The sequence below is a fragment of the Solea senegalensis genome, linkage group LG1 (assembly GCF_019176455.1).
Source record: "Solea senegalensis isolate Sse05_10M linkage group LG1, IFAPA_SoseM_1, whole genome shotgun sequence".
Taxonomy (NCBI): Eukaryota; Metazoa; Chordata; class Actinopteri; order Pleuronectiformes; family Soleidae; genus Solea; species Solea senegalensis.
In genome coordinates, this window is record NC_058021.1 from 6,208,764 (window position 1) to 6,497,121 (window position 288,358).

The following is a 288,358-nucleotide window of genomic DNA, read 5'->3' on the forward strand; positions in this document are numbered from 1 at the left end:
ATAGAAACCAAAACCCCAGAGACTCTGAATTTACAGCAAGAGTTTCTTGCACGACAAGCTGCTGATGCATGCACACGTCTCACACCACAGCGCAGTCACCGACCTCTGCTTTTATTGAGCACAACAAGGCGTCACGTAGTCGTAGGCCTGTTAAAGCAAAGAGACGACATTAGCCGCGGTGGTGGATCTCTGTTGTCTTCATGCTCACCTCTGCCGTGCTGTGATTCACGTGATATTATTAGAGGAAGACGCATCACTCTGTCAAAAAAACAAGCAGAAGCTGTAAACGCCTCCATTACTCATTCCATGTTTGAAAATGAGTTCTTTCTGGTTGTTGGAGCCAAACGTCTGATACAAGCAGAGCATTTAAATATGAAAAAGAGCTCCAGTAGCACTGATATAAACATAAGGATGATGACATTTTGGATTCATTTGATTCTTCAATCAAAGGGATTATTCATTTAGTTATAATATTGAACTTTTTGGTGCTCCATTTGTAAGAAACTAAAGAATTCCCTTATATAATTTATAATATAATTAGAATTTTTCTGGATAATGATCCTTATGACACACCAGTAGTGAAAGCACACACACACACTGGACCAGCGATCAATTCCTCTCCTCTCGGCCCTGCTATAGAACACTTACATATCATATCACCTTGGTCAGATTTAGTTGAGTTGTCACGAACCATAAAAGTGATGAAGAGAGAGAAGATTTTTGGATTCCGTTTGCAGCTGTTTGCAACGGCCCTCAATCAAAGAGGAATGTTTCATGTCTGATTCAGAAAAATCTACCTGGTAAAAAAATATCCACGATTGCATCACTGGACACGTTTCATATTTGATGAATGTGTTTTCATGGCCGTGTTTCTTTAATGACGTGAGGACGCTGAAAGAGCACAGAGCTATATTTCACAGGGGTTTCATTCAGAGTTGCAGGTTCACCGCTCACGGCTCTGATAAGATTTGGGACAGAAAATTGGGAGGCCAGATTGAAACTCAAGCTGTTTAGTAACTATGATGTATGATTCACCCACTTATCTGGATGGTTGCTACTTGTCACTGTCACCGCTGATGCGGCACAGTTTTCCATACATGCAGCCAATAATGACACAGAGGGATGTTTGAACACTTTAAGCCCCATCATGGCAGGTGCTTGCCTGAGGGGACAACGCACTGAAGCGGTTTGCTCGTAGCAGCATTTTTCAAACCACTTTCAAAGCACTGTTGCAGCTTTTATTGTTCTTTTAATTTTACTTGTGGTGGCTATGATTTCCATATTGAGGTCAGCAAATGCACACACGCTGTTTACAAACAAGAGCTTCACATATGACGTACAGTCAGAGGTGGAAAGTAATCAATTACATTTACTCGCCTTACTGTGATTGAGTAATTGAGTTTTTTGTATACTCTACTTCACTATGTTTTAATTCACATCCGAGTAAAAAAAACAAAAAACGCAGGTAATGATGAGGACAGGATTAATTAAGGTCCCTGAGTGAGTGAGAAGGTTAAAGCATTTTGACTGATACATTATGTGTTTACATATTTTAATTTGTCAGCACTTTCATTTTTAAAGGTTTGCCTTTAATTAAAATCAATTCATGTGAGATGAAGTGATTGATTTGTTATAAAAACAGCGGTACTTTCACTTCCGTACTCTTTCCACCGCACTCATAGACCTGGTCCTCCTGCATGTCTGTATGGCACTCTGATTCCAAACTGCCTGCTGCTTAGTAGGTCATTCCTTTTTAGGAATAAATCAAGTGAAGGATACATTTATTTTCCCATGGCCTTCCATTCAAACTGAATTCTTTTAGCATTAGCAACCAGTGGTATCACCCCCTGGTGGTCATTCAGTAAACTGTTACTTGCTAGTTAGACTCTATACTGTCTATGCACATGAAGTTATTTCTCAATTTACTCACTTAATCATGTCGTGCTGGAAATTCCCCTCTGAACTACACTACAGAGATTAAATAAAATAATAATTAATGATTATTATTATTATTATTATTATTATTATAATAAACAATGGAGTTCCGTTTTGCGCCCCCAGTTTCAGGGTGAATGCTGGTTCACTTGCTGACACTTACATCATTGTGACCCTAACACCTGCTGATATCCCTGCTAAAACCTGTCGTGCCCAAAAAAAGGGGGCCAAAAAAAGGGGGCCAAAAGCTTTGTCATTTCAGAGTGACAACATACGAAGCCCAGCCATGCTTCAGTGGGTCAGAAAGAGTAGTGAGACTGTGATAAATTGACACTATTAACATTTGCAAAGAACAAAAGTGGGTTGGTTGTTAATTCACTGCAGCAGATAACAAATCAGTAGACAATGCTTCTGTCTAACGTCGTAGTAGATGTGATTTATTATGGTTTAGCGTCATGTGTTAGTGGGTTTACAGTCTCAGGCTCCCTGTTTCCCTTGACACACTTCTGTTCTCATCCATCAGTCCTTTACATGACGAAATGTGCCCGAGAGGACACAAATGGACGGTTTGAGGAGGACGCAGCTGTGTCTGGTGTCCTTTCTGAAAACTGGCCCTTGAGCACGATCCTGTTGTACAGCTTTGAACAAAAGTGCGCAGTCTTCTAAACGCACGCATTCTTCTATGTATATTTGTGTGTGAGAAAGACCTTTGTGTGTGTGTCTCACTGATACTTCAGCCTGATGAAGGAAAACCCAGCAGGGGGCATTTTTCCACGCAGAGAGAGAGCGAGCAGATGGGGGCATTGGCGGAGAAAAGCAGCGTGGGTAAAAGACAAGAAAAAGAGGTTCATACACTGTGTGTCCCTCCAGTTTTCATGGGGTTAAAAACTTCAACACTGTTCAAAGACGCACTTGAAAGGACGGTCCATTATTTATTCATCAGTGCAGCATCTCACAGACATGATGCCCTACACACCCTTAATATTCATCAGTCTAGGTACCGCTTGTGCATCAATCTGCCTGCAATAAAAGGCTTTAACAAGGCTGCTGCTACTCAGGATGCAAAATAAAGCAGGTGAAACCCCAACAAAAACCCTTTTCCTGATCACATGGGACAATCATTTGGCAGACAGTAACAAACAAAACATTTGTGCATGGGAGAAGTGAGACAATACAGTGAAGGCGGTAAGGGGGAGACAGGAGGAAGAGGAAGACGAGGAGGAGGAGGGATAAAAATACTGGCAGCCGCATCCACTCAGTAACAGCCAGAGGATTGAAGAGTGTTAGAAACCGTCCTTTCACTCCTCTTCCTCGTGTCAGTAATAATTCGAGACGACGCTACAAAGCAGGCTTTCTGTTCCCAATATTCACCCAAGCCTGGTTTCTCCTCTGAGAACAAGGAATGCGATACATGATCATGAGTCTCACAGGCTCCTGCGACAAAGCTGTAATTCACTGCCCCCGTCTGGCTGAACAAGGTAAACATCAATCCCACGAATACTTCACAATTCCTGTGAGCTTTTTATTTTTCCATCCATCTGCTACCGCTTTATTCCACACATGAGGGTGTGGGGTCCAGGTCACACCCTGGACAGGTCTCCAGTCCATCACAGGGACACATATAGAGACAAACAACCATTCACTCTCACATTCACACCTATGGTCAATTTAGAGTGTCTGTTTTTGGACTGTGGGGAGGGATCCGGAGAAAACGCATGCACACAGAGAGAACATGCCCTTTTTATTTTTTATTTTATCTTCTTTTTCATTAGGGATGTATTCTAAAGATAAACATGACTCTGTTTTTGTTATTGTTGCCACTCCGCAGTGATAAAACATCCCTTTGTCTCATTTAAGGGAAATTCTATTTCACCTGCAGAAAAAAAGGGTTCCCGTCACATTAATATTCAATATGTTTCAAGTAAATTTTGTATTTCAATAAGTTTTATACCTTTTTTTTAACCTTATATATATTTGAATAACGTTAGATTCTGTATATGAATGTGTTTTTGAACATTTGAAATATCTGTATATCTGAGGTTGAGCTGGGACATTGATGTAGAAAATCAAATGAATGTGCAGCTGAACTTAACAAAGGCTACAATGCTTAATTGATTGGAAAGTGTGAATTTAGCCTCAGTTCTGACCTTATACAACACCGACTGCATGATATTAAAAAAGTGGACGGTGGGTTGGGAGACATCAGCGTTTGAAAACAACACTCTTTGAAACACTAGGTGGCATTATGACCACGTTCAACCTTCAAATGCAGATTTTTCTTTACAAAACCTGTGATGAATGTGATTTTAACACCACCATTAACGAGTTTCATGCTGTCATCATTGAGTTTTTAGTGCGCCCTACCCCTTCAAAAGAGAACATCACATTTCTTTAAAAGCAACCGGAAACAAAAAAGGTGCCATATTTAACCACGGAAACAATTACAGGAAATGAATAAAAGAAAGGTTCAAGCACTTTAAATAAATCGTATTCTCCTACTGTGCTCTCTCGCTCTGGCATGCTCACAGATGGAGTCTAGTGCTTATTTGTAAGGCATCTCGCAAGTGTTCATTTTTGCTGACCTTCACAGCAGCGGCTCTGCCTGAGAAAATCACAGCGGCCACTTGTTAAATGATGCTGCATACAGATTAAGAGAGAGAGCGTGTGTAACAGCTGGTATATGGATAAAAGCCCGACTGCCTGCACAGCTTGCACTTCAACACAATATACTACACTCTGTTTTGTCAGGGTTTCTGCGCTGACCGGGACAAGACAATATGGAGAGCAATGCTGTGATGATTGGAAGAAATATGGATAAAAAAAGTACGAGTTTCACAGTCGTATTGACTGGACATGAGGCCGTAACATGTCCATCAGCCAAAGACATCGAACTCTCTGTGACAGAAATAATTCAATCAAAATAATTATAAATCAATCTTGTTTTTTTAGGCTGACAAAATTAAAAGTCATATGGGAGAAACATTGAAATGCATTTGGCATTACATTCAAGACTGTGGTGCACTTCAGCATCTGGTGGCCAAAAGCAATATTACAAAAAAGAAGAAGAAGAAGAAAAGACAAGACAAGACAAGACAAGAAAAGGAACCACAATTAAGAAAAGGAAGAAAGAAAAGATATTGCCATTATTTTTTTAGCTGCTTCCTCCTTCAGAGCGACTACACCAAAGTGACAAATCTATTGATTTCCAGGCAAACATTCGCAGCTCTCCCTTGAACAGAATCAATACCACCTCTGTATCTGTGCTTCTTGTCCTCACAGCAGCCAGACTGAAGCAGACGCCGGGCACAGCACGAAAGAAAAGAGTGTAGAGCACATGCTGCACAGCAGCAGACGTGGGCCTGTGCGTGCATGTGAATTTTGATCATTGCGATTGTTTTTCTTCCATCTGTGCTTGTTTTATTTTTTATCTTCATTTTTTTTTATCGACACATTTTCAAAGCCAATGACTGAATTGTGTACATTCACACTCTCGCCTGGAATCACGGTTCTCCCACACACACAGGGAGAACATGCAAACTCCATGCAGAGAGGCTCTTGTTCCGGGTCGCAAACGCAGGTCTTCTTGCTGCAGAGGCGAGAGTGGCCCCCTACTTCATAGTCCTTAAGATATTATGAGTCTTTATAAATATGGGGCAAAACAATCCTAAAAACGTGGGTTAATCTCCAACAGTTAACAGGGAAATCTCAATATTTAACAGAGGAGTCTGGTGTATTTAGGGAGCGGCGAGTGACCCTGTCGCTGTAGTCTGTGGAGTAGGAGTCTGTGCTCCGGAGACGTCTGACACAGAAATCAAGCCGAACTGTAGATCAGTTAAAACTACTTAACAATCCTAAAAACGTGGGTTAATCTCCAACAGTTTACAGGGAAATCTCAATATTTAACAGAGGAGTCTGGTGTGTTTAGGGAGCGGCGAGTGACCCTGTCGCTGTAGTCTGTGGAGTAGGAGTCTGTGCTCCGGAGACGTCTGACACAGAAATCAAGCCGAACTGTAGATCAGTTAAAACTACTTAACAATCCTAAAAATGTGGGTTAATCTCCAACAGTTAACAGGGAAATCTCAATATTTAACAGAGGAGTCTGGTGTGTTTAGGGAGCGGCGAGTGACCCTGTCGCTGTAGTCTGTGGAGTAGGAGTCTGTGCTCCGGAGACGTCTGACACAGAAATCAAGCCGAACTGTAGATCAGTTAAAACTACTTAACAATCCTAAAAATGTGGGTTAATCTCCAACAGTTAACAGGGAAATCTCAATATTTAACAGAGGAGTCTGGTGTATTTAGGGAGCGGCGAGTGACCCTGTCGCTGTAGTCTGTGGAGTAGGAGTCTGTGCTCCGGAGACGTCTGACACAGAAATCAAGCCGAACTGTAGATCAGTTAAAACTACTTAACAATCCTAAAAACGTGGGTTAATCTCCAACAGTTTACAGGGAAATCTCAATATTTAACAGAGGAGTCTGGTGTGTTTAGGGAGCGGCGAGTAACCCTGTCACTGTAGTCTGTGGAGTAGGAGTCTGTGCTCCGGAGACGTCTGACACAGAAATCAAGCCGAACAGTAGATCAGTTAAAACTACTTAACAATCCTAAAAACGTGGGTTAATCTCCAACAGTCAACAGGGAAATCTCAATATTTAACAGAGGAGTCTGGTGTATTTAGGGAGCGGCGAGTGACCCTGTCGATGTAGTCTGTGGAGTAGGAGTCTGAGCCGGTGGAAATACAGCATTAGAGGTATTATGGCCACGTTCAATAAAACCTGTGATAAATGTCATTGTTACATTTAAACCAGCACTTCATTCATTTTTTTGGGTACCACTTTTTCAGATAATTGTATGAACCGCAGTGGGACATTCCACTCAGACTTTCTCTATATTTGTATTTCCGGGTTGCTGAAAAGAGTAATTATCCCAAGGAGTATTTATTTACCTTCAAAATCCACCGATGCTCGGTTTAATGTTAAATTCCAACATTGGAAGTGGTTCGGATGAATTCAAAATCTTTTTTTACAAGGAAGGTACGTGTGCCGCATCTGCACAGCTTGCTTTAGCTGAAGGTGAGAGTGTAAGAATTACACAGATAAGCACACTCCATTTAGTTCAACAGCATATGGTTTTAAAACAGCTGAGGTGGAACATTGGGCAAATGTTTATGCGATTAAAGACAGAATTCCTCAGTGTCATCAGCAGCCGGCGCAGTACAGCTCATTACAGAGAGTACAACATCCACCTTATAGTAGGTTGTTACAACATCTGCGTTTAAATCTGTGATTAATTAAAGGGAAAATCCAGAATGACAGTGAACTTATCATGAGAGCAATTGAATGTTTTATGAATGTGAAATATGGGAACTAAGAACCTGACAGTGGCTACATTTCCACCAATAATCCAACCACTGACTTGATTCTAAATAAATTATTATCCAGATTATTCTGATTACATGTCTTCCTAAAGGAATATTTTGTTTCCTGTGTATGTCCTTGTTGCGGTAAAAGGATTACAGCGCTCAAGCGTAAACACACAACACAGGCAGGATTGGTGTTGTGAAGATATTTTCATATAAATAGACTGTGTCTGTGTTGCAGATGCCTCCAGCTGGCAGGCAGATGCAAACAGAAAACTTCAAACACAGAGGAACAGAGACGGTAAAACAGAGACGCTGAGCAGAGGATGTGACAGCCAGTGAAGTGAGGACGGTTATGACACAGGTGTAAAACGTACGAGGGCAGAGGAGGGAGTCACACACTGGGGCGAAAAGACACAAGTAATTCACGGAAGGAAAAGAGGAAATCCAGAAAAGCACCGTTGAAGCTCTTTCTTTGAAAATGGACAAAAACACGACAGCTTTGAAATGATAGCTTTAAAAGTTGTTAGCAGATACACATGTTGACGTTAGATGAAACATGGATTGCATGTGAAATCAGTCAGTCACTGATTAACCAAGTCAAGCACACCTGCAGGTCTTCATTCATTATCTCATTAATTTTCGTAGCCCATCTGTTTCCTGTCTGGATCAGGGAGCCGCAGTTATCCCAGCACGCATTAAACGTGTTAAAAATGAGTAATGCTCAGTGTCTGGAAGAAATCGAAAGGAAGAGAGAGAGACTGCAAATGTGTGTGTGTGTTTTTTTGGTTAAACTGCGGTTGAATCAGACAAAACATAACGTTGTTCAGTTACAGTCGAGTGAAACATATGTCATGGTGTTCGATTCTCTGTAGGTGAGCTTAAAAACAATAAGCAGCGCGGCAATGAAAACTTCATTTGCTGTGTTAATGCCAAACTAAACAGTTTAATCTATGGAGCAGACAGCGAGTCTCCTGACACCAGAGACTGCAGGTCTACACTGAAATTGTCTGAGAAATGTTTACAATGCATTTGCAGGTCTTTTCATTTAAAGCATTTCGATTTTTTTGTGACTTATTGTGCTTTACATGAGTAAATATGTTACAGTACCTTCCTTTCTTATATTATGTCATATTATGATTACTAAGAGAGACTATGTCATTAATTATAACATTAGCCACATACAGCTTCATTTGATCTCAAGTGGGCCGGACCAGTAAAAATAGAAAAATAATAGCATAATAACCTATGACCAACAAGAACTCCTTTGTTTTTGCAATATCAACGATATCATGCCTAAATTTACTATTTACACATCACACTGGATCTATAACACAGGCACAAACATTTAGTCATATATATCTGGAAGTGAAAAAAAAATGCATTTGACATTACGTTTAGATTGTAATCGTAGTGTGAAATTTTAATAAATTCATCATGTGGGCCGGATAGGACCATCTGGCAGGCCGGTTCTTGGCCCCGGGCCGTATGTTTGACACCCCTGTTTTAGACCATTTGTGAACATATGAAGCTGTTAAAAACAGATTTGTGCTGAGTCATTTCAAAGACATAATTCTCCAACGGTGTAACAAGCGTTGTTCTCCCAAAAAGAAGACATAGACAGCCCAAACATGACTCAGCTAAAATGCTTTTGCTGATATTTATATGCATTTTTTTTACAGTCTGTGCGATATAAAGGACTTTTGGACTGTATCGGATTCTACATTTGTATGTGTCCGATATCTACGGTGGCCCTGAAGGTCAAAACACAACAACATTACAGACAACACAAAACACAGTAGATATCCGATCCAGGGATTATGAGCAGTATCGGACCGATACCGGTTCCCATCCCAAATTTTCATTATTAAATAATAATAATAATTATTATGTTACGTTTACAATTATTTAAGCACATTACCATCATCCTCACTCCACATGAAGAAGTGAAAGCGAGACAGAAACTATGAGCCACTGCATTTAACACCCAGGAAAAATCCCATTAACTGTCGACCACTGAGAACTGATCACACAAAGATGAATGTGCCTTCGCTGGACAGTAAAACCTACTGATTGGACAGTTATTGATTGCCTTCTGGCTAATCAAATTAAGCTGTAAAGACAGAAAATATAGACTGTATTAGACCGTCAAGTATATCGTGTGTTACTGTGCAATGAACCCGTTGTATAAAACTGAAATTCATTTGATGATCACAGGATTAATTGAACAATTATTATGTTTTAGAAACGTGACGTTAACGGGAAAAAGATGGCATAAAAGTCTTTTTGGCATCATTTGACATAATTTCTAAAATATCATTATTTGACCGCAGACTGCTGGAGTTTAGCTGTTTGAAAATATTGGATATGTTAGAATTCCCTCCAGAATACGAGCTTGTGGAAGCGCTGTTGCAGCAAAACGATCAAAGATTAGACAGAACTGAGTGCAAATGTTGTTGGTCAGGTTTGAAAGGCATTCTTAAACTCAGAAAACTGGCTACAGTATCACAAAGTTTCTTATGCAATGTAAGTTTGAGTGTTTCTCAGTGCTTTTATTTCACTTTAGCTCCTATTCAGTCTGACAATCTTTCCTGGAGTTTAAAAAAATTGGACTCTCATGAGGCAGAAAGTTCAAGTGTAGCTCAGAGGCATCACAAAGCATGCGATCCTTTTCATTTTACTATGAAAACGCTTCACAACCAGGCTCCCTCCTCCCCCAGTCTCTGCTGATCCAATGCTGACCCCATTTCCTCTCCATTCAGTACCAAGGACCAGGGAGAGAGGACTTTCTCCGACCAAAAAAGACTCACCCTTTATTATAAACTTTCAAGTATTGTTATGCTTTTGGTCCTTTTTTAAATTGCATTTAGAGTAAGACATCCTTGAGTATGCTGTGCTTTGGAAATGTGTTATTAATCCTTAACAATCTAAAGTTATGGGTCAACTCTCTTCAAAAAAAGAATTTCATACGATTTGAAAACAGGGCTGTTTTAGACTTTGGCGATTTGTTGTTGTTGCTGTTTGGTCTTCATGAACGTGTGTATGCTGCATTTAGTCAACTGCAGCCTTACACTAGTAAAGTCAACTTGACAAAATTCTTTTCCAGATGAATTTTGCAGGATTTGCAGTATCAACATCAGTACGCACTGTGACTGAGAGCATTTCAAAACAGCTGCACCGAGACACACAGATTGAACTTTAGAGCGACTAATCGATCAGCGACTCCAGACCAAATTATTTTTCTGTAACCAGGAGGCAACAAAACAAACACGGGAAGGAATTCTTCTTCTTCTTACACTTTGTGCAAGTGGCAAGCGTCCTTTCCCTGCATACTGTTTCGTGTTTATGATATTTATCTTACATTGGCTTTGTCTTGATGCTGCTGCAATTTGTTATAATAAAGATCAAATGTTTACATGTACGCTTTTAAGCTATTATGTGTTGTATTATACATTACATGACGACTGATCTTATCTTCTCTTATGCTCAGAGGTGGTTTTCTGCAAAGATTGTTTGTAATGAGTGGTTATACTCAGATACTGTTGCACGCTCCGGCATCGATAAAGCTTTTGTTTTGCCCAGAGAGCTGGCACTCACTGGATATTGTGTCTTTATCAGACCAATTCCCTGTAAATACTAGATGTGGTTGTGTGCGAAAATCCCAGCAGATCAGCAGTTTCTGAAACACTCCGATCAGTTTGTCCAGCACCGCCAACCACGCCGCGTTTAAAGTCACTCAAATCCCCCGTTCCGATTCTCATTCCTTCAGCAGATCACCTCGATATTTGTGTATGTGACAGTTCATGTCATCACCCTATGATGGAGGTCAATAGCTGGAAGTCTAATACAATAAATGACAACATAGAAATCAAATGCTACAACTCAACATGTTGAATTGAATGAGTTGAACACCACACTAAAGAAAAAAGGCTGCATTACAAAGTTTACCTCCCTTTACCTCCATCAACTACTGAAAACTGTAGTTGATGGAGCATTCAAAATGGAAAAGGATTCATGCTCCCCAGAGGATGAATACCTAGTGGTAAATACATTAAAAAATGCAAAAAGGTCAGTAGGGAATGGAAGCGTAAGGTCTCGTCCTCTGGCGAGCATGCAAATGAAGAGTGTTTCAGACAAAATGAGAACTTGTCTCTTTGTTTTTTCTCTCTCTTTCTCTTTAAATTCAGAATAGATTAGATATCAGCGAATCCTCTTTTAGGATTTTACAAGAAAAAACACGACAGCCGCAAGTAATGAGGGTTACAATTGCAGTTGTTGTGGTGTAGTAAAAGTGTTCATGTCAACCCGCTCATTATTATTATTATAATATATATTATATTAGCCATAATGCCACACTATGCTGCTTTGTATCCCAGTTCAGTGAAAAATTCTTAGAGAACTATACACTAGGAGGACCCTCTGCAGTGGTTATTGTGCCTGAACGTGTTTTAATGTTATGGTATATTCAGTTTACTGATCTGTAAATGTTTGAAAGAACACAACATGATAAACACTCACTAAGAAATTAAAATGAACGGCTTCTTTTATTCTTGAGACCATCTGGAATAGACCCGAGGACCTCTCGCTGTTACCACGATTGTGACGCGCTTCATCTTTATTTAAACTCGCCCATAAATTTCTCATAACCCTCCTTTAATTTTGAGTGACAGCTCTGTTTGCCCATCTTTCACCGCAGCTATTAAAGAAGCAGCTGTGGTCTATATTTTCCACCATTGCATCAACAGGGGGACGATGCCAGTGTTTGGAGAAAAAGGATTTGAGACAGCTGGGTTATAAAACCTACCGAGTCTGGCTCTGTAAACTATATTAAATTGTTATCTAGAGACCGACTGCCGTATTGTATTTCAGGTTTAATCTTAGTCCTTTTGTGCTGAAGCCTCCCGCAGGAGTTTCTCTTGACCTCTCATCGCTGGTACTCAATTGGGGAATTGAGCCTTATCCGGAAAATGGAAAAGTCAATTATTGGGATTTGGAGTTGGGGAAAATCCATATGAATACATGCAACTAATAGAATTAGATAAAAAAAGATTGCCGACACAAAGACTGCTGTGAACTGAGAAATGAACAGCCTTCTTGGCCACTTACAGTTGCATCATTGGTGAATAGAAAAGTCAAAATTCTATTTCACAAACTCCATTTCCAGAAAAGTTGGGACACTTTGCAATAAATACTAAAATATGTCATAGAGCCACTTATAGACACAAACAACCATTCACTCTCACACCTATGGTCAATCTAGAGTGTCCAATTCACCTAATCCCCATATTGCATGCTTCTGGACTGTGGGAGGAAACCCGGAGAAGACCCACACACACAAGGAGATGCAAACTCCATGCAGAAAGGCCCTTGTTTCAACCGGGGTTTGAACCCGGGTCGTCTTGCTGCAAAGGCAAGAGTCCTACCCACTACACCAGACTCGTGTGGGTCACGGCTCATCACTTTGTGCCAAACTTTGTGAGAGAAATGAAGGATTCTGAGTCCCTGAGGGCAAATGCATGAACCTGGAGCCCTCAGATGGTTTACTGTGATGGACACAGCCGTTTGTAGTTGTGGGGCATTTTCAGTTTAGGCAGCAAGTAGAAAGAAAACCGACTTTAAAGGTCCATGCTCCAGCTGAGCACCAGACATATCTCAGGGTTATAACCTGCTATCACTCCCAAATTATAACTTCAATTATTACTCGCTAAGGGACGCACAGAATGCTAATTTGTTTTTTATTCATGCCCTATATCAATCGCCAGGCTCTTCTATTATATATTAATTCACTTTTATAGTGCAGTTTATCCCTAAAGGATGTGTTTGGGGGTCCTGTGAATTAAGCCTTGTCTAACAACTGTGCTATTTAACATTGATGAATGAATTATTACTTATTTATATTTATTCTAATTTAAAATAGAGAGCCTCAATGAGATCAGGATCTTTTCCTCAAGAGAGAACTGTGAATAAAACATGAGCAAAAGGAGTTAAGTATTGAAAGATACACATTATGCAGTGTTTGATTAAGAGGAATACGGACTTGTGTAATCTTAAATACATACTTAGAGTCATTTCTATAGTTCTCTATTTCTCAGTACCGCAGTGTTTAGATCTTGGAGGATCTTGGACACGTTCAGTCAGATTGTTCCCTCGTGGCGGCGCTTTGTCACAGCGGCTCTTCGGTTGTATAATGACAATAAAGATCCTTTTCTTATCCTTGTGTTGGACCCACACGGAGCGATCCATTTTAAGAACATGACTGACGGAGGCAAGGCAGGTAAAGTAGTGGAAGTAAAGGGTAAAGATGCCAAGAAACACCCACAAAAACTTTCAAATGTGGATTCGCTGGGTAAAAATAAGCCTGGGCCTTTGAAAGCGGCTTTGTTTATGTGATCAGATGCAAAAACCACAAGCTGCTTCATGAGAAATTACGAAAAGGTCAGTCACAAAGTTAACATTTGATCATATTTGTCACAGACAAAAGGGCAAAGCCAGACTTTTGAGGTCCTACAAGTGTTTACATCTCTCATGATTACAGCTCTAGGATTTGGAAACCTCACTTACAGTGAGCCTTATTAACTTAGGTGTTCAGCTCGATGAAACTGTACTGCACTGTATTTCAGACACATCAACACCAGTGATTTGTTTTCCAGCACGGGGCAGAATCAGCTGCCACTCTCACAAACACATCTCTGTAATCAAGTGCGGCTCTCATTAACACGATCATTCTCCGAAGCGTCACGCAGGCATAATCTCTTCCTTCACATCTTATTTGATTGCCGCACTACGTACATCATTACAACAAGCTCTTTATCAAAATTTAAATTCTGTGCATCAGTTAGGAAAGTTGTTCTGGTGCCTAAACCCCCGGTGTGTTAATCTCCGAACAAGAAGATTTGATTTCTGAGCCTTTTCCCAGAGGGATTTTTATTCTCCATGTCCCAAAGACATACAGGTCAGGTCGATGGGAGAATGCTAATAGAATCATAGCAGAGGAGTTTGTATGGAAGTCTGTGCAAGTGAGTTAGCTCTGTAATGAACAAATGATCTGTGAAGGTTGCACCCTCTGAGCGCGGCGGGAGAAGCTGCAGACAGACTCTGAATGAACACAAACAGGGAAAGACAACAGTCGACATCGTCAGAGGTTTGCATTCCAGCAGGTGGCAGCAGAAGCACACGCAGCTGGACGGGCCTGTTGCTGGACAGACAGTGGATTCACTTGCAAAGAAAGGAGCACAGCAGATCACTGTCGGTTCATTATTGTAACTGCCATTCACTCGGGAAGAGCGCGATACCTTGCAGGTCTGGCAAAGTCATCACAAGGTGGAAGAGTGATCCGCGGATGAACTAACTGTGGGGGATTGGGTAAAAATGAATGGATCTAACCACTGAATAACTGCAGAAAGGCTCAATAACAACACCAGACCAGAGTCACTAGAGCATGCGCAAAAGAGGATAAAAGTGGCAAAAAGCTAGAAATGCTGTTTCCACCAGAAAGAGCTGGGAAGGGTGGAGAAACAGTGGTTTTCATCTCTCTCTTTTACTCTCCACTTGTGGCATTAATTCACTGTAGTTTAAGTTTTACAACCACAAGAAGCAAGTAGGCGACCCAAACAAGTGGTAGCAGTAGAATGGTTTTCAATACTACTGCTACTACTGCAGTAGTAGAGCAGGGCAACATGTAAAACATGCAGGGCAGGTTTCCCTGAAGATCAGGATTGGGAAACACTGGACTCGCGCCAGGTGTGATTTAATGGCCCCTATAATCACACCTTACAGTGATGATGAAACAATGATGGACCAATGAGGGTAATTCCCTCCTTTGGCTGGAAAGGGAAGTTATGTCTTGAGCGTGACACAATGAAGAATGTCTTCTGAATTCGAATGAGGAACCATTGAGAGTAATTATCTCGTTTCCTGGACAAATCAATGATTCTGGGATGAAGACCAATATTTAAAGTTGAATGAAGGACCAATTAAAATTTGGAGTGCGACTTCGACAGAAGGGTAAACAGATTTCAGATGACGCAGACAACGGTCCACTACATTCAAACCATTGTTTACACGATGCTGATTTAAAACTATCAGCTCCACATGACTTTTCTCCGTTGAATCACGAATTGAGCGATGCATTTCATGTGATGGAAGAGGAGGCAGAAGAAGCAGAGTGAAGCAGGGCGGCTTCATACGATTGGACGACAGAGAGGTGGATTTGACTATGAAGAAACTTCATTTCTTTCTTAGTTTATTTGGTCCTAGACTTTTATTTTGGATACTAAATGAGTAAAAAAAAAGTGTCTCAGAAACAACTTACGCTTTAACATGAACTCCATTTGGACAAAATGGTTTACTTTCTCTTTTTGTTCAACAATGTTGACAATAATTATTGTTATTAAACACTGACGTAGACTTACAGGTCATGAGTTGACCTCTTCTGTCCTTCTGTCAAACTGACTGAACACAATTTCGCTCGCATGCTCTGCATCTAACGGCTATAAACTTGAGTTCCGTTAGAGATCCAGAGGTTAAGCAACCACAAAAATCAAGACGGGTTTCAGTGAAATTCATGGAAAGTGATGCACATGGCCTCTGAAATATATTTAGTCGATGAATGCTCCCGGCATAAAAAGCATTAAGGCTAAAGAATAACATTTAAACTCTTATAAGAGTTGAATAAAGTTGAACAATTGTATAACAAGATCATCTTAGCCTTAAAGCTAAATTTAAGAAAACTTTATCAGAGTACTTTATATGATATATATAATAAACTCCAAGGCATATATTAAATACCTAGAATGAAACAGGTGTTTTTTTGCCATTACATATGTATGTAACATATGTAATGGTTTGTATTAGGTAGTGATTTAAAAGATGCATTGTGTACAAAGCCCCGCAGAAAGGAAAACCAATAAGTCAGCAAAAACAGAAATAAGTACATTAACCCCAACAAGTTATGAATAAGGTAATGGGCAACATATTGCATCACTACCAGAGAGGGCACTGCCGAGTGTAGGCGATTGAGATAAAAGGGAAAAAAAGAATCATGGGCAGAAAGTAAAGTGAAGCTATACAGTAGATAATGATATAGAAATAAAATATTAAAATAGGAATTGCTTTTTAATGGATAACTAAGCAAAAACATGTAGCACTTAGATAACTCAAGATAAAAGGGAAAAAGAGATTATAGGCAGAAAGTCTCCAGAAACTAGATAAAGCACTCTGCCAAGGCCACTCATTTCCATCAGTGTCAATAGGCTCCTCCATCTTTCAAGGTTAAATATTTTTTTTTATTTATTTTGAAAAAAAAAGGTCCCAATCACCATTAAATTCATATAATGTCTTTCTGGGGTAATTCCCAGAAAATGTCATCAAAATCTATCCATCAAACACACAAATGTGACCTAAACCATAATCTCCATGGTCAAGGGAAATATCACATTTTATCCAGACCTGATTATTATTATTATTATATCCTGGCCGTAAGCCACGGATATAATAATAATAATAATAATAATAATAATAATAATAATAAGCAATAATAATAATAGGTTCCTCGCACTCATGCTAGGAGTGGCTCGGGCCCTAATTAGACACCACAACATCAAGCTTAAGTGTCGTCCAGTATTTGGAATAGACCACGTCTGTGAGAGAAGAAGGTCATTTCTTAATGACCTCAGACACACAAACACACACAACGGGCAGTTGACCAAACACTGGCTCTGTTCTTTTTTTTCCCCAGCCCTCAGCTGTTCACATTTCTCCATGATGTGTGGAGAACAATAAGAGGCACAGCTGATGAGAATAAATCTCCATGAATGTTTCACCAAAGGCAAAACATCCCCCTCAACTTATTATTCTACTCACTTCATTGAACAATTAACCAATCTGACTCAAAGGGCTAATGAACGTACTTAACTCTCTCGCTCCGTCTCCGTGTTTGTGAAGCTATAATTGGCTATCATGTTCTCTTTTTCTTTTTGTCTCTAATGATCAGCTTTGTAAATACACACACACACACACACACACACACTCCTCAGACACCACAGCAACATTAGCACAGATATGATCGTACTGTTTGGAGAGGTCAACCCGCTCAGCTCCCACGAAAACCGTGCAGAGCAAATAAATACAAACAGCGGTTTCGGACGCTATCTCCTGCCCTCACCGTGTGTGAAGTATTCTGCAGCCACATGTATTTGCATGTCCTTAGTGGTTTGACAGCTAAACAAATAATCTGTTCAATAATCTCTTCTGCGGGACATATTTAGTGTCACTTAGGCGACACAGGATTAGGTCCTTGGCCGGTCCAACTCGCCTGCTCTCCTTCAGGCAGAAAAATGTCATCCCTTCTCAGCTCATGGCTTCCATAAAGAGAACCGCTGAGGGATTGTGATGGTTTCTGATGGGACAGCAAAGTACAATAGAACTGCAGCAAGAAAAGACATCAAATACTGGAGGAACTGAAAGGAAGTGCACCAGAGAAAAAGCAAGCTTGACAAGTTAGGGAAGGCAATACAATGTGTGCCATTATCCATCAATAATTGGTCAATCGATTCAAAACAATCAGTGAACTGACTGCGTCGTTTCGCTGTGATTAAACTGTGAATAATCATCTTGTCATCGCAGACGACACGTTCGCGCATCAACATAACTGCGAGACGGTTTGTGCTCTCGGAAACATTCCAACAGTTTCTGAAAGCGGAGAAGTTGCACGTCAAAGACAGTTCGTGGTTATAATTGTAAATTCTCTTGCGCTGTTGCAGGAACCCAACGAAATAGCATCTTTGTCGCCAGACAGGGAAAAAATGGGGAAAACGCCTGTACATAGTGTCCATTTTTTGGCCTGTTGTTGGACATTGTGACAAAAAGTCATTTTTTTATATATTAAATATGTTTATATTAAATAAATTTCAAATTCTATTCTCTTTTTGTTTTTCTTCATTATAAATTATCAAAGGAATACTTCACCAATTTGCATTTAGCTTTGTATTACTGGAATATTGGATGTATTTTTGAAAAACTGTGCTTCCCAACCTCTTCCCAATATCTGACACTTGGTCCTGTTAGCATAGCTGTTAGCAAAGATGGCGGACACTGTTTACAGTCTGGCAATGAGGTCCCGTCCCCCTAAAAAGTGCAGAATTACCGTTGCAGTTTCAAGCCTTGGACCACGTGTCACCCCGGCGCTACGACTATAAGGTGCCATCATGGCCGTTATAAGTGCTTTTGTTTTTTTTTTGGCGGGGGTCATTTCAAATATATTGAAAAATAAAACTTAATGTAATCATTATCTGTAAAAAAATAAATAAAAATGCTATAACATAGGCTACTACACCTGGTCTGGAGACATGTTTGGCCATTAGAATTCCTAGTCCACCAGTATTGCTTTCTTCTGATTTGTAACAAACAATACCATTTATGCCTCTCTGCATGGAGTTTGCGTGTTCTCCCCGCGTGTGCATGGGTTTTCTCTGCGTTCTCTGGTTTACCTTTCAAAGTTTAGATTTGTATACATAACAGCAACCACTTCCGCCTTAGATGTGGTGTCTAATAGCTTCGCTGATGTCGGCACTGGCAGTCGGCTCAATGGTTCGATTCCTAACTATAGCACCTTTTTAATATTTTTTTAAAAGAATCAAAGCAAAACTTGCCAAAGGTTTTGCTCTGATTTTTTTATAGGCACATTTCGGTTCGTGAGGACCCAAAACGCAGCGGTCAAAACAAAAGTTTAATCTTTGAAAGCAAAGGCAGAACTCAGGAAAGCAAAATCCAAAAAGAAAAGGCTGGGATACTGGGAGCACAGGAGAAAATCCACTGAGCTGAACAAATAACTGAGGTGAATACCAAACGAAACAAACCATCCAACAAAGGAGGTGAAAAACACTGAGGTGACAATTACAGAGACAAAAAAAAAAAACAGGACAAAGACGTGAAATAAATTAAAAACAAAGTCCAAAGAATGTAACAAAGAGAAATTACGAATATCCTATTGTCCAAAAGTTAAGAAGAAAAGGTACATAAAAGAAGCTTGCAAAGTTAGCAAATTGGAAAACCCCAATTGGTCAAACATGTCCAGTGGCAAGCCATGAAAAAAAGATGTACCGAGTGAATGTATAAATAATGGGAGTAGCAAAAGTCAGACAGCCTTGAATCTAAAATGTTAATATATTCACAACCTGAGGATGAGACGACTCAACAATCAGCTTTTTTTCCCCCTTATGGTGGTTGTTTTATTTACTGCATGCAGTCGGTCGATAGCATTCTGTAGAATTTGACGGGACCAGTTTCGATGGCATTGTAAAGGTGTGCTGCAAACCTTGAATAACCTCTCTCACACAGGTCAATTCTCGCTGACCCCGGCAGATACGGACTGTCGACGCACAGAACCAGCCGTTTAAATGCTTTAAATGAATCATTTGTGTAATACTGTCTGTTTTTGTTTCGTTTTGGTTGCCACAGCTGTGCTTCAATTTGCCCCACTGGGATAATGAACTTTGAACTTTGAAATAAAGAGGACAAAGAAAGGAAGTACATCAAGAGCAAAGAAAGCAGAGAACAACTTACTAAAGTTAAACTAGGAAGGAGAGCAAAGAGAAAGAACTCAAATCCAAAAAACACAACTAAAAAAAACCACCATAATGGTCAAAAGTGTCCAAGGGCAAACATGAAAGTTGGAGACATTCATGCTGATTCCAAAATATTAGTATTTGAACAACCTTGGGATGAGATGCAACACGCAACTACTCCTTCTAGAAGTCCCAGTTTCTGCAGCTTTCATTTTGACAAGCATATTGTATTTTTAATTGTGCTATTGAGCCCACTGTAGTTGTTTTATTTACTACCCGAATCCCTGCATGCAGTCATTCAGTAAAGTTCTGTAGAATTTAAATGTGGATACAAGCTGGCACAGTGGGCTGCACGCTTAGCAGTGTCTTTGAATGATTACTGTCTGGTATTAGGCAAATGCCCTGTGCTTATGGAGCCACGATAAGGGATTATGTCACCACAAGTTACACCATGTTGCCAGAGAGCGAGACAAGTGGAATTCCAGTGATGATTTCTTACTAATCACGGCCCCCGCCCTCCCTCCCTCCCTTCCTCCAACTGTTTGCCCACAATGCAGAACCAAGAGCTGCACGCTCGACAAAGTGCATTTCACACATGTTGGACAATCATTGCAGTGTCCTCCATTTTAATTATCCACCTCCTCCATTCGTTCCCCCCCCCCGCCCCTGAAGTGTAAATACCTCTTGTGTAATTTACCCTGAAGTTTCCATTCAGTAATTACCCCTCCCCTCTCATCCCGCCATCACCACCACCAACACCACCACCTTCCCCGAAACTAGCTCCTGCTTCGGGTCTCTCCCCCCGTTACACTATGGATTCCCTGTCGGCTTTCTATGGGGAAGATCGAACTTTAATTAAGATTGTTAATGAAGATTTAATTTTCCACTTCCAATGAGCCAGTGGACTCTGAGAGCGTCCCAAGTGCAACGCATGAGCGAGAGAGTGCGAGGGGAAGACGGGAAGAGTGGAAGAGGGATGGGCGGGGTAATGGGCGGGTGTAGAAACAACAAGGACTACTAAGGAGATTGTTAGACTTTTAAGTAGTGAGCAAAGAGGTCACATCCACAAAGTTACTCCAGCCTTGAGTTCCACATCTGTTGAAACGTACCCCTTGTTCCCGTCAAGACTTTATTGGTGTTTAGAAACTGCCTTTAAACGCCTACATGTACTTGAAATGCAAATGTGTGCAAGCACAAGTGCACAAACACACACTCGCAGTCTTGTACTGCATTCTCAGTGAGGACACTTCCCAGACATTTCCCAGCCCCCTCACCCTTCCATCGAAACTAAATGTCTAAGTCATCGTTCTCCAAAATCTCTTTAAAGTTCCGGGGACCAGTAAAAATGTCGTGACAAAGTCAAAATGTTCTCACAAAGGTAGGTTAGAATCCAAAAACACTCACAAACGCGTTTGCGCTGAATAGCCAGAGGGGTTCTGTGTGTCAGAAAGGTTCAAACGGAATGAAGAATCTCCGTGTACACTCTCTCGCTCTGACACACACACACACACACACACACACATCATGCAGCACATCGCATGTGTGTGTGTGTGTGTGAAGCAAGTGCGATGTGTGGTTATTCCCATTCCCAGGTGTACGGCTGTAACGGAGCCTGTTTTATCTCCAGCGCAGCCATTATACCACGATCAATTATGCATGCTGTAATTATTGACAGTGCCATGACAGCACATCTCACCTAGAATGCTGCATTGCAGGGTTGGTGCTCAATGCAGACAAGATAAATGTACATATAGCAGTTGTAAGTTGTTGTGCTGGCTTGAAGTGTTACACGTCTTGTGATGTAGAGCTCGGTTTTATCCTCAAACGCACATCACGTCATCATTAGACCCATGTGGTTTCAATAAACTGTATAGAAATATGGAAAAGTTGCACAACAAACTCTATTCATGAAGCCTCTGGAATGGGATGCGACTGTTGCCATGACAGTTTGTGGAGTCTGCTTTTCCCTCATGATACAGTGCGGGTACAGGTCTGAAGCGGTGAAGCCCTCGGTCAGGCTTGTGTTTTACTTGTCAGTGCGTCAGTGAGACACGTGGTGCGACATTGAATGCAACACAATGGCGGACATCTAGCAGCAGCTCAGTTTTTATTAATCCCCTTAGGGAAAGTATTTCTCTGCATTTTGACCCATCCTAGAATTAGGAGCAGTGGGCTGCCACACTGAGTAGCGCCCAGGGAGCATTTGGGGGTTGGGTACCCCAGCCCTTTTTGGCCGGGTGGGGATTTGAACCAGCGACCCTCTGGTTACAAGTCAAGTTCCCTTTCCACTTGGCCATGGGCTGCCCCAACATAGACTGCAGGTGCTGAAGAAACACCGGTCGCAAGGGAGTGACGCTGTTCTGTCGCCCAAATCGGCTGACTGTCGTGGGTCTAGCTCCAGCAGTGCCGTACCATTTTAATCTGGTACCCCAAGGAAAGGGAACCAAAAAACAGAACGGTTGGGGCCGGTTGTTTTGGTACTATTCCAAATGGGAACACAAAAAATCCATACCAAACTGAACCGTACCACATCATTTACATCATGTGACATCAAGTGAGAAGTAGGTTCACTTCCCCATGCTTCCATTCAAACAGAGTTCTTTTTGATAAATGGAGTACTGTAGGTGCCCCAAGGTTGTGACTGCCACCTCTGTCCTTCCTGGGCTTCACTTTTCCATTTTTATATATACAGCCTGTGGTCAAGCCAAGCCATGAAGCTCATAATAACAGGAATACACAGATCTTGTGTGAGATGGGAACGACTTCCTTTGCTGCATAATCAGCTCTAACGTGATCACAAATGCAGTTTAATGCAACGCAACAGACGCGCATATTAACTGCTAATATGCTTCTCTCGATCCCTTCCTCTGCCTCTCTTAACTTGAAGCGGGTATTATCATTGTAATCAAGCAGAGAACCAGCTAACATGATCACTCTCTAAACCATGTCGAAATAATCCCCGCCTTCATATTTGATTATAATAATAAATCTTTTTAAACTGCTTTTCTGTCACACAGCAATGGCACACATTTCCCCGATTCATCACAGCTGGAACAAACGAAGGCAGGAGAGCTTGGTAAAGCTGTCTGGTATTACTCAGTCGCAGCTGTCATGTCTGCTCTATTTGCTGCTGTTCTGGAGTTCAAAACCCTTTTTTTCTTTTCTTGCTGGCAAACAAATCTCAAAGTGTGATTGCTCGGCAGAACTCTCTCTCTGTCCATCCTCCACTCTGACCCCTGATCACCCCATCAGGCTGGATCACAGGACAAGATGTTCCTTCATCCAGCGGTGCAGACACACACACACACACACACACAGGGAGGGAGAGAGAGAGACCTCACCAGAAATGAGGTTCTGCCTTAGTAACACCAGGTTTTGGTCTCCATGAGTAAAGGTCAGTGTTCCTAATGAGAGTACGTACACGTGCACGCACACACTGTTTGATTCATTCATTCTGTAGAGCACTGCTGAGGTCCGGCACTGATGTTGGACAAGGCTCACAATCTCCGTTCCAGTTCAGCCTAAAGGTGCTCGATGGGGTCGAAGTCAGGGTTCCGTGCGGGCCAGTCAAGTTCTTCCACGCCAAAGTCATCAAACCACGTCTTCAGAATCTACATACCACCACACATTTGGAAGCAGAGCATTGTCTGCGTCATTACCTTGTTTATGAAACCCTAACGTTTCAGAACAAACAGTTCAGCCACCGCTGAGAAAATAGTGTTGTATTGTTTTCCTGGGCTCTGCGAAGCGGATCGGCACTTCCGTAATTTGATGTCGTCATCAGAAATCCTCACCACCATAGCGCCTCCTGGTGCGGGCACTAGTCCGGGCACATCCGGTTGCGTACATTCAACCGCAGAAGAAGAAGAACTACTCTCGTTGTAGCTGCTGAGATGCAGAGCATCCACCGTGCCAGAGGGGGAGCTGTGTATCTGAGAGCTGGCCTATCTATTACGTCACTTCCAGGTACCTGGCCAATCACAGGACAGTGGGAAAGCTCTCGTTGGCTGGCCAATCACAACACAGTCCACGTTCTGGGGGTGTGGTTTTGGTCTGAAACAGCATGGCTGACGAGAGCGTCAGTGAGGAGATATTTTGATCGGCTCGTTTGCAGCGATTAGGAGGTTTTTAACCATGAAAACAAGTTCATATATGTAAGTAGACCTCCATAACTAACATATAAGTGCGATACAAGCGTTCTATGTCACCTTTAAGCATTACGATTGGCCTTCATTGGAAATAAGGTAGTGTCTGTGTGTTTGTGTGTGGCGTTAATGTGTTGTGGTTGTGTATCACATACCCCAGCCATCACTGTGTTAGGTCAGAGCATCCTGCCAGGTTATCCCCACAGACTGTAAATAAATGAAATAAACGAAGATTGAACTCCTGTTTTGACGCCTTGAGACTCACATTTTTACATAATTTACACATTTGACATCATATTCTACCAAAGAATATAATAATACTTACTGACATTTTAAGTTTAGTGAGAAGTAGGTTCACTTCCCCCATAAACCCATTCAAATGGATCTTCATCCAGCAGAGACACCCGCTTTTTCTCGTCTTTCTTTCTGGGTCTTCACTTTTCAAACCGGACAACAACATACACGTTTTTTTTTTATATCGTCTATGTCCTATATAGTCTATGTTCCAGGCTGTGTATGAGGAAGTGTTCCAAGGACTTGGATCTTGTGGGGATTGTAGGTTACCCAAGTGTCACAGCTGTAGAGGGCGGTGATGCATGCATATAAACACACACACATTGCAGGGGGCCAATTTGACAAGGCAATGCCACCGACTCACAAGGTGCACACACACACACACACACACAGTTTTATCCACAGCACATCTCATAATCACTCTCTGTCTCTTTTTCTCCACACAGGCAGCAAAAGTCTGATTATCCAGAGACTGCAAAAAAGAGCACGGCTGACTCATCTCTTTGAAATTGTCCGCTTTTTTATTCAAATTTACAAAAAGAAAAAGTACAACAGAAATAAATACACTGTGTTCAGCACGCAATTGTGGAATTGTATCAACATCGTGCAGGAGCAATGAATTCACTGGTGGGGTGCAGAACCAATGGGGGGGGGTGTCCAAGAGGACTCTTTCGGTCAGAAATCATTCTGATCTTAATCAAGCGCAGTTGAGCTACATGTCAACAGGGTTTAGTTATTCAGATATTGCGGTGACACTCATCTCTTGAGTGGGAGTTCATGTTTCCTTGGTGGAAAGGTCTTTCCTGACAGAGTGACACTTGCATCTGTCACCATGAATTGGTGTATTTGAGCTAAAAACGCAGCCGCCGTAGAGAGACGACCGCAACATTTCATTCCGTTCCAAACAAATGATTCAACTCGTCACTCTTTTGATTGGGATAATCAGGCCCATCAAGTGTTTCAGTCGCTGCGGCACTCCACAACTCCGAAATGAGACAAATCAGCAAGGATCATCGCTTTGATTCTGACCAATCAGCCGGAGCGCAGATTTGAATTAGACCAATCAGCAGAGATAAAACACCTGGAGCCAATCAAGACCATGAAACAAACCACATAATTAGACTGACGGGGAAGGTCACTTACTGATTTAGTGGGGAAATTGCTTTTGCACTGGCTGCCCAAAAATGGAAATGTCATTATGAAAATGAGCAGAGTTTTCCCTTTTAGACACAGACGAGAGAGTTGGCACATTTCACATAAAATCACAGGAAAACATTGCCCACGCGATGATTTGGCAAAGCAAAACATTCATTTACTACTTATTCTCAAAGCTCCAAGTTTTAAGCAGCCATTTGAGGTAAACCAGGTGTATATTTGCTTTACGTGACCAGTTCGAATAAATCCAAATTGAAGCTGTAAACCAAGGAAGAAAAAAGATTTCTGCTCTCCGCTCTCTTGGTTCGGCTGTTTGATGGTGATAGTTCGCCATCAAAGGTCGTCGTGTCTAAATGAATTAATTGCACAAAACAGGCAACATTTATAAAATAATGCAAAAGGGCAGAGTGGATTATGGAATCCAGTTTGTGGAGGAGACGTATCTTAAAGTCTCTTTTATCACAAACTTTTATTTTGCAATTTGATTGAAATGGTTCTTGGTGTTCTAACTCTGTCAACTGTGATGTATTTTTTGGAAAATCGACTTGTACTTGGCTGGCTAACCAAAAGGCTCCTTGAAATACTATAAACTTGTGTTTCTTGCTTTGGTGAACTCCTTATCGTTATGTTGGCCCAGATCTCAGCGAGCACGATATAATTAGAGCTGATAGAAAAACTGGCAGAAACAGTGAAGTGCAATTGCTGTCCTCTCTTGTTGGCAAGGAGTAAATTACTAGGGATGACTCAGTACCACGTTTTCCTGTCCAATTTCATGTCCAGTATTGATAGCACAGCCTTGAGGAGCTACTGATATCAGTCTAATACAGTATTCTTTTAAACAATATACACTTTTCAGTCTGTCCTTAGTGAAATAAGGACAGTTTTTTTGGACCATACTGGATGCTGTGTTTTCCGTTTTCTGTTATGCAATCCAGTGATTTTTACCATTACATAACCAAGACATTTCACCTCTGGAAGTTAGTGGGCAGTGCTCACAGTATCTCCAATGTGTTCCAATGACATTCATTGGGGCTGCACACTAAATTGGGCGTCACCAACAACTTCCAGAGCTGAAGAAGCCTCTTGGATGAGATGGGGGGGGCGGGACATCTTCAAGAAAGTCGGATTCAATGACTTTTGGAGAACGATGATCAAGAAAGTTCCTAAATAGAGTTAATTACCAAAAACAAAAACCATATATCTATATTACACATCTATAGACAACATTTAAGAAGCTTGTGGGTGTTGAGTTAGTAAGTTAATCAGCCAAAAATAATCAGAACTCAGAGCCTTGTCCCACTCTCCCGAGGTTCTGCACCCACTGCTCTTCTATGGTGACTGTGCAGTATTTGTACATCGGTCCACTGCATGGACGAGTCCGTTGGTACTGTAACGAGTACAGAGGTATATATGGACTTGATTTCAAACGTGGAGTCTGACATCCCGCTTGTCAAAGTGTTGAGAGCACAAGACGAGGGTGGCGGACACAAACAGCACTGGAGCTTGACTTACGTGTGCGGCTTTTACAGTGAACCAGGGGTATGAGGGGTGACATTTCTGTGATGGCGCACCAAAACATGTCCACATTCACGTCAGCCTCTGTGGTCAACTTCCTGTCCGGACTCAAAAAAATATACTGTGTGTGGAGAGGTCGAGGCAGTTTTAATATTGCCTACGAGTTGCACTGCCTGAAATGTTTGAACGGTTTCATAGCGGTCTATCAAAAATGACCTCTAATACACAGGCCCTCGTATTTATTCATTTATTTATTTATATTACTTTATTTTTTTTTCCAAGAGACGTAGCAGTGTGTAAAACTTTGTTCCACGTCTTTCAGGCAATGCAGCACTAAAGGCAGCAATGGGCTCAAAGCTCATTACAAATTCTCATTCTACTTCTGCAGAATAAGAATCCAGACTTAAGGAATAATACGGATATTTGTTATCTGCCCAGTAGGGAAATTTCTTCTCACACCAGTGGATTTTCATCAAAATTGTTTCCTTGCTGGGATAGGCGAGCTCACAGGCTTCCTGCAACCTAATATTTTTCACAACAAACTTTTGCCAGAGGCCACATATATAATTGAATCCTTGGCTTGTCCATCTCATGTGTCAGCAACCACAAAAACAAGCCCCAAAACTGTTCACTTAGCACACAGATGTTGAGATGTGGGTCTTGTTTGTAGTCCAGGATGCTGCAAAGACCAGCACCATTGATCCATTTCTTGTCGACCGTACATACAGACAGTCCCAGCAGTGCTCCGTTTGGACATGTGGTTTTTTTTTTTTTAAAACTTATTTCATATACTCTCTTTTGCTATAATATCCAGTGGTATTTACAATTGAAATGCTTTTACACACATTTAAACATTTCTTTTTTTGTTTAATTGACATCTTATAAAAACAACCGTAATCTTTGACATTGTTATTATTACTGAACATCACACAGTATAAAAGTGCATTCCAGCTGAAAAGTCCAGCTCATCCTGCATCCTGACCTTTAACGGGAACAAAAACAAAAAAGTTTATCACGGTACGTCAGCGTGGCGCTGTCCCATTCTTCTTCTCTTTTTTTTTTACTTAGCAGAATATTTCAATTCGGGCAGTATGAGCGTTTAGTGGGGGAACAGGTTGCCGTGTTAACCTTTTTTTGGGCTTGTGTTTTCAGACTCATGCAGATTTGTCCTGAAGATTAAGTGAGACTACGAGCGGGCGCTACTCCTTCCATAGGAAAAAAAACCCCTTAAATAATAGACTCATCATTACTCCATATGGTCAACTGAATACTTGCACATGGTGTTGTTGTGTTTATCATTTATAGTGTGTCTGTGTTTGTATGTAAATCTCGGTAAACAGATGAAGAGTCAACTACAAAATGCCAGAGGGTATGAGAGGAGTTGTGTGTGTGTGTGTGTGTGTGTGTGTGAGAGCACACTTTAAATCATTAAAATTTTTCACAATGTCTGTTTTCCTCGTGGGCTGAGAGGAGGGAGAATCTTTTGCAGGATTTAAATGATTCATCATTTTCATTTGGAATGAAATACTGAACTGAATAATTCAATTTTCCGCCACTGTAGATGGAATTTAAAAAGTAAATTCTGTACATTGTCTCACTTTCCGCAGCCCTCTCTCTCTCTCTCTCTCTCTCTATATATATATATATATATATCCCATTTCCCATTCCATTAATTTTATACTCAAATATAGATTTCATTGTTTTCTCACTTTCCTAACGTTCCTTGTTAAATGTTTACTCTTTCACAATGTCTCTGAAAACTAATGCTGGGGCTCTGGTGTCATCGTTCATTAAAGAGTCTCTGGATTTATCTCCAGAGTCTGTTCCTGCCACTGTTCCTACGTCTTTGTTCAAATACGCACAAGTTCACACTCGAACACTAATCAACACACGACTCAACGCGCTCTTTGCTTGTGCCACCGTGTTTGTCTTCACAGAGTTCAATCACACGCAAACGCACACGCAGACAACTGAACACACACACACACACACTGACATGAGACGAGGACCGCCTCCTTCCTTGTTTCCTGCTGTTTCTCATTCCAATACGTGAGAGTTGAATTAAATCGAGTCTTGGATGTTTGGGCTGTTTTTCTTCGTCCAAAGCGTTTAACAAATTGTTGCTGCCCTCAAGCAAAAGCAGCCTCTGCATTGTCTCAGTATCTGTGCTCAACCATATCAGCGTTTCAACACTTATTGCTTTAAATTACATCAATCACTCCCTACCCTGCCCTTGCATTCTCCATCCTCCCTCAGCTCATTTTTCTCCGTCTCTTTTTATTACTTTGCCTCTTCATCTTTCTCCCCTTTAACTTCTCTTCACATTATTCTAGCTCTGGTTGCCTTTTCATCATCCTCCTTTTCCCTCCCTTCCTCCTGTACTCCCTTTGCCCTATTTGTTTCATTTTCATCTTTCCTCAGTCTTTCCCCTCATCTCCAGTCTGCTCTCCTCTCTCTCTCCTTTCTGAGTCCCCCTTCATTCCGTTCTCTTTTTTGGCCCCGTCTTCAGCTTGATCCTTGTCTTCCTTCTCTTTCTCCCTTTCTATGAAGAGTTGGGCTAATTTCTGGAACTGTGGACCCCACTCGTCCAGCCCCGCGCCCCAATCCTCTTTCTCTGCCTCTTTCTCGCCTTCGCTCTCCAGTGAGCTGAGGGATCCGGCTCTGGAACCTGTTCCCTCAAGGCCGTACACTTGCACAGAGTCATATGGTGGCTGTGAGGGATCGAACGTGACCTGGGCGAGACGCAGACGTAGGAACTCACCCACCCTCAGTGCCAAGGAGGGACCCCCAGGCCCAGGTGAACCTCTGGCTGCCTCCATCCCTGGAACCCAACCAGCACCAAAACCCATCACTCCACCATACACTCCTCTAGGTTGCCCAGGAAAGGGCAAAAGCTGCGGGGTCATATCTCTCCTACCCAAGACATACCCTCCCAGACCCATCCCATCACGCCAGTTCCCAATAAAGCCAGGTGCATCTGTGTAGACAGGTGGAGTCCCGGTCAGTGATATCCCTCCACCCTCCCTGTCTGGCCGTGCCACCACAAAGTTGCTCCCTATCTCCAGTCCTCGTCTCCCCAAGCTGCTAGCAAAGTCCCTCTGTCCAGACATGTCCCCCTGCAGGCCTGTGGTGTAGTTGCGTCCATTGCCAGGTTGGTGTTGTCCATCTGTGGATGTACCCCCACTTCCATTTCCACCTCCACACCCTCCTCCTCCTCCTCTTTCACCTCCACCTCCTGCACTGGAGTCGGACTCAGCCTGGCCAGAGCTTGTGCCTTTTGGGGCTGAACCAGCACAAGACGCCCGGCGTCCTGCCAGGGGGAGCGTGGCTGACTCGTTCCCCCAGCCTCCTGCGCCGTGACCCTGGCCAATCATGGAGCCGGAGCGGGTCATGACCAGATGGGTGTGCTCCCTGGGTAAAGTCTCCGACTGCACCTGGTGGGAACGTAGGTGGGCATGAGTGGGTTCACTTCGGAGCTGGGGTGAGGTGTGGTGCAGTTGGGATTGGTTACAGCGACACAAAATGGGATGAGAATGTTTTGAACCAAGCGGGAGGGATCGTTTAATGAGCGGTATATTAAAGGCAGAAAGATGGGGGAGTGTGATGACATATTGCCCCAAAGCGAGGCAAAGCGATGGATGGTCAGTGATAAAAATGAGAGGCAGACAATGAGCAGAATGGAGTGTAAGAAAAGCCGAGTCATAGATATTAATTCAACACTAGAACGAGCTAACACTGCACTGTGAGAGGGAGATGGAGAGGAGAGTGATTGAGAGATAAAATATTTGAAAATTAAATAAGGTGAGGGCCAGATAGCCTTGCTATGGCCTATTAAATAAAAAGGAAACACAGAAAAGATAATGAAAAGCAGGACACAAATGTGCTGATACAGTATATCAGAATCATCATCTTCCTCGATTATTGTCCTGACACCTCTGCAAAAATGTTGAATTCAGACTGCTTTCATTTTTTTTGCATTTGCTTAATTACTGCCTTGCGTTCTCATTTCCTTGTTTAATTTATGAAATCCGTCTTAATGATTTTCCCGTGCAGCCATTTCTTTTTAATCATGTCAATTATTCAATTTTAATTCCTCATTCAATGCAACATCGATCACTTTCTCTCCTTCTGGAATCATTTTGCCGTCCATACATTCATGTATTAACCTGTGCTGCAGAACACGAGCCATTCATATGCAAGTGTCACAGTGAGTATGCATTATTTGCACAGTGGAGAGTGAAGGATGAAGCTCATTACCAAGCAGTTTTTACCCTCCAGCACAACAGCTAAATACAATGTTAACGACTTCATGGCAACGCACATAATTACTTTACCAATTTTCTAACCTCGCTCGTCTAAAAAACCTGATTACAACATAAAATTACAAAGGTCTTTTCATTAAGTAATGCATAAAATAAGTTTTTCTCTGCAGTGAAATTTATCACATCGTTACTGCCACATACTCGAATGGTACTTTCCCACCAAACTTAACACGAGAGTGCTTGCAGTTGATCCGCACGGTGTGAAACCCGCAGGTTTAAATATTTTAAGTGAAATGAAAATTTCTCATGACACAATGTTGAATGTACAGTAGTTAGCTGTGGAATTAGCCCCGGGCAAGTCAGTGACAGAGTAAATCCCACTGCAGACAACGCGTGTAACGCAACATAAAAAAAACGTTGGTTTTACATTTGATGTGTGTGCACTTTAAGACAAAATTCCATACTGCTCATTTTTCAATTAAATATACATCAATTTTGCACAAAAAAAAAAATATATCTATATTATGCTATCTTCTTTTTATTTTGAAAACTCATTGAAGACACATTTTATCACTTAATTTGAGTCTCATGACCTCTTTTACTCTTCACTTTGTACTTTCTGAAACTACAACTGCAGAAGAGGCAACAAGCTTCCTGTTACCACTGAATTCCCTGTGTACCTTCATGGTCAAGTGTTATACACTCTGTTTTTGCATTATGTTAATATGGACACAGATGACCTCTGATATGCAGATAGAAATGCAACAGCCTACTTCAGTTTAACTTAGTTAGGATGGTGCAGTACATGACTTACATAATTGCTGCAGACAGTGAAAAGCAGCCTGAAGGCTTTTCTATGAGGGTCAATGTAGTTCTTACCCAATCAACATCTTGACTGTGGTTCACGTGGTCCTCATTGCTCCCCTCTGTGCAGTTACTTGCAGTTCTTGTGCCCCCTCCTCTCTCCTGGCTGTCACTGGTCCTCGGCGTTCCTCCGTCCGACGTGCTCACTGCAGTCCCGTCTCGACTTCCCGCAGTACTCCCCATTCGGCTTCCCGTGCTGAGGTCGTTGGGGGCTATGTAAACTGCCCCTGACTCCATGGGCCCTACCATGGCCCCCTGGTTCTGGATGACCAGTGAGTGGTCAGGTTGGCCTCCAGGATAGCGGTACCCGAGCTCTGCTAAGCCGGGTTCAAATGTTCCCCCTGGAGTGCGCCGGAGAACTGGTAAAGTGTGGCTGCTGTAACAGAGTCGGCCATAGAGGGCTCCTCCTCCTCCTGGTCCTGAGTAGTTGTGATCCACACCCGGATTCTGAGCCCAGCTGTAGGTGCGAGCTTTTTCATGGTTACGTTGTGTGTAACGACTGTAAGACACAACAAATTTAAGTAAATTATTAGTACATTTATTTAGCATGTTCACTTTATGTCACAAAAGACTCTAATGTGTAGAGCAACATTGTGAATAAATGCATTTCTGGCACGGGTTCCCGACCAAGGGCCTTCCTGCATGGAGTTTGCATGTGGACTTGGGTTTTCTCCGGGTTTTCTGCGGGTTTTCTGGTTTCCTCCCACAGTCCAAAAACATGTAGATTTGGGGATCAGGCAAATTGGACACTCTAAGTTGACCATAGGTGTGAGTGTGAGAGTGAATGGTTTTTAAATGTGTCCCTGTGATGGACTGGTGATCTGTCTAGGGTGTGACCCCGCCTCCGTCTACTGGGATTGGCACCGGCGCCCCCCCTTGATAAGGCGTTTATTAATACATGTTTTACTGAATAATTACGAAAAATATATATTATGATTATTTAAAGGGGAACTTTGGGAGTTTTATTATCCCTTTGGGACACTTGTAGAAATGACTCTTTAAATCAAGTCACAGTTTAGATCAGTGTCCGTGTGCAGACCCTCGTAGAAGAGACGCAGTATAGATCTTTATGCAAAGCAATAACTATGATAGGTATAATTATGTTTCCGTGACAAATTCCAGGGACATTTGGTCACCAAAGTGTAATCAGTTCATCCTGAAGTGACTGGTGAACTTCTCTGATATCACACTGAGGCCAGACTATCACAGTTGTATCGCTGTATTCTGGGGATGAAATTACAAACTGCTGTGATGCTGGTGTTGCATTAACAATGTGTTGTGCACAAGCAAGATAAGCCTGACAGCAACATCATGGTTACTTTCTTAGACTGCCTACACAGCCACAGATCAAACGAACCACCACCGACACCACCACCACCCGACAGGCAAACAGAGCTATATATAAAAAACAATACAATACGACAAGTCCACAAGCTACAGCTTCTCTTCGTAAACACTGGAGTCTTCTCTGTGACACATCAACAACAGAAATTAAATATTAAAAGGTTCACAGAGGTACCACTCTTGTTATTATTATTGCCAGAATGTTTCATTGGATTGCATTAGATTCGGAAAGGTTTATCATGTCGCTGTGTCCACTTCCGTTCACTGCCAGGAGCAAGTTTTAATAAGAAGGCGACGGCCTTTGTACTCGTGCATGGCAGCGCCGTGCGGCTTGCGTGAATTCATCTGAACTTATTAGTCCGAAAGCAATAACAGCGTCTCACGGAAACATCAAAGTGGCTGCAAATGACTCTCTAATGTGGCTGCACATAAACAAGCTCTAATACAAAAGAGCACAATGAAGTGGTCTCCGAGGAGCGAGGAGCTTCACAGCCGTCTGCCTCAGCGTTCTCAGCGGTGACTGATCACGACCTCGGAGTTACGGCTCCATCGGACACTTGAGTGGATCAATGAAGAGCTGGATGGAGATGAAAGGTTTTACATTCTGAGGGGTTAACTTTGTTTCCCTTCTATAAGACGTCAGCCGTGTTGTAATTAAACACACACATACACGCACACACGCACACTCTCCCTCTGCCACTCACACATTCCTGCTGTCCAGCGTGCGGTAGCCACGTGAGTGCGAGCTGTGCGGCGCACTCTGCAGCGCTGCAATGTCAAAGGCGGCCGTGTCAGCCTCTCCCCCGCCCTCGTCGTCGTACGTTATGATGTTCTCGCGCACGTCGTCCTCCTCCAGCGGTGACAGGGAGTCGCGCTTCTGACGCCGCAGTGACAGTGACAGGGCACTCACCGCTGCAGGAAAAAAAAGAAAAAGAAAAAGAAAAGGATATTGAGGCACGGGAGAGAAATTGGAAAAAGAATGATGAACATGGGAGGCACAAGTCACAGGGGAAATAAAGGGAAGGGAGGAGAATGAGAGTGAGAAAAAAAAAGAATTGGGCAGACAAAGAGGGGTGAGACACAGAGTCAACACGAATACAGAAGAGGGCTTAGGTCAGAGGGCTCATATATCATATCAGTAGGCTGCATGCCTCCAGTCTGTAATTGACTTTGAGCTCCAGCCAAGCAAATAGACTTTATATTCTCATGACCTTATAGTCCCAGAGCAGGCAGCACAACTTGACCCAGGGCTTAGGACAAAGAGCACAGCTTTAACCAGCAAGTCTTTCTTTGGTTAAAAAAAGAGGTCGGGTTTGCGACGCTATCTACCAACAGAGCAGAAACCTCGTTCAAGTCAACGCGACGCAGATTAAGAATGTGTATAAAGTGGGCAAATCTTTAGTCCAGAAGTCCAAAATCCAAACATTGGCCAGTGAGTAACAAATATTATGTCCGTAAATGACTTTTATGATTCACATTCGACTGATCCTGAGGTCGAGCAAAATTCACCAAAAAGTTTCAAGGATGATTGACCAATTAAACACGTTTCTTTTAAGTTCAAGATTATTTTTTTGTTACTTATGAATTAATGCTTATAATAAATACGTCTATCTATCTACATCCACACAATTGTGAGGGAAATCTGTACTCTTAGATCACCTCTCTCTGCTTAAATAGTGACATATTCAAATACTGTACTGCAGCTAACTTTATGTTCCTAAACTCTATGATTAGATGCAAAAACGATGCTCTCTTAACTTCCCAGTTTAGGAGAGTCTAAAACTGTGGTTATAATGTGGATGACAGGCATATTACAGTTTTTAAATGAACAAGGATTAGTGTGAATGAAGCCGGAATTAGTTACAAAAAGGCTTTCAAACCACAAAGATTCAGTCAAGTGTCAGTTCAGGCGGAGAAAAGCAAACTCTGGATTCATATCTATTTACATGTATGCGCTTGTTTTTTCTGTATGGATTTACTTTAGGTGGTTCAACTAATCTTAAATGCATCTTTCATAATGATTTAACGCAGGGGTGTCAAACTCATTTTTGTTCAGGGGCCACATACAGCACAATTTGATCTCAAGGGGGCCGGACCAGTAAAAATAGCAAAATAATAGAATAATAACTTATGAACAACAAGAACTCCTTTGTTTTACATTTAATGAAGGATAATTTTACAAAACACGAAATTTCTTGAGAAATATAAGTGCCATTTCAACAATATCGTGACTAAATTTACTATTTACACAGCACACTGGATCTATAAAGGTACACATATTTAGTCACTGGTATCTGGAGCATTTGACATTACGTTTAGATTAGTGTGAAATTTGAACAAATTCATCCTGTGGGCCGGATTGGACCCTCTGGCGGGCCGGATCTGGCCCCCGGGCCGTATGTTTGACACCCCTGATTTAAGGGCTCACCTACATGACATGGCCATGCATTCTCGCTTTATGGCACATGTGGTAACCAAGTGGCTCCAAATCCAAACTTCTGTATGCAAAACTCTTGTCTAATACGCTACTACCAGCACTTCTGAAGAACATTTACCATACTGCAGTGGGATTAGGATGTGCTTTCAAAAGATCAGTACGCGAGGAGCAAAACTCCAGCCCCTGTGAAGTTTTATGCGTTTCCTCAAATAGTTTATGCCCTTTTCACTTGGAGAACTGAATTCCCGGCGACTCTTGCGCGATCACCTTCACGCCATGTTGCGTCTCTGTCTTGATTGATCTGGTCTCTTCCAGAATGATAATGCCTCCATAGTACCAGGCATGAGTAGTGATCCAACAGACTGAATAGAAATGACAATGATGCTGGCCCCGAGCCAAAGCCTTCTCAGCACCTCGACGTGATCCAGTTGAGCATTTGAGACATTTTATTACGCTGCAATCAAAATCCAGGGGTCCCAGATAATCACTCACAATCATTCTTTTAGTAGTGATTAATGCTGACCTTGCCAGAAGAGATAACTGGACCAAAATGGTGAGGAAAAGTAAACGCGGCCACTGAGCAGCTGTGACTAAGAGAAATATTTACGCTGCTGCTTCCATTATTTTCATATGCAGATTAAGCCTGCAGGGATGTAGCGGAGGATAAAACACTATTTACTCATCTTTTTATTTATAGATACGCATTAAACTCCTTTATAGGTGGTAAATCTTAATGGCATTACTTTACTGTTTACTACATACAACACAAAATGCTGTCGTAAAAACCCGACGCAAGTTTTACAAGTAAGACTCTTTTTTAACGCTGTTGTTGTTAACGCTTTATAATCATCACCTCTGTGTTCATAAAAATCATAGACTGTATTGAAAAAGCAGTTACTCTGCTGCTCGACATCCCATCAAGAGCAAAACAGACAATAAAACGCGGCACATACTGTATCTATTTTATTGACAGCTAGGACTGTACAATAGGCTGCAGGTGAAGTTTGAGTGTGTGGAGCTACTACGTCCATTTTTATATACAGTCTATGAAAGGAAATCTTCGTATTTAAATATTTACCGAGGAGTGTAGCGACACAGGCCAGGATGGCCAACAGGGCGGCAGTACTGAGACCAGGGGACGGCAGTGTGGAGTGCTGAGGGAGACACACTGCCTCTCGGTCCGAGTCCCACTCTCCCTCCATCTCTTTGTTCTTCTCTTTCTCCCCGGTCTGTGCCCCTCCTCTCAGGCAGGGACAGACGGACACAGTGACCGTCCCGGTGCTCGTGAGGCCTGATGTCCCGTCCCTCAGGACAAGGGGCACGAAGAGCGTCAGGGTGGAGGATGGGGAGCGCGACAGTGGCTGTATTTGGGACAGGAGCACCAGGCTGGCTGTGGGGCCTGAAGGAAGATGGAGAGGAGGGAAGATAATTAATCATGGTGTTTGGGGTAGCACGAACTGGAAATGATGCCCCAATGATTAGCTTTTGGTGTTTTTTAAAACAAACAATATAGGACAGTGGGCAACACTGTAGTTAAAACACAAAAACAACCAGGCGACTTGATTACCGTTGTAATCCTGTGTAATTTAAATCACAGATCAAACCACAATCTGCCTGGAATTGTCCACATGAGAACATGGATGACACACAAAAGAAGCCTTTGATTCACTCCTGTCAGAGTGTTGATCCTCTTGAGTCTGGATCCAACTAGAGCAGGTTCACCACTCATTATTTTTTGCCAAGTTTAGGTCACCAGTGTGATGCCAAACACAAAGAAGTTGGCAACGAGCAGCCAAACAAAGAGAGAGAATTCATCAGCGACGTAGCCAGATATTTCCCCAAGGAGTCAAAAGAGACAGAAATAAAGTTAAATAGAACGTCTGATGTGAGAATGATGACTTTTTAATGGCATGCTAATGTTGTTATGTGTCGACAAGACGAGCAAAATGTAGAAAACCGGTTCCTAACGTGTCAATCATATCAACTGTACTCTACGTGGTAGTCAGTGGCTTCTCTCGTGTGCGCAGAGCTGAAAATGATCATCTGCCAGAAACAATTTAACATTTATTTGAAATCATGCAAATTACAGCTCACAAAGATAAAAATGATGAATATTGTTTAACGGGCACAAAGAAACAATTATCATGGAATGTTGGTGTTACGCCGCGAGAAACATTCAAATAAGAAAATAAAAATACTTTTCCTCTTGCCAGGACATAAAGTTAAATGTGATTGTTTGATTTAGAAGGAAGCAGGTGCTGGTGTATATAAAGTACAGCTTTAAGAGGCTGCACACAGTTCATTTGTTTGTGCAGCTAAGGCTTTAAACTTAAGGGGCTTTTTTTTTGCAGCCTGTGAATCCATAAATGTTAAGAGGCCACATGAAAAACTTGCTGCAGCATCATAGAGAAGTGACAAATACAACTGTGATTATAAAAACACATGTATTGGTAATATTTGACATTATTCATTCCTGGGTAGTGTGATAATATTACTCTTATGTTTAGTTGCTAACTTCAGTGGGAATAATTATGTATTGTTTCACATTCTATAAATGTTTATGTCCAAAATGGTAAAAAAAAAAGAAAAAGGTAAACAAATAAAACGAATGAATATTGCTGTAATTAAACACTTTGACATGCTCCAAACATCTTAAGGTAATGAGAATTAAACTATAGTAGAGGTCATATGAGAGAAAAGACAATGATATGTTGTGTATCAATGTAAAATAAATGATGTGCCATAAAATGAATGAATGAATGAATGAACTCCACAACAATGTTTGAGGTTTGCAAATGTTTTTTGTTGTAATTTGTGTGTGTTTTTAAGCACACACACACACAGAGAGAATTTTAATAACAGCAAAAAATTACTTTGCTTGTTTGCAAGAAAACTTCACAGGTGATTTATTGGTAAATGTGTTTCTGGACCAATTATTTTTTGTTTTCATGTGCAAAGAGAGTGACTATAATTCAGAAAAAAAAGACATTTTTGTGACTCTGATTTCAGCAGAGTTCATCTTTTGTGTGGATTTGTTGAATCTACATTGTGTACATTTATTTTTTGCCAAATTAAACACTACAGTTGTGTACTCACTCTGTATGCAGCCTGTGTGTTACTTCAGGAAGTAGAGAAAGGATGTACTGGAAACAAATTCTAAGTAGGTAAATTCTATTCTGTTGAAGTGGATTAAAAAGAGCAGCTCTGATTCCCTCAAAAGCTTTTCCACTGGAAAGTGCTGGATGGAGAAGATGGATGTAGAGGATATGGGAAGGCAAACAAGAGGGACAAACAATAGAAGAGCAGAATAGCAAAGCAAAACAATGGGGCCACCAGAGTTGGGAGATGGATGGTGGAGGAGAGAGGCCGAGACAGAAAAAGAGAGGTGGTAGGTAGGGAGTAGAGCGTGTAAGAAAGAGAGCGTGATAGAAAAGACGAAAATGGAAAGAGAAAGGCGGAAAGAAATTGTGGGATTAAGAGCCTTAAAAACGTAGGAGGGGAAAAAAAAGCAGTGTCTGTCTGCCAAGGGAACAAAAAAGAAAGAAAGAAGGAATTAAGAGAAATACACAGAGACTGAAAGATTGAGTGCTTACCACCACTGTCCCTGACGCTAAAGTTGAGAGCAGCGCTGGACTCTGGAGGGATGCTGAAATACACGGTGCTGTCATTCCCTCCCTCATCTCTATCAATCGCCCGCAACACCTGCACCACCTGAAACACAGAGATAGAGAGAGCAGAGGAGATTGGGTGAGGACGTGTGTGTGTGTGTGTGTGTGTGTGTGTGAAGGAGAACAGCACACAGACAAGACAAAAAGAAGGTAATGAGAGAAACACTTACACTGAGAGTGCTTTTTAAAACAAACCATTAGCTAACGCAAGCAGGAACAAAAGTGAGCCAAACAATTAGTATAGAGACACAAGTGAGCTGTGTCTGATACACACACGCACGCACACACACACACACACGTGTGTGTGTGTGTGATGTGTGTGTGTGTGTGTGTGTGCGCTTGTGTGTGTGTGTGTGTGTAAGTGTGCGCGCGTGTGTGTGTGTGTGTGTGTGTGTAAGCGTGCATGTGTGTGTGTGTGTGCGTGCGTGTGTGTGTGTGTGTGTGTTGCGTGCGTGCGTGCGTGCGTGTGTGTGTGTAGTGCGGCGTGCGTGCGTGTGTATGCGTGCATGTGTGTGTGTGTGCGCGCCCAGGTATTACTAATGTTGTGGGGACCTAAACCTGTTTACACAGTCACATTATGGGGACTTGTCCTCCTTGTGGGGACAAAAGCAAGTCCCCATAACGTAAATTACTACATTTTAAGGTGAAGATATGTTTTAGGTTAGGTTAGGTTAGGGTTAGGGTTAGGATTAGGCCAGTAGTAATTGTGGTTAAGGTTAGAGTAAGTCTCCAAGAAATGAATGTAAGTCAATGCAATGTCCCCTCAAGTCATGAATGTGAACCGCGCGACGCACATACACACACACACACACACACACATCACCTGCAGCACTACACACACACACACACACACACACACATCACACACACACACGCCACACATGAATAACAGTTTGAAGGGAGTTGCCTTAATCCAGTGTGGCTTTCCATTTAGTAATAGCACCTGCACAAGTCTTGGCTTGGGTAGAAATTGTAAGTAAATGAATCTAAAGAAAATGTCCCACTGCATGGGCTGATGGGTAATTTCCTTTTAATGAAAAACTTGAGTTGTCATCATGCAAGCGTTCCCTTCCTCTCAGAGATGCTTTCGAGTGCTAGCTATGAGCGCGCGGAGATGAAGGGTGCCTCGTTCCCTCTCAGTCAGTCATTCCGATGATTTATGTACAGTCACATTATGTTATCAGCTGCCGCACGTGAGCGTTCAGACGCCTTTCGCCTAATGACTCGTCATAGCGAGACATTGCATTCCCAACACTAACACAGGGAAAGACATCATAATCTCTCTCTCTCTCTCTTCCGCTCACAGACGCAAACAGAAAACAGCACAAGGAAAAAAAAAACAACAAATCACAGATTCAGTGGCAAAATAACAAAGACAACGCACAAAAACAGATGAGCCAAGACACCAAATTATGGTGAAGGAGCCAGCATGAGACACTTAAGATGGAAAAAGGACAGACAGAGAGAAGAGAGGCAAAAAAAGAGAAACAAAACAAAGGAAGCGAACGGTTTCCAGGGAGAGATTGAGGAGAATGATTCCTATAACTGAGATATGATCGAGTAAGAACACCATGATGAACACACATAAAGCACAACGGACAGTCGGGGAGGGGGAGTGTCTGAGACGAGGGCTGGAGTTTAATTACAACGTGAATGGCTGCTGCGGTGTGATAACAGGCCATTGAGGATTCACCTGCCTCCGTTTTGAATGTTGGAGCCGTGGCTACACGCTGCCATATGTGAATAGACGGAGCATTGTCCGTCTGTACTCTCAGACGTACGCTCCCCGTACTTGAACAGTGGGCTTCGTACGTTGAATGGAAACAGATTTGAAGCTTCTTTATGAGAGACATCACTATTGGAGAGCATAAGCCTCTTATCTAATCCCCTGTCAGACAAAAATAATGACGTGTTTAGAGATGGTTGCGGTTGCCTGATTAGTACGGGCACTCAAAGTAGATTTTGAAAAAGAACATTTTTGACAGGTCACAGAAGGAAAATTCCCAGGTGTAAATGATCTAATTACTGATGGCTGAGTTCCATTTCGCTTCCCCTGTTTCAGTCGGCATGCGTCCCTGACTCGAACACATTGTTAATGTCATCAGTAACTATGTTTACATGGACACAAGTAATCGGAATACAACATATGCCACGTAAACACAAGCCACACATGAATTCCATTCTCGAACAAGAGGGCTGGTATACGTGGATCATCATTCAGACGCGGAAGAGGAGGAGAATGAGACGGATCGCGGACAGCGAGGGGACAAAAAGACGTCTAATTCTGCTTTGTTTATGTCCATAAACCCATAGCAGTGTTGTGAAGCAGTGCTTTTTCATGGCGTCACAAAAGACGACAAACTATCGCTGCCCACAACGTAAATTGTAACAAGAACAAATGTTTCTGACTCTTTTGACTGCCATTTCTGTAACACCTCATTATTATTACTATTTGGAATCGTAAGAAAAAGTATGAGGTATACAGCAATGTAAAAGGTACAAAAATAAACGCTTTTATATTTAAAAGCAAGACTGACTTTTACTTTATCTGATATTTCCAGTTATCTACACCTTATTCCAAAGCCCTGGTTTTGTGGTTTTTGTTGCATTTCCACGATGAACTATGAAAAATGACTATTCTCTGTCAAAGGTTTGGTTGGTGAGTGAAGTAAAGATTTGCTGGATTGACAATGAGAGCAGATGTGGTGTGGATATTATTGACTTTGTTTTCACAACACTGAACAAGCGCTATTGTTGGGCCAGCTCAGTCGGACGGTCACTCGTGCAGAACGGCGTCTAAAGCGTCAAGCTACATGATCATTTTTCAGTGTCCTGAGCTGTATATTCTATTATTTTCTCCCTCTTTTTTTGCTTCAGCTTCTTGCTTCTTATTTTTTTGACTCCTTCCTCTTTTCAGAGGCTGGACAAACATTTTTGTTTGTTATCAGTGACTCTTATAGTTTTATGTGCGCCCTCACATTAATTACACCCTGAACTTGTTTGTTTGTCCTCTTCAGCATTCTCCACCGTTCTTTATGAAAGTCTTGGTTATCCGGGCTGACAGGGAAAATGGTTGTCACTGTGTGTTGAGATGTGAAAGTCCGGAGAACTGTGAGCAGTGCAAAGACGGGACCACAGAAGTCATCTTGCACAAAAGTCACTCTCAACGCAAACTGACCTGACCCGCGGAAGACGAGTCGCACATGGCTGTTGTGTACTGCCTGTCCAGCTCAGGTGCGTTGTCATTCAGGTCCAACGTCTCTACTGCAACCAGAACTCTGGACACTTGGCTGGGATTGTCTGAAACGAGAGAGAAACACGTCAGGCCAAGACATTTAATCACGAGCATCACTTTCATCTTGTCATCATTGTGAAAAATAAACCCAGACAGAGAGATGCAGGACCCAGACACGAAGCAGCTCGAAAATCCTTTGGATGACTTACTGGAGAAGTGATCGCTTTGCTTCCAAAAAAAAGCAAATAAACTACTGTGTTGGAACAACGTCCACAATCCAATTTTGCTGTCTTCCAACTCTCTGTGCCTTTTAAACTCCCTCGCCTCATCTGCACTGTCTTCCTCGCCTCTTTTGCTTTTATTTAAGGGGCTTAACGTAACTTCCGAAACTATTCTCTATCGCGACTGTGACGAAACGGCAGCTTTTTCCTCAGGAACAAGATGCAAGGTGCTCGTCTTTGCTCGGTGTCAGTCACTTTCCTGCGTGAACGTGAAGGGGTTCGCGTGTCGTGGTTTCGTGGGGTCTCTGTTGGGAGTCTGTGCCGTGCAGGGAGCCGATCGTTAGGTGATATTAGCAGACTCCCTTATCCCTGCTTTTCACAGAGGAGGTTCCGTTCTGCTGCGTATAAGCGACACGCCGTATTTGAACGATCCGAGTCAAGCATTCGACCAAGCAGTTTACAGCGGAGAGCTCCAAAATGCACAAAGCTGCACGGGAATTATTATTACAAAAAAAAAAAATCAGTGTTTCCACACACACAGGTGCAACTTCACACTCCATTACTTCCATTAAATAGTCCTCTTCGGTGAGCTATAGCATTTGAGTTTTTGTTCAAACGCTTCAACAGCTCTCAGATATTACTGAGCACATACTTGGCTGAGAATACAGTCGTACATTGGTTTTCATTTGGCCTGCGTTGCATCTCACAGACTCCCAGCAGGAGCACAACTGAGGCTTCTATTGCAATCAGAGTTTTCCATATCAAACTGTGCCATTCTTAGCCCAAGAGTCAAGTGTGTATGTGCGCCTATTTCTGAGAGAGTGAGCAGAGGAGGGATATAGAAAGCAGTCAATCTGCATGCAGTTACACAAGGGTGCAGTTTAAATGGATTGGCACATGGTCTCCCACTCCCCATTCACTGGCACACACACACACACACACACACACACACACTGACACACACTCAAACCAAGTTCTCACAGACATGCACGAAAACACATGAGAGTCTTAGTCTGAGCTGAACTTTCACAATCACATTTTAGGCTGCTCTTGTGTGAGACACAATCCGGGCTTACCAGAACTCATCTTTACTCATTTATCTGAGCAGGTGTACCCAGCACAGCTTCAGTATCTCTCACACACACACACGCACACACGCTCCCACACCATGTTCACAAACCTCGAGCAGTAACACTGTGTCATGGATGACAGTGGCTGGTTCCCATGGCTGAAAAGCTGAAAATGAGCTCTCGCTGTAATGCCACCGGTTGATCTGGCCTGCCTGTGGCCATGGCAGAGCTCCTACTGAGCTTTATGTCAACACTGCCTGCAACAGTCTGTTTATTAGATAGAGCTCATTATTGAAGACAGGCACTCACTGCGCTGCCTCCACAGTCCTACAAACACTGGTGCCACGCGAAGCCCTGAGTAGACTCTGAGTAAAGATTAACTTTGTCGAGAGTAAGTCTTGGCAGGGAAGACAGCTTCTCCTCCTTGCACACAGCCACTGGACAGCATTCTCCAACTATACTTTAAGTGCTGCTTCAGTCAGTTTGATTGATTTTTAGGGGTTAAAAAGAACACCCAAATAGTTTGTCACCTGCCAAAAGCAGGAGACATCACCTGCCGGCAGCTTAAAGGGGGATTCGGGGGTGTTTCGACCTATGGTAGGTGAATAGTACTAACATTTCAGCATTTGATTTGATTTAATTTGATTTTTTGGCGAAAACAAGCATTTTTCATGGACATAATATAGAATCTAAAATGCCCACCATGCCTTTCTCTAGTAATGCAATAAATTCCACGGATGGGATGAATGAAAATATCCTATATGTATACATATATATATATCTGTATATGTATATATATGTATACATATATATATCTGTATATGTATATATATATACATATATATATATATATCGTCTATATATTAGAAGCTTACATGCAATCCTGCAGTCTCACCATTAGATGTCACTAATTCTTAAACACTGGACCTATAAATGAATGTGAAGTGCGTGTGAAGCGATCGGGATTTTTGTTGTTGCCAGAGTCATTTTTTTTTTATGCAATGCAACTGTGTCCCATTCACTGTCTAGACTGTGTTTTTCACACGCAATAACATGTAAGGTCTCTGTTTTGCACCACTGCCCCCATCTCTCTCCATGTTGCTGGGCCGTCAAAACATCCATAAAGTTTTTTACTGTCCTCTCAGGCAGCCAGACCTCATCATAATTTCAGCTGCAGCTGTGAACGTTGTTATGGGGAAGGAGTGCACTTCTGTCTGTGTGTACCTGTCACACGGCCACAGGAGAGCACGCCGCGAGCCCTCACATCAGCACCACATGAATATTAACCCCTTTCTCTGATAAATACGCCTGGTTTGCTAAGAAAATAGATTCAAGACATAATTATATGCCATATAACCTTATTATTAATAACAATTTTATTCTATAAGGAGCCAATTTTTCTTTTTTTGGTGTTTTTTGGAGACATTAAAGGAATTCTTTTTGCATTATTTAACAATAATTCCATAATAGTCTTTCAGCATAATGTAAATCAAAAGAAAGAACAACACATCTGCACCTGTTCTAGGCTCCATTTATAGCTCTTTAGAAATCTGGCCCATCAAGTGTTCTGCTATAACTAATCTGCACACAAGATGGAAAGATCACTTGTACACAGGGCCTGTCGACACTGCAAAGAAACCTATAAAGGAAATAATCGACACGAGAGTCGGACATTTAATGCAATAAATAAGGTGGCAGGATAGGAAGAAATGGGGAGCGTCATCATTTTGTGATTGTAGACTGCGCTCACCACCACGTCGTGCTTGAGGTTCTGCTTTACAGACAGTGTAATCGAAAAGAGAGTGTAAACACGCAGGGATTTGATGAGGCCAAAGTTGGAAATAGAAGTTAACAACAGTCTCAATGGATCATGACTAAAAGCTGCAGAGCAGCCACTAAATGGAGCTGAGATTGTTCTGTCAGCTGCACTTTTGTTCACTCGCGGTGTCACTTCTGACTGCAACACAGCCCGTAAAGTGCTTCAGTGTTTGCTCAGACTGGCCATCATCACCTGGTGTTTACCACTCTCCTCTGCAGTTTTACTGTGCCGTAAAGCCATGCTTGTCCTCGATTTGTTGCTTTAATTCCTCGTTTCCACCCAAATCCTCGCGAGACGGAATCCATCGGCGCATCAGATAACTCACACAATATAGATCGAACGGATTCTCAGGAAGTGCTGCAACAAACTATTCATGGTGCCAGGCAACACTCCTCTCATGGCTTGACGACTCGAGAGCTAAGCTGCTTAGCGGAACGTCACCGCACACTGGATGGTGTAAAAATAAAGTTTCAACTCACTGGTGTCAACGAGGGTAAGTGTTGGTTCCATGGAAGATTTTCTGTTGTTAATAAGAGCATTTCCAAGGCTGTAAAAGTGTCGGGCTATTAAAAGTGAGCACAAAAGAGAGACTTCTGACCTCTCTGTGTTGCAATGACAGTAATGTTGTGCCAGTGCTCGCGTTCTCGGTCCAGCTCCATGGCGGTGGTGATGAGGCCCGTGTCCGGCGTGACACGAAACAGAGCCTCTGGGTCCGACTGAGGATCGATAGAAAACCTAGAGGAGAGACACAGTTTGGAAGAAGGGCAATAAATGTGGCGCGAGAAGGATGTTGAACATACAGTGAGTAAATTAAGGATGAGAAAAGTTAGGTTAGGTGGGGGGGGGCGGGGGCAGTGGGGTGCAGAGTGAAGGAAGCACACAATGCAAATGTGCGAGCGAGTGATAAGGAGTTTAGCATTCAAACGGCCCAAAAAAATTAATATAGGGAGATTATCATTGATGATAGGAGCTCTTTTGAAGTGACACTGATTATCTAATTATCGCAAAGAAAACAGCAACTATCATTCTCACCACACTCTCAGTTTTAGCACTTTTCCAGTGGTGGTGCTAAGAGAAGCATCCTTCTCTGGGATTATTATGTAAACTGATTAGCCTCTCTCGTCCAACTGTGTGAGACACAACCTTCCACAAACACACGAAAACAAGAAACTTGTGTGTGTGTGGGCATTTTGTGAGCTTATATTCACATTTACATTGATAACCATTCATTCTTATGGTTAATAATTTAATTAAATAAACAGAATGTCAACTGTGACTAAAACACTGTCGATCCTTTTATCCAAAATGAAAGCATTGCGGGCTATTTTGCATCAAAAGTATGTCTTCTGTCAAAGTAGCTCAAAGAAAATGTCAAAAATAAACATTGGAATTGCCATTTTAAAACCGTTATATTACTGTTTGCATCTGCATATCTTTAAAGACATATTCCTCATAATAGGTTTTTCCTCATACGAGCAGAAATCTCCACTTCAGTAGCACTTACAGGTTTGTTCTTGTACAACAATAACATAAATTATCAGTCAACCTTTTTTCATATTCACAGCCTGATTTATTAAACGTTTCATACCGAAAAAACATGTCAAAAAATAAATGGATTGTAATGGCTCTTGATCGTTTTCCTATTAATGGCGCGATAAAAAAAGCTATTCAACATTCTGTCGCCAAAAACATTTGAGTCCAAGAAAACAAGATGGAAAAATAATAATTTTGTGTTAGTACAATGCATCCGATTTCAGTTCTTTTGAAGTGTTCACATGAGGTACCGGATCATTCGTATATTACTAATTCATTCTTAAAAACGCAAAAATGACTATCACAGTGTTCTCAATGTGCTTGTGCGAGGTTTGTTTCCACTTCCTGTGGAAGGAAGTGTGGATGGATGGACTCAAAAATACTTGCTTTCAATATTTGACCTCACATTTTTCAAATGTTTTCTGATGAAATGTTTGTCGACGGCCATAAATTCATCGAAAAACAATCCAGTCGTCTTATAGTCATAGCAACAGCTGTCAATATCTACTGTGGCGTTGGTCACGTCACCCAGTCGTATACAGTACAGAGACATCGCACCTCACCTGATATTATTGGTCAGACCAGTATCGGGGTCAACAGCGCTGACCCGGCCCACGGTGCACGCTGGCGGGCAGTTCTCGGACACGTCCATGTGATATCGCGCCCGGGAGAACCTCGGCGGCTCGTCCGCGTCCAGCACCGCGACTCTGATGGAGGCTCGATCTTTGAATGGGCCCCGACGCAGGAAGCGAGGGTCCACTATGGGGTTGAGGACTTCCACGGAGAAAGAGTACGAGCTCCGACTCTCGTAGTCCACGGCCTGCAGAGGGGAAGACAGCGGAGGGTGATAATTGTTCATCAAACGAATGATTAAGTCTATAATCATTCAATGTTGAAAAAGGTTTGAATTACACACCGTCTGTGAAATGAGTAATGAGGATGCATTTTATTAGCAAGAAATTATGTAAATGTCACGTTATGAATACTAACGATGTTGTACGCCTGTGTAGGGTCTGATTCTCGTAGTAAATATTCCACAGAGGACTGCTAAGTGAAGCCGCACGGCGGAGTAGTGGTTAGTGCTGTTGCCTTGCAGCAAAAAGAGCTGGAATGTGCATGCTGCCGTGTGTGTGCACGTGTAAATTGTACACTGTAGGTGTGAATGTGAGAGTGAAATGACTGTTTGTCTCTGTGTGATGGACCGGTCAAATGTCCAGGGTGTGCTCTGCCTTTGGCCCCCGTGTGTCAGCTGGGATTGGCTCCAGTGACCCATGACCCTCATGTGGAGGATAAAGTTGCAGACGATGGATGGACTGCTAATTTACACATCAAATGCAGAGAGAATGCAAATAATGAATCAGGTTAAGTCACATCTACAATCAGCGAGTGAATCCAACCACGGTTACCTCACATGTGTGTTTTTGTTGTTGTTGTTTTGAAGTGATACTTTGAACGTTGTTGTGCACAGACGCCAGGATCGGACAACGCGTTGATGTTAGAGCATTGCCAGTGAGATTCCAGATGCTCAAAGAGCTGAAAGAGCTCCGACACCCAGGAAACAACATTTTCTTCTTGCGGTTCGGAGACTGTTGGATATTTGGCTGCACTGTGCTGCCGGGGTGTTGGACGCTGACACATTCATGGGAGTTGTATAAGATTAGCGCCGCTTTGTACAAGCAGCACAGATGGGTGTAAGCAGGTGGTACTTCAGGTAGATGAACACTGACCACTTTATGGCGCTGCAGCGTTGGTGCGGCAGTGTTGGCACCGGGTCTGGAAGAGTGTCGGTGAGGGACTGTTAAATACATAACCCACTCAAAACAGCCCACCGACATGTGCAAGGTCTCAAATCCTGTCCTATTTGTGCATGTGCATAGACTTGTATTTTTATTCTTAACATTGGCTATTTGTGTTTTGCTATGTCTCTATTTCTGTACCTTTCTGTTTCTCCTTTCTCAACAAAAAAACTTGAATCTTGAATTTCAGACAGAATGTTGTGGGAGTGAAACTCAGAGAAACTTTTTTCTTTTTTTCTTTTTTTCTACAGTATGGGTCCCGGGTTTGCTTTCAGGTGCAGCACGGCTGGTGTACTGAGCTGACGAATGATAACCACAAACAATACATTTTAATGCCACGAAACTGAGAACAAAACGAAGCTCCTGGTCTTACACCCTCTCCATCACCATGGCAACCCTACTGTCACCATAGAGACTCTAACCTAGCCATAAGGAGCGTTACAAATTCTTTTGTATCCACACATCTACACAGGTAGAGGAGATTTCATTTGGGATTGAGGCTCAGGCCCGGAGAGATTGTTTGCAACAGAGAAGTTATGAAGCCTATTTGTCTGAGGTGTCCGCATGATTGCATGCCGCACTCTCACCAGCGGCGGGCCGGTTCTGAAGCGATGACATGAGAGCCTCTCATCCTGTTTGTCGAAATTATTGTTAGCGAGGGCAAAGACATACACACAGGTAATCAAATTCAGCGCATTCACTAGTTCACACACACACACACCGTGATATACAACATTTACAGGTCTGGTTCAAAACCCCCGTTTGAGGTTTATGTGGTGTTTGTGTGTGTGTGTGTGTGTGTGTGTGTGTGTGTGGGCTGGTGTGGTGGCTCTGTTGAGCCTGTGGATCCTCAGATCCTTTGTCAGTGTGTACGAGTCCTTAAATGATGTCTCGGTGTGATCGGCACCGAGAACCATGTCGGATAGGTTCCGTGGCTGTGCTGAATATTCACTGTCAGATTCGGACAATGAAAAAATATCTTCCTGTGGATCCCAGCAGCAGCGGGAATATTGATATCCTCTCTCTCAGGCTGCCTCTCTTTGATTCTTCCGTCCTTCTCTGTTTCTCTCTTTCTCCTTCTCTTTTCTCCGCCCTAACCAGAGTGAACAATTTTACAGAAAATCAGCAGTTTTAGAGGGAGGTGAAGGCTGATTGAAAATTATGCAGGGAAAAGGGCGAATGAAAGACATCAAAGTGCAACCAATTTGGGGAACATCTCTGTCGGGAGAGTAAATAAACAAGGGAAGCTGTCGAGGTGGATGGAGAGACAGAGACTCTGTGTGTGTGTGGAGGGGGAGGGGTTTATCCAGGTAGACAGGGACAACTCTTCCTCGACGAGGTCCCCATTACAAGGAGAGAGAGAATGAGGCAATCTGTCTGAGGAGGAGCGGTGTCACTTACACTATGAGCACACACTCATCACCCCCTCCCTCCATCCACCACTGCATCACTTCGCTCCCTTTTCTTCTCCACCTCGCACACTCCATCACCCGGTCCCCCCCCCCACCCAGCTTCCACTCGTCTTTTTGTTGCGCGCGAGCTGACAAACCACAACACATGCACTCATCCCTCTCCCTCACGCGCCCCAACAGAAGTCAGTCATCACGAGGCGACCCGATGGGGCTTCTTTTGTTGTTGTTTGGTTGCACACATGCACGCACACGTGCACACGCACACACCACACAGAGCTGCGTGGAAGAGACTGGGAAAAAAAAGAAAAAGAAAGAAAGAAAACGCCTGACACTAAATTTGTCAGAGTAGTAAAATATGTAACGTCCTCACAGGCGTCTTTCTTATCGACCAAACTGACCGCAGTACCCATTCACCCCATCCAACCCCCAAGCCCCACCCACCACCATGTTAGCTCAGTGAACAGTGATATGAGAGGCAGCAAAGCTGTGAATTTGCCAAGGGTCCGTCATTAATGTTTCACAAGTATGTGGTAGAGAACCAAAAATACTGGGAAAGAAATATAATAGTCCGTTGCAATGAACACCGCAAAATGGTTAGTGAAATAAAGTCACTGTATATGGAATTTATAAACTCAAAAAAGCATGAATTTAGTGCAAGTACTAACACGCACTGACACTTGTTGGTCTATCTGTGCGTTTTCAGACTTAAAACTCTTCTTAATATTAGGGCTTTCAATGTTTTTAAAAAAAAACTCTGGGGGTGGGTCCAGGTGAGAGGGCGGAGCCTGGCTTGAGCATGCACTTTTCCATTTTCCATTCTCCTGCAGAGAACCAGAGAGATTACACTAGACAGCTGGCAGGAGAATCCTCAGAGAATAGTCAGAGCAACTCCTCCACAGAATCTCCGGAGTTCAGTGCATGTTTGGAAGCAGCTGTCACACTCCTTGTAATCTGAAGAATATAACCTACTATTTTAACTGCAGACAAGTTGTGTCCTCCCATTTACACACTCGCTATTATGAACCGTGCATTCGCATTAATGCGCACTCCAACATGCAACCGTGCTGCACTCAAAATGGTCAAAAAGTAACGTATACAATACAGTGTACTGTCAAATTTGTGAAAATGGCAGCATTATTGTGACTATGTCACATGACTCGTGAGGGCAAAGTGAGACTCTTAATTCAAGTCACTAAAGCAGGCATGATACGGGTCGCATGCACCCTCCCTGATTGGCCCACGTGACAATTAGACTCACTACACTACACCACACTATAGTATAGTATAATAGTATTCATTATATAGTATAGTCATTTGATATTTTAAATAGAGTTAGTTTGTTTTAATTTAATAAAATCTGCATTTTCCTTAATTTTGTTTATTATAAATAATGTATAAAATAATTGCCATCGCTGGCCTACACGTTATATATTATATTTATTATGGACTTATAATTTTGTCTTACTAAAGACCACTAAAGTCACTTCAACTGGCAATTGTGAAGCACCTCCACCTTTCTTTGTAAAAGGGATTTCGTGTTTAATGACACTCTCCTCTTGTGATGTCTTCCAACTCTGACTTTCTCAGTCAAACGCTGAAATGTTCTGTATTCATTAAATCCAGATTCTCCAGTGGCTGGATATGCGCTAGGGCACGGCACATTTAATTAATTGCAATTGAAATGAACTGAAAATAACAATTATATACAGCCCCTGAATGTGCATATGTACGTACATACATGCATATTCACGTTGCTCTCCTCTTATCACACACGCTCTACTGTTTTACCCACAGGCCTTTTTGAAAATTCAAATCACTCGGCACAATTTCCCTTTCAAATTTGGCTTCACAGTTAGCAGAAATGAATCAGCTAACCTGCATGCTAGACTGGCGATATATAATACGGGTCTGTTTAAAGAGGTCAACCACATGCATTATGGTCCATATACATGTACATCACTGCAGGGCGAGGCCTGACATCACAGAGATGCAGCTCCTCACAGCACTTTTCTGCAACAGTTAGAAAATGAATATACTCAAGTCAACATACTTGCTTACCTAGGAGTTTATGTGTGTGTGTGTGTGTGTGCTTGTGAGCGTTTGGTACCCTGTTGTCCTTGCAGCTTGAGTCCTATCTTGATTTTGTGCATTCTAAATCAAGATCATACATCAAATTTGTCTGGTGACAAACGCAGCTTTGGACGTTTCTGCCAACAAGCACAACAGAGACGGCAGAACAAAGACTCATCTAAATCTCCCTTTTGACTTTGTTCTCCCCCTCTCTTCCCTCAGTCACTTGTCTCTTGTCTTCTCTCCTACTTCACTCTTAGATGTCCCATGTCTCACGGTCTCTCCCTCTCTTTCTCTTTCATTTTAACTCTGTCTCTCTCTCTCTCTCTTTCCCCCCCCTCTTTCCATCTCTCCCTCTTTCTCTTTTTTCCCCCCTCAGAGGAGATTAACACAATCTCTCCTTCGCATGAGAAAACAAACACAGATAATCCTGGGCTCGCTGCTGGTGTGTGACCGAGGATTAGCCAGCCGTTTTAAGTGAGAGCATATGGAAATACTAACAGCAAACTGACACATGCACGACCCGGCCTGTCCCGCAGGTAAGAGAAATGAAAGGCACACAGGCTTACGCAGCTCACCGTACCCCCAGAAAACATCCCTCAAAAGGCGGGCCTTCTGAAATGTGATACTAGTGGATTCACGTTAATGATGTTTTGACATGCCTCGTGATCTCACTTTGTTATATACATGATATTAAATACAGTGTACGTGTGCAAGGAGGTGATGTGACATATGGGCATTTTTCTACTTTGTTCAGGCAGGTTTTTTTAGTATACACTTAAAATAGCACTCGTGTGTCGAGAGTTCTTTCCAAGACTACTTCTATGTAGATTATTGCTCTTTTGTAAGTCGCTTTGGATAAAAGTGTCTGCTAAATGCGTATATGTAAATGTAAATGTAAATATGTTGTGTATAAAATGCATGAGTTTGCCGCTTTAACATTCCCTCTACTAAAAACCTGTTGCAGTTACCGTTATTCATTTTGATTTTGTGGTTTCATAAGTGTTTGTTTGATTTCCTGCTCATACATTAGCTTTTTGGAGAAGGTGGCGTCTTATAATCCTATGTGGGATGGGCCAGATGGCGAGCGAGGGAAACAGAAATGAACTAACTACACAAGCTTGAACAATCAAAACACACTCAGCCATGCTATTGAATCACCGACTGTCTGATTTGCATGCTAAGTATCTGGACAACAAAAACCTGCCCGTCCCTCTTCTAAACGCTCCTCTTTGCAGCAGTTGATTAGATTTTTGATGAGTTGATCGATTTCAATGAAACCTTAACCAGCAGCCACCAGTGAAAGCTCCCACAGGGTTACCCTCTGGCCATGAGAGGGCACTGCTGCAGAGTAATATGTCAAGAAACCGCTGAGCTGGAGGCGCTAATTCTGCATTTACCTGCTTCTTACACTATGGACTTGTTCACAAAAATCGATTTTATAACTAGAATAAGTAAATTATGAAGTAGTAGGGATCAGGGAGCGAAGAAGAAGAGGATGAGGAGAGAAACCACAAAGAAGAGAAGAGACTACGCGTCTTCAGTTGAACTGGATGAAATCATCCATTTGTGTGGTGCTGACATTGTCTGCATATGTCTGCCTGGATATGGCCCTGTCTCTGTCCATATGTCATTGTGTGTGTGTGTGTGTGTGTGTGTGTTTGAGGCAGACTTAGACTGAGTCAGAGCCATAGACACACACACACACACACACACACACACACACACACACTGTCTGACATGGCCTCCAGACGCAGAACAGAGCGAGGACGAGGCAAGGGAGCAAATGAGAGATAGGGTGTAGAGAGCGTGTGTGTGTGTGTGTGTATGTGTGTTTACTTGTGCATCTCACCCTGCACATTTTGACATCAGAGAGGGGAAAAGAAAAAAAAAACCCACAGCAATGGAACGCGGGGAGACGGCAGCAGGCGACGACGAAAAGAGGCAGTTGGGGGGTGGGGGGAGGTAATGGGGGTTGATAGTGGATGATGGGAGAATGGGAGAAGGAGGGAAATCATTTTATTGCTGGGGGGTCTCTGTGGGACTGACAGTAAATAAGCAATGATAAGCAGCAGGCAGCTTCAGTCAACCACACAGTCTTGCAGGCTTTTAATGACCCAGCTTCTCCCTTCTCCCGCATGTCCCTGCCTAACCCTCGCCTCAATATGGCTTCACCAGGTTCCCTCTCCCTTCCTCTGCTCATCAGCACATCATCATCACAGTCCTCCTCATCTTCATCTGTCTAATTCTCTCTGTCTGCCTTCCTCTCCTTCGCCTCCAAGCTCTGTTTTATCATCACATATTCTCTCTCTCTGTTGCTCTCTTTTCAAGTCATCTTCCAACTCCTTCCTCTAGCTCCTTCTCTCAACTCTATGTATCCCTAATCTGCTATTAAACACACACACACACACACACACACACACACGCGCACACACACAACCCCCAGCTCAATTTCCCACCCACCTTTCATCTGACACATCGTTCTGTGGTGGAGACAAGAGCAGCTGCAGCTGTTTTACTTCATTCCGACACAGTTTAAACACAGGGAGCTGCAAGGTCAAGTGTGTTATATTGATGTGTCCCTCTGTACTGTCCATATATCTCTCTGTGGTTTATTGTTGCCCTGCTTGTGTAGGTGTGCATCATCTGTGTGTGGGAGCGAGAGAGAGAGGGAGAGAGGGAGAGAGTGAGAGATCAACGGTTAAAGAGATTCAGCCCACAGTAACACGATGACCAGCAAGGTCAAGGCCAAATCTGGGGCAACACAAATTGTTCCGCTCGGAAATCCTCCCTTCTCTGGGGGCGCACGCATCAGCCTGTTCCCCCTGTTTAAATTCTTCACAGTTAGTCAGACGACGGAAAGTGGATGCTGGGGCATGTGAGTCAATATGACCGTGACATAGTCCGATGCAAACACGTCTCCCTGAGAGGACGATTGGATGTGAAGATATGTTTGAACACGGGCTAAAGTCTAATTTATGGAATGATGCAATACAACCTGATGTGATACGGAACAAGAGTTTACCGTATAATACAATAAAGTACAATAAAGGGGGTATTCAATTAAAATCCATAGAGGTCCAGTTACTTACATTTCCTCGCAGCAAAGGTCTGAACCTCATAATGTCTACATTAATCAACAGCACACTTTTCCTTATCCTTTCAATGTATTTTCAATTATCAGAGTAGGATACGTTTAATATGGGAAAGAAATCGTTGTCTGTATTTTACATTAAATTAGTCAAATTCAGGCCTCCATTGCAAGTGAAAGAAAACTCTCAAACCAAATTCTCAATTCATAAAATAAATAAAAAGTGCCTCTGAGCTTTAAAAAGCCCCTCTCTTCACATTTGTTTTCTACTTCTCGTCTTTCCTACGACAATATTTCAAGTAAAATAAAACAGGCACCAAATATTCAAATAGATATTTAAAAGTTGTATGACAAAAGGAATGCACCACAGACTCACAGTCAAGAACACAAATGATTTTAGAATAATCCTCTGTACCAACGCGCCATTATATCCATTATATCTAAATATAGGACATGCATTTTCTAATTTCTCAAAGTCTTTAAGTCAGGAGTAAAAGATTAAGACAGTAAAACGACTCGTCGGCATCGCGAGTTTTGTGAGCGTCGTCAATCTTAGCAAGAGCTTGAAATGGCGCAATGAGGAAGTAACAGAATCCGCTTCATAAACCAATTCATGACCTTAAAGGACACGACATCTGTGGGCCGCAGTTTAACCGGAGACAGTGCTTTGCAGCATCTTTGCAACATTCAGCAATCAGCTCCACTTTGCTTGATAGCATTCAGAACGTCTTCACATGTGACCTGTGACATCTCACCCACAGCAGCAGTTGGGCTTTATAATCTGTTTCTCTGTGTCTCTTGGTGCCTTTGTAAAGGGATTAAAGGAACCCTAACAACATACAGTGCAGGGGGGGACACGTGCTTTAGTGCTAATTGTGCGTTTTGTGTGACTTGGTCCAGAGGGATGCTGCAGGCGAGATGCTGCTTATGCTAACATGTAGTTTTCCAGTGCAATTAGTGCAGCACATGTTGAACTGATCGATTATCCATTTTTACGCAGCAGGTGGCTCTTTTTTCCAATATCTACCCGTTGTCTCTTTTTCACTCCAGTCGTTGCTGTCACGCTCCCTATCTCTTTTTTTGTTTTCTATTATTATTTATTTATTCTGTTTTACCTGGATGTCTTTCTGGGTGACTCTTGCTACCTCCCTGTGCCTCTCAGTCTCGAGCTGTGCTAATTTTTCTCTTTGGCTGTGACAGATTTTGCAGTATTTGCTGGTTCTGCATCCCCTTTCCGCAGTTTTCATGTCTCTCTGTGGTTCCTCCACACTGTCACGCCTTCGTTATGCTGCACTCTCTGCTGTCACTGCCTCCCAGGACCTTATTTTAACACTCCACCCTCCCACCTTCCCCGTCTTCTCTCTCTTTATTCCTCCCCACTCTTTCCTGTTATTCTCACCTTCGATTTCTTTCGCCTTGCATCTCTTACTGTACCCATTCCTCCTCCTGCTTCTCTGGTTCTCTTCAAAGAAGCTCACACCACCAGGCTTGGAAAACCAGCTGCAAAAACATCACCTCCGGGTGCAGATTGCTTTTAACGAATCTGACAAACCCAGGGATGAGAACTGACATAGTCATAAATTTACACACGCTCCCTCCCTGCATGCACATACACCAGCATGTCATGACGGCGAGAACACACAGCCACTCCAGTATAAACAGACTTAATACTCTTGGAAAAACTAATATGATTTTGTTTTTGTAAACATTTTAGGATTCTCTGAAAACGTCTCCAAAATGGCAACAGTTCAGAAACGTCAGGCACACCTTTGAGGAGTTTTCTAGGTTTTTATTTGGCAGTAACGGCAGAGGCGGAGAAGTAGACATTTAAATCAGGAAGAGATGGTGGAGTTTGGGAATATTTTTCAATTATACTCCATCGTAGATGTGACCGTATAACATTGATGTATAAGGTCACATGTCCACCATGTTAAGAAACCAACCAGGAAAAGAAAAAAAACTTGTGAAAAGGGGAGTCCCCTTCTTCATGTCGTGAAACATTCGTTGAACAAGAATGTGAGTATATACGTGTACTCTCCCCCCCCTCCAGCCCTCGAGGTGCAGCACGAGCTCAGGTGCATGGCAACAGTTGCCCGTGGGTCAAGAGAGCGATCGAACCGACAGCACGGTGACCACTTGTGTAATGTTTATATTTAGCTACCCCCGTTCATGTTTTTGTTTATTTGGATAATGTAATTCAATTCTTAAAATGTTGTTATTGTTAGTTGGTTTTTTTTTTATCCTTCATCTCCTGGACTCACGGGGACAGAAGTCGTGCATGACCTTTGACACAGAGAGTGCCTTCACATGTGGTCTGTGTTGCTGTCAGAGACAAAAGACAAGCTACTGGACGTGTCAGTGTGTCCCTGGGTAAGACACTTAACCCCATGTTATTCCTGACAGCTGTGCTGGCAGCATATGAATGAGTAAGATAGATGTGTCGCTGGGTGAATGATGTTTAAATGGGTGAACAGAAAAACTGAGATCATTTTTACATTTACCGTACGCAGATTTGGACTCAAACAGTGAGTTCACAGCAACATCGATCTTCCAGCACCAAAAATCTAATCAATTACATCCTCCAGTCAAAACGAATGTCAATGAAATCCTCAGGAATTCTCTCAAGGCATTCTTGGCCCCATTCAGACGTGGGATCCCATTTTTATGAGTGAACGCGAGTGTGATTGACAGCTGGTGTCGTCCAATCTGGTTGCAAAACCTCAGCGTGGAACTGGTCAAACATCAAAAACGCAAGTTCAGATTCTTATGGGTGACGTTGACGTTATTTGGCTCAAACTGAATAAACATGTCACCCCCACATTATCCATTTAGCATTTTCCCCGCACAAGGCCCCGCTCTCTCATTATGCCCACATTATTTGTGATTCCTGAGACAGAGGTGTACGAACTTTAACAAGTCACCTGGTAATGAGCGGGTGTCAGTCCTCCTTAACCCACGTCTTCAAAGACAGCAGTTATTCAGGGTGACAAGGCCACTTAGGAGATCACTGTTTGAAATTGAAATCATCTAGTATCACACAAAAGAGGGCTATTAACCAGCTGAACTCAGAAGGGAAAGGCAGAGCCTCATTGATCTTTACATGCAACAGCTCTGCACAGAAAATCTTTACTGAGAGGCAGCAGTCAAAACAGCTCATCAGCGGCCACTTTGGTTTTTTTTTTTTTTCCTTTTTGCTGCAAATTAGACGCATCAGCCACTGCAAACATTTGCATTTGGATGTGTCGCGCTTTGACTGACTTGTGAACGTTTCATTCTGTTGGCTGTAAACAGATGGAAATGTTGATGGAAATAAAGAGGCTGGTGAATCAAGCAGGAAATTCAGTTGTCAGAAACCGATAAAACCACTCGTCTGATTGGGAGTCAGATAAGGAGGCGAGCTGGGATGAATGCGGCTCCTCGCTGAAAAGGCTGCTGAGTGATGAGACGCGTCAAACCTTGCGGGCTCCTTATGGGCTTGTATTGTTGTGTATTTCCGGGGTAATTCCAGGTTAATGGGGCTTAGGCAACATTTTGTTAGCGACGCGCTGACTCACAGACAAAATAAAAGTCCTCTTAAAAAACAGCCCACGTTACTTGTGTCATCTCTCCTCCCACTCATCATCTGTTCTCTCTCTCCATCATTTGCTGTCCTGCCCTTTTCCCTTTTACCCCCCCCTCCATCTACCCCCTTCTCTTCTCCTGCCATTTCCGCTTGTGACATCGAAATGACCCTTTTCTCATCTTCCTCCTCCCCATTCAGCTCCTCTCCATCAATTACCCACCCATTCCTCCACCACTGTCATCTTTCCCTTACCTTATTAAGAATGATGACAGCCTCTTGGTTCACTCCTGTGATGTTGAACGTGTCCCCTGTCTCCCCTTCTAGGATGGTATATTCCAGCTTGGCATTCTCGCCGAGGTCAGCGTCAGTGGCGGAAATACGCCCTATCTCGGCGCCCGGGATGGCCAGCTCAGAAACCGAGAAGGACCACATACCTGCGTGGGACAAGAAAACAGCATTTATTAACCAAGCAAATCATTCACAGTCACTCCCTCATCTTCTACTGCTTTATCCTCCACGTGAGGCTGGTGCGATGGGGAGTCCCCTTCTTCATGTCGTGCCCAGGTTTCCCTCTTTATCTGGACATGACATAAAGCGTGCATAAAAAAGAGACACATAAAAACACGAGCACACACAAATATCCAGCGAACACAGCACACACACAAACACACACAGCAGCCAGTCGGCTCTGCTGACAACACTAAGTAGGGAGGAAAGATAGAAATTGAGTGAGGGAAAAGGTAAGATATCACTATTTGGCTTGCGCACACAAACAGACAGGCTCATTCAAACAGCGCTGTTATCTGCTCCACTAAAGCTACGGGAATCAGATAGACCTGTACATGTGAGAGAGAACAACATCGTGCAAACACACTGGGCTGACAGAATAAAAGATAGCCAGCACTTCAACCAGACCTTATCTGGGCCAACAAGCAGTCAGATGAATTCTGTAATTCTGACAACATCACAGCGAGACGCGGTGTGAGGTTATTTCACTCTGTGGATCAGTTATTACAGTTCACACATCAATAGCAATTTCAGAAACTAAAGTTGTCACTCAAGATGTGCGATTGTTGTCTTTTTATGTCTGATGTCAAACCTGACTTGAAGGCTAGTTTTACAATCGCACAGCGGTTTTCTTCTCCAATAGGTCCTCTCACCTCAACCAGGTGTCAATCAGTCATTTCCACTAGTTCTTCAGCTCGGTGTCCTGAAAGCTGCCAAATCTATTAATGTTTAGTTGCTATTAGGATCATTCATATCCTAACGCAATGCAGTATGTTTAAAATGAAAAAAATATACACCACAAAATGCTCAACTTTTGAACCTCTTTAACCCATAATGTCCAGAGACGTGTGTGTGTGTGTGTGTGTGTTTGTCAGGGAGAGAGTGCGGTGGTGGGAGGGGGAAGAGTGTGTTTTCCCTGTAGAATTACTGATTTACTCACCGTTGACACTCAATAAAGAGACGTTTGAACAAAAACAACTCGTCAGGTCACAGCACTTTTCCACTTTGAGTCAGTTGATCTCGGATGAGCTCAGGCCCAGAGGAGTTGGCGGCGTTCCTGGACGCTGTTGATACGGATCGGGCTTTGCAAAGCAGCAACTTAACTTGCCTTTGTCGGTGCAGTTACAGACCATGTTTATTGACTACGGATTTCTGAAGTGTCCCGAAGCAAAAGCAACAACAAAAGCAACAATGTCCTTGAAAGCAGTTCCAAACACGGCCCTTTCCAAAAAACAGTCACGACACTGATGATCACTTCCACATGAACTGTACCAAAGGAGGTGTTCTATGAGCACTCAACAAATATCTTAGAGCTTATAACCCTTCTTTTATAGTCTACAAACACGAGGAAGAAGGATGAAGCAAAGCAACCTCTGACACCAGTTTTCTCAGACGTAGAGAAGTTGCTACTAATGTGTGGTCAGTGACTGATTACTGCCACGGGTGAAAGAAACCATGCATGTTGTATACAACATAGTCGATATCAACATTGAACTATTCATCCCGGATTATTCAGTGAAAGTGGATGAACGGCTAATGTGAGTGGTTAATGTAATACACGTCATGTCGTCCAAAAACTCCTCCCACAACAATCCTCACTTATTGAGTCCAGTTATTGACATCAGACCATGAACACTTTTCTGCAGGGGCAGAGCATCACTGCTGAAGGCATCATGATGAAGACCTCCATTTGGGAGATAAGCTATTTGATGGTGTTCAAAGCCGAACAGGAAAAGGAACTGTAATGCCCCGCCATTGGCAGAAATAACAGTCGTTTTTCAAGTTATCGACTAATGAGAGAGGCATGTTATTGCTATGGTTATAATTGCAAGGACGACTCCTAAAACAGAACGGCTGAGATGGATTTGAAGAGATTAGAACAAATTCCTTCTTGATCAACATGAAACACCAGTGACTCTTTCCCTCAACAAGCTGTTTTTTTTTTTTTTTTAAAAACAAAACCGTTTTGCTGAGATCTAAAATCTCAGCATTTACCTGATTTGGCTTCTGTTAATTGCTGCTTTTTCGGGGGATTATCTCCTGTAAAATCCTACAAAAATCAAATTGATGATTTGCTTGTTAGCGCTTTCATTTGGTGTCTGCAGGGAAAATGGCTGAGATTTTTGCCCAGCACAAATGACTCAAATTCAGCACTGACAATTAAATGACTTTCTTTTCATGGCTACAGATGAAAGAGTAAACTATTACTCTTAACATTGTCATTCTGGTGTTACAACTGATTGCACAGTGTAATGGCAAAACAACAACAACAAAAAAGCAATAGCAACTGTGCTTATATTGGGCCCCACAAGGCTTGTTTTCATTATGTTACTTTTTAGGGCAGTTTTTTGTTGTTTTTTTTCAAACTTGTAATTTGAGTATTGAACTTCAGTGCTCAACAGTGTAACACACTTCCTCTATATCACTTAATAAGATGGACATGTGTCATTTATATGGTAGTAATTACATAAACAAACAAACAGATATATAGAAAGACATAAAGCGTGCACGTAGACAACGTCCTCTAACCCAGAAAGTGCAGAACAGCACAATCACACCGTCTCAAACAGAAAAGGAAACAGGTGAGTCTTTAAAAGAGACGAGGCAGTGAAAAAGCCTGTCTCATGTGTAATGGCAGGGGCTGCAAGTGCGAAAACCGGATCCCCCTGAGCTTCAGCTGCAATTTAGGAACAACTCCGAGAGCAGATGATCAGCTGATGGCTGCATGAAGTCAAAGAGGTAGGGCGGAGTGAGACCATTTAGACATTTATACATAAATAAAAGGATTTCTATTTTCTATTCTGTAGCGCACTGGGAGCCAATGGAAGGAGGCCGATGTGCTCGCGCCTGTGAGTCCTCGTTAAAGGGCGAGCGGCACATTCTGGACAAGCTGAAGGCAAGAAAGGGAGGCATGGCGAACCCCCACGTAAAGGGCATTACAATAGTCCAGACAAGTTGTAATGACAGCATGAACAAGTTTCTCAAAACAGACCTCGTCTCAGTCGAGAGCTGATCTGTTTTGTCAAGTTTTAAATCACAGGCAATTTTCACCCGCAAGAAGAGACAGAGCTCATTCCCCAAAGGAGAAGAAGACGACGGGGCGTAATACGCGTCTGTGTTGTGTTTTAAGAGACTGGTGCTTGTTGAATGAATGGAGGTACAGAATGTTTGAGATGAGCTAACGAGCACAGAATAAATATGAGAGCAGAAAGCGGCACCACGTTCGACTGCAAGAAGACAACCGAGCCGGCTAAATCAAAAGAATTTTATCGTAATGTATCTTTCTTTTTTTTTTTACCCCATTTCTTTCTTCCTATATCCCAAATGGAGTCGATTACTTCCTCAGGGGTTGGTGTCCTCAGCTCGGAGGAAACAACCTGAATCTGTGCCAGAATCGACTGCTGTGTCTACACCAGTGAACAAATATGAGTACCTTGAACCACTCGGGACACAACTGTTGCATCTTTAAATCTTATGAATGCTTCGAGCTAACTCGTTAGCCTCTTAGAGATTTCACATCTCAAATTTCAAGCAGTAACAGTCACCATAGCTTAAGCTCACTGCTGGCCTCATTGCTCTAAAGGGCTGTGAATTCACTCCAGTGCCATATGCTACTCTCCAGGCCACTCTTAACCCACTTCTGTTTTTTCTTACTTAATATCATTTACCTCCTGGTGAACAACTGCTTCCTCCTCCCTCAATTTACCCAAGGTGGTTCATCAAGTGTCTCCCTGTGCTTAAAAGCATCACGCGTAGTGGTTTCTACTTACATGCTGAAAAAAACGCTGGAACAAGTGATTTACGGGTTACTTAAAAGTACTTATGAATCGTGTCATTAGAATGAACTCCCGCAGCACTGTTATTTAAGAAGAGGAATGTATTTTTTTTTTTTCATCACTCTTCATATGAAAATAAATGTTAACAAATGCCAAACGCTATTCCTCAGCCTGATGAACCCAGTGAAGAGCAAATGATTCCAAGCCTCGCATTCATACCACTTGGTCTCTTAGAAATCACATTAACACAATTAATGCAACAGCAAATAGATTTTTGGAGAAGTGCAGTGATGCATAATGAAGCTCTAATCTCAAAAATCACCAGATAAACACACGAGATCTTAATATTATATATATATGAACTCTGCAGTGATCAGAAGCACTGGACATGGCGTGGTCAATAAACTGAAATGGCATCGTTTTCCTATCCTTGACCTCAGAGTTGGTAGTATAACCACACACAACCAAGAATCAGCATGTGATCCAAGGTCTCTGGTGTGCAACTGTACTGAAGCAGAAAGCAACACGGACTGAATGCAAAGACACGTGGAGAATCGTGCAACAGCTGGCAACATGAACCCTGCAGAGACACAAAACTTTGCAAAAGTCAGCGCTGAGATTCTTGAGAACCTCCTGAAATTGATTTATACACGAATGTTGCTGTAGGAGGATGAATACGTGGTAACTTTTGAAAGTATGTGTGTCACTCAAGCTGTAGCCAGTTCTCGTTACTTGTAGTGGTAAATGGGAAATGGTTTGATTTAAATTGCACTTTTCTAGTCTAGATGTTAACTCAAAGACCACTTGACATGCTGCCAGCACAGCATGCAGGCTTACATGTTGGTATGCAGAGCTTGGGTGTTGAACCCAAACCTTCTGGTTGGAAGATCACCTACTCCTCCAGCTTATTCAATATAAATATGGCACATATCGCTATGCCTGCTCTTGTCAAACTCATGTTTCTGTGTCCAATGAGATTTCAGTTTCAGACAATTTTGAGGCACATGTCTAAATCCCTTCTATACTTAATTCAGGACGAACCTTAGAACTAACAAGTCCTGGAATCAAAGACAATAAGTCCCTGTACTGTTCTGTTGAATGTAGGCCTTATAGTATATATATAGATATAGTGGGAGTAGACACAAGATGGACAAGTTCGACCATTCCACACCAGCAGAGAACACGCACTGATGTGTCATAAAAATTGAAAGACAGGGTTCTTTCATGATTCTCTAAATTTTGGGCTGGGCCTCTTTGTTCCAGTGTATGGGAATATTGTGGACTGTGGTGTGCGCCTGACAGTTTGGTGAAGGCCATGTGCTGTTTGAACATGGCCCCCAGTGTGTAAAGTAGAATTTCACAGGCCTGTGCAGTCGTGACCTCAACTCCATCCAACACCCTTGGGATGAATTAGAGCACTGACTGTGAGCCAAGTCTTATCAAAACCCATCAGTGTCTGACCTCACTAATGCTTTTGTGCCTGAATGAAAATCCCTGCAGATCACGAGGGAAGCGTTCGTAGGAGAAGGGGAGGTTGGTACGGCCACGTAAAACCACGTCCAACATCAAAGTGTTCAAACTAAGTATATCTTGATGCTGATAGAGTATGCAGACATCTACGTGGTCCTGCAGGAGTCTGTCAAGTCCAAGGGACATTGTGTGCCGATGAATCAATACTGGATACAAGTTTATGTGATGTGACTACCATGCCTACCATCTGGGACTGACAAAGCACCAGAAGGCTGAGACGACGGCAACTCAAACATAAACAGGCCTGTTGCTAATGAGACAGCAAATTAGAGAATGTTATTTACAAGTCAGAGAGTGTGGTTTCTATTGATCTGTGCCATTGTACAGTGGAGTGGAACGGCACATACCTCCATGACACAACAGCCTCTTGACACAACGCAGCACAGCACAGCGGTGCTCCAGCCGCGCTCTGTCTAATACACTCTTGTCACACACAGGCAGTGCTCACGAGGACAGCGACAAGGGGGGGTGTGATGTTGGCGGAGTAGACTAGACCTAGTCATTATCGGGTTTCCGCTCACTCAGGAGAGCAGCGAGCAACACAATCATACATCTTTTCCACCCGTGATGGACTGGGGGATCCGGCAGGGTGGAGGTGTGGGGGAGAGGCTGGTAAAAAGGTGGGTGGCAGGGGAGAAACTCCCACCTCGATCAGCTCATAAAGACCCTCAACAAGCCGCGCGGGTCCCTGATAAAAGTCGCACACCGAACGAAAATGGAGAGCAAATGGGATCTGTCCACTGCCTTTGTTCACACAGGTAAAGCCATTAGAGCTGGCTGTGAGGAAACAGCATGGTCGCACTGGTTCAGTGCCTCATGTCTCACTAATATAGGTACTCCCCACTGAGGTAGCCATAATTGTGCCAGGGAGAGAAGATGGAAGGCCCCCCTGAGCTACATTTGGATGATACTTTACAGACATGAAGACACTCTCTTCATGTCTATTTCACTGTCCTGTTCTGATTCCTCCTGCCAAATAAGGTACATAACAGCTGGTCTGGGACTACGGTGATAGGATGAATGGGGCCCATGTAGGCAGGGGGATTGGCTGGAAACGAAGTGCAAAGTCGGGTGGTGATTGTTAATTAGGAAGACTCCATTTTAATGCAGGTGTAAAAGTGCAGAAAAGGCGATTACGCTGACAAACTGCTGGGTTGCAGCTGGGAAGGGGACAGGGAATGATCTAAGGGAGGAGGGGGACGAGTGGAAGAAGACAGATGAATGAGAAATGAAAGATGCTACATGACAGGGACATAGAGGGTGGAGATAGAGAATTGTGAAGGGTGAGGAACCAGCAGGGAATCACTTTTTGAAGGCTTTTGCAGACTGGGGCCTCTGCTGTAAAAGTACTTGGACGGAAGAGGAGGAGAGGACTGAGTGGGGATTTTAAAAGAATAGGACCATGTGACACATCTTATCTGAAGCAGAGGAGACATGTTCCTTGTATTGCTGCTGCTGCCGCCGGTGGTAGTGGTGGTGGAAGGCGTCGAGTTAGAGGAGTCATTAAAAAAATGTCTAGCTGGCTGAAGCACACGCACTGGTTTTGAAAATAGCCTGAATAAAATCTGCATGCATTTAAGGGGAAGTCCAATACATGGGCACTTGCCTCTCAAGAGGGCTTAACAGAAAAGGCCAGAGACGAAAGGGAGGATGGAGGCAAGGAGAGTGTGATTTAGGAGACATCATGAGTGCTGGAGACAAGAGAGAGAGAGAGGGAGGGAGTGGGGGCAGGAATGGAAAGAGGAAAACAAAGATGCTGTTCTAGGCAAAATTTTTATTCTTCCCCAACAACAGGGTTGAATTGAACTGCAAATAGTCGGAGTGGAAGTGAAAGTGACACCATATCTCACAATGAGAACCCGGTTGATAATGAAACTGACTTTTGAGCATTTAATCCGACTAAAACTGGACTTTTAAAACGCATGTAAATATGTGAGTTGAACTGAATTTGCACTGAAGTGAATGTTTTACACTTGGACTGACACACCCACATGTAAGTGCAATTGGGAGTCAGTTGGACTCAAGCTTGCACATGTGCCCGGAAACAACAGAAGCCAGTACAAGGAGGACAACTGCGACAAAAACATGATGAAATTCTGACCGGTACATTTGTTGGACTGACGGGGATACCAATTATAAGCAGTGTCAATTTAAGGAGTTTGATTCTTTTCGAGTTAAGGGATGGTAGGAGGACCCAGAACGGTGCTGGACATGCCGGCCACATGCTAAACTGAAACCCACAAGTATTAACAAGCTGAAAAGGCCCCCTAGTGGAGCGGAGGAAGACATACATGACCGAATCAATCGATTTCCACTAGTTCTTGTATCCTGGGAGAAGGACACTAGTTCAACTGAACGCTGTAGTAGAGCTACACCCTTAACTCGACTAAATTGTGCATGGAAACATAAGAATAAGTGATGCACTTTTCCTTCACAGGTTCCAGGGCCTGTTGCTGTTTAACTTGACTTGCACAGAGAGGTCAGCCATTACCTATTAGCGATTAGAGCTCTGTTCTAATGTCGAATGGAGTAGGAGGGAAAAAAAAGTCAGGGTGTGCCTGAGTGTGTGCGCATGCATGTCCATTAGTCCATTAGTATGTGAATGCATGTACTTACATGCCGGCGTGGGCACACTCGGGTGCCTAAGTGCAAACCGAGCAAAACAATGGCGACTCCATGACCGTGTAATCTCAATCCTGCATTAGTGCTGGTTCAGGAACGGATCAAACGAAGCAAATATGTCCTAATAACGTACATAATTGAGCTTTCATTTCATTTTCATTTAATTCCAAACTATAGGATGAAAAACTTTACAGTGACAAAATGGTAAACGGTGCATGGTGGTTGGCTGAATGACTGACTGGTGACGGTTAGAATCGTCTTTAACATTCGACTCTACCTGAGGGCGAGGAAATGTACAGTGAGAGGTCAAGGGAAGAAACAATGAGGAAAAATGGGACATGCAGCTGAGAGCAGAATGGAGGAGGGGGGGTGGGTGAGAAGCAGAAGGGGGTGTCGGGGTGAGTGAGAGCTTTGTCTCCAGCAGTGATTTTACTGTCTAGTGAAGCAGAAAGCATTGAACTTTAGATGAAATATTAATACAGAGCAAGAGAAACAGATGGGAAGAGAAAATAAAAGGATAAAAAAAAAAATCATTCTGGTTCTAACCACCTCCACTTTAATTAGTTTCTCCCTTCATTTCGAAGCCTTCATCTTTTACCGTAACATTGATGATGTAAAACTTAATTAGGGCATAACAATTATTGGAAATTATTGCCTATTACTGAACTGTTTAGGTTTCCCCAGTCATCGTTAATACCCTTTTGCAAATACAACAGAGCATTGGAGCCACATGTAATTAGTCCAATTATTTTAGGGAATCAAATGTTCCATTTCCAAGGAACATTTCCCAGAGCAGGAACATCCAGCGGTCAGGTTTAATTAACAAAAGCTGTCGCTCCGGCCCAGAGACAGAGAGCAGACTGGACATGGATTTACTGAGATAACAAATGCTTCCTTCTTGAGACGAAAAAAAAAAAGAAGCATCAATTTGTCAAAACACTGTGTCCAGCAAATGAGAATGAGGTGAAGAGGGAAGAACGGAAAAAAAAAAAATAATAATAATTCAACAAGACCTACATTTAATATTTTCACTGGCTTGTCTGTACAAAGTGATTTACATAATGTGATCCAAAAAGAAAGGTTGATGAAATGCTCGTCCTCGCAGCCAAAGAAGTGTGATTAAAAATGCATCGCGTTGAGAAGTTTTGTTCGGTGAGACTCAATTCCTGCTCCGAGACAAATATTATCCACGATGGATCAGAAGAGAAGAGAAGAGAAGAGAAAACATTAATCTAATCATAATAAAATCGCAATGCTTTGCAGCTACTGTAATGGTCTTATTGCGCTACCCTGGTGTTTAACTGTTTTGTTTTTACACATCTTAAAATAACACTCGCTAACAGTGAAATATGCTACTTATTTAATAAGTCATTTCCTTTCACACGCATAACTACAGTATATTTTAAGCAGTTTATGTGTTGCAGATTACTTCTGTAAACTAGTCTTCCACACTCTGGCATTTTATGCAAAGCAGTGTACTCTGCATTCATGCACTGTGGCAAAATGATCCTGGTGAGAATTGAACCCGTAATTGCAAGTGCAGCGGTTACAATGTGCTAAACCACACGGGAGCTCTTGCATAGTTCTGTAAAAACAATGACAGTGCAGGTGCTCGGTCTCGACGGCGTTGTTGAAGCGAAAGAACACTACTTACAGAAAAAAAAAAAACTGAGACAGACATAATTACTTGAAACCAAGTGGACATTTCCATTCGCACTTCCAAGATGGTGCAACCGTGAATCGTTTAGAGGTGTGAGAACTGTTTGATTACTCCACCAAGCGTGCACCAGCCTTCTGTCTCCCTCCAGTTTTGTTTTCCCTGCACTCTTAGGTTCTGAATCCAAATCATGGAACGTTTGTTCATCCACATCCGACAACAAGTCACACCTGCTTGTGGTGATGATGTTACATGTTATTGAGAAAAAAAAAAGGTACTGTCACCTTTTCGCCGCAGTTCAAGCACTTCTCAGCGCTATACTCTAAGACACGTCGTTTTCCATTGCCATAGCGCCTCCTCAAAATGTTACCACACCACACAAAGCAGTTAGCGAATAATAAACACTGAGTTCTCGGTTGAAAATCTCACTTTTCAAGAGTGTTGGGTATAAACCTGTCACCAATGTAGCATTACAGTGGATTATCATCATAGCATAAGAGGAATCCTTCACAGAATCAGCAGGAGGACACCGCATGCACTCTTCCCTCACTAAAAAGGCACATGATACATGTAATTATAATACACAGTAAATGGCTTTAATGGCTATTTGGGGTTCTGTTTTACTGATGATGGACAGTGTGCAAGTGCATACACACAAGTCAGGGCAGAATCTGTTGTATTTACACTGCATTCATTTTGTGGTTCTACATTGAAACGTAACTTATTTACATGCTTCAGATGTGATTGAATTGCGCCAATTCAGAGAAGGCTTTCAGAAATAGTAGATCAAAATAAAAATAAACTCACAGATAAAATATATAAAATGTCTGTATTAAAATATCAAAAGAATGAAAAGGCTAAATTGCTACACGTTCATATTCAAGGTAAAGGACTGTTTTATTTGTATTTATAATTCTGAAGCTTTACTATTCTATACTTCTGGGGCGAACCCTCAATGGAACATCATGATTACTCATTGATGTTTGCTGTTGATCTGCTGCCAAAGTGCTTATGCTTTACAGGAGAGCTTTGAAGGCAGAACAACAATTCTTCCCGACCAATGCTTCAACAACGCTCCCTGACGTCATCGACCTCGGTGTTTTGTTATAGTTTAAATGGAAAGATGCCTAGTGGCAGAAATGACCCTTCCCTTTTGGCCACAGGTCACAACGTGCACGACTTTCCACATGCTCAGCTCCCAGAGATCATCTGTTTACCTTATATGGAAAGGCGTTTTTCATGAAGATGACGTTAAGTTTCTGAGCAGCACTTGGTTTGGCCTTGCAAGCCTTTATGTATAAGGTATGAGAGTGCAGGGCTGAGGCAATTTATTTTGCACCCCTGCAGCAGAGCAGTTTACCCACCACTGTCTTTCTGACAGAGACTGTATAGCAGATGGAACTGCTTAGAATATCTGGAGGGAGGTGACCTGCTGGCCCATTTCAGCTGTGTCTGCAGGAGGCTGAGGAGAGGAGGGTCAAGAGGGTGGAGAGGGCAGGAGGGGGTGGCAAAAACCTGAGGGAGCATGTTTAGTTGGCTGCTCAGGGATCTTCAGAAAGAAAAGGTGAGGATTGCACACCAATGTAGTTCCACAGCCGCAGTGTCAGGGATTAAAAAGAGTCTCAGAAAGTGTTCGCTTCTCGTCGAACTTCTTTCCAAGGATCCATTTTGACAGGCTCAAGATTTGCACTTGTGTATGCCAACATGAGAGGCAGGCGAAGTGAAAGAGAGATGCACAGTGATGTGAGACAGCCAGCAATGGCCCGCCACACCCCGCCAAGGATGTGCCGCTCACAGTCCAGCGACTCCATTCATCAAGCTCGACAGAGAGAAAAAGAGAGTGAGGGAGCGGAGGACACGAGAAGAAGCAAACGGAGGCTGAAAGGTGAAAGGGAGCGTTGCAAGACAAGAGCAGAGAGACTGAGTGCTTGGGGGCGACAGCACCTAATGTTAGGTAAGCACAAAGCAAACAGGAGGCGACGAAGGAGTTTTTGGAGGGAAAGGAAAGGAAAGGAAAGCTTCAGACACTGCTGGGAAGATTCCCATTAACATGGAAATCACCTTCTCTCTTTGCTCGCCATGGCTCACTGATGGCTTGGCAAAAAAGAGAATGGCTTTAAGTCTTATTATTCTGTGTGAGGGAGCAGACTGCCAGGTGAGATGAAATAAGAGAATAAAAAAATGTCAGGACTGTCTTTTTGTACCCATTTTTCCCTGCTTTTCCTGCATGTTCCCCAAAAGGGAAGAAAGGGGCTCAGGCAATGCCGGACAAGGTGTGATAGACTCACCTAATTTCCCCAGCGCTTATACACTCGGAAGAGACACTGTTTGGGTGATTTTAATTAAGCTTTAAATGTCTGTGTTTCCCCAGTGATGGCAGAGCAAGTTGTAAGAATGAAAATTCTCTGAGTGTGAAGATGTTACGACTCCTCCGTGCGGGTGGATTGCCAACATTTAGGCCTATTGGAAAACGTGTGTTGTACAGATTACTGCGCAAAGAACGTCTCTTTGCAGGCTCCTTTGGCTGCACAGCGTTGTGGAGGAGAAGCTCATCAGGGAGCGCCGCGTGCCGATTCCCCACAGGAGCCGCCTGTTTGATGTAGCTCTAACGTCGGTGTAAAGCCTCATTTGTTGTATAAGTGCAGAAGAACAGGAGAGAGCCAGCTAATAGAACAAAAAGACACCTCCTACAAGGCTGACTGGCCCTACTACTCCAACACTTGTACACCCACTTGACAAATGACGTGTGCACACACACAAACACACACAAACACACACACACGATACAGTCAGTGCTCTGCAGCAGTATTCATACCCAACCAGGGTATGGAACCAAGCAGATCTCTGTAGTGTGCAACTCCTGACTCCAGGGCAGCACTGTAGCAGGCCGAATCGTGCGTTGTGCTCTGAAGGAGTAATTTCAGGGAAGACTTTTTAAGCCTCCGCACCATCTCCTGTTTTTCATATTGAGTGTAGAATGCAGAAAATACAGCGTGCAGATACATCAGTCTCTATCAAGTCCATGAAACACAGCACTGGAAACCTGCTCCATTCCATTTACCAGCATCCCTCCAGCTCTGTGTGAGATGAAGTGATTTTCAGCAAGCCTGATTATCACTGTCACCATGGAGCATTAGCACTGGCGTCTCTCCCCTCTTCTCTTTCCGTTTCCCCGCCCATCTCTATCCCCTCCATCCAGTTGTCTCCCTCTTCCCTCCTTCACGCTTTGGTGAACTTGCCCCCAGGACTTGCTTTCATGCATTCTAAAGAGTGCCGGGCTTCACTTCATTCCCGCGCCAGCGCAAACAATGGGAGACGTTGGTGCGTGGGCGCCGATCATTGGACAGGACGACGGGAACGTGGGCAGCGGCGTTGGCCTGGATTGGCCCTACGCGTGTGTCCCGTAACTTTGATGAGCCCATTTACTAGTCCACAAACGCACATTAGTCATGCCATTTGCACTAAATTCATTATCAATGCCCTATAGAAGAGGACACAAGCTATTTTCGATAAGCATTGGATTTTATTGAATGTGATAAGGCTGCTAAAGAGGATAAAACAGAAAATGATGGAGGCTGAGTGGCTGCCAGCGCTGGTGGCTGTTTAGTCTAAAACGACAATTTAGTTTCACATGCAGACGTTCTGCGTCGTATGCCATTGCTGAAGAGAAAGGACTTGTTCATTTAACATTAATACAGCATTACAAATGATCCATTATTAAAGAGAGGTATGGAGAAACCTATTAACCCCAGGAAACGAGAGTATTTCTATGCTATGAATGCAAATGTTCATCAACAACAGCTCCAGTACGTTGTAGTCGGACGGTGAAAGTGGATGGTTTGACAAAGACAGACTATTTCTGCCGCACGGAGTAAAAATTTAATTCCACTGAGAGACTTTTAAAAAAAAACAACACACAAAACAGATGGGAGACAGTGTGATAAGGGACACAAGGGTACTGAGTGTGTGAAGAGAGTGGTAGTCAGTACGTGTGTGTGTGTGTGTGTGCGTCTTTCTATGGTTTTAAAATCCATTTTTTTTTACGCTTATGACTAAGCGTAGGGTAAGGGTTGGGGTTTAGGTATTCAGCTACGATTGCTAAATAAGTAAATGATTGTTAAACCAAATTAACTGTAAGGGATGTGAGGGATACAAAAGTACACTTTTTGTTCAGAAGACCTCGTCGTTTCCTTCTGTTTTTTGCTTTTAAGGTAACACACAGGGGATTAGTGGCTTGAAGCGTGTATGGCTTGAGTCCAATTATGGCACATAACTGTTCAGAAGTGACCTGTGCTCCCAGGTGACCATAGCAATCACGCGGCAAACACAGGAATTCCGTAGGAAGTGGTCGCCCTGTAATGCCCATAATGTGTGGTCGATTGAAACCGACATTATTTTGCATTTTCTTTGATCAAATAATTGTGAAAACAATTCAAAAAAGCAAACACAAAGGTCGCGGTAGATTTCATCAGCTGAAAAAGAAGCTCACAGACGAAGAAAACGCTCACAAGGTTACAGCATTAAACCAATGTGTGATTACTCTCTTAGCTCACCCACTCATCCTTCTTTGTTGTTTGTACTCCTCTTATTCTTTTCTCTCTAAAGGACATAATACCTCCATTCCTCCTCCTGAGTTTCATTCACACCCCCACTCCACGGGCTTGAACACACACACATTCCTCTGCTTTTCTCACCCACTCCCTCTTTGCTTAGTCCCCTTTGTCTTCATCCTCTGACAACTTTATCACACATTTCCTGGCCTACACCATCGTTCCCTTTTTTTTTTTTACTTTTCAAGAAAAACATACACAAAATAAAGCGCACACTTATGCATTGAATAGACCCACAAAGATGAGCAATCCCTGGTACACACCTCCTCTTTCTCCCTCTCTAGCTCCTCCCAATTACACTCTCTCTTTTACACTCTTGCTCTCCAGGGAGATGAATTAGTAATATTTATGATAACGCTCTCTCAGAACTACTCCCCCTCTCTCTTCCCACCCTCTGTCTCATCTCCCCGGTGCATAAAATGACACTGATCTTATCGGCGCTACCTAGCTAGTCATCTGTCAGCGCATCTATCTTTACATCCATCAAACCCAGGGAGAGTGATGGCTCCCTCAGCTTTTTATGTGGCACTATTGGCAAACCAAGGTTGTTGAGGAACCACATAAAAAGGGGAAGCAGCACCTGCGTCTCCATCTGTGAACTTGTCACCGAGTTGTAGCTCCTCAAACCAACCAGAGGTTTTCAAAGAGCACAAGTTATGTGACGAAAAACAATGTGTTTGTGTGTGAGGGAGACAAACTCCATTAAGGAAACAAGATTTCAAAACCAGTAAATGCTAGGGCTGTTGAAACGGATTTCGGGACCCGAATAAAATAAATATTAATGAATATTAAAAAAAATCGATAATAATGGAATGTTGTAATTATTGTTCGAATGTTTATTTAAAAAAAAAGACATCTTTCCTCTGTCTATGCACATGTGACAAACACTTTGGTGTGCTTTGGTCACGTACGACCCTCGCAGAACAATAAAGTTTTCTGAATCGCATAAATCTCACGCTCAGTCAGAAACAACAGCGATAAAACACCACTCCTGACCATCTGAAAAAGCGATGTGTGGAAAGTTTTTGGCTTTCCATCAACAAACTGAAAAATTACGAATAAAGATATCGTAATCTGAAGAATAAGGGATTATAGAGGAAAATTGACAGCCCTAGTAGATCTAAAAATCTAATTATGGGATTGTTTTTTTTGTTTTCTGGGATTGTTTTCGAACTGTCTTGGTATTTCAGAAAACACGCCCACTTTAAGATGAAAAAAAAAAAGTTCTTTGTATTGGTCATCTTATTTTTAGGTACATTTCCTGCCGTTGCTCCAGCCTCTATTTCGATTTATCCCTGAGAGAATTCAGCTGTGGAGTGCACACAGCCATAAATTATTCAGCTACAGTAAACATGGAAAAACATGTCTGAATAAATGACTACAAGGATACGAGCATATGGAATTTCAAATCAGTCCAACAACAACATAGTACGGCCCTATTACCAGCCTTTACAGCGCGATGCTGCGGAAGTGTCATCATCTTTATTTCCTTGTGGATTACCTTTACCTTGTCCTACCCTCAGGCTTTGTAAGAGAGAGCTGATAGATTGAGATTTGCTACCGATTACCCTGTTTACTCTTAGACAATTAGCCGAGCATGTTTTCTGCACTGAACTGCCATAATTAAGAGCCTAATCAGGCAAGCCGCTGATGTGGAATGAGACGGTAATAGAAAGTCCACTTTTGCACACTATTTAAAATATCCGTCTTTACAATAAATATATATAGGCATGTAGTCAAGTAAGGCATTAATGCAAATGCAGAGAGAACATACACTATCAAAAGCCCAATGTTATTTCTGGAATAAAGACTTCAAACAAGCTTTGACTAATATTAAGCAGGACACTAAAAATGAATCCTTTTTCTTGACTGTGCATCTAAATATTCACCTTAGAATGTCCTATAAGCATCGGCTCCTTTAAAAAAAAATCATTTGATTTGGATGAAAATAAAATTAAAGCTTTTCTCGCACCATGAGCTAAAACATCAAACAGCGTGATGCTGTCCAAATACATTTGGAGCATGGTGTACACCATTTGATAATGAGGCCCAAAGGAGAGTGTGGTTAGAGCTTTATGTTTGCCAATGAAGCATCTCAAAATATCCCACATTCTCCACTCATCATTTAACCAAAAAACAACTCCTATTTGTACGGTGGCCGACTCCCTCTCTCTGCTATATTGCCTTCCTTGGTCATTAGAAGTCCAATGACACACCAAACACACTCTGGAGGAAATCTAGTGCACCATGAAAAGACAAGCCCATGAAGTAGCACCTGACTTTTCTTCTTGTTAATGTGCAGCCAATACCTGGTTCACACACTCCATTGTAATCCTCTCTCTCTGGTAAATGCCACGAGGAATAAGCGGTGTTGACCTTGGGCAAACGTGGTAGCACCATTTGAGGGTGTCTTTTTAAAAGCCTAGGTGTGTAATTGAGTACAGCATTGAGGTGGCTGGCTTTGATGGTGTGAGCACAAGGACACATCGACACACACACTCACACACACACAAATGTGGGGATATGAGTGCGATTTATACATGCACGCACTCCAGGCGTAGGCTAACATCAATCAGTCATCATCACCAGGACCAGTCAAGGCAACAGCCAGGAGGTTTGGTAGACTGAGGTTTCTGGGCAGCTGCTGGTAGTGTGAGGCTCTTAATCACCCAGACAGTTGAGAATAAGCCCTGTTTTTGTTTTGTTTTTTGTGGCCCTCTAGCTCTGAACACAGCTCAGTCCAAAACACCAGCCTTGATGCAGAATCAACTCGACCAACAAACCTCTCACCACAGGACATCATTAGTTCAGTTTAGGGATTATACGATGCTGGAATAGAAACTCTCATCACATGCCCATCCATCGCCTGACAATTCTGCTGCTCTCTGCTATGAGATATTCACCTGCTCAGACTATATGGATGTAGCCTTCTGGTTTGAGAGGTGAAGCCCACAGAATAGGAGGGAAGTTTTCAAAAACTGACATGGTGCCGGTCAAATCTGCAAATCTTGAGGTTCCGCAAAGCAAAAGTACATCGCATGTTTCATATTAAGTCGAAGTCTTAAGTCTTTGGACTTAAGGGAACTCTGTAAGCCCGGTTTTGTTGTAGATGGAGAACTTGTGAAGAACTATGTTGAATGAGAATAGTTTATGACATTCTTAAGAAATCAGTGAATCAGTACCAAATGGACTTGGAAAGATGTTTCAAGTCTCACGCGAGAAGCTTCTTCAGTATAAGTGAAAGAGCTTCAAGGGTTCCATTCTCTAATGATGTCAATATTTCCAATGTGAGATTTGAATAAAGGTCAGGAAAAAACAACATTCCTATAACTTGCCAGACACTCACCGCAATTCAAAGTTCTCTCCAATAACTATGTAATCCAATAATGGTAAACGCTCTGTATTGATATAGAGCTTATGTCGTTTTTGCCATTCACCCATTCACACTATGTGCAGCAGTGCATTTTTCTATCATTCATGTTTCATACCCATTCACATGTTGCCGTCAGGAGCAACAAGGACACGTCGGCATATAGACTAGCGGAGCCGGGAATCAAACCCACAACACGACATCAATAATGTGTATGGGTACAGTGCGAATACAAACCTAATTTGTCACAATTTAATGGGGGGGGAGGGGCACACACTTATATAATTTTTTTGACACGTAGCTGTAGCAGCTGGATCTGCGGCTGCAGTGTACAATGACACCTGGTGCAGTCGTGGAGTCACTTTCGACTTTAAAGCAACTCAAAGCACCGACTGCTCCTGGGACATTGTCTGCCAGCACGTCCACCTCCTGTTCAGTGTCTCGCTCAATTGTTGCCACTCCCTGACTTGCTCTTTTCCTCCCTCTCTCTCTCTCTCTCTCTCTCTCTGTGTGTGTGTTTGTGTGTGTGTGTGCAGACACAGGTGTGATGGAGTCAGAGCAGAACTCACCAGCTGGAACCAGTTACATAATAAAACCTCTATAAATGCTCAGCACTGCCACCTCCACTCTGCCACATCCCGGACTCAGTCAGCTGTCAGTGTTGTAACTCTCTAAGCCAGATTTGTTACAACCTTTACTGTTCAACATTCAGCTCCCACTGCCTGTGTCAATCTTGATGATCCCTGTCCTTCTTGCAATCCTGTGTGATTCCGGTCTTCCACCCCTCATCTTCCTCCTTAATGTGGACCTTCAACCCCAACCACTAACTGACCCTGCCTACTTTCCTGGTTCTCAATCAACAGTCCAAGCTTACCACTGCAGGCAACCCATCTTCTTATCTCATCCTGAGCTCCTCTTCTTTGCCTGCACCTGGGTTTATCTGTTCTAAAAAATAATAAAAATAATTCCCTCATCCCAGTCCAGTAGGTCCTGATGGGTTGGGTATTTATACTGTAGCTACACATATTTATTTATTTATCTAACCCTAACCCTAACCCTATCACATACATCTAGCTGTCATGTAAAACCTAACTGTTTTAATTGTTTATTACCTTTCCTCTGACTCAATATTAGAAAAAGCTATACATTCCAACTTCAGGTGTGCGCACTTTAATTGGAAGAAGGTCAAAAATTACCCCAGAACAGACAGGGGCATCTGAGATGAGAAATTACAGGATGACATTAAGCAAAGGATGTCAAATAACCCCGCCCACCAAGGCCACTTGGTCCCCTTGATCATTCACAGAGGGAATAACTGCCGTGTCCTCCTGAATGTAATAAAGGACACACACACACACACACACACACATCGACGTAAAACAAAGGTCGAGCTCTAAGACACATCAGCGTGTTCCATCCAACATAGACAAGGTAGAGGAGTCAGCACACGAACCTCCTTATGCATAACTAAAGGACGATTTATCGCATCAGTTATGACTGGAACAATAATGTCTAAGAATGTAACATGGATACATATTCTTCATTAAATGATATGACACTCAGTATTAATACTGTTCCATACTGGCCAAAATGATTGGGTCACTTTGGAAAAGGAGAATAATAGAATATGATGTGTTCCATAAACTCTAAAATATGACGTGCGCGCTTCACTAAACTTGCTGCAGGAAAACATGTTGTGAAGAATGAATTTCTGCCGCACATTTGGAGCATTGTGTTGGTTGGTTATACCTAAATGGCACATGCATCATCACAAATGTCATAAAAGAGGTAAAATGCTGTATTGCAGTGACATCAGTATCAGTGGGAATCCAAAGTTGTGATATTGGTATTTTATCAGACACAAAAAGTGGTATGGAACCTTACCCTAGTTTAATCTAACTTTTATTTAAATGCAATAACAGCATAAACCACTGGATTAAGACCCAGTGTACTTTATAAAATGTATATTTCAAACAGCTACACAGGACAAAGTCCTCTCCCACCCACAAACGTCACACTTGATAATAACAAACACCATCATTCAGTTAAGTGGTACCAAATAGCTACTTAGGAAGCTAGTTAGGTCAGCCTAATTAGAGGTAGTCCTCAGTTACTTCCGATAATCTGCAGTTGGAAGCAATAGGTGATCTGTCATTGCACAGGAGAGTGAAATCCACACATGAATGTTTGATAAAGCACTTTGCAGCCCCGGAGGAATCTCCTCTGCCGGAATACTGCTGCAAAAACCCTGCCAGTACCTATGGGTCATAAAGGTCTGAGAACTCTTGTGCCTTCTGGGGCAAAACAAACACAATGTTAATGCCGTTATATAAACTATTTGTTTTCCTCAACGTGTTTGCAATGTAATGAGTGCTGGAAAGTTAGTACCAGCACAACAGAGTCATTAAAAAGTTATCCATACGGTGACTGACGGCTCACTTGAAGCTTCATTGTTATAATGAGAGTAACCTCAATGTGGCACTTGGTTCCGTGGTGAGTGAGTTGATTCCAGGAGCGGCATATACTGCTGCACTGTCATGTCCCTCTGCGTCGGCTTAAGTCAGAGTTTCAAATCTGACTTGATTTTGACCACAGACACAACGAACTTTGTAACCGGTTTTCAACGTTTTAATCCCCGAGAAAGCACAGTGTAGACGCTCCAGTCACGACACAGGACAGCACTTACACGGAAGGATACCCTGTGCTTCTATAAGGCGACCGCGAGTATTCTTAGACTGAGAACACACTGGTGCTGTATGTAAGGCGATACGTGGGACGTTGTACACATATAATGATAGCATCAGTTGTGGAGCAACTCACTCTGGGTGAAGCGTGGTGGATTGTCATTGACATCCGTGAGCTTGACAGTAACGGTGGTAGTCCCAGATAATCCACCCAGGTGGCCGCCCATGTCTTTGGCCTGAAGCAGCACCAGGTACTGGTCCTGGGTCTCCCTGTCCATGTCGGGCACAGCTGTGCGCAGAATACCTGGAGAACACACAGAGAGTAGCATGGGGAGACATTGAAAGGTGCAGTTATTAATGTGGTGAAGTGGCAGCAAATGGCCATAATATATTTATGCAGGACTAAAGGGTTTTTAAAGAATATTCATGAATCAATGACCAGGCACTGAACCTTCTGGCGTCTAAAAAAATACTTGCTGCCTTGTGCTCCGTTATGGAACAAAAGCTCCCGGCATATTAAGATCTTATTCAACCGATGTTTTTAATAGCACTGAGAATCTTCTATACTGTAGATACAGGAGTGACAAAACCAATTCTTTGGTAACATTATAGGTCACCTGTTTTTCGGACATTCACGGGTGCTACTCTACAACAAGGCAAGCGGTATAAAAGCTGTTATCAATGCCTTTCATAATGAATCAGAAATCATTTCTCAGAATTTGCATCAAGTATTAAAAAAAAGGGATATTTCTGTTTCTTCTGCAGGCCATTAAATACTAATGTTTTGGGATCAGGGGTCTTGATACTGAGCTCCTCCTACTGGGCACGGACAGATGAACAAGTTTCATCTGGCACTGATGTTATGTTTCACTCTTACGTCTCATTTAGCCTCGTTTTTCCCTGTGACTGGTCAAAGTCTGCCAGATTTCCCAGAGGCTGTAAACAAAGTTAAGAGGTGGTGCAAAAAAGTTTAGTTCTCTCTCAGCCCACTTGATTGACATTCTGCTGAAAGGTTATGGTGGAATTAGTGCTGAATAATGTCAAAAATATGTTGCCCGTGATCTTAAATGCATAATTTGGTCTAGCACGCGTTACTTACATTTCTCAGTCCAGCTATGAGTTATTAGCAATGCAATGACAACAACTGCAGATCTCGACTCTAATTATAAAGTAAGTGAAATGGTTTCCAACAGTCAAACAACTCATTAAATGAAGTGACCTTTTATTAATGACTTATTAACATTTATGACTGCAAATATGAGTATCCATTATGAACTGGTAAAACCCATGACTCTTTATTATAGTAGTAGTTATACATTTTGGTAAGTCATTAATAAAAAGCTACGGGATTCTTGCTTCCAATAACCAATTTACTCTGCACCAACAATGGCTAATTCCTTCTTGATTTAATCCAGATGTTCTACAGCAGTTTTCGGGGGGTTGATTGGTCAAACGGTCCATTAAAGGGCTCTTGTTGATTAATTAAAGAGTTATACACACACAATGAAGTATGCTGTGGCCATATGGATTTTCAAGACCTGGCAACCCAAACATTTGCTCTTGCTAATGTCATATTAGTGATGGTGACAGAACCAGTAAATCACCCGGACCAATTCAACAGCTTATATTGGCTTATTGTAGATATATTAACATATGTCAGCTGTCAGCTTACATAACATGAAATTGCAGTTCTGAGATCACGAATCAAGTTTAGGGATATGTGGCCACTCGTTTGACATTGGCACGCTGCGTTTTACACTGTGAAGCATCCAATTCAACAAATAATTTAATAAAATATAATTCAAGAGATGGCAATGATTTTGTTGTGGAATGCCAAATGGTCAAAATACATTTTTTTTTATTCCCCTCTAAAAAAATAAATTCTGTATTACCCTCATCCCCTGTTCCAGTATCAGTCTGCTATAATTCCTGAGTTATGAAGCAATAATTATTAATTAAGTATACATCAATAAATCCACTTCTATGAGTCAGTGCATTTATTTCCTGTATACTTTCAGTTATTTACTTAATTGATTCTGTCAATCAATGAATCAATTTTGTTTTAAATGATGTTGTGTGTGTGTGTGTGTGTGTGTGTTTTTTAACCACAACTCAGCAATGCAGGTGTGATTTTATCAACTTGGGCTCCAACCGGCATTAGAGGAACAGGGTGAACACATTCATATTCTTCTTTGTCCGCTTCATTATTGGCAAGGATGCAAATTCCAGCATCATTTCCGCCGCAACACAAAGACACACATTCATCTTCTGGCCGTTAGCCATTAATGTTTTTAGGGAACCTTACTTTTTACAGGACAGTGCGCAGTAGTCTTATATCATCTTGCTTTATTTTATGAGCTACTCTAAATTGTTCACATGCTTGTGAATTTAAATGAGGGACCAAAGTAAAAGACTCATTAAAAGGTGTAACATCGTCACTGAGTGCCATGGTATTGTTGTTGTTGTTGTTGTTGTTGTTTTCTTCTTCCTGTCTTTTATTTCTTCCAACCACTGGCAATTAGAATGGGTATTCATAACCTTTTATAGTCGGTTCACTCATGTTCAAAATTACCAGGTATACGCACTCATGTTAGCATGTTTGACATCCACAACATGCATAACGTAATGTGCCATTATCCACTTACAGAAATGCACACAAACCCCCCACATGTGAGGAAGCGTACGCGGGGGAAAATAAATCACTGCACGGCGACAGCTGGACATGCTGACAGAGCATAAAATCTCGCCGTGTGTCTCGCACTTCGTATCGCATCGATCACGCGCGTTCGGCATCGATCACGTCCTCTGTGTAAACGGCCTCCTTCTGCTTCATGTGATCGGATGCTGCACGTCAGCTGGCTGCACTTACCTGGCGTCAGCCAAAACAACAGTCTAAATAGACTTGTCAGCTCAAGGTGAGACACGGTCAACGCGGGCTGCTTTGAATGCTAACAAATGTGCGGGAATACGTCTGGGTTACTGAGGGGAATGTGTAAGCAAATACACTGAATATACGAGCAAGTGTACTCGCCTCCGAGTGTACATTTCGAGTCAGACCTTTGATGATTGAGGCAGCAAGAAACATGGTGATTGAAAAAGGGAGATAGAGGCAAAGTAGAGAGGAGGGGAGAAAAGAGAGGGGGACACGTTCAGAATACTAAAGCTCGTTCTAATAGCACAGTGTCACAGCCGATACACACTGGGTGGAATTCGGCTTCTATTCTCCCAATTAGCATTTCAAAAAGGGGCACCGCTCTCTTTGGTTGTCGCAAACGTCCTCACATGTCAAAGAATTCGATTACGAAACACTGACATTCAATGAGCAAAAACACAACCGGTGGCCACACTGTGTCTCATGTTGGGAAAATGAATGCTCACACGCAGAAATACTCACACGGGCAAACGATATTTAAAGACCCCACGCCAGTATTCTTGGAGCACTTGTATCTTCCACGTGCAATTTACAGTTAAAACAAGCCGCGAGGGAGGGTCTCGTGCCGTAATGATTGGCAATTAAAGTAGCGAATAGTGTTGAGTGGGCGCGACGCGGCGTGACAGCACAGCTAAACATGGAACATGGAGAGCCAGCCCTCTGCTGTGGAAAACTTTCTGATGTCTCTAAGGAAGACGACAAAGATGACAATACGTGATGCCAGGGAGCCTCTGAGCTGGAAGGGACTCACCCCCACAATGTAGGTGATGCATCCGACTGGTATACGATAGACTGGTACAGCAGCATACAATAGGATCTATGAGGAATATTGGGGGCGAAAAACGGCTCCTTTGATTCTATTAGGTTGTATACGGCGTGTAGGTGACATTTCCCGCAACATATATGCGATTTTAGCGCTCAAATGTTGATTGCGATGTCAACGAAAACAACAAAACACATTAGCAGCGACATCAAAAGCTCAGTCTGTCTGTTTGCACTGTCACTCAAAACGGCCTTTAAAGCATCAGAGAGTTAAAGAGAGTAGCTCAGATTTCTCTCCAAGGTATAAATGCTTAAAAAAGGTACTCAAAAAAAATAAAAATAATAAATATATATATATATCTCATAAAGCTCCCTTCCCTTCACAGCAAACTTTTCCCCCCTCGGGGAGCGGTGTGACACAGAGGCACAGTGAGAACACACCGCAGACAGGTCCTTTAAGCCCTCTGTAATATATCCTGTGTAATAGTTCGCAAACCTTTGCTGACATCTCACTTTGAAAATGTCTTTTTGTTTTTGCTTCATCCAGAAATAATAACATCAGGCTGCTGCTCTGTTTTGTTCACCACACACAGGCCGTGGCAGCACGAATGCATTTCTGCCGTCTCAGACCGGAGCAAACTGTGTGTCTGTGTCGGTCTGTCTGTACATTTGCATGAATTTGGAACAAAACTGCTTTTAGTGTTTGTTCAAATAAAAGATTTGTGTTCCAGAGTTATGACACTAAAAACTTATTTCCACATCACCTGTAAAACATTAAAAATAGAAACATTTTGTCTTTAAAGGATGCCGGACAAACTAGGTAATGCATTTATTACATCCAGATTGGACTACTACACAGCTCTGTTCCAATAAGTCTGTTAAACCCCTGCAGTTGATTGAAAATGCTGCAGCATGAGCTCTGACAGGAGCTAGACAGAGAGACCAGATCACTCCAGTGTTAGCTTCTCTACACTGGCTCCCTGTACAGTTCAGAATTTAATTTATAATCCTCCTCCATTTTACATATGAAGCACTTAATGATCAGGCCCCATCATATCTTAAAGAGCGAGTTGAACCTCAGTCGATCACTTCGGTCCCAAAACACAGGCCTACTCGTAGTAGAGCCTTCAGTTACCAGGCTCCTCTACTATGTAACCAGCTCCAATACTCACTCTGCAGGTACCCGTGATACCTGGGCTGCAGGATCCAGATCCAGTTGTGAAGCTTTTAATAGTAGTAGTAGTATAGTCATTATTATTATGCTGTGATCAAAACTAATATCAGTAAAATTATATAAATGACATTATAATACTATAAGAATATCATGGCTGATTCCGATCTATCCTAACTGGACTTAATGCAAAGGATATACACTACATGGACAAAAGTATTTGGACGCCTGACCGTTAAACACAAACAGGAACTGTAATGATGCATTCAAATACATCACATTCGATACAGTACTTTAATACGGAGTTGGGCCCCCACTTCTACTGCATGTATACCTTCAGTCAGACCAGGTCAGACTCAAGTTCCCACCCTCAGCTTGAACCCGGAAATAATAGAAGAAGCTGGTACACAGAGGCATAAGCAAACACTGACAAAAACATGGTGAGATGCAGGATACGTTTGACAAAGAGATTGATTTTTACGCTCTGTCAGCCGAAATAATTGGATATTTTTAAGTTACTGGACGGTACAAAGACACGGAATGGCGCCCGATGTGCCAACATAACAACTAGCTGTAAGTTGGCTAAAGCAAAGGAAGACACAGTTCATTCAATGAATGGATTTTGCCACTAGTGTTTGTACACTGAGACGAGGACAGTTGTCCAATTTAATTTATTCAGTCAATCTACAGCCATAGCTTAACTGTGCATGGAAACATATGGTGTGTGTGTGTTTATATGTACCAGGGGATGTGTGCGTTACAGGAGGGTGTTTGACAAGAGGGAAAAGGGAAGTGGGAAAGATGTGTGACTAAGTGAGACAGGACACTTGGGGACACACGGGGGGAGCAGGGGTGTTTTAGTATACGGCTCATATTCTCAGATGCACACTCTTAAACACTCAAATGTGTACGTGTTTGATCGTGTCCATCCACACACATTCTGCAGTCACTTCAGCATCGTGACTCCATTAGCTTTTCAGTGTGTGTGTGTGTGTGTGTGTGCTTTCTAACATGTGTGCATCTTTTACATTTGCCCTTATGTGTGTTAAGGTGGGCAAACACACACACACACTCACTCATTCCCGGATAAATCAACACACTCACCTGTTTGAGGATCAACAGAGAAGTACTGTTGTCCCTGTACCAGTGTGTACACTAGCTTGGCACTGTTCCCATAGGTTGGGTCATCAGCATCTGTTGCTGTCACCTGGATTATAGACGTACCTGCAGTGGAGATAGATCAGGAAGGAGGAAGATAAAGAAGACGAGAGGGTGGAAGAATTGAAAAGGGGGGGGGGGAAAGAATAAGGACAAAGTGAAAACAAGCTATGTTGGACAAACTACAGCAGCACTTTATAGGACATAAGAAACCTCACTTCTCTCCTACTCTTTCAATCTCTTTCTGACAGCACTGTGACAAATACTTTTTTCACGCAAGCCCCCGCCCCTCTTCCCGAGCTGCTGCTCACCTTCCCCAACTCCCCCTGTCTCACTTCATTTCTCTTCATCTCCGTCTCCAATTCCCTTTTGCCCCTTCTCTCAATCGAACCGTCCGCCACTTCATTGGTCCTCCCTTCCTCCCCCACCTCCATTAAATCTCTCTGTCTACGGCTCAGGGGGAGTCAAATTGGCAGGTAAAGGTTTTGAAAAATTGAAATATACAAACACCTACTGTAAAACGCGGTAAACACATTTCATACCTAGTGGTTTTCATGTGTTCAGATTTATGCATACGCACAAGAGAAGTGACTCTTCCCAGTGGAATTTCAGCAAGAAATGATGGAGGAGGAAGGGGATTTGTGGAAGCAGCTGCTACTTTATTTCTGATCAAAGCCATGACAGTATCACTATGAGAAGACTAGGTGCAGTGTGGAGTGTGTATATATGTGCGTGTGTGTGTGTGTGTGTGGGAAAAGGGGAGGATGTGTCACGGGTTCTTCTGGTTGCAGATTCATTACAGGTGGCAAAGGAGTCAGAGGGGTTACTGACAGATGGCAGATGGAAAGTCTGCAAAGATTGTACCAGAGAGAGTTCGAGAGGGAGCAATAAACTAAGTGTGTATGAGGTGGTGTCTCTGTGTGTGTGTGTGTGTGTGTGTGTGTGTGTGTCACAAGGGGGAAAATTTGAGAATAATTCCAGTTTATGGGTTCTCGGGCCATATTGTTGCACCTTTACCTGTCAGCCGTAAAGAAGAAAAAAGTAACGAAGTACATTTATTTGAGTTATGTTCCTAACCACAGTTACAATACAAGCAGTGTAAATAAAGCGCACTCTGTGAGTACTGTTCACTTCCACAGTGCATTACTCTGGCAACATAAATACTTCACAATGCCTGTTGCTGCTGCTGGGAAACATTTTACGTGGTGGAATAAAAAATGTGTATGTTGAGCAGTAGAATTAGTAGAATTCACTTCGAAAACTGTTCACGTGTGTGCGTTTTCACTCATGTGCTGATCTGTTTGCGGCCGTCTCATTTTAGTAGTGCAATCTTGAAACAAATCACTTCCTGTGTGCAGCGCGGGAATGTTGCCGGGTGTAAAAACTTACACACTATAGCTTTAACCTTTGGGGACCAGTTGGACATCAATGACCCATCTTGTCAACTCATTCCCTCCTTTGTTCACAGAGCATTTTTGCTGAATACACTTGAATGTTACGTAACATTTGTTGTAGGTCGTTCTAACCTTTACTTATCCAATCATTATTCATAATTTCAGTGAACATGATCAAATGTTTAACAAACTTACATCTGAGAGCAAACAACTACAACCTGCGCATTTGATTAACGTTAACGCAGAATTGTGGTATGTTCACTGTGTGGGGTGTAATAATAACCTGCTGTTTTGATTAAAGACAAAAAAAGAGAACTAACTATAAATTGATATTGTAATGTTTCCTTTGTGCGCTGCTGTCCTATAATGACGCCCCACACAGTTGCAAAAGATAAAATAAGAGAAGCCCGAATGGCATTTGCCAAAGATTTATGAATTCAATTGATGTCTAATCATCTGTGGTACAGTGATAGACAACTGCTGGCACATGTGAAGCATAATAAATAAGTTTAATAAATACACACATTTTTTCATTCACTAAATTTTAGTGGCAAAAAACAATTGTGAGCTATTACTGTTCGCTCGCACATACTTTATATAATATGTGGTGAGCAATTAAAATCGGACAGAGAGAGGGGGGGCGGGCAGCTTGCGTTCAACCTGCCACTATTTTTTAATCCATTTCAGTTTTGATTTCTTTCTCCATTTCACACATTTTCATGCCAACTGAAAAAAAAAAACCTTTTCAGCACTTTCTCGTTTTATTTCAAACGACTCGCTCATTGTACAGTTTCACTCACAGACTGCAAAGTGGCTGCTGTTGGATCAATTCATGTTTTAGGCCTTTTTCTCGCCCCTTCCCGCCCCCGACAGTAGATATCGTAGCTATGCGCAAGGAGACAAATTGTAAGTAGATATAGGCTGAAATGTTTCTTCTGACAGCAATAAAAAGTAATCAGTGTTAGAAATCAAACAGTTCGGCTGAGCGCAAAGCAAAGGCAAACCTATTGGTATGCAGCCCACCAGCCGTGCTGTATAGCCAAGCCAGTCACACTCCACAAATATCCACGCTGCCACACATCCATCTGGAACGCATGGTCTTACTATAAGACATCTGTATACTACTATATACCCTACCTGGCATAATCAAATGACGGCCCGTGGGCCACATGCGGCCCATAACCAACTTCATAGTGGCCCAGTCTGTGGTTCCACCAAGTGAAACACTTTTCACTGTCCCTCAAAAACTCCTATATCAATCCCTACAGTCGTCTGACAGGTTTGATAGCAGTGTTTGTGGCTTGTATATGACATAATGTTCATATTATTATTTTAAAGAGAAACAAATGCTGTTGCTAATATTGTGCACCTTTTTGACCTGCACCCGATTCAAATATGACAAACACTTTGAGGTGTACGGAGGACAGGTATGACCCAAATCATTTTAGTACAAGTTCTTTTATTATCTTTAAATGCAATTTTTCATTTACAGTACGTTTTAAATTAGTCATTATTCATCACCTGCTGCTTACTGGCTGGCCCAGCTAAATGTCTTTGTTTGAAAATGTGGCCCAACTGAGTTTGTAATGGAACAGCCCTGCTGTATACTGTGTGTGTGTGTTGTATGCCGTTTTAACCCTTAGTGCTCACATGGCACAGATCTGTGGACATGGATATATGGACATCCTGGGTGTGTGTGTGTGTGTATAGGTCACATGTTCAGGCTTTATAAAATGTGTTTTCCTCTTCTTATGTGGTGTTGAGTCAAAGTTATGATTCATTTTATATCACATTTTCACTAGTGATATAAAGTAGCAATAATTGTGCACAAGTCACAAAATAGACTGTTTTTTTAAGTGAACGTTGAACTGTGACGTATTTCCACATTTCCCAAATTCAGTCCTAAAACCTGTTGTGTATGTTTTGCTCAGGTGTGTTTACAGAGTTGGTGTGTTACATTTTAGATTGCCTTGGTTGTGCAGAAAAAAAAGGATATAAGACACTCGATATTGCACATTCTTACAGCCGCTGTACTGTATGTTTAAACATAGTAATGGAAAAAAGCAGCTGAAATACTCTGTGTTCTAAAGGTTAAAATACTGCCTCTATAGGTATGTGTATATATACACATACCCACACACACATATGTGTATATATATATATATATATATACATACATATACATATACACACATATACACACACAGCATAAGCACATATGAGTGGACATAACTCAATATGTGCCGTGTTCATTATGTAACTGGAAGACTGCAGTGCACCTCGCATCAGTGTCTCATCACCATTAAATGAGACACCATCTTCACCCCCGCCAACACACTGTTAATCTGTATTCCTCCTGTAACAAGTCTTTGATGGACTCCTCACAGCAGCAGTGTCTCCCCTGTAACGCACGCTGCAAAGCGCCGTGGTCAATTTTGTATCCCGAAGTAAATATTGAAACCATGATTGACTGAACAATTCAATCCTGAGCTGAGCTGCTACGAGGAGCAGACACTCATCAGGCAGCCGATGGGATTACTAAATAGTACTCATCTCCATCACCCTGTCTCGCTGGGCCATGCCCCGGCAGGTCCATGATTCCAGTCTTAATTTAACAATTCAGTGCACGTTGGTGTTTGATCGAAAGAAGTAGATGATGAGGACCTTGGGCCACATTTGTTTAATTTATTTAACTAACCAGTCTAAGAGCAAATTACTTGAAAATATAATCCCTTCTTTTCTGGCAAATTCAAAAGTTTTTCTAAAAGCAATTCTCCCTGCTTTCCCGAGACAAGAGTGCTCCTCAAAGTCGAGCTCATTTTCCAGAGGAAGAGCTGGGGTTTAAATGGAGATTAGAGCACTTCGGTGCACAAAAAAAAAAACAGTTTCCTGCAGGCACTCGGCAGTCATGCTCTGAGTTACAGCTGCACATAGTAATTGTCATTGCTGACATCTCACTTACTTCAATATAAGCAGAAAAATCTCCCCATCGCTGACCGTACCTGTGATTTCATTCCCATCCTGAGCAGTAGTACGGTCACACTGAACGTGATCTCTCTGCACTCACAGAAATATAATCAGCTTACTGTGACTGTGACCTGCCCTGTGTCCCCTCTGCTAAGGGAAAATTTAAATTAAAATGACTTCCATATCATCTACATTGGCGCTGTAGTCAAGACCACACAAACCGAGGGCAGGTTAGTGGATAGATAGATAGATAGATAGATAGATAGATAGATAGATAGATAGATAGATAGATAGATAGATAGAGAGATAGATAGATAGATAGATAGATAGATAGATAGATAGATAGATAGATAGATAGATAGATAGATAGATAGATAGATAGATAGATAGATAGACAGACAGACAGACAGACAGACAGACAGACAGACACCCTTTCATCGTGTATTTGACCTTGATTTAAATTTTTCATCAAGTTTAAGGCGGATTGGATCTGATCCAATCAAATCGCAAGTGCACCATACAAATGTGTGTATATCTATAAAGCTTGTAAATGTGCTGCTCCTCCGTCGTCAGATAGCAAACAATTTATAAAAAATATGCAGTGCATATGCAAACTACACTGGAGATATTTGCATCATGTTACGTGAAATAAGAAAGGCTTCATATATTCTAATTAAAAAACTAATAAATAAATTGGTCTGAATAATCTAATATGATTTGTCAAGAATGTCGTTCTTACCTTAACTTTATAAAATAAGAAATGACATTTGATGGATTTTAAGGTGTTTGCCCCTGAAAACCACTTTACTTTTCCGGTATGGATGTCATGGTGGCTGGCTGAATACATTAATTCAAAGGAATTCACAGTTGCTGCTACAGTGAAGGTATTTCACAGTGTAATGCCTCACATACTGTGGACTCGCACATGGACGTGTGAGCCATGTGCGAGCTAATTTTGGCTCCTTGGTGGAACCTGGGAAAGATCCTGGAGCAGTATGAATTCATTATTGGCAGGTGGAATGGATTATTTGCAGGTAGAGCCAGGGCAGGTTTCACTTATGGCCAAATACGTCCAATACTTCTCATTCTGTTTAAAAGCAGCACACAGTTTCCTAATGAGCGGAGAGGAAAGTCCAGATCGCAAAAAAAAAAAAGGTCCCAAAGTAGCATCACAGTGTCCATGACTGGAATACGAATGGGCAGAAATCTATATTTCAGATGATGGTTTTTTTCATTCTTGTGGTACAAACAGTTAACTGTCAAACCAGGTCAACCCTTGTCTTTAAGTAATTAAATATATAAAGTACTCCATTTGTACTATCTGAAGAAAATACACGCAATCATGTCACTGCTGCAAAAACAGCGATAAAAGTCTGTTTATGCTATTTTAAATTATTACAAAAACTAGGAGCTCCCTGTAATAATAATAATAATAATAATATTATCATTATAATTAACAAATAGCAAGGGCTGTACATTTTGCAAATGAGCGCCTGAAGATATACAGTATGTATACAGTTCATCATTCCTGCAGCTGTATGATGGCTGCAGGTCTTTCATCATGAAAAGGGAAGGGCTGTATACATCCTGCAAAGCACGGTGGTGACAATATTAATAAAAGTCAGCCATTAATCTAAATTAATAGTCGACTTTTGCCTGCATTGCATTTAAATTGCGCTCATTTGCATTTGATTTTTTGGGGTTTTTGGTGAGGTGAGCAAGAGTGAACACCTGCTATCTAGCCATGAAATGTTCTCCCCCTGGTATGAGTGGGCATGAACAGAGATGCAATTTCATGCAGAGAAGAGAAATAAAATTGAACAGGACCACCTGACCTGCCAGCTGCCAACTTAAAATGGAGACCTTCCAGCACTTGTACACTTTATATCAATCTTAACTTATAATGTACTTTTAAGATCTTTTTCTTTTATTTTTGCTTACTCTAATTTAAAGTTCCAGTGTGGCAAAAAATTGAGTATAATCACTTTAAAATATCAACTGTTTGTTTTTCATAGTCTTAGAATGAGTCTTGTATATGTATTGTAGGCATTAGCCTCGATTAAGGGTAAAAGTGTTACACTCCACACTCTCACCATTGCATGTCACTAATTCTTACACACTGGATTATTAAGCAACTGCATTAAAACCCTCCTTTAAAAGCAAAAAAAAAAAAATGAGGAGCATTTAAAGTGTTAAAAGGAGGAAAAGCATGTGGCCCACATATGAAGAAAGTGTTGCAGATGTACAGATGCTTGTGCCAGACGTTTGCCTTGCAACTGCACAGGAGGTGTGACAGTGTGAAAAGAGCACTCAGGAATACCCCGGTCCTCGTATGCTGATGAATACAAAACTCTGTGGAATCAGGAATATTCTTCTTGCACCTGCATGTTTGCTGAGAGGCTTTGACTTGCAAAGCGTGTCGCGAAACATACAGGAAAAAAAAACCAAAAACGACCACACGTTCACGTGTGACTAAATTGTTATTCATTAGAACTAGAGTGGCATAATCTGTTTGTTTTATTTCATTATTATTGTCTATTCAAGTGCTGTAATTTGACAACTGCTAGAGGTAAAAGACGTTTGTTTTGAATGGAATATTGGTTTGGCTCATAAAATCTGAACCTGACAAGACTACAGTATTTGCTCTCAGTGATGAAAGCATATACTTGGTGCTATATTGTTAGCAGTCTTCATGTATACTTGTAATAATAATACACTAACAGTATGTCACTGTACCGTCAAATAGGCGTTTAATATTTTCTTCTTATATGAAAAGAAAATGTGATCGTACTAAATTCTTCCTGCTAATGGCATTATCTATTACGTTCCGTATATTACAACACGTGGAGTTAAACAGTCTCAAAGTCAGTTAAGCCGCTTTACGACACGTGTGAGCGCGTGTGAGCGTGTGTGAGCGCGTGTGAGCGTGTGTGAGCGCGTGTGAGCGCGTGTGAGCGTGTGTCGTTTGATCAGAGTTGACGATGACTGGCAGTTATGAGTCGAGACAACCTTCCAACCTGTCACCACATTCTCATTCATCTGCTGTTAAATCCTCACTGATGTTCGGAAGCATGTGACTAGATTAATATCACAGAGAGAGTGACAGTGTCACCACTGAATTTATAAAATACTTTTTGTTCATAAAAACGAGCACAAGTGAACTTTGAACTGTGATGTAGTTTCAAATTTCACAAATTCAATGCGATTTTAAACATTCCGAGTACTTTTTGCTCAGGTGTCTTTATGTAGTTATATATAAAAAATATTTCCATCAGATTGAATAGATTGTGGGACGTAAGACACTCTATATTGCACATGCTTATACCCTGTGTATATATATACTGTATGTTTAAATGCAGCCAAAATGCTCTGTGTTCTAAGGGTTAAAGTCAGGCTTTTCAATCACATGCTGTTGAACGGGAGCCTGGAGCAGAAGAGTATGTTTTTTTGTAAAACCGAAGAGTACTCTGTGAGAAAAATTCATGCCAACATGAAAAAAGTGAAATCATGGAGATTGCTGCATTAGCTGTGGCCACAGCTCAGTAAAACATGGCATGAATAACAAGCAACGTTGTCGGTAAACACTTCATCAAAATTCTGCATTTCAGCTATAGTTGGATCTGCACAGATGTGTTAATGGGTTCAGACTCAGAATCTTTGCTTGACATTAATTGTCCCTCGCTCCTTATTTGTATTTTTGAAAGCTTTTCATGTATTCGACCTAACGTATTATGCTGAACCTGGTTTACTCGCCATTCAAAACCCATTTATATATGATTCATTTTGATAATGGGTAATAAGGCTGTGTACAAAATGGCAATGTAATCTCAGCAGGCATTATTGTAATGACAGGGAGGCATTGTGTAATGGCTGTACAGTCGCAACTGACATCTATGGCTACATTAACATGGTCATTGTATTAGTTCATATCCTATTCCAAGTACTTTTCATAATAAGGGTTTGCACTGCAGCTAATTTAATGGAAGATTTACATTTCTAACACTGAGTCTATTATTGGTTTTATTTAGCTTTCAATCACTTATATGCATTGCCGACCTGTCCGAGGCGTAGCTACCCTGCCTCCCACTAAATGACAGCTGGAATTGGCTTAATGTGGAGTAGCTTTTTTTTTTTTTCCACATAAGGGATGTTTTTGTACAAACTAGCATTTCAAAAGTGAGGAACAACACACATTAAGACAATTGCTCCAGTGACATGTCAAATATAAAAACACTCTGCTCTCTTGCTGTGGTCCAAGAGGAACCATCCATCATTTTAGAGCCTGACAGCAGTGACTGGCTGGGACTTTAAACAATAAGCCAATAAAATGCTACAGCCTCACTTTGTCTTCAGAATGGGACTTCAATGATCTGCTTAATCAGGTTTCGTTCAAAAATGGGATGGAGTCCCAATCCGAGACCATTTCTACACTCATTACTCAAAACAGCAAATACAGGACAAAAATGAGAAATCCGGACCAACGTTCAGGCCAAACAAGCAACCACTTAAATCAAACTGTTACAATCCAACAATCCAGTTGGTAAAACTGAAAAAGAAAAGTGACATGACATGTCATGACATGTAAGAGAGTTTACTGGCACAAATGGAATAAACTACCCATAAGTATGTAAGTGCACTGGAATGAAATGGCTTGGTTTTCGTGGCCTTAGAATGAACCTTTTTTTATGTTCTTTAGACAAGGACCTTTCTTTGTGGAAGCCAACATCTTGTGCTGTCATGTTTCTGGAACCCGGCGGAACAAACAAAGCACCACAGAAAGCAGAAGCTTCAAATGATGGAATTATGAAAAACAAAAAAACTTACTGATATGCAAAGGCCACTGTAGTTCCCTGATGCGATAAGTGGAGTATTCCTCTGTTACGATCTGAATTTGTCACTAATTCTGACACACTGAACCTTTAAATGTGATAGTGTTTGTTGTATAGCATTATATTATGTACAAAAATACAAAAACTACATACATACAATTAGAAAAGGGTATTCTTCTATTACGGGGTGCAAAGTTTTGGGACATCAACCTCTTCTATGGCTAAAATTCAGCGATATATACAATGTACACATATAAACAAACCCTATTTCTAGCAAAATTGGGATGTTTCCACAAAATACAATAAAAACAACAAGTTTGTTGAATCATTTAAACCTTAATTTAACTTTTTTTGTTGTTTTTATTGCATTTTTAGAAAGTGTCCCAGACCTTGTGGGTATTTGTGAGTAGAATTTGTTAAATATTTCATATAAAGCATGTTTAGTTTATCACTCAGTACTTTCAGACTCTGTGATCTACATTCCTTCAGCCATTTTAAATCAGGGTCTCTTACCTATATTTGCCATCTCAGGCACCGTGGCACTGTAGGGGCCTTCATCAAAGACAGGCGGGTTGTCATTGATGTCCTGCACCCGAATTATAAACTGTGACGACGGCTCCAGGGCACGGTCGGTCTGCCTGTCTGTGGCCGTGGCGATGAGACGGTACTCGTCCTTCTCTTCACGGTCCAGTGGCTTGGTGACGTGGATGTTCCCCGTCTTCTCATCTATCACAAAGACCGAGCCCGCCCCCTCACCTCGCAGGACATACTTTGTGCGTCCATCATTCCTGTCCATGTCCGTGTGGAGCTAGGTGACAGAGGATGGGCAGGAGAGTGAAGAAAGAAAGGGAAACGGACAAAAACGTGGGAGCAAGACGGAGGTAAATGGGTTGCAGAAGAAAGTGGAGGGTTGTGAAAGAAAAGGACAGACAGGAAAAGAAAGAGGAGTAGACACCAGTTAAAAATTAGGTTTGCTTTTCCGAAACAGGCAATGAAGACAAAACAAGCAGATTATCCTCTGCATGTCTCCTGGACATGATTAATTTAAAAAGAGGCAAACAAAAGAAATACACACAAACAACCCCCCCCGCCCCATTCCCACTCAAAAACAAACAAATAACGGTTTGATCTCAGGGTTTAAATGTGTTTTTAAACAGTGGGGAATGTGTTTAATGGGCATTGACTCCAAGGTCAAGCGACTCCATGTATGTGGGTTTTTACTGTCTCCCACTATTGTCTGTTATTGTCTTCAGCTCTGATCGCGACTATGCAAATTCAAGTGCCATTTCACGTAGAACAGATTGATCTTCTGGCCTTCTTCTCTTTTTTTTTTCTGCTTCCTGTCTCATTGCATTTGTACCGTCATATTTCACACATGGGTGACGCAGGGCTGGAATAAACACCACAGACCAGAACAACCGCTGGCAATGGAATCTCAGCGAGTCCACCTTCGTCCGTTTTCCAAAATCCCAGGTATACCTGCTAAATTTAGTGTGAAAGAGGCTTAACGCTCTCACACACTTTCATCCCATTGCACTGTGTCTCATCTCTCTATTCCTGGAGTAGGACTAGTTATTATCTGCTTAATCTCCACGATATCCTGAACACATGCTCTCCCACTCACTCTTAAAGCCTCTATTCAGAGCAGCTGTGGACGGCGAGAGCTTACTAGTCTGTGCACACGCTGCGCCGCAGCTATTTAATGAAAGCACCAAATCAAAGGAATAATGAACAGGAGGCCAATCAATTATTCCCTGACTAATAAGTGTGTATGAGGCAGAGTGGAGGAGTGCACGGTGGTGGGACATGGTGTATTGATCACAGCACTGTGTTGTACTTTATTGGATTGGTGCCTGGTGGGATGGCAGCGCATCAGAGCGAACAGCGTCCTCTCATGCAGGGAGAGGTAATATCAGGAAAAAGGCTCCACACTATGTGCGATCCCTGACGAGAAAGACACACGCCGGCGGGATGCACCCCACACAACAAGACTCGGTCTTATTACGTGGACCGAATAGCAACTGTGACGGAGACAGTATGTGGAATTAGCCCCCACACGCAGGAAATTGTGACACTGTGACTTTAGATTCAGAGAAGCGAGCTGGGGAGGGGATGGGGGCCAGGAACGCGTTGTTGCATGGCAACAGCTGAGCACGTTCGCTAAATGAAATGAGAATGGATACTGTGAATCGAAATGTTCATTTACTTTGAAGAAGGCCATTTTTCATGGGAATAGGATGGATACACCAGCGTCCTGGGGGGTAAATGATAAGCAGGGATGTTGACAAGGTTGTTTATCGCTAAGAAAGCAATCATAAGTTCTGAGAGTCTGAAAGTTAAGAGCCAAAGGTGTGTGAACAATCTGGCAGAGAGTCAAAAGTTAAACAACACTTCACCTTCAAAAGACGCCTCTCACTTAAAACGACAATGCAAATTGGAAAATGTGAAAGCATTCTCACCAAGTTCCACGGCGGGAACTGAGAGCAGTGTGCGTTTTACAAGACTGGAAACGGCTGGAAGACTGGAATCTTCTATTTAGATTTGACACACAGCGTACGACACAGAGTACGATGCACATGATAAACAATACAAACTAGAAAATGACATACTGAAAATAAAACAGCTCCAAAAATAAGAATAAAATAAAATTCAAATAAATGAGTCAAACATAAGGAGATACTTCACAGCTTTACTGAGACAATAATGTACATAGAGCAAACGTGCTGTTTATGCAGAGAGTCTCAAGTGTTCTCTGTCAGACTGAGCTTTTATTGCAGTGTACTTTGCAGCTGAGCTTCATTCATATGCCTTTCATTCTAATATTTATGGGCATGAGTCTTGATGCTGGTGGTGCTTGCTGTCTCATTTCATTTAGAACTCGTGTGAACCAATTTTCTGGGGCCTAATCCCCAGAGCACCAGTGTAGGTTTACAGGTCTTGTTGCTAATGTGAATGGTCTATTGTTGCAGGCAGGGTCGCCCAAGTTCACTGAAAATTCTTTGCATTCTGACCTCGACCCACTTTAGGTCTCTGTGTCATAATCTTCGGTGGAACCAACTGGGGGGCCAAGTGGCAAAAACATGGCTGGTCAGGACCACCACGGGACCTGGTTTCTCGCTCGCCTTAATGAAGTGCCATTAACAATCAAAGTCTTAACGGCCCTGCAGCTTAACGAGGGGACTTAACGAGCTTCTTAATGAAGCCCCGGCCATCATTACCACAGTGAGTGGTGACAGTGCTGATTGAAAGCAGAGTCATTCTGGAGCAAGAGAGCCCAGCCTCAGGAAACCAAATCCATTTAAAGCTGACCTCTCACCCTTATCTGTTCTACCAGGATTAATAGGAAAATGTCATAAGCAAATGCACTTAACCAGATCGGTATAAGGGTATCTATCTTAATGGCTACAGAGGTGGCAACGCTCTGGAATATCTTTAAGCTACCTGGCAGTGTGCAAAAATATCCACACAATATCCTAACACAACCGGGTATCGTCCATATTTCACATCCGTTTAATGTGAATAATACGACATCTCATAACTCCTACTTTTCATATCCCCGATATACTATCACATATATCAAGAGCCAAACAATATGAAGCCACTGGCCACAAAAGCTAAATTTACTGATGTGTCACCTCTGCACAAGAATGATTTCAGCTTGATAAGCTGCCATTTCCATTCTCCTTGGCGCCTCTTGTGTATGCAACACCCAGCCTCCCCAGACTCCTAAATCTGTTCAATTACTTATATTATCATAAGGTAATATGCTTATACTCATATACTCAATTTCACATTTTTGCAATAACCATAAATCATGAAGCGAGGAGGAGAAATACTCTCTGCCAACCTCTAAATCACTTAAATAACTAATACCCCATATGCACAATTTCACATTTCTGCCACACAATAAATCATGAAACCACCAAGAAAATGTGTTTTTTTTCCCCCACAGCTTTGCATTAGTTTAATGAATGTGGATGTTTTCTCTCACAATTGCATGTGTGTGTGTGTGTGTGTTTGTGTGTAGTTGCACTGGTGATGTAAAACTTAAAGTTCCTAAATCATCAACTGTGGAAAATTGGTAGCCAGATCATGTGAAATAGGCATACAGCGGCAGTGCAGGCCCTGCAATTGGCAGTGAGGTTCAATTCCCCAAACATATCAGGGAGAGCTTGCAAGAGCAAGCATGCAGGTATGAGAATTTCCCCCAATCTCCTCTGGAAGTCCGTGGAGGAGAGGCGGCTATTCATCTGCAATGTGGCAGCTTCAAAAGAACTGGAGGTCTACGGGACAAGCAGGGGCCTCATGGGTCAGTCCAGTTCCACAGCAAGGCAGGGTGGACGTATTGCCTAAGGGCTGGAACTGAGCCAGCTCTTTCATATCAGTTTCATAGTGTCAAAGAGGGCAGAGGGGAGACGCTCAGCCAATCGATTTGGAGCATGTCCTAAAACTCTTGAGTGATGACTGTAGGAACAGGTTGATCGCAGCGAAACAGAGGCAAAATTTAATTTGGGACAAGTCCCACATGAGTTCAGAGAGCTCAAACGAAAGCATGGCTTGTGACCTGTTTAGCAACTGCTGAGATTTCATCAGATTTTGCTTGAAGGGGGTGAATAATTGTTTGTGTGGGGGTGTTTGCCTTTGTGTACTTGAGTGCCACTTGACCAATTTCACAGCAACTCCTTCACAGGTGATTGTTTGCATCTATCCGTTCAGTGGCATGCACAAACATTTCAGGGGACAGGGCTCAAGTGACAAAAAGGGAACCCGCACATGAAAAATCGTCATGTTACAACAGCAAATATTGTTGATTTCAACAACCATACATTTAAGCGGATGATTAAAAGGCCAAGCCAACACTCACTCATTCACTCACTCATCTTATACTGCTTTATCCTCCACATGGGACTGGAGAACCCGGAGAAAATCCACTCACACACGGGGAGAACATGCAAACTCTATGCAGAAAGGCCCTTGTTCTGCACAGGCAAGAGTCCAACGCAGCACATATCTATGAAAGTATTGTATAAAACCACATTCCTGTCTTGCAGGAATTAAAGCTAAAATACAGTTTTTGGGCTTTCCTACACATCAAATGGGCCCTACTTGCTCAGGGGGCAAAGGGGCAGTTGCTTAAGTGGTGTCTATCCGTGCAAGTTCTTAGTATGCGTGCATGTGAGCATGCATGATTTGGCCACGTTAACTTTTAAAAAAAAGAAAGAACTAATGACTCTCAGTGCCCCCTCTGCCCTGGTTAAACCTCCACTTGGCACAGTCATTTACACAGAGGATCCAAGGCGTGACTAAGAATGTGTGTGCCTGTGTGTGTTCTCTCTTGTGAGCCTCTGAGGGCCAGTGGCACCTGACCCACAGACTGGCCAGGAAATGTGGGGTGTTTTAATAGAGCACAGCACAAAGCCGATGCCAACATCTACACAGTGACTAATAATTAAAGTCAACAACACTGTGACCGGGTTGTGATCAGCTCCGCTGTCTTCACTCACTCACTCACTCACTCACTCACTCACTCTCTTTCCCTCTCACTCTCTCTCAACTGGAGAGCGATACGTCCACATCTAAACATCAGGTGAGACACACCAACCAACTTATAAACAGAAAAAGGTTTGGGATCAAATTTAAAATGCGATCACTGCATTGGTACGGTTTGCATTTTACAGGTAAGGGACTGTGTGAAAATTACGGGCACAGGAAAAGTGTACATGTGTGTGCCTTTATGTGCTGAATTTTGGGTATAAGGATTTTTTCCTTAAGTTTCAAGACAAACTTGAAACTAAAATAGTGCGTAAATATAAATACGAACAAATGTTCAGACCATTGACAAATTAGTTCAGCTACATCAGCTACATGACTTTCTGTTTCTCAGTACAATAAAGACAGACAGCTAATTCTACAGCTCAGTTGTTCAGCAGTTGGATGGGATAAATGCTTCTTTACCCTTGCGCTGCAGCTGTATACACACTAACGTTCCCTCATGTAGGTCTGATAGTACTGACCGACAGAGCCTTGCACTGTTTCTGTTCACAAAGACTGAACAGGCAGAAAAATAACACCAACAATCTAATATTACACACTGCAGCCATAGATTGAAGCCACATATATCATGGGAACTTTATTCTCCAAATACATAGCTACTCACTGTTGTCAAATATGTTTCGCCCGCTGCACACTACATCAACCTCGAGGTTACACAAGCAAATAATAAATTAACTGGACTCAGTTAACTGGATTAATTCACTCAGTTTTTTTTTTCCTCCCCTCATGCTAATGAATTTCATTATGCCCACGATGAAACATTTAATCATACTAAATAATTAAAAAATGATGCTCCAATAAAATAAAGCATTTCTCAATTTCAATTTACCCAAACAAATAAAATAAATAAATAAAAAAAACAATATTAACAAAACAATATTTTCTTATATTTTAGCATTTTTTCGCCAAATGCTCATTCAACTTATTCAAATAAATGATTTCCATGTCCAATAACCAGTTTAAAACAACACTGCCTCACATAATTCAGACGAGGTCCAAAAATGAATATAGATAAAGTTATATTGTTATTATATTGAGTTATACTGCATGTATTTGAAACTGAAATGAGTCCACTTTAACCCTCTGCAATCATAGTACTTGTACTGTTTTCCAGTCCAGCTGATACGTTCCATATGCATGCACTTTCATTTTACCTCTCGCGTAGGGTTCACTGATATAGTGAACTTGCCTAAGTGCTTTCTGATCACGGGGCTGCACATTTCTTTCCTTTTCTGACTTTCGAAACGACGCCACAACCCTACCAAAGTGTGTTCCTTTAACAATAAAATGTCATGGTTGAAAGGAAACATAATCACAGAAAACAACCACCCAAAGTCTTCAAACGCATCCACATACATGCACATTTCCAACACTGCTCTTCTTCTTCTAATCATTGCAGCAAAAACACCTTCCACTTATGCAGAGGCACTTATACAGAAAACCCTCACAGTGACAGAGGCAGAAACCAGCCAGCCTCTGAGGAGCACTTGAGACATAAGAAGACAGACCTTTGTACTGTGACAAGTTTTAAATTCTGTCTGAACTTTCAATCAAACCCATTCTCACAGCGGGTGTCGGGGGGCTGGGTGCAATTCCCTTTTGTTCGGCGCTCACAGTAAAATGTCAAGTCGGAAATGAAAACAGTCGGTTCCTCAGTCCGTGTCTGTTTGTCTTACTGTGAGATGTGGTTTAGATATGTCATGAGGCGCAGCGGTTAATTGTTTAGCATTGATCCACCATTGATTTTTGCATTGAAGTTTGATTAGCATCGATTGCCTCTTTAATTCCGCTGCGGTGTGGACACGTTTGATCAAATCCAGTGTGTCCCTGGAGGGCACGTTGTGTGGCCTGCAATTCAACAGGCACAGACTGTCACACACACGTGCACACGTGCTGAAAGGACATTCATTATTCATAATTATTAGGCTTTTCCTTCGGCAGCATTAGCTGTTCAATGCATCTCACCACTGTTCCCTTCCTCTACAATACATTATTCAGAACAAAACGGGCGCTTTTATCTTAAAAGTATGCAAATCCTACGTTTGAATTTTTTAAATCAGCTGACGTATGAGAGTGTGTGTGAGTGCATGTGTGCGCGTGCAGGCCAGTCGCATGATTGTTGCTGTTTTATTGCTTCAGTGCTCCACTACGGTGTACACTTCACATCATATTTTAGCCGAGGGAGACGAGCTTTGGGAAAAGCCATTGGAGGCTTAACTCACTGCTGTACATTTAAAGGGCAAATCGCCCACATATATGCCACCGTGTGCCACTGCCAAGAGGAATGGCTCCCACCGCTGGAAAACCAAAGTCAGTGTGTTTGCCAGTGTGTGTGTAAAGGAAGAGGAGTGTGCAGTGGACGAAAGTGAATTTTCAACACGCTTTATTTATTCTTTTCTTTTCATTCTGTAGTTAATATTGTTGTTTTCTTGTTGGCACAAAAGAACTGGTCGTGTAATCATACAGGTTTTGCAACACACAGTTGAAATGGTGCCGTACAGTTATAGTTGAGTACGTAAGTGTGGTTGTATGAGGCACTGACACACAGTCGGCTCTGACTCAGCGGTGGATGCCTCATGCACTGGGAACCAGCTTGTGACATGGACACTCACTCTCAATGACACAGTAGCCAATTATGTATGCCTGTTTACGCTTTAACAGCCTCTCTGACAACAAACTGAAATTTGTAAACCTCTCACTCTACCCCCACCAAAGTCCATAATCAGTATTCTAGCTAACACAGACACAGGAGCTGCAGGTCGTCTGTTTAAAACCAAATGTCGGCGTTGAAGTTTGTAAAGGAGGCAGCAGTGGATCAACCGCTCCTGTGTGATGTGGTTTAAAAATAATCATAGGTTTTCTCTTTGGACTTTGGTGCAGGGAGTGAGCAGTTTACAAAGCAACTCAGCCTCCAGTTTCCAGTCGGAAAAAGGCTGTCCAATGGCAAGAATCATTATATATAGACATCATAAATTTAAGCCATGTCGATTTCCCCTGTGTCACCGCAGAGCCCGGGGTGTGAGGTTGCGCTTCAACACTTCTGCATCGGTTTTGATTCAGATCGGGTCAAAACATTATATCGTGTCCTCCATAAAGTTTTTGTGGCATGTCGTAAGTGAGCAATCAGTACTTTTTACAACTGCACGTCAAAAAAAAAAGAAGCTGAACAACCTCTGTGAGGAAAAACGCTGTACTGGGATTCTAATTAAAGTAACACGTGTGCGGTGTACTACGTGTTACTTTAAATTGAATTGTCTTGGCATGTGTACGTTTGCGTTGACATTCAATAAAATGAACCTGTGTTGTCCTCTCCTGCTCTTCATCGTGGGCCAAAGACCTCTGGCACTTGAGAGGAGCAAAGAAGAAAGACAGTAAAACTTATTGAAACCAACAACCAAGATCTCCTCCCTGTGTTTACCTCGTCAGTCTTTTAGTAAATTCAAATCACATTTTTACATTCAGAGTTTTAAACTTGATCAACCCCCTCACAACCTTGATCTCACCTTTCCTAAATTTACCTTTTTCACATCATAAAACTGTGTAATCTTTCAAATGCAACGTGGACCTGGCACAGACAAATGGCATTGTCATGCCGACAGCAGACAATAACACCTTCAGTGCCCAAATTAGCTCATTTTAGGACGCGCTTTGTTCGGCATGTGTGTGTGAACAGCATGTTCTTCCTCACTCTGGTCTGGAGCCAACACTTCCAGGCCTTTTCATTCCATATTTCATCTGAAGTATTTTACTTGTTCACCTGGATCTCCGACACTGAAGCCACAATATTATTCACAAACATGTTTTTCAACTGGTTAAAATATTGTACGTGTTAATTAGTTATGAGCCTGCTTTCCAACATCAGTCCGAGGGAAAAAAAAAAAAAAAAAGGGTAAAATTGCTCACTTGACATTCATTTATGTAGAAAGTGGAGGCTTGACATTTGTGTTATGCTTCACTGGCTGCTCTGCTGGTTTTCTTAATCCAGCTCCTATAGTTGCCTCCTCAGCTCCATCTGTTGAAGCTGATATAAGCCTCTCACATACTGTACAGCTGTCTATATGTTAGCCAAGCAAACGGGTTCAATATAAGGCAATATTGCAGACATGATACAAATCTAACACAGTCTTCACACAGTGTCAAGCATCTTTGTTTCTGTCGTACTGTCATGTCAGATAACAGACACCTCTTTGCAACATTTCCTGCAAGACACAAGGCAGCATCTCGGCTCATAGAAGCAGCCACAAAACAAAGAGAAAACCATTGTAGTGTTTACTTCTATTGTTACAGTTTAGCCCAACAGAGGAAACGGACAACATTAGGTTGTTGTCACTAGGCTGAATGTGCAGTTTCCCGTTCTGATTAAGGAGAATCTTGTATTGAGGTTTCCAACATTTCTGTCTTTAGTGTTTGAATACAGTCCAAGAAAACCGCTCTGAAGCTCAACCAACAACCCAGTTCACTGCAGCTTTACTGTCAACATGAAGTGCAGCACGCCGATGGAAGCAAACATGAATATTTTCGCATTTACATTTTTTGATATTCATGATATTAATTTGGCGTGGAACTCTACCAGTGATTAAATACAACACAGCTTCTGCTGTTCATTATATATTGACCCATTCAGACCTGGTATTAACATCCATCCTGAGTGATCACATCACACAGACGGCGCTAAGTCGAGGTCTGAACACACACTTCCTCAGACTGAGGACACATGCGTCCAAATCCCTGAGCTGCATGAATCTGCACTCAGGACAGATTAGAAACCGTCTCCTCAGCTCAAATCCTGTGACCCGCAGTTTTCTTTTACACCAATTAACGCTCATATGTTTATTTATTTGCATACACCCCCATGGTACTTTAACACTTGATATATCTGCTTAAGTAGTGCTTTAATTTGCTCATCTCCCTTTTCGTTCTCAGTGACTCACACACACACACACGCAGGAGACACAAATCTGCACAGTCAGACTCTTTAAAGCATAATTTGGTTTTTGCAGACATGATGTCAGTAATTGGACAAAGGGCAAGGTCAACAAATCCAGCTGTGAACATTCGTGCTAAATGCTGTCTGAATGTGACCGGATCAGTCAGGAGGGATGAATATGTAACAAAGCTCATCCAACGTTAACAACTAGCTTACAGTTCAAATCAAACAGTCGTGACTAACTGACCGGGACGTATGATAAGAACATAGAAACTGTTGCCCACTTGCCCGAGGGCGAGTCAAGTCACCTCCTTCCCTTCTCTCTACCTCTGTGATATGACCGGGTCTCTTCTTTAGCCCTCTCCTCTGCCCTCTTCTCTCGCTCCTGAACCTCCACTTCCTGATCCGCGTGATCCTTCAGGGCCACTGGGAGAAGTGGAGCATGCGGTCCAAGCCAACGCATACATAGTAGCTCAAGGTCATGGTCAGGGAGCTCACACTGGGTTACGCATTACCATGAATCCATCTCCTGCAAAGTCTTTTCACTACACATTGTGTTTTATTTTAGGCTGTTGGGTCTTTTAGGGCTGAAAATGTTGTAAATGTGTTCTTATGTTCAGAGATAAAACCCTGCCATTCTCATATGTTGGGGGGAATAATGCTTTAAATTCAGACGGTCAATTTGCTGATTTGTTCGCTCTATCCCGAGATGACATTTGAGGCGTTCAGAGAGCGGAAGGACTGGAGTTAAAGAAGAAAAGGGACGTCTGTTTCCCTTCCCATGATCTGCTTTTCCCCATCTAGCCTTGTTCCCTTGTCATCTCGTCTATTATTTTTCTTCGTTTGATCTCGCACATTCTCAGCACAGAGACATATTTGAATGCAGCCTCCATAGGGGTTTCCTTCAACATGGTGTTTAACGCCTTTCTCCATCCTCCCACTCTCTCTCTCCTACTCTTTCTTGTATTCTACCTCCACGTAAACCCTGAACGCCCCAACGCTGACGCTCTGGATTCCCAGCTGCCACTTTTCATAACGCTCTCTTTCGTGCTCTCTCGCCGGCGCGCTAGCTTCACCGCGCTAGCTTCACCTTGCTTCAGGCTGTGAGGTCATCTTTAAAAAACGCTTGTGATCTCTCACTCCTTCGCCTCCACTCTTTTGCGTTTAACTGCCTCACGTTGTTCCTCTCTGCCGGTTGTAAGCCATTAACCTTTCGTCACTTTCCAACCACTCTCACTTTTTTTCCCCCACTCATCCACTCTACATATCCACAATCCATTAACACTGCCCTCACTGTAGGCTACTGTACGCTCCCTTTCGTTATTTTAACCTCCACCATAGTTGTACCCTTCTGCCGCATTGTCCCTTTTTTTGTCCCGCACACTCTTGCTCTCCTCTGTCTTGTTATCTCCTCGTCCCTCCCTACAACACAGCAGTCGCTCTCTAATTGCTGTCTCACCCCTGCTGTGCTTGGACCCACAAGCTAAAGGATTTCTACGGGGAGCGTAAGAGTTCCACTTGTCCACTAAAACACACAGCTGTTTGGAAGGATTTTTTCTTTCTTTATCAGTGGAGGTGTGTGTGTGTTTACAGTGACAGTAATGCTGCCATCCCGTTGGCAATTTTTCGTCACCAACTTTTCTAATTCTACTTTCATCTGTGTGTTCTCTGTCCTTCTGCTTTCTTCATTTTCGTTGCCAGACAAATAAAATGTGCCCGTCGTTGACACGTATATGTGTGCGTTTGTGTGTTTTCCAGAATGTGAGTGTAGTAGTGTCGTCGGTCGCTCCTGTCAGGGGGAGAAAATTATTCATGTGCTCATATATTGCAAGTAAATTGCAACATCATAGTGTGAACATGTTTCCACATGTTTAACACTTTGCATTCAGTGTTCAAGCGTATTTTGTAGGACATGTACACACAGTTATACACGGGTTTTCATCTGTCTCACAAATAGCTGTGTGAGCCCAGAAGGTTAGGATTCTTTTATTGGCTGCGTCCACTCGGTGTTACCTGGTTGATAGGCAGCAAGATTTCTGGTGCTTTATTGTGACTTAACAACGTTGGCAAAGGCAATGATTTAGCCAAATTATTCTGTGCGTTATTAGCAAAGTTATGAGAATGGGGAACAAATGGAAGCAGCTGAATATGTTTCAGGCTTTTGTAAATAGAAATAATGGCTCACTTTCTCATGGTTTATTGTTGTTGCATATTGTTGTTACTATCTTTGTGTTAACTTGTTCTTATGATAATGTCATATGTGCGTTGTCTACACTGAAAAACTTATTTGAAAGATGGTGAAAGATTTTGTCCTGAGACGGTGCGTTAGAAGGAGCTGTCCCTCCTGAAATTACTGCTCTACTCTCAGACATGTGGGAGCTGTCCAGTGCTGAAAGTGTGATCTGATGCTTGTGTTTGCCGTGCAGTTTCTCCCGGATCATCGGCGCAGATGCTGTGCAGTTTAAAATTAAGCACCTTAACCCTTTATTGGGCAGTCATTGAAATACTTGGAATTTCACAATTTTAACCCTATAGTGTCATTGCAGGGCAATACAAGACAGAGAAATACAAGAAATATTTTTACTTATGTGACATTTAAGAAAAAAAAAATATATATATATATATATATATAATACATTTTCATGTTGAAAATCAAGATCAATGAAGTAACCATACATTTTCTTAAAGGTGTATATATATAAAAAAGTGTCAGAAAAACACATATATACTTAAGGGAACATTTATTGTTCAGTGTTAACCTGTAACCCTAACCACTGGTATGACAGCGTGACGGCTCTATCTGTGACATAGCCTAACCTTCGCTGACTGGAAAGTTACCATTTCTAGTGACTGTAGATTGTGTGTCTTTAATCACAGGTGTCAGACGGGTTGTGAGTCTAATATTACCCGGTGCCGTCAGGTGTGGATTTGATGGTATATGACGGGTCTGGTAGTACGCCTTACAGGTACCTAGTGGTAACAGTAACAAACAGATCTAATCAGCCGATCACATGGCAGCAACTCAATGCATTTAAAAATGATCAAGATGACTTCAAACTAAGCATCAGAATGAGAAAGAAAGGTGATTTTTAGTGACTTTAAACATTGCATGGTTGCTGGTACCAGTCAGTCTGGTCTGAATATTTCAGAAAGCTTCTCATCTACTGGGATTCTTATGCACAGCCATCGCTACGGTTTACAGACAATGGTTCAAAAAATAGAAAACATTCAGTGAGGAGCTCTCACTGACAGAAAATACTATGTTGACACCTGAGGTCAGAGGAGAATGGCCCAACTGGTTCCAAATGACAGAGTAAGTCAAGTAAGCACTGGCAACAGCCAAAGTATACAGAAGCCGATCTCTGAACACACAACACGATGAACCTTGAAGCTACAGCGGCAGAGGACCTCACAGGAATCTTTAATAGGTACACATAATAACTAAAGAAATAGCACGAGGTTGAGTGTACATTGCAGTGCTATGATTTATCACCTGAAACCTGTGCCTGAAAAACACTTATGTTTAAATAGTTTTTTTTTTTTTCTATCCCCAGTGGATGTTTACCAAATTTGAAAAAAAAGAGAGATTATCTTTACAAGAATGGGATGGACGGACAATCCGAAAATGCCTCCAGCCACCGTTGCGGAAGCATAGAAAGATTATAAATTAATGCATGAATAAATAAATAAATAACTCAGAATCACTGGAGCAGAGGATGGAATATGCTTTCTTTTCAAGCCACTACTATAGTTAAAGTCACAATGCAAGTTAGTGAATACACTTCCTACAATGGATGATTCATATTCAACACAATGACCCAAGTATATAACACAGATTGCTGATTGTTTTTGTTTTTTGTTTTTTGTTTTCACTGTTTGGTGTTCATGTGTGGAGTTGCTCTTAAAAGTAGCCTATGAAAGATTATTACCATATTTCACTGAATTATCCTTTATGATATATATTAAATTAATATAGCATTATAACTTTGTGGCTTTGTGGCAACAGCCGACACTACCAGTTTATTCATGCTGAGTATACACTTTATATTAGGCAGTTTCTTGTACGATGTGTATATTTTATTTGTTTACAGGTTGTATACATAAAACCTAATAATAATAATACTTCAATAATAACAATGCAGTGAACTGAAATAAATACATTAGGAGGAGGAGAACAGAGTCAAATATTGCACTGGATTAAATCACCATTGTTACTTTCCAACACTTGCTTGCAGCTAACAAGGAAAGGCCTTTGAAGAATGTTTGTGGACACACACATACACAGTCTGAAAGAGTGGCTCTTAATTTCCTGTGACAGCCTCCTTCTCGTTCTTGCATCACACAGCCAACTAACCATGAGCACTTTGATAATAACATGTGCGCACACGTACCACCCAGAGGCGCCGCACGGAGCCACGGAAGTCATCAATATCAGAACAGTCAATAGTCATCTTATTTATAAGACTTAAGATCGCCTCAGGCAGGAAGAATCTTTTAACAGCGAGACATAAGCCAGGAATGATTCAGTACGATAAGAAATCTAAGTATATGTTACCCTGGGACTTGGTTGGTATTGTGTAAGAATCTGAAAGTGTTTAATTACTCTTTCACCCTGATATGTGCATTATGATTCATGTTGTGCTACAGTGCGAGTGTCATGTGTTGCACAAAAAAAAAAGGCATATTTCACAAACTATGAATTATTTATATTCACGCAGATGTTAATTCTATGCTAATAAAGATGAGAGCCTAGGTCAACAAGTAAAATACATATGCATGCTCGGTAACTTGCTGCTCCTACATGTTGTTAGTTGTTAAAAAGGTGAAGCAGGCCAAGATGGAAATATGAGAAGAAGAAACTACTCGATGTGTCACATTTTCCGTCCACACAAGGTCTCAGTGAGTTTTGCATTTCAAGAGAAGAGAGGGGAAGGAAAAGCTAATCAGAAAAGAGTGTTCCTTTTTTTTTTCTTAATCCCAGCTCTGCTGAGGCGCCTTTTCTCCTCAAGAAAAATCTGTTTCTCTCACACTGCCACTGCAATCACTTAAAACCCCATTACAGACCATGTGACAGCATCAATTAAATTCACAATTATCACAGGGCAGAGACGCCACTGTGATAAAATATAGTAACAGAGCAACATCTGCATGTCTCCATGTGTCTATGTGAGTATGTGAATGTTGGTTTGTTTGTCAATGTAAAATCACAATCATCAGAAGCAGAAAAATCACTTTTTGCAATATTATGAACCTAAACAACTCTCAATATTAGACAATAAACTAAACTTGACCATATTGAAACGTTCTAAATGCACAGTCTATAATTTCTGCCTCTGTCTCTCAATCTAAACAGTAAAAAAAAAAAAAGCTACGGCAGAAAATGGCAATGAGTAGTCAAGATCTATTAGTGACATGTACACACAATGACATGAAAAACAAAATAGCTAAACTAAACTAAATAAAAATACAGACTATTTTCCTCCTCACACTAATGTTTAGCCCCATAAATTAAAGCGTTATGGATTAAAATAGTACCAGAAATGTCTTGGCTGATGTAAGTACACTATGCAACACTCTCAGTCTCTTTGTCTTTAAGATATTTTAACACACAAATGGAACATCTTTTTTTTACCTTTAAGAGCCACTGCAACAACAACAACGCCTCACCTGCTTGTTCACATTAAACCATCTGTTTTTTTATCATTCCTCTAATGTTTGGAATCAGAGACGGTGCTTATGAATATCCCCAGAAAATTGCACTGGGTGCTGCCACTGTGTCCACAAAGATGGCCCATAATTCATCATCCGTTTAGCAGCAAAGCTTTTGTCTCACACTGACATCACAGATTAGAGCCTTGGCTCTGGTTTCCGGCTTCGGCGGAGATTTATACAGACCGCACCGTCCGAGATCACGAAATAAACAAACAAAAAACAACAACAGCAAAAAAACCCAGCATGAATCAATGTTGGTGGCTCATTAAAGATCCCCCGGGTAAATACGGAATCTCACCGTCAGACGTACATGTGTCTAGTATAGTATAGTTGAGTGAAAAGAGACGAGTTGGGCAGATGGAGGCGTTTTTGCCTGTGCAATCAATTTCTTTACACTTCCCATCACAGCTCCCTTTATTAAAACACAACCAGGCCGCTGGTATATGCAAAAAAACAAGCGAGTGTGTCCGCATTGATCTCTTTACCTGCGTGTAGTGCTGGCTGACACTGGAGCATAGCGGGAGATTAAAAATGTATAAGCGTATTTAGATCTATAAGAGCATTATTCATGTGTGCCGTCACTGTCTAATACAGTAGGGCACTAATCATACGCATTTCTAGCTGCGGCTTACACACAAACACAGTGACAAAAGCATTCTGGATGTAGTCCAAGTGTCAGCACTATCATATGGGCATGTGAGTGTGGCCTGGCATTGTTTTCTCCTTGAGTGCCATACAATGTGCTGGCATAAACACCTGCTTGACACAGCAGATTGGCACTAATGGCTTTACACGCAGTGCCATCTGTAAGCTGGACCATTAGCTCTTGCATCTTCTCCTTGGCTACAAACAGAGCTTCATCACCGCGTTCATTTCAAACCATCATCGGCTGCGGTGCGATTGCAAAAAAAAAAACAACGACACAAAAAAACAGCCAAATTGAGAAGAGTGTAATCCTTGTTGCTCTCGAGGAGACTGTACACAAACGCTGCAGAGCTCTGCCCATCTGTGTGCACCTGGATATTGTAATCTGAAGACAGAAAGGCGAATAGACACCTCCCGCTGAGCTGAAGCCCTTAACCACCAGTACAACTTCATGCACACACACACACATTCACTCACCAGCTTCCTATTTTGTGGCTTCTAACAGCCTGAAGCAGTCACACAGGGATCATTACTATTCATTTGCTCTGCAAACTGGCCACACAGACTTATAAATTAGCTCATCTACCGCGGCTGGGTGCTGAGACAGTTGGCGCATGCTGAGGACCGAGAGCGCGGCCATTACAGTGCAGGGCTGCGAGACACCTTCTGTCCAGTCGACGTGACCTCTTCCACGCTCAGCTGCTCACTCCTTTAATAGAGGGAGGAGTGTGCGTCGGGCACTTGGGGTGAGACATGCCCAGTCAATGATTCGAATAAATCACACGGCAGAGCAATAGGAGTGCGGCCCTGTGTGTTGTGTTGGGGAAGAATGCGGTGATAAATCCTGTCAAACCAAGTGTAAATCAGTACAAATGAAATAGCATTAGCGAGACCTCTGACCATGAAGGAGGAGAGCTGACAGGACTGACCTACAGTGAAATACAGGAACACTCGGACGACTCTTGCTTTCTGCCTTGGGGGAGCATCAATGGTGAAAAGAAAAAAAGGCCAGGCCATTAATTCTCCTGGATGTGTCAATTCCCGTTGGTGAGGTGAGATTGGTAGTGATCATGACTGGCCCCTTGGGCAGATAGGAGCTGGGGCTTTTGTTGTGCCTCAGTACGTCATTGATTCATTGGGAGTTTTTACGACTAACTGGAATGCACCACATCACACTGGAGCAAAGTAAATATATTCCAATTGTGCATTTGTAACAACGTACCAAAAAAACTCCACTTAAATTAAATTACGCTAAAGATGTGTAACCTGAGTGGAGGACCTCAGGTTCAATAAGATATGTGAAAGACTTGTAACAGTGTCTTAAATATTCATAAAACCTTGTAAATGATGAATGTGAAGGGTTTTTTTTTTTTGTCCTTACCCGTCCGATGAGTACAGGTTCAGGCCCGGCGTATTCTTCAATCACAAAGAACTGGTTCCAAATCCAGCTCCTTCTGCTGCGAGAGCGCGGCCCCTTCCCCTCCATGTGGTCACGCGCCTCCTCTTTTACCTCCAACTCTGCTTCCTCAAACACAAGTCCTTGCCCGTTTTCTGGATCGGCGGCACGCATCCCGGCAGTTTTTGCATCGCGGCTCCATTCGTTAGCCGGATGGAGCCTCAGGACATGACTGCTGTTGACAAGTGTGTTGTCTTCATCTTCGGAGTACTGAGCTGTGCTGAGTTCTGTTTGAGCACTGTGAACTGACTCTGTTAATGGGTCTCTATGGGAATCTGCTGCCCTGTTCCCCAGTATTAATCTCGGGTGCTGCGCTGTCAGCACAGACGGAGGGGGATTGTTCATTTCAGAGGGAACATACAGCGGGAGACGTTTTGTCGACGTAAACGGTGGTTCCGTTTGGCTGATTGTTGCTTCTTTCTCGGGGCTAAGACTGACCTCCCCGCGAGGTGTTGTTGACAGCATATGGACCACGTGTTCGCTCTTGCTATCACCATTATCTGAATCCTCTATTCCCAAGTTGACTTGCTCTTGACTAAACGCTGGCTTGACTTCAATTAGCGGAATAATAGGAGAGTTAGCGCCACGCTCTCGATTAAGATCTGAAGGGGTGACTGGGCTTACATAAGGAAATGCAGTTTGATTATCGAATCCCGCGTGAGGCTGCGTGACAACCATATCTTGTCTCAGCATTTTCTGACTCTCTAACTGTCTGTGATTAACGTCAATCAAATCTCTCTTCCTGCTCCGGCTGCCCTTGCTCGGGAAGCTCAGACTGGGAACGCTCTGCATTTGGGAATTAACGATCCTCACCAGGTTCTCTTTCGACAGCAGCTTCAAAACGCCATAACTGCCAGTGAGGTTCAGCTTTCTGTTGGCGTCTATGCTGAAGCCTTTCCCTGGAACACCTGTCGTATAAGCGCTCAAATCAGGTCTGCTCCTGGATCTAGAACCGGATTTAAACTTGGTTTTGTTGGTGTGCAAATCTGGTTTGTGGTGGATTGTGAATGTTTTGTCTGTCCTCGCTGTTTTAGCAGCCTCTGCATTCCTGGTGTTGTTCTTAACTTTCTTCACATCCTGGCTCAACTCCTTGTCACCAGGTAACGTGTGCGCAGTCACTTCCTTTTTAAAAACAGAGTCAACCTCACGCTTGGGCTTGAAAGCTTGCTTCTCCTTGTTGGCTCCAGATGGAGCAGCATGAGTCTGCAACATTTTGGTATAGGAAAAAGATCCGGTGTCACCTGCCTGCTGATTAATCAGGTTTCTGAGAGTCATCACAGGCAGCGCATTTGCATCCACATTTGCATCCCGTTGGACGACTGCTGTGCTTTCCCCCTGCTTTAGCAGGTGCGATACGCCAACTCCTCTCCTCCGCACAACCTTATTGGCTGAGGCGCTCCCTGCAAGCCCCTCCCACAGACAGAGGGCAACCAACAGGAGCAGGTGTTTTGTGATCATCTTGTCTTGTGGTGATTTGTCCTAATTTAAGCGAGGATTGCTGTGAGGCAGGCCTTGTTTTCCAGGTATCTTCATTCTTTCCTCTGTTTATCCTCTTTCCATACCCCTCCTCTCACTCGCCCATTCTATGCGCTTCACACTGAGCTGGAAAGCAGGTGTCAGTCACTCCTTTTTTTCTTTTTTTTTTTGTCTTCAAACTGCCTTTTATCTTCCTCTGTCTCACCAAGCTTTTCCCTTTCCTGTTGTTTTTTTTCCCCCCACTCCTCTTGCGAAACGTCTCATTCAGTTGCCCACAGAGGGATGAACACCCTGAGAGAAAAGATAAAGATAATTAAGTTAAAACTTTAATCATTGCACTGCGTTAATTAAAAGTGGAGCAGCAGAGACAGGTAAGAGAGCTCGCAGACAAGCATGCAGGACGGAACATTTAACAGAGCAGAAATCACATTTTCACAAGCTCGGAGGGCTTTTCAGGCCCTGAACACACTTCCATTTATACCCTCATAATGACCCAAGTGCTTTCTTTTGTCATTTATGAGATATATGGGGACAAAGTTATCATCTTTCTATTCTACATGGAAAAGGTAGGATAACAATATTAGAACTTGCTCTAAGCAATTATTAGTGGGAACAACTGTCAAGGATCTCTGACTGCAGGAACCGACCCTGAGATGAAACTGGCCTCATACCACACTGATGCGTTTGTTATTGTTCTTCCATCAGTCAGTTAGAGCGACGGCACAGACGCGAGCCGTGGATTCACATGTGCACGCGTGTGTTGCACGCGGCGGCAGCACCTCGAGGTTCCTCGGCTCGCACACATTGAGGCTCAAATGGAAATCTTACAGCAAATCGAAATGGCAAACTCAGTCAGCGTGTCTGAGGAACGCCTCGCGTTACAGTTCAGTAACAATGTGGTAATAGTGTGACAGTAATCTTCATAATATAGTGAGGCCATCTTATTTCTAACACAATTTCCAGCTTGATAACAATAATAATAATAATAATAATAGTAATAATAATGATAATAACAAAAATAATAATAATAATGATAATAATAATGGTGATAGTGTGTTATTAAGACGATAATAACACAGTAATATCATAATATTTCCAAGGTTATTCCCAAAGCATGGTCATGAAAATTGTCAGTATTAAGCCTTTACATGAAAATGTTTTGGAATCAGAATTGATAATAAACATATTAGGTTGAAATTCATCCGCCTTTATGACCTACGCACATTTTCAATGACCAAGCTATTACTTAGTAATCCCTAAATAAAGAAAATTTTATGACCAAAATATTTCCTTACTATTACAATACTACATATTGTTATGATGTATAGTGTTCGAGATGAGAGAAGCTATACACTCATCTCAGTAATGCAGCCACATAGGGTATCGAACAAGTCTATAATGTGAACATTCAACCATTTTGAGTCATTTAAATAAAGAAAAACGGTCTGAAAAACTCTGAAATAGAGACTCACATCTCTTAGACAGAACAGCCAAAATAGAAGCTTCAGCATTACAATGATCCATTCATAGATACAAGACTACACAACTTTACAGGCAGAATTGTATTATCATATTTTTTCATAGCCAGTTAATTTGCATTTTCTCGTGACAAAGGCGATCAAATTCTATAAAAGTGTATTTAATGGTGAACATGTTTTGTGACGTCTCCGTATTAAAGGACACGGACATGTCTGTTTGGGTGTATGACAATCTCTTGTGGCACAGACCGGCCGTGTCAGCACATTCACTGGGGCATGACAGAAGTTGGGACATTCCTCCAGGAATACTTTCTACTACCCCCTTCTACTCTCAACTTCTCCCCCCAAAATGGAAAAGGGGGGGTGTCCCCCTTTTCTTTTTTCCTCCATGTTTTTCTCAGCCTTTCTTTTTCAAGCAAATCCTTGTGATGAACAGAAAACAGAAAGGATTATCCACTCCTCCTCCTCCTCCTCCTCCCTCCTCTGTGTTCTCTCCGCCACCTCTCCCACTCACCACCTGTCTCTTCTTCAGCCTATCTATCTCCCTAAATCTTCCTCTATCCCCTCTCTTTAACTTGCTATTGTTTTTATATCCGTCCTCCTAGCGACTCACTCCTATCCTCGTTTCCTCTCTCTCGTCTGTGTCAATCACGGGCCTGTCACCGTGTCCCTCACCCTGCGTGCACTTTGAGGCTTCAGTCAATCAGCCAATCCTCCTCCCTCGGCCTCGCAGCATTGGAAGTGACAGGTGTCTTGCTGGGTGCCATCTTGACGACAGGGTACACGGCCATAATTGTGCATATAAATCTAGTCATAAACATGATAAAATGCTGCAAACAGGATCTGCCCACCAGCCATTACATAAGACTAGTGGCGAAACGGACAGATTTTACCGAATGAGCTGTATAGAAACGCCACAGAGGCCATTATGGAGGATGTAAAGCTGGGTGTTGTCTGCGTGTTATCTCAAACTTACAGCATGAGGAGGCAATCAGGGTGAATTCAATGACATAGCATCTCCCTCTCTCTCCCTCTCTCTCCCTCTCTCCCTCTCTCCCAGGGGAACTTATCAGCTGGGATTTTGATGGTCAGGCAATCATTGCCACAGGCACCTTGTTAACAAGCCCGGGGCAGGTACTGGAATGCTGGACAGAATATCATCATGCCGCTTTCGCCATCTGAGAACAAATGCAACATTTTCCCCAAACATTTTTGTATGGGAGGTTCTGTCAGTTTTTTTGTTTGTTTTTTTTAGTTTTGAGGCACATGAACAGGAACAAAACCTAAACACCTTTTATGCATCATGTGTTCTTTCATGTTTTACAATGATTTCCAAGGCAGACATGTGACAGGGTGAAGGCATTTCTGATCAGCGTTACAGTCTTTCAACATTATGCCGTGCACCTTGGGGGGAAGAGCAATTGTAATTCCATTAGCCTGGGTGCATGGGCCTATGCAGCAGTAAGTGAGGATAATTGGGTGCTCCCATCTGAAGCACAGGGAGCTCATATTTCCTCATTAGAGTTTTATGTGATGTAATACGACAAAATTGTTGTTTCAACTTTGTAGAAATCAGCAAGGATCAAGAGAGGGATTTAACCCGTGGCCTTTATGGTTTTAAAAAGAGAACAGTGTGCTGCACTCGGTAGCTCCGGGAAACTCTCAGTCCCTAATTGTAGTGTTTGCGAAAAGTTAAAACTACATGGCTATAACCGTACTGTTTTTCTTCCCAAGCTTCTCTGTGCCCTGATTAATTGGGACCATAAATATCTTAATTAATTTCCCCTTACTGGTCCCATCCCACCTAAAACCCAAATGATCTTTTGGATCGTTAGCATCAGAGGCAGAACCACGCCATCGATTGCAAGCTGTCACCTACCTAACGAGACAGAAAATTTTAATTACGATTCACCTCTGTGCTCACTGTCTATCTTCCTTTTGCCTTTAAGTGTCCCCCTCCCCAATGGGTGAACACACACACACACACACACAGTGAGAAGTGCCACCACAGCAGCAGCGGCAGTATGCCCACACCCACAGCAACAAACAAACACGTGTATGCCGTGTGACTTCAAATCCTGTTGACAAAGTATTCTCCAGAAAAACTATTTGTTTACTTATCCGCCGGACTCAAAATGCCACATCCAGCCACCATCTGCACACAAACATCCTCAGACGCCCTCCTTCTACCACTCATCTGCGCTGCTGAGAAAAATAAAGACAACTCTGAGGACTGCTTCTGTGGATGCAGTAAAGTCAAAGAAAAAAAAAAAGAAAGAGCACTCTCTCACACCAGGAGGGAAGAAAAAAGCAGCCACCCTAAAAGAATTATGCATGGAGAAACAAAGGCAAACTCCAGAACAGAGAAGAAGAGAGGGAGAAAGAAAAGCAATGAAATTTAGTGAAATGGTTGTGGGTATGTGTGTGTGAGAAGTGTAGAGGGCCAGCACAAAGAGGAGGGGGGTGGGGGGGTGCAGGCTCATGTCTCAGAAGACATTACAGGTAGTTTTTAAGTGCAAAGCGGCGTAAAGCAGCTCCATCGCTCGCCTTGAACCTCAGATAAAAGCAGACCTGTCAGTGAGCGAGGAGGTGAAAAGCAGCGGGAGCTTTGGTCGGTTAATATACGAGTACCTTCTCCGCCTGTGTCCTCTGCCTTGTCTCTGTCTCATCCTCACTGATGTACTGACAGCAGGTGCTCACCTCGCTCAGAAGGGTGCGCTGCACGAGTCCATGGACATTAGACAAATCCCCCAGAGGCTGGAGGTTTGTGGAGGATGAGGGTGAGAGACAACGGCAGCTAAACAACACGTGGGCCCCAGTTGCACGGCAGCAAACTGTGGTACGAACGTACAGTCGTGCACGGCGTGCGGACTCGAAAGCCACGTTTGTGGGGCTTTTGGATTTGCATTAAATGGCAAGAGTCGATCAAGCAAGAACACTGAGCTCCAAAATACAGAACGTATGCGCTCCGAGAAGATAAAATGTGACAGGTGGTTTGTTTGGTCTTGAAATATTCTGATTTTGCAATAAGACGCAGGAGAGGGAGTGAGATTCACAAGTCCACCCTCGTTCATCCACAGAGAGAACAGCACAGACGTGTGTGTATCACTGGAGCTGTTTCACTGGGAGCGCTTCATTTCTGAGGAAAGACTCAGCACCTGTGACATCACCCTTGGATTTCAGGTCAATAAGACAGTTTTCGTGTATTTCTCCCTGAAGGTTTGCACTGAGAAATCTTTGAGATTTGGGTGCTGAAGTCAAGTACCAGCTAGTTTCAGCTTTTAGTATGATATTGCCATTATACATGTATTAGTAGTAGTTTGGCACGCGTACTTCTCGTTACCGAGATCGTTTGTGATATCTAGAAAATTCCAAAAACTATGGACTGGCGATCTGTCCAGGGTGTGACTCCCGCCTTTCGCCCTCTGTCAGCTCTGGCACAGCTCCCCCCCGTGACCCTCAGGGGGAAGATAAAGCGGAACGACCGTCCAATCACAGACAAGATTCACCAGCGTGTCACAAGGTCTGGGATGTCAGTATCGTGATTCTTAAACGGTTGAATAACTGCCAGATATTGAAAGTTGAAAGTTATCTGGGAAAAGGGAGCAGAAAGAAGCGCTCACTCATTGAACATTTGTTTGACAATTCTACAGCCACGAAATCAAAATAAATCCAGGTGGCCTGAATATCACGATGGTCATGAGAGGGTTAAATGCTAATGAGTAGTTAAGACAAATGCATACAATTAAAGACAAAAGAAAACCACCAGAACCAAATATTTCCTTCTTCACTATCGTTTCAGAGGTTACAGCAGAGGTTATTGTTTCCTTTAACAGAAATACAGATTTGTATGGATTTATAGAGTGTTGGAAATGTTTTGATTAATGTCAGCACACAACTCAACTGAATGTATAACATTAAACTTGCAGTATTTTGTTGATTCAGTTCCTTCGGCTCATTTAAATGCACTAGATCAAGTTTGTGTGGTACAACCTGTTTCGCTTTATGAATGTAAATGTAACCATTTTAAAAGGAACACATTTACCCCGATGCAATCACTTCCTGTCACGCTAATGCAAAGCTCCTCCACCACGGCTTTAAGCTACAGTATATGCACTTTAAAAGGATGCTGCCATAAAGATGAAATAAATCCCGACAGGAGACAGTCCAGAGAATCACACGTCCAGGAAATGTGCCAATAGGTTAAGACAGGGACAACATTTGTGGCCCATATTTTACTGCCTTGGCAACAGTTCAAGTAGTTCTGAGTCTGATGTGTGTGGTCGTAAGGTAAAGTGCTGGTTGAGTGTGTGTAGATATAACAACTGTGACAGCGAGGACTCGCTAAATACCTGTGATTTACTAGGACATCATGTTCACCATGCAGGCCTTTTGGAGCTATAAATAATATTTAGATATGGTATACTGTATGCATTATAGGTGGGGGAGCAGAAATTTATACCATCTGCTGCGCAGAAGTAAGTAAATAAGAGAAAAGAAACACACTTGAAAATTGCCTCATTTTATTCATACCCGCACAATAAGAAGAAATAGTCCCAGTAATTGTCACGTTAAATGGGAGGAAATAAGAGAAAAAGGGCCACATTCATTCAACTGTGTAAACTCAAAAGTGTCCAGAGCCACGTTGAAGGACAACTTACTCAGCTGATGTCCTTGCTACTGTTCCATAATTGAACACCATCATTTCACACCTCTCTGTGTTTCCCCATTGCACTGATTTATATCCAGCCACTGCCATAATGTCAACACTGACCACCAAATATAGATTTTCTATTAATTCTTTCAAACGGGTGAAACTTTATTTCATCATAAAAGCTACGTGCAGCACAGGATATTGTTTCTCTGCCCCTCCTGCGTCTACTCTCTCTCCCTCTCTCTCACACACACACACACACACACATGCACAAGATGCATCTCTGTATTATGGGGTATTTGCATGTAAAGCAGAGAAGTGAGCTCTGGTCACTTTAGACACAATTTAATGTCAAATGTGAAAGCGTGAAAATCTGTCTACGTCTCTTAGGACACATGAATCTAACAATTCATTAGAGGGCAGAAAGCCTACTTTGTAGTGTTGACAATGCACAATGCATCTTTTTTTTTTTTTGAGACGGCATTTTAGGGGACCTGAAACGGTATTTTTTGAAAACGCCTCCCAGAGTGGGAAAATCTCACATAGATGTCGAATACGGATAAAAAAATCCTTTACGTTTGATGCCGTTTCCGTCTGGACGTGGCCTAAATACAGTATATAAACACACTAGATGACGGGAATTGTGCCCCAATTCAGCCAACTGAGAAACCCACACAACACTCTCATCAAATTATAAAAAATATAGGGTATCCACAATTAATCTCTCCTAAAAGTTTATGTTGAAGATGGGTGAAAAAAAAGAGAAGACTGGGTTGATACATAGAGTGGGAGACAGGAAGTGTAAAGAAGTGAAATTTCCCCCCTCTATTCTATTCAAATGAACGTATGGTTTAATCTCCTGGGCAACACTAAGAAGGTGAGAATGAAAGATTTAGTCCAACTTGTTCCAACCCAATATCTGAACCTCATTTTTTACACCACTGGACCTTAAAGAAATCAGTTAAAGCTGTAATTTGTCACTGAAATGCTTTTTTATCTTACTCAGTGAAATCGGCTTCATGTTCCTGTGGCCATCAAAATGACAAAGGAAGAGCAGCCAAATGTCTCCGTTCCATTACAGATAATGATTTCAGGTCACAAGAGTAGACGGAGGGATGTATTGGTTACATTTCATTCAACTCTTGTTTTTCCAAATTTGCAAACCCTAGCTTTAATGTAACCACTGTTGCTACAGGGTAACAGATGACATTTGCCTTATGTAAACAAAAACTTGATTGAGGCTACATTATGACTCGTCTGTTTTCATTCAAGTATGAATATACGTATGGCTCCAGACACTCAGTGGAGATGTTTAAAAAGGCTGCTGGCTTTGTTTTAGTTGGAAAACTCCAGGGCTGCATCCTAGTCTGGACAAGCTAAAACAGAGACCTTTATAAAGGATGATGTAGGACTTGCACTCAGTCACTGACCTCATAACATAACTGCGATGAAGGAAAAGCTCCGTTAACATTTACTTTCAGTTTCACCACTGAAATGGAAACGTGGCATAGATGGAGCTCTAGTTAACGTCATATCTATTCTGGAGAGGATACATTTGTTTTTTTTTTCATCTCAAATTGAATATGAATCTTAGGTTCCAAGAGAGGAGATTTTTGAATATCCCAACAAAAAGGTTCTATGCTGTTTATGGTGGATGATCTTGCATCTGGCCACGTCATCCACCAGCAGTCATTAATGTCACAGAGGCAAAACAACATCTGACGTCTCTTTACCTCCAGGCGGCTGTGTTGTTTCTGACAATTTTCAGGTGCTAATCAGCTTCAATGATCTTCAAGCACGAAGGTCAGGGGATGTTTTCGTGTCAGGCAGCTCATCTGGTTCAAGCCAGTGTCTGTCTAGGTAAATGTTCAGCGTTCCTTACCATGAGTCATCGGCTGCCAAAGCATTTAGCAAAATTATACCTGATGTCTATCAAACTTGTCTCTCTTCCTCTTCCACCTGACTGCATGTGCAACATCAAAAAGCTATCGCATCCTTTTAACACACAGGCTGACATTTCAGCAAGAGTCCTCGGGAATTGCAGACGGACTTTGTCTCCCCAGCGCTGTGCGTGTGCGTGAATAGCATATGTAAGTGCATATTAAGATGAGTGTTAGATAATGAGAAAAGACGGATTTTCTTCTAGCAAGCCTTTGGTGAGGGTTTTAAAAAAAACTGTTCAGCAAGTGAGTGAATTCAAGATCATTCACTCACCAATCGTTTCAGTGCGTCACAAAGCGTGGGTTAATGAAATGAGTCCTTTTATTGTAAGTGGGAGTTCTTTACCTACATCGCACTTGAAGATGCGATGTTCACCCCGCCCCCCCCCATCACGCCACCTCTGTTGTTTAACTTTCAAGGTTGTTCTTTTAGAGAGGCAGGTGCCGTGGCTGGACAAGGAGGCTGGTGGCGAGGACACGGCAAGGTGGCAGAGGGCCGTTGAATAGAGATGAATAAACAACACAGACCAAGGTTGTCTGTGATAATATGTGATGCACTGCTGTAGAATGCATTGTAGAAGGACGCCACGGCAACTGGCAAAGAATGGTGGCGAGCGAGGACACTCAATATTCCACGTTAATTAGCCCCGATTCTCTTCAGTTTACGTTTAAGGATCTTTTAAGTGAAAAAAGGCCAGATCGAGTCGGCTTAATTTTAATGGCTGTCTGATCGAATCAGTAGGCAAACTTTCTGTAAACGTGTTGTCCACTGGTGTCTTTAATTTCTCCTCGTATAAGAGAGTCGAACTAAAAACAACGGCTGAAATCATTTGATGACAAAGGGAGTTTGCCTGCAAAGCATTCTCAGTGTACGTTTGCCAACTAGACACTGTAGAGAGTCTATTGTCACACTAGCGACTACTCACACCAGACATTAATATCTGTCACACATTACATGATCGATCACGAGTGGGAGCACACCCAAGAAGTAATATTCATCCAGTCAATCGCTACAATCAAATTACGAGGCCAAAGCGACTGTTTTGTTTTGGTTTTTTTCTTTGATGTCATTCACATCGGATGTTTCCAACGCTGTGTGCACAAAGAAATCCAATCATTCACATTTTTAAATCAGATACGTCACTGCAGTGGTCTCTGTCACTCAGTTGCAATGAAAATGTGCCGAGCATTGTTGAATATCAACGTTTTTTAAGCAGTGGAATCCACTGATAAAAGTCGTCAAGGATACATTTTTGGGTTTCCAGACATAGTAGAACTGTTCGCAGCCAACTCCCTTTATGAGAGCTTTGTAAGTCTTGGTGTAAAGCAAATCACCATCTGTGTGCAGTGCAAAAATGTGGCCCCAAAACACACGGCAAAACACGCCAATACTGAGAAACACAGAGAAAATGATGTGGACCTGATACGCTTCATCAGCATTGTGTGAACTGTTTGATAATGGTTTGAATGTAACTGACTTTCATTCATATTTAATAGTTGCTCACTACAGCCAGAGCCTTATTAAAGCTAACTTATTAGAGCTCACCCTCAATGAAACATAGATATTTATAGTATATGGTTTTTATAGTAGTCCATATAAAGAAGCAATTTCTCTGAACTAAAACTGTCACATATACATACACACTGTGTGTATATATATATATATATATATATATAGTGAAACATGAGGAGACCCAAGAAGCTGTTGGAATAAATTGCATGATCATTTTCATCCATTTACCTAAATTCTCCTTGGGGTGGCATGAATCATCACAGTCACACCATTATCCAGCTCCTGCAGATACACATCTTTGAGCTCGAAATGAAGAAAGGGAAGAACGGACCAACTAACTGCACAAAAGAACAGCCAACCAACACAACTGTGCCCTTTTTGAAAAGCATTACACCACAGCCCACCTGACTATTTTAGAATTCAGTACAGAATCACCCCCAGCCTGGGAGTTGGGACAAAGCAAGTATCCAGAGCTGATAAGGAAGAATCACTCCTTTCAAGATGAGAACACGTCCTGTCGTCCAAAAACAGTTAGGACGCAGGGATACAACATTCGTCCACATACATTAATGCAATGTCTCCCGAGTCACACTTTTTGGATACCACTGGCCCATTCCTGAGTCATTTGCTGCTCCGCCGAATCAAAAACAATATATTCCGCTTTCTCACACTCAACACGGGCTCGTTATCAGTGTTTTGTCAGAACAATCTTTCCCAAAGATGTTATTGTTGTCCTGCTCCCTTATCATATAGCCTGCTGCTTTCACGCCTCTGCTGAGCTACTTGAAGGCTGTGCCACCACATGGGCCTGGAAGCCTGTGCTGTCACAGTTGTTAAAACCCTTTGTTGAAGGCACTAAATCTCAGCTACATTAGCGTGTATATATATATATATATATATATATATATATATATATATATATATATATATATATACGTATATATACACGCACACACACACACCATCCTCTCATCTTTTTATGACCTTCATTTCCCCCAGCCTCTCTCCTGCCTGTGTACCGTCACTGACAGCATATTTTTTTTCCCCCCCCGTAATTCTAACGACGTTGCCGCAATCTCAATTTCATTTCACTTTAGTCTCTCTCCATTTGAGTCAGTTTGTTGCCTTGTTTGTTTTGCAGTGGCTCACTGAGACGGAGCACAATGCGGCATGTTTAAGTCACTATCTCTGGCAGGTTGGATCGCGGGGTCACCTTGGGTGAGAATTGGATACGGCATGTGGAAATTAAAACTGAGCGCCTTGTGCAGCGACGTGTTGTGCAAAACATCCGAAGATGCATCCGTTATTCAACGGTTGCCTTTTTTTAGCAGAGCAGTCAGTCCTTTCACATGGCTTTGTAGAATAAAAGGATGATTGTGTTAAAACGGGACATTTAAAATACACGTTTACTAAGTTGGACTAACACACCATGTTAATGTGATGCCACAGACTTGGACTCCAGGTTTAAACCCGGAAATATTAGAAGTCGTGACACAAGAAAACAGCAACAACACAACAAAAATGATCGTCAGTCCCAACACACTGGACTGAGACAATTACTTGTCCTACATGAGCAAGCATTGAATCATTTGTACTTCCCAAATAATATTTAATTGGCCTCCTCCAGTCTTCAAAACTGTTTAACTGTTCGGCCGTGGGTGGATGTCAAGGGACGATTTTCCACACTGCATTCATCAGCGATGTGTTGCAGGACCATGTAGGAGATCACAGCTTGTCAGTGTTACATTTTCAGGTTGAGTGTTTCGGCAGGGTGCCTTAATGCTGCTCAGTGTTTTGGATGCTGCGGCGCGAAGACTGTAAATTCTCTTTCAGACGCTCTAAGACCCACAGACACGCCACAAGACACACGTGAAGAGAAATATCCTCTCACACGCGCACAATCACCGCCTACCAATCATCTTCATCAAAAGGAAATGGAGCTGCAACTCTCTTGTCTTGCCCTCCAAGGTCATCTCCTTCTGGGCACAGGTGCAGTAATGATCCCATATGTAGCTTGTGAGGGCACGTAAATGGGAGCCGAGGTCGCCCTCTTACCTGTCCCATGGAAACCCCATATCCCTGCTTTGGGAGGGAAGATCGCAGCCAATTCGGGGAGAATCCCCTCCTTTCTTCCTCACCCTCCGTCTTTGTCTCTAATATGAAGCAGGGATAGCAGAGGTTGCTGTCTTTCAAAAATCCCTGTGTTCCAACCATAAAAACCACATCTAGGGCCGTGGAGAAGCTCACACTGTAATCCTGCATGACGGATTGAGTCTGCCACTGCAGCACTCTCCTTCCCTTTCTTACCCCCCTCATTTCTAACAGAAACTTCCACAGCAGCGGGTGTGTGGCTGCTCGAGTGTGTGGGCACATACATTTGTCAAAGACAGCGTAATGTGTGTGCGTAGGCACCCATACGTCCACGTAACACTCCCGCGAATGTCTATGGGCGCTTTCTGTACGGTCCTTCCATCACCCTTTAGAGAAACACAGCCTATAGGTGTGGATGTTGAAATTTTCCGCCAACAGTCGAGAGAGAGAATAAACAGATGGCAGCGGCAGGAAATGGAAAATAGATTTTCCCTTTTTTTTTCTTTTTTTTTTGCAAATGAAAGAACAGAATGTAAAAAGATACCATCAAACACGCTTGCACACTACGAGACATCGATGACTGGTGGAGAGGTGTATAGATGACCTGGATTTAGTTCCTGCACTCCCATGACATGGATTACTGCACACTTTCTAATAGAAAGAGCATTTATATGCTCACATATCACTACTATTAGACGCCCGTTGAGCCTGATTTGCTCCCGTCTTCTTCTATCCATCCTCTTTTCACTCTAGCATTGTCTCCTTCCTATTCCTGTGCATTTACTCGGTTGTTTTTTTTGAAACTCTCATTCTGTTTCGTAATCTTTCTCTCACACTCTCTCTCTCTCTCTCTCTCTCTTCTGTTGCCATGTGGTTTAAGTTATCACTCCATCTAACTCCCTCCCTCACTCTATGGCTCTAATCTTTCTTAATCTTCCAACCCAGAGTGAAGTGAGAATTAGTTCCTCACTCTCCCTCATCAATCTCTTTCACCTCCCCTTCTTCTACTTCCCCCTTTGCCCCTAACCCCAGGGCCACATAAGCCCACCCGATTTTACCCGTCTCTCCCTCTCTCTCTCCCTCTCCCCTCTAAGTCATCCTCACTAGCTGCTTTCTTAATCCTCCACCTCGCTCGGTCCGTCTCTCCCCTCTCATTTCGTTTCATGTCTTCAACAAAACTGCAGAGGTCATTTTCTGTCTCTCCCTCTCTTTCAATTTTTAACTCTCACTCACTCTCTCTTTTCTTTTTAAACTATTTCTTCAAAAGGTTCTTTGGACTCGTTGACCCCAAGCCACGTCTTTGGCTGCCCGATGTCCTTTGTTGGTACAAACTCTGAGGGAAACAGACGAGTAACTATTCACGGGGCTCGTCTCACTAAATGGTGTACGGAAAGTAATTTAGTTTGTTGTCGTTACAAAATTCCTTCGCTTTTTGTCATTTCATGCTATGTTGTCTCGCTACTGACGAACCACGACGCCCCTGCAAACACAAACCTCAACCAAGGAGGCATTAAATGACAAAAGGAAAACGCTTACAATGTGTAGACATGCCACACAAAGTGTCCTTGAAAGTGCCCCATTACTTAAATATAAGTGCTGCTTTCCAATGCATTTGACAGCTTCGGAGATCTCATGGCGTTAAGGTGTTTAAGGTCAGAAATGAAAAGCTGCATTCAATGCATCACACAAATGTAAAAAATGTCCGCCATTGAAAAGCGCACATATTTTTACACATCCGAGTGAGTCTTGTTTTTCAAAAGCAGCTCATTTTTAACCTTTTCAGCATTTGTGTTGATGAGATTTGCCAACTCTATTGAATTGCTCTCAGATTCCCTCTCTACCCTTCACAGCTCAGAAAGCACTCATCACAAACAACAACAGCGGCAACAATGTACACTACTGGCAGATTACAGCACCACAGAGAGGAATTAATAAAACTGCAAAAGTTAAAAGGCCAGGAGTGAAAACTGTCCCTTTTAGCCCATCACCTCACAAATACAAAAACACATCTTTTTAACCACTGTATCTTTTCACTTTTCACTACCTCTGGGTTCAATTTATGTTACAATTAGAAGTGCGTTATGTATAATTGTGTGTTCTAATTTTCCAGGCTGCGTGTATGAGAAACGCTCATTCTCTCCGATGTTCACCTGATGTTATTTTCAACTTCAAATCCTCAGCGGTACGCTTCACTTAAAAGACTTTCCTCCTCCTGAGACGCAGCTCAGGAGAGGCGCAGTCACAAATGCAACATATAATTAGGTTGTAGTTTTTTTAAATTTAAATATGTTGTGTTTTCCCTCCGATAATTAATTTGTGATTCGAAAAAAATAACAACTTAATTAGTAAATCACCATTGTAACACAGGTAAATAATAATGATAATATAATAACATTTTAAAAAAGCTGGATTCAGCATTCGCAGCTATTATGTGTGTATACTAAACACTGCTATTGTCTTTGCTAATTACTAAAATGTATTTAAATTAAAAGAAATTCAACATGAGTAATAAATGCCACATTCATTGAGCTGCATGACTGAAAAAAACTGTTTTCAAAGTGGCACAAACCACACACTTTCACTTTAAACCGCAGTAGAAAAGCTGATGTGCAGCATAAAACGGGCGCTCATTTGCATTTTCTTAGTCCAATGGGGATGGTGAGCGACAAATTAATATCAATTCCTTTATTTCTCATTACCAGGCAGGCTTAATCATGATGAATGCTATCCTGAAATACTACACCGTATGCTGTCAAGTGCTACTGTACTGCATGTACTGTATTTGTCAAGTACCAAAGAGAGAAGGGCTGAAAAGAGCTGATTTTTCCTTCTCTTTCTTTTTCAAATGAGTGACCTTAGCACTGAAAGTGCCCCCGAAACACAATCCAGAGCTGAACTATGAGCTGCAGCTTCTCAAACAAGTGAGTCCACCAGCCTCACCAGCAGCCCGGAGAGAATGCACTTCGACACAACAGAGCTTTGAGCAAAGGGCTAATGTCAGGTTGTCAGCATGTGCTCACGTGACGTTATGCAGGTAGAATGGTCCATGCGTTTTAGCTTGTCAGCACACACATGCACAAAAAAACAACTGATTAGTACTCATGTCGACGGTGACGTCAATCAATTCTGAGCTGTTTCAGATCACCACAATTGTTCAAGGTCACCTTGAGGCAGAACACTCTCTGAAAAGTTACACAGCAGATTGAGATAGTATGAATGCAGCTATTATAAAATCTATTCTATAAACACAGTGTATAGTACATAAATCATCTTCCTACTTCAAAAATAAATATTCCAATTCCTGTGTGCATTTGAAATTGTCCCCAGAGACTTTTTATACGGCAGATTCATCACTTAAGTTCCTGTGCACTTCCTTTGTTCACGGCAGATCATGCTTCATGTACAAATGAAGGGAAATCCTGAGCAAAGCCACGGAACATACGAGGGTGGGAGGCATTAAGAGTCAGATAAAAGCCACAAAAAGGCTTTAAATGCACAGAGCGAAGCAAAAAAGACGGACTCACGCGTGATGAGAAGCAACAAAAGTTAAAATGATAGAGGGACGAGACTGGCGTTAGACTATCTCAGCGACTCCCCCTCTTTTCTGGCCTTGGATGAGGAGTGAGAATTGCACTGACGTAAAATTGATAAAGTCTGATTGAGATTTAGATGAATGCTGGATCAGGTTGTTGCCTTAATCAGTAGTGGATTTGCCGTGTGCACAAGTGCATTAACACAGAACAGCTTGAGCAGTTGGGTTAATTCAGTGCCAGATGAGTGGGAGACAAGGGGGGGGGAGGGATAGTATTTGGTGCTGAAACAAAAAGAGAGAGATGGGTAATAGTCATCAGCATGCATGCAACAAAGCAGAAAAATCACATTCATCGCAGCAAATGCTAATGACAATGATTGGCATAATCACAGCAACACAGGCAGTCAACAGGAGGTCAGCCGTATCCCCAGTTATTATTCTTTCATGTTATTTCACCCCCGCTGATGTGGCTCCTTAATAAATAACAGGACTCTGTCTAACACACCACGATGATGATGATGGAAGTTTGACGCCACCAGCCTATTAATCCCGATGACTGTTCCCACAGTCTAATTTTAACAATTCTGTCAAAATTCGACTGCATCATGACTCAACACCAAAACATCCCACATCATTTGCTGCTTCCCAGTTATTACTGTTTTTCGGTCCTGCTTTATTTATGTAAATGTGCATGTGCAAGTAGCAGGCGTGGCTAAGAACCGCGACCACAATAAGAAAAATGGACTGCAGGTTGCATTCCCATGGCGGAGCTATATCCACAATCAAAGCAATTAACCTGCATGCGTCTGCTGGGATCTCCAGCTGTGGGCGAGACCGAGTTTAGCAACGTAACCTACCAACGTCTAGCTGGTGGAGGGCATCTGCTTGACAAATCAGCAAAGCTACGGTATGTAATCACGTTTCACACCACGCTAATCACTTCAGCCTAATTTATCACTGCTATGAAAACAATGTTTCGCGCTATTAAGGGAGAGCAGATGGGGAGCAAAGCTGTGTGAAGGAAGAAGAATGGGGGGGGTTGCAGAAAGCATCTTGGTGAGCATGTCCAAAAGGGCTCTGATTTGTCTAAAGCTTGCTAATTCAATCTTAGGAATCCGATGGAGTGACTGAGCCCTCCCCCTTGCCCTCCCTCATCGTCAACTTCCTCCTCCTCCTCCTCAGGCCTCATCTTCACCATTTGAGAGCAGAGCTCTCAGATTGCCTAATCCACCTTCTGATAGCAACACTCTGCAAGGAGGGAGACATTAACACCATACAAGGGAGGGGAGAGATGACTGGCAGAAGATTGAAGGCTACAAAACCGAGGGGAAGGTGGGCAGACAGACGGGCACAAGTGGAGGGAGGGGCGGGAACAGGGGATTGTGTTGCAATTGAACTCAGTCTGTTGGTCGCATCAAACTTCTCTTTAATTAAAAGTCTAAATCCTCCTCACTTTAAAGCCCCTACTTTATAATTAACACTCTGATCTTGCCCCCACTCAGAAAAGAAAACAATTAAAAACTTTTGCAATTTTACTTCAAAATCCATTAATTAAAAATCGCCAGTGAACAATGGTGCAATATTGAGGCAGACCCCCACTTTGCTCATTAGCCGCTGGTTAATTGATCCTCACGGCAGTGTTTACCAAAGGGAGGCTAAAGACGAAAACATTATCATTTTACCTCACGTAATTGCAGTCTTTAAAGGAGCAAGGGGCCAATAGGGAATATATGGATGTCTGAGATCATAACAAAAGTAGATTTCAGAGGCTCCTCTGTGGATTTGTCTCTTAGGGTTTGCAGTCGTTTTATAGCCTTTACATTTATGGGATATTCAATATTACAAACCTTAACAATTTAGTTAGAAAATTAAAGATGGTGGGGGAAAAGAGCAGGAAAAAAAAGCCCAAGACGCCGTCATTTCTGGTGGTCAGATATCAATGCAGTGGAGTTACTGGTGCCCGCCCTCTGCTCAGACCCCAGCACACGGGCCGTGCAGCGCTCATCCATCAAAACTCCATTACCCAAGATCCATCATAACAGCTCCCAAAAGCAAAGAGCAAATGGTTTTTATTTTTCAGACAACCATAAATACACTCACAAGTTCCTCAGAATTAACTTTCCTCTTTGGCTGCCTTTTCACAAAACAATTTGGAGTTTTATTTCTTCGAGACTCCAGTTTCCCCCATCGCTCTCGCCTCAAGTTAGCAAATAAAAAGCTGCTCTCAGAGAAACATGGGTGAGACATATCATGGCGTCTCTCAGCCGTATCATTATCTCTCAGCTGGCCATAAAAAATTCAGGGCAGCCGCTGCTGTTGCCACCAGAGAGCTTCCTTCTGTCACTAAGCCACCTCAGGTGCAACGCAGTGTGCCCGTCTTCTTCACTGGCTTTTTTCTTTCCCTCCTTGGTTTGAGACTTTATCTTTACCTTATCAATATTCAACCCCTTCCTTCTGGCCTGGTCCCTCCTCCGTTGCAGGGTTTGCTTCATCAGAGCCCTTTTCTCTCTTCACTTTCTTCCAACCTAATTTGCATCTTACCCTCTCTCTCTCTTCCATTTATTTAATTATTTATTATATTCATTTTTAAGTCAAGCTGAGCATGATTTGACCCTGATTAATGTATTCCTTCTCCCACAATGGAGCACAAACAAGATGCAGATGCAAGAATTGATTTTTTCCTCAGTTCCGTTTCTTTTTCTGTCTTTTTAATGCCAGCAGAGAGAGAAAAAGGGCAGCAGAAAGGCACGCCGCGTTATTAACATGAGCGATGATGTCGTTATCGCGTGATCCCCGGACCCGTATTGACTCACTGTTAGCATGTTTGCGGCACGCCGTGACAACTTGATTAGCAGCCTCGGACGCGGAGCTGTTGTGCTGCTAAATCAAGTCTGTCAAAAAGGGGACGCGGCACAGATTGGTTGCCCTCTAATGTTGACATGCAAATTCACAGTGATAAAAGTGGATTATATGCACATGCTGGGACACAGAAACACACCTGCACAAACACAGACCAGCCAGCACACTATGTGCTGATGGCAAAGATTTGATCTTTTTTTTTTTTAAAAGAAATGTCTGACCTTTTCATTTTATTTCTTTTCTTTAAAAGAAAGTAACATTGTAAAAAAAAAAACAGGAAAATCTAATTTTTGTGTTATGTGCCAAGGTTTTGAGAAATAAGTAAATGGAATAAATGGAGTTGTGTGTCTGGTGCTCACATCATTGAAAGATTTACCAGCATCTCTTTCACGAACGGTGTAATGGAAGAAAAAAACTACCTGGTGCAGCATAATGAAGTGCAAAATAATTAAAACTGCAATATCAACAAGTGCAAGATCAAAATCAACAAAACAACATTATTCACTGACACAAAACCCTTCCTCTTCAGATGAATACATGACAGTAAAGATGCCAAAATGATCATTCCTCCCGACTTTGAAGCAAACTAATCACAGTATTTATTTAGAATAATGGTACCATGATTACCCACCACATCAAGCAGCTCTAGTTTATGTCTCAGAGTAAATGCCTGTGACACATGACTTTACACCACAGACCGACAACACTGACCTTAGGAACGGAGAGTCAAAAATCCAAACTGAAAAGAAGCTTATGAGCTGAGGGCACGGTCGAATGATGTCACAGGCACATAGGATGTTCTGGGAAGCTGAGTATTTGCTGTTTGGTCATTTTAATGAGTTCTCTTGGTTCAAAATGACCCATATCTGTCAGAGTGAACTGTGTGTGCCTCAAATGACGTTTTCTAAGTGTTTACGTTCATTATTCTCTTGCATTTTCTTCCTTATAAAAACCTTATTCTGGTCTTAGCATCAAGACTGCAAACATGACTTGGATAAAATTACGGAAAAAGACAACAAAAGAATGGTATTTCTTTAAAAACATATCTCTGAGAACAACTTATAAGAATGTATTTCCCTCTCTTGTATTTGAATGGAAACCGAAATCATTGCAATCTCGAGAGCTACACAACTCAAAATAATAAAGAGTATTTTCTGTCATTGTTCCCCCCCGTGCTCCCCCGTCCTCTCTGGGAGTTCATTTCTTCGCTTCTTCCCCTTTTCAAACTGAACGTTGTCAATTATTTATTCATCTTTTCACTCAATAAAAATGTCCTAATTGTCGATGCTCGTCTCTCATGCCTCGTCACGCTCCTCTCAAAGCACTCTCGGCCACCGCCTTTCACACTTTCCACCTCACCCCAGTCTCCGACTCCATCATGTAAGCCCTGCGTCTTTATTTTTGTTTCCTCTTCAAGCATCTCAGTCATCACTTTCCGCTCTCTCGCCATCACACCGCTCCTGTCCATGCTTATTTTTTTCACACTCCTCATGTCTCTCACCACCTCCTGATTGTAAGCCTGGCTGCCAGCGGCCTTTTTCATTCAATTAGGGCCCAAGTGTTGCTGTTATTGTTAGCACTAATAATGAAGGCCCTGCGTCAAGCTCGCTGCCGGGCTGTCACAGGCGTGATCATCAATAGGCGCCATTCTTCATCTCCATCTCTGGCAATCACTGGCTTTATTACTATCTTCTGAGGGGAGAAGAGGGCAAGCGCACACCATGACACACTCACACAGTGTGTGTGTGCGTGTGTGTGCGTGTGTGTCTGTGTGTGTGTGTGTGTGTGTGTGCAGACAGAGTGAGACAAGTGGGGGGTGGATGGATAGATAGATAGATGGGCGGATGGATGGAGAGCCTCAGGAGAAGAGAATGGGAGAAACACAATTGAAGACAGTGGCGATTAATGTGCGCGTGCATGTGTGTGTGTGTGTGTGTAGATGCTGGGTAGTAATGCGTTTGGCTGGTTGGTAGGTGTGTGTGTGTGTGAGGGATGAGATTATTATGCATGCATCTGCACATGTCTGAGTGTGTACACACACACACACACATATATATATACATATATACACACACACATATATACATACATATATACACACACATATATACACACACACACACACATATATATATATATATATATATATATATAATGCTGGAGTGGCAGGCAGGCAGGCAGAGATGCTGAGTGTGTACCAGGAGAATGAAGGCCCCTCGAGGCTGTTGTTGCATTTTGAATCCAGGACACACACTGACATGAATGTAACTGGTGGAAACTAGCTTGGTTTGTGCTGCCGTGGAAATAGAGTCACAGTGGCTCCCCGTACTATCTGTCTTTCTTACTTTGTCTCTCTTTATCTCAGTCGGTCCCGCGCTGCCTCCATCTACATTCTGGCTCATACTCTTCCCTCCTGCCATTTTCTTGACTTATTTATTCGGATTTGTGTATCACTAAACCTACTTGTGTAAGACAAACTCCCTTTGGAACAATTAGACTTCTTTTTACTGTTGTTCGCTTTCGCAGTCCCACCTCCTCTCCCTCTCCCCGCTGTCTTCAGTTTTGGTCCTTGTCACTCAAATATTGGCGTAGCTTCAGTGGATAAATGTGAAGACTCGAGCCTTCCTTTGACGTGAGCTTACTGTGTATATAATGGGCTGCACAAAATATCAATATAGCAATACGTTGTTGTCCCTCATTAGAAATATGGTTATCAATACACGGGTGCCGAATATCAATATATAAAGACATGTATAACATTTCTGCATTAAAATATCTAAAAATGATGACACATATTTTGTCAAGTCGTGCTTTCACATGAGCCAAAACGTCGTTAGAAATACACATTTCTATTGAAGGTAATGGACTGTTTCATTTTATGACGTCATCCGCTTCATGAAAGAGTGACGTCATCCAGTGTGTTGTCTTTCGTTTTCGAATTCTATCGTATATATTTGTTACTAATGATAACTCATTACAATTTGCTATATGTTGCTGTAGTTCTCCCCCTAAGGGGCCACACACTGAGTAGACCACTTTGTGACATCATCAAACTAGGTCCCCTAGCTGCAGATTAAATACGGTTGAATATAAAAAACACATTACATGACTAGAATCTGCGTCATTATTATCCTCTACAATCAATCCCTTGTGCTAAATGCATGGCCATTTCAAGCGACACGTCTCTTATAAGACCTCCCAAGGACCACAGCCTGCCAACAAGGTTCAGGAGGTTTTGCAGACAAAGAGCAAAGATTTAAAGACTTGAAAGACCCTGATCTTAACACGTTACGATTATGTCTGCTTTTCCCTGTCAGATTCAATGTTACAATAAAAAGCTGGTTAAAATGGGTTCCAAGTCAAGACTGCTGAAGATAATGTCACATCATCATGGACAAGGTAAGATTAAGTCCAACATCTGCACTTTCCCACAAATTTCACATCCTCCTGCTGTCTGACTATTTTCACAATGGTAAAATCTTCCTATAGAAGCCTGAAATATGCAGAAAAGAAGAAGGATGATTTGCTGGTGCTTCTTTTCTGTCTCTTTCCCAGTCAGCACCCAATTGGCTTCCTAACTGTGGATAATGAGACAGCTCCATTGCTCACTGAGAGAGGTGTTGAGTTTTTGTTTTTTTTTATTTCAATCCCAACCTGTCACTCATAACAAATAGCCATGAACTATGATGGTCTCACCGGCCCCAACCTGTACATTTTGCACAAAAGCACAACAACTTCCTCTCACTCAGAAGCAGCCACACAGTATCTGAGATTTAATGACCTTTTTTTACCTCACTTTGGATGAGAGAGCACAGGTGCAAGGGTTAATCCCTGAACTGCGCACTGTTCTACATTCAATTACCTCTGGTTAATACGCCCGCTCAGCCTTCCCTGTCAGTGCGGTAGAGATTCCATTTCCCTCTTAATTCTCTTCGAAAGGTGTGTGTCTTCAAGGAGAGCCAGGTATAAAACGCTCAACATAATTCTGCGACGCGTGAGGCAATAGAAAATTATTTGGTTTCATAAACATGTGATGCACGGCAGCTTCGTACTGATTGGTGCCGAGCTGATTGATGGAGAGGAAGTGCAAGTTAGTATATGGAGCTACAAGAATGCCGGCTGTGAAGTGCATAAAGAGTTGCAGAATGAGACTGAGTCTCCCATTCAAATGTTGTGCTCTCGCGTGCGTGCGCATGCATCCAAAAGCGGCTTAAAGTGAATGCCCCTCTTAAAAAAATGGCACACACATACATTTGTACTGAAAACTAATGACTCAACAGTGTATACTTCGTCTTCTCGCCTGAATATACTTACACACACAAACACACAACACTATGTCTCCCTCTCCACCGCTGTGTTTGTGGTTGTGTCTCAGGGAAAAGCGATAGGTTCCTGTCTATGCTGGAATGAGCCCAGAGTTATAAATACACGCTGGGAAATATATCCCTGAAACAAAGCACTAATACAGAGGCAAGTGAAACTGCTATGCTTCCGTTTATTGCCTAAACTCCTTTCACTGTTTATGGTGAGGGACATTTCATCATAAACACGGAAATGCAGGGGCACAGGAACTCAAAAGCATCTTAAAAGTCATTGGAAATAACTAATTTCTTGCAACACTGGCCGACTGCTGCATGACCGAATGACCCGTCACTAGATTCTGATTTTATTTGACACAATCTCGAGTAATGACAACACTTTATGACCCTTCGTATTTATCCAGGGCAGCCTTTTGCTGAGCATGCATGATGTTTTATTACTAATACCCTGCTTCACATTCAGACAATTTCATACATTCATATCCGAGAGCAGCCCAGTACAACCATATGCACCAACTGTTGGCCACTCAGCATCTTTAGTAGAACATTACTCCCCCATTTTATACAGCGTCACCAGTAGGCTTTCCTTCACCACAGATATGTCTATTTTAAGAGCACATTCTAAACTTGTGAGGTGGTAATACATCAAGCAGCAGCAGTGGCTCATTGGGGCCGATTGTGCATTGCAGCTTCACAGAGTCACAGTGCATCACGACGGCAGTTCCATTAATTGGAAAAGTGTCTTCTATTTGGGGGCACGATTAAAACGTAGTGTGCTGTGTTTTTGCGATAAAGACTCGGGGAGATCGAAAGATATGAGGACAGCAAGCTCAGGGGAAGGAGAAGAGAAGAGAGGCCCCCGAGCCCACCATACTGGGTCGCAATCCAGTGCCTGCAGGGGATCACCAACAGGAGGTGGTGCATCATTCAGCTGTATGAAAGCCGACTAAAAGCCTGCATTCGCCCCCTGAGGGAATGTGAGGAAACAGCACAGAGATGGGTTCCACAAAGTCTCAGCTCTAGTTTTCTAAAAAGAAAGAGTCCTCATTGGACTATGGTGCTTATAGATTTAACCTGTACTTATAGGGGCATCATATCAAACTGCAGAGGCACAAACATGCTGACACAGTAACACCACGTTTTCACAATAGTGAGGATATAAAAGAAAAAAGGAAATCTCAGTTTTTCTTCCCTCACTGCCTCACCTCCACACCGCTGCTCTCTGACTGATGAATATTTATATAGTTCGCACTTTAACACTAAATGATCTCAGCTCTGTCATGTCACACTGCTGGTGATACTCTACTGGATGTGTGAGTGTGAGAAAAGTTGCAGACATTGTACCTCCAGGATAGATGCTCCCATACTATTTTGTCCTTGTTACCAATTCTATGCAGCCTCAATATTATCTTAGTGAACTGAATATATTTTTAAGACGTGGCATTAAATTGGCACGTACATTTCCATGCTTGCAATGCCCAATCAAGCATTCTCAGGAATATCTGGGATCAGAATATATCTAACCTCAATGTGTGTGGTGTGCCTTTATACTCTCTCTACTTCTTGTCCCTGATTTCGTGCTTTCTTTCTATGACAGGCCCTAGAACGTATATAGAGCTGGTGTGAAAATGGGCTTGGCTGAGTGCTTTGGATCCACTCTCTTTTCCATACCCCCAAGGGGCTTTGCTATCCCTCTCCCATGCCACTTACTGCACCTTGAGGAAGCTGGATAGTTATCCATCCATGTGCCACAGCTTTCAGCTACCAGATTCCCCATGGCCAGGCTGGCTGCACATGGGGCCAAGCCCTCGCTGCTTTGGGGATGGAAGCAGCAGAGCTGGGCAGAAGGTCTTTCTCCTGGGGGCTCAGCAGGGGCTGAACTGGTGCCAGGTGGTGTGGATAGATCACTTGTAACCACGGGGATAGTTACAAATGCATGCACAGCCTTCAGACTGAGCACAGCAAGACGTTTTGTCCATGTGTCCCTTATCTTCAGCTCCCTCACAATCAGCTGCACACTTCAGCAGCCAGTGTCGCGATGCAAATGACTTCCATTTTTACCACAACTTTGTTCAGGAGCAGTGAGCTGAAGAGAAGAGGTAGAGTAATTATGGGAGCCAGAATGAGCTCTCTGATTGCAAAATAATGTTTCAGGGAAGAATGTCACAGCAATAAGAAAACAGCGGGAGCGAAAGGAGTGGATGAACTTCACAAAACTGACGTTGTTTTGTCTGTGCATGTGTATCTTTTCATCTGTGCATACAAAATGGCACCAAAAAGCCAAAAATGTCACCAGTCATCCATTTCCTGCCTGCAGGGACTCCGGGACCATGTTGTGCCAACAAATCAAAAAGACTCTTCATCTGGTATGTCGACCTCAACTCCCATGTCTGGAGACACGAGTATGTATGCAAGTACCTCGGTGCTGTTCTCCGCCAGCCATCGATTTAAAGCTTTGAGATTGGGCCAAAGAGCTATCAACCTTTTAAAGTGTCACTTTCAGAGGGAAATGGATTGTTGTGGTGGGAGAGAGGGAGGAGAGAGGGACAGGGAGGTGGAGGGTAAGATATCAGAGGACAAATGACTGGTGTAATCAAATCACTCGCATAAGAAGCTCATCAACCATGACTGAAAAGCTCCCTTCAGTATATTAGTGCATATTATGGGAATACATGTGTGCATGTCAACATATTTTTATGTCCTATTTTGGTATTTGTTGACGATAGTTCATTCACTCCTGATAAAATATTTCAATCTTTGTCCCACTGACATTTTCTCTGTGTCTAATTGTGAAGCTGAAAAATGGGACACAATTAGTCAACCTTTGCAAAAAGAATGTATACAAATGGGGGTCGCGACCAACTTACGCTTCTAAGGTTGATTGATTACAACTTATTTGCATGGCAATCCAAGCTCAAGGTCAATCCTCATGATAGACTCCCATCCTAAATTGTCATTTACGAAGCCTCAAGTTTCGGTTGTATTTGAAACCAGAAATAACTTTACTGAGAGATTGTCCGGAAAATATTTACTGGTATAAATCAAATGAGACGTAGGGTAATTTTCTCAAAAAAAAAAAACGTACTTTGTTTTGCAACTAGTGGAGTCGACCCTGATGGTCATTTAAGAGAATACAGGTTTCACACCCTTCTGCATTGGCCTCATATTGCAAACCCTGTGATGGCATCCAGACTGTAACTACAAGCACGGGCAGTGCAATCAGAGAAAGAGAGATTCTGTCAGGTACGAAATGTACTGTAGATATAATGTATAGTATACATGTACCGCGGATATCAACAAACCCCTGGCAACATCACTGCAGAGCCACCATCAGCAGTGACATCTACACAAACGCAATACAAACACTCAAGTCTTATTCAGCTCGTTTAAAAAGCCTCGCACTGATGTGTGTATCAGCTTCACCTGTCGATTTGAATTGCAGCAACTTATCTCTGCTGGAAAGCCCAGAATCCAGTCAGATGGAAAAGTGTCATTGATGGCATCCGCTCTGCTAGGGGCTAAGGGGCTTAGTACATTCACAAGCCACTTTGTTAGGTACACCTGTGTAACTGCTTGTTTACAAATATAGGAATCGGCCAATCACATGGCAGCAACACAATGCGTTTAGAATGGGGTGATTAAAGTGTCTTTGAATGTAGCATGTTTGTTGGAGCCAAATGAGCTCGTCTGACTATTTCAGAAACGTTTGATTTACAGGGATTTTCTCACACAACATTCTGAAGAAGAGAAAATATCTAGCAAAAAAAAAGCTCTGTTGATGCCAGAGGTCAGAGGAGATGACAAAAACACCACAATCCTAAAAGAATGATTTGTCATAAGAAAAGTATGCAGAGGTCCATCTCTCATATGTCAAACCTTGACAAACAGATGGACGACAGCAGCAAAAATACCACTGTGCACGTTAATAGGTACAATTAACACTTAAAGAAGTGGTTGGTGGGTCTAAGTTCAGCATACAAGCAGGGTCACAAACATCCAGTAGACTTAAAAAGTGGTTTCAAGCTTTTAACAGAGGTTGAATTAAGTCCCTACCCCTCCATTCGCCGAAAACCACCTCTCGCCATTTCAAAACTCTCCATTTCCTTGATTAAATTGCCCCCAGAGTTCTTTGGGGTTTGAAGTCACTTTAGCCAGTGGATATCCAAATGCAATTAAGTTTTCATCCGAGAGCAGTATTTGCTTGCCCGACCATTTGAATCAGCTCAGCAATGAAATCGTAATGCACAAAACAACATATTACCAGTCCTTTGCATATTGAAGCCCATGGGAGGCATATGTGCAGGTGTGTGTGTGTGTGTGGGGTATCACAGCTGACATTGAAATACTGTTTCCACCCCTTATTTCCCACCAATGTGCTTTAGGGAACAAGAAAGTGCAGCACAATCTCTTTAAAGAATTACTAAGCTTCTGTGCAAGCATGTGGGAACATAGAGTATATAAATGATTACATTATAACCATTAGTTTGGAGGATTCCGCTGTACATCTTTGAACGATTAACCCAAATGCTGGAAACTTAAATGATTCCAAAAGCCTGAGCATGCTCGCTGCCTAAACCATGCTTCACTGATTTAACAACAGGACAGTTTGACAGTGCAAGAGGGAAAGAAAGAGGCGGTGGACAAAGACACACTCTGCATGAAAAGGGTCAACTCTTGGCACGCACTGTAGTCAACTTTTTCATTCATCTCAACACAGAAGCGGAGAGTGTGTGTAATAGGAAACACTCACACGCTGTAGATTTGGCAGTTATTGTGATGAGAGAAATGTTGGCATGAAGAAAAATCAACTTTTTTTTTAAAATGGAGCGGTGGAATCAATGTTGCTTGGCTGGCTTGGCTAATGGAAGAGGATATTAAAGACGGGCTGCGTGTCAAGGCAGCATTGCTGTCAAGCCGTTTTCAAAAGGTGGACTTGTGGCATTCTGGTAAGAGACAAGAACCTCTGGCTATGGGAACCTGACAAACGCCCACACATGCACAAAAGCACACACAGAGCAATAGCACACACTCACCCATGGCTACAAGCATGGGTGAGTGTACTACATGAACGCACACTATATATCTCCAGAGGTAAGAGAGAAATCCAAAGACCTGACAAGACAAGTCAAAGAAATCCAACGCCTTCAGGCAGCAGAGAAGAGAGGATGAGGAGAGGGGAGCAAGAGGATGGAGGATGAAGGAGAAGAAGCATTCATGGCAGATAGACAGAGTGACACTGGAAAAGATGAAAAGTGAAAGCGAGGCAGAAATCGGTGAAGGCAGGCAACGGAAATGGAGCCAGTGTGGGTGGAGAAACGAAAAATAATGGCACTGAAGAAAAAGTGAGCAGAGAGGTGGAGGTTCCCGGAATGAACAAGTGTGGGAGGAGTGGGAAAGACACAAAACACCAAATGTAACGCAAAAAAAAAAAAAAAAAGGAGAGAAAAGAGCAACAGCAGAGCTGCATTTGGAAGTACTGAGTCCGAACTCACGAGTAGAAAGAGAGCTGTGTTCTGAATGCGCTCCGGATGAGAGTGAAAGAGACAAGGAGATAAACTGTCAAGAGAAGCCAGTGAATGTGGAGTGACAGAGAGGGAGCATGTATGCATTTAGCTGTTAGTCTTGCATGTTCACAAGGCCCGAGTGCAGCTATATCCAGCGAGAGAGTGAGGCAAAAGAGGGGAAAAAGTGAGTGAGCGAGATGGTGGCGGTGATTGGTGGATGCTATCTGGGCACAGGGAGATGTGTGTGACACAATCTTAAATTGGAAATCGCTGTTTCAATCTCGCCTCACTCTGTGGCTACCCCGCTCCACTGATAACAAGAGCAGCCTAATTCTATTAAAAATATCTTGTGAGTGTCGAGACGAAGACAGTGGGCAAGGAGGAGGAGGAGGAGGAGGAGGAGGAGGGTAAGTGACAGTAAAAGACAGAGGCCAAACGAGGAAGACAGAAAAAGCAGAAGGCTGACTGACTGCCTGGCGAAACCAACCCAAGAGATAACACTAAGCCTTAAAGCACTTACACAGGGAGAAAGTTTTGTCCGTCCTCGGCCGTATCTCTGTGCCACATCTGCCCATCATCTCTCCCAACCTCTCCATCTCTTTAAATCAGCCTCCACCAGCTATCTAACTACCCATCTGTCTATTTATCTTTCTAACCATCTGCCAGCTCTTATCACTCCCTACAGGTTAGTGTTCTCACTAAGGACAGCAGCTCTCTCCTTCTCTCCCTCACTCTTTTATCAACTTAGCCTCCACTCCATCTCTCTCTACTCTGGTTTTTTTTGGCTCTTAAAATCCATTCTTCTCAATTCCTTTTTGGATTCCAGGTTAGCTATCCTTCTGGCAGCCAGTAGTAGCTCTTTCATCTCGCTCTTCAACCTCCTTGACTAAGCGGAGTGCATAGAAAAGTGCTCCATTTCCCAGAAATGTCAGAAGAAATAATTAAGTGGTCAGCTAATCACCGTTGAGCAACTGGATCAATCTGATTTTAAGTCGAGGGCTGCAAGGGAATAATTTGTGGTTTAACTTGTCCTCTGTCGTTTTTTTTTGTTTTTTTTAGTGTTGTCTGGGCCTCTGAAGCAGTCGGCCAGCTGAGAACGCAGAACAGTAACGCAAAGGATTTGATGAAAATGGGAACAAACTCGAGCCAAGGAACACTCGTGCAGAGCATAATCTTGATCTACTGTGCTCAGACCATTTTTAATTTGTGCAGTTCTTTCTTGGGCTGAGGAGAAACTAAAAACAGTGGGAAGAAAGAAAGCCAGCAGCAGAACGCCGGAATGTCAAGAGGGCCAGAGTGTGTACATAAGGTCAGACTTTAATAAAAATGTAAACAGCGATGACTGCAGCGGCCAAGCAATAAAATGTCAAGCTAATGAATTAATCAGACAGTCATTAGTTTCTATCTGCTGAGGTCTGAGCTGGCCACTTTTTCTCCTCCTCTCTTCCTTAACGGACAGAGAGAACGGAGCATGCAGGGAGTGGATGCTCATTCAGCTGTGAAAGAGCCTGTGTGTGTGTGTGTGTGTGTGTGTGTGTGTCAACTGCCTCTTTGCACGACTTTATGCTGAACTGCAGATACTCGGCCTGCACACGGGTGCATGTGCTCGCTCCCATTAAGCTGTAGCCTGTGCCGATGATTGCCTGTCATATTAACTCCATCCGAAGGCCTAAATTTCAGGAGGGGAGTTTACAAAGACAGAGTCAAGAAAGCAACAGGAGGCGGGGAGGGAGGAAGGGAGGAGAAGAGAGAGACAAACGAATTAGGCGAACAGTTGGGAGACAGTCAAAGCTGAGAGATAAGACACTTGGATTAGCCAAGGGAGAGCCACGAGTGAGAGATGAAGAGGTCAAGATAAGGAGGGAGGCAGTTGTGTAATCTGAGGCTTTAAAATGAGTTGGCTACGGCTGTGGTCAGAGAGGCTCTGAATTGAGATTATGATGGAGGGATTGTGGGAGAAATAGGTAGCAAGACACTAATAATGACAAAGATAAAGAGGTCTGCTTATTAATCCGTACACCGGATGAAACCTAATCCCTCCTTTAAAATGTCACTTCATTTTTTTGAGCAGAACAAACCATCCATACGACATGAACTCACAGGAATATATAAATAGAAAACTTTCTCCTAGGCAGTTTTCCCCGTAGCTGCCTTTCTCAGAAAACAAAATCGTTGCAACCTGTGATACTTTCCTTGATAAACAACACAGCAGCAAACACAGGCCATTTCAGAGATGTATGCAAATTGAAATGAAATGAGGTCTACAGTCTACAGAAACAAACAAGAGAGAATGATTCATTTAAATTGCTGGATAGCCACAAAGACAATTATTTAAAGAAGAAAGCAGCCACTTAACACTGATCATTTGAGGTCTGACCAATACAGGTCGCTTTAGCCAGAGCTTTCACAACAATCAATACACTAATAACTACGGATATGGAATTGAGTGAAGCCACATAAACAAGGGTAATATTTAGCAGGACAGAGGTTAACCACAGTTTAAAACCAAACCTCCACACGCTGCCTGGTGTGGAGGAAGTTGACTTCAAATCTGCACTTTGTTTTGGTCCAATTAATATTTACTGTTTCCTTCCAGTTCTTCCAGATTTTATCCAGTGTTGTGAAATGCAATTCTAATCAGACATCTTACAGATGCACGTCGCTCTTGATTTTAATAGTCTGGATTATGCATAATGCATTTTTGTATTGCCTTAATCCAAACAAGGTAGTACTCAGGATTGATTATGGAGTATTCCAATCTTAGTTGCATTATGTCGTCCTAATGCATAATATAATCAAATTGCATTGCACTGGCGTTGGCTGAGCAGTCGATATATTGTAGAAATGAGTCATAATCAGACTATGCTCTGTAACACATAAACGAGTGGAGTATTCTTTTAGAAACTCTTAATATCAAAATCTTGTTCAATAAGGTAACTAGTTTAATCCTTGGTGTCCATGTTTACGTAGTCATTAACTGCTAACAGTTTAACCAAGCTGTACCTGTAATCCCATGTGACAAGCAATGAAATTAGGAAGATACGGGGTCAATTTCTTAGATTATCTGGCAAAATCCATTGTCACGGGCCTGACTGATGACATAGCACATTATATTCCACACTTGGAGAACATAAAAGTGGATGTTCTGGTCATAGTGTAGTTCTTGCAACACTTTAAAGTGTCTCTGGTGTCGGCGCTGTGAGACGGAGTGTGAAGCTGAACGCAGAGCAGTGGCTGATAGAATCAAGTCATGCTGACCTGCTTTCCATTTCCATCACTGTCTATAATTTCATCACAGTTAGTTCTGTAGTTTGGTCAGTTTGAGACGAGCCTGGGTTATAAAGTTTACAGCCTTGACACACTGTTGCTGCTTCACTGCTCTGTTTACTGTGAATCAGCGGAAAACAATGAAGCCATTGTGATTTTTATGAGTTGACTCGAGGTCTTCTCGACGGATGCATCAACTTTTAGAGGCCTTGGAAAAACTTCTATTAAATCCATCCATTAAGTCCAAACCATCCTAGCAACGATCATCCACTGATCAGCTAAAACATTAAAAACTAAGTGGTTTTGGCAGATTGGAGTTCATGACGGCAGGAGCGCTCCTCTGCAGCTTTGCTGTGTTTTACTTTGGGTTTGCATTTTAAAAACAGGACAATCTGTTTGAAGCCACACATCAAATATGACAATAAAACCCATGTGGGGAAAAAAAAATGTACGGATTTAGAGCACTAAAAAGTTGAAGTGCTTTTACTTTTAAATGGGAACAGGGCATATTGTGTTTGTGACATATTCGAAAGATATCGAGATTAAAAACCTGCCGTTAAGCAAACAATATCCGAGCACTGAAATGGCAATGCAGCAGTTTACTCGCTCAAATCAAAAAACAGATTGATTTCCAGTGTCACATGACTTACAGTGCACTCGCACAGTCAAAGAAGTTGAAACCAATCTTTGCCTCGCCAACATTTTGTGGACACGTCTGTGTTTTCAGTCTTACCGATTTGCATACCTGTTTGCAGCTGTCTTGCTTAACTGGGCTGCAAACTGTCTGTGTGCCGTGTGGAAATGTCACCAGGTGACATGCTGTAGTATCTAAACATAATATATTATACTGAAAACACAGTGAGAGCTGTGTGAAAGTGATAGATTTAATCGGCATTGTGGGAACTCTTTTGACAATGATTTGAATCCAACAGACACTGAACTTATCAATTTGCATGTGCAAAATAAGCTACATCTAAATGGCCCCTGACAGAAAGAACAGTCATGTTACAAATGTTAAACTGTACAGTACTGTGCAAAAGATTATATATAATTATAATTATGATACAGTATAATCACTTCACGATCACTTTATTGGAACCAGAATCTTTTCACCACATTGTGAAAAGCCGACGTGAACAACAAAATGGACTTTCACTGGATCACAAGATCTATTCCAACATCTAAAAAAAACAAACCTGAGTAAATAGTAAAGAGCTTCCAGAGCAGACCATGAAAAGTGAGAATGATTGGCATTTGTCATCTTTCTGGTTATCTCCATACCTGAAAATAACTGGTCAATACAGCCAATCAAGGGCCTTAAAGATTTATCTTAAGCCGCGCTCCGTGCTTTACGGGCTGTCATTCGCGACACATCTTATCCCAACAGGAGACAGCTATTCACTTTCTGCTTTCAACGGACCTTGGAAAGTAAAACTCTCCCTGTCGTCCACTCAGAAGGATTCTGACAAGAGGCAAAGGTGTGTTTGGAGGGGCTGCGAGTGCCGAGATCCGAGCTGACAATCAAGGGAGAAAAGGTGGGGAGCTGGCGGGTGTGCGGTTGAGAGGCCTGGCCGCGCAGGCGGCGCTCGGGAAGTCATCAAGCAGCAGTTGGTTAAGGGCGTCTCTTGTTCTAAGGCACTTAAAGGAACCATGATGATATGACACCATCAAAAAGGCCTGAGCTGATGAATGTGACTTTTGGCTCTGGTTATAGATAGTCCCATTTTGTTTGACACGGGCCACCTTTTTTCCCACTGGCAGCGCACTGAATGGAGGCTTGGCATTTGAAAGGAAGCCGAGAGATTTGCTGGCGGATTAAACCTTTCATTAGGGAAAGTGAGAAGTTAATTGCGGCAACAGCTGCATCTCTCATGTTTACAGGACTGACGGTTTATACGCCATCTCTTTTAACGCAAAAAAAAAAACCAATTATCGATAAATGCGGGGCAATCATGCAATGATGAATGGAGCTCAAATTGGGCTTTCTTCGCATCTCCGCGCTGTATGTTCAGATGCAAACGGCCGTGTTGGCTGGCAGCACGCAGTCTTTTCCAGAGCTGAATTGTCACACAACAAAGATGAAACACTTGACTCTTTGAGATGAAGAGTTCCCACAGAGAGTGATCAAAGATGATCCGGAGTCGAGATTTCTGGCTGATGAGGAGAGAGCACATGGAGGCAGGAAAAGAAGGTGAAAAGGGCCGGAACTCACTTGCACAGACAGATGGGGAAGAGGAATTGGGTGTGTTGATACACTGTGAAACAACAACTTCAACAGAAGACAGAGAGATTGCCAGGAAAAATAAAAAAGTCAAATTATTTCAGTAATTGAGAAACTGAGACAATGTGGCTGTCAATATTACTTTGAAATGAGACTCTGAGGATAAACATGCAGGCATTCTTCTTTCTAAAATAAGATATTTCAGGGTAAACCATTCAAATCGTCAATTGCAAGTGACCAAAATGAGATCTGTGTGTTCAGACACGCCAACCCGTCTCTATGTGCTTTTGTGTTTCATTAATGTTTGAAGAGTCACATCATGGTGCAGAACTTGAGTTTTTCTTGTGCAATTTTCCTCGTCTAAGTCACAGTCGGCCTCACTGTGCAGCAAGAGGTGCAGCACCTCCAGCACCTGTTTTGACCTCATGTGTGAGTCACTTTACGGGTCATGAAAAAGACTATTTGGAGCAGCTCGAGCATTCAATGTGTCATGTATCTGTAGATATCTGATGAGAATCGTATTTCAAAGCAGAAAATGTAATGCAATGCCATTAGAGAACATGGGACAGGCATGGTGTGGTCGAAAGGAGAAGACAGAAAGAAAAGAGTAACAAAATCACTGAAAACAAGGGCAGCGGGGAGTTTGACAGTGAGACGGGATGAAGGGGGACAAATAATACAAGGAGAGTGGCGGTAGAGAGGGAAGAAAAAGGAACTGAGGCGCTGAAGGCAGGGTAACATTCGCTGTTAGAGCCGATCAATTTCCCGTCCCCTCAATAATAGATGTGACTAGCACGGTGGGCTGTTATCTGTCAGGCTTGACCGACCGAAATACAATCCCCACTGGGAGCCAAAGCACCTACACACAAACACACGCACACAAATAAGTATGCGAGATTACACTCGATCAAAACAACACGTTTCACACACACACACTCCGAGTACAACTTCCAAACTAATCTTGAGGCACATGATGGCAGAGGAAACAGAAATAGATTTAAACAGAAAGTGGAAACTGTTAATGTTCACTGAGGCCTTGGTGTCATCTCCATGGTCATGCACTGATGCACCGATGTCACAGATGCTCTCATTCATCCGGGGAGCGTGTTGCCCGTGACACACGCAGACATAAAGCAGCTCCCACCTCTGCCTCTTTTCTCACGCCCTTGTGATGCGTCCTTTCAAGTCTCATGCACCATCTTTCATGGCACTCAGTGACATGTCACACACACACACACACACACACACATTTCAAAGGCCACGTTGCACTGGCACTTGTGCTTTTTAAGGCTAGAAAGAGCATATTGGTATCACCACACACAATAGCGGCAGGTACCTGGAACAGCTGGGAGCATGTGGGAGAAACCTCAGCATGACAGAGCACAACAGAAGCTCTCATTCCATTCATATCTGTCATGACCTCATCATGTTGCTTTGCCCTGATGTGACACACAAGAACACACAGAACTCACAGCCTTCTTACTGAGGACACTAATGCATAATAATGCATTCCCTAGCTCCTTACCCCAACATTAATTATCACAGCTAAATACCCAACTGTAAAGGGTAACTTTTCTTTTTTCCTTTTATTATAGAGTGTTGTCGATGACGTACAGTCCAAACATTAAACATGGCAATGGATCGCTAGATTGTGTTTGGTTCCCAAAACCCCGTTCTTTCTAATAAACAAGAAATAAATACTTGCAAGACGTGCGGAGGGGGGTTACTCTGGAGCTTCAGTGGTTTGTGTTTTCACCGACATTCGCTGTGAGCTGCTGTCTCCCCATCAGCAGCAGCAGCTGCTGCGTGTATATGAAGCCTGCTCTGGTCACAGACAGCTGTGATGTGACTTTTTTTTTATTGTTTTGCATCATGCTTGATGTGCATGGGAGCGCGCGTCGTAATTTGCATCCGAATTATGTGCAAAGACCTTAAGCCTTAACATAAACCCAATTCTAACCCTATTCTGCCATATTTAGTGTATACAAATGATTTACCTTTTTTTTTCCCCCAATATCTGACTCAGTCATTATGGCCAGTATCATACCAATATTGAGTATTGCATCTACCATCGAATGTCATCTGTATTGAACTGGAACTTAAAAAAAAAGAGAGTGAATGTAGCCCAATCAAAGCTCTTTGCACCGCAGTTTTTGCCAATCGTCCATTCGCAGCCATTAGCATATTAAGACAGTGTGTCTTTTTCTGTCACACATCTTTCACATGGATTCACAAGCTGAGCCTCTCGGTTAGAAAATGACCTGCTCGACCTACAGATTGGAGTGTAATTAGTTCAAGTGCATTTCTTTGTCTCTTTATCACAAGCAGATGTGTGCAGACACGCACAGAGACAGGGTAAAACAGAAACACATGGAATATGCAAGTGTGTACTTTGTTGGGACAAACACAAGCGTGACACACTCAAAACACATCATCAGAGCTGCAATGCTCAAAATACACTGCGAGATATACTTTGGCAGAGAACACTAAAAGTAGGCGTTCACCAACATTTGCATTGCCCTATCAAGAATGACAAATCTGAATCTGGAGAAGGCTCAGACATAAATAACCAAAGAACATTTTGTGGGAGTCAGCTGAACATCGGGAGTGTAGTCATCATCACATGGACAGAAGACACACAAGAGCATCACCAACCGCCACCGGCAACAGGTTAGCAAGACATCTCAGTCCTCAAATGCAAGATAACATGGCAATTACTTTGTCTGGATAATCCTGATTTATTTACCTGAAGATACGGTGAAGCAGCTGCAGGAACAGCCTGTTCATGTGAAGATATGGTGGACGTTTTACTTGCTGCAGGCTTTTAAAATATGTACGATACACAGTTTTAAACAGAGGGAAGCCGGAGGAGGACGTGAGGTGTGATGTTGTCCACGTACCTTCATCTACAGCCTACATTTTTGAGGGCTTGACTTTCCAACGACGTACCACAACAAGCAAATATTTTACACAAAAAAGCCTGAAAATGTACTTTTGCATTGGAGTCTATGAAGCACCACCATCAAAGTGTCGCTCCTCTGTAGGAGCTTACACTTGTTATGACGGGTTAGACGGCATCCAAAGGGGCAGGTATTGGGATTTGGGAGCTTCGTTTGATTTTAAACCAGACCATGACTTTCCTCAGAGTGTACTTTTAAAGTATTCAAGCTAAGAGACGTCTGCGAACAAAGAAAATCAAGTCTGATATGCGTAGTCGTAGCTGCTGCTTTTTCCAGCATCAGCTGCTATGCCAACTGTCTACTTGTCAGTCAAGAAGAAACATTGTTAAGTTCAACATCAAACATGGTTCTTTGCCAACAACCGTCTCCTTTGCTGGAGACGGGAGTAAAAGTCAGCGTGATGATGACGGTGGTGGTCGCTTGCCAAGAGCTCTAGCCTTCATTCAATTTGCAAGACAAGATTAGAATACACTTTGTTTGCCGCAATAATTCCTCATCCTCTCACAAGCAGCAGGTACAGAGTGGTAATACATGATGGGACTGGACACTTCTAGCTGGTTCTCTGCAACACAATGCAATATTTTCTACTTTATAATAGTGTTTCTCAAAGTGGGGGGGGGGCAAACCTAGTGGGTCATAGGACTGGACAATACCATTTATACATTTACACTTTGATATTGCATTCAACAGCTCAGCCGGGGTTTTAACCACAAGACGCTGCCTCCATTGAATCTCCTGCCAGCTCCAGCCTGTAACAAAGATCTGGTCCACGTCCTCACAGAAAACATGGACCAGAGACAAATCCACTGAAAGCACAGAGGACGAGAATCAGGGACACTAAATATATATTTCTAAAGCACAAACATAAGCGGTCGAAATACACACGAGAAATGAGACAAGTGCCTTTACTGTGACTAGTGAGAATTTTAATTTAAGCAAATCATTTAATAACGACCTAAAAACTGAAGCTGGAAATACAGTTATCAACTTATTTGTTCAACTGTCTTTGTTAAGCAGGACAGAAAAAAACTTAATTTACAGTACAGTGCCTACATGTTGAAATTTTACATATTCTATGTAAAATACCAATATAGGTGTCTATAATTCATCAACAGGACAAATGTCAAGATAATACATATCTGGCCGAGCATGTTAAGTAAACCTGAGAGGATTTTTAGCTGTTACAAATTAATGAAAGAGTGAGATCCTGACAGCTCAGTTGCAGAGCTTTTTTTGATCCATGTTATGAACGCAACTATAGCTGTCAGTGTACAAACAGGGTGTGCTTGTTCTCACCAAACTGATTCTCCAATCTGCTGGAAGTGCTGCTTGCCACAACATCCTAAAGACGTGGTCTGTGTTTGATAAAAGTCGGGAGTCTGAGGCCGAGAACATGACAACACTGACTCTGTGTGAAGCATCAGAGAAACTTGCTCTAAGTGACGACACCTGTGTGGGTGCACAATGTGAGGGGAGGGCCTCGAGTGCAGAGGTGAAGCAATAGAATCTTGAGTTTTTGAATTACATACAGTTTAATATTTTTACATTTTTACAAACTCTAATGAGGGCATTGTAATTCCAGCCCTGCCTCTGATGTACGTGTCAATAATGCATTGCATTAGCAACCAGCCTGAGATTTTCTTGCCTTTTATCTAGTGTATGCTCAGACACACTCCAGTAAACTTATGACCGTGGGCAGGAATAAGTTGGCATGACAAATGAATCGCTGCTGATTTTGTACTTTGATTAAATACTTTGTTATTTCATAATGGGATTTGTTATGCATACAGTACCTTAACAGTGTTGTTGTTGTTGTTGTCCGTGATGCATTTTGCACGGAACATCGTGTTTTAAGGCTCTACACAAAGCCTAATTAGAACAATAATAATTAATGTCATGGAAAAAATAATTAATCATAAATTCATTTATAGAGGTTGGGGGGGTTTTTTTTAACGTGATTTTTTCTTCTTACATTTTCAACTCCTCTTTCATGTCCACTTTTCAAAGCAACATTACTCAGGCTTTCATTAATAATGTTGAAGTATGCATACAAATAGCTGGAATTATTATACAGATACAATATGATGGGGAGTTTTCAAGGCTTTTCTAGGCCAAGACGTAAAAAAAGAAAACTGCTTACCAAGAATCCAGCATGACTCCCCAGTGAGCAGCTCGTATGTTTGGAGCAGCCCTGCACATTCAGAAGGAGTGAGCGCAAAAAAATAATAATAAAAAATAGTCCACTTAAAGCGAGACAAGTGACAGGGCCGTAGAAAACAAAACAACCTTTCTCCCTAACATCATGTTCAATGTAACTGCATCCCAACGCATGCTCTGTCAAGCTCAAAACATGACTCCGGCATCGTAGCGCTGCAAAGTCCCTGCCGTGTAGGCCAAGCCAAAACAAATGTAATGTCAATGCAATAATGAACGAGCTTTGTGTTTGAGTGCGACCATGATAATTAGTCTCAAGACGGTATGTTAGTAGAAAGAAGGCTCATAAAATATAGAGGCCATTTGGCGTGTGCTCAAGAACAAATCTGTATTCTGAGAGCATGGGTTGTTACACTAATGTTCTGCACAGTTTAAATCTGGCAGAGGCATACTTAGAAAACTTAAGTTTGGAGAAAAGATGCTGACGGTTCCAGGGAGCAGGCAAGAAACTTAACTGAGTCAGCACACGTACATAAATGCACAGCCTCCCTCAGACACACATGGCATACATGCCTAGATGCTCCATGTCCTACTCACTTCTTTTTTTTTTTTACTCTGAATTTTCCCTCTCCTCTGGAGACCGTGCTCATCACCATTCAAGGAGCCCAACCAAATTGGGGTCAGCGCTGAACGGTACAGCGACTCAAGGTCAGAGAGATGATGATAATGATGTTTATGAAGTCTAAATCCACAAAATAAGATTTCCTCTGTGTCCCTTCTGCCTACCTGCCAAACAAGTCTGCGTTGTGGAAAAAAAAAAACCCAAAGAGAAGTTTGCTTGAGGATGCAAAGAAATCCCCGGCAGCTGGGTCCCCAAGAAAACACTGCAGCATAAATACAAGGCAGAGTAAAGATCTTTGCTGCTCACTGGGTGGTCCAGAAGCTCCTGGTGAGCTCTTTGGTTGAAAATGCTAGCTTTTTGCTCAGATTGTTACGCGGTGTGTTTCCACAGTTTCAGTTCAAACAACCGCATCCCCTGCCATGACACCCCCCTCCAAGAAATGGCACTGTGGCCATCTCCTGAGGAACGAGCAGAGAAATAACTTTGAACTTCTTTGAACGTCAAGGCTGTTTTTACCCTCTTGCATAATTTATGCTACACAAATAAAAAGACATGTCAAATGAGACTTTTTTTTTTTTTTTTATGAATGCTTAAAAAACACAGCAGCACAGTTTAGGCATGGATTTGCCCGTCCCAGTTGAAGTGTACGTTAATAGCAATCAAACAAACAAGACATTTTGTAAGCACACACAGCTGGGTTGCCACAAACGCACAGTGTACTGTGGCTGAGCTGTAGATCAATGTAGATAATGTAGATATAGAGGGGAAACGATGCACACACACACACACATCACCAGGGAATTAGATAAAAAATGCTTTGGAAAAGCAGCCGTGTGCATCGCAGCATGTCTGGAGCTGACCATGCCCACACACACACTACATACATTCACACACTCAAGAACAACCTCAACCCCAAAGTGCTGCTACACACCCAATTACAATTAATTTCTTTTCAGTGTGCTCCTCGCGGGCCAGGGTATCGATGATTCATTTTCTATTTTATCAAAGAAACAGGAGTGCTATTAAAAAGAGATCAGTCAGCCACCAGGCATGAGGAGGCTGCTTCTAATTGGCCATTCATCAAAAAGCCTCCTCAAGTAGATCACAGTGCTGGAATATCACACATGACAACTGAATTGCACTGCAGTAATTACACTACTGATGAACCTCGTGCACTGTAGTGTGCCCCCTGTGATGACAGGGAGGGTGGGAGACGCGGTGATGCACGTACACCTTGACATACCCCATTCCCATTTGACCGGTAGAAATGTGTTTCATCTGCATTCAGTCCTCGGGTCAAATGACTGCGCTGTACTTCGCTGTGGGCGACCGGACTTGCTTGAGTTGAGCTGAAACTCTTATTTAACGACGTCACAAATCAAAAAAGGGGTGGAAAAAGATACCACAGCTCAGAGAAACGACTGGTGGTGATGGTGTTAACCACCTTTTAGCATGTTCACGCGCATTCAAAAATCCCAGTGACAGCCACTGTGTTTCCATCACCCTGATGTTGTAGCGGTACAATGACAACGAACATCGAACGTGACACATCGGACCACAAAGGAGGACATCCAACAGCTCATATTTCTCTGCATGAGAATAGACTGCGGACGTTTTTATGTCGCCCAATCGAGGGAATGGTACAGGGAAATGGAGCACTTGGAGACAGTTATTTTGTTACTAGGGATGCACCGATTCCGATTTCTGGTTATTCATGGAGTTTGACCTGCCGATACCGATTTTGCGCCGATTCTGTATAGAAATACAACCAAACTTTCAGTTATGTAATGTCTGTTGGAACAGGTTAGCAGGTAAAATCTTAAAGACTAACAGTCAGAGTCTAGATGTGGTGTTACTGCAATAACAGTAGTGCCACAAGGTGGTGTCGCCTCCTGCTAGGATAAATTTGCCGTGTGGAAATCTCCACTTTTGTCTGTCGACTCTGCCTCTGCTAACTGCTAACCCGTTAGCCTCGCCTCCTGCACCAGCTCATGCTACAACGTGCGCTGCTGTTGCTGCGTGCTGTTGATCATGCGGCGCGCAAGTGCTTTTGACCGGGATAAAATCGGCAAATCTGTCCCCGTTCATGGCCGATCACGTGAAAATCAGCCAATTCCTGTGTCCGGCCGATCAATCGGTGCGTCCCTATTTGTCACTATTCATAATGGAAATGCAAAGAAAAACCTAGCTAACCATTCCACACGGTGGAAACACAGCTAAAGGTGCCCAAGAGATTCAAAACAGGCACATGTAACAGGGTATACAGAGCATCACACCAAACAAAAAAAATCCAGCTATTAATTATTGTAATTTGACACTGTGATGAGCATGAACAAACCTTTAACTTTGCCTCTGGATTTTAGAAACTCTCTTGGAGGTGCTGCTAATTCATCTGCTTAATATTACAAGTCAACCTTCAAAAAGACCCTTCCAACCATTTCACTTCACAGCACGTCCGGTGTGTTTTCACAGACGCAGAGTGCTGGTTTGAAAAGATATTGTAGTCATTGTTTCCCAGTTGTCTTTGTTCAGCTTAGCAGCAGGACACACACACACACACACACACACAGATGAAGGATTCTGAGCTCGAGCTCTCTCCTCTCACCACGTGCGGGGATTCTCCCTTTCATCCATTTCCTGACGCACTCTAACTAGACAGTTTTCGGTCATGTCCCACAATTCTGCTCGCTCTCGAGCTTCCCTCACACACACAAACGTGCACAGACAAGAACAGCTGCACATTTCACTCATTCCCCCCCCCCCATCCATGCTGTTGGATCAGCTGGGGCCGGGTTCATCCCTAAGCTGTTGCCCAGAGGCCAAGAAACAGAGAGCATACCGCTGTTTCTGTCGTCACTGAGTGTCGAAAAGGGTTCAAATGGGCATAAGAATGTGCCACATATAAGCCAGTTTGCATATGCATGCACACACATTGGCTGCATTTATCATCTGTGTTTCCTTTAGGCAGAGGACTGACGAGGAAGGAATCTTCAAAGTAGCGGTGCGAAACCCAGATGGTGTTTGATGTGTGGATAATGATTTAGGTAAGGCTAGGCAACACTTTCTCCACATCCAAGCTCAATAAAAGCCTGGCACTGTTCGGTAGACTTCAGGATAAAAAACACAAAATGAGAGCTTTACATGGCACAGGAAATGCAGCTCTGAAGTCGTGCCTGTTCCTAAAACCAGTCCGTCTGTGCAGCTCCATCTCATACATCAAGCAGCAAGAGCCATATTAGAGGAGGACGCCTCGCGGGAATCAAACTTGTGCGGCGCAGAATCTAGTGCACGTCACAGGAGCTATTGGCTCAGCGCAGCAGTTATCTGTGTGCCTTGACGTCCCCGAGGAGCAGAGGGCAAGACACACTGTCAATGCAGAGCATGCTGAACCCCGTCACTGTCCTGTAGGACCCTCTATTTAGCAAAGGAATAAGCCAATTATCTTCATGAAGTAGACACATTTACAACAGGATTTGTTCAATTCCTACAGGAGCCCCATGTCAGGGGTGGCAGCTTATGCTGTAGGTTTCTTTCTGACATGGTCCCAGACATTCTCTCTCTCTCGCTTTCTCACTCACACACACACACAGTCTGGTTTCCACAGCTTGTTACCATCATGGTACAGTTCAGTTTGAAACACAGTACAGAACGGTAAAGTCCGTGGTCAGGCTTGTGCGCCGACTGTGCCCGATGTCAGTGAGATACATACGTACTGTAGCGTGACCTTGTGCCGGTGCGACGACAGCGAACAATAAAATCAAAGTCAACATAACGGAGGACATCCATCCAGCTTTTTGTCTGTGGCTTTGCCTCAACAAGAGAACGCACTGCGGGCGTTGAAGAGACAATGGTCGCACGGGTTCTGTCCCAATCAGCTGACTGTCGTACCATACCATCACTCTGGTACCCCGAGGGAAGGGTAACCCTAACCTTTACCTCATCTTATCCATATAACATGTCTTAGATGAGGACTTGTCTTGACAGCGCACATAATATGACTGTGTAACAGATGTAGGTCCCTATGAGTAATACCTGGAACACACACACACACACACACATCTGCTGTAAATGTGATACATGCAGCCATGCAGATGCACATTACCACCAGCACAGTCCCACCTCAGGCACACACAGTGCTTTCCACAGGATTAGTGACAGCCTTGATAACTACGAGCCAAAACAGAGAAATGATAAACAACACTTTAAAGAAAAAAAAAATGAGCCCCCGTCTGTGCAAAACACATATTCACAAGCTGTGGTCCTAAAAAATTGTTCATGTCCTGAGTATGACAAATTTTATTCAGAAAACACTGGTTGCAGTCATTTTGGCACATTTGGATACACAACTCTGTTGAACCATAATAAAAAATGTTCCCCCCATTCAACAGCAGCACGCTGCCAGTGTTAAAGTCTCACATGATTACTAATATCAACGTGTTACAAATGATTATCACTCACAACTTACACACTGTGCGAGCATGACAGCACACAACCATCCAGCCTCTTTCCTCATCCTATATAAGAGGTAATGTAACAATGGAGCGGTTGCTCATCCGTCTCCTACGATGGAGCAGTGCAGAGAAGCCACTTTACAGTAAGTTGTCAGTGTGACAGTAAATGTAGTGTATACGCTATGTTCCACAGAGTCACTATGGGATTTTTAGCTTTACAATGTACTGTTGAATTTTAATAATCACTAAATGGTGCGAGTCATATTCTGCATTACAGCGTTTCATTTTCATTTCATTCCAAAGCTGCAAATTAAGACACAAAAGTCAAACATTAATAATCCTATCTACAGTGGTTCTTCAATTTGAAACTTTTTTTGACTTGCATGAATATGAGCCTGCGTCAGTGTCACGGACACTGGAACACCAGCGCTGCTGCTGCTGCTGCTGCTGCTGAAAGCACTTCAAGTGCAAAAACTGTGCAAATGATATGCCCGTACTTTGATCTATTCTTCACCAAAGCCTCTTTCACACTGAAATTAGTGGATATACGCAGGATTTTTAAATTCGGGTGAAGCTACTAAAAGGCAATTAACACTATTTGCATTGCAAGTAGCTGTTCTGCCTTTGCGCCTCACCCGTGCATGAACTGTGATGTCACGGACATGCTGGGGAAAAAAAAGTTTGAGGAAGAAAAAGAAAATGTTGATCACCGCCAACGTTAAAATGCAGTGGTGCAGTTTATTTTTATTTATTCCCAATATGATCGTTTGCTCTCTCGTCATCCTCCTCTTCCTCACATGGACTTCACACACTGTTATAGTGAAATTAGATTAAGATGGAGCAAATGAGTGCAATATTATTAATTTGATGAAATGAATAATATTGATTATTGTTCCAAAAGTAACATTAATTAAAGTATCATTAATGCTAAATGCTATGCTTCATTATGTCACATCTTTGGCAAAAACACAGCAGACAAAGAAGAAATTGGTATGCTTGCCCACATCTTACATTCCCACTGACTCTGATAAAAACCTACGTAATATTTGACCAATTCAATTCAATTCAAAAAACTTTATTGATCCCTAAGGGGAAATTCAACGGATTCAAAACACATTTAAACAGTGGTATTGTACACTCCACCACCATGAACATGCACGTTTGGTGCGAACCCCAGCAAAAAGCACATCACCATACTTCATATATTACATATTTAACTCACATTTTTTTTTAATACTGGATTTGAACATTATAAGATAGATGGCATTTTGAAACCAGCAGCCTCCTCAGTTTTGAGGGTTTTTCCTTAAATGCTAACCCAGGGAATCACGGCACATTTGCTTTCTGCCAGAAGTGTTGTTGCTTGTACGGTCACAGCGCTGTATGTTGTACTGTCTTCTGCCTGAGTGGCAGCTATAGGAGCGTTATGCCGTGTTACAGGTGCAGCTCAGAGGCTGCTCCATTTTGCTTTGCATTTTTTTGTCCCCGGCATTTGTATAAAACCTACAGCCTTACAGAGCGCACAAGGTCAGGAGAAATTACATGCCGGTGGGGTTTAAAAGACATTGATTTAAAAATTAAAGGGTGAAAAATTTGCGAGAATTAGTAACATCTAATGAGAGACTGCAGAGTGCAACAAACAGAGGACTCCTCCACTCACTCCTACCTTTCTCAAGTGCTTCAGGGAACTAAAGTGGCCTTCGCGTACCAGAAAGGATGTGAATCATTCTCTCACAACTCTCTTTGGACACGGTTTTGCAACCAGGTCAGAAAAGGGCCTTTCTGCATGGAGTTTGCTTGTTACAGTCAAAAAACATACAGATTTGGAGGTCTGGCTAATTGGAAACTCTAAATTGACCGCAGGTGAGAGTGGATGGTTGTTTATCTCTATGTGTCCCTGTGATGGACCGGTGCCCTGTCCAGGTTGCACCCTGCCTTTAGCCCTAAGTCAGCTGGGATTGGCACCAGTGACCCGCGACCCTCATGTGGAGGATAAAGCACGAGAAGGTGAGTGAAGTCCATTTTGGCTGCTGTAGAAACATGTCAAAGACAGCTCCCTTTACCATGGAACATTCTTACACTCAGTGGTAATTTCTGTTAATAAACCCTCCACAATGTTACTCACATGGCCTTCATACATTTTCAATTTGTGGACGTCTGAAATTCTTCATTAAAGTGACTTACAGTTAGACATTAACCTACATTTAACAGAGAGTCTCGCCTTTACCGACGTTCCATTTATACTTTAATACGATGCAAAGATTGAAATGCACCGTATCACTAGCCAGCTCTCACTTCCTGGCTCAAGCTCAACTTTCCATCAGAAATAACGAGAAAAATTATTCATTTTATCCCACCATACCACCACTGCAGCCACACACACACACACACACACACACACAACCAATACTCATATAAGGTTTCTTGCTCCTGTCAGTGTCTGACTCTCTTGCCCTCTCCCCTCGTTTCTACACAGTTGGGTATAAATGTACACACACACACACACACACACACACACACACACACACACATTCAGTTCATACCACCTCCTGTCTCTCTGTATAACAATGTCTCCAGTGAAGCGAACTGCAGTACTTTTTTTCGACTAGCGTCTCTCTTCATCGCTCCCATCACCACCGAGCTGGGACTCGCCTCCAACCGTCCGACATACTGCTCAGAAATTCAGTCCACTCCGGCGGCAACGCGGACCTCCTGCTGGCAGCAGATAAAGGATGCACCTCCACACTTTCAACTCTTATCAAAGGGAGAAAATTGAGGAAATTCAGAATAACATGCCCGTGCCACCGCGCTTGCACAATTTTCAGATTGTTTTGCAGACATCAAATGTGCATGACTTTGTGGCTGGCTTCTCTTGATTATGGGACTGTATGTATGCATTCCCACCTGCCTGCATTACCACATGTGCGAGAGTAAACAGTGATGATGGTCTGAGAACAATCAGACCGTGACAGACTCTGCAGCACCATCCCACAGGCAACCAGAGGGGAAAAACACTGCACTGCTAGACATAGCTATTTCCTCTAAATGGCCGCTCCCCTCCCTATCTTACTCCCTTCCTCCCATCACCACCAGGGAGAGAATGACTCCTTGTCTCGGAACAGAACTGCTCAGACTCGGGGTGAACATGCCCTGCTCTGACCCCCTTTTGGGGGAGGCTGGGGCCACAGCACTGTGCTGGAGGACGGCGGGGTAAGGTGTAAAGGATGTCAGAGCTAAATCACACAGTTTTCCAAGAGGCTGCTTGCTGGGAAAGCTTTAGTTTAGCTTTAGTTCCTCATCTTCAAAAGTTGGCAACAGTAAATGTGTCTTCACCTCTTTTGATGAACAGTCACCATCAAAAGGCACTGAGAGTAAGGCATAAAACATCATCCCTCACAACTATCTGGAGTTTAAAGGGAGCATCACCTCGGTGAATGAACCACTGCTCATTAGTCACCTTGATTATGTAATAGGAGGCGATATAGCCGAGGTTCAGTTTGGCACAAAAGTCTGCAGAGTCACATGTTTTTCACTCCCCCTTCAAACGACTGACACCAGTGGAAAAAACACTCTGCTGAAGGTTCTGTACAGCTCAATCCATTTTCCCTGTGCCTGGAAAGCAAGACGAGGGGCGCTCAAGTCAGATCTGAGGCAATGTTAGATCCTGGAAGCTTCTTGTTTCCTTTGAAACAATTGAAAAAGGGAATTCTACCATCACACTATCTCTGTGCACGAGGGCCCAAGGGAATGTTCATGTCTCGATCACTAAGCACTTATTTCCTTGTTCTCCACAAGGATCCCTGGGAGGCCATGTTGTCCGATACATTTCACTGAATTGTCAGCTAATGAATGGTGCACGTCCGTTGACTGCCACACACTGTTGGATGAGAGAGGCCCCATGGGTGTTCATCTCAGGGATTCACCCATTCTCATTAGGAGGGAATCAAAAGAAAAATAGAGACTCACTGATCATTTACCATGATCCCTCTGTGTGTGTGTGCGTTTCCCATGGGGGTAGTTGAATGTGGAGCCTACCAGAGAGGGATGATCGGCATTTTCACAGGCATTGCTAACATTTTCAGGGGCAACTAGAGCTGGAAGTCTAACAGTAATCCATCGTCCTCGCAAAACATTTGGAGGTAAAATGGGCAGAAGAGGCAACAAAGGGACTGGTGGGTGATGATTTTATCCAAGGCCAGCACTCATATCTTTCTTTTTTCTCGTTTGTGCTTCATATCTTTTATTTCCAAGTCTGCCAGTGTTGTTTCATCCCCCCCTTCCCGCTCAGTATCTCCAGATAGATGGTGGGATACTGTCCCATCTGTCCCACAGCCCTTCCTCTGCTGTCATCCATAACACACAGTGATGTCCACTAATGTCCCTCTCTTGTCACAACAACAGAGTCTCGTTTTCCAGCTTCTATTCATCAGGCAGTTTTATCGCTCACATAAGTCAGTGACTCAGTGCGGCCTGTTTCCACACCCCATTTCTCCTCCTCTGTATTTTCTCACCCTCCTCTCGTTTAATTGACTCCTCCTTCTTTAAGGCCACATCCTCACTACTGCATTTTCATTTGGAACCATCTTTTTCAAATGTGGGTCCAGACGAGCAGTAACCTGCACATCTAAAAACACATATCACGTGATCAGGCACAGCGGACATGTGCGTGCCTGTGTAAGCAGGAACTTACTTCTCTTCTCTGCAGTTGTTTGCTTTTTTCAGAAAGTACTACAAACTTTTGTTATCAGATCAACAGCGAGGTGTGGGCTGACCTTTTGGTTAATAGCTGTTAGTCGAGTTATGGCTGATAAGAACCAATCAGGAAGTAAACGTGGGGTAATTGTTTTCAAAGATCTAATTTTCTGCCTGTCCAGACTGAAATGCATCCCCAGAGGTTTTTATTTTTTTCAAATGAAAATGGAGCAAGCAGTGCTATCCAATGTGCCAAAACGCCAAGGTAGTGTGGATGAGCAGAATTTATACATTTTTAAATGAAAATGTAGATGTGGAGTGGATGTGGCCTTACTCTCCTCTCCTACCTAGATGTCTTCAACTACCTCCCTCCCTCCCTCATTTCCATCTCAGCTCCCCTTCTTTAGCTCCCCCTATCCCTCCTTTATCCCCATGAGGACAAAATGCAAGAATGATGCGCTGTAAACAATTACTAATTGAATGTTGAGCTCTGTGTGTGTGTGTGTGTGTGCGCGCACGTGCATGTGTGTATCCAACATCATATTTTCTCCCTTGCAAAAAAAAAAAAGCCTCTGTGCAGCTGGTCCAGAGAAAATTACAGAAAAGTGCTTGTGCAATCAAAGACACTGATATGCACAGGGAAGGAGACGCAGAGGCAAACATGCACAAATACACATAATGTGAAAAATGCACATTGACAAAGACTAATGGAGTCATGGCATACACACACACACACACACACACAGAGAGAGACAGAGCTGATTGTACCCAGGGTGCAAGTCATGTATAATACATGATATCTCCACATATATACACATGTCTCACACTGATCACAGCCATTAGAGCTTAAGGCCCATCATGTGCTGTGTGTCTGTGAGTATGTGAGAGGCATTCATGTAGAGCATTACTATTTATCCATATGCTCAACAAGGCTCTATGGATGTATATATAGATATATACATATATATATATAAACATATGTATATATAAGAGCAGATTTACCACTTGAGAATTGGCCAGTGCAGCTGCAGAGATGACTGTATCAAAAGCTCAGTGTGTGCTCTCTACAACATCATGAAATTATATATAGATGTGGCAGACCCACTTTTCTTGCTCTTACAGAAATATAGTACACAGCAGGCTGCCACAATCGATAGGACCTGAGAAAGCAGGTCATAAATCTAAGCAAATTTATTTCCCAGCAGAGCAATGGCTGCTTATGAGGTCTCACACAAACACCAAACATTATTACGTTTGTGCGCAGCGTTTTTTTTGTTTTTTTTTAAACTAAGCTGTTTGTGCACGGGCACAAAGCGCATCACCCACACTTCTGGATATAAAGCCAAATACTTATTATCACCGACTTATGGGGTCGCGTTATAAATGGACGCAATTAAGCCGGATTTCTGAAGCGACTCGCAGCCGATCAACCTCATTAGAGACGCGCTGAACCGCGGAGAAACTGCGCAGACGGACGCGTTGAGGTACAGTATTTGCCCCGAGGTGTCGTTGCACGGTATGTGACAGTCTGTCCGTCGCTGCCCGGCCCGTTCTCCGGTAACAGCCGCATGCGCTCACACACAGACGGCAGAGCGCACAGCACACGATCCGCTCGCATGCGTAAAATGATTACAATGATCCAATTTGCACCAAAAGTGACAGCCCCGTCTGTCAAACCTCGTAAACACTATGAAACACGGACTACACATCTGCGGGAGTTGATACATGGATCAATTGAGGGAATCGATCAATCTATAACAACAATTACCAGAGCGGATACATTCTCCCCACGCACCACACACGAGCGTGTGTCCGCGCACAACTTCCCTACTCTCTGTGACCAAAGGATTCCAATTACGACAATGAGATAATAATGGAAACTGGCGCCACACAAACCACAGATGATTTTAATGAAGATGTCAGAGAGACTTTTACAAGAACAGGGGAAACCAGTGAAATCCATCCGGGAGCTGTCAAATACGCACAGATTCGTCAAATAACCACAGGCGTCGTTTTACCCCCAAACAATTAAAGCAAGGCACACATTGACATTGACCACGTGCCGTGTTTTCTGTTCAAAACCGGGGAGATGTAACGCATAAATGAAGGAGCAGACAGGCTGAGAGACAGAGAGGGGGAAACTGTGTCTGCTCCCCACTCATTTCTCACTCAGTCAGAGAGAAAAAATCACGCACGGTCACAGTGACGGATTAGTTTAAGGCAAAAAAAAAAATCATGGTGAATTTACCTGTGATTGTCGGCTCTCCGTGTGTTTGTCTCAAGTTTCTTCGTGCGTCGCGTCGCTCGCGCTGACCGTCAGCAGGTCACACAACTGAGTGGAAGAAGGACAAACGCTGCTGCTGCTGCTGCTGCTGTCGTCGTCTGTCTGTGTGTGTGTGTGTGTGTGTGTGTCTGTCTCTCTCTCTCTCTCGCTCTCTCTTCAGTGAGACCGTGACTCCTGAAAATCTCAGTGTGTCCACTTCCTCTCCTCTTCCTCATGTCCACGGGCTTGTCTCTTCATCATCTTCCCTTCATCACGCCGTCACCACTCTGCACACAGGAAGTGATTATAGTTGATATTGTGTTCATCATCACTCATAATCACCACCACCACCTCCTCCACCATCATCATCATCATCGTCATCATCACCATCGTCATCATTAGGGTATTCAAACGTCAAAACTGAATTCTAATTGTACAATAGCCATGTGTTTTTCCACATGTTATATTATTCAGAATGTAGATGATGATGATGGACATTGTGACTGCAGTGTCTTTGTTACAGGCAGATTTTTCTCAGTTACTCAGTTTATAAAAGCGTGAATTCAAGGATGAGTCTAATCCATCTTATATATTTTATTTATATGGCACGTTTAAAACAAATAACAGTTGGCCAAAAGTGCTGAACAAGACAACATATACTATAATAGGGATATTAAAAACAACAACGACGACAATAAACCAGAAGAACATTTAAATACCAAAGGTAATAAAAAATAGATATATTAAGGAATTAAACTTTTGCACAGGGATATTTGAGCAAAAGTATCTTACCAGAAAATGACTTTGGTGGAAGTTGAAGTCCCCTTGTACTGCACTAAATGTCCTAAAGTGTATGACATTTACTGCACTTATATATCAAAAGTAAATTGTCTGATAGAAAATAAACTTAAGTTTTAGAAGAAAAAGTGTTTTTAAAAAAGTGAGGAGCTAAAACTGAGCAAAGGAAACTCAGTGGTAGGGCAAGTTATCTTTCAACTGGAAGGTTGGGGGTTCAATTCCTGGCTCTGCTAGTCTATATGTGTCCTTGAGCAAGACACCAAACCTCATGTTGCAGCATGTGAATGACAAAACTATAGTGTAAAGCAGGTCATCAAGACTAGAAAAGCAAACCAACTCTGCTTCCTCTGATTTTATTTGGTAGAAACGAGTAACTTAGAGAGAATGTAGTGGAGTAAAAGTAAAAGTTGCTAGAAATATAAATAACAAAGTGAAGTACAGATACATGAATTTTGTACTTAAGTATAGTAGCGGAGTATTTGTACTTAGTTACATTACAACACCGTTTTTGCACAATAACAATCGAACTCAAGATGAGAGGCCGGCGCCACGGCTTTCTAGTCCAGATCTTGGGACATTCAGAAGCATCAGGTTGGATGAACTGGATGGAATAAGGAGGCTCAATTAATTAAAGTGGTGCCAGCTAAATATTTTAAAAACAGGCATTCAAATTTTAATTTTGTAGGAAGCCAGTGAAGTGAGAATTGGTGTAATATGCCACACTTTGTTTTCACACTATGAAAACCAACATATGATCTGCGATGCAGTTCAGTAGTTTCTGTACAGTGTAAAAAAAACTAAACTTAATAGTTCCTAATACTTTAAGTAAACACAAATGTGCAATTTCTGCTGCTCGCCACAAAACATTAACAAAAGAGTTTTTGGGAAATGCTGTTGTCTCGTGTGGTTTCCCTCTGCGTTTGTGCTTTATGGGTGCATTAGAGAAATACAGTTCATGTAAGTGCACCATACACAACAGAATATATCATTAGTGTCATTGTTTTTAGATATTTGAACCCCTTAACACCGAGCGCATCGCAGAAGACACATTTGTGCAAGCGCACTTTGCATTACTGTAATTACACGACGGCGTTCTGAAAGCTAAGAAGTTGCACATCAAAGCAAGCATGTTATTACGGTAATGTCACCAGGGAGGAGAGTGACGTGGCCTGTTTTTGGACATTGAGACAAAAACACATGCTATTTTAAATATGTTTTGCAATTGAACACGCAAAATCTGTACAACGACAGTGTATTCTTAATACACTATTTTCACAGTAAACTGTAAATAACCAGATAGCCAGAGATTGAAAGTTATTCTGGGAAAATGGGCAAATACTCACAGGACATTTTCTGGTCCTTTTATAGTTAAAAAAAAGGTCCAGATGAACATTTTGAGGCTTAGTGTAATGTAATGTGATTTATTTTTCAAGACAAGGACAATGCACAATAAAACATTAATCTTGTACAACAAGAGAATATGCTTTGTGCCAGGTTGTAGCAGATTTCCACCTGTGGTCCCTGTAGTGTAAAGTGTTAAGGCAGAAATGCTTCATAAAATATCTTTAAAGATAAATGATTCTTTATGGATGCTTTATGAGCATTAGTCAGCTAAGAAACACACAGGTGGATAAACTTGTTACCTGATAACGCTGACATAACCCTTCTATAAAGTGTGTCCTCCAAATAATAACAGCTATGTCATGTTGTATTTCATTTTTTTCATTATTATCATTATTATTATTATTGTCCTGTTGGATAACAATAAGTGCTGCTTTAGGGATTTGTAAATTTCATTATCACTCCTGTGAGTTTTTGTCCACCAGGATTTATGTACATTTTTTAATTGGCACATCACAGAAAGAGACAAACAAAACGCCTGTGTTAAATTCATGATGAGAAAAGCGCCACATCAATAGCCTTCCAGGATTAATCCATCATTTTCAGCGACAGGAGGGACAGTCTGTACCGGCGAGTGTTTATTCAGTGTCGGCTCCATAATTGATACCACAAAGAAGTTGGAACGGATGATCACAAAGTTTGTTGTATATACTTTGTTCTTTGTTGGACATCACAGCTGCAACAGACATCAGCATTTTATCGCATGCAATCACATTTATATATACAGTTCATTTCATGAGCAATCACAAAAATATGGGATTATACAGTATCAGAGTTGAAGCCTGTGAAATAATAAATAATTGACAGCAGAGGTGTCAAACAGGCGGCCCGAGGGCAGAGGACAGACGCCGGTACAGACTGTCCTTCCTGTCACTGAAAAAAAGGGATTTATCGATTTCATGCCACCTGATATCACGTTATGAATGAATCAGTTTTATCGAATTATTTTTACAACAAACATTTACATTCTTTTATCGTTTACTATGCATCGGTCCACGTCAATTCACTCATTGTGAATTATTCCGAAAATCATTTCTGCAATATAATGACGGAGTATCGCGATATGATTTAGTGAGTATTAGGGCCATATTGAAAAAAGTACGCTTTTGAGAATAATGTCATAATATTACGAGTCATCATTTTTCAAGAAAAAAACCTGTAATGTTGTGACTTTTCCGACCATTCTCAGATGCTGAGTCATTTGAGGTTGAGACTCCTGATGTCTTTAGCTTCTCTGTCACGTAATATGTCGACTTATCTCTATTATATCATTCCTTTAGGGGCTCCATGTGACCATGTACTGGAAGATTTGTGTTATTTTGTTCAAACGTCATTAGTTATGTCTTACTGTCATATTTCTGTTACACGTTAAAGGTGAGGGCCTCTGTATTATCGTTCACTGGAGGATTTGTGTTGTTTTGTTCAAACATTATTAGGTATGTCTTACTGTCATATTTCTGTTGTTATATGTTAAAAGGTGAGGGCCTCTGTATTATTGTTCACTGGAGGATTTGTGTTGTTTTGTTCACAGATTAAACAGCGATCGCCTCCGTGATCGTTTGTTGTCGGGCTAATATTCTACAAGGAAAAACACAAGACAGGCACCGTGAGACTGGACACACGAATGTCTATTGATAAAGCGAGTGGACTCAGCATGTTTATTAGAAATCAATGTGCCCTTTGATGAGAAATACACTATGAGTGCAGATATGGTCTGTTTACATGGAAACTCTCCTTTAACACCTTTAAGACAGAGTCTGTTTAAATAATACACAATTTAACCTTTTTGAAAAGAAATATGAAAAGAAAAGGAAAAATTCAACCATGAAAGACCAAGATATCATCTATCCATCCATCTTCTACAGCTTTATCCTCCACATGAGGGTCATGCGCTGGTGCTAATCCCAGCTGATATAGGGTGAAAGGTGGGGTACGCCTTGGACAGGTCGTAAATCCATCACAGGGACACATTGAAACAAACGACCATCCACTCTCCCACTCACACTAATGGTAAATGTAGTGTCCAATTTGCCTAATCCCCAAATCTGCACGTTTGAATAGAAGAATGATAACAGGATCAATAATTAATTCTCATTTAGTGACAGATGACAGTCAGAAAGTGTTTTGAGTCTTTTTGAGGCAGGAGTTGAAGGTGTCATGAGTGTCCAGCTGCAGGGGGAGAATGGAGAGGTTTGGGGGTGTGGCGTTACTGAGAATTTTATTTCATTTGTTCATAATTGAACTGGGAGCCAGTGGATGGAGTTATTGATGTGTGGTTGGAATAACAGTGAACTGTCAAGGATGACACCCAGACTCTTGACTTGGAGGAGGAGGAAACTATGGAAAGTGAGAATTTGACAGATTTTGGAAGGGGCGGATTTGGAGCCAATTAGGAGAACCCACGGTTTAACAGCCGTTGAGTTGGAGTTATTGTGGGAAAAGCAGGATTCAATTCAAAGGACCACTAGCAACTCTTCTTCTGGTTTTATTTGGCAGTAACAAGTAACAAAGATAGTTAGAGGAAATGTAGTGGAGTAAAAGTAAAAGTTGTACAGTACATATATTATGTGAATTTTGTCTAACCCTTAAGTATTTGCACTGTGATAAAGAGAACAGGACCCAGGACAGAGCCCTGGGGAGGATTAGTTGCCACTTGAAATAGATCCCTTTGAATCATCACTGCATCTTGTTAAAACCGGATCATCATTGTCATCATGATTATTGCAGGCCAGCGATATCATTATTATATCCGTGTTAATCACGCTATCTTCATCATCATCACTGCCCTATTTTAAAAAAAAACCCATTACCTTATCACTTAAGAAAAAAAATTATACCTCATCATCTTCACACACACACACACACACACACACAGTTTTCATTAAGCTGATACATCCTCCTCAGTTCAGTTATTACACGTGCTGCATGTTTCACTATCTCCAGTGCACTCTTTGAAGAGCGGGGAGAAAGAGGAAAGAGGGGTGTGTATGTGTGACCATTAGAATGGTAAAAGAGAGAGGCACTGCTCTTTCTCTATTATAGAAACACAGTAGCACAGGGCCAGCCAGACGACACTTCATGAAAGGACTGATTTATCCACTGGCGAGAGAAGCAGAGAGAGAGAGTGTGAGTGAGTTAGAGGGAAAAAAGAGAGGGAGGAGGTAGAAGAGAGAAAAGGCAGTGCACACTTGTCCGTCTTGCTCTCTTTATTATTGAGCGATAATAAAGAGCGAGTGTCTACATTATTAAATTGAACGTGTACATGTTTTGTGTATCAAAACTGTGTGTGCGGGCATTGCCTTCTACATCCTCATCTCTTCCTTTTCTCAGTCTGTCTGGATGTGCCACGTACACGTCTGCACACAGCGCTCTGCCATACATGTGTTTGGCAGGCAGACCCCGATTGGCAGTCAAAAGAAGCGGCGGGGTGGGCTGTTATTGTACACAGCACCAGAAAATGTGCTTTTCAGCCACTGTGTGAGGAGACAACTTGTGTCACAGCAAGATATGTACTTTCCTCGCAACATCACGGGAACATACAGCTTGTGTCAGTGCCATGATAGCGTGCTATTCTTTTTAAAAGGGTCAGTTCCAGTGTTGTACTTAAGTATAACATTCACATAATATGTGCTTTACTGTACTTTACTCTCAGTAAAGTACTCATCTTTGTTACTCGTTACTAGCAAATAAAATCATTACATTACATTACCTTACATGTCATTTAGCAGACGCTTTTATCCAAAGCGACTTACAATAAGTGCATTTAAACATTTGGGTACAAATAAGAGCTAGAAGTAAGTAAGAGCTTCAAGTAAACCAAACTATGAAGTGCTAGTCATAAGAAGTCAGAAGAAGAAGAGTTGGTAATGGTCTGTATTTATATCGTCTTCATTCAGTTGCTTTACACTCCACTTTTGTCATTGCTCAAGAACACATTTAGACTAACAGGGCCAGGAATTGAACTCACTACCTTGCAGTTGAAAGACAACTCGCCCTACCACTGAGGTACCATGGCTCAATCCTAACTCCTCACTTTAACACTTTTACTTCTAAAACTTAAGCGCATTTTATATCAGATATTACTCTTGATGCTGAAGTACAGTAAATGTCTTATACTTTAAGACTTTTACTGAAGTAGTATAATGATGAAGTGACGTCAACTTCTACCAAAGTCATTTTCTGGTAAGATACTAAGGTACTTTTACTTAAGGTTCCCCTTTAAGATACTTTATACAAGACTGGTGAGTTCTTATTAACTTGACCTCACTGATAACAATAATACAAGCAGAGAATAATGTTCATCTTGGGGTTACCAACAGTTACTCAAACACAGCGGGTTACAGCTGTGGGTCGGACCAAATCTAAAAGTCTCATTATCCCACTTAAAAGCAGTTTAACCAGAGGAGAAAATAAAATATAAATGGCTGAAATTAGGGATGGGAATTGACATCGGTCAAAATCACTGGATCAGATATCGGACAGATAAAAATATAAAATACAATACAATCCAAAAAAAGCCCAAATCATTTTACTTGAGTCATGTTTGGACATGTTTGAGGGAAATGACTCAGCACAAATGTGTTGTTAACAGCTTCATAGTTCATAAATGGTCTAAAATGACTAATATCGGTATCGGTTGATACTTGAGTTTGTGATATTGGTGTCGGTATCGGACAGAAATAAAACCCTAGCTGAAATAATGAATAATATCAAAACCGGCATATGTTGAAGACAGCGTGTCAAAGCAAAATATCAGTACATGTATGTTTAGAACATGTGTTTAGAACACGTGTTTCACAACAGATGCTGAACAAAAAGTAATTCATTTTAGTGCATTTAACTAAAATGGCTCTTCCATCAAGACACGTTAATGCTAAGCTACAGCAGGGATCGAAAGAACGCCACGGAAATCAAACACTGACACGGGCTTCTTCTCACAAGCATGTGTGTTTATGTGTTGTGTACATGTGCAGGCTGGCAGCCTGTATATGTTTTGAAAGCCAGTGTCATGTGCTGGGAGGTGGCGGGGTCCCTGCAGTAACTGAGGGCCTTTGATGCTTGTATTTCTTCGTGTATCTATCAGAATATGAGATCCACTGGGAACACAGAGACAGACCGGAATATCTGCCGCATATAAGGAAGGCTCGTGATGATATACCTTGAGTGACAGCATGCCAGAGATGCACCCCATAGACAAGCAGGTGGGCAGATAGATAGTGTGCATGGCTGCTCACTGCAGTGGGAACGCGGCGATCTGCTTCACGGACACACAGACACGGGGACAGACAGGAAGAAGAGTAATAGATAGTGTGTGGATAACAGACGGCAGGACAGATGCATCATGCTACTGCATATATATATATATATATATACATACAGTATATACAGTGAAACACTGGACAGTTATAGTGTTTAATACCACTGCACTCAGCCAGACACAGGCAGCTGCTGCACACCATCCGAGCCCAGCCAAGCCAAGACGGACAGATGCCCTTCTCTCGGCCGAAACGGTGTCACACCTCAGCACACACACACACACGCACACAGACACACACTTTCCTTCTCTGTCGTCCTCCTTTCTCCACCTGTCTGCTCCTTGCTGTCAGAGAGCCAGACAGGGGGTGATGGTTGTTCCCCGAGGCACTGTCATTTTCTCTTTTTCTCCCTGATGTTTCCTTCTTTTTTTTTTTCCTTTTCATTTCTCTCCATTCCTTTGCTTTCCCATTTAATTTGTGTGTGGCATTTACCATTTAAAGTGCCGCTTCACTCAGAAATAACAACGCGGACAGACAGCACCGACTGGACTGTGGAGTGTCCGTTGGTGGCAGGACTCCAGGTATGAATATGACAAGGGCTTTGTGCCAGAGAGACAGAGCAAGAGTGATTGTCTGAATGCAAATGACCATATATAGACGCATTGTTATTTAGCTTTTCTTTGTGCCTGTTTTTCCCCTTCTCCTCTATTACTCATCCAACTGGCAGATTCTTTTAGCAAATTATTTGAGCCATCGAAGGCACGCAGACGAGCGGAGAGAAAGAAATGGAAGAACGAGAGGAGAGAATGCCGGTGAAAAAGCTACTCACTCTCTGTCCTTTGCACAGACGTGTGTGGAAAATATTAATAGATAAGCGACGTAAATTGTCTGATATAGAGCGTTTTTAACAGTCCAGCTGGTCACTTTTGTGCATAGTGGGACTCTCGAGTCCATCTGGCGATTGTGTGTCTTTCCTGTATGAAGCCAAACATTCACAAAACTGAAGAGATTTTCTTGTGTTCATGTATAGAAATAGAAACGTGTGTCACTTAGAGCTTACATAATCTCTCACCAGCAACATTTGGAGTGATGATGAGTTTCAGTGTCCACATTGAAAAGCCTTCGATATCTTTTAGTCATTTCTCCGTACATATATTTAAAGAGCAAGTAAAGAATAAATGTATTCATCAATGTTGGAGCTGAGTGTTTTGTTTTTTTTTTTGCTTGTCTTTTGTCACATAATCTGAAAATATAACATTGACCTACAAGCACCTGTATTATGACTTGTGTTTTTGTACCTTTCCCAGCATTACATCTTTTTTTGTTTTGGTTGTTATTCAGCTATTCATGAAGGAAAAGCTGATTGAAAGTGATTAAATGTTCACTTGCTGAACCGCATTAAGGCACTGAGTATAGGCAGCATTCAGTTTTGAAACCAGAGGAGATTCTGCAAGAGCTTGCTACAAACATAAGCTGTTCTATCATGTTTGACTGAAATGGACATCATTCTGTATTGAAGAAGATGTGAAACTAGCTCACTGGCATCAGAAATGAATCATGTATGTCGCGCCTTGAGGGCTGATCGAGAGAACTTCCACATTGGCTTCACTTTCCAATCCTGGAGAGAAATGTCACTTTTTTTTCACAGTCTTGTCACAACATTGGCGAGAATGATCAAAAACAGCCTGCAAAATCATAACAATGACGCCGGAGCTGAAATGAATGAGGAGTCGCTTCTTTGCCATTACACGTAGTTGTTATTCTTTTTATAACCTGTGTTAGATATTAAATAGTTTGGCCTTAAATGTCTAGCGTGTAACAATTGTGGCTCTTTTCCACTGTACAGTACAGTGACGACAACAGACTGCCGGCCACCGATCGGCGGTGAGTGTCGTCACTCATGAGAGTCATGAGCGCGACGTCCGAAGCGGGAATCAACGCGAACAAAGCCGATCTGCAGATCAGTTCAAAAGACAACATGTGTTAATCTCCAACATTTAGCAAGGAAATGTCTACAATCTCAATATTTAGCGACAGCACTGTTGATTCACTGCAGTTCCGCGCAGCCGGAAAAAGCCAAAACACAACGTGGTCCACGACTGCTTGGCTCTGCCTGGTGTCTGGATTAATCCGACGCCTAATTCCTTCAGACAGAGGAGTGATTTCTGCTGATCGACATCTACAGCCACACCGGCTCAGCCTGTCCACAGCAGGACCTCTGGTATTTGGACCAAACATGGACAATTTTGCATAAACAGGCATACAAACACATGTTTAAGAAACACTGCTCCGCTTATTTTCAGGTTGTAGCTGCAGGTCGTAAACATCATCAGAAACTGAAATAGGCAGATGTGTTTTTACGCCTTCTTCGACCTACAAGGGATGATTTAAGACATCAACTGAATCTGAAACTGAGTTTAGAAATACAGACAGATTTGAGTGTTAATGTGCGGCTGTAGCAGTCAATTCAGAAGTTGATATATCCAGTTGAATCCAAACCCTGTCATCATACATTTCCGTCATATAACAGAAAGTAAAAATATGGATTTCCTATCTGACTTGCTAATGACTGCACCACTTTCAGAAGCTTGGCTCTGTGTTGTATATCTACAGAACCACATACATCTAAGCGTTCAGGGTCATTTAAGAAACCTTTTCATGTGTTAGCCATATGCCAAAGCCTCGGGATAAAAAAACGGGATAACTTTTAATCATTTGTGTATCTATCTCCCAGAAAAAAACCATATCTGAGGGAGCGGAATTAAAAACATGTTTGATTTGCACATCAATTTGTTCTCACTGTTTCCCCAGGGGAATGAGGAAGCCGTGACAAGTGATTCTCCATCCATGAAATCTGTGTTTAACTTTGCCAATCAAAAGGTAACGTACACTTTCGTTTTATTTTGTTATTTTGTCATTTCAGTTTCCTCATTGTGCTCGATAAAGTCTTCAATCCTGGTATTACAAAACATCCCACATTCAGATTCTATATACACTTCTGTTTTTCCTACTTGGGCTGATAATGATGACTTCATTTAAGTAATCATATTTCAGAATGGATGAGTCTTTATTTTTCTCCCTTGGGGAAAAATGTTATTTGGCATTCAAAAACAACTCTCCATACATACAGTATGCGGGGGAAACTACATAGTGTAAATATTGGATGTTCCACAATGCACAACACTGACTTTTTGCAAGTACATGTAAAGCAAACACAGAGTTTCTCCTTTTCACACACAAAAGAAATCAACTGTCGAGTAAAGAATTACGGAAATATGTGTTTTCTGGACGTTTCTCCCAACAAGACGTCAAGCTTTGTATGAGAATAGAGAATCGAATATTTACACCGTGATGTTTTTCTGTCGCCCAGTCAGTTGACTGTCATGGGTGGAGCTCCATGGGACCGTACCATTTTACTCTAGGACCCCAAAGGGCAGTGGATAATACTGGAGCCTTAACATGTATATTGGTACAAACATTGACAAAAAGTGACATTCACCTGCTTTGGTGAGGACCAAAAAATGTGAGGACATTTTGGTAAAATGAGGACATTTTGGACCTAGGTTAGGATTAGGCTCTTACTGTAGTTGTGATGGTTACTTACTAAGTTCCTTAGTAATATGTCTATGAATGCCTCACTACAAATGCTGCAAAATTCTGTGTTTGTGTGTGTGTTCGGCTCCACAAGTAGACACGCCTCCAGCGTTTCACATCAGATAATATTGCTGATTTTTTGAATTTTTTTCAAGCTTTAAAACTTCATTTTTTGGCAAAGTGGTTAGCAACACATTTTCTTGTCGGGTGATAAAGTCAGAGGAGATTTTTATCACTCCAGCTGCACTTCAAACCCGTCATACCATCGCTGCCTTTACAAATGAAACTTTAAGAAATACTACACACCTATGTGCGAGGATGTGCTGGGGAAAATGTGCTGAGTGTAAATTAAGCGAGACCGTGATGAGATTTAAAACAATGAAAAGTTGAAGGCCCCATAAACACCAAGAGCACGGCATATTTATAAGTATCTAGCAGTGCTGGCTCAGGGTTATTTTAGTGAGATAGTGAGCATCTGTTTAGACAGAACCTAAATGACCACTTTTTTTTTTTGTCGGAGCTGCAAGAAGCACAGATGCGATGTCAGGTCTTTTTTTTTTTCCCATCACTCCCACAAACCACGCAAAAGGTCTCTGATAACAACAATAATAATAATAATTCAATGTCATTATGATAATGACATAAACAATGACAAAAACACAGACATCAGATGTGAACATTAAATACTGTCAGGTGTGGGAAGATTAATGTGCCGCATATTGTATTATAGTCTGTATCTGTCTGTATGTATGTGTTTTTTGAGTCTGTTCATAAGTGTGTGTTTGTGTGTGTGTGTGTGTTTTAGTCATTAGCTTTAATAATACCTTTTACAGCCTGACGCTTATATCCCATTTGCTCTGTGGAACATTATATTTTTCATCAAAACAAATCTCAGCACATGTTAGAGTTAGGGTTACACACACACACACACACAGCATTCAGCATTGCACCGTTCATAATAAGGACATTCCCTATCCCCTTGTTCCAAACCTTAACTATCACAACTAAACGCCGAACCCTAACCTAAACCACCTTCTAACCTCACAGCCGACGAACACACCCACACACACACACACACACAGCTATTGTTCTTAGGACACTGCATTGACTTTCATTTATTTGGACCTAAAAAAAAGTGTTACACCTAAACGTAACCACCCTTTAGCACCTTAGCCTCGAAAGGTGGACTTTTTTGCTTATTTTAACCAGAAAAGGTCTTGTGAATAAGTTATTTTGCCAATTTTTCCAGAATAATAATCTATTATTATACAATATACTATACAATATACTTACAATATCTAATATTTACAATTTACTGCAAGTTAAGTCGTGTATTAATAATTTAAATTGAGGAAAAACAAAAAACCTTTATTCCGAAAAAACACTCTACTTCTTCTTCATCAGATTTTTGAACAGTGTAAAACATATTTAAAATAACATATTCCTGAGTCTTTTATCGCAATGTGCAAAAACAGACTTATGAACTAACTCAGCAAACTATGTTTTTTCCAACTGTCTCCTCTCTGGTGACAAAGACGCTGAATTGACGGCTTCCTGCAACAGTGGGAGTGGAATTACCGTAATAACCACATGTTAAATTCGACTTACAACTCCTCAGCTTTCAGAAACACTCGGAATTTCGCAGCTATGCAATAATAATTATGGCAATGCAAAGTGATACACTCTGTGTTAAAGGGTTAACTCCTAATTCCCTAGACTAAACCTACCCACAATTCAAATCTTAGCCCTAAACTGAACCAATTTGTCAGAAATTAGGTTCCGTCTCATTAAGAACAGCTTTTGGTCTCCATGAGGACTACTGGTCCTGACAAGGCCAGAGAAAAGGTCCTAAAAAGTGCACACACTTTTTTTGGTCAATAAATAACCGATCATGTCTGAGCATATTGAATTTTAGTTTGCATAATAGAGAACAAATATGTGAGCTATCTACCAGCTGAAAAAGCAAACCTACCTCAAGTCAAACTGAGCCTAAGCAGAAGCTGTTGCCAGCAGCAGCAGCAGCAGCAGCAGCGGCTCCAACCAAGCACTAAAAGCAGGTAAAACACTGTGTCCGCCAGCGAAATCAGCCTAATTTAAAACGCTACAGCGAGCGTAACATTTTCCAGCACCTCCAGGGCTGCAACGAACTCCTTCTGGGAGCTGATTCTGTGGCAAGTGAAATGCCCTCTTTCAATCAGTCATGCATGCAATGAAATCTAATCCATCAAAAGTCGTCTTGATTTGAATTAGGTACAATTGATTATGTGCAGCCTGGACTGGAACTGAACAGAGAAAAGTATCCATTTGATCTTGTGTAAAAAGAGACACCACTGGTTAAATGTGGTGTCCTTTAGTTTCTAATTACTGCCCCTCATCCATTTTACATCTAAATCCATTCATGGCCACACCATTTCAGATAAGATATGTTTCAACATGGTTCTGCTTTCCACAAAAAAAAAGAGAAAAAAAGGGAGTTAATGATCTTTTTAATGGAGTGTTCACTAATGTGAGAAAAGTATGCGGTGTTCCCGAGTCTTGTTGCTAAGCACAATTCCGGTGGGACATCACAGTGGGATTGTGGTATATTAGTGTCATAAACAGATTTAAAGATGTCAAACTACCATTAAATCTCTGGATGTGAATAACGACTAATGATAATAAACAGCTTTAAGTTTTATGAACACGTTTTATGATCACCTGGAGCATGTCCAGAAGTATAATACACTCAAGGACCTGCTCAGTGTAACAGAAAGCGCTCACTTTTCCTTTTAGCCAGGGTTTCTCGCTGAATCAATTCACTGCTCTTGTGTATAATCAGATACTTTCACAACCTCCATCAAGGAGATTATGTTGTCGCCCCTGTCTTTGTTTATTTATTTTGTCATTGACTTGCGCCAAACTTGCTCGAGCACAGATTCGGGAAGATCCCAAAGCAAATAAATGGTGCTTTTTTTCTACATTTTTGTTTATTTCCTGAAAAATAATATGAATTTTTTTTTTCTTTTAAATGTAGTACTTTGAGATTTGTTGTTAAAATGTAAAGTGCAATACAAATAAAATCTATTATTATTATTATATTTAAGCAGTTGAGATGTATGAGTTTGTACAGTTTTGGTGCAGATACAGAAAATGATCTTAATCTGGTTGGAGAAAATGCAGAATCAATGAGTGTCATTATTAAGTACACTTAAACGCATAGCTAAAACTAAAACGGAGTCTAAGATAACATCCATATAATGAATTATCCCATTGCGATACATACAATTATCAGTTTTGTTATTGGTATTTTACTTTTGGGAAATGTTATGTTTTAGCAAATGGTTTCAACATTTCTCCACTTATCTGAGACGGTTTTGTTGCAGAACATTGGGTTTGGATTGTTGCGGTGTTACGGAGACATTCCAGGGTGTTTTAAGGGAGAGTGAGACATCTGCCACACAGTTCAAAACCAGCTACAGACCAAATGTGGTGATTTGGTGCAGACTGTTACCTTAGTCCATTACCTTATTCTTGTTTGTTTTAATAGGAATGAGGATGTTGTAATGATAATATGATCTGAACTAAGACCGTTCCACCTTGTTTCCTGAAGAATTACATGAGTTAATACACATGCATGTTGAATTTCATATCGGTGGACAGAAATGCAAGCCCACACAAATCTACAATGGCACCATGTGATCTCTCTCACTCTTCTAGACTCATTCTCTGTGGTCAAATATCTGCTTAAACCCGGTTGGCACTGCCTTCACTTGTTGGTCGCTGGGCTCCTTCAAAGGCCACCTGTCCTTCATCCTCGCGCAGCTTCAGGCAGCGACTGTGGCTTCTGTTGCCGCTTTTCTGTCCAGCTCACAACCAGCTCCTACAGTAAGGAATATTTAAAAGTCTGGCCTCCAGGACCTTTGGTCAAACAACAGCGAGAGTTCACTGTCAAATGAGCCTGAGAGCCTGTCGACAACCAAAGTCTGTTTTCTTTCCTTTTTGGCCTTGAACTGAAAGAGATTAGATTCTGAAATTCAGGTTTGCTTAAACATACATCACGCAACAAAAAACTTTAAATATAGACTCTACTGGACTACTGCTTATAGAGGTGTTAATCGATTTAATTATTCGTAGGAAAAGGCAGTAATCGCGATTAATCACTGCAGTTTGTAATCACTGATGTTTTCAAAATCGCTGAATTAACACTATTGCTATTCAGCATCTATTCAGAGTTTAAACACAGATTGTCTCCTGCGACCTGCAGATGGAACCTATGCGCTTACACATTGAATGCATTAGTGTGCAATAAGAGAAAAACAAAGCGCAGGATAAACTGAAGAGCCATTATGGCCATTTTAAGGTAGAATCATTGAAGTATTTCTAGTGTTTATATGGTGCTATATATGACAATGACTGCAGTTTTCAGTCTTTATCAGAAAGCTGCACTGTCACGCTGTGATACACTCACAGAAATCAGCTGCACCTAAGTGTCTCCATTTTCCTCGTATAACAGTTTCTCTCAATGGTAGAGTGCCCGGTGTGTGCCCTGATACTTTTATTATTTCAACAGGAGAAACTAGTGAATGTTTTTGGTGCTTGGAAATGATGGGGCTTCTGCTTCTGAGCAACAGCTACAGGAAAACCTCTTTAACTCCAGACAGTGGAAATGATGGTGGTTTGTGACCTCATTAGACGGACGAAGGACGACCGATGACGGATCAGACGAGACTCTGAGGACGTGGTGACGATGGGGACAGCAAAGCAAAGGGAGGTGAGGCAGAAAGAGACAAACGCATTTCAAAGACGGCGGCAACAAGATTTAGGCTACACAGGGCACGCGCGGTGCAGCACTGTTTGGACAGATAAGACCAGCTGATGAACAGCTGATTGTATCCCCCGGGAAATAACAGCGAGGAAATTAGAGTGTGCATGCTTGAGAGGAGATAAAAAGAAGAAGTACGAGAATGAGACTATGATGGAAGCATGCATAGTCTCACTGAATGAAATAACACTGGAGCTTCATTTCTCTCCGGCCACTCTCCACAGCAAGTTGTAGATCTCACTTCTGTGTTTGTGTTATTCACCCATGATGTTGACCGGTAATAAAAAAGGACATAGCCTTCTGGTTTCCTCCTGAAGCCAACCAGGAAATAAAAATATATTGAACGGGCACTAGGGGGCGACTCCGCTGGTTGCAGTGGGAGAATGAGCCTACATTTTTCTATAGTTTCAGGTCTTCTTCAGTGGCAATTGTGGAAATTGAAAATAAAGCATGGCACATATGAAATGAGACCAGGTGACGCCTGTGAACTTCCGTTTGTGGAACGTCAACATGGCACCGGCCAAATGTCTAATCTTCAGAGTTCAGATCCTTATGGCTGACGTCACAACCTGTTTCCCTCGAGTTAGCAATTCCTGGTGCTTTGTGGTATATAGTTAACTAAGTCTGTGGACAATAATGAATCATAGTTTTATTTTTGGCTGCAGCACAGAGTCCAACAGGGCCACACAGTGGCGCACGAGGCAAGGTTGCTGGTTTGCGTCGCAGTCTGTGGGTGCATGGATTTTCTCAGGGGTTCTCTGATTTCCTCCCGCATGTTCAAATACGTGCAGGTTAATTGGACACTCTAAGGGTGTAATCCGCCTTTCACCCTATGTCAGCCGGAATTGGCACCAGCAGCCCCGCGACCCTCATGTGGAGGATAAAGCGGTATACAATGGATGGATGGAGTCCAACAAATGGTACATGCCTGACACTGATTCCACCCCCTCAGCCACTGTGACTGTCAATGCTGCCAAAAGTTCTTCTACAAAGCACATTCAGAGCTAACGGTCTGAATAATAACAACATTATAATGTTTTTTTTAATTAGAAGTTTCAGTTTAATTTTAATGAAACTGCAAATATTATGGCTAGTAAAATGGGACGTATTGGTTCCAAAAAATGCAGTTTTATTCATTTAAAATTACAGCAACAACATCATGAATTATGCAGCGTATGTTAACAAAACAATCTATAGGGATAACACGATGGCGTCATCAAAACATATCCATTTATTTTTCATGTCAGAGTACTTTGTGAGGAACTCAGACAAAAGAAAGTCCTTCTCACAAATACATTATACATTGTAAGAAAAACAAAGAAATTGAGCACCTGGAGAGTAACTCTTTTCATCCTCCATGAATAAAAGAAGTGTTCTTCTGACTTTCAAACTGAATTTTGTAGTATATGTTAAAAGGAAGCCTTGTTAATGTGTAAAATGTGCGATTTGAGCATGTGTGTGTGTATGTGTACATATAATCACCTCTCGTCTTACGGAGCACAGACTCCAAGTCAAGCTGTGAGCTGACAAAAGGCTGTGCTGCGTTTTCTTCTCTCCTATACAAAGTAAAGATGTTTCATTACTGTATCCCTGAAGGGAAACGACCACTCTGGAAAACCAAGGCCACAGAGTAAACACACACACATGCATTAATATAAAGCAGCTGCAGTAATAACATAAAGGAAAAGGCAAGAATACATCTGCACAATCATTCGGGACGGGAAAAAGGGAAAGATGTGCTCATGAATAACAAACACAACAAGAGCCAAGTGAGTGATAATCACGGTAATGATGATAATCACCAAGCATCCAAGCCGAGAGAAAATAAAGTTTGAACAAATTACATGGTGGTTAATTTTTACCCCACCCAGCACACCGAGAGAATTGAGTTGGCAGTGGCTGAAAAACTAACAATGATAAATTGTCCATACCTGAGATCATATTAACAATAATTAAAGCGTTGCTATATTTCACACACGGATGAAACCGGAGTCTGTTTACAAAAGCGCCAAGTTGAGGACGGAAGGAAGTAGAATATTTGTGGTTCTGCCGTGTAATGTCATATCCCATCATGTTCGCTCCCTCTTTCATCAGAGGCCGGTGTTGTTTCGGCACCGCTCCAGCAGACAAAGTGTAATTTACAGGTGGAACCAGGCTTCCTGCCATCCACAATAAATTGGTCTCCATTTTCTGGCATCTAGGCTTTCGGAGGCACAATTTCTTTGATCTTTCTAGCCCAACCAGACGCTTTATGGTATTTTACATCATCGACTCGTCTCTCATTTCCTTTTTCTCCTGTCTAGCTCTCCTTCTGTCTCATCAAACTATCTTCCTCCCCTATTATTTTCCTTTTTGAATTCTGTCTCTTATCTTCTCTTTATCTTCACTTTTTCTTGTGATATCATTGTGCCGCTGCCGGTGCGACGCGCCGTGTCATGTCTTTGGTTCCATTTTAGTAGACCGCAAGGTTTGAACATTTCAATGTGCCTGTGTTTGTTAGTGGTTTCTTTTTCCCTCCCCCACATATAGAAAAATAAAAAAATAAAACTTCAGACTTTCTAACACACGCCAACCTTTTAACACTTAAAATACATGAATGTACAGAAACACATAATGAAGTAATATATATATACATATATGTATATATATATGTATACATATATACACATATATACATAATAAGCTTACTCTGTGTCTCAAATAAAGAGCGCCTATACACATGTAAATAACTGAAACAAAAGCAGCTAGTGCTGTCTATAATCAAGTAAATGTCAGGGCTTATTACATGATAAACTAAAGATGAGCCAACATGATAATTGGTATCGGTATCAGTCCAATACTGGTCAAAAATCACTGGGTCGTATATCAGAATCCCATATATTGCATGCTGTACTATGCACAGACTGTAAAAATGTAAATAAAAATCAGCAATAGCATTTGAGCGGAGTCATGTTGTTTCCTTGTGGGAAAAGAATATTTGTTACACAGTCGGAGAATTGTCTCAGTGGTAAATGCATCCGCACAAAGGTGTTGTTAACAGTTTTGTAGTTTGTATGGTGTACAATGACCGTGTCGGACTGATATAGGTATCTCAAGGTTGTGATATCGGTATCGGACATGAAAAGTGACATTGAGCCATCCCTGATGTAAACTGCAAACACTTCAGCTTTGAATATTTGGTTACAAGAAACATTTAATTTTCACAAAGACTGACTGTGCTCTTGCCACAGAAAGACAAACTGTGCAGTTTTCATGTTCGAGCTGTTTGATCCACATAAAAGCAGCTGGTGTTACGCAAGTAAAGTGCACCCAGATGCACCATGTGTCACTTTTGTTCTCCTTATGTTTGACTGTTTCATAGTAAGACAAACTAAAAGCCTTTGTGTGAACAGTTGAAACATATACAGCAACTCTAGTGGCTTTAAATTATTGTTTAAAACAATATACATTTGATAAAATCATTTTGTCCAAAGTGGACACACGTACGATATGGGCTGCCAATCACATATCCCCACGCTTGGGTTCTCTGTGCCTCTGTGAAAAGAGCCAACGCGACGGCAAGATGGAGTCACAATTATTCAAACTTGTGCCATTCTCTTCAAATTGATGTTATTTTTGGTTTGTTTGTTTTTTAATTCCATTAAAATTCCATACCCTGGGGAAGTCATCCAATGAAGTGTTGCTGTTAAGAGTAACTTCCTGCGTGTTGTTCAACCCTCATGGCCTTTCTCTTTTCACCCTGTGGGACAGCAGTGATTTAAACACCAAAACATTGCAGGGAACTTTACCTGTCTTATTGTTCTTTTAAAAAACTTGATTTTGTAGACTTTTTCCTCTCAAAGTCAGCACAGATGTCATTTTAAAATTGGGTCAAATTGAAAAAGTAGTCATGAATCATTAATACACTACACTACAGAATGTATATAAATGATATAATGTAGCGACTCAGTCCTGCACTGTGGTGCTACTGGCTGCTGATTGTCTGCGTGTATTGTTTTTACATGCACTCACGGATAAATCACCACCAGATTCTTCCTTCGTGTCTGAAATTACATCAGCCTCCAATTCCTCCAATGTCTGCTTATTTTTCCCTTTCCATTAAACAAAGCATCTTTCTATTTGCATTGAACTAATCCAAACGAAACTTAAAACCAAGCACAGTAGAAAACTGCTTCTTTCAATCGGCAACACCTGAGTAAAGGTGACCTCAAATAACCCAGCGTGAATATAAGAAATCAAAATCTTACAAGTAAAAATGAGACATGGCTCCTACATATATACCAGGGGTGTCAAACGTATGGCACGCGGGCCGGAACCAGCTCACCAGTGGGTCCAATATGGCCGCGAGGATGAATTTGTTACAGATACCTGTAAATGGTTAATTTAGGCATAATATTGGTGAATTTGCACTTATTTTATTCCTCAAGAAATTTCAGGTTGATCATAATATGTTTTGCAGAGCGATACTTCATTAAATGCAATATAAAGGGAAACATTGCAACAGTGCTTGTTGTTATGTAGATTATTATGCTATTATTATGCACTTAAGATCAAATTGTGTTGTTTGTGGCAACTGAACTTGGAGAGTTTGACACCCCTGCTATATATCATATTCAACAGCAGGGTTTCGGTTAGTCTGAGGGCATCGGCAGTTAAAGAAAAGCCAATAGGAGTGCCTTCTCTCTCAGAAATATCCTGTGAGTGGTGAAAGTCTCCTGTCATGACCCAGATTTCCCCAAAACTGTAAACAAAGTCAAGTTCTCTCTCAGATGACTTGATTTGCATTATGCTGAAAGGTTATAATGGAGTTATTGATTGGTAATGCCAAGTTGCCTACCCCAGCTTTAAGTAAGTGAGTAGATAAAAGTGTATTGTGAGCGTTTATATTTAGATGTATGCGTGCATAAAACGGTCTTACCGCGCGCACGTGTGTGTTTGTCTGATCTCATGCCAGTGCAACTCAGCTGCACTGTCCACTGGCACCTGAGTCTCATCTGAACCAACCCTGCTGCACGTAAACATGTCCCACGCAAACAACATTCTCCTCTATTTGCACGAGCATTTCCCCGTGAACCCCCCGCCACCACCCCCGACTCATGCATCCCTCCATCGCTCTCTCTTTCCAGCACTCCTTTTCATCTCTGCCGCTTTTCCTCCATCCACCAGATGGCTGACCCATCTGCTCCCCCCCCACCACCACCACCTCCGTCCCTGTCTCTGTCCCCCACTGCTCGGTGCTTCATGTGGTTGAGATCCAAGTCCTGCACACACACATGAGCCCTCACTTCCCTCTGCTGCTGCTGTGCTCATAGGAGTGACCCCCTGTACTGTGATTGTGTGTTTTTGCACATCTGCTTGGTTGCCAGTTTATGTGCACGTTCTGAAGTCATTTCTGACAACAGCTCCTGAAGCTTCTGTGTTTTCCTTGAGCGTGTGCATTTGTGTTTGTGCACACACATCTGCTTAGGTAGCCAACATTGCCTGTGCGAGTATGCAACAAACCAGCCATCTGTTACAGTATTACTGCACTTGTATATGAAGGTGTTTGTGTGGTTTACAGACTAAAATGTTTATCGAGTGAAAAGCATACATACGGCTACTGAGACAGCATTGCTTTTGGCAATCTGGCGGCGGCAGTGTCATCATCGTCAGGAATGGTTATTGGTTTTTTTCTTGCCGAATTAAAGCAACATTATGCAACTTTAATTGGCTGTGCTGTCACTGTAGCAAACGTTCTACAGTAAAACTGTACTTTTTTACCTGACCTCAATTCAGCATTGCTCTTAACGTTGCCGGGCCTGATATTGTGCAGGGATTTTATTAGTAGACTGACAATGAAGAGAAACTGACAGTTAGTGTTCACAGCACTTTTCGTTCACAGTCCACAGTCAAGTCTCAGCTGGTAAGAGCCAATCAGAAAGTGACTGCAACTATCTGCATTATCGGTTTCAAACCGCTCCATTTCTGCCTGTCCAGATGCTGCCTCAAAGTTCCTGATCTAACATGGAGCCAGCAGCATTTTCAAACAAGCTCCAAAAGTCTGGGGTAATTTTGCTTTAAAGCAATTTACTATATTTGTAGGATTTGATCATGTCAGTCAACTTAATGTTAGATGTATATAAAAAAAGAGAAATGAGCAGAGGAGTTGCTTACAAGTCAGCATTGGTCCATGTTATATCTCACTTAAACCTGAAGTGACGTGACATGTCAGCAGCAATCTGTCGTTGCACAGGAAAAGTAAGTGCACTCAAACATGGTTAAGTACAGTGGAAACAGGCAGTCATTCCGTGAACTGCCAGGAATGTTTACATCGGACAAACATGGATTGTCTCAGTCTGATTGTTTGACGACAGTTTTAGAATTCAACTTAATGGTTAAAGATATGAACAAGATCTAATGTGTGGTTCTTAAAAAAGAAAATCGCCTTCAATCCCACCTCCATCACGCTGCCGCTGTGAACGCTCAGTGGTTGCTCTACCTGCTGCTGCTTGTGTGAGTCACCATGACCTTGCCTTTACAGACAGCTAATGCCGTGCCGAGAGACGTCTGACTGACAGGTGGGCACACGCTGCCTTACACAAACAGAGATTGATGTGCAAACATGCAGACACACAACGGACCTAAAGCCTACATGTGAGTGGTCAGGCACAAACGCACGTAAGCACGCGCAAATGAACCATAAGACGAACAGCATAAGCCTGTGCAGGGGGGAGTAATTGTTTCAGACATGTGGTAAGAGCCGATGAAGAGAATGACAGAGAGGGGGAAAAAATGGCAGGTTGACGGGCGTGCTGGACGATGACACAGAAGCACAGATGGGCAAAATGACAGGCTGACACGCCGACAGGCTGATATTTTTCTTCACTGCCGCCTTACTGTGATATTAATTTCCAAGCACAAGCAAGGAAACAGTGTCGGAATAATAATAATAATAATAAAAAAAAAATACATTTTTGACATTTTCCAAAATAAACCGAAACAAAAAAAAACATACACCTGCATAACCTTCACCAGTACAAAGCATGAGCCTTTCAGATGTGGAGACAGAGATATCCGGCTTCGAGATAGAAGAGTTGTGTCACAAATATGATCAAATGTGAGTCTTTTGAAGGAGAGGAGCGAGCGCGGCAACAGGACACATCCTCAGATGTTCTGCTTGTTCAAATATTTAACAAAGAACAGAAAACAGAGCATATAGTGTCGGAATCATCCACTCTGCATAGATGTGTGTATGTGGAATGGTACACACACACACACACACACACACACACATCCCTAGACTCATTTTAAGGACAAACTTGGTAGAAGCGGCGTATTGAAGACTTCAGGCGCGGCAAAGCAAAGATGGAGGGAGAGAGGAAGAAAAACAGGGAGGTCAACGGCAGAGGTGGAAAGAACACTGATATAGTCCACTCAAGTAAAGGTTTGACTATTTTGATAGTAAAAGTACTAGCCTAAAAATATATATGTATATATATATATATATACTTAAGTTAAAGTTTTAAAAAAAGTAGCTTGTTTAAAAATCAGAGTAAAAGTTACTTGAGACACAAATCTCACATTAATTGTTTTTAATTAAAGACAAACCTTTGTACATTAAAGTGCTGACAAAATAAAATATGTAAACAGATAATGTATTAGTTAAAATGGGTCAAAGGTCACAAATGCCAATTCACCTGTCCTCATCGTTCACCTGTCCTCATGTCCGCCAGTTTCTGATGTATGAATTTTAAAATTAATAGTACTAATAATAATTCTTAAAGTAACATTACAAATTACAAGAAGTACAACAAGTACACAAAAAAACCTAATTGGAATACATTACTCTCCACCTCTGGTCACCGGGGGTTTCTACAAGCACCGGGACAAATGTATTCAAGTGGAAGGTCATGACCGGTGTCTCCTGAGGACAAGATTTAACCACACAAATAGGGAAAGGCGTGTACATGTACCAATTAGGCAGCATCACAACATCGCATACAAACAAATAAAAGAGAGAAAAATGCATCCCACGTAATAACAAGCATCAAAATACACCACACTGGCCACCAATTCCTCTAAAATGCCTTGGCTAGTGCCTGGGGTCTTGGCAGAAACCGGTCAGACCTCCTGCCCTCTCTTCTCATCTGCCGCTTTAACCCTTCATTAATCCCACGCAGAGCGTTTAACTCCTCGTCTGGCGAGCGCTAACGCGTCTCCCTCCTGAAACTCCCCACAGAGGCCATCAGAACCAATTAGGCAAGATGAAAGCCTGCATCAAAACTGGGCCGCCGCTTCACAGGCGGAGAGGAGAGATAATCGAGACTCAGGTGAGAGGCCAAACAAACAAACAAACAAATTTAATTTAAAGCCGCAAATCACTGCGATATCATTTGCGTCTTGAAATGAGCGACAGGCAATGAGAAGTGGATTGAGGTAGGAGCTAATACAAGGGTGTTGTTTTATGTTTGTTTGTTTTGCTGCTTCTTGTTCTTTTTATTTGAACTTTCCTTTATGGTAGAACAGTGGGCAGAAGATTAAGATAAAGAAAGGGAACATAACAGGGCTGTGCTTTGACAATGGATAATAGGCCAAGTTAAAAAAAAAATAAACATAGTTATAAAAGGGAAAACTGTGCAAAACAAAGTGTTGCCATACGTAGAGGTAAGAAAATCACTTAAGTGTTTTATATTCTGAGATGACAGCAGTGCACGCTGCTTACTGTTGAGGAGACACTGGATAAATATACCAGAACACTTTTACAAGGTTGTGCTGACGAACAATCATACACAGCAGCAGCAAGATGCAGTCATAAATATCCACAACAAGCATCAGTAGTGGAAGACCCTTCGAAAGTAATAAGAAACCCTGCTGCTGAGTACTTAGATGAAGGGTATTGTAGTAACAAGCACAGTAGGGATTACAGGCAAAGGCAAAGTGAAGACTAGGCTTACTCTGATATGTTTTAACAAGACAAGAAAAGAAGGGAAGAAAAGAGCAGAGCTGGCTTGGAAGAAACAGATGGAGCACGGAGAAAACAGCGTCAAGCAAGAATTTTAACATCGGGTAAAGGCCACACTATCCTCAGAAGGGAAAATCCACAATTAGGCACTGTCAGATAGAACGTTTATATCATCATCATCATCATCACTCGACGCTCATTGAGTGGTTGACTGGTTTTCTTGTTTGGTTAGGTTTGGTTTTTGGTTTTCAAGAAGCATAAGAGGAGCGCCCTCTTCTCAACAACAGCATGTGAGGATGTTTCTGTCACTAGAGATTGGTCTACTGAGGCCACTGCTGTAATGGGTGTGCAATTTCAAAACCTGTTCGCTGACTCGGGGAACTGAAACTATATATATATATATATATAGACGTATACCTACTAGTAGGTGTCTTCCAACCGAGAATTCAGCCACTGCATCCAAGCAGCTCTTTCATCAGGGTCTCCTGCTCCAGGGATCAGCTTATTCCACTTGTTTTTTTCTCACACCGGACTGTCTTTCAATTTACTTTCCTTAGTTGTTCAAAGAACTTAATGGAACTCCAGAATATTTCCTCATTTGTCTGCAATCTCTTCTCCTGCATTAATTCCACCGTCCAGCTCCTCTTGTTTGTTTCCACTCATCAGCTCTCAGGTGTGGCAGCTTTATTAGTTCCCTCCCCCCCTTTACTTCCTGCTTTGGTGAGAAAAACTGGTCGGCCATTTTGTTTTGTTTTCCAATCTCCCTTCATGTTACGACAACAACAATATTATAGCTAATATTGAGTCATTTTCTCACATACACATACGGACATTGATGGCCATTGAACAGAATACAGGTATCAGGTAGTTTCCATTACATTACATGTCATTTAGCAGACTCGTTTTATCCAAAGCGACTTACAATGACATCAAGTACAATTAGCCAGGGGTGGAATCGAACTTGCGACCATGATGTCTCTGGTACACAAGGTAGGGTCTTAACCACTGAGCCACTCCATCCTTTAGCTTTAGCTTCACTTTTTACCGACTTGTAAACTATGTCTACTTTCATTCTGTTATGAGCTCCTGTTGTATTTGTATCTTTTAAAATAGTGGGGTAGAATTCCCACCTTCAGCGAGCTGTGTGAGAGGCTTAATTAACCTACTTATGAAAGTTCCACCCTCTTTGTGCCATTTTCCTCATTTTTTATTTCATTTTTTAATCAAACTTTAATTTTATCTTTACCAGGAAGTCGCAAAATCCACACACAAAGGCCCTACATCAGGGGTGTCAAACATACAGTCAAATTTTGTGAAAATTTCAAATAATAATGTGAAATGCTATATTTTTCTTTGTATGTTTCGTGCCTTTGTAGATTGTGTACATGCACACATGTACACAATATTGTTGAAATTGCACTTCTTTTCCTCACGAAATTTCAGGTTGTTCACAATATGTTTTGTAAAAAGATACTTCATTAAATTAAAAACAAAAAATGGGAAAACAACTTGGACTTTCTTGTTCTTTATAGGTAATGCCCTTGACTCCCCTGCCGTAGATAGAACCACCTGCAGCTGACAAGGATTTTTGACTCTTCAGTTTGGTTTGACCTGCGTTCAAACCAGTAACAAACCTTTTTTGATTCATGCATCAGGTTTATGTGGTTCACAGACACTCTTCTGTATTTCTGAGCTTCTGATTCAAAACATGAGACGCATGTACTGGCTGGTTTCTCCTTTTGGGCTGGTGTAGAAACATGGGGCTGCAAGACAGTGGACTTCATTAAAGTATAAGTATAGGCATAAAAGGCTTATTGTAAGGCTTTAAAAACCAAACGTACTTATAGGTAAATATTTAATTTCAGCCAAAAAATGGAAGAGTAATGGAGGTGTACAAAAATCAACTGAATGATGGCCATGTTGCTCCCTCAGTGTTATGGTGAAGGCTGGTTTACTGTCATACTGTCCAGACTTCCAAGAGGTGGACAAAGCCATCATGACTGTGATCAGTAACACCTGTGCTTTTCCTGCTAATCCTTGAAAAATGGCTGCTGTGCAAAGAGCCCCATTGTCACCATGACTACAGTACGATGACCTTCTCCTCCGCGTCTGATCACAGCGGTGTCACTTCAAGCCACGGCCCAGCAACAAATTGTCCATAGAAAATGTGGATTTGTAAACTTAGCAACTATACAGCAGAATATTCCCTTCAGGAGTTAGTAATCAAATCAAAACAGAGCTGAGTGAATATTAGATCTCTGCGAACTGTGTGAAGTCATCCAGATCAGGGTTACTCAAGGAGAAGAGGACTCCAAATGAATGCTAATGTTGCTCCATATCTGCTGATCAGAGCATGTTTACTTTATGAAGTGAGAAGGCAATAATATCATAAATGTATGTCTGTCATGTGACGTTTGTGAATGAAGGTTTAAATGGTGATTTGTCTCAGGAGCCGTGTCCCATTTCTACAATATGTACTACTTCTAACAAAGTTTGGTGTTTGTACAGCTCTCGGGCTGCATTATTCATTCCGCTATGTATCAGTATGCATACAATCAGCCTGAGTTTTGAGCCCGCTCTTAATAAACACGACATCTACAATAAAACACATAGGAAGCGGATGAGCTGCTCGCAGCTGGGAAAAATTATAACAAATTGGACATTGATGCAGAGCTCCAGGAGAATCACAGTAAACAAACAATAAACGCCGTGTTTTTTTCTCTGTTGACTTTAATTGGCCAAGAAAGAGGTCGTCAGTTTGATTGACGTCTGTTGCTTTTCCTGACCTGCAGAACACGACGGCACAACTTTGAATGATTTCTGGAGTCTTTCTACAAATACGGCTGTGAATCAACCTGTAGATTATAATTCACACATGTGTAGAAAATATGTCAATCAGCCAGATTAACAAAGTATGAAGTTATTCTATGAAGATCAATCCCGGACTTGGAGCCCACAGGGATGTGCTCCAGGTTTTCATTCCATCCAAAGACTCAAGCAGCAGGTGAACTGTTGGAAGGACAACCTGCAGAGATTTGGCTCTTTGTGGCGTATGTTCGGTCACCCCTTTTTTATTATACGCATCACTCTATATCATTTCAAAGTCACCTTGGTTTAAAAAGGACCCTAATAAATAGAGATTGGTGGAAGTTTAGTTCTTGATCTACGCCATCTTCTCAGAGTTAGGTAGCTTAAAATTTAACGATGGTAACGATTACATTTTGTGCGGCGCAATCATTTAACGGTCCTCACGTTTGCTTCTGAAAGTGCCTTTTTATAGCTGTCAAATTGTTGAAAACATAGGTGCAGCTAAAAAAAATCATTATCGGTAAGTTTTGAAGTTCTGGTTCTTACTCACATCTAAATCACACGTGCCTGTTCATTTTATTAGTTGCGAATGTGTTTTCCTTGAACAAAAGTGCATGTCTGCTGTCATTAGAAAATTCATTCATTAGTGGAGGAGGGGACTAATGGATGGACATTTAATGGGATTCTCTTTTATCTGCTGCTTTGTTGCAGGGAGGTTTTTGAATACAAATATGGACTCAAGCAAACAAAGAGCCATTCAAGGTTTTTGCATTTTTCTTCATGAAACTACTACCCATCTTTTGTTCAGCCACCAAATATACAGTTAGTTTCAAGTTGTTTTTTTTACACTCTGAATAAATTCTGCTAAGAATTCCTGGAAATAAAAGGTGCATTTTTGCTATTATTACTTTTGTCTCTAGTTGATATAATGATTTCAAAAGATGTATTAGACTAGAGTAGACTAAATGCATTAATGTCATCTCTAATTATTTCTCACTGCTTTCTATAATTTATCCTGGTCCTTTATGTCAGGTGCACTTTTCAGATTGCGGTCATGTAAATCATATTAGGTCTATAACTGTTAGTGATGCCATTGCACCCACAGACATTAGACTATTAAGAGAAACTTTGCATTCTGGAACTGAGAGAAAGAAAGTGGACCCTTTTCTCTGACATCATCACCACAGCTTATTAATCCTCCTGCACCAGTGGCCTCTGAGTTTGTATTCACCAAGGCCTGCAATAAATTTCCCTCCCTCTTCACTGACAAATTCAGAAAATAAGACAAGCCGCCAGTGCCTTAGTACAGGGTATGTGCTGCCCCTGTGTCCACTTAAAGACAACTCAAGTAGCATGACTCAATTTAATCCCATCAACCAAGAAAACTTTAAGGACATCTGAAATCCTCCTGTTCTGACAACAAGCTTTTTCAAAAACGTTTCCAATTGCATGGGCTCAATTATTCTGCAAAGTGACACGTATCTGATCTTTCAGGTGTGTTTCCACAGGCCCTGAACACTGCCATCATCGGCCATATTATAGAGCCAAAAAGCTGCTTTAAACAGCTGAACAGTTTTTAACAGCTGAGCAATTTAACTACTGTTTTGACACCACCACAGCACTGCTCTTGTTAAGGTCTTCTGTGACATCCACTTAAACTCAGACGGTGGCAGAATTCCAGTTTAAGTATTTACCGATTCTCACCTCGCAATTGACACCGTTGTCCAAAACAAGCTAGAAAACTGAGTGAGGCTTTCAGGAAGGCGGGACCTTGTCTGTGTTTACAGGTAAATACATATTTGAGGGAACGAAAGGACATGTAGAGTTCCCCATGGCTCACTTCTGGGGCTTCTCCTATTCAGCTTGTACACCACTATCTCATATCACAAATCACACAGATGACACATAAACACACACACAAACTCTTAATGAATGCATTCATCAAATCAAAGAGTTCATGTAAACTAAACTAAGGTTCAAATTGCGGTCATTGTTTTTAGATATGAAATGAATTCATTGCTGTTGCAAGTTGTTTAAACCATTGTTTGTTTGTTTTTTTTATTATATACAGTAATTACACCATTCATCCATTCTGCATTGTCAGCATTCATATTTCTCTTAATTCATATTTTCATATTTTAATGACATTCACTCTGATGCCTTGTGGTTCTTTATGAATAAACTGCCATTTTAGGGCACCTCACCCACTGAACGAGACAAAGGACCTAATGCTGCTGTAGTAATGTAGTTCCACTGGGACAATTTCTACAAAAGAAAATAGGTCCAAAGCAGACTTATATTGCAAGTTCTGCAGGAGTATTTTTGTATTCATATTTGTTGTTGCTTGGCAGTAAAAGATTTAGCTGTGTGTTTTTCAAGACGTAAGCGCACAGTAAAACAAAAAGTACTATTTCTGCTTCCACAGATACAAGCAGGAGATTGTGTTAGTGCTTTTTTGTTAGTGTTGACCCTGTAATATCGGATCATATCAAATTTAATGGTGCATAACTTCACCCTTGACCCCTAAAAACCCCCCACTGACATGTATGCTGTGCAGACAAGCTTTGTTTACACCTATGCAACTCTAACGTCTAGCTGGAATCCAATAGCATTTAAATAGGCCGAGCGTGTGAGGCTGAATTTGAGAGCCATGATGAATAACTCCATTTAATTGGACACCATGGGATCTTGGTTTAATGTTACACGGCTGCTTCAATGAGAAGTTTCAACAATCGAAAACAGAAAATACTGTATATGACTCTGTCACACAGTGTGGAATAGAATTACTTCTCCAACTTTAAAACTAAATGCTTCAAATGATGTCATTTACATAACTGCCATAGGCTTTATATGTAAAATGTTGATGTGCAAAGGCGCTGTCTATAGGATCAAACTCTGCTCCATAAATGCCAGACTTCAGCTTATTCAATTTAAAGTGGCTCACAGGTTACACTATACTCTAAAACTAGACTCAATAGTGTTTTTCCTTCCGTTTCCTCCTTGTGTGGCAGATGTTCAAACATCATACATTCTGGTCCTGCTCCAAACACATTTTGGCTTGAGGTCTTTCTTTTTTAGCTCTTTAGATCTTCTTCCGAGCGGTACCATGGTGGTATTGGGGTGTTCTGAGTCCTCCTTAAAACTGTCTCGTGCTCGTCAACAGGCTCTTGCTTTTTGCCTGGTTGTAGCTAAGAGAGTCATCCTGGGCGAATGGAAGTCTCGTATATATGGTTTCCCTTTTGCATCTTGGGACCGTTTCTGAATGCTATTGAAAAGGACACTGTCTGATTGTTGGATTCTGTGTGTTTGGGGAGGATGATGTTTATTTTGTGTGTTGTATTCTTGTCTGAAAATTTGAAAATGTAAATAAAATGTTGATGTAGTATCCTGATCTGGAAGTGCAGGAGGCCTGGAAACCTGTATTACGTGGAGTGGCCATCAGGAGGCGACCTCACCACTGTTCACTTCACTTGATTTATACTGCCAGTAGAAATTGTCTTGAGGGGTTTGTAGTCTTAATCACTAGTTTTAACTCTTCTTCAATACTGCATTGTGCCCTCTCCCCAGACAGAGCAAATTAATAATAAATCAGGACGATTGGAAAATAATTAAAAAATCAAGATGGTACTGGCCAAACCATAAAATAGCAGTTCACATACCAACAAATGATGTCATGATGGGTTGTCACATGGTCAGAGCTGGGGCTGAGGACAAAAAATTAAAAAATTAAATCTGTGAGCGCATAATTAGAAGTAAAGTGTGTGGCCTGCTCCTCATCACTCTTCATTAGCTGAACATGCCCACACATGAACCAGACCTTCTGCATTTGGGACCAGGAAGAAAAATGGTTTATACATCAGTGTGGAATTAAAAAGCTCTGTCCATGAGAGCTCTTTTAGAGTAACTGAAGGGGAGCTAAAAGGTTTTTTTCTTTTTTTACATCCTTTTAGAGATTAAAATTCAGAGAATTAAGTTGTGAGTGTCAAAGGGGGTATATTTACCTCACAACATTGTAATGCAAAACATTCATGTGGAAGCATCAGGGGTAGAAAGTGCACGGAGAAGAAATGGGACACAGCATCAGACAGAGGCAGCACCATTTGCATTTCAGCAAAATCCAAAGGTGGTAGTGAGAGTCATATCGAGTGGAGGCAAACCAGAGTACGCTGCACTGCAGGTAATTCTGAATGTGTGAAACATGCACCATAACGAATGAATAATAGAACGCGGTTGTGGTTCAGACGTAGTATGCAGCGCTGGCACTCTCTGGCTATCGTGTCAAGATGAAAAGGGAAGCCTTATACTTGAGTTTTTATTCAGAAATAGACTGTTTCACTGTGAGACACAGGTTAAACCAAAATCTACATCCACCAAATTCAACACATCGTACACACAGTCTGCCTGCAACCTCTCTCCAGACTATTCTTTGCCGAATTTGATGTTGTAAATGAATAAAGAACACATCAGTCCAGAAATCTCCCATATGTGACCCATGTGAAGAGCACCTTCTACTCAGCCTCAACGAGAGGTCAGACAGCGTAGAAGGTGCCACACTGACTTTGTGCCCCCAGAGAAAAGAGCTAAGTGCTGCATGAGCAGGCTGCAGGAAAAAAGGAAAGGTCTACGAGAGGCACCGGGGAGAGAGTGCACCATTCAACCGAATCATCGGGACCATCAGTGTAATGAGAGCAGATCGGTCCTGAGCAAGGGAGGGAAAGATTGAAAAAGGGAGTGGGCAAGATGGTTTGGGGTATAAGGGGAAAAGTAGAAAGAGAGGGAGGAGGAGGAGAGGGTGAATGGTGGGAAACTGGAGACATAAAGTGAAAATGAAAGACAAGCAAACACGACTGCAGCACATTGGGAAAAATAACATAAAAATAATAAAATAGTGATGATACCATACGAGATGAGTAAACACTGCGATCGCAGTGGTCACATGAGGCTTCGTAACTCTATAGACTATTGCCCTCAAACGCACTAAGGGACGAGGAAAGACAACAGTGGGGGGAACAGAAAAAGAGGCTGTTAGCAAATTCAAGAACAAACCTTTATTTTCTTTGTGCAACAGCAGCGAGTGTAAAATGTTCAAATGTTGTTCATAGCAGAGTCCTCATATTTAATTAAAGCGCCATTTCCATGATTTAGTCCATTAGCTTCTCATTCTCATAACGCCATCAATTCTGTCATTTCCACAGCAGTGACAACTTGGGCTATTGTTTGTGATCAGAGAAGCTGAACTTCCAAAGGGTCATTACTCATTTCTGGCATGCGTCTCCGCTCCGGAACAGAAAGCCATCAATTATTTCTCTCACACATAATCCTGGTGCCAGTGCTGTGTGTCAATCACTGCGGAGTCACTACCAAACCCCGTCACGTCAGTTCCGTCACGTCCGGCCCAACGGATCATCTATCAGTGGGCGATCGTCAGTTTGGATGGGTACCCTCTGTTATTACCCTCACATCCCGCCCCCACCAACAGAAGTACAAAAGCAGAGTCAGTGAAGAGCCAGGAAGCTGAGAGGTCTGAGCTTGGGTAACAAGCTTTGGGGCGGATAATTAATGCCTCCATATCCCGTTTGGTATTGTCAGGGGGAAGGAGTTGGCATTGATCAGAGTGGGACCAGGCCGGAGGGAAGTGGGCGACAGGCCGTGGTCACTATATGGGGGATAAAGTCAATTATTATGCTTCCATGCACAGTCAAGTTGTGCTACAGTAGGAGCTCGACTAAGCTGTTCAGCTGGGTCTTTGTCCCAGTGTACAGGCTCCAGGGGAAGAATTGTTTAATTGAATGAAGTGTGTCCACCTCCACTCTTGCTATGGGGCGAAATGCCCCCTTTTCAACTTGACAGTATCAGGCGATTTCTGGTTTAACATGTTAAACCATTCAGAATCTTCCTGCCATCCAACATCCAATTATTTAAGCTGATAGAGCATAAAATTGGTCTCCTTGTCAGTCCAAAACTGTAGCCTGAATACCGCTATATTTTTGACACAGTTGTCTTATTCTTCTGTGTACATATTATTTCCAGGTATTAGTCAGTGGTGGGATCTACAGTGCACACGCAGAGCGCCCAGGTCAGACTCTGGTCTGGACTATTTGCATTCATGTAAGAACTTGACTCTCATTCACATTATCATTATCATTGTCATTGTCATTATTATTATTAACATCATATAACAGATTTTTTATTTTTTTTTTTGCTATTGTGCACAACAGGAAAAGGCATGGGCAGGTGGAGAGGTGCCTTAGAGGCAGGCGTGCGTGTGAGCTACATGCCTGACAGAGTTGTTCTTCTTGCGATGGTCTACCACAGCGGCTGGCTACTCTGAGTGACACTTCAAACCCATAAAAAAAAATAAATAAATAAAATAAAATAGGAACACTGTAGTTCTGCACTCTTCAATCAGAATTGAAAAGCAGAAACATCCGGAGGGAAAATAATCCAAAGCCGTATTTTACACAGCAGGTGCTGCAGATGCTGTACTCGTCAATGATTCATAAAGACAATGACAGCCTCTGCATAGCTCCAGTTCAAAAACACCACAAATAAAGATTACAGTAACGTACAGTGTATCAGCCTCCACACAAGGTCAGCCGCAAAATAAACAAAAAAACAACACCAGCACCATATAATGGCACGTCACACTAACAAATGTAACTGCTCACATAACCAGAACTGAATTGCCACTTAAATAGCAGGAAGTCGGAGGAAAAAGGCCCATTGATATTGTGGAACAACAGAATTCGCAATTCACTTTTCTCTACCCTGAGGGACTCAGTCACCACGTATTAAAGGACGCAGTGCAATAGAAAAGAAAAGCCAGGAGCCACATGGGAGTAAGTGGAGTGACCATGGCAGCCACCATCGCTCTGACTGCCACATCTTAAGCTTTAGTCTCCCTGACCCTGTCTCTGTTTGCCTGGGAGGCAAGGCCGGGCGCTGTTGACGATAAAACAAACAGACAGGCCCCATTTATACAGTCAGGTGTCATGACAAGGGATAAACAGCCGACTGCTCTGGGCCTCTTGTGTCAGAGTCTGCACTAATAGCAGAGGCTATCATCATCCTCATCCTTACGATCATCCTTATGATCATCATCATCATCAAGAGCGACAATAGCAGTGTTGGCAGAAGCTCCTAAGTGCCTGCTGGGAAACGGACAAGTACTGACTCAGATTGGACAGAACTCAAGGGCCGCACTGTTTACTTTGCCGGGCTGTATTCATTCGTGTCACTGAATTAATCGAGTCAGGAAAAAAAGCAATTGCCAAAAACATTACTGGAGAGGGGGGGGGGGTTTGGCCGTCGAGAAAAAAGAACAGACTTGAGAAGAACAAGGCGTCGGAGGCGAGAACGCGGCAGGAATGACAAGAGTGTGGCTGTCAGCATGAGGGATGAAAAACAGCACCTTCAGAATGAGGCCAGGCAGCGGCTGCCGCTTGCGCCGGCGAGGAAGGGGATGTGCAGGGACCACAAAGGCAATTATCTACATGCCAGCTTTGTTGTTTGTCAGAACTGGCATGCAATTCTGGACTTGGTTATGCTGATTATATGACACCCGGATAGCCTTCAGGGTGGACAAGAGGCAGTCAGCTGGGAGTCATTACCCAAGCCAAATAGACTCCTCATTTGTTTTTCCATCCAGAAAAAGCATCAAGAGCAATAAACAATAGCTGCGAGATACTCAATCACCAAAGCGGTGGAGGGTTGTTTTTTTTCTTCCTTTCCATTGAAGATCTTGATTACAAAGTCCAAGCATCCAAACGTAAAAAAAAGAAATATGTGATGTGTACGTGAATTTAAATACAAACGCTCTTCGGGCAAACTATGGACTGTGTTCAGATATGATCCAATGGCTGCTAGTGGAATCACATATGATCACCTGACAGATGGCATAATGTGGGCATAGGGGTTATTTTCTAACAGTGTGAAAATCATTGTGCTGGCACCTCTAAACACCGCCAGCTGGTCGCTTTCAAACCATCCCATCTAATTTAGGCATAAAGGAAGGAGAGCTATTTTCTTCGTCTTGTCATGCCTCCCTATAGTGTCACCATCTTGTCTTTAGCTCTGTGAAAATATTCTGAAAGTTGGTACTGATCATCTGTTCTGAAAACACCTGTCTACACTGGCAACACACTGTCTACAGTCTGCTGATCTGATGCCAAGGTCACTCAAACACACACACACAGGCTAAAGTGCTCTGTTCATGACTAGACAGGCCACAAGAGCAGACAGGTACATTCATCCAAACAACTACAGCTCCAAAACCCTAAAGAGACCTCTTGAATCTGGCTTTTAATTTAGCTGTATTTATTTGAACATTTCATGTCTCCCACCCTTCATTCTGCTGTAAACTGAATTTGATCTACGAAACAATTATTTTAACTCAGTCACATTTTTAACTCTATCATTCTACGTTGTACTTTGTAAAGTGAGGGATGCCAGTCCACCACGCTGCATAAAGTACTGTGAAAAGCAGAACGCCTCAGTGTTTGTGCCAAATCTGAAATAATGCTGCCAAGATACTGCCTCTGTCCATGGCTATTTCTGTTGTGAAGGCACAAATTAAGCATTTCTTAAAAAGGCTTAGGTGTATCCATTCATAATCTATACTATATATCCCTTGAGGATCACATAAGGACATAAGCTGACAGTGTCCACCCTGGACAGGTCATCAGCATACACAAAGACAACTATCCAAGTTCACATTCAAACTTACAGGTAATTCCAATTATCCTAACTACAATCTGCATGTTTTTGGACTATGAAAAAAATCCACATGCAAGAAACTAACCCTAGCCCACTTAGGTGCTGCAGAGTGTATTCAGAGCACATCCTGTCATAATTCTTCCAAATGGCCTGCTGTCAATAAAAAAAGAAAAACTAAATAAATAAATAAATAAAAAACAGGCAGTCATGGTGATGAGTTACATTGGTATTTAGGGAATCAGGGCAGAAAAATCTTATCAAATACCACTTAACAAAAAAAGAAAATTCGATTTCATGATTTATCCATCACTTGCATTTCATTACATTGGAATATGTAAAGCCAGACTCTCCGTGGCTGTGTGTGTGCTAATCCATTCTCCAAACCATATTCATTGGATTTATCAGTAAATTGAGTGTTCCCGAGAAATGTGCTGGCTACGTTTAAAAAAAAAGTGCACCAATTTTACTAGTTAAATTGTCCACATTTACACACGATAGTCCACCTAAACCTTTGTCCAAATAGTAACTTCAGCTATGATGGAGTAAAATGACATCTTTTAATGCAGGCTTAGGAAAAGGTCTTCCGACTCTGCACTTAAATGGCATGTAGGACGATGGATATTTAATGGTGTGGGAGAACATTGCCTTTACCCACAAATCTGTGCATGTAATTTTTAGTCACGTTGAGATCATTTTTGAAAAGACATCCCATTAACAACTTAAGCTGTGCGTGATGGTTAAGGTTTTTGAAAGGAGTTTCTGCAGGTGTTCATGGTTTTATTCGAATGTGCTCCCATTTTAGAACACTACTATCTCTGTGGACACCGGCACAGTAGGCGTTTCTATTGATGGCGCAATTCCCATCACTTCATTTACCAAGAGCAGCGTCACAGATGAGACCTCCTCATTTCCAGTTATCGAAATCCCATTTCAATTCCATCTGCTAACTAGTCACCTGTGAAACTAGTTTTTAACCATGGTTTGAGAGTGCACTGACTTTAGATGTCTACCCCACCTCCTTTATTAGTGTTTATTCCCAACCATAAAAACCACTGGAGTGGCACAGAATGTCAGCGCAGGTCGTTACATTGTAAAACACCGTGGCAGGGTGGCACACAACACTGTACATTTAGAAGCTAAGTGTGTCGGGGAGGAATTAAAGAATACATTTCTTCTTCCAATTAAAAGACGTATTTGTGCAACGTGAGCAGAGGAAGGGAACGTTATCAATGAGGGAGAGAAAACACCCCGTTACAACTCAGGAGGCACAATTACTGAGGCTGGTGGTGGTATGCAATTAAACAGTGCCATTTAGACAGTACTACTTTCAGCTAATAAACACAGAACATATAGAGGAGACAAAATAGGCTATGAATGTACCTACATATCCCAACAGCTGGCACAGCAGCTGACTGAAATGTAAACACAAACGGTAAAAATGCCTACATCAAAAGGAGGATGAAGTGACAGGACTATACATTTACATAAACAGCAATCCACTATCCTGTGACCTGGAGGACTCATAATTAAAAGAAAAACAACACTCTTGGAAAAAGAACATCACAGGTTTTATTGAGAAAGATGTTGTTTCCTTGGGTACAATCCAAATTAGGTGTATGTAGAGCAAGCGGCACACTTCTCCCACACTGTATTAAAGCAGGTTTATTTTGTCTGCAGACACTCGAATCATACTCTGCAGAGTCAGTGGAGCTTACGCTAATAATGAAAATGTACATTTTATAACTTGAAGATAGCAACAAGTCAAAATGGTGAGCAGTAGAAATTGAAATCAATCGGCAGGAGGAGTCCTTCGATAACGCTATTGACATTTCAGAACATCTTAAACATTGGATACGAGAATAAACCCCTAACACTCTTTTTCTCACTGGGCCTGGTCCTTGTACTTGTGGTGCAGCATGAGCACATCCTCCTGAGAGACCCTGGTCCAACCCTCACTATGGACATGGTAAAGGTTGACCTGCCCTCCGCTGTAGGCGTCACGGTACGTGGCCTGGTAGATGGCGCGGCGACCTAGTTCGCAGGCCTCGTCCACAGTCAGGTCTTGTCGCAAGCCACTGTCCATGACACCGTATGCGTACATGGAGCCTGAGCCCACAGCAAAGAGGTCACCACACACCCGGTTGCCCTCTGAGTCAACGTAGTACAGCCCTACGGACAAAGGACACAAGGAAGTGTTAGAATGTGGAAGGGAGAGGGTAGGAAGAAAGAAAACATGTAAAGTGAGTCGTGTTCCCACAATAGCATTCTTCGATCTCCTAACTCCGGTGTTGATCTTTGTCAGGTAAACTGAGATGAGATGGTGTATCTCTCACCTCTTTCACACAAATTTACACACACACACACACGTCCTCAAGAGAGAATATGAACAGCTGCAAGCTCTCCAAGTGAAGTAAGGCTGGAAGATAGGAGCAGCTGCATCCTCTTCAAGTAAAACAAAGCCAACCAAAGAAACTGCTGACGAGGTGCAGGCCACATCGGTGTCTGCCCAGGGGCCTTTCTCCAGGCCTTATTGATCCCTGCAAACACGCCAAAAATTAACTATCGATCTGCAACCAGAGCTGCACAGGTAACTGCACCTCGAACTGTGAGAGTGGAACAAAAAACAGTGGGTTTCACATCCTGTAAACTCAGACAAGTACAGAATTTTGATATCCTTCTACACACACACACACACAAACACACACGCACGCACCAATTCTGTGCAGACTTTTCCTTCACAACCACACATTTGAATGACACAGAAGAGAGAAGGAGAGTCATAAGTTCTGCCCCCACCAAACTGACTAAACATGTAATCCCACGTGCCCTGCCGACCCACAACACTCTGATGGACCTGCGAGGCAGTTTGCTCCACAACACACCACACCACACTTCGTGGACACATGCAAGACATTTTGTTCCACACCATGACACACTTGCTAGGCCTGATCCCAGAGTGACGTTGAATGGGTGACGAGCACCAAACTGTGAGCTCGCCCACAGCCAGCCTGCAGATGGTAAAAAGACAGCCTGTGAAAAGGCATGTTTCTCATAGCGCCTCACAACGTAAAACCTGTGAAAATGATGCTCAGACAGAGAAACACAGACAAATGTGTATGAAACGGCCTAACAGACTACCATTGCTCATCTGACACATTAAAAACACTTCAAAATGCCTTCAGATCGCACGTCCTGCATGCACAGTTCCTCAGCTAAACTGGTGACGGTCTATTAGGGATAGAGAGCCACTTGTTTTTCTGTGGGAATAAAAAAAACTCCCCATCACTTTCAACTAGCAAATTGCAGCTTCCTGAGCTTGTCGTTAGTTTGCCACGATAATCATCCAGTGCCTGATGATGCACGGGGGTAATTTGCCATTCTGAGACCTGCCTGTTCCTCTTGAAAACTGTGAGAGACTTGTTAAAAAAATAATGGGCAGAGAGAGAGGGGGAGAGTTGTGAAGGCAGCCTCTTGTGTTGAGTAGCACAGTCGACGGAGGTGGATGAGGAGCTCTCTATGAGGTCCAAGTATAGAAGCGAAGCCGCATCACATTCCACATTCATTCCTTTTCTCACACACCTGGGGTTTTTGTCAAGCCCAGCGCGTTATCACTTAACAGTCTCGGTGCCATAAATACTGATGGGAAAAAACCTCATACAGGCGGCAATGGGTGTTCAGAAAAGCAAAAGGGGGGTTGAACTTGAAATCTACAAGGCCCCCACTGACACATAAGGATGGACAAGTCAAATGAAGCCTTGCAACAGTGGCAGCCAAGACGGGCTCCTTCCACTCCATCAATCATGTGACAGGTGCTTAAGGAGGATGTTTTAAACAGCAGCCGGTGCAGCTGGCAGGAAAGACGGCTTTAAGGGCTAGGTGAGGATCACAGTGCAATGGATGGGTGGCTACCATGAAACGGGTCAGAGTCTGTATATCATTGGTCCTTCGCAGTAGAAACCACCACTGGATCAAGGATGCCTAAAAGTAAGAACAGAGGGTTCTTGCTGGAAAAGTGCTTGCCACATATTTTTCTCTGACACAGAATATAGTTGCAGTCGATATAAAAGCAAACTCAAAACTATTCTGCGTTAACTGTACACTGATAACGTGTGTGTCATAACATTTGATGTTAGGACACATTTCGTCAACCTCAAAAGCTTTTATTCCATTTATTGTGTATGCAGCTTAAGAAACTCCATCAGGGGTATAAGTGCTCTTGACATGATTGTAGTCAGCTAATGAGCTTCCCACCTAATCACGATAGATTTAATTTACATGACATTTACCTCGCCATTCAATCACTGGCATTGTGGGGGCTATGGCTAAGCTCAAACACCTCTTAAGCTTATAAAAGGATCATTATTCCCCATAATTGATTTTTGGGGATTTAACACGCGTCATTTACACTTGTTGGCATACCAGAGGGTCGTCATTGTTCACAAAGACCTCAATGCTTTGTAGACAAAGCAGGCATCGATCTTGGGAGATGTAAGGCATTATGCATGCGACCCAATTGTCCAGGGCCGAGACCCAACGTCCATCATCCCACTGCGCTCTCGCTGGCCTGCAGTACCAGCCTCATCGATTTCCCATTACCGTGTCACTGTGGCAGCCTCTTTAAACACACCTTCTGTGATGTACGGCCTCACACTGCATGGCATCCAAAAACCACAGTTCAAATGAGAGGAAAAGAGCATAAGAGATGCTGCAGTACCATCTAGTGGGGATCTCTGGGAACTAAAGTTGAGTTTGAACTCAAAAACACTGCAACATGACCTTGAATGCGGATTTATGCTGAGCAGGTAATCACGCGTTCAAACACAGCAATGAATGAATGATACCAATAGGGACACACTGATGAGCAAAACTGACACATGACCTGTTAATTTAAATGAGTGGAATGTTTTGCCCATCACTTGAGCTGCGACTCAGAATTAACATATTAAAAAAAATAAAATGATCTCTAGAGCAGGTGATTAAAGTACACTCAGTATGAGATCAGAATTTCATTGTGTTTTAAATGGCATTTGTGTTAGTCTCAGTCCTGCTTGAAATTAAGTGAGTATCTGGTAGAATGGACAAAACAGACAAAGAGAAAATACTTATATCCCAAACAAATGTGCAAATATTTTTTTTATTTTAAGATGCAAACGCTATCTCCTAAAGCAGGACACAAAGTAAAGGAATTATAAGAAGGGTATTTGAAAATGTTAGAAAATATCAATAAAATATTGTGATGTTTCATGGTATTACACAATATTGATTATTTCAAGCGCTGTATCAATATGGAAATATTGATATGGCTTTGTGATGAACTTAAACCTTCAACATCTTCTTTGTAGCAGGCTTTTGGCCATTTTACTCTGTCCATCTCCTTCCACTCCTCTCACCCGACAAAGAAAACTGTATATTGTTTATAGTAATTATGTTGTTATTTTTACAATAAAAAGGTTTTCTTCAATCAGACTAGAAAACAGAAAACCATAGTATGTCTATAAGTTGAAACTATGAGATGTTTGGCATTTGCACTTGAAAAACCTCTGACGTGAAAAACCTATCATCAAAATTGTTTAACTGTTTTCGGTCTATAAAATGATTAAGGAAAATTCCATAAACCATGAAAATGTAAACGCAATAAATTCTGTATTAATATATGCCATGAGGTGGCTCCCTCCTTGAATCTGGAAAAAAAATGATTATTCGACTACAAATAATTGTCAGACATTACTCAGTGACTGTTGACTAGCATTTTCAGCCCATCCCTAGTATGTGCTACTATGTGCATAGTTGTTACATTTACCTGGACCTCTCTTATCCCAGCCGCACACCATGGTTCCCATGCTGAGTCCCATGCCCTTGTACTGGTACACCATGTTAGCAAGCAGTTTGGAGGCGGCTGCCACTGAGATGCGCTCCTTGTTGCGAAGCTCATAGATGCGACACTGTCGGGCCAACAGACGTTCCCAGAAGCTACAGTCTGCAGCTCCTCCAGCCATAGTGCCCAGCAGGTAGGGATTGATCTCAATCACCTTCTTCACAGTCTGTGATGCGATGTAAGAGCCCGCTGTGGCCCGAGAGTCCACGGCAACAATAACACCATGCTGGAACTGAGACAGGCAACAGCAGGAGGGAATAATTAGTGAGGCTGATTGCAGCAGGAAGATAACACGAAACAGAGCAATTCATACCTGGTCACACTGTCCAATTTTAAGAACACACTTTCTTTTGACACCCTGTTAGTTATCGACTAATATAATCAATGCCATTATGCATGTGTAATCTGCTTCTCTTTTCAATCACTGATCTACAACTGTTGGTGAAAGCAATACATGTTCCAAGATCTTCCAGAGTGATGATGGTTAAAAAGAGGTAATACTTCTATAATTCCTTTCAAAGTCCTTTATCTGTGCGGTTTCAGTAGAGTAGGCAGTAGATTTAGCCACTCTAAGAGAGAGGTCTTCTCTGCAGGTTTGCATTGAACCAGCATGCAACCTGTTAGGGGCTTATGGGATATGGTTGGAGTTATTTATCTTCATCTCCAAGAGTAACAACAGCAGTTTTCGTAGAAACAATGAGAAAATGCATACCCCTTTTACACATTTTAGGATGCTATGGGCCAGAAGCAGGAATTGTAACAGGCTGTAAGCTTTTCTGTGTATAATTTCTATTGTCTAGTTTGAAATTTTAATAATGACAATTACAAAATAAAAGTTTCCACTTATATCAATCATAGCAGGGCGTCACATCTGTGGCAGTCATCCCTTATGTCATTTGAACCACATTTTGAACTTAATTATTATCTATGGCTTCATGATAGACATAATTGAAACCCAGGTGTTCAGTCACAACAGTAATCTCAGTAATATCAGCTATATTGTCATAGATGATCCCTTTAGGATTGTAAATGCACGTGGACACATTTCTGGTTTATTTGCTCCATATAACAAATAAATCATTAAAACGAGCATTTTAGTTTTGTGGGCAAAACAAGTACTTGATTCATTTAGAAAATATGAAAATAATTGTTAAGTTTCAGCCCTAAATCTTACACACATCCATGGAGGAGGTATACATCCAGCACAACTAGTTAGAATACCATTAGCCATGAATAACTTCGTATGTTCTTGTATATATTTTACTTGAAAAGACAGCTGGTTGCTTTATTAGTAATTCGACATTCTATAAATGTAAAGGGATGTGCACATGTGCGGCTTTAGAAGCGTAATTTCGGTCAAAATCAGCCAGTGCTGACCTGATGAAACGTCAAACACAATCCAATCTATATGAGTGGCCGCCTGCAATGAGAAAGCGCTTTGTAGCAACACATGCTAGCATGCTAGCACCGGAGACGAATTCCCAAGTTTACTCGAGAGCGTAACGTTTTCTGTCTGAATAATTACAAGCGTTAACAATTATTTGGTTTTACTAACTTTCAGTCATTGTGTCCACTCGCTACAATTATAAGCTCGTTAACTTACTTTAAATGCTAAGGTGGTTGTTCCATGGAGAAACTCGATTTTCCTCTCGACGTCGTCATCGTCCCTGGCACACAGCGGGTTCCTGACGGTAAAACTGAGACTATCACCTGGAGTAGACTCAAATCCCAGGCCGCTCTGCGCGGGGCCACAATCAGACGCAAAAGTCTGACGATTGTCAAAGGAAAAATCCGCACAATCACTTCTCAACACACTAGCAAGAGCCATCTTTGAAACTGTGGTGATGAGCAAGCAGCTTCCGTCGCCAATGGAAGGAATATTTATCGATTCTTGGAAAAGCATACAGCGCCCTCTGTGGGTATGGCGGACTGCTGTACAGCACAGTGCAGTGACGACTATCTGTAAATTTGACGATTTGATGTTATGGCAATAGTGTTGCTTTGATGTCTTGGTAACGGAGTATGACCATAATAACAATAATAACAGTTCCCTTGACAGGTTTCATTAATGAATTGATTGCTGAAGTTGTTCCTCGTTGTAATTCAGAAAATGTGTTAATTACCTCACCTGTCATTTGACCCCATAAGATGAAACATTTAAAACATGCAGCCTCTGTTTCAAAATCAAAGACATTTATTATTAGCCACAGCAAAACCTAGAACAACAATATTTTTTGAAAGTCAAATCAACAGTGACAGGCACATGGAAACATCTGGACCTTACATCAGCATTCTCTCGATCCCTTTCTATCTCTGCTATCTCTTCCCCCTTTATATACTTTTTCAATCTATTGTTTTCAATTGAAGGCAAAAAACTGGTCAGTGATTTTATGCTTTTCTGAAATCCTCACTCCTAACCCAATTTCTGCCCACATACTGTCAGTTGTGTATCTCTTTTTCTCTCCACTGCCTTTGCTCTTCTCTCCATATCTCTATAATATTCATCTCTCAAGTCCTCCCTCTCTCTTTGCTTCCATCCCTGGGCTGTGATGTGGAAGAGGTCCACATTGTTTCCAGAGTATGCATCCCTGTGAGTGGCTCTGAACACTGCTTCTCTTGCCAGGGAGATGGCCTCTTCTCTGCTCAGGTTCCAGTTCAGTCCTCCATCCAGGATACCATATGCATATGGTGAACCTGAACCAACAGAAATGACATCCCCTTCCAGTCGTGCTCCGTCACTGCACACATATATTAGATGAGGGCCAGTGTTAGGAGATGCGGAACATCCTATTGTAGTATCGTGTTGGCTACAAACAGCTGCTGAGGAGCTATGACCAGTTAGAAAGGAGGAATCTTGTGGTGTCGTTGAATAGTCAGTGTTACCTGCTTCTTTGTCCCAGCCACAGAGTGTGAGAGCCACACACACATCAGTCCCTTTAAACGGGTGCAGCATAAATGATAAGAGTTTCGCAGTTCCACGAATTGACAGGCGCCTTTTGTTCCGCAGTTGGTACAGTCTGATCTCTCTGGTTAAAATCCGCTCCCACAGCATGCAGTCCGCACCACTGCCCGAGGAGGTGACCACCAAGTGAGAGTGAATGGGGGTAATCTTATGGACATGCGGGCATGCAACAAGCCCCCCGGCACTGGCACGCGTGTCCGCAGCAGCAATGACCCCACCCTGGAAAATAAAACCAAGGGTTGTTGTTCCGTGAGACAGCGGGAAAGGCCTGCAGACTGTCACTGAATGGGTGGTTGGGATGAAAAAGTGGAGTGGGCCCCCACCAGTCAATCCACATTTCTTGTAGTCAGTCATTTGCAAAGGCGAGACTGTATCTTCCCAAGACGAAGTAGAAAACCTCTTGTGATACACAGAAATGTCCTTGATACTGCAAATATCTTCTAAAGCCATACTAATGGCATCAGAGAATCAAAATTAGAAGAGTGGAGTGATTGGCCCTTACTCTCCCATTGGCTCTCCCACTTACTGTCCTCTCTAAAAAAAAGACAACGTCTCGAACCTTTTATAACATCCTAAATATGACACCTTGGGCCTGTGTCCAAATGCCCTCTGAGTGATATTTAATGCTTGACTTGCTATAAAATTGATATCCAGAGAAGCCGCATTATGCAAACATCAGATGTTTTGCTTCATGGACAAATCATAATCTTTTGTGAGCAAGACCTTACATTACACACATTTGAACAACATTTGCTAGGTCTTGCTAGATTTTGTGACAGCTGGTATTCATCATGTTCCATCAGTGCATTCTTCTTCTTTTTGTATTCCCTTTCCTTGATGTTTATTTGTTCTTGATGTTCAACAGGTTTGCATCTGTAATTCTTTGCCTTTTTCATTTTCAGTTTGGTCTTATACAAAGGTTAAACAAAGGTCATCAGCAGCACATAATTTATCTGAGGGGACAGCAAAAACTTACCCTAAACTTAAACTTAATAATTTATAATTACAATATAAGACAAATTCTTTTCGCAATAGATTCCGACATTACTACAGATACAAATGTACTTTTCGTGGAAAATATGTCAAAAGAAAGACAAAACTCTTGATTCCAGTATTCAGAAACTGACTGTAAGTTTGTACATTAAAAGTGTGAGGGCGCAGTTATCGCGATAATTTAAGAGTCGTGTAACTGACATACTGCAAAGCCATTTTGGCTCCAAGTCACTTCGCTACCCAATGAGTATGTCCGCCCTTTCGGATCCAAGATGGCTTCCGTTTCCTCGAAACCCAATGAACAGCATTTGTCACAGACCCAGTCATTCAGTCGGCAAAAATCATGGCGTCTGCCAGCACGAGGAGCAGGTTGTCCTGCGGGAGAGATTTGAATTGTGTGCCGGAGGTGGCCGACACTTTAGCTGTGGTCGCCAAACTTGGGTGAGGAGCGTGTTGCACCCTGCAATTTTTGTTTCTTTGTACAATTGAGTTTGCGGGCGGGCACCACCGCTTGTTTGCTAGCTTAGTGTTCGTGTATGATGCTTGCTCGCTAAGCTAGCCGGTGAATTGCCAGCACGTGCCCAATCACAACGATGCTTGACCCTGGTGTGCAGTATATGTACAGATGAGTCTGCTGCTGAAGTTTGCGAGCGTCAGCGAAGCAGAAATGTTAGCCTTTCACGTTCGATTGCGATTAAAAATCACCCCACTGCTTTGTTCCTTTCTTGTTTAGGTTCGACTTCCTGTGCATGCCTCTGTTCCACCCAAGATTCAGGAGAGAATTTGAGTTGGAACCTGCAAAAACTCGATCTGGTGCCCACACCCGGTCTGATCTGCTGCTGTGTGGAAGAGGTTAGTCCTGCCACCCTATGTAATTAACGTCTTCTTCGTCGTCTTCTGATACCCCAATTCACGCATAGGACCGTTGCAACACCATCGATTGATGACATATAATGCTGCAACACGTGCAGGGTTGCCAGGTCTGCATGACAAAACCATTCCAGCTGCAACAAAGTCAGCCCATTAAAAAAAACCTACTCCAAATATACTGCTGCTGCACAGCTTTGTAAGTCTGACAGCCTTATGGTCACAGCTAAAAGTGTTTTAACATCTGCAAAGTCAGCACAGAAAGTGTAAATATTTAATGCACTGGCATTTAAAGCACTTTACCCTATTGTTATTTATCAGAGGTTGAAAGTTGTATGAAAGTTGTATGAACATGGTGATCAATTTACTGATACTCAGTTTTGTGATTTATCATTTCTCTACTCCATTCTACTCAAATGAAGCACACTACTGCTCTAGCACCAGTATTTTAAATCAAGATTTATAAAAGACTGTTGCTAATAAAAGGGAATCCCTTATCAAATTCAGATTATATGTAGAATGCCTTTTTTCACACTTGACTTGCACGAGGGAAACAGATGATGTGCCTGTTTCAGAGAGCTTAGATCACGAGAGGGGTGAACAGTGTATAGTCAAATGCCGATTAATATGCTTTATACCCATGATGGTTTTTTTTCTGTTTTTAGATTGGAATACTCTTATTGTTGGGAAGCTGTCTCCATGGATCGAAGCAGATTCTGAAATAGCAACGGAACGCAGAAACGCAGAGGCAGTAAGTCCCACATTTTAGAACATGTGTGTCGAGGCCAAAGAAGACCTGCAGACACTTGGCAGAGCAAGTCTCCTTGAGCCACAATCCAGTCTCTTTTCCAGTTAGAAATTTGATCAGGGTCTGCAACTCCTGCCACCCCAGCCAAATCTCAACAGGAATACACCTGCGGGTCACATAAAAGAAAAAAACAAGAAATGCTACACAAAAGGACATGATAGACATCACAGAGAGCGCACTAAGAATATTACTTGTAGAGGTTATCATGATAAGATATACTAGTTGGAGCTCCTCCTGGTGTAAAGTGTTGTACTGTGTGAACCTCTGTCGCCACTCACACATTCTGTGAACTAGGGATACCACAATTCTTGGTATGCTGAACCATTCGGTTTGGCAGAAAAACATAAACACATCAAACTGAGCTTTTGCAAGTATTCTTGCATCCTGATTGTGATTCCCCACAGCAACTTGTGAACTTGTCTTCAATGTGACCAATATCTTGTCTTTCCTATCACCCTTCATGACCATTATTTTTCTCTCCAGGCTCTGGCACAGGAGCTTAACTTCACAGCCTACCTGGGTCTCCCTGTTTTAATGATTCCTCTGAGGGGCCCCAATAATGCCAATCTAGCTCGCCTGCTGCTTAACCACATCCAAACAGGACACCACTCCTCAAATGTAAGACACACAACCTTACAAAACTCAATATGCTTCTGTAGATTGCTTGAAGATGGTCAAAAAAACAGTTGGGGGTTGAAGTAATTGGTTAACTGCTGTTGTCCTCTGTGTCTGAATAGTTTTGGATACATGTTCCACTAATGGCACCAGAGGATGTGAGGGAAGATCTGATTGAGAATGAACCGACCACTTGCGTCGATGACTCTAGTGTTGATGAAAAGACGTGGAGCTGGTGAGTTTCTGTGTCTGCATACTCAAATGGCAGCCAGTGATTTCCTTTCCTAAAATTGTGACCCATTTGTTTACTCGCCCCTGTTCCTTGGCTCCCTTAGGTGGCACTCGTTAAGAACCCTTTGTGATTACAACAAGAGGATCTGTCTGGGTGAGCGAGCATACTGGGAAGAAGTTGTCGAAGACAGAGTCGGTTCTTTAAGATAATAGTGTGGTGGTCTGTGATTGACGTTTTACTGTTTTACTCTTGAAGCTATTGAAATTGGAGCAGACATACCGTCAGATGCTGTTATAGATAAGTGGCTTGGGGAACCAATCAAAGCAGCCATACTTCCCACAAGCATCTTCCTGACTAACAAGAAGGGCTTCCCTGTTCTTTCAAAAGCCCACCAGCGAATCATCTTCCGTCTTTTCAAGGTAAAGAATAATGATCACAAGTTGTTTCATTAAAAAGTGATCGTCATCTTAATATGTCAAGTTTTTTAATGAAATGAATATCTTTGCGTAGTTAGAGGCTCAGTTCATCTTCACGGGCAACAGTCGTCACTCTGACAAGGACTTCAGATCCTACTTGCAGTATCTGGAATACCTCAATCAGAACCGGCCCTCACCCAATTCGTATGAGCTCTTTGCCAAGGGCTACGAAGACTACCTGCAGTCTCCCCTCCAGGTCAGGAACTGCTTTTCTCTGTTTATTTGACTTTGTTTATACTTTCATATGATCATGATGGTTATTGAAGGTTTTGTCTCCTCTCTTCTCTCCAGCCTCTCATGGACAACCTGGAGTCACAGACATATGAAGTGTTTGAGAAGGATCCTATCAAATATTCACAGTACCAACAAGTAAGACCACCAGACGACAAACATTTACAGTGTTGCCATAGTTTGAGAACGCTCTAAGATTTGTCACGCAAACATAATCCATCCACAGGCTATGGCCATTTCACACAGACACTAATGCAGTGTTCCATATCATAAATAGAGGGGCAGTATTTCATCAGATGAACAGTGCACTGTGTACTGACTGACTTTAGATCCCTGCTTACACAAGAAACTCCAAGTCTGGATGGTTGCTTGATGAACATGTTTTTACTGTTTGTGTGAAACTAGCCTTAAGACGTTGTAGATGGTGTAGTACTATATCTTCACTATGGTCTTTCTTTGTCATTGTCGTCATTTTTATACCCTTACTTTGTCTGTTTTTGCAGGCTGTCTATAAATGTCTACTTGACAGAGTTCCAGAGGAGCAGAAAGACACAAATGTCCAGTGAGTAACGGGACAAAACGGGACTTAACTATGAATAGTGACGAAGCATATTTGCCACACCCTTTTAAAGCTTCACTGGTCACAGTGCTTTCTAAATCTCCCCTTTTCTCCACACAGGGTGCTGATGGTGTTGGGAGCAGGTCGAGGTCCTCTGGTCAATGCATCACTGCGTGCTGCCGGACAGGCCGGCAGGAAGCTGCGTATATACGCTGTGGAGAAAAATCCTAATGCTGTGATCACGTGAGTAGAAATCTACTGCTCCTTATTTCAGTATCTTACACACTGAAACACTTTTGCCACTGGACATGGTAAGATGAGTGTCAGCGGATTATGTTGTGAGTTGAATTTAGGATATTTTATGCCAGTTCTGCATACTGGTCTGAGCAGATAATGAAACTGCCAGTACTTGCACCTGTTTAAAGTTAATTGTGCTGCACTTTGCATTGCCTGATTTTTTTTTTTTAAGTATTTGTTTACTTCCCTGCCGTCCATAATTTTTACTTGTTCAGGCTGGAGAATTGGCGCTTTGAAGAGTGGGGAGAACAGGTGACCGTGGTGTCGTGTGACATGCGGGAGTGGGCAGCACCAGAGAAAGCTGACATCATTGTCAGCGAGTTGCTGGGATCATTTGGTGACAATGAACTCTCTCCCGAGTGCTTAGATGGAGCTCAGCACTTTCTCAAAGGTAATTGACTGGTGTGCTTTAAGATGATTCTAAAGGCTTTCACAAACCATTCACTTTGTGAGCTTTCATTTCGTTCATGGACAGTATTCATCTAACCAATCAAAATGCATGTTGTTGATGATGTGGCATCATAAAATAATTCCTGAAGTGGCCACATGATTAAGTTTAAGCTCCCTCTGTCCTCTCTTCTTCATCGTTAGCTGTACCATTTCTAGCTGCTGACTCCACCCATTTTTTACCTTTTTCAAGTCCTTATAATTTATTTGAGTGATTGCGTCATGCTTAATGTGGATTGTGAGGGTGCAACACTCCAGTTAATTATCAAAATAGCTGGTGAGAAGTTGATTATATTTTGATTTATTTGTTGCAGCCCTAGTGCTAACTGCTAATACTTATACTTATTAACGGGTAGAATTTGATGCAAATCCACATAATGATCAAGAGTTTTGTTGCTAGCAAAGAAAACTGAACTTGAGTCATTGAAGCATTGGTTCCCCTCCATTACTCTCCCATCTTTCATGCATCTCAAATCCCTTTCTCTTTCCCCTTGTCCTCATCTCATCATGTGACCCTCAGATGACGGAGTCAGCATTCCCTGTTCCTACACGTCCTTCCTGGCTCCTCTGTCCTCATCCAAGCTTTACAACGAAGTCCGCAGCTGTCGGGAGCGTGACAAGGACCCGGAGTGTCACTTTGAGACGCCCTACGTAGTCCGTCTCCACAACTTCCACCAGTTGGCTGAACCCAAACCGTGCTTCACGTTCACACACCCCACAAATGGTAGAAGGAGACACGCTTAACTTGTATTGTACCCAATAAAACAGACACAACATGCATATTAGTATGATTCAATACAAATCTGTTGACCAACATTTTGTTCTTCTTTCAGATATGAACAATAATCGCTATCAGTGCCTCCGATTCTCAGTAGGGTGTAACTCTGTACTCCATGGCTTTGCCGGCTACTTTGAAACCACACTGTACAAAGACGTCACACTCAGTAAGTTGACTTAGAAGAGAAAGTGGTTATGTCATGAGAATTGAACTATGAGGTAATAATGATTATATTGTGTGTGTGTGGCAGGTATAAAACCAGATACACATTCACCCGGAATGTTCTCCTGGTTCCCCATCCTCTTCCCCCTCAAAGTAAGATTACGGTTTCTTTTAAATGTATTTCCTTTTAATTTAAAATTTTTTAAACCTTACATTGGCATACTAATACTTTTATTTCTCCTCTGTCCCATCAAATAGCAACCCATCTCCATATCCCGGGATGATGATATCACGGTGAGGTTCTGGCGCTGCAACAATGGGAAGAAGGTTTGGTATGAATGGGCAGTGACTGAGCCTTCCTGTTCTGCCATCCATAACCCAGCAGGACGCTCCTACACAATTGGCCTGTGAAGATGACGCATCAACAGGCACACACTCACACACGCTTCAGTGAGATTAGGTGGCAGTTCAATGGGGGTGAACTGGTTCTTGATATATATACGCCTTGAGAACCCATCATCAGTCTGGTTTGACATTACCAGTAGTAGCACTTTTATACCAGCAAAGAGAATTGAGCCAGATTTTTCAGTTTGTGTTCTCATAATCTGCTCTTCAACAGGCGTGGACTGTATTACTCACACAGTACTGTTTCAGTGAGATCTACTCATTCAGATTACATCAAACGTCCTGTCAGTGATTTTGTGATAATTTCCCCCCCACACACACTTTTCTGAACAGTGCAGTTTGCAGACATACACGTTTAATGCACCCAAACCAATGCCACACATTCCGTAGTAATTCATTCAAACCGGCAAAACCCCATTTCCCCCCAATGTGTTTATCAGAAGAATGTTTATGATGTCAAGTCACATGCCATGTTGTTTTGGAACTGTATCTCCATACCTTTGTTATTTTGTTGTTTGAACCATGTCAATAAAGGCGACACCATAAAGTTCTCCATATGTTTTGCAACTTTTTGGGATCAGAAGGAAAATAATAGAAATGTGCAAATTTTTACTTTACAGCACTATAGATAGATCGATGGATGGATAGATAACTTTATTTATTCTCAAGGGGAAATTGGGTCATCGTAGCAGTGGTACAAATAGGTCAAAAATACAATATGATACAAAAATGAAATTAAAGACATTGCAATACACAATGAGCCAAACTATAATATATACACTATGTACAGTAAATTTGAACATTTCACTGTGTTTATGTCCGAGTGAAGACCCGAAACATGCTCAGCCTGAGTTTACGTCAAGCATGATAAGAGCAGGCATCATGCTCGGCATGATAAGACCAGTTACACATCGTACAGAAGAAAACACAACTTGGGGCCCAAATATGAAAAAACACTTCCGTACAAATTACATTTTAGTAAGGAATTAACGATGAAATGTTGTTTTTTTTCAAATCTAAATTATTCCAAACAAGGTTATTGGAAAAAAACAGCTAGTATTTTGCAGTAGTTTTGTACATAAATATATGTAGAAGGACCCCCCACCCCCCATTTTGGGACAGACGACTGTAATTATGCAATGACAAAGTAAGACATGGGGACTTCACACAGTAAAATTTCAGTAAAATCTCTTAATTAATTAAACCCCAACATTGTTAATTAATTGTCTTAGTTTGTGTTGAACAGAGCGATTTTGAGATTGACAATCTTATATAAAATATGGAGAAATGTTGTCATGCACACACTAACTGAGACAGCGTTGAGATCATATTTAATATTATCAGTATAGCTTTATTTACAGATAAATTGTAAACTTTTATTTACCTGAGTATCATTGCAGTGAACTGAAATTGCTTCAGCCTAATTTATTTTTTCCATGTCAATTGATTTGTTTTTTTAAATAATGTATATTTTATAACACTAGACATTACCATACCACTGAACTCAGTGTAAGTGGACAAATGATTTTCAATGGTAACAGCTGAGCACTGGGTCCTTACTGCGGGGGGCGTGGCCTACGACGTGTTGACAGTGTTTGGTCGTCGCTGATTGGTTGAAAAATAACCAGCGTTTCTATTAATCGAGGCTGTGAACCGGCTCGCTTTTACAGATAAAGCCGCCCATCGTTAGCCCTCGACAGGGATAATAACCAACATGAGTCCCGTCACAAAACACGGAGCTTTTCACCGTAGCTGCTGAAGAGACGGTGGGTCACAACAGCACTTAATAATATGACTTTATTTGTTCAGTGTAACATAGTGAAATAAAGAGCACATGTTTCCTGTTGATGGCTTAATTGCAAATTCGAACAGTCCTGTCGGTAATTACGGGCAAAAAAGTCGCTTTATTCCCTGTTTAAAACTCTCAACAACGACGTTTGTTTGTTAAAACACAAACACACGTGTGTTTGTGGTCACTGTTGTGTCAATGCTTTAATTGTGTTGCAGTCTGGTTTATTAATGTGTTCTGTAATGTTAGCACCTGAAAAGATGCTGTCATTACTTTAATTGCACGAAATAATTGAGGGCGAAAAACACTGACATGGTTTCTTACTTAATGTGAATGTAGGCGAAATAGGAAGAAATTGCTCCTCCGTCGCTTGAAGCAGCCAGGGACAGAATGAGCGAGGGTCCGAAGAAGCGGAGCGGCAGCAGCAGCAGCAGCAGCGGGGGGAGAAGTCTCTCTGAACCCGCTGAATCTCCGTCTGTCACGGGAAAAGATGAAGGAGAAAGCTCCGGGGTGGGTCTCAAAAAACAAATCGGCCTCGTCAGCGCCTGTGCCATTATCATAGGTAAGTACATCAGAGTCCATCAACACGAGCTCAACCTGCACATATTAGCAGGTGCGTGTCACAACCCTTTGTGGACCAAGGGCAATAGGAACCCGGGGGGTTGTGGTATCTGACATTTCCTGTAGTTTATACTTAAGGTCAAAAGGGGGTCCGCATAGTTACTGGGTCAGTGTTGCTGAAGATTTTTGGAAGTCGTGTCTAATCGCCCTTGAGCAGATTAGTGGTTTATATTGCTCTTCCATAGTTGCTCTCATGATGCCATCGAAGTGTTGGCAGTCATGGATCTGCCCCAGTTTCTACCCACCTCCTACACAAGTCAATAAAAAGCAGTCCCAGTAATGGGTGTCCACTAATGTGGATGCTGCAGGGTCCATCACCTTAAGAAACAATGTTTGTAAAAGTGGTTCTGCTCGTCTGTCAAGAAAGAAACTTCATTTGTGCTCTTATTTTAAAAGGCCCAATTCCAGCTTCATCATAGCTGTAAACATGCAGTCAAAGCAGGAAGCGTTGCGAGGAGGGTATGTGAAGGAAATGCCTTATTACCGCCAAAGAGCTGCTTTCAAAGTTATATTCATTATTAAAACAAAAACCTACTGCTGTGAGCCCTTATTTTCAAAACAGACTGCAAAGACTGACTAACCCAACCCTCAGAAACCAGCTGTGACCAGTAGTAAAGAGTGGCTCTTAAAGAATGCTTTAAAAGTATATATGGTCTTTGATGGAGGAGGGGAAAGAGGTTCCCAGGTGACATTAATGCATTATGGAGAATACAGTATATGTATCGGAATATTTAACTCCATAATGTTAACATTGACCTAAAAAAAAATCACATTTTTTAACAGCTGACACAGTGGTCATATACTGAGATTAAACACTGACGACCATCTCAAGAATAATGATTCCATTTCTATAAAGTTAATCAAAAGCTTTTACACAAAATGGAAATGTCATTAAAAATGTGGAATAAGTAATTGGTAATTTATCCAACTGTTGACTGACTGACTGTCTCTGGCTTTGCTGAGTGAGACTGTTAAGTGCCGTCGTCACATGACTGGCTCATGTAACTTTTAACTGGTGATTAATGCTGTGGTTTAATTTAAATGTCCCACGGTGGCACATTTAAATGCTAACTCTGTCTGTTTCTCTCACTAAGGGAATATCATTGGATCAGGGATTTTTGTGAGTCCTAAAGGTGTACTGGAGAATGCCAGCTCAGTGGGTGTGGCCCTGATCGTGTGGGTCACAACAGGACTCATCACAGCTGTGGGCGCTCTCTGCTATGCAGAGTTAGGTGTGACCATACCCAAGTCTGGGGGAGATTACTCCTATGTCAAAGACATCTTTGGAGGACTGGCTGGGTGAGCTGAAGTGTTGTTTTTTTTGTTTTTTTTTGCTTGATTATAATACATTCAAGGCCTTCAATTGTGGAATTGATGTCAAGTACAGTTGCTACAGAGATCTGGTGTGAGGACGCTGAAAGTAGACATTTGTCTGATTCAATTCATCTCGAGCTGCAGCTAACGATTACTTTCATAAATCGATTAATCTGTCGATAAATCTAATTAATTTTCAGTATCTCATGTACACTATTGACATTGCACCATATTCTACAAAAACATATTTGGTTACATGAATTTCTCTATATTATAATAAAACATGCATCACATTTGCTATTATAAACACATTTACACCAATTTATAATACATCTGTTTTGGGAAAATAACTGATATGTTTGAAAGATAGTGCAGTTGCAGTATAATTTTTTTCCACAGTCTGGCTTCAGTTCAGTATTTACCGTGACCTATTTGAAATGTGACGGGGCATTACCATGCAACATTATCAAAGTATTTACAACTATTCTAATGCAAGGCTGAGAACTTTAAAAGATATTAGATATTTGTTTCCAACATGTGTGTATTTTAATTTTTATTTGCACAGAACAATCAACATTTCGACAATAGATTTCACTAATTCACTGTGTTGGTTCAAAATTAAGATTTTAAAATTATTTGAATTGTTCAGGCCCTATTAGTTTATTAGTGATGTTTAACAGAAGATGTTAAACATCTGTAATATTTCACTATTGCCTTCTTCTGCATTCAGTACTTCATAAATCTTTATTCTCTTCTCCTTCTGCTTTTACCTACCATAAGAAGATGTTGATAAACTCAACCCTAACTCAAAGATTAAAATTAAATCAAATGCAATAAATAATTCACTATAAACTGTTATTTAGAAGTTAGGCATGATGAGTCGGATTTTAACAATTCTTGAGATACAATCCTGTCTCCACCCAACTTGCCATATTATTGAATGTTACTGACCCAGTTCCTCATTTCTTTTGTCTTTAACAACAATCCTGCTGTTTATTACTGTTGAGAACTTAATTTCTTTAGTTCTCCATAAAAGTGCTGGAGTTATCACATACAAAGTTGTGCTTCTTTGAAGGGAGCGTATGCAGTTGTATGGCCTTGCTGGCGTGACGGACACGTCTCATTAACCTTCGCTGTGCTTTCTCTCAGGTTTCTGCGTCTGTGGATCGCAGTATTGGTTATTTACCCTAGTAACCAGGCAGTGATTGCTCTCACCTTCTCCAACTACATCCTGCAGCCCCTCTTCCCCTCCTGCCTTCCCCCAGACAGCAGCCTTCGCTTGCTGGCTGCCGTCTGCCTCTGTGAGTGATGTGAGAATAAAACTGAAGCCTAAAATGCCATCACTTAATGTCAGAAACGTAGTGCAGTCCACTTTGAAGGATAATATCCGATATGATCTAAGGGTTTTTTTTTTGTACTTACTCTTTATTCACTTTGTCAATGAAAAAAGCCTTTATTTTCATACGCCTCTAGAAAAAACAAGACACTTCACAGGTGGCAGATTTAATTGATGGTGAGGATATGCTGGAGACAGTGATTAAAGTTGTGCAACAACTACTTCACTTGGTGGTCAATACTCAGTCTTTTAAGCACTTCACAGCCAAGCTGTTTTTATGTCTTTTGTGGATGAGTCAAGGCTCAAAATGAACTAGATAGATAATTAGATAATTTGGATTAGATTAGATAATTTGGCTTCAGCTTGATGATAAATTGAATTTACATTTAAAAAAGAAAAAAGGCATGACATTTAAAATTAATGTAACAAGCAGTGTAGGTCAAATGCTTTCTTACCTGAAATAGGCTTTTATTTTGAATCTATAAAGTGGAGCATTGGATTTACATCTGGGGAGTGCATAATCTGGACATTGGTTTTAATGTCCCCTTTATTGCAAACAGAATACAGGCTTTTCTGTTGCATAAGCATGAGGCCTGTGCAATAATATGGTTTCAGGGAAACCTCTGTACTGTTTTCAATAAGTTTGAAAATAATTTTAATTTCTAACATATATATTGAGTATCAAGTAACCTGATGTGATCTTGTGTCTTGCTGTCTCAGTGTTGTTGACATGGGTGAACTGCCACAGTGTGCGATGGGCCACATTTGTTCAAGATGTCTTCACCACTGGCAAGCTGTTGGCCCTGGCCCTCATCATCATCATGGGTATTGTCCAGATTTGCAAAGGTAGTATATGTTATGTAGCGTTTCATATTAAAAATGTAGTTGTTGGTTTTTTTTGTTTTTTTTTTTCAGTTCCCCATTTATATTACTGGCCTGAGACAAAAGTGGGGAAACATACAGCTGCAACCACAGTACATGCATCTGGTGCCTTTCACAGGATTTGTGATCCCAACATTAAAGAGATTAAAGGCCCTCATAATACTTCAATCCACTCGTAATTCCCCCTCACAAACGCACGCACATACACACTGCAAGGCTCAGTGCCAAACTCATACGTGGATGAATGGATGAGGCCTCAGTCCCACTTTGTTCTGGATAGACGCTCAATGTGCAATAATGTTTGTTTGGAATCTATGGCAAAAATTTGAGAATATTCAGCCTGATAACCTGTTCACAAATGACAAATATGGTTCAATATGTTTAGTTACATTTATCAATTAGATGTCAGCAAATAAAATGTGTCATTAAATATACTTAAATCAAAACAAAACCTCTGTAATCAGGAAGTGCTTTAGCTAAATGACTTGCATCACAAACATGGAAGGTGTTTAGTGCCCTCTACTGTGTGTGGTAGTGTAATGTAGCCGTGTTTGTTTTTTCATTTTCAGGTCACTATCACTGGTTGGAGCCTGTCCACGCCTTTGAGACCTTCCGTGACTATGACGTTGGTCTGATCGCTCTGTCCTTCCTACAAGGCTCTTTTGCGTATGGAGGCTGGAACTTCCTTAATTATGTCACAGAGGAGCTGGTCGACCCGTATCGGTAACACAAACACGTCTCTTTTTTTTTTTTGTAAATGATAAGAAACTTCAACTGGTCTTATGAAGTCCTCTCATTACATAAAACGCACATATAAGGCATTTAGTTGCTTAAGAACCATGGGGAGAAAGAAGGCAACCATGGCTGCAATTAAAGATACTTAAGAGTTTATTAATCTGTCAATTATTCAGTAGATTTTTTTCGTCCATAAAATGTTCAGTTTTTGTGCTCAATTTTTCATGAAGGGAGCAAAAAAAAACACAAAATGTCTGCAAAACCAAAACTTTTTGTATGATTAATTGCTTATTAATATTGCTGAGGATTGAGCCCTTAAGTCTTAAAGCTCATCAAATATATCCCAAAACTTTTTAACTTTTTGAAGAATCTGTCTCAGTAGGATGATGCTTATTCTATAGTCAAGAGTTGTGTAATCTGTATATGTAGATTGCAGAAATTGTCTGGAAAAAAACAGACGCACTGATGAAAATGCATGTTAAATATAGAGGAGATGGATTATGTAAATCACAAAGGAGTAGGGCTGAATATTGTATATGAGACTGTTATTGTGATAGTGAGCATTTATGTAAAATATGGATATGGACTGGAAATGTAATTTTGAAGTGGTACATTTTGATATAATATGAAGATGTTTTTGCAAACCAAATGGACTATTACTTTGATGCAGTAACAAAGGCCTTTCTGAACCCAAAAAGGCTGGACAGTATTTTTTTTTTAGATTGAATCCCACTTTAAAACAATGCAGTTAGCAAACTGTAAAATTGTTGTTTTTGATTGTGCTATGCCATTAAAAATTTTATAAAAATCACAACTAGATATTTTCCCCAAATCCTTCAACCCTGACAAGTACCATATCAAAAGTCCATCCATCTAATTAATAATGTCGGGTTGAATGTTTACTTAAGACACAAATGTTGAACCTGTCATAACCCTGTTTTTGTTTTTTTTTTCCTTCAGGAATTTACCACGTGCAATCTTCATCTCCATCCCTGTCGTCACCTTTGTTTACGTGTTTGCCAATGTTGCTTACGTCACAACTTTGAGTCCCCAGGAGTTGCTCGCCTCAAACGCTGTAGCAGTGGTGAGTAAGCCGATCTACAGTCACTCATGTCTGAAGAAACGTTTGTAGAGAATGCACGTGGATTGAAACGTTGTGCGAAATTGAGTTGTTGCACTTCTCCGTATGGATTTTAGATGAATCACGGTGCCTATAACCTTTAATGCGTCATCCTTATGCAGTTAATCTTGGATGTTCTTGATTATTCAGTTACTGAGTGTTTCAACTGTCTGCATGTTTCATCCTCCTCCTTCTCTTTCTACTCCTAATATTTCTCCCAGACATTTGGAGAGAAATTGCTCGGAGTAATGTCATGGATCATGCCCATCTCTGTAGCACTCTCCACCTTCGGTGGAGTCAATGGCTCTCTCTTCACATCGTCGCGGTCAGTTTGTCCTGCCTCTGTTTGACCCATGTCTGTCCTGCCTGACTTCACTTTCCAGCCTCTGACTGCTGTGTTTTTGTGTGGTTTCCTCCCATTGCTGATTATTGTTTAGCTAAAAAGGAATACAAGCTAAATAATTCTGCAGTGTAGACCAGATTTCAGATTGTAAAGAAAAGAGCCAGATTAGGAAAGTGTTTTCAAGATACATATTTGACTCTTGCCAGAGGGACACTACTATAGAAAACACTCAGACATAAACTGTATATCTGAAATGGACTTTACTCATCCTGACAAGGAAGTAGGACAGAATAAGCAATTAGCCACTGAGGGCAAGTCTATGGGGAAAATTAGCTTCTACTTAAAAACATTCCTGAGGGATTAATTGTCTCAATCACTGGTTTCTGTTCTTCAATAGAACATGGTGTCAATTTTGTAAATTATGTTACCATTTCGAGGAAAATTGAGGATAAAGCGTGACACTCTTGAATGGACACCAGAGTGATTGGCAGATGCCTGGATGAAGGCGACATCTGTGAATTTCCGGTTTTAAAAACTGACATGCAGATGTTCACATTGCAAGCCTTGAGGCTTCACGATGGGAGTTTGTTGTGGAACTGGAAGACTATGTCCCTTTTTGTATACAGTCTATAGATAGAGAGATAGTGCAAACCTCAGTTTCCCATAGTATCAATACACTGTCCTATCTCGCAAGGTTAACAATAGTTAAAATGTATAGCTGTATATCATTCATCACCAAAACATGATAATTACCATAACCTACATCCCCAGAACATTTCATCTAAATCCGTCTATTACTAAAGTTATGCCGCTCACAAACGCGACCAAAAATATCACCTCCTCTGTAACGAGTGTTATGGCTCTACTTAAGTGATGTTGTCTCTTAAAGCACTGAGCCGGTTTTATTCCTGGCCCATTTTCACTTCTGTTTTTCCTGCACTGGTGTTTCTGTAATCACCTGAACTATGTTTCCCGAGCTCTTATCAGATGGGTGAGTGCACACGGCACCTAAGCACCATCTGGCTCTGCTCTCAGGATTTAGTCGTCTTTGGGTTTTGTTTTTTTTTGCTTTTTCTGTGTCCCAGATTGTTTTTTGTCGGAGCAAGGGAAGGCCATCTCCCACGCGTGCTCGCCATGATTCATGTCACACGCTGCACTCCTATTCCAGCACTACTGTTCACTGTGAGTGTGTTTTTTGCTTAACACACATTGTAAAATGTTGTCTTTTGTTTTTTTGTGTGTGTCCTTTTGTCCTCCAATCTGCCCCTGTAAAAGAACTAACATGTGCCTCCTTTCAGTTGATCACGTCTCTGCTGATGTTGTGCACCAGTGACATTTACACCCTTATAAACTACGTGGGATTCATCAACTACCTCTTCTATGGCGTCACTGTCGCTGGGCAGATTGTGCTACGTTACAAACAGCCTGACCTGTATCGACCCATCAAGGTGAGAGCGACAGTCACCAACCACTTTATTAAGAACATCTGTACACATGCTTATTTATGCAATTATCCAGTCGGACAATAATGTGGCCGCAGCTTCAGTTAATGTTCCCGTTAGGTGCAGTTAACATGCAAGTATCTGTTGCACGCACAAATACATTTTCAGTGTAGATGTGCATCAGACGTGTGCACAAATGAGTGTGACGCCCATATGATGCAACATGCCTGTTTTTCTGGGCACGTCCACGTTCCATCAAGAGCACACATGGGCAACATAAGGCCCCAGGGCTGGACCCGGCCCGTGGACTAGTTTTATCTGGCCCGTGATTTCCTCATTGTAAATGCTGTTTCCTATCCCTGACCAAGAGGAAAATATCAAAAATGTTTGCAATGTAGAGTCCATCTTTTCATACCTCAGCAGTGTGAGTAGTGCTTTTAGTCACTCTGCACCACCTGACTATTTATCTTTATTGTTGTCTCCTCTCCACCGGTCACCTATACACACAAAAACAGTGTAGATGGACAAAAAAATGACATCCATGTGTATTTGCATACTGTAGTCACAGAAGATGCGTCCCATGTTACATGTCCCACTGATCGCTCTCCACATATGATGGTATATATCAGGATGAGTGTTAATACCAGGACAGAATGGGGATAAACTCACCAACTCCCACTTGAATGGTGAAAAATGTAGCCTGGTGTCTGCTGACAATTTAGCATCATCTTCATGAATCCAACAGACCAAACATGCCATTTTATAAACAGCCAGTCCAAGTAGGGAGTGAAAGTTTAATGGTGAGGGGAATATTTAGGCATAATTTTGGCCCATTCATACTCGCCATGTGAACCTTTTATGGTCACAATCTACCTGGCTACTTCCAGGAGGAAAATGTACTATTGCACATGTAGACTATGATGAACTTTACTGATCACCTCACTATTTACCACATGTATATCCATTAGAAATCCTTTGGGGTGGCAGTTTGTGGCTGTTGAGCAAATGAAGGCTCTACTTAGTATTAGCATCTCTTTACAATGATTGATTTATATTTGATATTACAGTTTGGCCAAACATAATCTGGCATAACTCTGATAAAACTTTGGAGTTTAATGTACTGCAACATGAATTGGTCCGGTTTAAGATGACTGTCCCTCCTCCTCCAGGTGAGCCTTGTATGGCCTGTGATCTACCTCCTGTTCTGGGCCTTCCTGCTGGTGTTTTCCCTCTACTCTGAGCCTGTCGTCTGTGGTGTTGGACTGGCCATCATGATGACCGGTGTCCCTGTGTATTACTTGGGTGTCCACTGGGAAAAGAAGCCACAGTGTTTTAATATTACTATTGGTAAGTCCACATAATCAAATAAAATAGGCTTTATTTTCTCCTCAGGGTAATGTGTCTTGGGCAAAGCAGAGCGATACACACATTCACAGAATATTAATAATGGAATAAAAAGATGAATATTGCATCTGCCCGAAAAACATTAAAATGTCTCTATGGTATTATGTGGGTGTATTTATGCAAAGTATATCTTATTAAATTGATATACATGTTCAGTACAAGTGGCTGTACTGAATTCTGATAAAATAATTAAAAAGAAAACACAGAACTTCTTCAAACAGGGCTTTATAGTGTATACTACATAGACTTTCAGTGTGCATTTGAGGTCATGTCATTTGCCAATTGGGCAAAAATAGCATTTTATGTGTAACTACAAGTTAAATGTATTAATTAATTTTTAAAACGGAACAAATATCTTTAACATATATATGGAAAAAGCGTTTCCTGATTCTTTTCTTTTTCAACTGTATCCAGGGAAAATGACCCATCTGTGTCAAAAGCTGTGTTCAGTGGTCTACCCAGATATGGGGGGGAACCTGGAGCCCCATAGTCCACCAAAGGAAGATGGAGTCGGGGAGATGGATGCTGCCTCACATGGCTAATTGGACTAACCCACAGACAAGTCCCTGAAAGAAAAGCATACTCTTTATTCACTGAATGAACACTTTGACACCTAACATGGTCTACAGCACTGGACACTTGGACATTGCCCTGTTGACTGGGCTTATTTCTGCACTGATTAAGATGGAATATCACAGACACTAAACATAAATTATGACCGACACTTTGATGTATTCACCACAGCATTTAAACCACCTCCTTTTGGTTTTTCTTGGATATTGTGTTTGTCATTGTCTTGGAGGCAGTGGTGAAATATTTTAATATTTTCATAAATCTGTCATAATCACTTTTGCATATTTGTTGTTCGTCTTGAGTACATCTTTGTGCTGTTCAGTCTTAATAGTATATTTTGCAGTGACATCCATGAACCCCACTAATATGCAGCTCACCACTCACCCCTGAAAACACTGAAGTGTAGGCCTTCATCAACATGAGCCAGAGTCTTGTCTGACCTGCAAGTGGCAGTACTGAGTCACCTGATATTGAAGCCTGCTGAGGTGTAATGCTGTGTTTACACCGGACGGGATTTTTTTGTGCCCATCGCATCAGGATGGACACAAATCGCCATACTTTAAACAGAAGTAACGGCCATTTATTTTCATCATCAACCAAAACATTGTTGCACTCTTTTGTGGAAACGTCTGCAGAGAAGAAACTGCCGTAAGGATGAGAACTGCATCCAGCTCTCAAAGTAAGGTGAAACCCGCCAAGTTGTGTTCGTCTACGTAAGGTGTTGTGAAACCCCACAAGATGGCGGTTTATTCTCTGGAGACGTGTCCTGCAGAAAATGTTGTCCACGCCGCACAAAAATTATGTTTTCCCCCTCCATTATGAGCAGCGTCTGTGGCCACTGACAAGTATGTGACCTCATCCGGAGAATCTCAATGCTGTCTATCACATCTATGTAACAGATTTGTATGTAAAGTTGTCACCCAACAAATTCGCTTTGTGCCCATTGTGAACACAGCACAAGAAGTTAAGCCTGTGTGTTTGTCAGTCACAGAAAAATTACACAATGAAGCAATTGCATTTGAGGGCTGACAATGTACAGTTGATGGTGAGATGCCCCAGCTTCTTTGCCCTAGTCCCCCAGAGTCTAGGATCGCCTCTGGTCCTTATGGAAAACACTATAAAGCAGATTTTCCTATCATTCTGTCCACTACAAAGAATTGGATAACAAACTGTTACTGGTACATTTAATCTTGTGGAATTGGTTGCTGTTGCCAATTTGTTATTCTAGCATCACAGCTATAAAGAATACACTGCACTTGGTGGATTAGATTATTAAAACTTGGCAAAAGTTATTATCGGATTACCTCTACACGTGTTTGGTGCCTCTGATCAGATTATCATTAGTGTAATTGGTGTTTTTTTTTTAAGATTGCTGCATTGTGCCGCATACAGCGCAGTGGTATCGTGCTGCATGCGGCACCTCATCAATGTTTCATCCACCTGTTGGCGCACCTGCCGTAGAACGGGCGGAGGACATGAACAGTCGGGATCAAATTGCGGAAGTGGTGGGAAGGAATGACAGGTCTAGGTGGGTCATGATGTCATACGACCGAAAGTAAGGCCGGAAATAAGGAGATTTTGCCTTCATAATAAAGGCCTCCTTGCTCTGTAGTTAACCTTTTTGTTGTTGAGATCTCATATTTATTATGTAGTTACATAGGAGCATATGCATACGAAGTAGACTACACCCTGGCAAATTCCGTGTATTTATGGAGATTAATGCATATACATTTTGACTTATAAATTGTGGTATTACAATATCACTGAAGGTCATGCTTACAAGTCCTCTGTGTTGGGAATTCTGGGGGTTTAAATGACCTGATATGGATTACAGATAGCTTTAAGATGTTCACCTTACTTAAACCATGTTCTATTTAGTATACCACTGTCACATGCTGATGGCAATTTTAATAGCTGACCCTCATGTCATTAGTACAACTGTACTTGTATCCTAAAGTTTTCGTTTTATGGAACAAAATATCCCGAACACTGCTTTTCTCAATTTAATAATTCCTTAATTTATTAACTATTTCATTATTACAAGAGCCGTAGTTTTGTTTTGTTTTGAAATTCGTGAGAGGAAGTGGTGCGATTATTTGGAAAATATTGACATACGTGGTTGTAACTACAGTGTTGGTGCTTTCAACCAACTGACTGCTGTCGTGTGGGGGGTCGGTTGAACCGGTCTTCTTCTCTAATATTATTCTGGCGTGTTCCCCTTCACTGTACAGGTACGTTATTGTTTTGGACCAGACGCCATTCACGTTTACCGACTGTCATGCTAACTCGGCTAGCGCTTTAGCAGCAGAGCTTAGAGAGCGGGTTTGACAGCATCTGCAGGGTTAGCTGTGTTCGGTCAGTTGGCTAGCTTCTGGCTCCTTTCACTGACTGCACCATCCACTGTGGGAGTGTCTCGCTAACTTGTTAGTTAACTCTGCAATTAGAACATGTTTCCACAGCGTCAGTGGGCCAAATATGTGAGTAAATAAATGGCAGTAACTTTCTGTGAGAGCTGCTGTGTAGTGTAAATAACTACAGTGTAAATAACTAATCACCAGAATGATTAGCTTGTGCAAACCAGACTTGTGACGATGTGAGTGTTTTCAAAAGTGGTTCGCCGTTGGCTTTTCTTACAGTTTACTTTACAAAGAGCTACAGACAGAGAAAATATGTAGGGATGTGACGATATAAAACAACCCAGGATATGATAATACCACGGTAACAAGTCCGATATTCAATGCAAAATTGTGATAAAGTGGTAAGTGAGATGAGACCGCTGATTGCTTGAGGCTCTTTACATTCAACCTACCCCACACTAGAGGATAACTGGCCATATTTTTGTCCCGATCTGGCTCTTTATATGGCTTATTTAAACAGATTATCTGGCCAAATTATCCTGTAGTTTGAGGGGTTACAAGACTTCATCGGACGCATCAGATTCTTCCCGATTTCAAATCATAAATGTATGTTTATATTCTGAAGTCACACAAGTTTCTGTGAGATCCCAAGTCCCTGGAATCTCCTCCCCGAAATTAAATGCCAAGTCTGTGGTCCAGCGTCTAGTCTGTGTTTTCTCAGGATTAAAACATTGAAAATAGGTTATAAAGTTGGTTGTGTCTGTGGTCTCTCACATTTTCAAAATCAAGTCAGATTTGAAAAAAGGGGATAACAAAAAATGTACAGATGCGGTATATGTGAAAACACAATTTTATGTTATCTGATGAGTGCAAAATAAAACAATATCATTAAAAAGCAACAGTTCACTTTTTGTGCTTCTAGTGTGTTGGCACCACAGTATTGATCAAACTGTGTAGGCTGCTACTGTTTTGTCTTGTTGCTGGTCAATTTTTCTCAGCTTCATTCTGGAATTTCAAAGAAACACAGCACTGTTGGCATTGATAGTGTTGCAAATTAATATCTAATCCAATAGCAATTTCTTCTAAAGGATTGTATCAGGACATTTTTTTTCGATTACCCTAATTTCTATTGCAGAACGTTTTGACGCTTGAGGGAGGTGGAAGGTCTGCGTATTGATAAAAGTAAATGCAAATAAGTGCTATGGAATCAGATTCATTAAATAAAGGATGACATTTAGAAATCATGTGACTAAAACAGCATTAAAGGAAACTCACATAAACGAACATTTACTTTGAGTAAATCTTTTATTATGCCATGGCATTCTTGCTTCCCTCAGCTCTGCTTCACTGCAGCTAAAGCAAAAGTACAGTTTTTGCCTGGAAGTCTATCGTTTGATACAGTCAAAGTCCAAGATGTAATTGAGACACTTTTGTTATTGTGACATTGACAACACTATTTCATCCCTACTAACATTATTCAATGCTTCACAGTTAAGTAATTTGTTCTCTGTTCATATTCATTTATATATGTATATATTAACACTTGCACACACACAAAACCTTTAGCCATGTCTCCATCGATACCCCTGCAAGAGATGATCCGGGCCATCAGGTCCGCCAGGACACAGTGTGAGGAGCGGGGTGTCATCCAGAGGGAGTGTGCAGCCATTCGGGCTCAGTTCAGACAGGCCGACAATGGGGCGCGATCGCACAACCTGGCGAAACTGCTCTACGTGCACATGTTGGGCTATCCTGCTCACTTTGGTCAGGTGAGAGGATTTTGCTAATGCCTGTCATGGGTTTGCTTGGGTTCAGGGGGTCCATTTATCAGGGTGAGAAACATCATGCTTGTTTAAACTGGGTTTAGTTCATTGCTGTATTGTTCTGAATTAAGACAATCTAAATGTCTTGCTCTGTGGGCTCAGGAAAATTGAGCACACAATGGAACTGGGAATACATATGAGACACGCAGCACATTGTTGCTGGATGAATGATGTTGCCTCTACATGCATGCAAACACGTTTTTTTTCTGGCTCAGACTTCCTCCTTCATCAGAACACTGTGAACTCCCACAAGCTAAGTCTTCAGCTTTGGGAGTTCATGTCAAAGTCTATGAGTCTATAAGGGTGGATGTTGAAAGTGGGCCACTGCATTGTGGTTCCCAGATCCAATGCAGCAGCTCTGGAGCCTCATGTCCAACTGAGAATTCCCTCACAGGCATCTGTACTGTTGTTGCTATTCTTATTAGATGGAGTGTGTTAGGATGATTGCCAGCCCTCGCTACAGTGAGAAGCGCGTGGGATATCTGGGAGCCATGATGCTGCTGGATGAAAAGCAGGACGCCAGCCTGCTCATCACCAACTCCATCAAGAAGTAAGCACAACACAAGCTAAACAGTAATAAGTGTCATTTCGACAACAACAATTAAAATAGTTTGGTGATATAGAGATAATATTACAATAATACCAATATTATATATAAATACAATATTTAATTTCCAAAGAAATATCCAGGGAAGCCTGGTAATGAGCATAACTATGTTTATTTACATTAAAAAGGTTGGAAATAATAATTGGTAATATCCATATTATGATTTTAAAATTCATCCTCTCTTATGGCCCAAATACAAATACATCCTTTTGAGTTATGCTGCACAAACACAGACAGACAAATGCAGTCCAAAACATACGGAATAGGTGTATTAACACACTCAAATCATTGTGGGTATTTAACGCACATCACATTGTTCATCACTTTGAGGGGTTCTCATATTATTTATTTAAAATGTTGAATTGTTGACACTGTTGTATTTGTGTTTCTGGCTATGTGTGTGCATGTGTGTTTTCTAGTGACCTATCTCACAGTAACCAGTATGTACAGTCTCTGGCTTTGTGCACACTCGCCTGTATGGGTTCAGCAGAGATGTGCCGAGACCTGGCACCAGAGATCGACAGGCTCCTCCGAGCCTCCAACTCCTATATTAAGAAGAAGGTGAGGTCTTTGGATTACTTCAGGATAACTGCTAATTATTCATCAGAAATTAAAATTATTAACATTGAATCCTGTGTTGGTATGAATGAGTAGTTCTGCATTAGTATGTCAGTGTCAATTTGTCTTACTTCCTCAAGAAGTTATCTTGATGTAAGACAATCAGAAATTTAGATTTTTATTAAAGTAATATTGATCCATATAAAAATGAATATATATCGTTTAGTAGACTTACAGATACATATTGGCCTATTAACACTATTTTTTATTTTTTGTTTGTCCTAAATGTACCTGAATCATTGTCATTGTAACGCCACTCTCACTCTTCAGGCTGCTCTGTGTGCTGTTCACATTGTGCGAAAAGTCCATGAGCTCGGGGAGCTTTTTGCCCCGGCGGCTCGGTCTCTCCTGACTGAAAAGAACCATGGTTAGTTGATCTTAATAACACCAGACTTATCAATTACCGATTACTATTTTTTACCATTTACATTGTTACTTCTTATAAATACTCTCCTAATTTTCCCCCCATTTGTCCAAAGGTGTTTTACATGGTGCTGTAGTCCTCATCACTGAGCTGTGTGAGCGCAATCCTGAGGCACTTGAGCGATTCAGGAAGGTACCAGAGACACACATGTCTTTCAGGATCTGTTGAGTTCAGTGTCAGCGCGACAGGTGCAACACATTGTAACGCGTTTGTGCTGTGTCTGTAGACGGTGCCAGATCTGGTGCAGATCATGAAAGGGCTGGTCATTTCCGGTTATTCTCCAGAACATGATGTGGCAGGAATCAGTGACCCCTTTCTACAGGTCAGTCACTTTTTTTTCACTCACTTCTTATATGCGATCTGTTGTGCTTGAATTACTGATGTATAAATTAACTTCAAGATTACTTTTTTGGTTATTTTGTGTAGTAGAGGATTTATTAGCACTGCAGTACATTTCCATGTCATTACTACTCTGAATATAGAACCCAACCTCCATGTGTTTCACTTCTCTCAACAACTCTCTCACTTCTCAAATCAGTCTTTGCCCTGTTTTGCTGATTTGGTCCAAAATAACCCTTGTTCCAGCGGTTTAATCTCTTTTTACTTCCTCAGGTTCGCATCTTGAGGTTGCTGAGAATCCTCGGACGCCACAGCGAAACAGCCAGTGATGCCATGAACGACCTTCTTGCTCAGGTGCATTACGCGCTTACAAGTGTGCCCTTGCTAACTGTTTCTTAAAGCTGCTGTCGGTGATGTCATCCTGTGGCTAACATTTGTCTGAGTTCCACTTTGTTGCATTCATTACCATTCCCCTACCATTTCCCATTTTGTCACAAACAAACCTCTGGAACAGAGAGGGCCGCCTGTCAGAGAGACCTATGTCACTGAGCAAATACTCAGAATATATTAGTTATTCTAATACATTCAGCACTTATTAGAACAATAGTCTTTCACTTTCTGTTGTTTTTAAAAATTGTGGCAATTTATTTTAGGTTTAATGAGTAATGAGCACATTTTTTGTGATCATTTATGATGTTGTCAGTAAAAAACACCGTCACAGTCAGTGCCATAAGAAAGATGGAAAACATAACATTTTTGGTTTCTTGTCCCCCTATCCATTAAAATCACATGAGTCAAAGAGATCAGACAGAACAAAAATGCATAAATAGGGAAAACAAACTTTACTAGAAAACACAATAATAATTTAAGAAATGACAATAACAACAAAAATCATAATAGTGATAATAAAACAGCCTAAATCAATCACAACAACTCCTCCCCCACCAACCAGGGAATGGCATACATGTATAATGCATATGAATGGTACATATGAGATCAAATCTTTATAGCAAAGCATTAATGCTGTCTAGTAGCTCGAACCAGAGCGTAATCTTTATAATTTATGCTCTAGAAAACTCAAGTTGTGCAGTATCTCTGTAGAAAGGGAGCCATTTCCTCACAGACGGTGTATGAGGTGGTTTCCAATGACAAGCTATCATCCATTTAGCAGCTGAGAGCAGCTAAAAGGAGACTGTTAAAGGGAGGCGTCATTTAGTAAAGGCAGATACTGTGAATGAGGAATTGAACTCTTAGTAAATTTAGACATGATTTTGTAGTATTTTCTTTGAACCCCTTTCACCTCCAAGCACTGCTAGACCATGTGTAAAAAGGTGCCAGTGATATTGTCTAGACAAAATTCACAATCATGATTTATTCAAGTTTTAAAAAGGAACAAGCTAAAACTTTCCATTTGAGACGTTTCTATTGGTGTTGATGTGATGATTTACACTATACTAACTTGAAAATGACTCAGTACATGTGTCCCAGACACTTACACACATTACACAACAGCCAAAAAATATACTTGTGTCACTTTGTGTCAGCAAAAAGAAAAATGATAATTTATTCAGAAATGACACAGACCTTTAATGATGTCTTACAGCCACAGTGGAATTTATGTATTTGTGTGTGTGTGACTTGTCATACAGGTGGCGACCAACACTGACAGCACTAAGACTGTCGGCAACGCTGTGTTGTACGAGACTGTTCTCACGGTGCTGGACATCAAGTCAGAGAGCGGCCTCCGGGTAAGACATCAGCTGTGTTTGAAAGTGTGGTTGGCCAAAGTAGACATTCATAGCCTTTTCCTTCACAACATCTTTAAATATACCCAGGACAAACAAGTGATTGGATAAGTTTTTAACTAAAATGATATCAGCATCAACAACAATGGCAAGATACCACACTATTACAGCACCACACAGCAACAACAAGGCTTCACAACATTTCAACCTTTTATTTATTCATTTATTTATTTATTGCTATTGGGAAGCCGACTATCGGATCACCTACTCTGTCTTTATTAACCCTGTTAATACAGAGGAAATAGTGTTGGTTAATGCTCACATGCTTTATTTTGCGTGTCACAGGTTCTAGCCGTTAACATCCTGGGAAGATTTCTCCTGAACAATGACAGGAACATTCGGTCAGTCCTCTTCACTTCTATTCCTCTCTACTTACTTGTTCTCTCTCTTCTCTTCCTTTCTTTGTTTGCCCTTTTAACCTTTTTCTTGCATATGGTCAAACAGAAACTTGCTAAACTCACTGGAGACCTCCCAACCGGCTGTTATCAGTCTGTGCTTTTTCCTCTAGAGCCACACCAGAAGGTTACTGTCTGGCTCTTGCTGCTGATTTCTCAGTTTTGGGCCGTGTCATTTTCCACCAGGATGTGAGAGGGCTTGTTGGAATTCTTTGGGGTTTTCTTTTGTTAGTGTTTGTTTTAGGGTTTTTCTATCCAGGGATCATATGGTGAGGCAGGTCTGTCTGGTTTTCACCTTCAGGGCCCACAAGTCTCTGTGGCTGTGTGACACTAATGGGACTGGCTTATTCCTGTGGGAACTGCTCGATTAGATACCATCTCTCCTGTGTGCTCACATTAATACTTGATCAGTTCATCAAGCATTTCAAGTGGGCAGATAAATTATTTATGTGGTAATGCTGGGAATGAGAGTCCAATACAGCACTTTGGATTAATCCTCATTTTTGGCTGATGAAGACCATGAAGTGTAAAAGTGCTTAATGTTTATATTTGTCTGTTGTTTATATTTGTCCAGGTATATTGCTATGATGTCCCTTCAGAAGATTGTAGGGACAGACCACAATGCAGTGCAGCGCCACAGGGGAACCATAGTGGACTGCCTGAAGGACCATGATGCGTCTGTCAAACGGTAACTTTCACTTTGTTTTGAAAACCCGACCCTCCATCCCTTAATATGTGAAGAAAGACTTCTAATATGGTACAAGCTTTTTTCCAGTTTAGAAATAATCACCTGCTTGCTGCTCAGATATCGTTTCCTTCACGATCGGTGTCTACCAGTCCCGTTTTGTCGCCTGAGCTGTTTCAATGAGGCACAATTTCCTCTGCAGCACCCCATTCTCTTTACACTAATATTTTATATTTTATATGAAATAACTGCTTTTTTCCTGATAATATTTCTATATTTAAGCTGTTATATTAATTTATTTTTCAAAATGATATTCAAATGTTCAAAAAGTGGTTTCAAATATTGTTTTGTACCGTCAAGCACGGTAGCATTTTGAAAATAAACCACAAAACAACATTTTTCTGACATTTGTATGATTTTTGTTAATAAATCGTCTATACTCAAGAATGTAATACATGACTCATGTAAATCATGACATAATATCTTATACTGCCCCAGTGTGAAGGCAGTGCATGGTTAGCAGAAGAGTTCTTTATAAACCAAAACAGATTTGTGTCTACAGTGAGTCACGCTCCTGTCACATTTGTATATATTGTAGTTCCAATGATTGTTCCTCTCCTCCTGTCCCTGCAGCCGTGCATTGGAGCTCTCCTTAGCTCTGGTTTCAGCATCCAACATCCGCTCGATGATGAAGGAGCTGCTCCTCTTCCTCTCCTCCTGCCCTCCTGAGCTCAGAGCTCAGACTGCCAGTGGCATATTCAACGCCGCGGAAAGGTGAGTAAAACTGCTGGCACATTCATGTGCACAAACAGGGTTGTGTTATGGACACATTCTGTATCTATGCATGCAAGCACACAGACGGCCATGTGCATGGATTTACTGTGCTGCTCTGTGCCAAGCTGGGATTGCATTTTTACAAAAGGAAGAGATGACAATGTAAATGTGATTTAGCCGTTTTGAAGTGACACAATGTAACTTAAGCTGAACATGCTGTAGCAACCACACCACAATGAAATCAGTGACCTTTCACAATGAGTTTAAGCTGTTATTTTAAGGGTGAAAATGCATAGTGTTGCTATAAGTGTAAAAGCTGTAACAAAAGAGTCAGTGCTTCGTATATGCTGTATGTGGCTCGATGTCTTTCTGTGTCTGTCTCCACTCTCAATCAGATCTCTGTCCATTTAGCAGCCACTGTGACAATCAATAGCTTTCAGTGTTTTTGCTGTTTCTCACTCAACCACTTAATGCACCTCTCTGTTTGTGTGTGAGTGTCTTTGTGTGTGTGCATGTGCAAGTGGTCGTATGGTGCAGATGCAAATTTTTTTTGTGTGTGCAGTGATGGGACACAGTGGAATTTATCAAGATAAAAAAAACCTTTTAATAAGTTAATATTAGTTAATGGGAAAACTGTTAATACTGTATTTCACAAGATGCTTAAAAATGCTGTATAACTCGCCAACAAATGACTCTGGTTATATCTTATATATATATATATATATATATATATATATATATGTGTGTATATATGTGTGTATATATGTATGTATATATATATATATATATATATATAGATATATACATATAAACTATTTGTGTCTTTCTATTTGTTGATTTTAGTGTGTTTTTGTGCCATTTTAAGAGTTTAAAGGAGGTTTTTACAAATATGACATGAAGTAGTCATCTCCATGCCTGTGTGTATGTGTGTGTGTGTGTTTCTGAGTCACCCTCAAGCACCACTGAGTTAGTTGTGTGTGTGTGTGTCTCTGTCAGGTATGCACCCTCCCAGCGCTGGCACATTGACACCATCCTGCATGTCCTCACCACGGTAAATACAGACTGAGCCACTCACCCTGCTGCCTCTGACATGGGCCTGACACTCACAACTACTTAAACTTCGTCTGCTGCCACCATTAATATGTCAGGCCTAAGTGCATAACAACAAAATGACTGTACAAACCTTCAAACATGTCCTGAAAAGACTTTTGAACATGTCCTTTCCTTTAATTTTACACTCAATTTCGGCAAAAGACGAAATGTGCTGTAACAGATAATTCTTGCATTAATCCTTTTGTGTCTCAGTGGTGTCTCAAAAACATTGAGTACAAATGTCGCAAAAATGAAGGAGTTCATCCTTTTTTGCTAATATCAGTTGTAACGAAGTGTAGGGGAAATCCCAAATACTGACACCAGCTGTTCAGCTAATGGATGAGAGAGCTTTTGTGTGCATGTGTTTGACTTTGCTTTCCACTCTGCCAGGCAGGGGGCGACGTGAGAGATGAGACTGTGCCCAACCTGATCCAGCTCATCACCAACACTTCTGAACTGCACTGTTACACTGTCCACAAGCTTTACCGGGCTCTGCTCACTGACATCTCTCAGGTGTGTGTCCTCTATAGTCGTTTGGACAAAACCACACCTGTGAGGACATTTTATTAAGATTATTAAGGTTAGGGTAATGGGCTACTGAATACTGTCTGTTAGTGCCTGTTTTTAAAGCCTTCGTCTGATTAACTTGTTGGTCAACAGCTGTTAAGATATTTCATTACAAATTTATACGTCTGTATATTTGATTGAGTCAAATTAATTGATTTAGTACATCTATGTGATTCTGTTTGCAAGCAAACATAAAACACAGAAAATACACCCGAATGTTGGAAAAACTTGAGAAGCATAGAGAGGTCTGTGACTCTAGGTCAGGGTATGTACCCACACACACTGTATTACTAAAAAGTGCATTTACGCATTCACCTATAGCAACACCCACTGCCAGTGATGTAAACATTTCAAACCCTGGATATAACTGACTGTAGTTAAATTACAGTCAAATTAAAAAAGTTTCCATCCTTTAACAGACTGAGCTGGTTTGTGTCTATGACTGGCTGTGAGAATAGCTACACTTATTCAACCACATTAACTTCTGGTTAAATTCAGAAAAAAAAACAATCTAATGCAGTAAACTGCTTTGATGACATGAAGCTAGAACTGAATCACTTCATTCAATGTTAATGCACGATAACAAGTCATATTTGGCTCTGTGGGTTCGTACAGCAACCTCTGGTGCAGGTGGCCTGCTGGTGTATTGGGGAATATGGAGACCTGCTGTTGAAAGGAGAGTGCCAGGAGACTGAGCCTGCACAGGTACATCAAGCTCAACTAATGTTCATTTACATTTTCATATGAATTATTGGTCTTAACTACTTAAATATTTTAAATAAAAAAATTTGTTTGGAATGCACACAGGCATATAAAGAGTGTAATTAAATTTTTATAAAACTGTGATGACATTTCTCAGACCCTGTAATGACATTTGTCTTGATCAGGTCACTGAAGACGATGTCCTGGACTCCTTGGAAACGGTCCTACAGTCCCACATGTCGGCCCCAGCAACCAGAGGCTTTGCTCTCACCGCCACCATGAAACTGAGCACACGCATCACCGATAATGTGGAGTAAGAATCGCTTTATGTCACTCGCAGCACACAGACACCGCGTGTAATGAACAGCATGGTAACAGGCCACTCAGTTTTAGAAAGGTCTGTATGTCAAAAGCACTGACTGAATCCTTGTGTCGAAAAGAAAACACTCGCCATTTATTGAGAAACAGAATCTCCCATACGCTACTATTTTTAAACATAAAAACACAATATTTTTTTTATTTTTTAAATGTATATTTTTTTTAGATTTTATTTCAAGGTCAGACTGAAGTGTGAATGAGAGAGAGTGGAACAACAAACAAAGAATCCGACACACATTTCAGCACTCCACCTTCATTAGGCAAATGGTATGTGACACTGAGAAGCCATCTTGAATAGGGGTAGCTGTGTGACTGTTCACTGATGCATGTGCAGATCTGAAGACACTCACCGCTTTATCCTCCACATGAGGGTTGTGGGGGAGCTGGAACCAATCCCAGCTGACATACGGCGAAAGGCGGGGTCACACCCTGGACAGAGCGCCAGTCCATTGAGCGGGGCAAACATACAGAGACAAACATCCATTCACTCTCACAATCATTTTGGGTGTCCAATTTACCTCTGCATGTTTTTAGACTGTGGGAGGAAACTGGAGAACCTGGCAGAAAAAAACACATAAAAAAACACCCACACAGGGAGAACATGCCAACTGCACAAAGAAAAGGCCCTTGGTCAAACCAGGATTTGCCATAAGGCAACAATGCTAGCCACTATGCTAGCCACTATTCCACCGTGTGGCTTGCTGAAGACACTCAGCATTAAAATCAATATCATGTAATAGTAAAAAATGTAAAACCTCTCTGTACCAGCAGTGATAACAACAAATTATGCAAGGCAATCTCCTCCAGACTCAATAAGATATAATAATAATAATAATAATAATAATAATAATTATATTATAATAATGATCATTTTGTGTCGCCATCACACATTTATAGGTTTGATTTTCACTGAGCCAATTTGGAAAACAGATTGTGTCTCTCCTAACTCCCCCTCTGTCTTTTCCCCACCATCTCCAGTCGTATCCGAAGCATTGTCAGCATCTATGGCAGCTGTATCGATGTGGAGCTCCAGCAGAGGGCAGTTGAATACAATGCTCTGTTCAAAAAATATGACCACATGAGGTATGCAAAGCAGCGCATTGAAGAAGTTAATATTTTCTGTTCTTTAAATGCCTTATACATGTTCAAAGAATCCTCTGACGTAGAGTTGTTCTGTATTATTGTGGTGGTTACAGGTAAATAAATCTGTTTGTTTTCTTGCCTATGTAAAGCTGAGATGCTCCTTCTCTCCACAGAGCAGCAGTGCTGGAGAGGATGCCTGTAATTGAAAAGAACTCCTTAGGTCAAACCAATGGAGAGTCTGCAGTGGAAGCCATAAAGGCGGTCCAGCCAGCCACAGTGAAGCAGGGAGAGCCACCACTGCCACTGCAACCTGCTAATCAGGTACATCATGATCAGCAAACATAGTGTCATGTTATATTAAATAACTTTGCTGATCAATGATCAAGGACATTTGTTTTCACGCATGCTGCACCAACAGTTTTGGTTTAGTTTTTTAGGATCCGCCATTAGCTACTTCATTACAGCAGCTATTCTTCCACAAAAAAACCCTTAAAATATTATCGTGTTGTACAATGATCAAAGATAAGACACGGCACATACACACACAACCTCCTGATGTTACATTATTATTGTTAATGTAAGGTAAATAGTTACAGTACTGTCATTAATGTCAAAACTCTTTAGAGATGCTGTTTTAACAACACTTTAGATGTCATTGTTTTCTTTAGTGTTATATTTAAAAAGTGAATTCCATTCATGCAAAGCTGTGTACAGAACCATTCCTTTGATTTAATTAGTTTGTTAGTGTTTTGATTTTCATTTTATTATTATCAAAACACCACATATTACAAATTAAAAATCTTTTAATTAAGACTCGGATGAAGAAGTTGTAGCGTAACTGTCTGTCTGTGGTGTGTGATCTTTGTCTTCAGGTGTGTGACCTTTTGGACCTGCTGGGCGGCTCTGAGGAGCCTCTGCAGCCCAGTTCAGTGCAGAGCGGCACAGCATCAGGACTGCCCATCAACAACAGCAGCACCGCAGGAGGAGACCTCCTGGATCTGCTTGGAGGGTTTGAACCGACGCCCGCTGCACCAGGTCTGACACATACCACTAGTAGAGCCTGACAGGTTGAAAGAAAAATAATATTTATTATATCATTTTTTTTTTTTTTTTTTACCTTAGCTCCTGCAGTGACGGTGTATGAGAAAGACGGTGTGAATTTGACACTACTGTGTGAGAAACACTCAGACTCTGGCCTCACAGTCACACTCACAGCCTCTAACTCCAATGACTCGGACATCAGCAGCTTCACCCTGCAAGCCGCTGTACCCAAGGTTTGTGTCTGTGCCACACACACACACACACACACACACTGTGCCCAACAAGTTTCCTATGTCACACCTTTTATGTGACTCATCATAAACTTCCATTCATCTCGTGTTGGCACTAAGAGGAGAAAAATGACCTGACTCTCATTTCAAGTCTCTTTATTCTGGTTGGAGCTTGGACAGATTTATGTTGGCTGGTTGACTGGTCAGGTTCAGGATTTGTTCTGGTGGAGGATGAAGAGGAGGAGCTTACATTCTACAGAAAAAAAACTTACTTCTTTCTTTTGAGCTCAAAAATCTCATATATTATACTTTAGGTTTAAAAATAAAATACATACTTTTAACATGGAATAGAAAACTTTTTGGATAAAACTTGTTATATGATGTTAAATCTGATTTCACAGTGTAATGGTGATAGAAAAACAACAACCCACCATGAGTATATTGATTCCCTAAAAAGGCTGGTTAATACTTTAAGCATGCGTCTGTGTGCAGATGTTGGCTCGGGTCTGCCTGGTGTAAATAGCCTCCACCCATTTTCACGGTGACCCTACTTAAATGCCAACGAAACATGCTTCCTGTAGCACAACACTTCCCTATCCCGTCGGTGGTGAGATCTTGTTTTGGTTGAAAAGACAACGATGAAGAGTATATCATGAATACCACCAGTACTCCCACATGTACAACTCAAATGTGCTCAAAGAATACAAGGACATACAAAAGAGGGACAAGTCTTGGGAGAAGAATTGCTAGTTTAATATTGACACGTATAATTACTAGACTTGAACGATGTCTGTTGCCTCTTTAAATTATATTTTCTCACCAGCAGTTTCTTGGTCTTCAGTCAAACTTTTCTCACAGTCATGAGCTCAGCATGTGTCACAACTTGGTGTCGGCTCTGTTGTCAGCGTTTAGGGTCTGCCATTTTCTCTGTGTAGAGGAGGAACAACATGAACGTGTCCTGAGCTTTGGACTTCAAAGTTGTATTTGATCTCCCTGCAGAGTGTCCAGTTACACATGAAGGCCCCCAGTGGGGACTTCCTCCCCGCGAGAGGCGCAGCTAAGGTGACCCAGATGGTGGTCCTCAACAACCCAAACAAGGTGGGTTGCAAAGACTGGAGTCAAACACACAACACACACAAAGCTAGGATCAGCACTGCTCAAATAGTTTTACTTTATATAATTGAAATAAAATCATCCGAGTGATTCTTTACATCTGAATAACTGTTGTATTTAATTTTAAAAAAACAAAACAAAAAAACATCCATAATGAAGCTGTTTTCCTGCTCCAGGTTTCATTTTTTAACTCTCATCTCAGATGAACGGTACATGAGAACTACACTTCTGCGCCTCCTCTGGTCTCATTTTACAGCCTTGCAACTAAACCTTTAACATGATGGGAGGCTTTGGCCAATCACATCACATGACAGGGCAGTTTCACAAGACAGGCCCATCTGTTCAGGCTGCTAAAGAAATGTAGCACAACAGGATGGCAGTGCTCTTTCCTAAACTACGTATTTAAGGATTCTTCGAAGGATAGGAAAACATAATTATTTGTAGTATATATTCAATTTCTATCAATAAAATCTCCCAAATCTTACACACTCGTTTGTGTTTACGTGCATGTTAAAAATCCGATTTTAGTCGGATTAAGACAATAATTCTCTTTTCTTAATGTCTCCAGTCCAGACTATGAATCACATTATCTAGGTATGTTAGTCTGATTAAGACCAGCTCGAATTTAGTGAGACTAACGTGTTTAAACCAAGAAAACAGAATAATAATTTCCTAGTCCGACTAAAATAGGACTTTAGTTTTAAAATCTCTTAATCTCTTAAAACTTTGACCCAGAAGTATGAGAAGAAGAGATGGCACGTACAAAACACTAGCACTAGCTTATAGAGCCTTAGCTTGATTAAAGTGTGCATGTAAAGGTACTGACCTTTAAGCTTTAAGCTGAGCTTATCAGACCTACTTCACAACATCTCGTCTGTATTTCTCCTCCAGGTGAATCTGAAGATGAGGGTCCGCATATCTTACACCAGCCAAGGATCCGCCTGTCAGGATACAGTCCAGATTGACTCTTTCCCAGGACTGTGACAGCTGTTAGTCACTGCAGCTGGAATACGACATCACTCTGCGGATGAGTCAGCAGGCGTCGCCGTGACCGAGAGCCTGCTTTAAAAAACTGAAAGCTGCTTTTTCTCAAACGCCCAGGTTTTTTTTTCTCTTGCTTGTTTTTTTTTTAGGGCAGAGAAACACTGGTTCTTTCACAGGACATCACAGCCTGGTGTTAGGAGTCTCGGTTTTTCTTCTCTCCTGGAGCTGAAGTATTAATGTGATTAATGACACAAGCTTTGGAATATTCAGGTAAAACATGGAAATCATAATAAAACTGAAGTTTTTAGTACATTTTCGGCAACAACTGTCCATATAAATATTATTTATCACCTAGTGTTTTTAATTATGCTTACTGTATTCAGAATGGTTCCATTCATAGTTATACTTTATATGGCTTCTGTCCAACAGTATAAGACACTAAGTCAACTTGCTCCGTGTGTAAACTCCAACGCAGTGAGTTCTCACTGTTCCTGCTTACCTCTTCCTTCTTCGCCTTAATTGAAAAGCAGCTCAACACTAATTACAACTCATGTGAAGTTCTTTCATCCCAAACACTTGATTTTATAAAGATTTTAAAAGACTAAAACACAGCCACACGTCATGATTTCTCAGTGCATCCAATTCATAATTTTTCCCCTTGTGCCTTTAACCACCTCAAATATTAAGGTTTTCTAAAAGAAAATAATAATGTAGTTTTATCTTTTCCTGACCATTGTTCATTGTACAGACTCCACATGAAGTTGATTTATTTTCTGGAGAATATTAATGTGATGCAAGAAGTAGAATGGGGCATGATGCCGTTTCCAAAGTGTACATTTTCGATGTTAAGTAAAGAACACTTTATTGTAGAGGAACAGAAAAAAGTGGGCAGTCAGATATTCGATATTATTAAAAAAAGTAAGTTATGTCATCACTTTAAAACGAGACTGGACGTAAACAACGGTGTTCTAATTCCACTCGGTGCAACCAGAGTTTGAGATCATAACTAAAATGCAGAAATCACCAGGTTAAGGGGTTATACCAACTGTTTGTATTGTCTCTGACTCTTCAGTCTCATGTAATTTTCTACATAAAAAAAAGAGTTTTCAGAATCCTCAGTGATCTGTCTCTGTGTCTTTGCTCAGCATGCGTGTGTGTGTATATCCGGAGGACAAAGCTTAAATTAACTTCAGCATTTATTCACAAGGAAAAAAAGAGTTCTCACACTGTCTCTTGTACTGCATGGGTGCCTGCATCAACTGATCAAACTCAGAAAGCCAATGAAATTTTACAAAAAGAGATAGACATTAGAATAAGAACATCCTTTCGTGTTGGTTCTTGTTTTTGTTTGTTTGCGACAGCCTGGGGAGCATGGGATTTCAAATTTCCGTGTTGGAGCATGGTCAGACGGTGACGGGACACCACGACTGTTGGCACTCAGCTGGCCACATGATAGCGGTGACTCATAACAAGGACAAAGGGCGTGTGCTGGCTGGACTGTTGACCGCTGATCCTCCTCTTAGTGCCAACACGAGATGGAGCACTGAGCCTCCCTGGATCTTGTAGTCTGCAGCTGTCTTCTCATCATTCCTGATGGCAAAACAACACATTATCCATCATAACAAGGTCATCGGACATCTGTGTCACTACAACAGTGAGATAAATGTCACTCACATCTGTTTTCCACTGTAGATGAGTCTTTGTTGCTGTGGGGGGATCCCTTCCTTCTCCTCTACCCTTTCTTTAATTCGCTCCACCTTGATGTACACAAACAAGGCACACACAATGCAGTGATTTGGGAGTTAAAGAGACTTTTTTTTGCTCTTTGTTATGGGGACATTTTATTTCATGTACTCACTTTATCTGTGGGCTCAATGTCGATCTCTATTTCTTTTCCTGTGAGAGTCTGAAAAATCATAACCATCATAACATAATCACATAAGCCACAGCGTGGGTTTCTTTGAGCAAGAGAACAAACGTTGCGCTACACAATTTCAATATATTGATTATCAAAGAATCTTCATACTGTGGACCGCATATCGTAACATATTGTGAGGTACCCTAAATACAATATTATCATGTATCACAATAAATATCACTCACAATAGGTCAATTGTAGTGACTTTCCATTGTTGCTAAAATATGAAAGGAGAAAATATGTTACTAATTGATAAGACAATGACCTTATTTATATGGGGGAATTCCTGTGGTGCACTCACACACACACACACACAGTGTATGAATATGACTTCATTATATGTCATTAACCTTGTTCTCTCTCCCTAGTTTGTGTCTTTCGTTCCTGTCCTCTCTCTCTGTCCTCATCTTGCATGATCCAGACCCTGTTTCGAGGCTATTATTATCATTCATATCATCACCATTATTGTTATGCTATAATTAAAGTTGATATCAGTATCTTTATCAATCTCTGCTGCTAATTGTATAAATTACATTGTAGTTCTATATACATGTCATAACTGATTCAGAACCATCTTGTCTAAACTGATAACTTGACACAACTGTTAGAGATCTGCTCCTGGTCTCTCGCTTCTGTTTCTACCTCAGCTCCCTCCCTTTCTGTCACCCCGTTCTCCACTCTTCCTCTCCTCTGTCCCCCATTTTTCATTTCACCTCAAGGTGAAGGCTGCAGATCTTGGAGTCTGCTTCTGTCAGAGATTTCTTCCTGTTAAAAGAGAGTTTATTTTCTCTCCACGGATGCCTAGTGTACGCTGATTGTGTGAATTTTTGGGTTTCTCTGCTCTCTTTAACGCTGTCTATGTACAGTGCCTTGATATCATGTATGTTGTGATTTGGCGTTATGCAAATTGATGATTTCTCGTTTTTCACTTTTAAATATTCTCAAAAATGTTGAACCTGTAGTACGTTATGTTATTGTTGTAACACGACAAACAAACCGTTTTAACCGGTAACGTAAGCAACGTCACATGGAACGATAGGAACATTTTATTGAGAAAACGCTTTCGACTCGATACAACACCGGGCCATGAATAAGCTCATTTCAGTCGGTGTTTACGTTTTAGTCAGTACAGGGTGACAAGTATGACCCATAGACCATGACGTTAATAAGAAACTCTTAGCTTTATCTAACCCTGAACCAAAGACCGTTGAAAAGTATAGCCGTTGAATACAAAATGAGATACACTAAGAATATAATGAGAAGTGGGCTACAGCAGACGAGGGAGGGAAAAGTTCTCTCGTTCATAAAATGGCGGTCTTACCTTTACTTTGATCAGCATGGTGAATAAATGATGGTTTACGAGTGACAATGATATCAAATGTTTAATCTCCAAAATACGCAGTGAATTTGCGGAGTACAACCAGCTTGAAACTAGCTTGAGTTTACTTCCTGTGTAGCACACTAAACGTTCCGGATGTCACGTCGGCGACGGAGGTTCCATTCTCTTTAATAAAACCATAAACCGAAAGTGTCATTATTATGTATTGTACTTTTTTTTTTTTTTACTTTGATGCATTAATGTTTAAACAACTTTTAGTGTTGTACTGGGGAATTATATTTTGTAAATAGTTAAAGACTTAAAAACTACAATAACTCTATCAGTTACTAGGACTGCAATGATTATTTGACTAATCGATGATTAACTGTCAACTATTTTGATAATCGATTAATTGGTTGAGTGTTATTTCAATGACTAATACAAGCTTTCTGATTTCTCTGCTACTTACATGTGAATATCTTCTGCTTTTCAAATAAATCTTTAAAACTGAATCATTTTTGGTTTGTGGAAAAACAAGACATTCGAGAACATCATCATTTCCACGTTTGGTAAACACCGATCAACATTTTCTGACAATTTACAAACCAAACAAGTACTTGATTAATCAAACAGATAAATAATCAACAGATTAATCGTTTGTTGCAGCTTTACTATCTACAAAGTTGTTAAGTATAAAGTGTAATTAAAATGCAGATACACCAAAGACTAATTTACTAAATAAGTGTCAGAAAGGTCATGTTGAATAACAAGAATGCAAAAAACAACAACATCCCAGCTTGTTTTACACGGATGTTGACTGTTACACTGATTAGGCAGGAAGTCTATATAGCACCCCACTTCCAGGTGGCCTTTGATTATTAATCATGGTGAGTCATCTGTACCTGGGTGTGGTAATCCTGGCTATTTTTGCATCAACTGTCACTTATGCAGGTATTCTTCAGACTTGTGTCTGTTTTTGTCAAACTCAGTGTTACACTCCTTCAACATTTATGCTGACAGAAAACATTAACGTGAGGATTCGTTTGCAGATATTGACGTGGTTTGTGAAAAAGACTCGGTGAAAATCAAATGGAAGATCAGTGCAGAGTTGGTGCCATTTGCAGCTCGTCTCTTCCTGGGCAGCTGCATGGTTTCTCACCTGAATGTTCTGCCCACCGGTGAGGGGGAAGCACAGTTTGACTACACGTTTGCGGAATGCAAGTTTAAAAAACTGGTAAATAAAGTTTTTTAAGATCTTATTTAAGATTTTGGCCACTGAAGTACTTTATTAACCCTCTTTTCTACTCTACAGATTAAAGGGAAACACATTAAATATCAAAATGAGCTGACTTACAGGCCACAAGCAAAGACAAAACCTGCATCATTTGTGTATCCCATTGAGTGTGTGCAAAAAAGGTAGGTTTTTCTGAGTAGGTTAAGTTAAATTTCAAAAGGACAATCTGTGATGAGGAACATTACTGTCATGTTTCAGACCTGAGACATGGATCCCTCCATTCCTGAACCCTGGGTCAGGTGTTTCTGCAGGCCGAGGTGGGCTGGTCATCCACATGTCCCTACTCAACGGTGAGTCCTCATTCTGCCAAATACAACACAGGCTATTTCAAAGATGTATTCTGAGCCCCTCTTTTCTTAAATGTATATCATCCTACAGAGCAATTGACCGGTGTGGCTGAGACCAACGTAATCCCCCTGGGTTCTTTCATGCCAATATGGGCGGCAGTGGAGCAGAAATCCCATCAACCTCTGCTCCTGCTCATGGAGCAATGTGTGGCAGCCTCTACACCAGAGCTGCAGCCTGGCAGCCAGGTTTACCCCATCATTAACAATAAGGGGTAGGTTTCAAATACAGGTTAGTAGTTGTGATTGTACTGAAAGAGAAGTTGTATTGCTAACCTGAGATTAAATCTTTTTTTTTTCAGATGCCTCTTAGAAAGCAAGAGGGGAAACTCCATGTTCCTTCCTCGCTACCACTCATCTGCCATCATCCTCTACCTGCAGTCCTTTAAGTTTAATCTTGGAGAGGAGGTGAGGGCGGGGTAAATGGGCAGATTGAATATTGTTGAAACAAAAGTAGATTGACCACTGTTATGTGCTCCTCAGGTGTACATTCACTGTAAGCTGGTTGTATGGGATCCTGAGGTTTTCAATGAGGGCAAGAAAGCCTGCCATTATGTAAAAGAAAGTGGGAGGTAATTCATGTTTGGTTTAACTTGGTAGTCTTTAAAACATTTCTGTTTTATGCAGAATATCTATGAAGTCCCCATATTATTTCTCTTTTCTCAGCTGGGAACTACTCGACGACCCGTTTCAGAGCTCCCTCTGTAGCTGTTGTGATTCAACCTGCAAGTCCCGTTCCAGAAGAGGACTTGAATGGGGTATCATTTAATGTCAACTTTGGATATTTATAGATGGAACTCTCTTTAAAGCTGCTCTCACTAATTACCTCTGTATTGTTTCCCAGAATCCCATGACCAGAGTCGCACACATTCTGTACTGGGACCTCTGATCATAGTGGAGCACAACAACAAACCAGTGGGGTCATCAGTCTCTCAGGTGTAATAATTAAACCACTCAGTTTTAATGTTTTTGTGTCCTGGATCTCCTGTTAACACTGAACACAAGAACTTGAGTTTAAAAGTCTTTTCTTCCACAGGATGTTCTCGTCTGAACAGATGGAGACACATTGATGATCCTGCACAACAGAAGGGCTGGTAGCAGATCACAGTTCTCCATCATGATCAAAATGTTTCAGCATGGTGTGATCTTATGTTTTCAGCTTTAATAGTTTGTATCCATTACCAAAAATGTAATGGTTTGTGTTCTGATGTGCAATAAAACTGGTTTAAGCTTCTGTTATGATCTGTAACTAAGTCCTCTTTTAAAAAATCAACTTTGTCCTCATTATGCTGCCATTAAACCAGGATACTGTTGCTTTGACTGCTGGAGCAGTTTAAGGTTGATCATGGACAAAACCCACAGAACTAAAATGCAGCTGCACTATAACTATATATATATATATATATATATATATATATATATATATATATATATATATATATATATATATATATATATATATATATATATATATATATATAGAGAGAGAGAGAGTTATCAGTTGTAAACATACCTTACTGGTATTCACACAGCTCAGACTAGGTGATGCATTTTTGAACATTTCCAACACCTTCTCAAACCCACATCTGAGGCTTGAAACTGTCGCAGATGTGGTCAGTCTTGTGAGTTTGACGCGTTCAGTTGGTTTGACAGATCATGTCTGTAGTGTATAAAAAATATTGTTAAATATGCTTAAAACCAATCAGTTAAACTTTTCAAAATCAGTAACAACTGACTTTGGTAGAAGTTGAAGTCACTTTTTATATGAAATACAAGTCTTTTACTGTACTTAAGTCTATCAAAAGTCATTTTTTGATAGTAAAAGTGAGGAGTTAGGTTGGGGCGAGTTGTCTTTCAACTGGAAGGCTGCGGGTTCATTTCCTGGCTCTGCACTTAACCCCGTGTTGAAGCATAGAGATGTGTGAATGAGTGAATGGCAAAACGGCAGTGTAAGGCAGTTCAAGACCAAAAAGGCTCGATATAAATACAGACCACTACTCATACTCTTCTTCGTTTGACTTTATTTGGTCGTAATGAGTAACAAAGACAGTTAGAGGAAATGTAGTGGAGTAAAAGTATAAGTTGCTAGAAATACAATTAACAAAGTAAAGTACAGATACGTGATTTTGGTAGTACATTGTTACACTGAGTGTGTCCCCAGCTTGTTGTAATTAGGCCAGTGGCCGCTGCACCTGAGCGCGTGATCACACACCAGGTGAAAGACGTTCAGCTTGATTAATGAGCCCCCAGTTAGAAGCAACAAAAGTGTCTGTGTTGTGTTGTTCGTGTGTTCAGTCATGATGGCTTCCTTTTGGCAAGGTGTGCTCCTCTTGAGTCTCATCACTATTTCAGTTTATGCAGGTAATGTTCCAACAAACCAGTCCAAGTTATATATATTTTTTTAATTATAAGCATGTTTTATTCTTTAAATGCATACTCTCTTCTTTTTTTTTCTCTCTCTCTCTCTCTCTGACAGACATGAAGCTGGACTGTAGGCCTGATTTTGTGACACTAGTGTGGACAGAGAGCGGAAGCCAGGTTGACTTGTCCCTCTTTCGTCTTGGTAGCTGTTTCCCCACCAGCATCACGGCCAGGGAGGTTGTTTTTAGCGTGGACTTCAGTGACTGTTATTTCAGCAGACTGGTGGGTACGATACTTGGAACTTGGCTTTGTAAGCAAACTATTCTTGAGCAGCTTAGTGACACTCGTCTCCCTTGTAGGTCACTGGGGATCATCTGATATACGCCAACAACCTGACCTACATTTCTACCGCCGAGTCTCGTATACACTCCTTCAGTCACCCGGTTGTTTGTACATATGATAGGTTTGTATTTATGCTAGGGGGAATTTCAAGCAGAATTATTTTGTTGTTTCATCTACAAGTTGTTAAAATACTAGTGTTTTGGCATTGGCTCTCTGTCCTGACCTCAGACTAGCGTTTCAGATGCTTGTTTCTTATGCAATAGATGACCTGGGGCATCTTTCCGTTTCTGATCCACTGATATTGTCACATTTTTAAGGGGTTTCTTATTCATCCTTTTAGGGCAACTTCCACACTACATTTGCTTAAAAATACATACATCTAATGTTCTACACATTACCCCTATTGTTTTAGAGCCCCCCAGAAGAGTTTGAAAACAACTACTGGCTCCGTTTCATTAGAACTCTGTGGCGATATTTAGCATGGACCTCTTATTTGCAGATGCAAGAAAGTAAACGTCTGCCATCTTTTTGGTCCCCTGTATAACAGAAATATTGATCGCTCTTTTCCTTGTTAAAACTAGGTGTAGTAAAACTGTCACCCTGGAATGATCTAATAAGTCAAATCCTCCCCTCATGTTACAGGTTTGAGGCTCTAAATGGCACATACAGGAGATGTAGTACTGTCACTCTTGCACTTAGTATCATGCTGAAGGGTTATTCATGGAAATGGTCAATTATGCCAAAATCTTGTCTACTGTACTGCAAATGCTCATGTTAAGTGTAGTAGTTGCTGTACTCGATCTGTCTTTTATACAGGCCTAAAGACTGGTACCCACTCATTTACCAACCCGTGTTTAACACACATGGTCAAGGAGATCTAATTTTCCATGCTGGACTTATGAACGGTAGTAGTCGGAACACAAAACACTATCTCTGGAAATGGTGGTGCCTGTAATTCTGACCTACATCGGTCTGTTTTCTCATACAAGATGACTTCTCAGGACCTGCTGTGTTGACAAGTTTCCCTCTGGGCTCCTTCATCCCAATCATGGCCAGTGTGGAGCAAGCCACCCATCAGCCCTTGCTGCTGCTTCTTGAGGAATGTGTTGCTGCTGCTACACCAAAGCTGCACCCTGAAAGCAACTTGTATACAATAATCACAAATAAGGGGTACCCTTTGTCATAAGGAAAATATGAACATTTGCTTACCAACTTCTTTAATATCTTTTGCTAAAAGCACTGCATGCATTCTCTCCAATGTGCAGATGTCTTGTGGACAGTAAGATCTCCCGCTCAAAATTTGAACCAAGGCAGAAATCATCCGAGATCAAATTATCCCTTCAAGCCTTCAGGTTTGGTCTTGGAGAACAGGTAAAATATCATCAAATAGATGGCTTAATTTGTAAAGACTGCAACATGACATGCTTTAATGCCCTGGAAACTTATTTTGACCCTCCAACAGGTGTATCTCCATTGCAAACTTGTGGCTTGGGATCCCATGGGTCTGGACAACACAAAGAAGGCCTGTCACTATGTCGGAGATCAGGGGTAAGATGCTTTGACTCATGGTGGTACAGGTTTGTACATGTTCTGTGCACAACTAATCACTTTTCTCCCATCAGCTGGGAGCTTCTGGATAACCCGGCATACAGTAATCTGTGTGATTGCTGTGACTCAAGCTGCGGGTCTAGGAAAATAAGGAGCACAGGGTTGGGTATGTACAGTTTCTGTGCAATATCTGGATTTAAAGTAGTTTTATTACTAGACTAAATGTGCTTGTTTTATAGGTAAACTTGGTATTGCACATGGAGCAGTCCTTGGGCCTTTCACCATCACAGAGTCCTGAAGCAACTAAGTGACACTGCTTGGTTTTTGACATTGCACAAGATTTATTTGTGCTTTGAACTTTATTTTCCCCTCTGCAGAACTGAATCTATTGTATTGCCAACCTGCTTCAGTCTGAGTTTTTAGTGTTAGGCTTCTAAAAGCTTAAATGTCTGCCTTTCAGATGTGTGGCAATTAAAAAATGTTTACAAACTTCATTGGTCATGTCTTCAATACACTTAAAACTGTCTTTACAATATTTGTAGATTAAGTTTATGAAGGGCAGTGCAAGTTTTTAATATAATCTGTTTCATGAAATGCAAGGCATATGTGAACTAATGAGTGCATACAACACAAATGTCAAATTTTCATATTTCACTATTCAAAACAATATTTATTCATTCTGTTGTAGTTCCAAACATGGTTTCAAAGGGTTTGAAATATTACAAAGGAAACAGAAGTAAAGTTTTATTTATGGTAGGTCAACGTTTTGTATTTCTAGTTGGCTAAAGTTTGACTGACATTCAACTTTTTTTTTTTGTAGGCTTTAGCTTTGCCTTATTAAAATATCTTCAGAAGTTAGACCTCACTGTTCCAGAGAACTAAGCTGCTTAACTTGAACAAGTCACGGGTAAGAAAACGGTTATATTATGAACTGTTTTTCCAGTTATATTATGATTTTCAGTACCACAACACTCTGACGCAGTTTAAGCTAGCGAGCTAGCAAACATGCAAGGACTATAAACTATAGCGTCGTGTGTGAACTCGTTTTTGTGGCTTCGTTGGTACATTTTCTGGTATAAACAGGACTATTTTTCTTATGGTAAAACCTGGTCCTAATGAGGCAGAGCCACTTTTCTGTGGAGCTAGTTTGAGGTAAGATGTGGGTTGTGTGGTTAACATTAGATATGAATTGGTGGTACACAAGTCAATGATTTCATCTGTTGAGCTTTTATTTATTTTACTTGAATGTGTCGTTCTCTGCTTGTTTGACTTTACATTTCCCCACTATTTGCACAGCACCTTGTACTGTAACTTCATTTAATATTCTGTGTAATCTTGAAACATTACACAGCCTTCTCATAATCCAAAATGTATGCATAGCATAATTTCAATTTAATTTTTTTCCAAATGTTCAGTATATTTTTTTACCACATACTATAGTGATAGGTCTAGGTTCTATTTTTTTTTCTTTTCGTTTTTTTAATGAGGTATTGTATGGCAAGTGGTTTTAACATTTAACTGGTAAACAGGAAATTCACTCCTGATATGTCACTTTTACCATTCATGTGTATGGGGTTTATAATGACAATCTGTACTACCTGTCACAGATACTGTCATGGTAATTCCAGACAGTCAAACTTGGCGATTAAATGTTAAAAAAGCCTACCATAGGTACTGACACATAGTCAGCACCTTGTGTGCTGTTGGTGCAAGGAACCACCCTTAGACAGGGGTGCTCACCCTCACTGAAGACATGCCAGCTGGGACTTAATAAAATAAAATTTACACCTGCTCACGTCTATGATTCCTTAAGTATATGTTGACTGCTTTAACTTGCTGGTTGACAAGCTTTTTCTGCTGGAAAGTGGACTCAGGAAACTTCTCACCCCTCCAAACCAAAGTCTATAGAGAAGATATGCGATTTAAGCTTGTTAGGACATGGGAGCTGTTTGCCTACAGCTGCCTCATTTGTAAGTAAGTTTGTGTCACTCAAGCAGTAAAGGATCAACCAGTCTTTGTGGATTTTGGCATTTGGTCAAACATCATGTTCTTAAGATATTGTAGATTTAAGCAGGTGAATATTTTATTAAGTAAGCCTTTTATTATGTGGCTGTGTGGCTGTCTCAGGCTGACTTCTAATACCTGTACTGTCTAGGTGTTCCACATGCAATCACACTCATAAAATCCAAAACTGTCTCTTTAAGATCCTATGGTTAAATAAATAAAATGTTCATGTTGTGAACTGAATACAGAGGGATCCATATGGACTGGTTCCACTGTAACAAGTGCTTCACCAGGAGAGGAGCGTCATTCGCTGTAACCAGCTGTGGCCACATCTGCTGTGAATCATGTATTACATCAAGTAAGACACTTGCATTCAATGTTCTCCGTGTGAGTTAATTGTCTTTTTCTTATATATTTTATAATTTTTTATAATTTTTCTGATAACACACGATTGTCTACTATCATTGCTCAGGCTTCTTTTGCCCCTCTCCCCTCAGAGCAGTGCAGTGTATGTGGCTCTGACTGCCGTTATCTGCCTATCACTGATAAGGTTAGTCAGTTTTGATATATTTACTTCATGTTATTGTCCAGTGCCTTGTATCATACAGTCAGCCCATAACTATATCTGCCTACATTTCTGTTTTAGATGAAGCCACAGGAAAAGGTGTTTTTCAAAGACCCAGTGAAACTGATGGAGTCACGCCTGGCGCACATATTACAGGTCTGTTCCACACTCCTTTGCTTCTTTCCCTTTTAATTGCTACTTTGAATGTCAGAGCCACCAGTCCGTTAAATACCCATTGAGTACGTAAACATGAGATTCAAAGATCAAAAGCTTTACTTTCACATGTAAGATCATCTGGGAATCTGTGAGCTTTGTGAATGTCCACTAGTAAGAATATTTTTACGTCCTCTCCCTTAGATTGCACTTTTCCAGCAGAAGCAGATGGAAAGAATCGCAATGCACTTAAAGCACAAGTCTGTGGAACTCGAAAGGCGTCTGAAGGAAGTCACTGAGCAGGGCGACAGGTGATATCAACATCCACTGTTATTCCTCCACGGCTGTATAAATAAAACCATGATTACAACTCTATATTGTAATCACAAGGCAACTGTCAGAGCTGGAAAGAGAGAATGGTGTCCTGAAAAAGCAGCTCTTAGAGCTGAAAAGAGAGAACGCCAAATTAAAAAAGCCACTTTCTCAGAGGAGGGTCAGTGCAATTCAGGCTTCTTACAATATAATGTCCTTGTGGTGTATTAGATTTATAACATTTCCTCTACAATGTGTGCTTGACACAGGTTTCTCCAGGACAACTTCAGACAGATGGGTAAAGGCCAATGTATCATTGAACATGTCTGTTTTCAAATGTGGTTGAAAGACCTAATATAATGTAATGTATCATTTATGTTTTTCTATACAGTGCTCAAAAGATGACATTCCCTGTGGCTGTCACCTCCCGAGGTAAACCCAAATTAAAGTTCACTCATTACATCTTTTTACCTCAGCCAATGAGGTTAGAATTCCTTCCGTGCTTGTTTATCCGTCTGTTCACTCATTCGTTGTCTACCGTTTTAATTTCCACATGAGGGTCGCAGGGTTACCAGTCCATTGCAGGGCTAACACACATATTCACTCTCACATTCAGCTAGGGTCAATTTAGAGTGTCCAATTAACCTCTGCATGCTTTTGGACTGTGGGAGGAAACTGGAGAACCCGGAGAAAACCCACCCACACACTGGGAGAACATGCAAACTCCATGCAGAAAACTGGGTTGCAAACCCAGGTCTTTTTGCTGCACGGCATCAGTGCCAGCCACTAATCCACTGTGTACCACAGTCTGTTTATGAGCATTATTTCATAGATGGATTTTGATAAGAGTTTTCCAGGAATGTATGTTGTGGCTGTAGTGGATCTGGATTCAGGATAAAAAAAATTTAATCTTGTGGGACAGGGGAGTGTATTGACATTGTAAGAAATCCCTCCATGTTTTTCCTTTTTGCAGTTACCCCTCGTTCAAGAACAGTGAGGTGTGCATTTCATGCTTTATTTGCTACACATCTTCATTTCAAAAAACAAAACAAAACCAACAGCCTTAAAGCTCAAACATGTTGTCTTGTCTTCACTCACTTTAGCTCAGCTGAGTCCCAGGGGTGGACCAGAGACAGAGGTCCCAGTCTCTCCTCTCGCAATGTAAGTCTCACACTCACATTGGCTTCATAGTTTCTGTCACTATACATGTTGGGATTAAAATAGTGGAATTAAAAGGAATATATTATGCAGACATTTTGTTTGTCAGAGAGATGGAGGGTACTCTATCTTTTTATGAAGCCAGTGAAATATAGATCACCTTCTCCAAGCTTAAGAATGTATTACACAATACAATAATTGCACTTTCATAGATGTTGTTACATGTTACGTTATTAAAATTTTAGAGCAGAACTGGAGGCCTTTAGTTTTACGAAAACATTTCTCTACCCTCTTTCTGTTGTTTGTCAGACTCCTGGATCAGTTACCTCGCTTTCCAGCAATGGCTCTCTTCTTGAACACGTGCACCGTAAGTGTGATCATACACCTTTATTTACAGTAGATCATTTTACATGGACTGTTATTTTCCTTATTCAAAGTGGAATCTAAACCATAATTTTTCCCATTTTAAAAAGGAACACCCACACCCTTCGGCACCTCTACAAGGTAAGAAATTATTTCCAAATAACTTAAGCCAAGTCATATTTCTTAACAGTCACGATGAGTAGCTTTTCCCGGGTAGTCGCTGAGTCACACTATTGTTACCCTCAGGACTCAGCATCAGACTCCTGCTTTCCAGTTCCAGTTCATGAATGGATTTTCAATACACTCTCCCAGATGTTAGTTAAATGTCACTGCTCCTTCTGTTCCAAGAAAACTGTTTTGGTCAGAGATACAATCTTTTTTGTAATTAAAAGCAGTTGGTGAGTGGTTAAATATCTTAAACATTGTTTATAGTTTATTTTTTTATAATAACTACTGTGCGTTTACATGGATGCGATAGTGATATCACAATTTGCATTGTTTGGCAATTAAACAACTACGTTCCTTTGGTCAGTAGTTGATTCATGCTCATCTTCTTTTTATTTATTTAATGAATAGTTTTAATAGTAGCTTTGTGCAGAATAATTTCCTCAACTTGGTTTATGCTCACACTACAAATGTGATACTCATTTGTTTGAGTTTCAATGACAGTCAGCTGGATTCACTACAGCACACACACAAAACATTGCTGGCACATGATTATAAATGCAAATCTTTTACTGGTTTCCAGTGACACAATTGTGCAAATGAGATTTTTTTTTTTCAATCAGTAAAAAATACATTGAAAACACATGTACAGGAAAATGTGGGTTAAGTGTTAAGGACATTTCCACACAGCAGAACACTTTTCTTAACCGGTACAGTGATTCACACTGCTTGGTCAACATTCTGGTCAGCTCACCCCTGTACAGACGTTTCCACGGTATTGAACCCGGGCTCTGTATAAAGCCAACTTCACCCTCTGCAAGTCGACTAAGAAGTATTTTGGGAACAGAGTTTATTTTTCTTTTCGCAAGACACAATAATGTAGGAATTACTAATAAATAAATGTACTAATAACCCAAATGCTTGTGCTATAATTCGTAATGTGACAGAATGGCAATTTACCTTTGGATTCAAACCCTTTTCAAATCTTAAACAGTACATGGACCCCATGAGTCATCTTATCTACTTTGTCTTTATTTCAAACGATGAAATCATGCTCTATAGACTAATTAAGACAAAAGAGATATAAAAATACTGACTAAATCTATGAGTGCACATTAAAATTGATATAGATAACTCTGACTCTCTGCATGTTGCTGCTTTCCTAGTACTGCTAACATTTACCATAAAGAAATGGTGCAGCTAAATGCAAATGACAAGCAAAGTATGGAAATTCTAACTCAAATATTACAATAACTAAAAAAAAAAAAAAGGAGGAATGTGTTTCAGAGATACAAATAGAATCTGATGAAACATTCTCAGTATTCTTAAGACATGATCCAAGGTATCAGTGTAATCGGACCAATAACACTGTCCATTTAGGAAATTTAAATTTTGTGAAATAATTGGGTTTAATAAACATAATGGCAGCAGGGCCTGAAACCAAAGTGCAAGATGTCAATTTAAAGTGTACATGTCCAGTGTGCTTTTCATGACAGGAAGATACTGGCTGTAAAGGAATGATGACACTTGATCAGTCAACAAATTCATGAGCACAGACGTTTTCTGGAGCAGTTACTCACTGCTATGGTCAGGTACCAAAAGTACAACCAGTTTAAATTATACCGCTACAACAGCATACTAACAAAAGAAAATCTGAAGTAGTGATCTCTAAATAAAAATAAGCTCAAAAATATCGCAAACCAGTGTACAATTTACTGTTCTATTTACAGCAACACAATCAAAGTTCAAGTCATAATACATTAGGATAAGCAGGAAATGCAGCAAATACTCAAAATACACACCCCATTCAGGGCATGTACTGAGAAGACTGGATGTAACAAACCTGGCCCTTTTAAAGCCACTTAAAGCTTTGTTGGTGGAAATGCTGTAAGGAGCACTCCACCTACTTTAATAAGTGTTATGAAGTAGGGCTGTGTGATATGATGAGCTATGTCATGTGGTGACAAAAAAAAATCCAATTTTACTGCACTGTTCAACTGTCAGTCACTCTCTAAGACAATTTACTGTATAATGCCATTTGGAGGATGCTTTACACTCTTCCAGGTGACACAGATGTGGGTAAGGCATTTGCCCGAAGGCAGCACAAACAAAAATGAACAAGAGTTAATCTGTAAAAGAAAACAGGAATTCACAACATGATAAGGACTCCAGCTAATCAAGATAAAACGGGAAGCTATACGAGAGGCTACATCTGTGGCATGAAAGTGGTGGGTCGGAAAAGTCTGACACAGACCAGATAAAAAGTACTTTGTGAATGGACGACAACACCGCACCACCGACACGCCAATCACACCCAACAGTACAGAAGGAATCTCCCATGTGCTGCAAGAGTTCTTACATCTTCTAACGGACCACGTGGCAACCAGTAACAAAGATGGAAGGAAGCAATGGCTGCCAAATTTAATTTACTCCTGCAATGACACGACCCCAATCAACATGGTTTAAGTAATAGGCTTTTTGTAATTTGGTAATAGCAATTGACCTCAGTTACGCAATGCCAAAATTTTACTTTTATTTATTGGTTAGATTTACATAAAAATGTGCTTTATTATTATGTTAATCTACATGAATATGAAATGAGAGTTTGGTCTTATCGCACAGCCCAATTCATAAGTCTGGTTCCAGTGTCTCAATCAGTAATACTGTCTTCTTGTTGGTCAGTCTCCCCAACATCCTGGGATGCAAACCAATCTCGCACTTGCTGGTAACTCATTCTCGATTTCTTGCATAGAGAGTCAAGGTCTTTCTCTTGTAGTGAGCCATTTGAAAGGTAATATGTGACCAATGGCTGTGTATCAGGAGTATCTGTACTTGTTCCATTTGCCTGAGATTTTCGTTTGCGGCTGCCACCAGCCCGATTAGATGTCCCAGAGCTGCTTTCCTTAGTTAAACCACTGCCACTCTGCTGGGTAGCAAGTTCTGCCAAGAACTGGTCACGGACCCCTTTCACCCAGCGCAGCTGGCCATTTTTGACAGCATAGCGTGTGTCACCAAACCACTGAATAACATCTGCACGGGGTAAACCTGTGAGCTTCACAAGTTCAGTGTAATCATCGCTCTTGGGCCACTGGCAGTTTAAGAAATGCTGTTTTAAAAGATCCAACTGCTCCTTGGTCTTTCTTGGTCGCCCACCAGGAGTGAGAGCAGGTGACGTGGATGTAGTTGAAGGAGCACCTGAGATGCGCAAGGCTGTTTGTGAAGGGCTGGCTTTGGCTGAATGGGATGACTTCTTTGAGTTGCTGCTGTTTGAAAGTTGTTTATTAGTCAGTGGTGGGCTGCCAGAGGGGGAGGAGTAAGGAGATGATTTTGAAACACTTGGTGGTTTGTGTGGACTGTGTGTTTCAATTTTGAACACCTTAGTCAGTTGTAATGGCTGTTCTTCATTTTGTATCTTGTCTTTAAAACTGTCCCTGTCACCAGAAAGCTCTTCCATAACATCACACTCTTCTGCCTCAAGAGCCCTTTCCTCGAATGCTTCAAGGCTATTTGACAAAAAGGTCTGAAAGAAATGTGAGTTTCCAGTTCCACTGCTACGGGTTCCCTCCTGGCCCTTGATGCTTTGAAGCTGACCAGTCTTTTCAGTAATAAGTGGAAGAGGTTGAGTTTGTTGATCATGTTTACCTCCCACAGCAGTGTGTTGAGAATAGCTCTGGGCTGCTGCCAGACTTCCTCGGCCAACCCTAAGCTGATAACGGCTGTCACTGAACCATTTACGAATGTCATTGCGGGTCAGCCCAGTTTCCTCCTGCAAACGTCTCAGCTCTGTCTCTGCAGGCCAGTTCTCCCTCAGGAAGCTTTTTCGAAGAGCAGCGAGCTGAGCTTTAGACTTTTTGTAGCGCCCATGGCGGTGCTGTTGTGAAGATGGCTCTGTAAGGTCAAGGGAAACATCAGTAGCTGTACTTGCTGGTGTGTCTGCTGGTGGGCGATAGTAGTATGAATCCTGAGGAGGTGGAAGGGTGGAACTGAAACATGGGACAGTGGGTTTGGCTGGTTTGTAGGAATCTGGTGACTCAGACTTTGGCGTTTTCTTTGGGGGGGTGAAGCTCGGTAGAACACCCCCGACTTCACCGTTGTCCTTATCCTCAATTACCAATTCCTCATGTATTATGCTGTTGCTCTTTATTTTGGCTTCTTCCTTTGCCTCAGTAGAGTCATCATAAAGCTCAGGTACTGCTAGCTTCCGTCGTGTCTCCTCTATCTCCTCTGAAGACCAGCTGATACCATATTTAATTCTCTGCACCATAAACCACACCTTAACTTTGTCTAGTGGCAAGGCACATACCCTGGCCAGGGTGTTAACCTCATGAGATGATGGGTATGGAAATAAGTTGAAGGCTTGCACAAGCTCTGAAACTGTGTCAAGTTCACGGGTCTGATCTGACTGTGTCCATACCAACTTCAGTCCCTCTGATACCAGAGGCAGGCACACAACTGAGTTGTGGTTGGTGGTAAAACTAGCCCCAGTGCTTGCATTGCTTTCAGCTGAGCTGGAAGACCGGCACAAATCCTTGGAGGGTCGTTTAGCATCAAGCTTTCCTTCACATTCTGTCTTTATTGTTTTTCCTTCAAAAGACTCCTTCATGGCCAAAAGTAGTCCATTTCTGCCATTAAGTTCACCGTAAGTTGCCATCTGGGTTATCAAAGTAAGCTCTCACCTGGGAATGGAAAAAAACATTCACAAATTTAGCTTTTGATGTGTGTTGCTGCTTGTTTGAACAACTGAACTGCTCTATCGCCATAGATAACTACAGGGAGAAAAGTAAATGTTGTGAAGAGCACAGCCAGGAGTAAAGATTATGATGTTTTAAGAACTTTGAGATCTAATTCATTCTCAAAGTCAATTATATGACAGCTGTTTCCCCTCCCCCCTCTTCTTCTTTGAATTCCTATTCTGAACTCCCAATGAAACTAGTCGTATAGTCCAGACTGGGCTCCCCTCCCCCCAAAGTGTGGTGACTGACTTTTGTTTTGTGGTAGTGGGGGATTGGTCACAAAGGGGTGGGAGCGTGTGGAATGGGTATCTACGCGAAATCCATCACAGACTATTTTCTCACCCCGTCCCACTCGGGCTTTGTTCCACTTCCAAGTACTCGGCCCGAAAGAAAAGTGTGGCCTCTTCGGAAAGGCAGATGCCACAACAGAAACCTGTGGACAGGGGAAATGATTCACATTAGTCATACTCAAACACTAGACACTACTGAACTGTAGACATACAAAATTAATATATGTGTATTGGTTTTTATTTTAAGCAACAGGTGTTAAGGCAGAACATGTGTTTATAGTTGGCTATAAAAGCTAAATACAGATAATTATGATTCAGTTTTACTTTACATCTTTCTCCACACTGCGGTTATTTGTGTTTTATAAATAACAACGTTCTGTGTATTTTTGAGTTTATTTGGTTTGGGGCAGTGGAGGAAATGTTGCGCATTTAGTCAGGAGTTTACGCCATAGCCGAGGTCGCATGAGCTACACATAAATGTTCAAGTGTACCAAAAACAGACAGTTATGAGATCATTGTGTTAGTCAACCGTGACACACTGAGCAGCACGGGGATGAGATCATGCGCTGGTTTTCCTCAGCTGGACGTTTTTACTTTATTAAGGTTTGGTGTGTTCACACATTAAATGCGCGTTTTCGAGTGACAAAGCTGTAAAAGTTGCTCGTTGAGCCACTGGCGACAGCAGACCAGTGTCTCCCCCCTCTTTATGGCGTACTAACTAAAACGCTTCGCACTGCACAGGCGCACTTCGCCCTCAGACACGCTTCAGTGAAACACAAAAATAAACTTACCGAAAATGACAAAACAGTCCTTTATCCACGAGGTCCGTTTGAACGAAAGGAAATCGGGGGATATCCAGAGTTTCTCTTCTACCACTGTGCTTTTTATGGCCGAAGTTTGAGAGAGGAAGCCCCGGGAAACAATACAGTCTGCCTGTTTGACCCTTGTCTTATTTATCAAGCACCTCGACGGATTACAAAGATGCGAGACGGCCAAGTTTGTCGCCCTGCTTGTGAGTTCAATCGTCGGCAGATTCTCGTCTCGGTGGGTGTGGATTTCTCAGTACGCTGAGGTCCAGTCGTCGTTACGTGGTCCTCCTCGGTCTGTCCGTTGTTGCTTTTGTTCTTTAACTGAGAAGTGTTTCCCCTGTCCGGTCACATCGAGGCGAGGCGGAGCTGAGGACCAGGAAGCCCACAAGGCCCAACTGACTCTCCCACAGTGACGGAGGAGAGGGTGGGTGTGCCAGTCTGGGAAGAGCAGCCCGTGGATTTGGAGGGAGGAGGCGCTTGAATAATAAGTGGGGCAAACATTTTTCACGCCAGCCATCCACCAGCAACAACCCCACAACCATTCTCCTCATGGCAGTCATTCATAGAGACTGGTACAGGACCCCCCGAGATGGCGCTACTAACATTATTTGTATGTTGCAACCTTCACCTTCATCTGAAAATGCGCTTAGTCTATCAGAACTAAATGAGGGAGCATTTTTGAGTATGTAGCAGCAGCACAGACAAACAGGCTCAGAAACATTGATGCTGTTTTTCAGCAGTAGAATACACTCATGAAACCTGTTTCAGTCTCTCTTGACATGAAATAAGTCACTTCCTGTGTGCAGTGCGGGGATGTTGTCGGGCAACAAGCTATCCAAACATTATGCTGACAAATATAGAGATTGCAACAAATGGAGGACTCCTCCACTCACCTCTCCCTTTCCCGAGTATGTCAGGGAACTACAGTGGCCTTCACATGCCAGAATGAATGTTAGCACTTTCACAACTCTGTCCAATCTCTGTGCCATTTCCTCATTCGTTGTTCATCAAAATTGTCCTTTTTTGTTTTTGTTGTAAGTCTCCTCTTCAAAACATGCAATGGACGCCATGGCTGGTTTGTCAAGTTGGAATTTTGCATAATAAAATGGGGGGGCTAAAGTACATCTCAGAGGCTTTTTGTAAGGCTACGCAACCAGGAAAATCTGTGATGATCAAAGACATCTATGTTGATATCAAACACTGCATTCTCCCAATTACAGTGAATAACCTGTCACCCGACACCAGGATGGTTTGACTGAAGGAGCTTTTAAAAACTGTGTTGGGGCAACTTAGTTCCTTAAATAGAGTTGATTAAACCATAAAATAGCTAAAGAAAGAATAATTTACATGCCACTTCTGTTATACTTTATTTAGGTTGATGAATATGCAAATAATTAAAAGATTAAAAGAAAATTGTGCTAACATGTTATTTTTCTGGATATTAGGCCGTATTTTAGTAATTTTTATAATTGTCAGTCAATATCATTATAATTCAACGTTGATGCTGAATGTATTGTTGATATAAATCATGTTACAGAGCATTCACTCTCTTTATTACAAGTTTTCACAAACAAATTTTCAGAAATTGTGGCTCAGGACCTCAAAAAGAAACAAAAAAAGATCACTATTTTGGCAACACCTCTTGCATAAAGAAAGATAGAGACTCAACATAGATATTACTCTGCAAATGATTACTGCGCCATGTTAGTTTTCCCCAGACATTTAGAAACAATCTGTTTTGTTAAAACTCAGCAAGTGTCTTGCAAAATGAAACAATTAAAACCATGTGTTCTCTCTCTCTCAAATAAAACAACATTCCATACACCATACACCAAAACACACAGGTAATATATGCTTATGCATCGAATGAAATCAGAACATGACCCTCAAAAGTGTTCATGTATGCTTTGGCTTCATGACATCAATATTACATTAATGAAACGCATACAAGTGTGGAGAGAAGTTTCCCTTTTTGTCGTTTGGGTGAAATGTTGCTTCCACTTAAAAATGAGCACAACGAGGCACTGCAAACAAAATTGAGTTTGTACAGGTGCTAGTTATTATTCAGGGTGGTGCATTTTGAAGGTCAGTGTTTCTAGGTGAAAAAAGTGAGCTAAATGCATATTGTGTTCATAGATTGGCAAAACTGATTTAGAGGAATATTTGAGTGACCGATAGAATTGTGCTCACAGTCTTTGTTGTTGACACATGATCTCCAGGCTTCAGAATTGTGTGTAAAGTGTATTTTAATACGAAACAGAGGTGATACTGTAGTGCATTAAATGGTAATAATTAAATAGTTATACAATAGGTGCAAAAATACATGTTTTATGTAAAATGTGTACATTTCACTTATACTACCATAAACATTACAGCCTTGGTACAGTAGGCGAGCTTGAAGTAATGTGTTACAGAAAGGCACTCAAGTGCCAACAGAGGAGATGCTCAAGGAAGAGATATGTCTTCAAAGAGTTTACTGGAGGTAGAAAGAGTGGACCCAACTCTGATAGCACTTGGCACATTGTTCAACTGTAAGGATTGGATTGAGACTGCTTTAGGGGTGGCAACACCAGACTACATTTGAAAGTCGTAAGTGCAGTGGATTACAAGGAGCATAAGTCCATGTGATTACGTTTAATGGACGATCAACTGCATGGGCAAGCAACTGTGACTTAAATTTGATAAGGCCATGCGTGGGTGGGCAAAGTTGAGGGGCAGTGCAGCAACTCTTTAGATGTTGTTCATTTTGTGTACTGCTTAAAAAAGAAAATGTTATGAATTCACACTTTACATTACGTGAGAAATGTAGTGTAAGAAGTCATAAAATTACCATGATTTGTTGTCAGAGATTAACATTTGAATTATTGGCTTTTCTGTTAACAATGGTGAAACCAGTATACTCAAAGTTTATATTTTTAACTTGCACCCAGTTCTGCAGCTCGTAGCAATTCGACAGCTGGAAGAGTCAAACAGAGCAAGCTGCACCTATGGGTTTGGAATACTGAAAATGTTACTGAACCTAAAAAGAATAGCTACACCTCCAGAAATATCTCTATTAGAGGAGAAACAAAACAAGGGTCTTCAATGGAGATGGTTATATTTGAAGGTAGATGTTTGCTACCTGTTTTGAATGCTAACTGTTGTAGTTTTAAATATTTTATGTATAGCTCTTACAGAGGCTTCACTCACAGCTGAAGGTAGTGTACACATAATAAAGAAAATATGCTCGTTAACATTGTCACTGTAGGAATGTAGGAATAGATGAGTATAGAGTTATACAGCCATTTCCATACTAATGAAGGAAATGCTTAGAACCGGTTAGTTGCCAGAGTGAGCACAAAGCGTGGCAGGCGTAGGAATGAGGGGACAACAGGGGAGAGCCAGGAGAGATAAGGGACCCTAGTCAGGAGGAATTTCAGGGAAGTGTAATCAGTTACACTTCGACCTGCCAACAAACAGAGGAAAAAAAGAGGAAAAACATCTTAGAAATGAGTGCTTCCACACAATAGTGTTTTCTAAAAGTAAATCTTGAATTACCATCAATATCTCGTAACCCATAGCGCCTTGCCAGGTCAGAAGTCATGAGAACTTTTCCAGTCAGCGACATCAGATTTTTATCTTTAAAACAGAGAAACCATAAAAGCATGGGTTAAAACACAAATGTCTCTCCAAAATAATCTGTTGCATTAATAACTGCCTTCAAAGCCATTATTAATCCTTTTTAGGCTGCATAGTAGCAGGTTAATGAGACAATGTCACAATGAATAGAATGTTAAGCAAAATGTGCACACTTATTTTGCTCCAATAAAGCCATTCTTGATGAAATACACCGCCATATCAGTCTCCACTGAATTGACAATTAAGTGAAGACCATCTCTTTCAGTGTAAAGCCCACCTTTTGCCAGGTTGACGACACACTTCCCACTCACTTCTGGGGTTTCTCCACTGGCAAATACGTCTTTTATCTGAGGAATAGACGATACACATATTCGTCAAAACTGTGGATACAAACATGAATAATACAACTTTGCAGTCGGAGAAAAGCCTACCTCAGAATTTATATTTTGTGGTGTATCCTCCAGTACGTACTGGGAAATTAGCTCGGTTTGTACTGCTCCTGGCCACAGGCTGACAGAAGCCACTCCTCTACTTTTCAGATCAACAGCCATGTCTGCTGCTAGCCTATCACACTGGCATAACACACACACCAGACACACAAAAAACAGTGACAAAGACATCTAATTGTACTGTACATGTAGTACGTAAATAGACGTTTTCTTTTCACAATAGTAACTGAAGGAAGTACTGAAAAGAGTTCTCACAGCAGCTTTACCAACACCGTATGGCACATTGAACAAATACCGCAGCCCTCCCATAGATGAAATGGTGACTATCAAACCTCGACCTTGAGCCACCATCAGTCGAGATGCATAGACTGAGAAGAAATAATGGCCCCTGTCAGATAAATCAAAAAAATGGAAATTAGTTCAATCATTTAGGACCAAGCTTGGTTAACACAATGTCAATGCAGTCAAAACTGTTGAGAGCATTTCAATTGTGTAACGGTGTGCAATTCTCAAGGTGAAAGGTCATTAAATATATGTTTTTAATTTTCAGTTTTGTAATTATGTTTTGAATTGCTGTAAAAAAAAATAATATATATATATATATATATATATATATATGTGATAGATTTGAAGACATACTTATATGGATTACAACAAAGCCATGGTGTTTTTGGCCCAGTGTAGCAAGTAATATATAGCAATATTGTCAACATTTCAAATATTCTATGCAGCCCAGCTATAATCCTTCCTCATGCAATATGATAATCGATGTGCCAGGGCAAATATTCATATTTTAATTAACCAAATAAGGTGCTCTAGAGTAAAAATTTCCTGCCAGTTTCACTAGCTGGGCATCACTACTTTTATGTCTCCTCACAGCAGCGCTGCTCAAATGAATGAGGGAAACTTGGGTGGAAGTTACCTGTCCGAAGAAGAGGGAGTTTGTTCTCGTTGTTGTGAATAAACAGAGAAATCCAGCACTTACTTTTCACTGACATTTTGTTTTCTTCAGTTAGACAGATATCGTGATGTATCGCTATGTGATTGTCTTGCAATATACTGATTATCACAGAATTGTTGTATCGTGACGTTATTAGTATTGAGGACCATGTATCGCGTATCGTATCCTGTCGTGAGGTCGCATGTGATTGTCACCCCAAGAATTATGGATCCTAGTCTCATGTGTTGATCAGCGTTGTGATTTAAGATTTAGGTGAGCCTCAGAGGATTTTCATATTCAAAGTGGGCCTTGGCACCCTCAAGTTTTGGAATGGCTGCAATAGTATATTACAATATAATTGCAACATAACAAATGATCAATATCTAGATATGATGTTTACATATTGTCTAGACACTTTGAAACTTAACACATATGCTTTGGATGCATTGCCGTGGATGTGTGCCGTCTTTTTCTATTATCAAATGTTTGTTGTTGTTGGGAGGGCGATGACTAAGCAGTGGCTGACAGTGACACAGTCAATTAATCAGACATGACTATGTATGGAAGCATACCTCAGGCCTGTGTTGTTGATGCAATCCCACATTGATGGATCACTTTCCCAGAACTTCTTTCCCATGCTCTCCATGATAATCTACAATAACACATTAAGAGTTAATTCATTAGGTCATTTTAATATTTCAAGAATACAATATACGAAGCAGTGTGTCACGTCAGTATCGAACCTGTACTCCAGCATAAGCATTGTTAACTAGGATATCCAGCCTGCCATTTTGGTCCTGTTGGATCCTTTTAAACAGTTCTTCAATGTCTTCAGGTTTGGTAGAATCACAGACAACTGGCACACAGTTCCCACCCCTCTCCTTCACCTTTGTGCAGAGTAAAAAGACATCATTACGACAACAAATAAGAACTAATAAAAAACTCTAAGGCTACATTCATACTTCTGTTTTCTTTTAGAGATGCATAAATTCTGCTCTAGAAATGCCTGCCATACACACTGTGGGGCGTTTTAAAACACCTAACATTTAGAAATTTAAAAACACTGTTGGCACTGTTTTAGTTTCAAAACTCTGGATCAGTGTTTGAGACTAAATTCAGATTACCAGCCACATGGTTTGAATCACATTCAAATCTGATTAATGACAATTTCACATAACTAAAAGTGTCTTCAATCTGAATGCACAAGCACAATTACCTGTGTCTTTAACAACAGAAAATTTCATATTTCTGAGATTATTTGGCACTGAAGCAGGAGATGTGTAAGATAGACAGGGTAAAACAGAAGCGTTTCATTTCTGCAAAGAGAATCCATGTTCAGCGTGTCACTGTCACCTGAGCAGCAGTTTGTTTCAGAGTCTTCTCCTGCCGTCCTGTGATGTAAACGGTGGCTCCTGCCTCCGACAGCTGGAGAGCTATTCCCTTGCCGATGCCTCTGGAGGCACCTGTGACCACACACACCCAGCCAGACAGCGACATATTCTCTGGAGGAGAAAACACCACAGCCAGGAGATGGTATGAGATCAAACTGCACAATCTTAAGACAAAAAACAAGTTTATCAGGCCAAACAAGATCAGAGGTAAGCATGGCCATTACGTAAAACTGATAAAAAATAAATGTTGTGACATGGTTACACCCTTTGTCCAAAGTTCAAGATATAGATGTAGTAATGCAGCTGACATTAAATGTGGACATTAAATAACATATTATAAAATCTATCATCTTTGCAATATCAACATTGACACTATACATATATATATATATAAAAATTTATAAATACAGATATATGTTTAAACTGTATTAAATGCAGATTTTTCCTCGTATTAATTTTAGAACTTGGTAGGGTAAGATAACTGTTTTATTTCATTCATTATATTTTATAATTGAATGCCAACATGGTAGCTTAAAACACTACTGAACCCCACCCTTCATATTACACCCTCATAGACTATATTAATACATTTAAATATCTTGGTTTCAGATATTCATTTGAACGAAAAAATTGACGTCTTTGTTTAGAATAGTAGAAATAAAGGATTTTTTTTTAATAAAACCATGTTGGAATGGTAACTGTAATACCTTATATTTTCTTATTACAACTCAATTATTTGCAGACTGTAATAACGGGCGACAAACTTCTCAAGGATTGTTTAACTACAGTTTGTTATACAACATATACGTCAACAGAAAAACAACAAAAACGCTACCTTAAATCACAGAAAACGCTGGACCTTATTGCGTCAAAGAAACCCACTCGTGGTAGTGTTACTGTCGCAGTGTCACGGCTGGTTGGAGATTGTCGGACTACGACACGACCTTCAGTCATGTAAAATGGAACAGTTATAAACTTGCTGGTTTATGAGCAGGCGGCTGTTCAAAGGCTCCGTTGCTACGGTAATATCGCGAGAAGACGCCTGGCGGTGAAACGCGGCGACGAGCTGCAGACCGATGACACAGGAACCAAAACAGTTCCACTTTGGAACCGTTCGTCCATTATTTCAATAGATTTATTGTTATTTTCAAAGGTTATAGATTCGGTAGCTTTATTTTAAACTAAACATTCTGTCTTCTCTCCCTGGCCCTTCAAATCTAAAGTGTTTCCACTCATAATAAAGAACCTTTTACTGAAAGATCATCCATTATGTCGTCAAAAAAAAAGAAAAAAAAAAAAGGACAATACAACACAAAATGAACAACAGTTCTCAGTTTCTCTAAGCTTACATCACACACACAGTGTGTGTTCCGCTGGGGTCACATTAAAGGCCCATACACCTTTGTCTTTTGTTCAAATTATATGTCACATAGTGGATAACTATTAGTCATGAGACAGTAAGGATCGTTTATACCATGTATCAACCTTGTATGACTGATTTTTCTTTATACACGACAAAAATGTTGCTCCTAAATATCAAGCAACCTTTTCTAAAATATATATATAAATAAATTATATGAATCCCCGTCCCATATCTCAACTCGTGTCATAAAACAATTACTTGAATGTCACGTAATGTACATGGTGTCAGAGGTGATATTAGATTGCACTTACAACAATGCACACATGAGGGCGCTCTTGTTCTGCCAATAAAATATCCACTTCACAGACCAAAAAAGTATATAAAAAAATGTATCTTCTCTCATCAGCTGCTGATAACCAGTAGGTTTAGTAGAGGAATATTTGCCATTGTTAAATGATTTCTTGTGTTCTTTACATAGTTGTGGGTGAAGGTTCTCAGTCATCCAGGTCATAGACATTTCCAGTAGTTAGTTTGTTTTCTTACCACAAACGACTGAAAATATCACTGGAGTATAAATGGTCACTATTGCCCTATTTGCCTCTGGTCAATTTCCAAGACTTCTGGTAAATGGAGGGTAAATGACCCTGACATGTAGCCAAATCAACATCAGTTGACCTTTACTGCAAATATTTGCACTGGTCGACTAGGATTAGCTGTTTTATCCAGTAAGTTTTTGCCTGTGTGTATATATGTGTAATATTGACACTATTTGTCAGTTTGTTTATTCTGGCACTGCTGGCACCATTTTTAGGAAGCAGTCCCAAATAAGGATTATAAAGACCCGGTGGTTAAAAAGTATAAAACCTGCTGATGAGCAGGAGAAAGTTTTAGTAAAGAAGACAGACGGTGCAATGACTTGCTACATTTGGATTCCCATGCTGCTCTCATGTATGTTTACTGCCTCTGACAACAGACATGGTAAGGGATCGCGATTAATCTGTACAACACTCAGTTAGTGAGCAACGTCATTGTCTGTGATCCTAATCGTGTTTTAAGTAGTACATATGAATTTCTACCATGGAAGCACAGAGTCCCACGATTTAACAAGATCAAAATAAAGCAGTCTGAGATCAAGATCAAGTCCCAGAAGGAAGGATTATTCTCTCTTGTCTACTGTGATTGGAATGTACAGTGAATTGTATTAATTAGTCAATCCAGATTTTTGTTTAATTGTATTATATGCTCAACTGTATTTGTCTTTATTCCTTGTGTCACAAATGGAGTCTCAATGAGTTGATTATTTTTTATACAGTTCCTCAGGACACGGCCAATTTGACTAGTTATTCAGGAAATGTGGACATCCTTTCAAAGCTCCCAGTGAGTCTCCAAATCTGTGATATATCAATCAAATGAGAAAAATGGGGGGAAAATTCAGAAATTGTCACAGTATATGCTGATTTCTACCTTGTTTCCTTCAGATAAAACTGCCAGAGGGATTTGACCCTAGGAATATAGAAGTACATGTAAGTAATGAATAGCTTACTGATTATCGTTGCACGTACGGCATCTTCTGTGATTTTTTGTCACAACATTCAAAACCTTTTCTTTGCCTCTTTTTGTATTCCTTTTCACGTTATTCATTGTGCTTTGTTTTCTTTCAGTCATATACTATAAAAACCTGTGTCGGTGAGTGGTTCTATATACTCATTTAGTACTGGTACAAGAAAGTAAAAGTGTAAAAATACTGTATTTTGTTTTTTGTTTCGCTGACATTTTATACTTTTCTTAGTTACAGATACAATGCATACAGCAGGGGTGTCAAAAATACAGCCCGCGGGCCAGAACTGGCCCACCAGTTTATCCAGTCTGGCCCCCAGGATGAGTTTGTGAAAATTCATCCTAGAATCTAATCATAAAATGAAATATTATATTTTTCAGTTACAGATACCTGTAAATGGTTAACTTAGGCTGTAACGGGTCAGGGAAGGACCCAAATGCAGTACACGAAGGCAGGCAGACAGTTGGTAATGAGGTTTATTTAAATAAAGTTCAGCGATAGTTCAATGACGAGCAAACAGACTCTGAGGAGATAGCAGGAAATACCTAGAAATTTCAGGTTGTTCATAATATGTTTTGTAAAAAGATACTTCATTTAATGTAAAACAAAGGGAAAAACCTTGATGTTAATAGGTTATTATGCTATTATTTGACAGGTCTGGCCTATTTGAGATCAAATTGTGCTGAACTAAAATGAGTTTGACACCCCTGGCATAGAGAATTGCGCAACAGTGCATTAAAGCATTTGTAGCAACTGCTAATTTTCTTTAAGGCCCTACATTACAATTTAACACTGCTATCATGTCTTGTCAGGTATGAAGGAAGAGTTGGCGTCGCTAAACACGCAACTTCAGGAGAAAACTGCCCACGCTCACCAACTAAGTACTCATTCTTTATAGACTTGCAGGATATTGCTAATCTGGACTGTTGCTCTGTGATAACCTCTTCATTTTCCATCAGATGAGGTCGCCTTTGGGTTAAAGAGGGACGTCAGACTGCTGAAAATGCAGCTCGACACATGCAGTTCCACAGCCTCGGCAGTCACTGGCTGTAAGCTAATCCATGTGATATCTCAGTTGACTTACAGTTTTCGACACGTGTGATGGTGACTAAAAATGCATGTTTCCCCCGACAGCTTATCAAACCCAACTGAACAACAAAATGAAACAACTGCTACAGACGTTCGACAGTGATACGTTTCTGAGTAAGTTTGCTCAACTGTAACCGCTTGCATGTTGCACTGATCTTTACTGCATTTCATTTTGTACAGACTCTTCATTAGACTTTATTTTTTTAGTTCTGCAAATCATTTCTCTGAGCAGTGAGGTGACAGTATTACAGAGGAAGATCAAGCTTGCAGCTAATTCTACCCAAACTCAAATCACATGTGAGTGTTTTAAGATTTTGAATTTAAAATACATATTTAATTCAAATGTCTCTGTCTCATATTTAACCGCATGTGTTGTAGTGCTACAGAATGAGCTGCAGGAAAAGATCAATGAACTGAATAATAAGAAGCAGGAAATTGAAGGAAGGCACACAAACTCAGGACTGAGTAAGCAAAGAAGAGAAAGATGGCGTCTCTTTTTGCAGGGGAACATGGTTGTGTATTGACTGCTATTTGTGTGCTTTTAGTTGTTGAGATCGTCTCACTACAAAATCAGATCTGGGATTTACAGCAGGAACAGTCAACAGGAGGAGAAACTGGAGTCCAGCAGCACAAGAGAATTACGGGTAAACTGTTGCCTGCTTGACGAAAAAATGTTGTCTTTAATAATTCCCATTCTACATTGTGACAGAACACAGTGACAACTTTTTATAACAACAAATAAAACTTCTTGGACATGTCATGTATTGTATACCTCAATTTAACTGCATCAGATCTACAAAATGAACTGGACAGGAAGATCGGGGAGCTGCGAAGAGGAGGAGACGCCAGCTCTGCACGTCAGTACATCTCTTCACATTTGCCAACATTGTATATATATATATATATAGATATATACATATCTATAAAAAAAATTTCTCTGGGCCTCTAGTGCTGGAACTGATTTCTGTGCACAGCAAGACTGCAACGATACAGAAGCACATCAGTGTCCAGATTCAGAAATCTAGACGTGATCATGTTGGTGAGGCTCTAATCCGTGTGTTTCAAGGTCTCATTGTTTTGTACGTGTATCGTAGATCCTATGTCAAACGTCATTCTTGTTTGCTTTTCAGATTACCAAAAACAGTTGAGGCAAAAAACGGATCTCCTTAAAAGGATGATTTTTCGCTTGAATCGTGAAGAGAATAACACAGCACTTAGTGAGTGTGCAGGTCAACAAATTGAAGTTATTTTTGTTGTTTGTTGCATTTGTGGCAGCAATATAATTTGACCTCCCCTTTATTTTTCACCAGCCAGTGAAATTTTGACTCTGCAGATTGAAGTGGAGCAACTCAGACAATTCATGTTAAATGCTAGAAAGATAACTGATTCCCAAGTTAAAGGTAAAGGAAAGACCCCAGAGTAATAGTACTACACATCTTTTCTTACAGTTTGGTTTGTAAGTAAGTAAGTAAAAATTTTTTTTACATACTTTTCTTTTCTTCTTTCATCTTAGAGCTGAGAGGTGTTTTGGAGGAAGAGACAAAAAAGCAAGACATCTTACAAAAACAATTAGAGGAAACAGAGTATGTGCAGTCACAAATGAGTAAGTACAAGATCTCTGCTCTACAGCTTAAAATAAAGACTTGGCTTCAATAAAATCATCGCATAGTCACTTAAAATAGTGAAAGAAATTTTTTTTCTCAGAAATCTTTGTTTTCTTATCATATTTCAAAAATAAAAGTCCAACACTGAAGTCTTTTTCAGTCATTAAGATCATCAACATAATGAAAGAGTTGAGAGAGTTGCGGGAGAATGAGCCACTGCAGACAACATCTACAAGCAAACCCACCAGTGAGTCTTTCTTAACTGTTTGTTAAATGAATGCTTCAAATGAATGAATATATGAACAATAATAATAACAATGCATGAAAGCTGCTGTCAGTGATGTCGTCTTTCGGGGGAACTTCCTGTCTGATTCTGCTTTTAGCATTCTCGCCCCTTCTCCCTGTGTCACCTCATGAATGCATCACGTAATGGGAAATGGGCATTTATTAAAAGCCTGACACGTAGACTATATATAGAATAGAATAGAATATACTTTATTAATCCCTTGCGGGAAATTCTTTCGTCACAGTGCTCCAGTGTACAAAGGTAACGAATATTATAGCAGCAATTTTTTTTTTTTTTTTACAAAGTTAAGAACTATAAGAATAAGTGAGAATAAACCTAAGAATAAAATTACAAAGTTAAAAGAATACGAATAAAATAAGAATAAATTTACAAACTTGCACCTCCCCCTCCCCCCATATTAACCATTTATGCAGAAGTGTAAAAGTGGAGGTCGTCTTCTGGTTGCAATAAGGATTTTTGTTCCTCCACCAGAGATTGGTCCGTTATCAGCCGTCATGCTGGATTGAGATCATTAACTTCTCAGGGAAAAAATTAGTCTTCCATTTAAATGGAGGTCTTTTTGCCAGCAGTACAGCAGCCCCCTATGACCTAACATCATGAGCAAAGTTCTGGCGTCTGATTAAAGTGCTGTGGGATACTGGAAAAGTATGGTATTTCACTGACAGGAAACACATATTTGCGTGTTACCTTCTCATTCTTGTTCACATCTGGTAAACTATTGTGTCTTTAAACAGCTCCTCAGACTCTCTCTCAGGACAAAACGCAACAAGACGCCACTGCAGAGGGTAAGACATCTTTAATTATACTTAGAGGAAGATTTTGTTCATTTCATATGATCTTTTTTTTAAGTATGAATGTCCTGAAATGAAAAGGATATCTAGTCTTGAGGAAAGATATGCACCGAAGCTATAAGTACGGCTTCGGTTAAAAGCTCTGTTGAATTTGTTTGAATTTGAAAATGTATGTGTCTCAGAGTTTTCTTTGTCTGGTGTTTCTCAGAGGTAAAGACTGAATTTAACCAGAAGATCAAAGAACTCAACAGAACTGGAGACGCCACAGCAGCACTCAGTGAGTCAAATCTCTCCACTTGACACAAGAAATGTCTGCTGCGCTGTTTCTCAACTGATTTTATGTGGATTTTTAAGTGATATTAACTAAATTAAATGTTATGGGTCAGTTCTGAACGTGATAAACCTACACAATGAGCTGAGGACTCTGAGGGTTCTGATCGCTGCTACAAACGATCCACAGAGGATTGCAGGTGAGTAACACAGGAGAGTTTTGACAGCAGTGTGCACTTTGTGTTGTTTGAAGTGATTCTCTTCATGCCGTCTGCTGCTTTTGCTTCTCTCACAGAGCTGCAGAGGCAACTGGAAGAGAAACAAGAAGAAATAAACTCTGGAACTGCAAATATACACAGACTGGTCACATATCCCAAAACATGTGAGCTCAGTGATTTGATCCTCACTCTGTGTCATTCAGTATTCAGAAGGTCCAAAAAGAAAACCCAATCTGAAAAGCTAAAATAAAATGAAGGGTATTTCAGGTTCAAATTGTTGTATGGATCAGTGTGAAATATTTCTGATACAAGCAAACTTACTAAATGTTTGTCTCTCACAGTTTTAGCAATCATTAAGCTACAGAATGAAATCTTGGACCTTCAGCAAAATCCTATTAATGAGACTACAAGTTACCAAGTTAAAAGTAAGTCAGTTTTAAATGACTCTTTAGAGTGAAGTTATTTGACAATTTAATCAGACATGCTGATAAATGTTATTGACATTACTTATTTCCTAAGAGTTGCAGGCCAGATTGGACGGTTTTATCAGCGAAGTAGATGACAAAGACAACGAAAACACAAAACTGAGTGAGTTTTAAGTAAATGTAAGACGTCATTTATACAGTCAAAGTATATACTGCCGTACACTGTACACATTCTCTGTTGTGGTGTTGTCAGTGCTGAAAGTTGTGACACTGCAGAGTCAGGTGGAGCAGCTGCAGAAACTGCTGTCAGAAGCCCAGGTGTTACAAGTCACTCAGGTAAACGGTGAGTATCACCATCATTACAACAGCTGACAGAGGAAGTGAAAGTGTTGTGTTCTTAACTGTGCGGTTCCTCTCAGAGCTCAGAGATGATCTGGCAACAAAGAAGAAAGAACTGCAGGAATATGTCAACGAGCTCCATGAGAAGAACCAGACAAATGCGCGGCTGAGTGAGTAAACCAGTTTACGCGGTGTCTACATTTATTATCAAGCACGACACAAGTCTCAGATGCGTTTTCTGTGTCATGTATTTTATCCTCTCATCAGTTCTGTCAGTCACTGATCTGCACAACCAGCTCAGAAAACACGAAGCAGAGCAACTCAATAACAAAGCAACGTTCTTATTAAGAATTAATGGCAAGTATCGTAACTCCCATCTATGATCACTGAATTCACTTAATACCATTTAGCTCTTTAATAATCTCAAGCAAACCTTTTCTTTTTTTCATAGAACTGAGGGAACAACTGAAGGAGAAAGTGGAGGAGCACCAGCGTGATCAGGATAAGATCCAAAGTCAGTTCAGTCCTTACATGCTACAAAAAATAGAAATAATCATTTACTTGAATGTGTTTTTTTTTTATATATATATATATAGCTCTGGAGAGTAAGCTGAACCGTACAGAGCTGCAGTGTTCCAATTTTGAGCAGAAAATTAAAGGTGAGGTAAATCTGTTCACTTCTTAAATGGTAAATGGTCCTTTTCAAGTCTTGCCCAAAGAAGGCTAGAAGAGCCGGTAATCAAACCCACAACCTTCCAGTTTCTCAAAAACGACTTAATATCACAAAATGATGACTTAACTAACTCAAATGAATGATTACTTTAAAATAATGTTTTGTAAATTTAGATTTTTAGCAGTCAGTGCTTAAATTATTAATTTTAAATATAAAATAATAATGAATTTGTGATGAATTAATCTGAAAAGTAAGATCACCAGTTAAATATGTCCTTGTAGATGTGCAGAATGACCTGGACGACAAACTAAAGGAACTGCAGTCGGACAGCGTCACTTCACTTGGTAAGTGTCATGATAAATGTCCCTGCTCAACCACATGGAAGTCCAGGTTACATTATATTGTATGTACAGTGAGAAAATGATGAGAATAAATGTGTTTGGTTCCACGTGAAAATCAAGCCAGAATTTTCACACTAATGATAAATAATCACACTTTCTTGGCTTTGCACTATCATCGGTGGTTCCATGATCTTCGATCATGTTGGAAAATCGATAAAGAATATTAGAGAATTTGAATACTGCCCTTTATTTCAACTGTTCTGAATTGGGTTCTGTCAGCTCTTCAGATTTCTACGTTAACGCAGCACCAGGAAGAGTTGAAGAGACAACTGGAAAACACAGAGTCCACAGCAAAGATAAAAGGTTTGTGTGTTGGATGAATGCACAAAACGTGGCACTGATCGTGTATGAAAAAAATACAACATGACTACTCTCCATGTCAGTTACAGGGAAACTACTCAGTAATCACTTTTTATTGATCCTGCAGAGCTTCAAAAACAATTGGAAGAGAAGAAAAATGAGTTAGAGAAAAAAACAGAGGAGCTGAAAACAAGAAGTGCTCAATCCCAAAGATGTGAGTGGGACATACAAAACACTTTTTTATTATGTATGATGGTTTGAATGTAATTATTATTTAAAATAACATAGCTTTTCTTATTACTATTAAGATTATTCATAAAACAAATTTAAATAAATGTAAGAATGAAGAACAGCAGTTCAGGACCGTAATGGAAATGGTAAGGAGATGTAAATGTGTTGTAAATCTGTCTGTTTGTGTTGGATTAATGTTTAACTCTTCTTTCAGTTCTAGAGATCATCGTAGTTCAAACAGAGATCGAGAGATTTGCAAAAAACGCAGTAAACAACACAGATTACAATCGGATTAAAAGTGAGTGCATCAAACATGTCTTCACTGCATTAGCAAAGGAATCCTGACCAGGAATACTGTATAATTAAGAAAAATGACAATGGCAAGGCAGCATAATGTGTACAGAGTGGTCAGTCAATGTGGTTTACAGAAATACGGTAAAAGAAGCACAAAAAGCACATCAATACAAACTATTTCATTTAAAGAAAGGAAACAATATAACAATATTTAAAGACTGATTACAAACAAATACAAATGTAGTGAAAGGCAACATGACAAAGTGTTAATATATATATTTTTTAAAAGATTTAAAATACCTTAAACATTTCAAAACCATTATAAACCCCAACTTAGTCGACATGTTGACAGTTTCATACAGTAACTATATTTGACTCATACTAAATGCCACACATTTGCAGCACTTCAAGGCCAACTGAATCAGCTGGTTGACGAGATTCAAGATGAAAACAATGAAAATACCAAACTGGGTAAGTCAGCAAAATATGAAGTGACGCTGTTGTTGTTGTTTTGTTGTTGTTGTTGTTGATAAATCTGACGTGATCATGGTTCTGTTAGTGTTCCAAATTTTGATTGCTCAAGAAGAAGTAGCCAGACTGAAGAGGCAAGAAGAGAGTCAGGCAGAAGCTCCATTACAGAAAATAAAAGGTGGGGAACTGTGAGTAAATACAAGTTACATCTATGTTTTCTTACATTTTGAAGAAAAAAATATATGTTCTGTCTTAAAGACCTGGAGAATGAACTGGAGGACGTCAGAACCCAGATTAGAGAGAAGACTCTGGCTCTGGACTCGAGTGATTTTAGGATTGCAAATATGAGTGAGTGTTTTGTTGTTGTTTTCCAGATTTGGTGAGAAAACATAGAATTATGAGGAAAAAATACAAGTTTGGTTCAGAATATTAAAGCTAACCTTTATTTATGTTTTTATTTAAGCGGCTCATATTATGGAACTTCATCAGAAAATTAAGCCACTGGAAGATGAAATATCACAACTCAAACATACAAATACTGAGGCCCGTGCAGGTACAGTTGTGTTTCAGCGTAACGTGACAGGAACTTTCGTCAGCTATGTGATTTTGAATTTCCCTGACCTCTACATGTTTTTTAGAGCTTCACAGGAGACTGAATATTGCTGCGAGGCAACTGCAAGACAGTGAACTTCGACTCAAACAGGCTGATGAAAAGACTTTTAACTTAGGTATGACGCTACATAGATTACATAGATATTTTATTTTCTGACACCATGATTGTTTCCTTTAGGCACAGAATAACTCTGTGTGTGTGTGTTTTGTGCTAGTAATGGAGGTCGCTGATCTGCAGGAAAAACTGAAAAAGACTCAGGCAGAGGCATCCAACGCTGCTAGGAAAAACATCATCGGTTTGCTTCTGTGCTTCTGCACTTCTCACACAATTCATTCAATCATCGTTATTTTCTGTGCATATTGAAATGAATGAACGGATATTGTATTCTATTCTTAATCCTTCTCTCTCAGATATGGAGCAACACGCTGAAGTACAACAAAAAGAGAGAAGAAAACTTGAAAACTTCAATAGAGGTGAGCATGGTAATATACACCACAGTGTCTTCTGCCCGGTGCTATCCTAAGAAACACAGAGATTCGCAAAGAGCTGATAGGCTTCATCAGCAGTGGGTGAACTCATTTGACAATGTTTTGAATTTGTTATGTTTAATAGTAATGTACTACAGCTTTAAAATGTGTTCATGAGGTGAAATAAGGAGGGAGGAGAATGCTAAGAGCAGCAACAGACAGGACATTAGTCAAACGATCATAGTGTCTTCATATTTCATGTACAGACATGGGAAATTGGGGGGGGGATGCATTTTATTTGTTGTTGACATTAATTATTTTAATTGGTATTTGACACATGTCTCCGTGTCATCACCTCTTTCAGAATTAGAGCGGGAAGTCAAAGAGCTGAAAAAGTGCTGCAAAGATAACAACGCCCACTGTGAAGGTGAGAGCCTCCGTCTCACTGCGTGTAGTAGTTTGGAACTGAATATTTAACCAAACGGATGAACAAAGACAGCTGCTGCAGAACCCGAGAGCTCCTGCAGGAGCAGCTGTGACATAAGAAAGTCAACCTCGGACAGCTGCAACAAGAGTTTTAGGAACAGATGAGCAAGTCTGCAAGACAACAGCATGAATTCTATATTATTTATTATATATTGTTCCCTCTCAAAGCCTTATATAAAAAACAGCAATTAGAAGAAATATTAAGAAAAACTGTAGATCAGTTAAGGGCACAGAGGAATTAAAATGAGGTACTTTTCAAACTTAAATAAACATTTAAAAATTCTGACTATTAATACATATATGAAGATAATTATACAAAATAATATTTTGTATGGAGATACATGTATTTTCTTGTTTTGGTTTTTGTTTTATAAATCACACACTGACAGGTAACTGAAGTAATTACAGTAGAGTACGGAAAAATAACCTTCAGCCTACACCTTTTCGGGTCTATTTCTTGTGAGTGTGTGTTTAAAATGTGTCAACACAAATGTGCCTGCATTTACTTGTGAATATCTGTGACCGGAATAAACAAACTAAATTCAAAAGTGATTTCACCTCTTGGCTCACACCAAGAAATGAGATACAATCAGTGTGTAACAGAGAATATGAGTCTTTGTGATATCCTGTATGTTTTTGGTCCTCTGTATTGTTTTAAACTTTACACTGAAACAGACTTAGAGGCAGACATGCAACAGGCTTTGCTGCTAACTGAAGCCCTAGAGCAGAGGCTGCACAAAAAAACCATCATGGTTGACACGCTGACGGAGGACCTGGAAGAAGAAACCAAACACTTTAACAGACTGATGCAAAACTACACAAGTATGTACAACTATCAGGTTCAACACACTCACTCATGCTCAAAATAAAGCCATTGGATGCTCATTTTCTATGAGATATATATAAATCCTGGTCTTCTCTGTTTCAATGCCAGACCTGCAGACTGAGAAAACCAGACTTGAGGCTTTGGTACAAGGTAACAATTATTTCTCTTCTCTTCAGAAAACAGAAAGTGATATTACATCACATGAGCTGTTCTCACTCTGCTCTTTGTCTCTCCCCAGATCTTCAAAACAGACTAAATGATGTGGACGACAAGACCATTCAAGCAAGTGCGTCACATACAGTATACACTCACCAGCCACTTTAATAAGCACACCTCTTTGTAAATTAGCAGGAGTCTTTGGTTTTTGCGTTAAAATTGCCGATCACATTGAACCAGCCTCGTCATTCCTCTTAACTCAAACATCAACAAGGCATTTTCGCTTAAGAGAACCAATGTTCACAAAATATTTTCTCTTTTTCAGAGCATTCTCTGTAAACACTAGAGATGGTCATGTATAAGAATCTCAGTGAATCAGCAATTTCTGAAATACTTCCATCTGGCAACAACAGCCATGCCACATTTGGTGGCTCTTAAATGACCTTTCTTCCCCATTGAGATGCTTGGTTTGAACTTCAGCAGATTATTATGGGCTGATCATGTATACATTCCTAAATGCATTGAGATGCAGCTAATTAGATATTTACACTAACACGCAGTTGAGTGGGTGTACCTAATTAAGTGCTCAGTGAGGGTATTTTTTTAGTCGCTCTGTTTCTTATGTAGTGGAGTTTTTAACATGTGGTGGTTTACCAGGCAGAGAGAACGGTATAATAACAGAGGCTATCCATTTGTATTATGGGAAAATGCAACATTGACAATGTTGAAGCATTTTTTTTTAATGTCATTTGTCTTTTCTAAATGTTATGGAAAGCTATACATAATCTACAACTTTTCTCTATTTACAGGGAAAGTGACTCTTGATCCAAACACAGCACACCCGAGAATATCTCTGTCTGCAGATAATACCGAGATGGTCACTCATGAGGAAATGCAAAACATCCCTGACAATCCAGGCCGCTTTGATGTGGCCCTTGCTGTTCTGGGCAAAACTGGATTTTCAAGTGGAAGAAATTACTGGGAGGTGTCTGTAGCTGAGAAACTGTGTTACCATATTGGAATGGCCAGTGAATCTGCTCCAAGAAAGGGAATATTTTCATTCAGTCCCACCAAAGGTTTCTGGACTGTAGTACTTAACAAACAAGGCAATTTCAGAGCAATTGATAGGTCACCTGTTACAATTCAATTCCAGAAACAACCCCTCACCCTGGGTATTCTGCTTGACTACTCGAATGGACAGGTGTCTTTTTACGATGCTGGGGCCAGAACTCATATATACTCATTTCAAAGTCAAAAGTTTAAGGACAAAATCTATCCGTTTATCAATTTTTGTGTCGAGGATGCTGAGAGTCATACCCCAATTGTTGTACTTACTCCTGGGTCAATTGACTGGATAAAATAGGGAACTAGACAAGTTCAGTTTTATCTTCAGTGTAAAATCTAAGCAAAGCAGAGCATCTAGTTAGTAATCATCAGTTGGTAACAAAATATTCTGTGAGTCCTTACAAGTGCTTCTGTTTTAAGTGCTGTTGAGTATTCCAGACAATAATGATAACAAATATACAACAACTCATGTTCTTTAATTAAAGTGTAACAAAGTGTCAGTCTGTGATTTAATCAATAAGTCTGGTTTAGAAAAAGAAATGCTTGAAAATGTAATTCTCTTACACCCAAATGTGAAACCAGTTTATTTCAGGTTACTGCCACAACGTGTGAAATGGCAGCCCTTAAACAATAAACAAAAACATCACAATAAAAAAGTATAAATGTATAACATGTTTAGATACAGTAACATCTTATATCGAACAGACATGCCTGCTCTTAATATCAAATTATTTACCTTCAACAATAAATCCAATGCAACATACTGTTATCTCTTGTTTTGTTTTTTTAACAGTCACTTGTTTAAGGTCACAGAGTTAACATTGCTCAGTCTCTTCCTGCTGTACCTGCCACACAGCTGTAAAAATGGGACACAAACTGTGGATCTCTCTCCTCCAGTATGTGTAGGAAATGATTCCTCTCCTCTTCTCCCCAAGACTCAAACCACTGGGTCCACAGGCGCAGCTGGCACTCAAAGATGTTCGGTAGATGGTCTTTAACCTTGCATAGAGACACAAAACCCCCATCATGACTCATGTCTACTACAGTATGACGACTGCTGTGTCAACATCAGGAGAATTGTTGTTATCTCACTAAGCTGCTTACACAATGAAGACATTAAAATCTGACCATCATGTATCCTGAAAGAAAACACCAAGAGTACAGTATAACAAAATTAAGATGTATACATAAAATGTACAGAATTCTGAACTCAAATCAGCTTAAAGTTGCCCCCAAGTCACTTTAGTTTAGTTTGTCATCTTGGGATTTATGATCCCAAGATGACAAACGTCAGATGGATGGATTATTTTTTGTTTAAAACATGTAAGTGTTTCAAAATAAAACAAATGTTTCTTTTGTTTGAGCAACGTTGTGTATATTTTGTTACTTAATTTACTTTGTTAAACTCTTACATGCTATCAGTTGGACCCAAATTGGAGAAAAAGTGCCCAAACATATCAGCAGAAAAAAATGGATACCCTGATTTCTAAATATCGTCACTGGGCAAAACTCACATTGGTCGACCTCTAGTTTATAATGCATGTTTTAATCTTGCTTATTTTTGCCCGATTGTTCGGATTATTGCTATATACATAGCAGTGTCCTCGGGCTGCTGTCTTAATCGGGCTACAATCGCAATACTGCTGTACCTGCAGACTACTGAGTGAGTCCAGTAGAGTACACACTTTCCCCGGCACAGCTTTACCGAGCAGGTCCTGAAGGAACCGTTCCCTCTGGATGCCGGACCAACCCTGGAACCAGCTCAGGACGCACCGCTGCTCCTGGAGGGTCACGTAAGAGATGGGCTCCGGCTGTCTGACCTGACCCGCATTCGGAGAAGTGCAGGACAGGTTCTCGAGGCTGGGGGGGCTGGATACAACACCCTGGGGAGCTGATTGAAAATCATCCGTGGTAGGCGCACAGCAGTCGGTAGCACCGCTCCAGTGTTGTGCCTCCATTACGCTGATCGTGGAGGGCAGGCCTAACAGGATGGATGTTTACGGTTGACAGCGTGCTGTTGTTACCAGAGGCGATTCAAGCCTTGACTGACATGACCGAGCTGCAAAAAACCTTGGTAAACAAGGATGGTTTCAGCCTCGGGAAAACAGAAGTAAACAGTACCGCATCTGCGCTGCAA

General features: G+C 41.4%; 14 protein-coding genes and 1 long non-coding RNA gene across 20 annotated transcripts in view; 7 read left to right on the forward strand and 8 right to left on the reverse strand.

Annotated features, from left to right (window-relative positions):
* Positions 1-26,283: 26,283 nt before the first annotated feature.
* LOC122773795 (cadherin-2) lies at positions 26,284-115,279 on the reverse strand. 3 transcript variants are annotated; one of them, XM_044032727.1, is made up of 13 exons: positions 113,533-115,279; positions 95,828-96,122; positions 86,071-86,190; positions 80,238-80,405; positions 59,598-59,779; positions 47,978-48,234; positions 46,480-46,616; positions 42,715-42,836; positions 39,462-39,579; positions 36,947-37,267; positions 34,136-34,343; positions 32,103-32,586; positions 26,284-30,395 (listed from the first exon to the last, which is right to left on the reverse strand). In XM_044032727.1, exons 1-13 carry the CDS (start codon positions 115,063-115,065, stop codon positions 29,379-29,381), a joined length of 4,962 nt encoding a protein of 1,653 aa, XP_043888662.1. In that variant the 5' UTR covers positions 115,066-115,279; the 3' UTR covers positions 26,284-29,378. The 3 variants fall into 3 exon arrangements, with proteins under 3 accessions (XP_043888662.1, XP_043888653.1, XP_043888671.1); XM_044032718.1 differs by having other exon boundaries at positions 26,284-30,437; XM_044032736.1 differs by having other exon boundaries at positions 30,372-30,701.
* A 21-nt stretch (positions 115,280-115,300) lies between these two features.
* LOC122774080 lies at positions 115,301-165,883 on the reverse strand. Its single transcript, XR_006360961.1, has 2 exons — positions 165,589-165,883; positions 115,301-115,374 (listed from the first exon to the last, which is right to left on the reverse strand). It is a non-coding gene; the product is annotated as an uncharacterized LOC122774080 (long non-coding RNA).
* Positions 165,884-203,462: 37,579 nt separating this feature from the next.
* Positions 203,463-209,694, reverse strand: psmb5 (proteasome 20S subunit beta 5). The gene is made up of 3 exons (XM_044045773.1): positions 209,395-209,694; positions 207,717-208,023; positions 203,463-204,085 (listed from the first exon to the last, which is right to left on the reverse strand). Exons 1-3 carry the CDS (start codon positions 209,692-209,694, stop codon positions 203,799-203,801), a joined length of 894 nt encoding a protein of 297 aa, XP_043901708.1. The 3' UTR covers positions 203,463-203,798.
* A 376-nt stretch (positions 209,695-210,070) lies between these two features.
* Positions 210,071-211,136, reverse strand: psmb11a (proteasome 20S subunit beta 11a). Its single transcript, XM_044033030.1, has one exon. It carries the CDS (start codon positions 211,105-211,107, stop codon positions 210,205-210,207), a length of 903 nt encoding a protein of 300 aa, XP_043888965.1. The 5' UTR covers positions 211,108-211,136; the 3' UTR covers positions 210,071-210,204.
* Positions 211,137-212,051: 915 nt separating this feature from the next.
* On the forward strand, positions 212,052-218,173 carry prmt5 (protein arginine methyltransferase 5). The gene is made up of 16 exons (XM_044032940.1): positions 212,052-212,187; positions 212,480-212,598; positions 213,279-213,364; positions 213,905-214,039; positions 214,159-214,271; positions 214,372-214,421; positions 214,524-214,687; positions 214,779-214,940; positions 215,036-215,113; positions 215,479-215,537; positions 215,655-215,777; positions 216,047-216,222; positions 216,799-217,002; positions 217,112-217,222; positions 217,307-217,371; positions 217,477-218,173. Exons 1-16 carry the CDS (start codon positions 212,090-212,092, stop codon positions 217,627-217,629), a joined length of 1,896 nt encoding a protein of 631 aa, XP_043888875.1. The 5' UTR covers positions 212,052-212,089; the 3' UTR covers positions 217,630-218,173.
* A 1,105-nt stretch (positions 218,174-219,278) lies between these two features.
* Positions 219,279-230,474, forward strand: slc7a8b (solute carrier family 7 member 8b). Its single transcript, XM_044032928.1, has 12 exons — positions 219,279-219,389; positions 219,752-219,974; positions 221,128-221,332; positions 222,497-222,648; positions 223,404-223,529; positions 224,135-224,288; positions 225,261-225,384; positions 225,642-225,745; positions 226,849-226,945; positions 227,062-227,211; positions 228,375-228,552; positions 229,024-230,474. The coding sequence occupies exons 2-12, from the start codon at positions 219,803-219,805 to the stop codon at positions 229,149-229,151; spliced, it is 1,590 nt and encodes a 529-aa protein (XP_043888863.1). The 5' UTR covers positions 219,279-219,389; positions 219,752-219,802; the 3' UTR covers positions 229,152-230,474.
* Positions 230,475-230,570: 96 nt separating this feature from the next.
* On the forward strand, positions 230,571-247,317 carry ap1g2 (adaptor related protein complex 1 subunit gamma 2). The gene is made up of 22 exons (XM_044032854.1): positions 230,571-231,413; positions 233,106-233,308; positions 233,788-233,912; positions 234,389-234,530; positions 234,858-234,954; positions 235,067-235,143; positions 235,238-235,333; positions 235,624-235,704; positions 237,000-237,098; positions 237,441-237,496; positions 238,125-238,238; positions 238,869-239,009; positions 240,006-240,060; positions 240,492-240,614; positions 241,284-241,373; positions 241,556-241,683; positions 242,727-242,831; positions 243,005-243,152; positions 243,704-243,866; positions 243,954-244,105; positions 245,102-245,200; positions 246,107-247,317. Exons 2-22 carry the CDS (start codon positions 233,108-233,110, stop codon positions 246,197-246,199), a joined length of 2,385 nt encoding a protein of 794 aa, XP_043888789.1. The 5' UTR covers positions 230,571-231,413; positions 233,106-233,107; the 3' UTR covers positions 246,200-247,317.
* A 60-nt stretch (positions 247,318-247,377) lies between these two features.
* nedd8l (NEDD8 ubiquitin like modifier, like) lies at positions 247,378-249,590 on the reverse strand. Of its 2 annotated transcripts, XM_044033091.1 has the most exons (4): positions 249,439-249,590; positions 248,058-248,105; positions 247,874-247,956; positions 247,378-247,789 (listed from the first exon to the last, which is right to left on the reverse strand). In XM_044033091.1, exons 1-4 carry the CDS (start codon positions 249,454-249,456, stop codon positions 247,663-247,665), a joined length of 276 nt encoding a protein of 91 aa, XP_043889026.1. In that variant the 5' UTR covers positions 249,457-249,590; the 3' UTR covers positions 247,378-247,662. The 2 variants fall into 2 exon arrangements, with proteins under 2 accessions (XP_043889026.1, XP_043889025.1); XM_044033090.1 differs by lacking the exon at positions 249,439-249,590 and having other exon boundaries at positions 248,058-248,409.
* A 712-nt stretch (positions 249,591-250,302) lies between these two features.
* Positions 250,303-252,307, forward strand: zp3f.2 (zona pellucida glycoprotein 3f, tandem duplicate 2). The gene is made up of 10 exons (XM_044032966.1): positions 250,303-250,386; positions 250,485-250,669; positions 250,748-250,851; positions 250,928-251,019; positions 251,108-251,288; positions 251,376-251,481; positions 251,557-251,645; positions 251,740-251,831; positions 251,918-252,009; positions 252,110-252,307. Exons 1-10 carry the CDS (start codon positions 250,320-250,322, stop codon positions 252,122-252,124), a joined length of 1,023 nt encoding a protein of 340 aa, XP_043888901.1. The 5' UTR covers positions 250,303-250,319; the 3' UTR covers positions 252,125-252,307.
* Positions 252,308-253,346: 1,039 nt separating this feature from the next.
* LOC122773967 (zona pellucida sperm-binding protein 3-like) lies at positions 253,347-255,813 on the forward strand. The gene is made up of 9 exons (XM_044032990.1): positions 253,347-253,434; positions 253,550-253,716; positions 253,794-253,897; positions 254,593-254,681; positions 254,766-254,946; positions 255,042-255,147; positions 255,239-255,324; positions 255,399-255,490; positions 255,564-255,813. Exons 1-9 carry the CDS (start codon positions 253,371-253,373, stop codon positions 255,620-255,622), a joined length of 948 nt encoding a protein of 315 aa, XP_043888925.1. The 5' UTR covers positions 253,347-253,370; the 3' UTR covers positions 255,623-255,813.
* Positions 255,814-256,171: 358 nt separating this feature from the next.
* LOC122773993 (RING finger protein 212B-like) lies at positions 256,172-260,423 on the forward strand. 2 transcript variants are annotated; one of them, XM_044033049.1, is made up of 13 exons: positions 256,172-256,231; positions 257,577-257,686; positions 257,826-257,878; positions 257,975-258,049; positions 258,251-258,357; positions 258,437-258,539; positions 258,628-258,656; positions 258,750-258,790; positions 259,332-259,356; positions 259,462-259,519; positions 259,826-259,883; positions 259,990-260,020; positions 260,126-260,423. In XM_044033049.1, exons 2-13 carry the CDS (start codon positions 257,587-257,589, stop codon positions 260,196-260,198), a joined length of 753 nt encoding a protein of 250 aa, XP_043888984.1. In that variant the 5' UTR covers positions 256,172-256,231; positions 257,577-257,586; the 3' UTR covers positions 260,199-260,423. The 2 variants fall into 2 exon arrangements, with proteins under 2 accessions (XP_043888984.1, XP_043888977.1); XM_044033042.1 differs by lacking the exon at positions 256,172-256,231 and adding an exon at positions 256,347-256,476.
* A 173-nt stretch (positions 260,424-260,596) lies between these two features.
* On the reverse strand, positions 260,597-266,313 carry homeza (homeobox and leucine zipper encoding a). 2 transcript variants are annotated; one of them, XM_044032878.1, is made up of 3 exons: positions 265,859-266,313; positions 265,120-265,210; positions 260,597-264,720 (listed from the first exon to the last, which is right to left on the reverse strand). In XM_044032878.1, exon 3 carries the CDS (start codon positions 264,693-264,695, stop codon positions 262,695-262,697), a length of 2,001 nt encoding a protein of 666 aa, XP_043888813.1. In that variant the 5' UTR covers positions 264,696-264,720; positions 265,120-265,210; positions 265,859-266,313; the 3' UTR covers positions 260,597-262,694. The 2 variants fall into 2 exon arrangements, with proteins under 2 accessions (XP_043888813.1, XP_043888821.1); XM_044032886.1 differs by lacking the exons at positions 265,120-265,210; positions 265,859-266,313 and adding an exon at positions 265,027-265,113.
* Positions 266,314-267,230: 917 nt separating this feature from the next.
* dhrs1 (dehydrogenase/reductase (SDR family) member 1) lies at positions 267,231-273,284 on the reverse strand. Its single transcript, XM_044033004.1, has 9 exons — positions 273,110-273,284; positions 272,237-272,385; positions 271,627-271,770; positions 271,456-271,535; positions 270,199-270,331; positions 269,926-270,066; positions 269,772-269,841; positions 269,414-269,494; positions 267,231-269,321 (listed from the first exon to the last, which is right to left on the reverse strand). Exons 2-9 carry the CDS (start codon positions 272,378-272,380, stop codon positions 269,185-269,187), a joined length of 930 nt encoding a protein of 309 aa, XP_043888939.1. The 5' UTR covers positions 272,381-272,385; positions 273,110-273,284; the 3' UTR covers positions 267,231-269,184.
* A 1,082-nt stretch (positions 273,285-274,366) lies between these two features.
* Positions 274,367-286,984, forward strand: si:ch211-14a17.10 (putative leucine-rich repeat-containing protein DDB_G0290503). The gene is made up of 43 exons (XM_044032815.1): positions 274,367-274,615; positions 274,950-275,014; positions 275,116-275,160; positions 275,299-275,323; positions 276,008-276,076; positions 276,155-276,244; positions 276,330-276,398; positions 276,492-276,581; positions 276,663-276,749; positions 276,830-276,928; positions 277,076-277,141; positions 277,234-277,323; positions 277,415-277,501; positions 277,595-277,684; positions 277,798-277,887; positions 278,049-278,135; positions 278,930-278,980; positions 279,195-279,263; positions 279,373-279,456; positions 279,552-279,638; positions 279,816-279,899; positions 279,994-280,062; positions 280,153-280,242; positions 280,319-280,408; positions 280,506-280,595; positions 280,690-280,752; positions 280,835-280,897; positions 281,193-281,255; positions 281,532-281,615; positions 281,740-281,826; positions 282,058-282,141; positions 282,540-282,608; positions 282,697-282,786; positions 282,867-282,956; positions 283,072-283,161; positions 283,247-283,336; positions 283,436-283,516; positions 283,632-283,694; positions 284,053-284,115; positions 284,850-284,996; positions 285,109-285,150; positions 285,239-285,286; positions 285,966-286,984. The coding sequence occupies exons 1-43, from the start codon at positions 274,387-274,389 to the stop codon at positions 286,517-286,519; spliced, it is 3,963 nt and encodes a 1,320-aa protein (XP_043888750.1). The 5' UTR covers positions 274,367-274,386; the 3' UTR covers positions 286,520-286,984.
* The window catches only part of lg1h14orf119 (linkage group 1 C14orf119 homolog), a 1,789-nt gene continuing 207 nt past the window's right edge, over positions 286,777-288,358 (reverse strand). Inside the window, exons 1-2 of the mRNA XM_044033060.1 lie at positions 287,871-288,358; positions 286,777-287,220 (exon numbers count right to left, since the gene is read on the reverse strand). The exon at positions 287,871-288,358 is cut by the window's right edge and continues 207 nt beyond it. Of these exons, the coding sequence (XP_043888995.1) occupies positions 287,047-287,220; positions 287,871-288,179 (483 nt within the window). The 5' untranslated portion in view covers positions 288,180-288,358 and the 3' untranslated portion in view covers positions 286,777-287,046. The remainder of the gene's footprint in view (positions 287,221-287,870) is intronic.

Excerpts from the sequence above, each read along its gene's own strand:
- ap1g2 (XM_044032854.1), top strand. The coding sequence starts at position 233,108 with ATGTCTCCATCGATACCCCTGCAAGAGATGATCCGGGCCATCAGGTCC. Across the intron at positions 235,334-235,623 it reads TCAGTGACCCCTTTCTACAG|GTTCGCATCTTGAGGTTGCT; the intron begins GTCAGTCACTTT and ends TTACTTCCTCAG. Across the intron at positions 240,061-240,491 it reads TCCTGCATGTCCTCACCACG|GCAGGGGGCGACGTGAGAGA; the intron begins GTAAATACAGAC and ends CCACTCTGCCAG.
- si:ch211-14a17.10 (XM_044032815.1), top strand. The coding sequence starts at position 274,387 with ATGTGTAATATTGACACTATTTGTCAGTTTGTTTATTCTGGCACTGCT. Across the intron at positions 277,324-277,414 it reads ATCTAGACGTGATCATGTTG|ATTACCAAAAACAGTTGAGG; the intron begins GTGAGGCTCTAA and ends TTTGCTTTTCAG. Across the intron at positions 277,685-277,797 it reads AACTGATTCCCAAGTTAAAG|AGCTGAGAGGTGTTTTGGAG; the intron begins GTAAAGGAAAGA and ends CTTTCATCTTAG.
- LOC122773967 (XM_044032990.1), top strand. The coding sequence starts at position 253,371 with ATGATGGCTTCCTTTTGGCAAGGTGTGCTCCTCTTGAGTCTCATCACT. Across the intron at positions 253,435-253,549 it reads CACTATTTCAGTTTATGCAG|ACATGAAGCTGGACTGTAGG; the intron begins GTAATGTTCCAA and ends TCTCTCTGACAG. Across the intron at positions 253,898-254,592 it reads GTTGTTTGTACATATGATAG|GCCTAAAGACTGGTACCCAC; the intron begins GTTTGTATTTAT and ends TCTTTTATACAG.
- prmt5 (XM_044032940.1), top strand. The coding sequence starts at position 212,090 with ATGGCGTCTGCCAGCACGAGGAGCAGGTTGTCCTGCGGGAGAGATTTG. Across the intron at positions 215,114-215,478 it reads AATATTCACAGTACCAACAA|GCTGTCTATAAATGTCTACT; the intron begins GTAAGACCACCA and ends CTGTTTTTGCAG. Across the intron at positions 216,223-216,798 it reads AGCTCAGCACTTTCTCAAAG|ATGACGGAGTCAGCATTCCC; the intron begins GTAATTGACTGG and ends TGTGACCCTCAG.
- nedd8l (XM_044033090.1), bottom strand. The coding sequence starts at position 248,126 with ATGATGGTTATGATTTTTCAGACTCTCACAGGAAAAGAAATAGAGATC. Across the intron at positions 247,957-248,057 it reads ACATTGAGCCCACAGATAAA|GTGGAGCGAATTAAAGAAAG; the intron begins GTGAGTACATGA and ends GTGTACATCAAG. Across the intron at positions 247,790-247,873 it reads ATCTACAGTGGAAAACAGAT|GAATGATGAGAAGACAGCTG; the intron begins GTGAGTGACATT and ends TTTTGCCATCAG.
- LOC122773795 (XM_044032718.1), bottom strand. The coding sequence starts at position 115,065 with ATGATCACAAAACACCTGCTCCTGTTGGTTGCCCTCTGTCTGTGGGAG. Across the intron at positions 32,587-34,135 it reads ACGCTGGACAGCAGGAATGT|TCGTTACACACAACGTAACC; the intron begins GTGAGTGGCAGA and ends TGTGTCTTACAG. Across the intron at positions 30,438-32,102 it reads ACAGTCAAGATGTTGATTGG|CTCCGAAGTGAACCCACTCA; the intron begins GTAAGAACTACA and ends ACCTCACCCCAG.
- zp3f.2 (XM_044032966.1), top strand. The coding sequence starts at position 250,320 with ATGGTGAGTCATCTGTACCTGGGTGTGGTAATCCTGGCTATTTTTGCA. Across the intron at positions 250,852-250,927 it reads ATTGAGTGTGTGCAAAAAAG|ACCTGAGACATGGATCCCTC; the intron begins GTAGGTTTTTCT and ends GTCATGTTTCAG. Across the intron at positions 251,646-251,739 it reads TATGTAAAAGAAAGTGGGAG|CTGGGAACTACTCGACGACC; the intron begins GTAATTCATGTT and ends CTCTTTTCTCAG.
- slc7a8b (XM_044032928.1), top strand. The coding sequence starts at position 219,803 with ATGAGCGAGGGTCCGAAGAAGCGGAGCGGCAGCAGCAGCAGCAGCAGC. Across the intron at positions 219,975-221,127 it reads CGCCTGTGCCATTATCATAG|GGAATATCATTGGATCAGGG; the intron begins GTAAGTACATCA and ends TCTCTCACTAAG. Across the intron at positions 225,746-226,848 it reads TCTCTCTTCACATCGTCGCG|ATTGTTTTTTGTCGGAGCAA; the intron begins GTCAGTTTGTCC and ends TCTGTGTCCCAG.
- homeza (XM_044032878.1), bottom strand. The coding sequence starts at position 264,695 with ATGGCAACTTACGGTGAACTTAATGGCAGAAATGGACTACTTTTGGCC.
- psmb11a (XM_044033030.1), bottom strand. The coding sequence starts at position 211,107 with ATGACTGACTACAAGAAATGTGGATTGACTGGTGGGGGCCCACTCCAC.
- psmb5 (XM_044045773.1), bottom strand. The coding sequence starts at position 209,694 with ATGCTTTTCCAAGAATCGATAAATATTCCTTCCATTGGCGACGGAAGC. Across the intron at positions 208,024-209,394 it reads CAACCACCTTAGCATTTAAA|TTCCAGCATGGTGTTATTGT; the intron begins GTAAGTTAACGA and ends TGCCTGTCTCAG. Across the intron at positions 204,086-207,716 it reads CTGGGATAAGAGAGGTCCAG|GGCTGTACTACGTTGACTCA; the intron begins GTAAATGTAACA and ends CTTTGTCCGTAG.
- dhrs1 (XM_044033004.1), bottom strand. The coding sequence starts at position 272,380 with ATGTCGCTGTCTGGCTGGGTGTGTGTGGTCACAGGTGCCTCCAGAGGC. Across the intron at positions 271,771-272,236 it reads TGAAACAAACTGCTGCTCAG|GTGAAGGAGAGGGGTGGGAA; the intron begins GTGACAGTGACA and ends CTCTGCACAAAG. Across the intron at positions 270,067-270,198 it reads ACGGTGTTGGTAAAGCTGCT|TGTGATAGGCTAGCAGCAGA; the intron begins GTGAGAACTCTT and ends GTGTTATGCCAG.
- LOC122773993 (XM_044033042.1), top strand. The coding sequence starts at position 256,421 with ATGGTAAAACCTGGTCCTAATGAGGCAGAGCCACTTTTCTGTGGAGCT. Across the intron at positions 258,050-258,250 it reads GCCTGGCGCACATATTACAG|ATTGCACTTTTCCAGCAGAA; the intron begins GTCTGTTCCACA and ends CCTCTCCCTTAG. Across the intron at positions 260,021-260,125 it reads CCCTTCGGCACCTCTACAAG|GACTCAGCATCAGACTCCTG; the intron begins GTAAGAAATTAT and ends TGTTACCCTCAG.